Source organism: Camelus ferus, chromosome 6 (genome assembly GCF_009834535.1).
Source record: "Camelus ferus isolate YT-003-E chromosome 6, BCGSAC_Cfer_1.0, whole genome shotgun sequence".
Lineage (NCBI taxonomy): Eukaryota > Metazoa > Chordata > Mammalia > Artiodactyla > Camelidae > Camelus > Camelus ferus.
The window spans coordinates 89511824-89770936 of record NC_045701.1 but is presented as its reverse complement, the minus strand read 5'-3'; the positions used below and the strand labels follow the sequence as shown (position 1 = coordinate 89770936).

Genomic DNA, 259113 nt, shown 5'->3' with positions numbered 1-259113 from the left:
AACTGCTCCAAGGGTCACACTTTGGGGTCTTTTGTTTCGGGGGCACATTCTCAGAGGGGAGTTTGCTGGGCCAGAGTCACGTGAACTATTTTTAGCTATCACATACTTTGCATGAATTTTGGCAGGACTTGGAGGGGCCGAGGATGAGCAGTGGGGCTTCCAGGCAATGGAAATTGTTCAAGAGCCCAGAGTGGGCAGCGGAGGACCAGGCCTTCTCCAGGGATCAGCAGCCCTGGCATTTCTGGAAAAGGGAGCTCTTTGGCAAGACTGAACTAGGTCAAACGAGCCAGGTGCTCTCCCACCTCAGTCTGTGACTGGCAGCAAGCCACTGACCTCCAAGCCTTAGCTTCCTCATCTGTAAAATGGTACAGGAGACAAGTCTTTCCTCTCTGGGCCTGGCCCCACTCTGCCTGGACAGCATGATGCCCAGCTGGTTGCTGCAGACCACACATCCACAGCAGGAGGAGATGTGTATGTCTAAGGTGTGACGGGTTTGCAGGGTGGGGGGAGTAAGCCCCACCTCAGTCCTGCCAGATACCCTGGTCCCCCCTGACATCCTGAGGGGTTAGGGACCCGATTCCCAGGACCTCAGGGCTGCAAAGCATGTGACAGGGCGTTCCCTGCCGTCTCCCCTGCCTGTGCCTCCACCCTGGAAACAGGGTGAACAGGAAGGCCTGCCCCACCGCTCTGGTTCCCGCTCCTGCTGGCAGACCTGCTGGCCACTGCGGCCTTTCCCTCCGAGCTCAGCACAGGTGTCAGACCCAGCCTCCAGGCCTGCTGTGAGCAATGGATGGTGACAACTGGCAGAAGACCTGGAATTTGAGCCCAGCTCTGGCATAGGTGACACCGATTAACTTAACCCCAGGACTCAGTTTCCCTATCTGCAAACAGGGACAACAGCTACCTTCGGCCGGGTTAACAGAGGTAAGGACTTGGAAGGCTCCTGGCGCTGGTGATCACATGCAGCAGAAGTGACCTCGGGGTGCCAGCCAGCAGTCTTAAGCCTGAACCCGCTGCTGACTTGTTCCTGGACAAGTGGTCGGGCTCCTCCAACTCCTGCCCCACACCCTAGGCTGGTCTCTTCAGCTCCCAGGCACCCAAGCTGTAGCCCAAGGCTGCCGCTCACTTCTTCCAGCCCCCTGAGCCCCCTTCATGACCTGCCCAGGAGGCATCTTCAACCCTGGGGTCCACTGGCTGGAAAGGCTGAGCGGGTAACCCCCCTGGGCCTCAGGTTTCTTGCCTAGACAAGATGACTTCTGACCCCACCCAGATCCAAGACCCAGGGATTGGACTGAGGAAGGGGAGGCTCTCTCCAAAGCAAGGCCTGAGGCCTATCACACCTGGTAGTTTGGGGAAAGAAGCTACCGACTTCTGTCAATTATTCATTCACTCACTCATTCATTCATTCCAGGCCTCACGCTGGGTGCTGGGCTCCAGAAATGATTCGGATGCCACCCTCACCTCCCTGCAGCCCAGCCTGGCTGGGGAGCATATCAATTATCCAATATTGCACAAGAAGTTACCCTCAAATGTAGACTTACGGTATCAAACTTTTTATTATCTCACAGTCTCGGAGGCCCAGAGATCCGGGACTGCTTAGCTTTGTGACTCTGGCTCAGGGTCTCTCAGGAAGCCACTCTAGCTGTCAGCCAGGGCACACAATCTGAAGCTTGGTAGGGGCTTGAGGACCCCCTTCCAGGGTGACTCGCCCACGTGGCTGTCAGCCGGAGGCCTCTCCACCGGACCGCTTGCGTCCTCACAACATGGTGCCCAACTTCCCCCAGATTCGGGGGTCCAGGAGAGGGGGCAAAGGGGCGGCCTCAAAGCCTTTACAGTCAGGTCCGCCCTCAAAGGGGGTGGGGACCCACTCACAGGCAGCAATAGAAGAACCTGCTTGAATGGGCGCCCCAGTGTGGACAAGAATGGCAAGGAGTGCCGGGGTTGGGCTTGGAACACCCTGGTTGCAGCACACGGACACATCTCACTGGTGTAGGCACAACACGTCTAGGGGAAGCGGTGGGCCTGGTGGGGGAGTGGCAGGTGAAGGAAGGGAGCTGGGATCAAGTCCCGGGGAGGGGAGCCACCTGGGCCAACTGGGAAGGAGAGGCACATCTTGGCAGGAAGCCTCCGGAGGGCAGGCTTACTGGGAGCCCTCCCCCAATGCCCCCCAACAGATGCTCAAAGCAGGGTGACTGAAGCCAGACTGCCACCCACCATTTGCACAGCAAGGCCCCACATGGGGTTCATCTGGGAGGTGAGTCTGGCCCCCAGCCGTGTGGCACAGAAGCCCAGGGTCTGGCACCCAGAGAGGCCGTGGTGGGGGCTCCAGAGGCAGGGTAGGAGGTTCGGGCTTGGGGGAGGGGACACTGCCCTCCCTGCTCAGGAACCACTGCCCAGGTGTGTCTGGCAGGAGGATTGCCCGAGGCTGGGCCGGGGGGGGGGGGGGGCGTTGGGAGGAGCCACAGGAGACAGGAGGGGCTCAGAGCTAGCTAAGGCCCCTCCCACCCGGAGAGGTTCTGGACTAGGGGAACTCGGACCCTGGTTCCAATAACGACTGCAAGGCCCGCCTCTCGGCTCAGAACACGTGGTTCCCTGCCCGCCGCCCCGCCCCCTGCCGCCCCATCACCGGCCCAGGTGGGGATACACTGCCCTCCTCTGGCCACTGCTCTGGGTACCTGCTCCCACTGACCGCCAGTCTGGGACAGTCTGCTCATCCAGCTGTCCCCCACTGCGACAGTGGGAGCCCCTGGAGAGGGCACAGCCGCTGGCCCCAGGAGGTCTGCAGAGTGCACCGACAACTCCACGGGCTGCAATCACATACCGTGTCCACACTTGGCCGAGCTCCCCCAGCCCAGCCCCTCTCTCCAGTTGGCCCAACCTGGCCTGGGGACCATCACTTTGGCCTTCAGGGTCCGGGGCATCCCCAGGACAGACAGATCCTCCTTAGCTATTTTTACACCAGACGTTTGACACACACAGACACATTCGCCCTGTCTATTTATATCACTCCCCATCTTGAGTTTCTGGTCATCTCATAATCTGGCCAGAGCCTCCTCACTCCTGCCTCTCGGTCCACTCTGAAGCCAAGCCAGGGTCGGGCAGGCCAGAGGCCCACAGCTCACCTGGAGTGGTAGCCCTAGGGAAAACTATGAACGTTTCCAACTGAATGAAGATACAAAAAACCCACACAGCACGGTGGGGACTTTGGGGTTGACTAAAGTCAACAGGGTGAACTCCTTAAAGTCTACCCAACAGGAAAATTCTGGGCGCTGTGGGCTCGGGAGACTGAGAGGCCACCAGGACAGTGGCTGGCTGTCCCCAAGGGGTCCCAGGCTATCTACCTTTTGAGGCCCAGAGCAGACTCGCTCACTGGAGAGGCTAAGTCACTTCCAGAGTGGACTAGACTAGAGGCTGGAGGGACAAATGTTTATCCACCAGAAGAAAGAGGCCCGCTGTGCAAAGCCAGGGCTCATCAGCAGCAGGCCGCACACCAGTTGCTGGGTCCCTAGGCCCTCAGCACAAAACCACCCCGCCAGTTCACTGCAGCATCTCCAGCAGCCAGAAAAGGACCCTCCTGAGCCAAGGCCTGGAGCCCAGCTGTGGGGTCAGGGCTAAGGAAAGCCTTCAGCACCTCAGCTGATTAAATTAATTCTCTTCTATTTCCTGCCAAATGTCAGCAGCTAAAGGCATAGAGTGGAGGCATTTTGCTCTAGAAGACCAGCAGGGCTGGGTCTCCCCTGGCTCCGTGATCTCCTTCACTGGCTCTGGCCCCTAGAACCCTCCTGAACCCATTTTACAGGTGATGAACCTGAGGCAAAGACGGCCCACAGGGTCACACTGCCAGGAGGGGTCCAAGTTGAGACTGAAAAGCAAAGCCAGCGCTTTCCTGAACCTGTCCTTGGGGATGATCTCAACCCAAGGTCCCCAGGGTCACAAGAACCCCTGAAGAGGCCAGTTTCAATGCAGGTTTTGCCCCTACCTGCTCCCTGAGGGCAGACGTGGGGCCTTGGAATCTGCATTTTTGCTGTCACCCTGGGACTCCGATTCCAGGGGCCTGGGTTGGGAGGAACTGTGGCCACAAGGTAGGACAGCCCAGAGCCTGGACCGGCTGCTCACCCCGGGGCGGGCTCCTCAGCCGCCTGCTCACCCCCTGCCATACCAGGCCCTGTTTCGTGTTAGTAAAAAGGACAGACAGGGTTCCCACCCTGGTGGAGCTTGAATTCTGGTGGAAGGGAGGTGATAAACACACACAGGAAAACACGTCACCCCAGGAGCTGGACCAGAGCAGGGCAGGGGGATGAGGGGCTCCCCACTCTAGACAGGGAAGGCCAGTCAAGCCCCTTTTGAGGAGAGAACTGAGCAGGGACCTGAGCTCTGGAGATGACCCCAGCAAGGCTGGGAGGAGCTTCCACCTAGGGGAAGCAGCCAGTGCAAAGGCCCTGAGGTGGGAGTGAACTTGGAGTTGTGAGGGCGTGGCCAGGTCCCCTTGGGCTTAGAGGCCCTTGGCTTGGGTTTTATTCCAAACGGAAGGGGAGCCAGTTGACAGCCCTGTCCTCCCCAACAATCTTTGCCCGGGAGCTTTGGAACCTGTCCCGGTGGCTCCTATCCTAGAATTATACCTGCCCTGGCTCCCAGCCCCACCCTGTGCACCCTCTGGCACAGCCTAACCCCAGCAGGTCTACACAGCTGTTGCCTCAGTCGGCCCCACCCCACTCGCCCTGACACCTTGGAGCTCCAGCCTTGCTCCCATCCCACCCGGGGTCCAAACAGCCTCCTGTCACTGAATTCAACAGATTCCAGGGTGAGAACATTAGCAATTTTCTTTTTAGAACGTGCCAGCGTTTCTAATTTTTCCACACTAAACCTGTCTTATGTAAGAAATTATAAAAGCTGTACGAGGTGGGTGGGTGTAGCTCAGTAGTAGAGCGCATGCTTGGCATGCACAAGGTCCTGGGTTCAATCCCCCATGCCTTGATAAAATATAAATTAAAATTTCTTTAAAAAAAAAAAAAGCTGTGCAAAATAAAAACCCTACCATGCACGTTCAGTGACCCGGCTTTAACCCCGGCCCCGCTCGCCCTCTTCCCCTCCTCGCTGTCCTCCTACTGCTGGAGCCTTGGTCCCCTCCTGCCCCTTGGAGGCTGGGGTCTTAGCACAGCAAGGCAGCTTCCCCTGGGTGGGGCCCTGGGGCTCTGGGGAACGTGAGGAGTTTGAAGCAGCACATTCCGTGCTGTAATTTTATCTTCAGGAAATGAAACAGAACAACAGACGGGGGCCCAAATGGCTGATGTAATAATGCAGGCCCATTGCACACGGACTCATTTACTTGGCTGTGACTTCTCTTCACTTCTTTCTGGGCTCTCCCTAACTGCCATGGGAGGCCCTGGAGGTCAGGATGGAGCGTCTGCCCTGTCCCCGCACAGGCGCAGAGAGGAGTTTAATCACCATCTGTGCACCACTCGAGTGCATGACTCTTGGGCAGAAGGGAAATGCATAATTCTTTAGGGAGAGATGGCTTTCAGGAGAAATGTGATTTTACGGTTTAGCAAGCCAGCAGTACACGTGAGTGACCCCATCCCCTCGCAGTGCCTGCCTTCACCTCCTCCTCACTGCCCCTCCTCCAGCAACCTCATCTGGACCCCTGTAGGGTCTGCCCAAACAGGGCTTTCCTTCAAGGAGCTTTCTGAAGTTCAAATATTGAGTGTCTACTGTGTATCAGGCTGCTGGCCCCCTTCCCAAGGACCCCCAGGGGGTCAGGGCTCATGCAACCTGTCCCCAGAATGACAGGAACTTAAAAGCACTTGCATTCTCTTAAAAACAAAACAAAGCAGCTCCTTCTTGTCTCCTTCTTGATTGTCCCATGATAATTTTCGGACTCACTGCCCTGTTCAGGTTCTTGACTTTCCTCTCAAACCCCCCAAAAACAGGGATGGAAGCAGAAAGCTTTACCTCCTGAGGACTCAGTGACCCCCTGTTCCTAGGGGTGAGTTACCCGGATGGATGTAGGTTATCCAGTTTAATTGCCATGGCCTCGGAGGCCTCCAGCCATACGAGTATTCCCATAGTCAACTCCTGCCCGTTTGGCTCTGGGCTTCTTCTGGGGCCCACTCACTGTTCTGCCTTACAGGCCTTGTGAGGCATGAGCTGGGTCAGCGGCTGGCGATAGTCAAACCCAGGCCTCCAGACCCCTAGTTCAGGGCCCACCAGCCATCACAAGCACTGGACTAGGAGTCAGCAGACCTGGGTTTGGGTTTCTGCTTAATGAATGTTCTATGTAGATTCTAATAAAAGCGAACAACACATGATCGTTGGATTCCTGGTGGCCTCTGTATCACCATGGTTCACTGCTTACCGACCCCTGACATGTACCCCTGAGGACCAAGTATAGCCTAAAACCTGTCCATGAGACACGTCCATTGTAATCCCCATCCCGATTTCAGACCTGGTAAAATGCAAATAAAAGAACAGTGTGATCTGCAACCCAGAAACACCGCACAGTGTGGTCCTGACCACAGGATCGTGAAGAAGGAAGTTCGGACCAGGCCTGAAGGCATGAAGATGTTATCTGACTCTCATTGTGATGCAGAAAGCCCACAGCCAAGCCCAGTCCCAACTGGACAGACTTCGTGACGCGCTGGGGAAGGAGGCCAGGGGACTGGAACCCTCCCCAGGGGACAGGGAGGGGTCGTGGCCACCGTCAATCTCAGGTACCTGGGAGGGAAGGGAGCGCAGGGAGCGGCGTCGGACTCCGCTCCTACTTAACCCTCCATCTCCCGCTGTCCAGAGCCCAGCGCCCTACCACTTCATCACCTCCGCACACTCCCTCCCCTCTGTCTGGCTCGCCCGCTTCCCAGGTCTCCCAGAGCCGAGGCCGGATGACTGCTCCCTCTGGCCGCCGCCAATGGACGCGCCGCGATCTGGTCTCTCCCGCCTCGCAGCTCTTGAGCCAGTCCAGGAACCTCCCCTGCTCCACAACCTTCCGCGGCTCCCGCAGTCAGCGCTCAGGTGAGGGCCCCCGAGGGCCTGGCCACGCCCTTCGCCCCGCGCAAGGTGGGCCAGGAAGCCAGAAGCCCCAGGCCCACCGCCTGGAGGGCGCACAGACGGGAAGGGCGAAGACTCCCGCAGGTAGTGCTTTGCCGCCGGAGCAGTATCACAAGTAGTGTCCGAGCCTTCAGGCCGCGGAGGGTCCTGGAACTCCACGTCGTTTGCCGCGGTGTGTCCCCATTATACAGGAGAGGACCCTGAGGTTGGGCGGCCGAGTTGGGATCTGAACCCAGGTCCCAGGATTCCAGGCCCACTCCAGAGCGAGTGCACGCCACCTCCGGCCCAGCTGATCCGCATCCCTCACTCCGGGAAGTTCCCGGGCCGAGCAGGCAGTGGGACCCCCGGCCCGACCTAGCTCCACGGTCCCTCCGCGGCGAACACCAGGTTTCCTCTCCCGGCCGGGGTGAGCGGGCGGGCGCACGAAGCACATTCTTTGTCTGCAGCGCCTGTGCACCTCCGCCGCCCGCCCGCCCGCTACGTGCCCCCCGTTCTGCCCGCCCAGCCCGCCCAGCCAATGAGGCGCGGCGGCGGCGCGCAGGGCCTGGGGTGTTGTCCGCGCCTCGCCCGTCCATTGGTTGAGCTCTGCGCCCCGCCCGAGCCCGGCTGGTCGGTCTTGGGGGCGGGACTCGCGGCCCGAGGTGAGGGACCACCGGCTGCGAGCGGAGTGTAGCTGGTGTGAGCACGCCGGCCGGCGAGGGACGTGCGCCCGGCGAGGAGTAGCGCCCTGAGCCGCCGCCGTTGCCGCCCCTAGACCTCGGCCTGCGCGGGGCTCCGCGTTAGGAGGCGGCGGCCAGGCCAAGTCCCAGCCCAGCAAGGCCGGGGAGCCCTCGACGGCGACCTGTCCGGCGAGAGGCCAAAGAAGGAGGACAAGGAGGAAGGGCGGCGTCGCCGGGGACCCGGCAATGGCGCTCGACTTTCTGGCTGGATGCGCTGGAGGTAAGGAGGCAGGCGGGTCCGGCATGAGGGCCTGGTACGGCGGGCGCCCGGAGCAAGGCGTCCGGGATGCGAGGCCAGCTCACCTAGGAGCATTCGGCCCATCGGCTTACACTGTGGCTGAGGTTTCCTCGTCTGTAAAATGGGACAACAATGCTCTCGTCTCACCGAGCTCTCGTGGGCGTAAATTGGCATCAAGCCTGTTGGGCGCCTAGCGCGCTGTCCTCGAGGGCAAGTGTCTTTTAAGTCCTTCGGGGCACGTTCGTACGAGAGGTCGGGGGCTCCGGGGCAGCACCGTGGCTGCCAGGGGCCTGCCAGAAGGATGCCCCACTGCCGTCCTCGCCCGAGGTCATCGGATGGCGAGGCCCTGAGCACATCTCTCTCACCTCCTCCTCCGGCCCCCACCCACCTGGAGCGGGGTCTCCTCCCTGGGCCCAAGAAGTTTGAGACTGGCTCTACCCACTCTCCCGCAGTCCGCCTGGTGGGGCTGCGGCCAGGCCACCGGACGACCCCCTAGTGGGATGGCCTAAAAGGCGCCGAGTCACGTCTTGGCGCCCCGTCCCCTGCTTATATGCCGTTCAGTGAACTGCTGGGAGGGCAGACTACACCCGGGTGGCAGAGTGGCCCTGACACGCCATGTGAGCTAGGCCTTGGGCACACGCGTGCGTGTAGCCGGTATGGGGCACCTTCACTGAGGCGGGGACGCGGCGCTGGGGTCCTCTCTAAGCCTGTGTACCCAGAAGGACCTGAGTCTCTGCTGTGGCCTGACCGTGGGCGTTTCTCTGCTTTTACTTAAAGGGTTAATTTATTCAACAAGTAGTCAGTGGGAGCCTAGTTTACCTATCAGGGAGTGGGGCTGAGAGACGCGGCAGAGGACCGGCTGGGTGGCCCCAGGCCCGGTCCTGCTCCGACGTTTCCCACGACGGATGCTTCTCTCCTCCAGCACCCGCCCTTGTTTTCACTCTGCATCGGCTTGGGCTCGCTCCAGTAAAGCTCTCAGATACCTGCCAGCGTGGGCATCTTGGAGGAAGAGGAGTGAGTAGACTAGCAGTGGCCTGAAGTCTTTAAACGGTGTGGCGCAGCTTCCTGCTCTGGGCGAGAGGAGGCTGATAGAGAAGGGAGTGTTCTAGGGAAGTGTCCCCTGTGGTTAGCCAGTCGGGTCTCCAGGCCTCAGGAAACGAGGCTAGAGGGGAGGAAGAAACCCCAGAGCTTCCTGTAAATTGGGGAGCATTTTTCCCAAGCCCAGGGTGCAGAGGAGACAGGAGAGGTCGGTCTCTGTGTCCAGCTCGCAGTTCCACCCAACTCCATCCCACTCTCTGCTCTTCCCGTCCCCCTCGGGGAACCTCCCCAGTGTCCTGCTACCAGGCCGCTGACTCCTCCTGGGCCCCAGACCCTTCTCTACTTACCCACAGTGGTAGCTTAGTCCAGGGCTAATGCCCCTTTCCAACTTCTTGGGGAGTGTGGGTTCTTTCCCCAGAGGGATGGGATTCCTTCTATACTCACACAGGTGTCCTGGGAGCCATGAGGTTTGAGGTTTGGGCCAGGCCCTTCCTTCAGACACACATGTTAAGTCACTCTGGGCTCTTGCTTGTGCAGGGCCCTGCCTGGGGTGTCTTGTGCCCATCCTCACCAAGCCCACCTGGGAGAGAGCCTGTCTAGGTCCCAGGGTTGGAGTAAAGACAGGGTCCAGAACTCTGGGGAGCTGTAGGCCTCCACAGCCCCACCCCACTATCTGGGTCCAAGTGGAAGCATAGGGCAGGTGGTGCCCACTTCCCCTTCGTGTGGGTAGAGGATCAGCAGCTCCTGGGCCCAGGGACCCTTTCCTAGGTATTAACCCAGGAGAAACCTAGGCCTTGAGAAGTGGAAGGATTAGTGCAGATCACACTGGCTCCTCCAGTGGGGCGGGGCCGCCCTGCTCTCCCCTTCCCCCAGCCTCAGGGCGCTAGGGGCCGGCCTGCAGGACAGTGAGCTGATTGTGTCCCAGGCCAGCCTTCCAGGCCCCTGGCACGGCCTGGCCAGAGCTGAGGGGCCGTACAGAAACTGCACAGGCGGCACCCCTACCTGGGGGCCTGGCCCCAGGGGCCCCCGCCTGCTTCCTTTGGGTTTGGGCTCCTCAAGGCCTAGGGCTCAAGGCAGATGATGGCTATCTTTCCAGGGTTGGAGTGGGGGTTACTGGGGTGGCTGTTGATTCCTGGGAGGAAGCACAGTAAATCACCTCTGATTGGCTGAGTGTGGGCCTCGTGTTCAACATCACCCTCAGGGAGGCAGGGTGGGACCTTGATTGACAGTATCCCCGAGGCTTCATGGGGTCAAAGGGTCCAAATGCCTACCCACACTCCCCCACAAGGGATCAGTCCCAGGTCTTGGGCCCATTGGACCTTGGGCTCTGGATGGAGATCTTCCTGCTGCGAGTATGGATGGGAGGTGGTGCAGAGAGAAACTCAACCGTTGGCAGAGGGACCCCACCATGGGGGACAGGTCAGTCATCCTGGTGTTCCTTCCCACCCCCTCTGCTGCCAGGTGCCTCCAGGACAGTGGTCCCCACTCCTGCCCTGGAGGGTCATGGGATGGCGGGGGTGCCCCTGAAAGTCCAGCTCATGTAGGGCAGTGGGCACTGGCTTTGGAGTTGGGGAACAGGGTCACTTCAGCTGCTGTGGCTATAGGCCTCAGTGTCCTCTCGGGCAGATGGCTCTGCAGGCCTCCTGGCTCTCAAGGTGACTGGGAGGTTAAAAGGATGGGCTTTGGGGGACTGGAGGGCCCCACAGCCCACTCTGTTCCTATGGACGGGCACGTTTTGGGTGAGGGTGACCCAGCCCTTCACCTGAGGGCACTACAACAAATTGAGGGAGAAAGTAGGAGATCCTTGGTGGGGCTCCCAACAGAGCTGGTGGGGCGAGGGGTGCCCCGCCCACCCTGGAGGCTGAGGAAGGCTGCGGCTGAAACCTGGGCAAGCCTGGAGCCAGAGGCAGGGCTGTCCACTCACTGGAAGGGGACCCCCCGAGGTGGGCCTGGCGGCGGGTGCCGCGGCTGGAGAGAGGAAGAAGACAGGTGGCAGGCAGACCCCGGCAGTGCTAGGTTTTCAGAACCCAAGGAGATGCAGTTCCGGCCCAAGAAGGGAGGTTCCAGAACTAGGATTTTCAAAGTCGTAAAATTCAAAACATGAAATGAAGAAAAGGGTAGATCTCAAATGATAGAAACAAAGTGTGTCTCAAAGACCAGAAACACAGAGGTGGGATTCCAGACAGAAAGACAGACTTGGGGTGTCTTTTCCCCCAAGCTGTGAATGTTAGGGGTTCCAGAGGGAGAAAAAGTTCTAGAGATGATGAGTATGATGAATACCTAACAGTGGAAATCTTCTCTGACCAGAAAAAAGTGAGTCTGCAGACTGAAAGGGCTGGGGGAGTTCCAGGCAGGGTTATTTTAAAGAAAAAAGACACACACACCCTTGGTATCTCCTGGTGACAGTCCAAAAACCTTCAGATAAAACCTCAGAGGCTTCCTGACAGAATAAATAAACTATTGGCAAAGGAGAAGAAATACAGTGTCAGCGGGTTGCTCGTCCACAGAGCTGGAAACCAGAAGATTCTGGGACACGGCCACCCTAATGGCCTCAGCCCGGAATCCTCACCAGAGCACAGGACCGTTTTCCCAGATGGCGTTCAAGGAGCAGGTTTTGCAGATGAGCAGGAGTTCAGAGGGCGTGTCCCCATGCGTTACATCTGAGGGACATAGAAAGGCTCCAGTGATCAGAGCAGAGACTGCCCCCTCCAAGGTGGGGGGAGAGGTGTAGAGGGGAGGGAATCGCACCTGAGTCTGGTGGGGCTTATAGGTGAAGACCAGTGGAAGCTGGCAGGGTGGGAGTCTTTTTGGGGTGGCTCTTAGGGGCAGTGTGGGACGGTGGGGGGCAGAGCGCGCCTCCTCTCTCACCCTGGGATGGAGGTGTGTGTGACGGTTCTGACCCTGTTTCTATGTGATGATGATGATGAGTGTTAGAAAGCAGCAGTAATGCTTAGATGAACCTACAAATTAACCAGCAGAAAGGGGATGAGGAGCAGTTTGCCTGAACCAGCAGAAACGTGGAAAGGGAAGGGAGTACAATAAATCATGCCCATAAAATAAGATGGAGGCACGTCAGATCTCTTGTCTTGGCAAAACCTGAGACTGCTTCAGACGGATGGCAGAGACCAAAACCCAGCTGTAGGCTGTTTGTGGGACATCTGAAGCAGAGGAGTAAAACAGGGCCTGAAAATCAAGAACTGGACAAAACTGTACCAGGCACCTGTGACCCAACAGAAAGCTGGATTGGCAAAGTGGGTTTTAAGGTCCGAAGCACTAAACAAGGGGAAGAGGACATGATATAAAGATTAAAAATACAATTTATGAAGCAGTGCAAGAGCTCCCATCAACTCTGGGGCGTCCCCCAACACAGTGCCCAGCTCTAGCGGGGAGGGGGATGCGTGGTTAAGGGGGAGGGCTCCGGGGCCAGGTCTGCATTCCACCACTTACTTAGCTGTGTGGCGTGGACAAACTGCTTTTCTGTGTCTCAGTTTCCTCATCTGTAAAATGAGCAGGTCTTTATAGGAGTAGCAGAGGGGGTGTTAGGTACAAGACTAAGGACAGTAACCAGTAGGTAGAAACATTACTGTTTGTGACCCAACAAGTGTTGGCTGTTTTAATTACACACAAACACCACTAGCAATAAAAGGAGTACTTCGAGATGTACACCCATGAAATTCTAGGGAGGAAGGCATGGGAGTTGGTGTGGCAGTTACTTGACCTCCCTGAGCCTCAGTTTCTCCTTCTGTGAGGTGGGGGAACAGGACTGCCTGATTCACAGGGACGTTTACAACAGTGACATGTACAGCACGCAGGACTCTGAGAAGTGTTTGTGAGCCATTTGGAGGGGGAGCCTTTGTCCTTTGAGGGGGTGCTGGGTTTTGGCAAGTCCTGGACTGATACATAACCAAGCGTGAATGCGGAGTCACAAGCTGCCTCCCTGGGCAACAAGCTGGCTCCCAGGCAGAGAAGAGGGGGTGGGAAGCCAGCACCCGTGATCCGGTCCTGGGTCGGCACTTCCAGGGTGGGGGGCTGCCCTGGGGGAGGGTGGCGCTCACACCCACACAGGTGAGGAGAGTGAGGCTCAGACTCGAGGCCTTTGTGAGCTCAGCCAGCTGGTAGATGACAGCGAAACTTTAAATCTGCATGAGGCTCTGGCCCCAAGTCCAAAATCTCTGGAGCCCTTGACCATGCTAGGTATTGGAGCAATGGGACCATCTTAGAAGCGGCATGTGCAGCCTCCCAAGGGGCAACTTCTGTGGTCACCTGCAGTGAGCAGCAGGGTGGACTGAGAGACACCAGCTTTGAGTTGGATGGATCCTGGCTTGACCCTGGGGATGTCACCCTGACCTACCCTGGCCCCACCCCCAACCCTGGCCATGACGATGAAGGGGCTCCCGGGCCATGCCAGGCACTCTGCAGCTCCCACACAGTCCCAGCCAGGTCTCCACCCCGCAGTGCGGTTTCAGGGCATTTGGGTCACAAGTCCTCCTTTCTTCCTCCAGGTGTGGCAGGCGTGCTGGTGGGACACCCGTTTGACACGGTCAAGGTGAGTCTCTTGTGGCGGTTTTATTCTCTGGCCCTTGTGGAGGTACAGACGTTGGAGGGAGGCCCACAGGGCTGGGGCAGCTGGAGGCGCCTTTCTGATGACCGCCGCAGGGACACTTCCAAGGTCTTTGCACAGGTTCTAGAGTAAAGGTAGACTCAGGGTTCTCCCCGCTGCCCAGGCGAGCGGCGGCTTGTCCAGCCGGCAGAGCGGGCCTGTCCTCCTGGGTCTGTCCTGACGTCTCCCACCCAGGGCTGAACTTCGAGATCCTTCCTGGGGCTTGGCCAGCTGGGACTTAGGGGCCAAAGTTACGTTTCCTTTTGCCCAGAGCGGGGACACCCACACTGTCCTTACGCAGAACTCCAGCCAGCTTCCTGAAAGAAAAGTTCAGAGAGAAAATAACAGAAAAGTCAAACCTTGTCAGTCCTTCCTGTGTCTGTGGTCTTCACAGGGCAGCGGTTATCAGTGCTGAGAAAGTGAGCGGTCGTTTCCTGAGGGCCAGTGTGCGCCCGCGGGGTGCTGATGACTCCAGACTGTGGCCCCTGTGCCGCGAGCCTGCACCTGGGACACTGTCGGGCTGTGGGCTCTCCGATGCCTCTGAAAGGAAACCAAGGAAGTCCATGTTCCCAGCTGGAAATTCCCAAATAAGATTTTCCCCCTGCTGTTGGCAGTTTTTGTCCTTAAACGAGCCAAGTCAGGGCCCTTCCTTGCCGGCTTCCCTGGGGGCCAGGTGAGCTGCAGGCAGCAGGCACTAGGCTAGACCTTGTGTCTCGCCGTCAACACTGTACTTGGCCCCACTTCCCACTGGGGCGAGGGCAGAGCGCAGGCGAGGATGTCATCCCTAGCTGGCAGAGTGGACTTCCCATCTCTTTTTTCAGGAGCCCAGGTGTTCCTGGGCCGAGAATAGGTCTTGTGAACTAGGGCTGGGATTTCCTCCAGTAAAGGCATGAGGGCCCTGCTGTATGCATTGGCTCTGACCAGAAAAAGTCCTGTCTCTGGGGCTTGTGCCCCTCCAGGCCCTCTGCCAGCCTTCTGCCCTGGGATCGTGGCCCGTCACGCTACCTCCGACCTGCATGGTGAGGGGCTGGCAAGATCACTGAAGCCTTTGTTCCCTGGGCTCAGCAGCGTAGTTTGTGCTGGACAAAATGCAAGTTCTCATGGGCACCAATTTCCTTCCCATCCACTGTGGGCAAATTTGGGGAGGAGGCAGAAGGGTCAGGCTTTCTGGCCAGGCAGGAGCCCCTGAGTCCCCCAACGCACCCGCTGAGAGTGAGGTGCTGTGGGATGCTGTCCCGTGCTCTGCCCAGCTGGCTACCCATGGAGCCTGCCTGCTGGCCGGGGAGCCCAAAGCAGCCTGGCCAAGGGCCCATGCTACGCCGTGCTCTATCTTGTGAGTACCTCTCAAAGCTGCATCCAGCCAAGAAGTACCTCTGAGTCTCTTCCTCAGCCCAGCTTCGCAGAGGTCTCTGCCCTCAGTCAGTCCCACCAAGCGGGGGTGGGGGCACTGTCCTGTGCCTCCAGTTCCCTCTGAGCACCTGAGCCATGACCTGGGCCCCCTGTAGTAATTCGGGTACAGGATCCTCTCCACCCCACTGAGTTCTTGTCTCTGGGACACCCCCCACCCTTACCTGGCACCTGGAGGGTGGTCTTTAAGGAAATCCATTTGTAACTGTGGCCCACCAGCATCACACCTGGGCAAACCTGTCTTTACAAGCCAAGCTTTTTACTACGAAGGGGGAGAACCTCCCCCCCCCCCCAGGAATGACCACTGCCACTCAACCTTGGACCCCCCCGTCCCACCACAGGCCCACACACTACTACACTGTGCTGACTAGAGAGCACATCCACTTTAATGCTGTATCCCCCTGCCTTATTATTTTTAAACTGGCTGTTTTCCATTATGAAATTTAAGCATTCTAATTAAAAGAAATTTGGGAAATGTGATAGATTTTAAATGTGTTTTAATCATCAGGTGCATACACATCTTTTTGGTTGGCTTTCTATTACATAAGTGATATAGGTCATAAACAAAACAAAACGTTAACCATAATAGAGAAATATAAATTAGGAAGAAAAAAAACAACAGTCCTATATGTAACTTTCTCCCAACCCTTGTTACCGATTCCTACCGACAAACAGGCGTGCACACGGACCCATGTATATTCCTTGCTTTTGGCAAAAGCGGGATGTGCTTCTTAGCTCTGTGGCTGTTGTTTTAATTGAAATTCCACACGTGGAGAGAAGCACACGCCTGCTGCATGTGTGAATCGTGATCATCATCCCACACCTGAGGAAAGAAACGAGGCCAGCCCCCCAGAAGCCCCCCACTCCCCTCCTGACAGCTCCGCACTCCCCTTCTCCAGGCGGCCGCCATCCTGACCTCGCACCGTGGTGCCTTCTACGTCTTCTCAAACCTCATGTGCTTGGACCTGTGCTCGGAATCTTTGAGGGGACACAGTGCTCCATGTCCATCCACACTGTCTCAGGGCCGGGACGTTTGCAGTTTGTTCCTCTAGGTCCTTAGAACTGAAATTTGAGTCCAAAATTTGGTTTTCCCTCTCTTGCGCCCAGAACTGCAGCCACTGGCCTTAGACACACCACCTCCACACTGTGTTTCTGTGGGAGGGTTATGTTCCGTCCCACATCACTGGACATGACAGTAACCAGGGACGCCATGTCTGAGCCTGCTTTTCCCAGGGAGCAGCTGTCCTGGGCCAGGGAGGGAGCCGGGAGGCTGGGGGCTGGCCTTGGGGGTCCCGTGCCTGGATGTGATGTTGAAATTTTGTGTTGCTTTAATTGCCTTTACTTTCTGAGCTAGGGGCTGTCTCCATCCATAGCAAAATGTAACTTTGTTGTAGATGAGCGTAAGCCTCACCCTGGAGAGCACTAGTAAGTACAGACCAGGTGAACCCCACGCTTCTCTTCCCTGTCCTCGCTGAATCAGCCCCTGGGCCTGGCCCCCACCTGGCCCCGCCCTCCCCCCGAGTTCCCTTCCGGACTAGCAGGGGACAGGGAGGGTGTGAGGTGAGCCTGGACCCAGCACAGGTCCTGGGGAGGGGGCCCTGGTGCTGGTTGAGAAAAATCAGCCCCCTCTGGATCAGAGGATCTTCATGTTGGGGTCTCTAGCCCATTTGGGGAGCTGGGAGCTTCCTGGGCTGGTGTGTGAATGACCACTTTTCTTGTACAAGGTCCTGTCCCTCAGAATGTTAAGAACCTCACCTCTCGAAGTTTTGGGACTTGGGCCATTGGGCCACATTTTACCTCCAAATCTGGTCCTTTAGACTCCTAGACAGGAGGCTCTCACCCCAGACCTGGGGGTCAAACACAGACAGGAGTAGGCCCCTGCAGTCTCTTGTGGGACCTGAGCTGGCCTGAGCCTCGGCTTGAAACCATATCCAGCCTGCAAAGACTTAGAGATGCCACCGGGTGTCTGAAAGTCCGACCCATGGATGGGACAGCTCTGCTTCATATCCTGTCTGCTAACACAGCCCTGGTGTCAGTGTCAGGGGCCACAGGAGGAAGAGGCGGTCCCCCAGAGACCCCAGAACACTGAAGGGAAAATGAAAAACCTCGCATCACAGAAACAGCCTGAGCCAGAACTCGTGGTGTTAACATCTTAAAGTTCGCTGAGTGGTGGTTTTCCTCCTCTGGGCCGTATTATTATTTCCTCCTCTGCCTTATTATTATTATAAGAGTGGGGAGGGGTGCTGAGGTGAACGCTGCAAGGGCCCTCAGTTGTTGGCTGCCTCTCAGAGTAGGGGTGCCAGCTGTCGGGGTCCTTGGGTGCAGAGATGGTACTCGTTTCCTCACAAAGCATATTCTGTAAGTGCATTTGCCAGCAGACGATCCACCTGGTCTCACCAGGCAGCACCCCCGCCCCACCCTGGCCTCGACCAACACAGCCACTCATGTCCTTGGAGGGGACAGCCTTGGCCGAGTTGCCAAGCATCTCTGAGCCTCAGTCTTCCCATCTTTGAAGTGGGAGCAACCAAACCCATCTCAGGCTGGTAATTACGTCCGAGCCTCTCTCCACTGCCCAGCACGGAAAGGCACTCACGCCGTGGCCCTGGCTGTGAGAGTGATGATTTCTGTCAGAGCTGGAGACCAGCTCCTGAGAATGGGACTTAACCTAGCTCCCTCCACCCCGTGACATGGATTCTGAGTTTAGGAAATGTGTTCCCACTCCGCACCGTGGGACCTGCACATCCAGCACAGAGATAAGCTCCCCGTCAACAAAGAAGGCTTTCACAGTAAGGTTCTAGACTGCTGGGCTCCAAGGGCAGCCAAGCCTGATCCCCCAGGTCCCAGAGCTGCTGACGTGGTCCCCAAGGAGGCTATCAGGCTCCTCTCCTGCCACCACTTTACTAACTCATGACCACTGCCCTCACTAGGGGCCCCTAGCAGAAACCAAGTGGGAGGCCCGTGAGGCCCAAGATGCCTCACTTTTAGAGCCCATTGCATGCTGCTAGCCCCCGATAAGGGGAGGGTGGATGTTAGACCCGGAGCCCCTTTGGCATCGGCCATGATTTGCCACCCGGACAGTGGGGAGATCTCAGGAGATGCCTCATGTCCCACTGTCAGTATGTAGTGCAGAGAGAGTGAAGCAGGGGGCTTACCCTCTATTCATCTGAGGTCTTGGGGACCCGCTGCCCCTCTTCAGCTGGCTGTCTCTGGCCTTTTGCCCACCGATACCCCTCCCTGAGGAGGCACAGACACCCAGCCTCGCCCCGCCTCACCCTGGAATTCCAAAAGCCACAGAAAGCTACTTAGCTCCCCACTTCATGCGTCCAGCCTATTGCCTCGAGATCTGGGCTGACCAAGTGCCAGCCCCAGGGAGCTGGGTGCTCTGGCCCTGGCTTGCTGCCTTTCACTGGGTCCCCCTTCCAGGTGCGGCTTCAGGTCCAGAGCATGGAGAAGCCCCAGTACCGAGGGACCCTGCACTGCTTCCAGGCCATCATCAAGCAGGAGAGCGTGAGTGCCCTGGGCCTGGGACCAGTGGGGGTGGGAAACCAGCCTAGACTGCTTCACTCGCAGACCACAGAGTGGGAAAAGCAGGCATCCGGGTAACTACTGGGCAAAGCCTGGCTTTGGAAACGGGAAGCCCAGGCCTCTGAGATTGAGGACTTTGGTTCTAATAAAATTCTGTTTGATGCTGGTGACCACTTGGGGTGGGCTGGGGGAGCTGTCACCAGTGGGGGTTCCCTGGGGAGGTGGGCAGGGCAACCAAAGACTGACACGGCTTCGTGCGCCCTGCAGGTGCTGGGCCTGTACCGAGGCCTGGGCTCGCCCCTCATGGGACTCACCTTCATCAATGCGCTGGTGTTCGGAGTACAGGGCAACACTCTCCGGGCCCTGGGCCAGGACTCACCACTGAACCAGTTCCTGGCGGGCGCGGCAGCGGGCACCATCCAGTGCGTCATCTGCTGCCCCATGGAGCTGGCCAAGACGCGGCTGCAACTGCAGGACGCGGGGCCCGCCCGCACCTACCGCGGCCCCCTGGACTGCCTGGCGCAGATCTACCGGCAGGAAGGCCTGCGCGGTGTCAACCGGGGCATGGCCTCCACGCTGCTGCGCGAGACCCCCAGCTTCGGCGTCTACTTCCTCGCCTACGACGTGCTGACCCGCACGCTGGGCTGTGAGCCGGGCGACCGCCTGGTGGTGCCCAAGCTGCTGCTGGCGGGCGGCACGTCGGGCATCCTGTCCTGGCTCTCCACCTACCCTGTGGACGTGGTCAAGTCGCGGCTGCAGGCCGATGGGCTGCGGGGCGCCCCCCGCTACCGCGGCATCGTCGACTGCGTGCGCCAGAGCTACCAGGCCGAGGGCTGGCGTGTTTTCACGCGCGGCCTGGCCTCCACGCTGTTGCGCGCCTTCCCCGTCAACGCCGCCACCTTTGCCACCGTCACTGTGGTGCTCACCTATGCACGTGGTGAGGAGGCCCGGCCTGAGGGCGAGGCTGTGCCCGCTACCTCTGCTGCCCCAGCAGGTCCTACCCTGGCCCAGCCCTCCAGCCTGTGATGCCTGGGACCCTGGCAGGGAAGAGCCTGACCTCCCCAAGGACCGCTTTTCAAAAACACAACATAGATATAAATTGACCCCTGGCCGATCGCCCTGCCCAGACTCCCAAACTCCATGGGCCGTGCACTCCATCAGACCTGGGTTGAATTCTTCTCCTCGGCTGGGTGACCTTGGCCACAAATTTGACTTTCTCAGTTTTCTCCACTGTGAAATGGGGATCCTCGCACCCACGTTGTACAGTCAGGAAGCTCAGAGATGATGCCTGGTGCAGTGCCAGCCTGGCACGGTTACTTTGAGTCTTCCAGAAACCCAGCCTTCCCTGGGATCCCAGCCACAGCCCCACAGGGTCTCTCTCCCCATCGATGGGCTGCTCAGCAACTCACTAGTTGGAAACCCTCAGCCAGGCAGAGCTCTGGGGACGTCTTGGCCTCTTGTGTGGTCTGTATGGGACAGGCAGGCAGCTCAGGCCTCCTGGTGTCATAGAACTGAACCCTCTGCCAGTGCCCACAGCTTCTCCATGTGGCACTGCCACGAGTACCCCTACTGCCAATCCCACTGGAGGGTAACTTGGGGGACCCACTAAGAAGAACCTTCTAGAGGCTCCATATTAGCCTAGGGGCTGGAGTAGGGGAGTGGGCACAGGCCAGTAGGAGAGGTGATCTCAATTAAATACAGCTGAGGAAAGGGAAGTCTTTTCACCATCTGGGCCTCAGGCTGCCCATTTTTAAAATGGGGGCATAGGTCAGCTGATGTCTGGGGCGCTGGCCCACTACTGCCATCCAAGTTTTCCCAACGTGTGCAGAGGGGTCAGCAGGGAAAGCAGTATAGGGAGCCCCCACCCCAGCCGGCGGTGTCTTTCCTAGGCGATCTCACTGCCTGGTGTTTCCGCGAGGCCAGGCAGGGCCTGTTAGTGGGCACAGGTACGGCAGGGTTGGACCCCTTCATACTGAACAGCACCTGAGCCCACCCTCCAGGGGCTGTCACCAGAAGCAGAGTGGAGGTGTGAGCTTGGGGCAGCCTGGCACTTCCAGTACATTGTGGCCGTGAGATGGGACGAGGAGGTGGCGAATGCTTCTGCACAAGTTGGAGGTGCCTGAGGTCTCCTTTGCCCTGAGTGAGGCTCAGCCTCCTGGCTGATATGATAAGCTCTCCCAGGAGACAGACTGTTCAGGGAAGACAGGACTCCCACCTTGTGGCATCGTTGTTGTACAGAAACCACCAAGGGAATAAAGTGTTCTTTGTTTTTTCAGGAGAACTGGGCTGCACTTGTGGATCACAGAGGAAGGGGTTTCCCCACCCCCTCACTGGAGCCCGAGGAGCCGGCTTGGTGGCCAATGTGCCCTCAGGCCCTGATGGCAGCCCCAGCTGTGTGGCCTGGGTGGGCTGTGGGCTACCTCCAGATACTCAGTTTCCTCATCTACAAAATGGGGCTAGTGGAGGCCTGGGGATTAAGTGAGTAAATCTCACAGGCCCGTTGGATGCAGCTCAGCCATTCAGCAAGTGATGGGAGGCCTGGTGCTCGCCGTCCTCCAGCTGGAGGCTGTGTGCTGTGACTTCTCTGGAAAGGCTGCAGTGTGGAGGCTCAGAGGACTCTACCTGAGGCCAGAAACGTCTTCCCAGAGCAGGGAGGTCTCCGTGGAGCTCTGAAGGGTGAATGGACCTGTCCATCTGAGGTTAGACCTAACCCAACCTACACAGTCTCTGATGGCTTCCTGGAGGAGGCCTTGCATGCCAAAGGGGTGTCTTCATGTCTGCCCACCCCCACATCTGCTCAGCCTCCTGGCGTCAATCCTGGGCTCCCTGAGTCTCCACAGCTGCCAACCTGGAGTCTCTAACCTTCCAACCACTGAGCCAGAAGCCTCTGCCCACCTGCAGAGGGGGCAGGAGAGAGGCCCCCCTCAACGTTCCCTCCCAGAGGGCGCCTGCTCTCCTGGGCCTTTATACCCCATTGAACCCCCAGCACCAGCCTGTGACCTCAGGCTTGTCTGCAGTTACCAGGGACAGGCAGGTGGGAAGGGGCTAGCTGGTGACCCCAGGCAAGGTGTCCTCAGATGCATCACAGGCTCCATGAACCCAGCAGAGCCCCCCAGCCCAATGGGGTCCCAGGCAGCATCCTTCCCCAATGAAATTTTCCTGGCCTCTCTCCGTACTCTTTCCTCTGAAAGAAACCATGCAGATGCTAAAACCCAGGGTCCCCCGTTCCCGCCCAAGCCACTGATGGTTAAACATTACCAAGTCAGGCAGGAGGACAGGTTGGCAGAGGTGCGGGGTTTTTAATAAATTTTTGGACACTCCATCTTCTCCCTGATTTGAATTTGTATTTATTTTATTTGGAATGAGTAATACAGTAATGTGGTTAAAAATACAAATGCAAACAGAACCCACACTGTACAGTGAAGAGGAAAACTTGTCCCCACCCCTCCCAGCCGGTGCCCCCCTTCCCGGAGCAGGACCCCCTCCAGTGGCTGGAGGACCTGCCAGCAAGTCCCGGGCAAGTCCCAGCACGTGGGGACCTCCAGGCTCCCGCAAAGACTGGCCCAGGGACTGACCGTGCTGTTCTTTGCTTTCTGCAGTTGACGATTATCTGGGAGATTGTAGCAGGTTCCCAGGGTTCCCAGAACAATGTCCCACAAACTGTGGCAGAAACAATAGACATTTATTCTCTTAAGTACTGGGGGCCAGAAGTGTGAAACTGAGCTGTCAGCAGGGTTGGTTCCTCCTGAAGTTTCCAGGGAAGAACCTTTCTGGCCTCTCCCGGCATCAGGCGGCCGGCAGTCCTTGGCTTGTAGGCACATTTCTCCAACGTGCCTCCATCTTCACAGTGTCCTTCTCCCCTCTATGTCTCTGTTCTTCACCTCTTTTTATAAGGGCACCAGTCGTTGGCTTGAGAGCCCACCCTACTCCAGGAAGCCCTCTTAATGATTAAGACCTGCAAAGACCATTTCCAGATAAGGTTGCCTTCGCCGGTACCTGAGGTGAGGACCTCAGTTCAACCCACGACAGAGCTTTCCTAGCAGTGTGTTCACACTGGCCACGTTTTTGTAAATAGTTGTGTGGCATTTCTTCGGGTGACTGTTCCTTATTTCTCTAGCTAGGCTAGGGAGAGGAACATGGAGGAGACAGCTGGACGGTCTGAGAGGGAGACCAGGCCTCCGTGGCTAGAGGTGGCCGAGTGTCCAGATCCCGCCAGTGAGATGGAGGCAGTGGCTGGGCTCTGCAAAAGGGCCGGACGCAGCTGTGGCATATTCCTTGACCTCTACCCCTGCCCCCTTTTCCTGATGAAATGGGGACAGGGTACCTGCAGGCATGTTCAGATACAGTGGCCCTGTGGCCTTGGTGGGTCACTGAGCCAGCCAGCCTGGCCCGAGGAAGGCCGCTCACACACTGTGGCCCAGCTTCTCTGTCATTTGCCACCCGAATGCATCCCGGCCATGGTACGGAGTTGGCAGGTTGTGCCCGGGGGAGTGACAGGCTGTGGCTCACGCCTGTAGGCCGGAGGGTGTGAGGCGGGTGGGCTGCACGCACCAGGGTGGGCCCCCGCGGCACTTCAAGGGACACCTTGAGTCAACCCTCCAGACCGTTTCCCCGATTTCCACAGCCCAGGAGGCCGGCCGTGGAAAAGCAAGCCCGCCTTCCCCAGGGCTCCCTTGGGCCAAACACGGTCACTGACCGCCTTTTCTTTTTTTCGCCCTTTGGGCCCCAGGCGCAGGGAGTCAATAAAGCGTGCATCCTTTCCTCACTGGCCCAGCCTGGCCCGCTTTCACTTAGTTTTTTTCTTGTTTTGTTTTGTTTTGTTTTTTTTCAAGAATTCTGCTAGGACTTGAACCCAGGACCTCGTGCGTGCTAAGCATGCGCTCTGCCACTGAGCTACACTCTCCCCTTCACGGAGTTGTTTAGTCCTTATTTGTTTGTTTTAAAATAAACCCATGTATTTCGGGGGGCATACATCTCTGCCAGTAGAGATGGATGATAGATATTCTACAGATCTCAAAATAACTGACACATGTACCTCCCAAACTCTGCTAAAATGCGACATTTATTATAGTATCAGAGAAATGTGGGGCACTTCCTGAACAGTGTGTCAGCCTTGTGCCGGGGCTGTGGTAATCTGCACGTATCGCTCCACTTTTAGCCGTGCGCTGCGGAAGTGAGGACTGTTTAGTCATTTCTCATGAATCAAAAGCGCCTGGTCCCACACAGAGCTGGGGCCTTCACGACCCCTGTGGGTGGCAGGTTCTCGTGACCGCAGGGACAAGTCAGCCCTCTCCACTCTTTAACGTTCTTAACAGCCCTACAAAGTCAGCACTGTGGCCCCCATTTTGCAGCAGAGAGCACCGGTGGGGGAGGGCCCTGGCCCCACTTACTGCCCCAGGCTGGACTGAGTGTTGGACGGGCCACCCACACCCCCCACCAACTTCACAAGGGCCAGGATCAGCCTGGGTTGGTCCCCCAGGCTCCCAGTAGCCAACTCACCAAGTTCTGTGGCTGGAGTGGCAGGGCCAGCAACAGAGGAGAGGGGCCTGGGCCTGGACCCACTCTGTGTGATCCCTAGTCACAACATCCTCGCCACTGTGGCCTCCTGACCCTGACCTCACAGCAGCTACGCTGGCTCAGCCCATGGGGACACCCCACCCCCGCAACTGGAAGCCCTCCCCAGTGCCCCCCGCCCGGACCACGGCCAAGCTCTCCCAGGACAGCTAATAGCATTTATGGGCTGTAATGATCAGTTTGCTGGTCCCCCCCTTCCACTGCGAGGGAGTCCCGCAGGCAGGAGGATGGTTCTTCATAGAGTTTGGGTGAAAGAATGACTGCCGACTGGGGAGCCTGGAAGGCTGGCAGGGACTGTCTGGGGTGCAAGCTGGGTCCACCCTGGAGCTCCCTCCCACTGTCACCCCTGTGTGGCTCTTCAGGCTCGGCAGCCCCTTCACCTGTTGGGTGGACACTGTAAGCTGCCCTGGGGCATCCAGGACAGGTTTGGGAAGCAAAGTGGGCAGGACTGATGCCCAAGTGGATGTGAGGAGTGGGTGGAAGGAGGAGGAGGCTGCCATGACACCCTCTTTGGGAGTTCTGGCTTGAATGTCCTCGTGAATGCTGGGAGCACAGTGGGAGCACAGGATGGGGAGCAGACATGGGGCAACATCTGGGCAGGGAGTGGGTGTGAAGAAAGCATATTGTTGGATGAATGCATGAGTAAATGGATGAGCAGATGAGTGGTTGGAGGAGGACAGAGGCTACTGGATACAGGGCCAGGTGGGTTCTGCCAGGTGAGCCAGGGGTGAGGGAAGGCAAGGATGCAGGAGAGAGTGAAGCCGGGATGTGGGGCTGAGTGGCCAGATGGCGACAGGTGATCTGTTGTGAGCCTGCAGGCTGAGAAGCAGGAGTGGCAATCAGAGAGCAGGATCCCTGGGGACAGATTGGAGAGGGCAAGTGTTGGTGAAGACCGAGCAATATAGGGACAGCCATGGTAGTGGCAGGCAGGGGTGGCGTCATCAGAAGGAAGAGGCCAAGGAACAGACAGGCCAGACGGGGATGAAGCATCCTTTGGGATGGATGCTAACGTCACCAGGTGGTGGGGAGCAGGTGACCCAGCATTAGAATGGGGTGACTGCAGAAGAGAGGAGATGGGAGGGGGTAGAAAAGGGATGAAGAGGAGAACCCCCACACACACACCCCTGGCCTGTGGAACCAGGGTTGGGGAGACAAAGCAGCCTGGGCCTGGAGGGCTCCCAGCCCCCCTCACTAAAGCTCTGCCACTCCCTACCAATACCAGTGCCTGACTTCATCCGGGACGTGAGGGTGGTGTGGCCACCTGGGACCACTGCTCCCCTGCCCCACCCTTCAAGGGCAGGCGACACCCTTCTCCCTGGACTGGGAGCGCCCCAGGAGCCCTCCCAGCCCCAGCCTTGCTCTGTAGCTCCTCCTGGAATGTTTCTGCCGCCCGCCCCAATTCAAGCCTGCCCTACAAGGGCACCCAAACGCCTCCCCTTCCCTCAGGGCCTCTCCTGGGGGCCAGCCCAACGCCCGCCCCGCCCCTCCCTTTGGCCCCCGGCTACCCTTCCGCCCATCCTCACGGTGTGCAGGCCTCCCGTCTTCTGTCGAGGAAAGCTAAGCTCCAGAGGCCCGAGGTCATGTGCCCTTCTGCTTGGCCTAATGCCAAGGCCTTTCCACCCAGGCCTCCCTCCATGTCCCCTCCCGCCACGCGGATATGGGGACCACCTGCAGGTCCGGAGCTCTGCCGCGCTGGAGCATGAAACCCACCCTCCTCGGCCTCTTGGGGCCCGCGCGCCGGCCCGAGGGTGTCCGCGGCGGGCACGGACTGCTCCCCCACCGCATTTGGGCTCCCAAAACCGCCCGGAGTCTTCGAGGGTGCCCTGGCACCCCGATGCCGCGCACGCGCGGGCACCTGGCCCGTACCCGGCCTGGGACTCGGTCCCGGCCCCGCCCACAGGAGCGGCCGGAGAATAGCGCCCCCCGCTGGCCGGGCTCCACGGGAGCTGGAGACGCGGAACTGACAAGGCGGCGGCGGCGGCGGCGGCGGCGGCCTCGGAGAAAGGCCCGGAAGGAGGCCGCGTGGGAGGGAGGGCTCGGGCAGAGCCGGGGCGAGGGGGAGAGGATGGAGGAGATGGTGGGCGGGCAGCCCTGCCAGGGAGCGGTGGACAGAGCTGGAGAGGGCTTGTGGCCACCAGGTCCCGCCTGTGTCAAGGGATCTAGTCCATAAGCAAGGAGGTGATGCGAGGGGTCCTGGACCAGGTCCCTTTCCGCCAGGCACATTTCCTCAGAGACCTGCACTCCCTACCCCTCTCCTCCGCCCCTTCCTTGCTTTCTTTCCTAGCGCTTCCCGTATTTCTTTTATGTTCTTCTCACGACTGGTGTACTAGATGTAGTGGAAGTTCCATCAGTGCACTTCCACTAGCACCTAAAGCAGAGCCCCCACACTTAGGTGGTGCTCAGTATTTGTCGAGTGAAAATCTGGGAATTCAAGGATAGGGAAGCCTTGGAAATGAAAAACTCCAAGGAGGTGAAGAGAGGTTGGAAAAGTAGGTCAGGGCTGAGGCTTGGGGTTTTCTTGGGTAGGGACCGGGGAGTCACTGTACTTCTGGGTTGGTTGGTGAGTCTCCCACCCTGGAGATTGGCCCAGTAGCTACCAGAACGAAGAGCTGGAAACTGATGGCGGTGGGGGATCCCTGAGCCAGATCCAGGACCAGGAGATGCCCTGTTCTAAGAGCCAGAGTGGCCTCGGTGTCCCGCCACAAACAGGGACCACGGCTTCTCTGAAAGGGCGCTGGAGATGAACTCAGGCTGAGGGGCCCATGGCAAGCAGAGTGCAATGGAAGCCAGGTAGCCCTGGGTTGTGAACTGCAGCTGCCCAGACCTTCACCAGTGACCCTCCCCCATGACATAGAGTAATCTATGGAATTCCTCCAAGGGCGGTTTGGAGGAATAACTGAAATTCAGGTGTTCACCAATGCTTAGCATGGTCCCGGGCACAGTTCAGTTCTCAACAAATGTTTATTAGAGCCAGGTGGAGATACGGGCAGGTACAGAGGGACACCGGTCTGTTATCTAGAGGTGCCCACAGAAGGCAATCCCTCAGTGACCCCAGTTCCTTCCCATCTCAGATGTGAAGATGCACACACTATTTTTTTTTTTTTTGCACACACTATTTTTGACAAAAGGTAGCTCCTCAGCTCAGCTCTACCTCGGACCTTCACTCAGCAGTTCTGGGCCTCATGAGGGCCTGGACGTGCCACCTCAGCATCATTGTCAGCAGCCCCCTCCATCAGTAGCCAAGAGGAGGTAAAGTCACATGACTTAAAGGAGAGAAATAATAAACCTTCTGCAGCACATCAGTCACCAGGGCCTGGCTGGGGAGAGGAGTGGTAGGGCTGGGGGGGAAGCAGTTTGTTCTCTGAGTTTTGCTTTTGGCCAAATCCTATCTAGCTCTCAGTATATTTCATCCAGTTTTAAAGAGACTATTCCAGTTAGTAAGTTTTTCTTTTTGGCACAAGAGCTCCCAGAACAAACACTGAGGATCATGGGCCCAACTGCATGAGAATTTCACTTGGCTGTGCTTCCTGCAAAGTGGGTGAGGTTCTCATTAAAACTCCTCCTGGCCCATTAGTCCATCTTGGAACTGAGGTTATGTTAAGGAAGCATTTCTCGCTGGTGAGACTGAACTCTGGGAGTGTCCCTCCCTGTGCCAGAAGGAAACCCATGAAGATCTGCCCTGGGCAGTCCAGGCAGCCTGCAGACCAAGCAGGAGCTTACAGCCAAGTATACTATGTAATGAAACTCAGGAGAAGAGGCAGCTTAGAGAATTGAGGAACAAAACAAGAACCACAGGCATTAAAAAGCTTAACAACATTATGCGTTTATTATATTTTATAGAGCCATGTTACACATGCTTGGTGCTTCAAACTGAGTTATTGTTAAATGTTTTTCTGGATGCAAAGCCATCTGATGCTTGATGCGAATGCCTTAAATACTATAATATTTCTGCATCTATGACCTATGAGCTAAGGAAAAACCAAGGACAATTCCAGAAATGGCAAAGAACATTGAAGAAAAGGATGTACATGAACCGCAATGCTAAGTCCTTGAGCCAGGGCCTACAGAAGTTACCAGAAAGTGAATAAAACCAGAATTGTTCTATGAATATAGTTTGACCAATCACCATCTGTAGATAAGAGAGCCTCATACCAATTATGGATGTTGTAGGAAAAAGGTTACCGTCTGGTACGGATGCCCTGTCCCACTCCGTGATGTATGCTGACATTACGTGGCCCCCAGATAGAGCAGCGAACAGAACACAGCACAGCAACGGGCCCCTCCTTGTGACACCGCAATGCTGTTTCTTATGGCATCTGAGTGTCTTTAATGAAAAGCAGTTTGATCAAACTTGCCACTCTGTGGAAAAGCAATCATCGTGCTTTAGATGAACGTGATGCCGCCACACTCACCCTCCTCTGCAGACTCCCAGAATGCTGGCAACATTTCCCGTTTTTATAAGGGGAGCAGATAAGGACGAAGTGTGTCAACAGCATGCCACCTTCCCCTCCCATCAAGTCTCAATCCAGCCCCAGCTTCAAAGACCATCCTCTCGGGCACCCTGCAGCCCACTCAGGCCTGGGGAGGACACCCAGGGCCTTTTGCCACATGCACGCCCACTCGCCAAGGCCCCACCCTCACACTGCCTTCAGGCAACCAGGGAGCCTCAGCACAATCTGGGCAGTAACAGTCAAAGCCCATCAAGGTCAGTTAAGTTGGGAGAAGTCATTCAGTCAAACACTCCTGCCCGCGGCCCTGAGGACCTTCCACGAAGTGGAAGAGCAGACCGTGGAGTGCATGACGGAGCTGTGAAGAAGCAGTTTGGGCCTGGGCCTCTTCCTCTGTTTTGGGGTAAAAGTTTGGGTGCAAGGCCCCTACCGGAACCTGCTGGGCCTGAGCTGAAAGGCACTGCACTTGCACTGGCGCCAACAGGGGCCAGGACAGAGGGCTCTCAATTCAGACAAGGGCCCTCGGAGGTCAGGGATTGACAGCCAGCCGGCAGGAAGCCTGGATGCCTGGGAACCGACATAGCCCTCACCACTGTTATGACCTCTGGGACTGGCGGTCAGATGTCAAGAAAATAGGAATTAGGGACTAATAACATGGCCTTCCTAAGCCATGTTTATCCCAAATCAGGAGTCAAGACACAAGAAGTGATCCATTTTCTGTCTGCAGTGGCGGGTGGAGTACCAGATTTCCAACTCAGCGTTTGGAGGGCCAGGTCTTCCTGTGCCACAGACACAGACCCTGGGATACAGTACAGCAGAGGAGTTCTGCCCGCTTAACGCACCCCAGCAACTGCTAGGCAGAACCGCCTGTCTCTTCAGGCTTCTTGTTGAATGAAGGACTTTCATCTATTTGGGAAGAAATGAACTAGAACTTGGCTTGGCTATTCAAAGGGTCTTACTTTACTCAAATTCAGCAAAGCAACTGACATTTAAGAATGTACATGAAAACCAAATAGGGGGAAACATCTTGATTTTCCTCAAATCCTCAGGCCTTGAATCTAGGCAGAGCACACACAAACACCATATGAAACCAACAGTGAGTTCAATGTCACCTGGAAAATAAATGTCACTCTGGAGTGACAGTTCTTTATACAAATATTATGCTTCCCCCTAAGCCCCCAACTACCAAAAGGGGGAAAAATAATAAATCCAAAAATAGAAAACAACATCTCATTAAATGTAAACTCATCCTCTGGAGTTTTTATATTACATATGCTAGAAACATGCATTTATTTCAGCTCAGATGTAAGAAAATATGTCTATCAGTATTACTTATAAATCAGATTAATCCTCAAGACAATTGACTCACTGTTAGAACACCATTTTAAATTTTAGTGAATTACTTCTTTAGCAAAATTATAAATTCTAACCACAAGCAAAATGGGTTTAAGTTACACCCAACGAGAACTACCTCTACTCTAAGCTGTCGCTCACTTGTCAGCCTCCTACACTACTGCTGTGAGCTGAGAGTGCTGTATCAGCGAGGAACTTGACATGAAATTTTCTTCAGACACCAATTAAATTCCTTTCAGAAATTAACTCTGCAGATTGAGAGAAGACACGTGAACAGAGGGAGAGTCAAGGGGAGTGATGACTATTGCACTCAGAGAGAAGGGGACAGAAGAGATGACCAAAGGCGTCCCCCTAGGGTCAAGGCACAGAGGGACCTCCCACTCAGGAGCCTGGCTTCTGTCGGTCACGGCATGGCTCTCCAGGCTGCCAGGGAGACCTTCCCATGGCATAAATCTGATTGCTGTGGGTCCCGGGCAGTGGTCCTGAGGACAGCGCCAGGGCCAGGCTCCAGGGCAGCACAGCGCTGGGCCAGGGTGATGCGGCCCAGACTGGTAATACAGCCACTGAGGGACTGCTCACCTGATGGTGGGGCGGGAAGGGTGGGCACTCACACCACAGGCATCAGTGGAGGCCTCTGCCCCAGGTCTAGTCAAAGAACCACACGTCCGCACTAGGGCACTCCATTCTGAAGGGGACCTCCACCGTGGGCTTACCTCTCTCCTGACTACCAGATACAGCAAAGCCTGGCTTATCCAGACAACACCTCGGGTCTTCTGATTTAACTCAGTTCCATCAAACTACTCAATGGATAACAGATTCTGAACAAATAAAACAAAAAGTGTCTCAAGTTAAAATTTTCATTTATGATTCAGAAGGCACTTCAAAATTCCGGAGAGCCACAGGGTCACTGTTACTAGGTCACCAATCCTCCTGTACAGGACCGATGGAGAAGCTGTAAGAGATAGGGCTTTTTGACCTGACAGTGTCCTGGACATCTTATAAATGAATCTCTGATATTAGCTAGTTTGTCAATTACTTTGCAAAGTCAAGCATACAGCACAAAGACACACAGTATGTCTGCATTTTGAATAAATGGGATTTTGCTGTATCATGGCAGCTTATAAAATAGTCTCATGAGTCTGTTATTTGACTCTAAGTAAAATCCAAAAATTATAATTGTACATTTAAGAGGTCACGATGTGAGAGGTAAAGTACTCACTGAGTACAATTTTCTTTATAACCTAATCACCTTGCCAATCTGCACTCAGTATCCACTTAGAAGCACAAAAGCAAGCTACTGGCGCCCAATTGCTGCAATGTGCTAGCATTTAAAGATTCCACTAGACGGAGAAACCAAGGCTCTCAAACTAAATAGCCAATAACCATAAGCATATCCTGTTAGACAAGCCAGGACCTGAGGGAGCTGCCTTGAAGGCAGCCCGAGCCACAGAAAGGCCTGGGCTCCCCTTAGCTCGCACGCCTGCCAGTTAACACCTTACCTTGAAAACACACACAGGCCAGGGCACAACTGCTTCACTCACATGTTTGCTGGGGGAGCTAAAATCAAAATCCTATCTCCGATGGGCCCGGTTTGGGGTACTCTGAGGTAGTTCCTTAACTCGGGATGCCTGTTACCTACTCTCTTTCAGAACTCAGTACACATAGGAAGTATTAAAATATCCATGCATCATCGCTTTAATCACAAGTCACTGTAATTGAGTGCAAAATAAAGGAAACTTGAGTTGCTTTATTTAGCTTCCAATTTCTGGGAGGCTCAAGAATTATAATTATTCTGGACAACAAAAGGAAATAAGACTGTGCTTACAGCTCTTCTTCTGCCATATTCTTTCTGTAGGACTGCTATTTTATTGTTGCCCTTTCTGTTACACGGGATGTACACATCAGGTGGTAAAAGGTACAATACATTCTACGACTGAGCACCACGTTCTGTAACTGAACAGGCAAAGAAATTACACGGAACATCAGCATCTGGCAGTATTTTTCAGGAAAAAAAAAGTGACTAAAATGGGTTTAAATTGATTAACACTATTAAATCACATCTAATATTTGATACTACATGATTCAATACAGCTATACGATACAATTATACAAAATGTGTTAACATCAAAGAATACAACCAAAATTAAGATAGCAAACAAAACCTATATAACTTTTTTTTTTACAGGAAAATACTTTTGAAGTATGCATGTAACTGCCCATTCTTTTAAAGAAAATCTACTGCAAGCAAAGTTATCAACCTCCAGAAAAATCACACATTGCATTACTAAGCATATCCCCAAAAAGTGTACAATATGCACACTTGGAAAATACAAAATTAAAAAAATTGTAAGCAACAGGTGAGCTTCATATTTATAAGAATGTGAAAAGAAGTCCCATTTTTAGCACTGTTGTATAAAGAATTGTCTTTTGATGCGAAGTTCATGAATTGTCCTCCTGTTGGGACCACACTTTACAAAAACACCGTGTTTTTGAAACGAGATTACAGAGCAAGATAGAGCATCTTAGCAATGTCATCTTATTAAAGTTTTTTTTTTTAATTTTTACTACTTTATCAAAACATGTCCCTTGGGTATGTAGGATTCATTTTTAAAATTCTTTCCTAGAAACAATATACAAAGGAGAGGCATATTTATTCCCAATCATACTCCTGGAAGAGGCTTCCCAAGGCGGAGAAGGGTCTTCTCTCTTCTTCTCACTGGTTGTTTTTGGCCTTAGCATGTGTTAAGATGTGAGATTTCAGGTTAGTCGACTGAGCAAACTTCTTATTACAACCGTCGAAGGGGCACACATAGGGCCTGTCTCCGGTATGGATTCGCACATGTGTGCGCAAATTGAAGTCCAGTGAAAAGCGTTTCCCGCAGCCTTCGAACGTGCACTGTCGAGGAGAGACCAGAGAGAATCCGCTCAGACTCGGACCAGGCCTGGGAGAGGGAGCAGCTCACCTCTGGGGGAGAACAGCCTAGTTCTTCTAACGCCGCCTCCCCACCCCAGGGGCAATTTTCTAGACACATTCTAGAATTAGGGGGCAGAGAGCACTGATTTTTCCACGTGATCAACTCCTAAAACCCTTGAATAGCCTTCGTTGAGTTGTTTAAACACAACATAAGAGAAATATTCAGCAAAAGAGCAAGAATCTTCCTAAATATCATGTTAGGGCCCTAACATCTGTGTAAATATTTCAAATAAAATACAAATTGTTAGGAAGGTTTCTGGTGTCAAATATCAAAAAAACCAAAACAAAACAAAAAACCAAAAAAACATTAGGTCAATTAATAGTTCAATATACTACAAAAAATAAATCAGCTACAGCAAATAAACTGCTTCAGCCCCATAGTGAATGCACTAGAAATTGTCTCAGGTTTGCTCTTGAGCAATCCTGTGTTTCTCCTGATGTAGAGTATGCCCCGTAAATACCTCGATGCCCCCCGTCTCTAGCACCACTCGGACCACACATGGGGAAGTCAGGAGCCAGGGGCCCCGTCAGGACAGTCAGGACACTGTTTCCGCTTCTCACTCAGAAGCACTAAGACCCTGACCCTCCGGCGGTGTCTCCAGCTTCACTGTCCCTTTGTCTACACTTACAGGGGAGTGGGGAGGGGAGAAGGGACGGGCTCTACCTGAAAGGGCTTCTCTCCAGTATGAACCAGCTGATGTCGCTTTAGTTTTGAGCTCTCAACAAAAGCTTTGCCACATTCTGCACAGACGTGGACTCTGGGGCCGTGGGTGTGCAGATGTTTTCTCATGGCAGAGTTATCCCTGAACATCTTTGTGCAGCCCTTCAAACAGAGAGAGAAGCTTAGTGGTTCACGCTGCAAACTGTAACAAACGATTCAAGCACTTAACAGCCCTCACTGAGACGTTGAAACAAAACACCCTCCCCCACCTTCCCATTTAAATTTTAGTTCACAGTACACTAGAATTATTTAAGACAAAAAAAACCAGACAGCTGAAAGAGGCCTTATCATTTAATGCAAACTCTTGTTTTACAGACGAGGAAACTGAGGCTTAGAGATGTCTTTAAGTAGACTTGCCCAAGGTCACACGACTAGTAGAAGCCACACTGGGAGTAGAACCCAACACCCTGGCTTCCAGCTACACCATAGCTGCCTCACCCAACTGTGTCCCCCAAATGAAGTAACAGAAGCACTGATAGATAAACGGAGTTAAAATGACGGCCGTCCACCACTACCTTTGGTGGGCCCCACATTCTGTGCTGCAAGAATGGGCTGTCATTCTCCATCGCCTACTGTTCCCTCTTCTCTCTTTGCCTCTTTCCCCTTCTTGACAGAGAAAGAAGCAAGAGGGTGTCCAAGGAATGGCAACTACAGAAGAAATTTATTTTGTGAGACACTAGGAAAAGAAGCAGGCAAAATGACAGCAGAATAGGGTGGGGAAGGCAGACGGGTGAGCAGCGTTGGGAGAAGCATGTCCTTCACCATTTCTTCTGCAGTTGTTGCCCAATAATGGGGTGAAGGGGGACATGACCGGACAGAACGACAGACAATTTCACGGGCAAAGCGGGGGGAGCCACAGTTTTTACACCTTGGCCCCTAGGCTGTTTCCATTTAGAAAATGGAATTAAAAAAAAATCTAATGGAAAAGAAGTACACAGAGAAGCTAGAGAGATGATGAGCACTTAAGGTATAACTGTTTTCAAATGTTTATTTAGTACTTGGCCTCAACAGAAATCCTTTTAACATTTCAAAATCTCCACATTAAGAACATTAAAAAGAAAGAATTTGTGGGTACAGTCACCAGAGGCGACACCATGAAACTAAACTTATCCTTCTCCAATTGTTTTTTTTTAAATTTTTTATTCCATTAAAAAAACCTCCCGCTTTGTTTTTCTGTACTACCTTCGTGATTACTTAATTTTCCCATTAGTTTTACCTCCAATAAAAATCTGAAGCAGACCCAACCAATGCCTCAAAGTACTTTTTAGGCTACTGTTTTACTTTTTTGACTAAAAATAACCACATTTGAAAACAATTAAGTGTCCCCCCCAACACATAATCAACGGTAAATTAAGGAAAATCACGAAGGAAATGATAGTCTTGTTAGGCTTACTTTAGCAACATCCAGAATCATTTCCAGAGTTCCATAAGCAGCCCACAGTCCCACAAAGGTCCATGGGTGAGACACAACCCAATGTCTTAAGACTGACTTGTTAATGATCCAGAAACAAGAAATAAAATCCTACCACGGTATATTCTGTATACAGTGATAATAAAAACATTGGTGTCCTAAGGTGACCCCATTTAATAGTATTTAAGTGGTCTTTATGGAACAAAACTTACATCACAGAATATACTCTCCTGAATTTAGAAACCAGTTTATAGTTCCTTGTTTAATCTCAATTATGAAGACAGAAATAAAAGTGCGATTTCTTATTACAATCTCTCTAAAACTTCATTCACAGTAATGAACACTTTCCCCCTAGCATTACTTACTTTATGAGGGCAAGCTATTGTTCTTGGAGCATCATCTTCTTTAATTTTTCTTGGCTTCATTCTTACCAAAGGGGGGGGAAAAAAGAGAGAGAGAAAGAGAGATTTGTAGGAGTGGGTAGACTCATCTGGCATAATCATGTAAGTCCCTAACATGTTTTCCCTAGAGGCACAGAAACTAAGATTACAATACACTTCTGTGAAGGGGAAGGGATGAGAAAGCTCACGTGGCTGCGACCTGTGACCGTGAAGCACTGTCCCACCTACAGAGCAGGACTCACGAACGAGCCCGACCAGCTGTTGCCCACAGTGTCACAGCTAGTAAGCTGGGACAGCTCAGGATGGCACTGTGAACTGTGATTTCACTCTTTCCTCTAAACTCTCTAAAAAATGCCACGAGACCAACAACCCCAAAACCACACATGAACTCTTAATGGGAGCAAAACGAGGTATCCAAAAGCAGCTGCTAGGCTAATAAAAGTGCCTTATAAAAAGGAAGGAAGATATGGGAGAGTCTTAAAAAGGGGGAGGGGAGTCTCATCTCATACTGACAGAAATGATCTTTATGATAGGTCATTTTTTTAAAGGGTACAGAGCAATCCTTTTAGACAGAGAACTATACATGTATAATAGCCCTAGAAGGAAACGTAACAAACTAAGGACTGGTTACTCTGGGCAGGAGCCCCAAGGGATGGTAGACAGGTGGGATCACCTCAAACTCATTCACACTGTTTAATTTCTATCGCACTATTAGTTTCGGTGGTGGTGGTGGGAGGGAGATTACGGTTTCCACTTGGGCAGCCAGGTAGAGCCCTGAGTGGAATCACTATCCAGAGAGCTTGCTGATTAACTGTAACTTACCTACCTGCTATTTCCACTGAACCAACCTTTGGTCTTTTGTCAAAACTTTCTCTCCAAAACTCCCTATAGATCTGTGTGTGGTAGAGGGGTGAGAAATTAAAGAGTTCCTAGAAAAACTAGAAAAAGGTTTAAATCTCCAAAACCAATGTTCTTGTCCCTAGTTTTGCACCATCTCACACTCCTTTGTGAAGAATGCATGTTTAATAAATTAAGCTGATGCTTCCTTAACGGTAAGCTAATTTACCACAACTTTTTTACTATGAAATATTTCCACTGCTAAGTCAGCACAGGCTCTAACAATATCCTCCTCCACCCTCGATCTGGGAAAAGGATTCCCTGATGCTTCTTATTTTATAAAACACGAACCCATGAAATCATCTGGTTAAATTTTCCATGCCCTGGAAGAGCAGAGGGGAAACAAGTTACCTCGTAGCTATAACTTATCTCTAAGGAGTTTGTTCAAGACTGTACATATTTCCTACCTGGAATTCTAGGAGAACATTTCAGTCTGGTATCCTCCCCCGTTCCACCCTGCAGATACTTGTTCTTTCTTGTACATGTACTTGTAAGATTAACACATCAGTTAGCAAGTATTTTCTAAGTGCCTACTGTGTACAGGGCTCTGAACTAGCCTTTGTTATCTTAAATACCATTAAATCCTGGAGTTTGGGTCTGAGTCACAAAACTAGGTAGGACAAAAATTTGGTGCCACTGCGCCACCTGGAGGTTGAAAACTAATAGTCCTTCATATGAAAGGGTTCCACTCCAATCAAATGTAAATAATAAAATATTAATGAGTATATTAAGAACCAAGCTTCAGGGAACTACATTCAATATCTTGTAGCAATCTATAATGTAAAAGAATACGATGAGGAATATACATATGTATATGTATGACTGAAGCATGCTGTACACCAGAAACTGACACAACATTGTAAACTGACTGTACTTCAATTAAAAACAAAAACAAAAAACAAAAAACAAAAAACCAAGCTTCAACCTTCCCAAATAAGATGTTTATTACTCTTTGATGATTCCACTCAAATGCTCTGTCTTGGCCGGGAAGATAGCTACATGACTGTCTTTGTCCAAATTCACAGAATGATACTCCCTTAAAAGAGGGTGAATTTTACTGTATGCAAATTATCACAAAACCAAAAAACTCCAACTTTAAAAACTTTCACTGGGTTGACAAATATGTCGCACAGAATCTCTTCCCTGTTCCACGGTCAACAGCGGTGAAGTGCCTGTGCCAGGAGGTTAGGTGTGGCCCAGTTACCTAGGAGGGTCCCCCAACCTCACAAATTTCTTAAATTCATTCCTAGGAACTTAATTTACATGAGCTGGAAGTTAGCAATATAATTAATTTCAGGATGAGAGTTTAAAATGCATCTGGGCAAACACCCTTGGGCTCAAGGAGAAGGTAGAGGTACTTAATTGCAGCCACTCTTAAGCTCCTTGCTGAGCCACTCTTCTGCACTTCAGAGTGGCAAGCGAGCCAGTGTATGTGGGTACCTTATGCATTATATTCGAATGCAAACACTGTAAATGTCACTTTCCAAAAATGTATGCTTAGATTGAGCAAAGACTAAGATTAAAATCTTCATGGCAACCATTGATATATAGCCTGCAAAATAAAAAATATGTATTTGAAATCCTTAAAAGAAAGTAATTTTTTAAATAGACTAAAATCATATACTCCTAGTTAGAATATCTTCTTGACCCACCCAAACCAGTCAGACAGAAGGAACCAAGATTTGAGTTTCTCATTGACTGTGGAACTTGACAAAGCTCTTTGGAACCGGAGACGACGACAGCACAAGCACCATGAATGAGACGGAATGAGACGTGTGGCTCGGTGCTGACCTCTGCTAGCTGCATGACCTTGAGCAAACCACTTAACTTCTCAGCCTCAGTTTCTTATTGTGTAAAAAGGTATAATGCTACCTATTGAGAGCTATCAAGATAAAGAGATGATATACGTTAAGCTCTTGAAAAATCATAGCTATTATTATCACCAGCTATGTGCTAAATGGGCCTAGCCAAAAATAACCTCATTCCTTTAAAAAATGCCAGCTGTATTTAATAACCCAGAAGGTACTGGTGGCTCCAAACCACCCTTTTCAACTGAAAAACTGAGAGCCTGGAGAAAGAACAGCACATGCAAAGCGGAAAGGCCCCCTCAATGTATGAGAAATTATATGGAGGAGCCAGGTACCCAGCAAGAGAAGTTTCCTGTTCAATTAAAAACAGAATCTGTTCCCTAGGACATGACTATTGATGTTACACCTGCACACATGGAAGGAACAACGTTGTAAACGTTGGACACCAGGACCAAAAACTGCAGGAACTTCCTGGACAATTTTCAGCAGGGTATTATTATATAAACCAGAAGTTCCAACTAAGTGATATCTGCAAATGTCCCAGAAGCCAAGATCAAACATTTCTAAAGAAGTGATTTTTGAATGAAAATAAGCCTTTTCTCTGCAAAACCAGTTTAGTTGATCAGACTGGAACCACCAACTCTGACCTGTGCTGACAGGACAGAAGAAGTTCCTGTGTAACACAGCAAGCATAAGTCACTTCCCTTCTGTGTGCAGAGTGTTGTGTGAAAGCAACGGGGCACGTCTGTTAAGCGGCTTCTCTCTTAGACCGTGTATACCCATGTGACGGCGTTACAGAGCTGGAAGGTGCTTTCGGTTCCACTGTCACACTCCACCTCTACATTAACCCAGTGAAAGTCTCAGGGTGGGCAGTCAACAACAGCAGCAGCAAAAGCCACCACCAACTTGGGACTGACGTAGCCACTTGTTACTCTGATCTTTCTGGACCAAAGGTTTCCAAGGGGTTATGCAAAAAATTCACAAAGCTTGTCAATTTCATCAGGAAACAGAATTCTCCAGGTCTCACCCACTGACCAATCCCAGAAGTATTTACTAAAAAGACATTTCAGGAAAGAACAAAGTCACTGTAGTCCCACCTCTCCAATACCATGACTTTCAAGTCATTATTTTTTTAATGGAGGTACTGGGAATTGAACCCTGGACCTCATGCATGTTAAGCATGTGCTCTACTACTGAGCAATACCCACTCCCCTAAGTTATTATTTCTTATACTTATCCATACATAAAGTGATTTACTAAGCAGTCTAGGCTCAGTGTGGCAGGAACCAGAACATTCTTTGGACAGTTTCAAGTCCAGTCCAAAACCTCACCACTCCGCTATAGGGAGGAGAGGGAAAAGCAGCAAACACGCCACCTTAAGTCAAGAACTGAGTCACAGGGTGAAGGGAATGAGAACGGAGGCCAGCAGAACAAGTTCTGTGCATTTTTATAAGCAAAGATGGGGTCTGGCTCCCAACAGTTTGAAACTTGGTGGTTCTTTGTCTCCAGCTCTAAGAGTCCCAGCCACCATTTCTGGGGCCTCTGGAAAATTCTAGTCACAGCTATTACACTGTCAAATATGAAGACCTAACAGAATAGGGCATTCCAGGCTCAAGTGTTTCTCACCACCACCACTGCCCAATTAGAGATTTACTTAGTTTTACTTCATCTTTTCAAGAGATACTGTGGAACACAGGGATGAGCCCAAACCCTACACCTTTATTTTGTATACAGACGAGCAAGATTTCATCCCATTCTGTGTACAAAATGAAATCCTTAACAGGTTGATTATAAAAGAAGATAAACACACACTATACTCAGATGATTATATAAGTATTGCTTACTACAGAATTTAACTGTGTGCTAAAATCCGATTTCCTGCTTTGCAAGTCCAATATAGCAGCTTCAGTACCAAGGAAGAGAATTTTCCCAGACTCACATCAAATGAGTTTTCTCTTTTTAAATAGTCAAAATTATGCCCCATTGTTTTCTTTGCTCTGCCACCCCTATCATGGAGCTTCTGATTATCTTCTTTTTTAGAAGACTCTTTCCCATACCACCAAGATCTGGCTTCTTAGTCATTCTATCCACTAATGAATGAAATGAACTTTTCTTCAAGAAATTCTTACAAGCCACTGACTTCCTATTCTAAACTGAACATGTTTTCCAGCCTGTTACACAACTGTATTCTTGGTTTCTTCTCACTGTATTCTTTAGGATGTCTTCCTTTTGATGTTCATCCTTATTTTACTGGAGTATATCCTCAAGTAACCTCTTCAGAAAAGGTGCACGCAACGTAAAATGAATCCTTAGGCGTCTAAAACTGTCATTCTTTTGCCTTTGTGTTGGATTGATAGCTTTGCTGGATCAATAATTCCGTGTTTATAGTAATTTTTCCTCAGAAATCTCAAAATATTGTTCCATTGTCTTCTAATTATCTATCACTGTTGAAGAAAATTCTCATTCAGGCCTAATTATCATTCTTTTGTAGGTGATCTAACTTTTCTCCCTGGAAGCTTTTAGGTTCTTTACCCTTATTGTTTTGAAATGTGTGCCTATCACAAATAGATGGCTATCTGGCCCTGGGTCCCTGTTCCTGGGAGGTGGCCCTTTCCTAAGGAGTAAGGTCCCAGGCAGCCTGATGCAGTGAGGAAAGGCCACTTGGTTGCAGAAGCTTCTATTCCAAACAGCTACATGTGCCTCCTGTGTTTAGAGCCGAAACATCCTGGATTTTCTGTTCAGATGCTTGGAGGGCTGGGGCAAGCTTTAAGATCCCAATTCTCAAGCGGCCCCAATTCTCCAGGAAGGGTAAACAATGCCAAGGGTCCCCAACACCTAATTACTTCTGCTGCTTGCTCACTCACTTCCCACAGGTTCCTCTCTCTGCACAACCTCACCCTTCAGCCCTCTGCTCCTCCACTGCAATTACTTCACAATATATAATTTAGAGGAATTTTATTCTTCCCTCCCTTAGCCCTTCTGGAAACTCCACTGGTTTCCACAACACTGTCTTCTCCTAACCTGTCTGAATGATCCTTTGGCTGTCACTGTTTCTAGTACAAGGACCTTCCCAGGACTTTATTCTTTTCCCTCCAACCCGCACCGCTTCCCAAGGGCTTACTTACCCGGCACTTTCATGCTCTTATCCATCCCTCCTCAAACGACTCTAGCCCCAACTTACTTCCGGAATCCACCTCAAGTCCCACACAGATATTTCATTAGCATCTAAAACCAAACACTGCCTCCCCTGAACCCCAAACCAGCACCCTCTCACTTTCCTGTCACCTAAGGAGTGAAGCTTTTAACATGCATTTTGATTCCTCCTCTTGCACTGCTCCCCCCCACCCAATACAGCCGATCTGCCTCTCAGTCGGTCTCCTTTGTCTCCTGTCATCTGTCATACCTATTTCTTCATGGTCTGACTGCTACTATTCTGGCTCAGGCCTTCATGAGCTCTAGTTCACCTGGTCTCTCCCACTTCATGCTTGTACCTGCATCCATCCAGCCTAGATACAGCCGCAAAGTAATTCTCCCAAGTTAAATCTCTGATCATCCAGCCCCCTTCTCTACTGCTCAAAAACCTTCACCAGTTATCCACTGCATACTAAAAAGCCCGTATCTTGGCCCAGTTTTCATAGACTTTAATGATCTGGTTTACATTTACTTAAAGTGCCCCAATTCACAGCCAAACTTGACTCCTTTTGTCCTCTGAATATATTGAATGTGTATTCTGTGCTTATGCTGTTCTACAAAGGGTTCCTTGACTTCTGTGTCCCATATCTATCCCTGGAGTAGCAGCCTATAGCCCCGACAAAATCTGAGTACCACAAGGAAGATGTGACTATCTTTAGGAACTCATGACATTAAACACAGGCATATTTGGCTCAACCTGTCCAAAACCTCTAACCTCACTACTGACTATGCATCCTGCAGATTCCATTTTTATTTGTATTTCTTGGGGGGAGGGGAGGAGGGCAGTTAATATTCGATTCACATACCTGCATTTAACATTTTAATAGCAATAAAAGCTGGAACACAGTGCCATTAACAAAAAAAAAAAAAAAAAAGAGCCTAAACTTTTTAAAAACCATGATAATTTAGAAATAAATTAATGTGTATATTCCCTATAACTACGGTTTCAGTGAAAAGGAGAAAAAATCCATTTATCAAAGCACAATGGGATTCTCACACCCACATGGCATGTGGGGAAACAGGCTCCAAGTGGTAGGAGGCTGTCCACCTTGTTTTTGGCAGGGCCGGGAGAAACCAAGACACCCCAGGGTCTCCAGCTCTCTCCTACTCTGCTCTGCTCTGCTCTCAAGAGAAAGGACAAAACAAAAAACAAACAAACAAAAAAACAAAAAGACCCCCACCCCATCCTGTTAGAACAGGAACACAAGCATTTCTTTCTTACTGATCCTGTCCTTGCCTCAATCTCCTGGGCTATTCCAGGCTCCATTCAACCTCAGCCAGGGGAAGAGGAGTAGCTCTAAATTTTAATAGTTCACTTCATTATACTTAAAACTTTACAACTATGTGGGTTTTCTCTAGTCTTTATAAAAACTACCAAACAGTACTGGAAAATAACATGGGGGGGGGCAAAGTTTCTACAGGAACTCAGCCAGTTTCAGGCAAAACAAACATCCCATGGATTCAGATCTTCCTCCGTGCACCTTGGACAGGCAGTCACAGGGGTCCCAGCCATAAATATCTGACCTCTTCCTGTCATGCTGGCTTAAATTAACAAAACACTGGGAGTCTAACTAACGACACCCTGAAATCGGAACTGATGCAGTCCTGTCCTTTGTTTAGCTGTACAAACCCAGTACAGACCCAGGCCTTCTGCAGCTTTAGTCCAGGACAATACATCCAAATTTAAAATGTATACAAAGAGGCCAGGGGGTAGTGTAAAGACACCCATTTCCAAACAAATTACGTGCAATTTTGTTTATTCACAAGTAATGTCAATTATGGAATTAAAGAGTATGTATTTGCTTCTTCTTATTGTCTGCAAGGATCTGAAACAGTGCCACTACATCAATAGCATAGCTACCACTAAAAATAAAACCAACTGCTTTTGTTTTCAGAAGCTTCCCTGGAGCAAGAACACAAACCACTATTGGAACTTAGGCACCAAAATACACAGCTGGCAACCCTCAAGTACTTTACTTAATTAGAAGAAAGGAAAGTTCTTACAACTTACCTAGCAAATTCTGCTAGTTGTTTGGGATCTGAGAGGTCAATGCCAGGTATCCCTCCAGGGGGGAGTTTCTTTCCTGTCATATACTCTGAGTAATCAGGAGGTGAGTTCTCTCCAATAATCTGTTCTTCAACCACCGTCTCATGGTCAATATCTTTTTTTTCATCTGAAACACATCAGAAGATTGATCATCTTATCTGAGTAAAAACGTGTACGTGGGCAAATACATTTTAAAAACTACTAAAAACTGCTTTCATTAGCAACTTCTTAAACGGGTGATTTATAGCCATTACCTCTTAACCTCCCAGTCTTTCTCTTCAATCTCTTAAAATCCTGTTTCTGTTGAAGGTCACCAAAATCCCCAATGCCAAAGTCAACGTCCTTTCCATTAATGTTCCTTCTCAGCCCAGTGGGAAGAGTTCGCCATCACTGTCCTCGGCATTCACTTTTCCTGGTTCTTCACCCACTTCTCTAACTGGCTTATTCTCAGCCTCCTTGCCTCTCCTCCCATTACATCTCAGAGTTCTGCATTTTGCCCACCACATACACTTCCTGTTAACCATCAACTCTGCAAAGCCAACTTAAACCTGGCTTTATAGCCTTCACCTCTTAGCCAGCCTCTTGCCCACCTCTCCAGCGTCCTCATTCTTTACTTTTGCTCCAGCTGTACTGGCCTTTCATTTCCTCAAATGTATCACGGCCCATCCACCTTAACTGCATGGCCTTTACTTGTGCTATTTTCACTGACTATTATGGGCTACAAAAATTACAGCTGTGTGATTTCTGTCGCCCTCTCCCTCTAGACTGTAAGCTCTACAAGGACAGGGACACTTGCCATTTTTGATCACCATGTATCCCCAAAGCCTTGGTCAGAGGCAGGCACACAGGTTGGTCCTCATAAGTTATGTGTTCAAAGAATGCAGAATAGCTCTCCTCATGTCTTACTACCATCACAAATCCAACAGGCTAAGGAAAAAAAGGACTACTGACTCCCACAGTTAATCTCCTGTATCCCAGACACCAAATCCAATCGATTATTTTTAAAAGGTCTTATCTTTGTCCCACTGCCACCAACTTAGTTCTTATCACTATTATCTCAGACCGAAATGACTATCATAATTTCTTAATTGATCTTCACAGTTCTGTTCTCTGCTCCAGCGATGCTTTAAAGAATAAACTGATACAAAAAATACAATTGCTATGTTTTCACTTTGGCACCACCCCCTCAACAGTGGTATAAATTACTGCCACCAGGCATTCCGGGTCCTGTGCTGCCTGGTGGCTGCCTCATTTTAACATATCTAGTTCTCACCTTCTGTTTCCCCTTTGCACGTGCCCCCTGTATTTCAATAAGCCTGTTTTCCCACACAGATTAATTCACAAGTGCTTGGCAGGAAATATTAAGTAAAAACAAGTTTCTCCCTTTGCTCTCTTATTACCTCTCTCCAATCCCAGCCTACCCTCTGGAGTCTAGCTCAAATTCTCTTGAGGGTTGTTTCATTACATCACGCTAGCCTGAGATGCTTACCTTTTCTATGAACTCCTAGACTATTTCTGGATAATAACATTGATGAACTCTAAATCAAGCTATTCTGAACTTTGGCTGGCTTTGTCTCTCAAACTAGAGTAAAGCATCCAAAGGCCAAAACCAGTCTCCTACTATTTTGGTGACTAAAGCAGAAAACAGAATGCTCCAACAGTCTCAATGTTAAGTAAAAATTTCCGCTTTCCATCAAATTGTTTCACAAAGAGTATTAAGAATAAGAACTTTCAGAAGTGAAAATGGGCTTGTTCAAATCTCAACTTGCATTACCTTTCCACCAGTGTTAAAAAACAAGACCAAAAACCCAAACCAAATCCTGCAATTGATGTCACCACCAGAAAACTATGCATAGCTATGACATCAGAGTATGAGGGAAAACAAAGACAGAATGCAGGTTCATTTGATTCAAGTGGTCATTATCAAGTTCAGTCATTCTCAGCAAAGAAAAGCACAGAATACAAGTTTTAAACTTTAAATGCTTCTCCTGCCCAACCACTCTTCACTTCAGCGAACATTTTAGGTCATTACAAGGAACCACAGAATACAACTGCAGCTGACATTTTATTTAATGTTCACATACAAGCACTATTTCAATCATTGCACATATTACCCTATGAAGTGGGCAAACAGCAAGTTCATTTTACAGAAGAGAAAGCTGAGGCATAGTGAGGTTAAGTAACTTGCTCAGGGTTAAGTAGTTAGTGACAGACATGAACTCAGGAAATTTAACTCTAAGACCTGAGTACTTAACTGTTAAGCTCAGCCACCTCTTGTCTGGAACTGGAAAGAACTAGACACTATATCCCAGGTTACCCGTTTACCTGTGAAGAAGCCTAAGAAAAAGTAGCCGGATGTATTACTAAGAAGGGGCAGGAAATGTGGTAAGTTATAAAGCGGGGACTTGGCATTGTAACGAGATTCTTTAATTTCTTTTCTCAGCACTGTGATCATTCCTTTACCCCTCAGGCTCTCCAACCTAGGCACAACTCCTACTTCACCAACCTTCTAGCGGTACTAAAATACACTGGTGGCAAGGGAGGCTGCTTTTCTTCACTGAAGCTATTTTTCTCCTCACAGTAAGGAAAACTCCTTGTATCTTTCTGCTACAAGAATAACAGTAAGGTTGAGAACCACTGCTGCTCCGAGCAAGCTGCTGACAAGGGTTATGTCTCAACACAGCTGTAGAGCTCAAGGTGCCAGCTCACTCGTTCCGTCCCCCTGGTTCACAGACAGATGTTTTCTTGCTGTCTCGTCACACTACACAATTTCTGTCTCTTCTTATATGGCAATAATCCCATCCATGAGTGCTTCACCCACATAACGAAATCACTTTCCAGAGGCCCCACCTCCAAATATTGTCACATCAGGGATTAGGGCTTCAACACATTAATTTTGCAGTGACACAAACTGAAGTCAAATAAGGAAACACCTCTTGAGGATCAGTTCTTAGTTTTAACATTTAAGAATATCAAGGACCCAGAAAACAGTCAGATTATTAAGAATTAGAAAACAAAACATGCATAAAATAAGCCTAAAGACAGAGCCGGTTAGACAAACCCAGCATGTGACCGCACACCCATTTTCATGACTTCCTTTTATTCTTTGAAATTTTGGTAAAATAGACATAAACATAGTATTTATCACTTAACCACCTGTAATTGTGTGATTCAGTAACATCAAGTACATTCACGGTGTTGTGTAACCAATCACCACTATGTATACCCAAAACTTCACCTCCAACAGAAACCTGGTACCCATGCAACAGCAATCTCTCTCCCTCACCCCTGGTAACCTCTATTCTACTTTGTTTCTATGAATTTGCCTACTCTAGGTACCTTTTCATAAGTAGAATCATTCAGTATTCGTCCACCCATGCTTGGGCTTAACTTCACTAAGCATGTTTTCAAGGTCCATTCGTGTTGTAGCATTTATCAAAATCGCATTCCTTTTTGTGGCTGAATAATACTCCTCTATGAACAGACCACATTTACTTTATCTATTCATTTACTGATGGGACACTTGGGTTGTTTCCACCTTTTGGCTACTGTGAACAATGCTGCTATAAACAATGGTGTACACATACACTGTCTATTTTTGTAAATACAATTTTATTAAAACAGCCACACTCATTTGCTCACATATTGTCTCCGGCTGCTTTCCTGCTTCAATGACACATGGAGTTGCTTAGTTGCCTTAGGACCTACAAAACCTAAAATACTACTATCTAGCCCTTTACAGAAAAACCTAGCTGACCTTTGATCTCTATGATGGTATTTCACTCAGAGAAAATGGGATTAAACTACAGGGGAATTTTTCTTCTTGAAAAAAGGAATGATTTCTGACAGCGAGATTTCTGAATGAAGGGATTTACTACCCAAAATGACATTTATCAGTAGGTGTTTAAAACACATAGATTCAAGTTTTATTTTCATTTTGGAGGCGAGATAAACTTGGCTGGGTGATGAATCAGACGGGTGGGGGTGGGAGAGGGATGTCAAGTATGCCATCTAAGTTTCTTGTTTGTGATTCTTGGAGGATGGTGGTGTCATTAGCTGAGATGGAAAATGGGGGAAAAGACAACTGTGCAGGAGAAGTTCTGGAAGTGCACTGTGGTCTGGGTCCACTAGACATCTGCACGACAACTTGTGGACAGACCTCAAGGAGGTACCTGGATATCCAAGTACAGGCAGATAAAAAGAAATCTAGGTTGGAGAGAAATCTATGGGAATCACTGGCATACAGACTGTATTTAAAGCCACAAAGCCATATAACATTATCTATTCAAAAATATAGACAGAAGACTTGGAACCAAAATCTGGGTAATTCCAATATTGAGAATGAAGACTTTTGCAAAGGAGACTGAAGAGATTATGTTCAGATGGAAGGGGGCAACGAGCTTCGTCCAATGGGGATTTGACTCAGTGACACACCAAGGGAAAGTGGCACATAGTGAAAGCAATCTGTCCGAGTACAGACAGGAAGTACATAATTTTAAAATCATAATCAAACTGATAAAAAAAATCTGCTTTTGATTATCACTTTACACTTGCACTTCAAAACAATGTCAGGGATATAATATTCTTGCCTAAAAAAATTATTTTCTTAGTCTAAGTTCTAAGTAATTATTGTGGTTACTGTACGCTTTCATAATATGTACTTAAAACTTCATATTATCATGTCTCTTACTCCTTAATAAACAGTGTACTTCATGGAAGTTAATTTGGGAGACTCCTTGAAGACTAGGACACAGAAATTGTAAAACAGATGGTTGTTGACTATTCAATGAAATGTAAAAAATGAACTATTTATACAGAAAAAAAATCACATTTCAAAAGAAGACTGCTAGAGAAATGACCAAAGATGCTAGGATCTACTGCCACAAGAAATCAAAGACAACGTTCGCCTCATTTTCACCAAGAACTGGACACATACTAAAGCAATAGATCACATAATGTCAATGTTTGCTATAATTTAGCTGTTTTATCTAATTTTTGCAAAAGAACATCTTCAGAAGCTTTGGCCAAATATACCAGAAATTTATGATGCTCTAAAAAATGTTTTACTATTATTGGGGGGGGGGCATAATTAAGTTTATTTATTTATTTATTTAATGGAGGCACCAGGGATTGAACCCAGGACCTTGTGCATGGGAAGCACATGCTCTACCACTGAGCTATATTCTCTCCCCAACAAAAGCATTTTACTATTGTAATACGTATTCAAATACAGATTTTCACTGTCTGCACTTGCCATTATTACACTCCTTTCATTTCATAATTACTCCTGAAATAGATTTGTTGTATAGAGGTGGGAAGATATTAACTGATCAGCTCTGAATATCAAATGCGTTATGTATGTTACTGAGTTCCAGTGACTGGCAGTGGGGTAATTATGAAAGACACATATAGGTAAAGCATGTTTATGAAGCCAACTATCTAAATCTGCTTTAAAAATCATTTTGCATATTCATTCTTTTCTGGAGTTTTCCTTGAGGTCAGGACTTCGTTAATTATCTCATTGTTTCAAGGGGACAAGATTAATCCACATTAGAAGTTTCCTCAAAATGGGTTTCTATAACCAGTGTAACCTAAATTTATAATGGTAGGGGGAAGGCTACAGATCAGTGGTAGAGTGCATGCTTAGCATGCAGGAGGTCCTGGGTTCAAGCCCCAGTACCTCCACTTTGAAAAACAATAAATAAATAAGTAATCCGAAATACCCTGCCTCCCAAAGAACCCATAAATAAATTTATAATTGTGATCACAGAACACAACTGGGCAAAGCAAAATAAAACCAAATCTCAGAATTCCTGTTTGGAAAAAGCTGAGAATACAAGTCACTGAAAGAAGTGGGGTGGTAGGAGAAAAAATGTCACAGTGGGAACTTCTAATCAAAACTGTGGATTAGATGATTCTAGTGCTCACTAACACTCTGGTTAAAGGCAAATGACCGACAACAACCAGACCAAAGTGAAATGAGTAAGATGTAGGGTGCGGAAAACCAGAATCTAGCCAATAGCAGCCAGAAATGGGGGGGGGGGGGGGGGCGGGATTTGAATTATCTCAGGACAATCTATTCATTCGCATTTTATAAACATTCTTTTTTCTGCACATGGAACTATTTATTCAAAAGGTTAAACAGGCACATAAATAAGCCTTTGTCCATCCCTGTCTCTTAGCTATTCAGTTTCTTTGTTACCAAAGCTATAGCCACTCCCAGTCTAGTTTGAGGCAGAGCAAAGAGACTCAAAACATTTACAGCCAAAAAGAAATGATTAAGGAACTAGATGGAAAGGCTGGGAGCCTCTACAGGTCCAGAAAACAGGTTAAAAAGTGGAGTTTCACAAGCCCTCCATGCTCCAAACTGTTTTTGGGGTTTTTTTTTTTTTGCTATGTTATTCAATGCCTGATAAAAGGTATGTGATAGACACAACTTTCCCTTCCCTTCTTGCCCACCTCTCATCCCCCATCTGGGCTTTCCAAAGTCCAGATCAAGATCTCTTTCTTTCAAGAGGCCTCTCAGTCCTATCACAGAACCTCATTTGGTTTCCTCATTTATTAAAGGGCAGACCACCTCTCTTTATTACACTGAAACAAGGTAATACATTAAACGGCAACCACTGTGGTCTGGGAAAGAGGTGTGCAGAAACACCTCCATTCCACTTTCCCTTAAAGAGTAGGTCCTATACTTAATGTTTTTTTTTTTTTAATGGTTTTTAAATGTTGAACTTTTAAAAACTACAGTAAGCAAGTAAAGAACCATCTAATTGGATTACATTTAAAATCTCTGGCTGCTCTAAGACCCTGCATGAAATCTGACCCTATACTGTTTGAAATCTGCATTGTTATCACTCAGTGGCCCCCTTTATAATAGAAAGCAGTTTATTTTAGAATTTAGTTAACAGTAGTATGGTTTCCTTTTTTATTTGATTTCCAGGAAGCTCATTAGGGTTGACCCTAATGATTTTGTTTCTCCATACCTTCCATCTTAGGCCATTAACTTTGGTCTAACCACTCCAGGTGACTTTTGGCCAAAATGACATTATCTATTCAGCAATGCCATCACCCAAATCATCACTAAAATGGGGGAGAGGCAAATATTTGAGATTCACTAATAAGCAATAGGGAAACAGACCTAGGATGTTTCCACTTTTCCCCAGTAACAGATACCTTAAGAAGGGATACTGTCGTTTACTGAGTACTTGTTTCATGCCAACAACTGTCACTTTCCTCAATTCAAAAAAAACCTTTAAGATATTAACCTCATGCTTCTGGTGGAAGAAATTAAGCCTCAGAAATGCCCAGAATTGGGGGAGGGTATAGTTCAGTAGTAGAGTGCGTGCTTAGCATGCACAAGGTCTAGGGTTCGATCCCCAGTACCTCCAGTTAAATAATAATAAAAAAAAATAATAAATAAACCTAATTACCTCCCCCCCTGAAAAACAAACAAACAAAAAGAAATACCCAGTAATATATTTGGAGAAGTACACTGAGTGGTAGATCCAGGATTTGAATCTAGAATTAACTAGACTACGAAGTCCATGCCTCTTCTACAAGAGGAATGCTTCTGCACCCTCCCCACCTTTACTGCTCCCTTTCCTGATGTAGTAATAGATGAGAATGGTATTTTGGTCTTGAGGCCATGACTCTGCCTTACAGCACAGCTGCCACGCACTCACTCACTCAGTTATTTACTGAGAATCTTCTACGTGCCTTGTACCATCCTAAGGCTGCAGGGTTACAGCCCAGGACTTACACTCTAAAGGAGACAGACAGACAGTTAAAAAAAAAAAAGAAGAAGAAAAAGACAATTCCAGGCAGCACTACAAAGAAAATAAAACAGGACTATGAGATAGAGTGATGGGGTGGAGGGTGCTAATTTAAATGGATGAACAGGGAGGGTGTGTCTTAGAGCTGAGACTTGAAAACCAGGCGGCACTAAGAGTGTGAACATCTGTGGTCAGAGCACTGGAAATAGAGGTAAGAACAAGTGCAAAAGAACAAGTTCAAAGAACTAAAAGAAGGCCAGGAAGGCTGGAGCATAATGGGAGCAGGAGGAGGGAGGAAATCAGAAAGAGAAGGCCGGGCCAAACCACATGCGGCCTCGCAGGTTTTGATAAGAAGACTGGATTTGACTGAATGTAGTATTTTATTTCCAGGATGTGTGTATGTGAAAATACCAAACAAAAATTTTACCACTCTAACCATTTTAAAATCTATAGTTCAGTGGCATTAAGTATATTTACATTGTTGTATTTGAGGAATTTTTAAGCAAGGGAGTGAAGTCACATGATTTAAGTCTTGGAAAATTCAGAAAGGAAGAGTATGTGCGTGACTGGATTCCCAGAAATAAAATCGAGAAATCTGTATTTAGTCTTTGTTAAGAATCTATCTCATGTATTAATACAAATCACAAGTGAGTTATCAAGAAAATTAAAAACCAATTGTCAGTATGGAGTTATGACAGCAGCTTCTCCCCCTCAATTATTTTGGGATGCTTAGAAGCTAAGGAGACAAAAAACGGAAAGAAGAGGTCTGAGTTGATAACTGCAAAAAGAGAAAGACACTTTGGGGTGTTTTTAAGAATGTGATGCTCTGATACTAGAAATTCTATCTGAAGTTTGCAGCTCTCCTAGAAGACAGATCCAGACACTCACAGAACAGCTTTGAGCACAACAGCGCCTCTTTCCCTGCCCCTCAGTTCCTATATTTGAGGGGAATAATTTACACAAGAAAAAGTCCATCGCAACCATTTACACTGGTTTAATGTTTAATCATATCTGAAACCACACTGTAAGACTAAAGTAACTGAAGAGTCATTAAGATTTCTGCTCAAGAGAGTTCCTAATATTTCATTCACCAGGTCACGTTAAAATTGGGTAGTTTTGCTGTAAGAAATTGAGTATGTTGCTTCCTTTTGTCGCATAGGAATTCAGAAAGGAGTGGAATTTCTTTGCTATAAAGAACTGAACAATGCCTTTAGGGATCCCCCACACTCCAAGTCATTTTATAAATAAAGATCTCAAGGTCGGAAGTTAAGATACACCAAGGCCAGATCTTTGGTCAGTGCCCTCTAAGGAGGAAATCTGATTCTACTACTAATATAATTTCCAGAAACCACTAGGCTTGGTTATTGATAATTAATCACAAAGTTAAACAGAATGAGTCCTACTAATATAAGGCACTTAGGACTAGGAAATGGCTCCTCTCCTGTAATTAAAGTCCACCAGAAATAGGAAGGCACAGCCTTATGCAAGAGTCAACTAACTTCCAAGACCTCATAACATCTTCTTAATATTCTAACAGTAATGAAATGAATGTTATCTTCAACATCCAAGAAGTGTTTCAGATACCAAATTTTCAAAATACAGTGTTTATCTAATAATATAAAATATAACTCACTGGTAAATATTCAGATTTAAAAAGTATAAAAACTTTTCACTTTTGTGCACTCTTCCTATGACAAGTTTATAAAAGCAGTTTATAAAATGGTCACCTGGAAAGAGCAGGTCATGAGTTAACAAAAGAATGCAGATCTTAAGAAATGTTGATTCTAAATAACTGTCTTTGCTAATAGCAAAATAGGAAATTTAGGGCTGTTATGAGCTTTCTGTAAATATCCATCTAGGAATCTGGCATACTTTAAAAAACTATTCTCTTCCAAAAGCCTAAAATGTCAGTCATCGGTAGGTCAGGAGCCCTGACCTTCTGTAATAAGGGGTTTTCTTTTTCTACTAGGGGTAGACAGCTGTTGATTGAGGGTGGCGGAAGGTTAGTAACTCAGAGAGGAGAGTCTGACAGCAGAGGCTTTATCAGTAAGCCAGGCTTCCAGAGCTACCAGGTCAGGAATTGGGATCTATGACTTAGGCTGCCTTATGTAGGTCATGGGGTTGACATGATTACTTTGGAGGGCTTCTCTGGCTTGGCTCCATGGGAATTTACATTTGTGGCATCTCTTCTTAGTAATAAATAGCATAAGAAAAAAGAGAAAATACCAAGTGGTCAGGACCAGTAATTTTTGGCAGACCTGAATTTCCTGAATATATAAAAGTGAGAAAAAATTTAATACTTTTCAACTTTCCTTCAATTTGCTGATTCTAATATCAATGGTTTTCTGGTCTTAGATGTTTTACTCAATCTAGCACAAAGCACTTCTATATTCGGTCTAACAGAAGATAATTAAAATATTAACAGCCTTGAGAGAATGTCACAAATTCTTACCACCTGAAACCTCAAAATTTTAAATATTTCTTGGGTTTCTCTCAGAACGAAGTGTTTTAAATACTCAGCTTTTATTATTAGCTTTCCTACTTGATCTAGTTAAGTGGTTTAGTTTACAGTAAGTTCTACAAAATAGGATGTCACTCCTAAACCAGTGATGAATATCTAGGGGTGCGGAACATAATATTATGCCCTAAATCTGGCAACTATGAAATGTTCATTAATTATATCTTAGGAAAAATACAAACATGGGCCTTAAAGCAACGGATTAAGAATATTCAAAACACAGCTGAACTGTTGATTAAATATTAAAACACAGTCAGCCTTAATTTTCTCAACTGCAAAAAAACTAAACAGTTCCTGCTGCTTTATCTACACAATTGAATATTACTTAGCCGTAAAAAGGAACGAAGTACACTCTACCATGTGGATAAATCTTGAAAACAAGACCAAGCCAGACACAAAAGGCAACATATTCATGATTCCATGTAATCAAAATGACCAGAATAGGCAAATCTAGAGAAAGATTAGTGGTTGCCAGGGGTTGGAGGGGAGAGGGAAATAGGAAGTGACTGCTAATAGCCATGGGGTTTCTTTCTGGAGTGATGAAAACGTTCTGGAATTAGACAGTGGTGATGATTGCACAACCTGGTTAATATGTGCACATGAATATTCTACGTGTACTAACTTTTTAAATAAGGACTTCAGGTTAACTAAGTTTGGGCTTAGGCTAAAGGACTGCTTTAAAACTCATGCCTAGGATCAAAAGCAATCACGTATGTGAAAGCATCATGCACAATGTCTACCAGTCAACACACACACAGAGAGAGAGAGAGAGAGAAATTTAGCTTAACAATTAACCTGCTTTGATTTCTTGGCCTGTTATCAATTATCTGCTTATTTCAGTTCTGAAGATGAAACCATACACAGAATTTGAACTTGGAATGTGCATAATCACAAACTGTTTAACTTCTCTTTGGTAATAATTTCAAACTACAAGGACAAGGAAGGGGAATAGTTTACCACAAACATGTCTGAGAAAACAATAACTGTTATTGCCATCCAATATTTATAACCACCTTTCTGCAGAGTACTATAACATGCCTGACAACTAACTCTTCAAAGAACTGGACATTAAAATATCCCCAACTGTACAAGTCTGTAAGCAACCACTTGCACAGGGGAAGTAATGACTTTTAAAAAGCTAACTTGATACGTATCACTTCAAGTAAAGCCTACACTTTAGTTTTCTGGGTATGGAAAAGTGGGTTAGACATTTGGTAAGGCCAAATGCAGAATATATAAAATACTATTATAATTTCACAGTTACTATAAAGCCAACATGTCCATATCAAGAGAAAAACTAAATTTAGCTTTTGTGGTTACTGTATGTTTATCTATGTATCTAATTTCAAATGATACCCTGAATTCAGCAAACTCATCAATAACCAACACCCCCTTTCTTACTCCATTTCTGTTAACAGAAAAACATAGCTTTTAGTTACAGCATGATCAGTGTGTAATCATTCTGCGCTACCAAAATGTATACACAAGGTATCTTCTGATAACCTTTTAAACATACTAAAATGTAGGTTTAATTTAAACATATAGCTCCTGCTAAACTCAAACTACTGAACAGAAGCCCCTGTTAGTACTGGCTATTACACTGACAGAAACTCCCTGTGCTCAGTCCCCTGAGTCACAGATCCATTCAGCTTTAGTTATTTCAACTTGGGGCTTTCAATAGATCCAAAAAGATCAGTTTCTCAGTCCAGCCTTTTTGCCTATTTCATTCGGTACTGTGAATTTTAGCAATCCTTTAATGCTCAACGTTCACCACATTTTGAGGCTCCATCCATTCTGGGAATTTATTAATAGGCGTTAAAGTAATTATGGGGGGGAAAGGGTTATACAGCTTAAATCTTGGCATCACAGGTACTAGATTAACTAGTTCCGGCAGTCTACTTACTTTCCCAGCAATTTAACAAGATAGCATAGGAATGAAGTTAATAGGATTTACAACACGAAAAAAACAGCCTTTGGATAGTTAAAAAGTAAGACAAAAAGATTTATATATGCAGATAATTCTCTACTGCCCTAGGCATTTTTTGGCCTCCGTTCAAAGCCGTATTAAAATGGAAGAAAAACGCCTTCTAGAATTCTTTTCACGGGGAAAATAAGGAGTTTTATGCCAAGCAAAAAACCTGCGGAAACTCAAAACGAAAATACTCGATTTTATCATTTTAGTGGCAACCGTCCATTGCTGTGTAACTACTCGGCCTATTTGCAAAGAGCCACGTACTTAAAACAAAACTTCCCCGACGTAAGGGGCCGAGTAACCTCCCAAAACTCGCGGACCCCGAGCACCAAGCGCCGCGAGCGGAGCAGAGGAGCTCGCCGGCAGCGTGGTGACAGGCCCTGCAGACGCGGAGCCCGCACACGCGAGCCCCACGTCCGTCCAAGTCCCGCCCCGCCAGGCGAGCGCGGGGAGCGCGGCCGCTGGCCGGGTCGGGCCTGCGCGCCGATCGGGCGAAAGGGCCGCGCACCCCCGCCCCTCGGAAGGCGCCTCCCGGGAGCAGTTGAGGCTCCGGGGAAGGGGCGGGGGCGGGGTGTGCGCCTGCGACATCCCCCAGAGGAAGGCGGGGGAAAGGCGGTGGCCCGGCCTGGCCCAGGCGCGAGGTCCGCGCGGCGCAGCACCGCCAACGCCCTCTCCGCGCCCCGAGCCTCTCGTGGGGCCGGGCGGGAGGGGACCGCGGACAACGGGCCGGCGGGCCGTCCGTTGGCCCGAGCGCGCCCCGCCCCGCGCCCCGCCCCGCGCCGCGCGACCGCCCCGCCCGGGGAAACTACGCCATTGCGGCCTAGCGGGCGGCGCCGCGCCTCCGCCGCCATCTTCGGCCCGCCGCCCGCCGGCCCCACCGCCCCCGCCGTGGCCCGCCATCTTTTGGGGCCGCCATACTTGCCCTGCGAAGAAGATGGCGGCGCCCATCACACACATAAAACATGGCTTCCCTTCAAAACAAAAACATCCCGGGGGCCGGCGCGCGCCGGCGCTCACCTGAGGACCACATGGTGACCGAGAACTCGCCCTCCAGGGTCTTGATCTGCACTTGCTTCTGCTCCCACTTCTTGTTGCCCGCGTCCGCGCCGCCCGCCGCCCCGGCCCCGCCGCCGAGGTAGCCCTTCTTGCCGCTCTTCTTGCCGCCGCCCTTCTTGACGCGGCCGCCGCCCGACGACGACGAGCCGCCGCCACCACTCTTGCCGGCCGCCGCCACGGTGACCAGCGTCTGCTCGATGTAGTCGTCGTCGCCGCCGGCCGGCGCGGGCACCGGGATGAGAATCTGGTCCTCGAAGCCGTCCTCGGCGCGCAGCCCGTCCGAGTCGTCGCCGCCCACCACTTCCTCGCGCGTCTGCACCAGGATCACCTCCTGGTGGTGGTGCACCTGGGTCGGGTCGTCGGTGACGAGCGGCTGCAGAGCGATCATGGGCGGGTGGTGGTGGTGGTGGTGGTGGTGGTGGCCCGCGTGCCCGTGGCCGCCCCCGCCGCCGTGGTCGCCGCCGCCGCCGTCCTCGTCGTCGTCGTCGTCCTCCTCCTCCTCGCCCACTACCGTGGTCTCGATGGTCTCCACCGGGATGGTCTCCACCTCGATCTCGTGCAGCTCCACGATCTCGGCCGGCATCTCCGAGCCGTCCGTGGCGATGTAGAGGGTGTCGCCCGAGGCCATGACTGAGGGCTCGGCCGCCAGAGCCGCGGCGGCCTCAGCTCCGGGGCTGCGGGCAGGCGGGCGAGGAGGCGGCCGGCCGTGGGGAAGGAAGGCTGAGGGAGGAAGGCGGCGGGCGGGCGGGGGGAGAGGGGGCGGGCGGCGGGGGGAAGGGGCGGGCGCGGCGGCGGCGGCGGCGGGCTTCCCCGCCTCCTCGCCTCCGTGCGCCCCGCGCTCACTCGGCCGCTGCTCGCCCCGGCGCCCCGCCGCGCCGCGCCTCGGCCGCCCTCTCTGGCCGCGCCTCCTCCCGCCCTCCGGGCCGGCGCTCCGCTTCCCCCTTCCTCCTGCGCCTCCGCCTCCTTCCACACAAATACCAACTCCTCACCCCGAGCCCAGATCTCGCCGCCGCCGCCGCCGCCACACTCCGCTCAGGCTTGGCCTCGCGAGACTTCCGTGCTGCCTCGGCCCGCCCCCACCTCTCTCCTACTCGCCTGTTCGCCCTCTCGCTCCTCCTCCTCTGCCAATCGATCTGCCCGTTCGCCGCAGAGGCCCCGCCCACTCAACTCGGGCTCCTCCCGGATTGGGGCCGACGGGAGGGCCCCCGCGCGCGCTGGCTGGGCGCTGCGCGTGACGTCAGCGCGCCGCCACCGCCGCCGAGAGTCGCGCGGCTCCCGCCGTCCGCGGTGCAACAGCATTAGGTCCCGCCGCCCGGTGTCTAGGCACCACTCGGCAGCGGGGCGTCGACGCAGCGGCCGCCACCACCTCGGGAGCGGGTGAGCCGAGCCGTCGGCGCGGCCCCGGGCGCCGCGGGGAAGGGGTCTGTGGGGCGGGGCCGGCCGGGCGTGGGATTCTGGTCGGGGGTCGGCCCGGGGTTCGCGCGGGGAAGCGGGCGGCGCGCGCGGGCCGCCCGGGCGCCCCAATAAAGTCTGTTTTGACGAGAGACGCCTGTGCCTCCTTTTTCGCGTCGGACGGCGCTTGCTCTTGACGCCTGACTTCGGGCGGGCGATGGCGGCGGAGTGAGGGAGGAGGACCAGGCGAACAAAGGCGGGCGAGCGGGCAGCAGAGGAAACGTCCGCCGGCGTCCGCGGGCCCGCATCTCGCCGCGAGCACCGGGTCCCAGCGCTCTGCTGGGTCCGGGGACGAGCGCAGGTGGGTTGCACGCCGGGCGGGGCAGCCGGGCGGAAGCGGCGCGCGGAGCCCCCAGGTCCACCGTTGGGAGGATGTCCGTTATCCTTTTGTGACCCGCGGAAACTTGGGACGGAGCCGTTGGGTGCCTGCTTCCCCGTGGATCTTAGAATGACGGGATCCCAGCCGCTAGTCCTACTGCAGCTTAGCTCTTTATGGCTTTCTAAAATGTCTGAGCTTCCCTGTCTTCGCTCTCCAGCCAATCATTGTTTCCCGTGACCACTGTCCTCACCTATTTCTCACTTACATAGCTTCTCCTCCTTATGCTTACCAGGCTTCCATCTGTCTCCTCATTGAAAATTAAACAATTTTCCGCCCTGTTCTCCTTTTTTATATATAGCAGAGCCTGTATTTTTCCTGGCACGAATTAGCGGCAAGTTAAATCTTCCTGAATAGCTAGCTATGTCACAGCGAAGTGGTTTTGCCCTTACTCATTCTTTTGGTCTACCTGATTTAGGGTCTTAAGTAACAGATAAAAAACTGGTTATTAAGAAAATCCTGAAAACCTCGGAAGGTGTGTCTTTGTTGTACTCGTTCGGCCAACTTAAGGGCTGTGTGAATTTCTTAAACATTCTCTACATTTATGTTTGTCTTCTAGTGTTTTTGGGGTTGAAGGCCGTGATTGTTCTGAACTGTAATGTATCAGTCTTAGATCCAACTTGTTAAAACAAGCGTCTTTTTGGGAACTTTGTAGAGAAACTATGCATTCTGATTAAAAAGTGACCTTTATCACTCTCATTTAGTCCCTGCTTATTTTTAAACGTCATTGTACTTGATTTTTGAGAATGTTAGTAGATGGAGTGAAAAATTAGATCATTGCCTCTTTGAATCTGAGTTTTAAAATCTGAGTAATTCCCTGTGGAATGCTGCACCTGCACAGTTTCACAAAGTCAAGTCTGCTGAAATAAGTCATTTCTGGCTTCATAGCTTATAAATTTTGCATAAATATTTCACAAGTGAAAACCAATTGTGGGAGAACTGGTTTTTATGTGGCTTTATTAATTTCACTTTCCCCACTCTCTAGTAATTGATGAGAGGATGTCATTGTAAGTAGTTGGTACTTCTGCATAGATAGGAGAGAGATGGGGAAGTACCCTGTTAGGCAGCCTAGCTTCTGAGTCATAGATCTGTAGACTTCACAATCAGCTGGAGAAAGCTGAAGAGGGTTTAACTTGTCAGGAAGGGTGGTAGGTGGGAGAAAGCACCAAGATGTTCCTCGGTGCTATCTCAGCACCTGCTCCATGAATATCTTTTAAAAATTGCCCCAGAGCAGGTGACCTATTGGATCGCCCTGGAGTTTTCAGTAGTGGGAGATAGTCTCATCTCTCCTCTAGCTGTGGAGTAGCTTATGGATAGACACTCAAAGATACTGTGCTGTATTGGTGCCAGCCTGCTTGTATTTGCTGCTAAAGGTGAAAATCCATTTAAAAGGACAGGTTATAGTGCAGTTCCAGAGCCTTGGGCCTTTTTAGAGGGATCATTTCACTGCTTTTATTCTCTTCTGTTTGAGCAGAGTAATTTGGGGCCTATGAGCCTTCCCTCCAAATTTCTAGAGTCCTTTTGTTTTGGCAACGAGACAAATGACTAATGCCACTTAATTAAACAAGTATTTTACACCCATGTCTGCGTGCTTTTGCCCTTACAGCTGTGAGGGCAAAGATGACTGCTGGGTCTGTGTATAGCTCAATGCCTTGTATGTGGAATGATTGTTTCCTTTTTGGTCCAACAAAACATGAAATTGGTGGTGAGGGTATAGCTCAGTGGTAGAGTGTGTGCTTAGCATGCGTGAGGTCCTGGGTTCAGTCCCCAGTACCTCCACTAAATAAGTAAACCTAATTACCTCCCCACCCCAAATAAATAAAAAAGACAAAAACTTTTTTAAAAGGAACTGTAATTTAAAAAAAAGAAAAGAAAAGAAATGGAAGGCGCCATGATGGGAGTTCTGTGTGGTTGTGCTTGTCCATTTCAGGGGTCTAAAAAGCTCCAACCTTGTACAAAGCTTCCAGTCTACCAGAGAAATGAACGTCAACAACTATAGAAGAATAAGCAAGATTAGAAGAATCTTACGAGTTATGTAAACTTTCTAGACTCTCTGAGAAGTCAGAACTCACTAATGGCTGAGGAGATGTGGTGACCAGTATCCTGCAAGGAATGTGTCCCTTGGCGGGACAGCATAGGGCAAAAGTGTGGACTGTTAACCCACAGCTCTTTAGATGTCTCCTCACCTTCCCCCTTCCTAATAGTTTGCTTCCTGAACTTCCATTACATTTCCAATTGAATGGTGGTTTAAGAAGGGACAGGTGGAGAGAGTAGAGGGTGGAAGTGGGTGGAGGAATAAAGGGTGTAAATTAAAGGATGCCTAGTATCTCTTACCATCCTTCTTTCAGACCACCTTCTCATTTATTAATTATAGGAAGGCTAACTTAAATCCTATTCTACCATATTTCTATTTCTGAGAGATTGGAAATGATTCAGGCAGTGAACTCATGCTAAGTAATTTCCTTTACCACAAAGTAGTTTGGCTGCCTCATGAAATTGCTTTTTGGTTAGTTCTGATGTCTTGTGCTATTGATGTTACTTCTAGCAGCAGGCAGTTGGTGCTGGGCATCCATTACAGTATGGAGAATTAGCACTGGGCAGGACCAGCCCAGTCTGTTGTGCAGTTAAGGAAAGCAGCTGAAAGAGGAGCTCTTCAAGGGCACATTGCAAGGTAGTGATGGGACTACAGGTAGAGTCAACATTTCCTGCATTTTGTTAGGCTACAAAGCCACTGTAACTTTGGGGGTCAGGACCCCGTTCCAGTTCAGATCCATGCTGAGTTTCCAGTAAAATACTTAGAAAAATCAGGGTGGAAATTTGTGTTCATGCATCTAAATTAGTTACCCCAGTTTGGAGCAATACAAGTTAAATGAAGAACTGTAGGAGTGTACATGTTTTCTTAATCTTCTAAACTATAGTTTGTTCTTGATTGTGGAATTTTTGAAACCTGGGCTATTCAAGGGCCCCCCTCCCCCAGTCAATGCATTTATTAGATTTGGAGCTTAAATTGTGGTGAAATGCCCTAACTGCACAAGTTTATAAAGCTCACACCATTAATGCAACAGTCTGTGTCCTTCACTTTTATAAGGTCTCCATCAAACTCTTTGAGGCTAAGTGGCTTAGAACAGTGAATGAATCTGATTATTGCCTGTAAATCTAAGGAAAGTTGAAATCTCTAGTAATAAATTCACCTCATTTTTCTCTACTTTGCCCGTAGTATGCCCTTCCAAGGTAGAGGCCAAATCAACTTATTGGTACTGCAGTTGCTCCTGCCACCTCCCCATCCAAATGAGTGAAGCATGTTCACTTGAACAGAACGAGCAGAAAGTTCTGTCTCAATCCATGGTAGCTTGTTTCATGGCACCCCTATTGCAACGGAGAAATGCAGGAAGTGACTTACAGGTGCATGTCCGTGAGAGGCAGGTCATTGCCGAGCGGGAAGAGCACCACAGACACACAGCCTCTCGTGGGGATTTTCTCCTATTAAAGAGGAGTGACAGGAGTGATGTGGTGGATTAGGTAAGCGCAGCTGTTTATCCCCGCTTGTCAAGCATCTACTGTGCGAGCTGGAGAGTACAGCCATGAACAAGATGATGTGCCCAGGCAGGAGACAGGCTGCGACCAGAGAGCTCACAGATACTGGTCTACAGTCCACTGGGAAGTCCTGGGAGGAAGTGGAGAGTCTGGGGACCAGAGGGCCTAGCCCAGACTAGTTGGATAAAGGCCCTCCTGAGGAGGGGGCATTTCACCTGGGACTTGAGAGTTGAACAAAGTGCCCAAGCCAGCATTTGGCTGCAAACCAGCTTGCTTTTTCTTTTTTTTTTTTTTTTTTTTAATGTTAATTTCTATGTAAAAAGGGAGTAGATAAAATTAATTAGGTGATAAATTTATAAATATTTGCCGTAAGTCCATAGCACTCAGTATAAAAGAGCTACTTCTGCCTTGGAAATGTATCAAATTAACAAATTAATCCACTGGAACTGGTATCAAGATGGCTGAGTTGTTCTCAGTACATGGTTACCAGCGTCCTGTCTGACTTTTGGTTTTTTCTTTTTCGTTTTTTCCGAGCCATTCCCTGTTCAAAGTTCCCACATGAACTTGGGGATTAACAGTGGAAATCATTTTGGAGTCCCATGCCTCAGAAGGGAGATCGGCTGCAGAGGTACTGAGGAGGCAAAACTGATCAGTGGCAGGAGCAGACTGGAGTCATTTAAACAGGCCAGGTCCCTACTGTGCCCTTTGTCATCCAGCTGACATCAGCAAAGCCATCGCCTCCATTTCCTCAGCTATAAAACAAGCCTAACAACGCCAGTCTTCGGGCTTCTAGGAGTCAGCTGTGATAGTAAGTTAAATGTGGGACGTGTCATGTCGTCAGCCTCCTCTCTCTGCTCCCTGGTACAGAGCTGCCACCAGACTTACTCGAAACTAATGGACAATTTCAATTTGGGGATTTACAGGATGGGGTGGGAAGGAAGGACTGTTACATTCTAAGCCATGCCGTCCTGTCACCACCTGAGGAACGGATCGAGGGTGTCCTTGCACTGTTCTCCTTACACAGCAGTGTCACTGTGGCAAGAATGCCATCATGAACTGCCTGAATCTTCTGGTGACTTTCTCACCAGGTCATACCCCCAACGGTGCTAACCCTGACAGGGTTCGAGGCTGAAGCCATCATCCCACGATGTCCCTCTGCCACCTCCTCTCCCTTTCCGTGCTCACTGCAGACCTGGTGCTTAGACTTCAGTCTTCTCTCTCACCTAAGTCGTGCCGGCCCCCCAGGGTGTCTGAGTCACTGCAGCCGCTCCTGCTCTGCCCTGCGAGATTCCTGTTACCCTCGTTCGCACCTCTTCGGCTGCCACGTCCTGGCCCCTGTCCTTCCTAGGAGCCAACCCACATCTGGAATCTTAAACTCCCAATGTCCTATCCTCTCCAACTCTTCACGCCTTCTTTCCTGCTATCCCTTTATTTCAGCCTCAGGCCTTCAATTTTCTCATCCCTCTTTCCTTCCCCGACTAGAACTCCCTGTTGATGACTAGCATCCTCAGCTTCCTGTACTACTTACATCTGATAAAACATCACACTTGGATCAGCCCACTTTTGCATACTGCTGAAATCCTGGGATCTACTGGAGGAAACACCACTCGTGTATGTAGATTTTAGCCGTGACATACTCATGGTCCCCAGCCCCACCAGGGTACTGTGTTTGATGTCACCGGACAGTTCTTTTGATGTGTCCTGACTCAACCCCCCTTCACCATGTTGCTCAGCAAATTTTCTGAATTACTTTCCTCCAAGTCCAGAAGAAATCTGCCTGTGTCCATCTCCCCACCCTCCTCCAATAGTCCAATTACAGGGCCTCCTACTTCAAGAAAGAGTTGGAGGGGTCAGAATTCATCTCCCCAGATGCCAGCTGTCCCTTTGTGCCATCTCCCCTTCAGATAACTGACGAGCTCCTGCCACCCTTGGCCATGCTCGGCTGCTCCCAGCTGGGCCTGTGTCCTCCACTTGTGCCCAGGCTGCTCCTCGGCTTCCTCTCTGTCCCTGTGCCATCACGTGTCTTCTCTCATAGACCTGCCGTTTGTCCCTGGCTCTTTTCCTTTGGATTAAGTTGCTCCTGGTCTTTAAAAACTGACTCCGAGTCTCCCTGTAGCCACTGCCCGCCTCTTTCCATGGTCAGCTCAGCCTCCTGAACCCAGGCCTACGTCAACAGTCTCTGCATCCCCTGTTGGGCCGCATCTCCCACAGTCTCCCAGGTGTTCGGCATCCACGTGTGATGCCCGAGCAGGCGCAGGCTCTTCTGACCTCGTTTTCTTAACCTCTCCTGCACCTGATGAGGCCAGCCTCTTGGTCCCCAGATCCCTTCCTTGGCTCTGCTCTCCTTTTTCTCCATCTTCTTGCTTCTGACTTTTCCTCCTCTAGCCCCTCTCCTTATTCTGCGTACTGTCCTGCGTCACCTGATCCGTCCTTATGGCTTAACAGCTGCCTGTGTGCTGACCATTCTTTGCTTCTGTCTCTAGTCTGGATTCTCCCCAGAGCCCTAAGCCCCCATCCACTGTTCCTGCTCATTGTCCCACGGGGTCAGCCTCACAGCCTTCTCTGCTCTACTCTAGAACCCCTCCCTAGTCACCCAGTTGCCCAGGATCGAAATCTGGAGATCATCTTTGAGTCCTCTGGCTCCATAATCCCCCATGTGTAGCCACCAAGTCCTCCTAAATGTTTTTCAAACTTTTCCCCATTTCCGCTGTTACTGTCTTTGTGCAGACCCCGGCTCGCGCTCTCTCTCTCACCTAAACCTTTGCCAACCAGCTTCTCTGCCCCCAGCCCTCTTTTCTGAAGGCTTCTGAATTTTTCTAACACACACATGGAACCACGTTGCTCCAGTTCAAGCCTCTGGGTGCTTCAGGATGGACCAGCTCTTTGGCAAGGCATTCCTAAAGCACTTGCCTCACTCTCCACCCTTCTTGCTACCCCAGATACATGCCCCATGATGGTTCAGACCTTTGCTTTTAGACTGCTTGTTTTCCTCTACCTAGAATATCCTTTCCCACCTCCTTCAACCTCACCCCGCTTCCAAAACAGCTCAGATGACAGCTCTAGGAAGGCTTCCTTGGAACGATATCTCCATAGCGTTCTGCCCAAACGTCTGTCATTGTACTCACGTTATAATGAAGGTGGCTGCACTAACCACAGAGCTGCACATTCTGTGAGGGTAGGGACAGCTTCTCATTTGCCCAATGCAGGACAAGTGGTGGGTCCTGTCTGAGCAGAAACACCTGCTGACGCTAATCCCTGTGTCCTCCACCCCTACTGCCTGTGGAATAAAGTCCAGAATCCTTAGCTAGGCTTTAAGGACACATGGCATGGCAGAAAAAAAATAGGAGCTTTGATTAGACAGACTTGGATTTGAATATTCCACGGTTTATCAGTTAAGCAATCTCAGGTGAGTTTGTTGACCTCTCTGGGCCAGTTTCTGGATCTGTAAAAATAGGACTATTGTTGTTCAAGACTGTTGTAAAGCTTAACTGAAATAATACCTACAAGCTCCTGGAAGCATTATACTGTTTTTCTCTCTCTCTTCTCCTCCATCCTCCCCCCACCACATCGACCTCACGAAAATTCCATTGTTGGTAAATCTGCCCTTTGCTTTTCCATGTCTTTGCTCACACCCCGTTCATTAAGGAATGCCTTCCTCCTGTCTACCAGCCTCTCTGCTCAGTTTAGATGCTGCCTCAAGGCATGCCCATGCCCTCCAGTTCCAAATAACCCCTCCCTGGTCTCCTGTTCCCCAGCCTGTAATATAACGGCCATGGTACACATAGTATTCCCAACTTGCTATCAGCTAGAGCTGTCTTTGACTTTAATTACTTTAATTACTTGTTCCTGAGTTGGAAGCATCTGGAAGGCAGGGATGTTTTCTGCTTTTTTGTAGCTATTCAGGGCCTGGAACATACTAAGAGTTAAATGGTTGTTTACTTTGATGGGGGGCTGGAGAGGGAAAATGGGAGGTAGACGAGAAAATGCTGCTTCATGGGCTAAGCTGGGTGTCAGAGCCTTAGCTTAATCAAACTCTTCGGGACCTCTGAGTTTAGCTTACTTGTCCTTAAGATTTTTTGAGTAATACAAATTTCCGCATTTGCAAGCAAATAAACAAATGTCTGGAAACGACATAATTCTAGAAAATTCAAACAGTGAGAAGTCATTAGTGTATAATGTAAAGAGACTAAAGAATATTGCTTGCCCCAAACTACATGAAAGTGTATATTCCTAATTATTTCTCAAAAGTGTATCCAGGAAGGTAACCCTTTACATAGACTGCTTTAGAAAGATAATCTTATCCTGACTGGCTCCCATTGCAGCCACCACAACAAAGAGGGAGTCCGTGTAGAAAGACCATTTCCTGTCAAAATAAATGCCTTATTGATTCCTGTATTAACCCAATAGTTAGCCGGTATCAATGCTGTTTGGGTAACAGCAGAGAGAGGTGCTTTATAGATCTGCTCACACTTCTCTTCCAGCCAGTAAGTGGCAATTTCTCTTGGACTCTCTGCTCATCTCCCTTCCCTTCCCCCCACCTCCCCAAAACTGCTGAATTCTAGATGCAAAGCCTACTCGACAAGAGACTAGACTAGAACCAATCCATTTCTGGCTTCAACCTGAAGCGGGTGTAGCCATGTTCAGTGGTGACTCCACGGTGTCAGGACCCGTTAGAACTCATCCCTTTCAGTCTCAGACCAGCCACTGCTTGCTTTCACATGTATTGAGCTTTTAAATCGCATTTCCCATCCTATATTCAATCTGTTGTTTTTTTAGGATCCTAATTTAGTAACTTACATGTTACCTATCAGACATAAACCTTCATCTGATTGGCTGCATCTGTCATAGGAACCTGTGGAGCTGGGAGCCATCTTGACTGTCATCCAGCAGGTCATCCTGCCAGCTCGCTGTTAGCAGCTCACTCTCACATGGCCTGTATTTGCATAAGCTGGTGTTAGACATCATGAATACAGTCTAGAAACCACCTCCAGGAGTGGTTGAAGATGTTACTGTATGTCACACAGAAGCATGCGTGCGGATTTGTTTAGCAGAATACATTGGGTCCCTAGGGCATGCACTGTTGCCTGGCCAGTGACCACTCCTCCCAGCACCCAGCACTCCCTCCTTACAGAGCCCCATGTTTTCCTTCATATAGCATCCTTGGGGAGGGGATGGAGTTCCCTAAGCTTGGGGGATACATCACGATTGGCTAAACAGCCCAGGCAGCTTTATTTCCTTTAGCCAGTGTTTAATCTGAGAAGGAGATGAGACTGTGACCCGGTTCTGGCCGATGAAATGTCAAGGAAAATATGTGTTCTTAGAGAGGCTTATCTTCCTGCCTGCCCTAGAGCTGGTGTGATGGCTAGGACTGTGGCATTATCTTACAAGTGTGAGGAAAAGGCTAAGAGAATTGCAGAGTCAGTGGTCAGGCCCTGTGGAGCCGTGAACCTGCTGCTACCACTGGCCTCGTGTAAACCCTCGTCCTGGAGTGCCAGTAACTTGCAGGGGCCCATTCTCACCACGTTGCCACAGGTGAGACTAAGTGGTTTCCCCAGGGCAGGGGTGAGGGGGGACAAGAGGATGGGGAGTGGGATGGCGGGAATGGAACATCGAAGAAGGTTAGTCTTCTGCTTGTCTAAAGTGTTTGCTCTTGGTAATTTCACTGTCCACCCATATGGAATGTTATAAAACCATAATTTTGTATGTAATGGTTTTTAATTTTGAAAATGTTTTTAATATGAAAAATGCTATGATAAAATCATAAGCAAAAATATGGCACCTTGTGTATAAGTTATAATCCTTTTTTGGGAAAAAGTATAGAAAAAATTGGAACATTAATATGTCAAAACAATGTCATTTGCTTCTGGGAACTAGGATTTGGGGCAGTTGGTTTCTTTTTTGACTTTATATTTGTGTGCCATTATTACATACATATTTTCCTTTTTCATTTTTTTTTTTTAATGGAGATACTGGGGATTGAACCCAGGACCTTGTGCATGCTGAGCACACACTCTACCACTGAGCTATATCCTCCTCCCCCTTATTTTTCAGTTTTCTAATTGTAAAAGACAAAGCTTGCCATCTTAACCATTTGTAAGTGTGCCATTCATTGGTATTAAGTACACTCAAGTTGTTGTGCATACATCACCACTATCCATCCCCAGAACTAGAATTTTCATCTTGTAAGATTGAAACTCCATTCCTGTCCCCATTTCCCATTTCCTGAGAGTAGAGCTCAGTGGTAGAGTGCATGCCTAGCATGCATGACTTCTTATCCCCGAAAATCTCCCCTAGAACACTTCGGCCTCCACATCTCTGAAACTGCCCTGGGGAGTCAGTCACTGTGTCCCCACAACCCCGGGCATCCCTTTAATGTACTCACTAGGTTGTGGTGACATCATCCGTCTCCCCCAGCGAACTATCCAGAAAACAGTGAGCTCAGTTCGCTGACGATCAAGTGTTCCCACGTGGCAGCCACCCTGCTGGGCACCCAGAGTTCAGCCAGAAACAAGCCACTGGGTACCAGATGCTCTTCATGGAACCTCTCTTTTCAGGTGGAGGAAGTGGTGTTAGAATTCACTGGCTTGGTGGGAGTTGTAGAATTGAGTCCAGAGACCCCAGAACTGGTTTAGTCCAGCCCCCTGAGGCACCCAGATGAGGCGGTCAGGTGGTAGGTTGGAGGGAAAGTGCCTTTCCTGCTCTCAGCCTCCTGGATCGCCATCACCCGTGAGCTCTGATCGTGCAAGGTGTCCCTCCCCCGTTGCAGTCCTGCCAGGTATTCTACCTTGACCTTGTTCAGATGTGCCTTGTCCCTCCCTGCCTTGCCTTCCCCCTGGAACGTCTTCCTCCCCAAGCTCCGCCTCTGGACGCTGGACCCTTCAACTTCCACATCTGAGGCCACCTCCTCAGCATTCCAGCCCAACATAAGCCCTCCCTCTGAGCAACTGTGGTCCCCAGTCAGCGTGGTGTTTATGTTACATGTAGCTTCAGGCTTGGAATTGTGCTTGTATGTGTATGTTGAAACCTCCCCCTCCTCCCTCCCTCCATTCCGCTCCCTCCTCCTCCTCCTCCTCCTCCTCCTCCTCTCTCTCTCTCTCTCTCTCTCTCTCTCTCTCTCTCTCTCCCCCCCCCCTCTCTCTCTCTCCCTCTCCCCCCCTTCTCCCTCTTTCCCCCTCTCTCTCCCTCCCTCCCTCTCTCTCCCTCCCTCCCTCTCTCTCCCTCCTTCCCCACCCCCTTCCCTCCTTTCTCTGTCTTTCTGTCTCTCTGTAGGTATCTTTCTGTTATGTGAGCTTGAAGAAAGGAATGGGAGGATACCACTCATTAGTTAGTAATGGTTACCTTAGGCCAGGGAGAGCCTAAAGAATTAGAAACAAACTTATCTGTTGAACTCTGAGCTAGTGCGTGAAATAAGAGGCCCTGAAGCTAGAAGGAGCCAGGCAGCGCACATCTGGGTCACTAGGAAGCGGGTTGAAAGGTGAATCGAGTCTCTTTGCCCTGGTTATGGATTACGTCAGTGACCGGGGCAGAAGAGTTGGAGGCTGCTTCCAGAAGCCAGAAGAGTGGCACATCCTTGATATTTACGGTGGGCTGAATAGAGCTCTTGTGTAGGGAGAACGCGGTCCTCTGCCACCCCCCTCGCTGCCTCTGCTGGGCTGCGTTGCCCACTGTTTCCCTGTCTCTCTGCCCCAGCCCTCCCTCCTCCTTGTCCTCTCCTTTTTGCATCTTGTCTCGCAGGCTTCTTCCCTCCTTGCACTTTCCTCTCTGTGTTTGTCCTTTTCCCTTTTCTTGTGCCCGGATGTCTTCCCTCCCCTGCTTCACTGGGCTCCTCTCTTTTTTGTATAGTTAACACTTCACACTGGTTCTATCTATCAGCTGTGGCTTTATGTGTTACTAATAGAGCAGTAGATGAGTTATGGTTTGGAGCTTCCCCCCCTAGAAAAATTCTAGCCCAGGTTATTTTTTTTCAGTCAATGGGCTTTCATTGATTTTTCTCCCCCTGGATCATTGCTCTTCTACAGAAAAGCTCCCCACCGTCCCAGGGGAAAGGAGGCTTCTGAGCTCTGCGGGAGATGAACCTGGCCCTCCCCTCATCATCGTGCTGCCGCTTTCTTTCCTCCTCCCCATCAGTCCCTGGACCAGCAGTGTCAGGTCTGTGGGAAGTTCTCCTCTCTCCTGCCCGCCTTGGTCCTGGGAATGGGGTGTGCTGGGCACTGCTTCTGGGACTGCAGAGACCAGGATGATAAAAACTGTTTCCCAGACGCCCTGGTAGCTGGGGTTTGGGGTGAAAATCAAGTTCCTTCAATCAGACGCCCAATTTTGGAAGGCCGAAGTAAAGTGTTAAAGCTGCGGTGCATGCAGGTGTACTCAGTGTGTAAATGACAGGCCAGGGTTAAGGCAGGGAGTGGTGATGCTAGCTAGTTTGCTTTGGGAATTGGAAAGACAGAGGCTGTGGAGAGGAGTCGCGTTCAGCCTGTTTCTCATATGAAGCATCTCTCCGTGCAAGGCTTCCCAGGACTTTGTTGTCTGGCGAGATCGGAGAGACACCAGTGCATTGCTTATCCATGCCTCCGCTTTCTGAATGCCAGAGGCAGTCAGCAGCACCAGCCGCACTGTTTTCTTATGCCTGGGGCACCACCGTGCTGCACACCCTTGAACTCGGCATTCCCGCTGGTGGCCTGATTCCCCACTTTCCTGGTCTGGGCCCTTGTTGGGAAGTCAGCCATTCTTGGATCTTTGGCCCATTGTTTTCAGCCCATCCGATGATTTTGTAAACTCACTCATTGTGTCAACTCTGTCCATTTAAAATATCACCACTGCAGAGAACGTGCTGAGGACTAAATGTTTCCCTGATTGAAATTCATGTGTTAAAATCCAGTCCCCAAGGGGATGGTATTGAGGTGGGGATGTGGGGGGTGATTAGGGCAGGAGGGTGGAGCCCTTGTGAATGGGATTAGTGCCCTAATAACGGAGAGCCCATGGGAGCCCCTCTGCTCCTTCTGCTCTGCAGCCCAGAAGAGAGCTCTCACCAGGACCCGGCCACACTGGCACCCTGATCTGGCTGGCTTTCAGCCTCCAGAATTGTGGGAAATAAATACGTCGGTTATAAGCCACCTGGCCTGCGGTACTTTATTATAGCGCCGGGACTGACCAAGACAGAGCCCCTCTCACCACCTGCTGAGCAGCCTCCCCTCCCCGTTATCCCTTCCCCAGTATCTCAGTGTGTAGTTCTGAACTGGTTCTTGTGCCTGTAGTGACGTCCTTGAGCACAGGCGCTGTGTATCGGTTGTGCCTTCTGCACAAGGACAGGAGGACGTGGAAGAGCACGTCCCCACTGCTGAGTAGAAGTCACCTTGGCCACACCCACCTCACAGCAGCACTCCGGGCGAACTGCTGGTATCCCAGGCCAGGGGCTTACTGTGGGATCTGTCCTGACAGTGACTTCCGTCCAGGAGTCTCTGTCTTTCCAGTTTCCCACGGGCCCTCGGCGTCAGGGAGAGGGTAGAACTGAGTAGCGCCGCCACTTCCTGCTTTAAATCCCGCCTGTCTTTTACACACTGCGTACTCCCTTGGTGGTTTTAACTGGCCAGGCCCCTCCACTAAGCCTAGTTGCTGGTTGGTTTTAGAAGGTTCTAATCCCACCAGCAACCCAAACCCATCAAAGAACTTTAGCAGGACCTGTGTCTTGGGTGTGACTTTTTGTCCCAAGGGCAGGTTTCTAGGCTTCCCTCAGGGACAAAGAAACTACTCTGCCTTAAAGGAGGCTGGAATCTGTATTGGCTTAAAAGTTGTAAGACAAATATGTGCTATCTAGCGTGGAACAGCTGTCTCAAGATGAGGTGAGGTGAGGAAGCCGCCTGGATTTGCAGGAGAGGTAAGGGGGGCAAACTGGATGGAGCCGACTTCCTGGAGCTCCTACTAAGCAGTCCCTTTCCGTGGGAATTTGTCCTTCAAAACGACCTGGAGTGGGTGATAAAGGAGTGAAGTGGGACAAAGGGTGTGAAGACGGGGGGGAGTGGAGGCTGAGCAGCCTGCGCTTGTGTTGGCTCGTGGGCTCACGTGGCTTTGGACCCTGGGTCTGGAGCCCCACTCTGCTTACTTTCTGGTTGTGGAGGGAAACACTACAGGGACCGCTGCAGTAAGCGTGGGAAGCCCTGCAGCTGGTGGGCTTTGGCCATGGGTGAGCTGGACTTCTCCAGCGCCTGCCCCTCCATCTCTCAAATTCTTTGCTTCCATTGCTGTGTCTTAAATGCAATCTGAGCAGGAAACCGAATAGGAAGAACAGAGCTGCCCCTGCTTCAATCATTACTCCTTACTAGCTGTGCGACCTTGGACAAGAGACCTAACGTCTCTGAGTCCCAGTGGGGAAACAGGCCTGGCTTTCAAGGTGGTTGTGAGAATGAAGTGAGGTTTTGTGTGTAAAGCACCTTAGCTTGGCGCCAAGGAGGGAGGGGCAGGTGCTAGGCCACAGTCAGAGACCTGGGTTCCGTTTATCTCTGCTAACTCCACGTGGCTTTGGATAGGTCCTCTTTAGGCTGAAATGGGCATATTTTACGGTACTATGAAAAGTATCCCAGCAAGTCACAGTGTGGCCCATTTCTGCTAATTTCTCATAGGCTTTTTTTTTTTTTAGGTTCAAAAGAACATTTATTTAAAATGTGAAAAGATCTCATAGGCTTTTATCTGTAACATGCAGAAGCATTCAGGGGCTCAGGACCCAGGGTGGAGAGACTGCAGACCAAGGAGCACCCCTTAGCAGGACTGGGGAGGGGCTCCCTCTACCCAGCATCTGTGTTGAGGCCTTCTGGCCTCGTGGAAGACAGCTGTCAGCCCAGGAGCTGGTCACTAACTTACCCTGGAGCTCGTGAGCCCCTGGGGCAGGGGGCCACCTCTTTCACCCTGTGCCAAGTCAGTCAGAGCACAGGAAATTCAGGAAATGGTAGTTGATCCAAACAGATGTGAGTGGCCGTGGGCGGACAGGCAGCTGCCTTGAAGCCAGGTCTAGCCTGGGCCCAGCAAGTGCATGAGCAGGTGCTGTGCTTTGGCCGGGTGCTGCTGTCTGCTCTGACAGTGACAGCAGTGACAGCCGGGCCTGGCTGGGGCCCCTCAGGATGGGGCTTGCAGGTGAGTCCAGGAAGCCAGGGTGAAGCGCTGAGCAGAGCAGAATGGTGGGGGCTTGGAGCTGTAGGGACGTTGTCTCTGGTGCACCCGGGCTGGTGGCTGAGCCTAGCTGGCTGTATCACCCTCAGGAGAGTCATCTCCCGGAAGCATGGGGAATGGGAAGGGGATGTAACCTTTGTACTCACTCCAGAAAGGCTTGAGGGGGCTGTTGGGTGCCAGATGCCGTGCCATCATCCGAAGCGGCTGGGCACCATTCCTTCCATTCCACACAGAAGGAAGCTAAAACCCAGAGGAGAAGGGACTTGCCTGGTGTCAAGCAGCTAGTAAGTGGCAGAGCCAGAATTCAAACCCCACTGCTGGCTATTGAGGGGTTTTCTTACTTTTTTTTTTCTTCTGGATTATTCTCAGGAGAGCAATTACAGGGTCAAAGCACTGGAACACTCTCATAGACCTTGATATGTAATGATCAAATTTTGCCCCCAAAGGGATGCACCAACTTAGAAGGCCAGCAACAATGGACCAGTTTCACCTGAAAGTGATCTCCCCCATAAAACCACTGCTGCACCCCAGAGTCTGTGCCCTGTCCTGACCACGACCCTGCCTTCTCCTTGCAGGTAACTCCAGTGCAGTGTTGTGGTACAGCCTGTTGGGGCTTTAACTGGGATGGCATTGAACTTATGTAGCATGTAGGGAGAGTGGATCTCTTTATAATGAATGTTAAGTCTCCCAATCCATGGACATGGTATATCTCACCACTTACGGAGGCCTCTTTATCTCAGTTGAGTTTTATGATTTTCTCCAGAGACCTTGTACATGTTTTTAAGAGGCCTGTGTTTGATGTTCTTGTAAGTGGTTGTTCTTACTTCATTTTCTAATTGTTACAGCTGGAATTTTTTTAATGTGGGTGGGGTTTTTTTTTATGTTGATTTTTATATCCAGCAACCTTGCTAAACCCTTGTGTTCTAGTAACTTATCTGTTGGTTCTGTGACTTTTCTATCATCTCTAAATAATGACAGTTTTGTTTCTTTCTTTCGGATCTTTGTACCTTTTTTTCCTTGCCCTACTGCTCTAGCCAGGACCTCCAGTATAGTTTGAACCACACTGGAAGTGATAACAATGGGCATCTTTGTTGTGTTTCCATTCTTACAGGGAAAGCTTTCAGTGCTCCACCACCATATGTGATGCTTGTCACAGGGTTTTGTAGCTTCCTACCCTTTAGCAGGGCAAGGAAGTCCTGACCATTTTTAGTTTGCTAGCATTCTTCTCATGAATGGATCTTGAATTTTACCTGCAATCGTAGAGAGGATGGTGTGACTTCTTTTTTTCTGTTAAAGCAACAGATTATGCTGAGTTTTCCAATACTGAACCCATCTCCTTGCACCCTGGGGATTAACCCAGCTTGGCTGAGTTGTTTTATCCTTTTCACATATTTCTGGATTCAGTGTGTTAATCATGTAGGATTTTTTGCAAATATTTCCTGAATGAGATGTCCCTGTACTTTTTCTTTTCACGTTTCCCTTATCAGGTGTTGATGTCAAGGTGTGACAGAATGAGTGGGGCAGTTCCCTCTTCTTCTGCAATCCGAGTTTGGGTAAGAGTAGAACTCTTTGTTCCTTAAATGCATGTGAGAGTCACAGGGGAAGCCATCTGGACTGGCAGTTTGCTCTCTGGGAAGTTCGACTCCTGATCAACTTTCTCTGTCTAAAATGTCATGCCTTCTTTCCATCCTCCCAGACCAGACTACCTCACAGCTGGGCCACTGTGGCACCCTAAGGGGTACTGCCCTGGGCTCCCCCAGCTAGTCTTCCCAAAGCTCCACCTCAATCCTAGCACTCTCCTGCCTCAGACCATCCACCGGTCCCCACCGCCCCCAGGTGAAATCCAGATCTACAGCAAGATGCTCGCGGCCCTCAGCGGTGCCCAGACTGCCTGTCCACCCTTCCCTAATGCTGTCCCCGGCTGAGCTTGTGACCCATCTAGTGTCTGTCCATGAAGATCCCTACAAAAGTCTGGTCCATCCCGACCCCTTTGCCACTAATGTCGCCTCTTCCAGGAAGCCTGCCCCTTCCCTTTAGCTGTGGGTTCCCTCCGTCCTGTAGCTCTCTCTTTCTGCACAGTATCAGAACTGCTTTGGGTAGAAGTTTTCTCTAGTCAAGTGGATATTCCAAGAGGGCAGGCATTGTTTATGATAGTTCACTTATTCTGTCAACAAACTGTACCAGCCATCATGTTTGGTGCTGGGATATATCAGTAACTAAGACAGACAGGTTCCAATCATATTGGGACTTTCCAGTGAGGAGGAAATAAAACAGCTTGCACTGTACAGATATGAGTATAAATAAAACAAAATTAAATCTCCCCAAATCTCACTGATAACTATTGGGGCATTTCTTCCCAACTTTAAAAATACATTAGTAACCTACCTGAATGGGTATATACTATCCTATTTTACAGATGAGGAAACTGAGGCACAGAGCACTAAAGTCAAAGATCACAGGAACAACTGAGATCTGGATTTTAACTCAGGCAATCTGGTTCTGAGATCCCCACCATACCCTACCCTACCCTACTCCACCAGCTCTTTAAAAAATATAGTTGAAGGTCAAACTATGTGTCCCTGTTTGGGGGCCCAAATTTTTCATTTCTCTTACAACATACATCTTACCTTGGGAACACAGAAATGTGCATTCTGGCCCCTACCTTGGTATCACACATCACAGGCTCTACCTACTGCCTTCTCAGGGAGTCCAGGGGCCTGGGTCCTCCTGTCCCTGCCACCAAGTCACTGTGTGACCTCAAGCTAGTCACTTGGCCTCTCTGGGCCTCAGTTTTCACATCTGTAAAGAAGAGCTGAGATTCTGTCACATTACAGCTGGCCTTGAGGATCCCTCTGTTGAGGGGGTGGCATCCCTGGGACCTCTGCCCAGTGCTGGGCCTCCCTAGGCTGTGCCCTGCCTTGTCTTTGTCCTGGCTGTGCCCACCTCCCTCCCGCATGGCCCACACAGGCTTGGCTTATCTGAGTCCGTAGGCCCCTTGGCAGCGGCTGGGCAATCGCCCCCACAGGCCAGAGGAAACCTGCACCAGCCAGCATCCCACGAAGGCGATGGCCCCAAAGCAAGCACATGTTCTGGACACCACGCCCCCTCGCCTGTCAGGCAACTGCTCAGGATGGGTGACAAGGTGAGTGGTGCTGCAGAGCATGGGGCCACCTGCAGCATTAGGCTGCTCTGAGGGACTCCGCCCCTCCTTCCTGCCTCAGCTTAAACACATGAACAGTGTAGTAGTGTATTTTATTAGCACATTAAATAAGACTAAAGCTGCAAGTCTAAAATTCATCTTGTTGAAGTAGCAGTGAGTATAAATGATATCTAGAAATTTTGCTTCAGTGAGCATGTGATTTGAAAATATCTGGATTTCTGTTGTTGACAAAGTCACAGATGGAGCAGACACCACTGAAGTTTTGTTCCCCCTATTCCTAATTGATAAAGTAAATAGTAGTCAGAGGTGTGTGGAAATGAGGATGTAAAATTTTTTCTGTTCAATTTCAGAAACCCCTGAATTCTATCCTTTGGTCTCCCCCTCTTTTTGTAGAACTGAGGTTAAAAACCCTGCTGTGGGTAATAGGCTTGTGTCAGAGGGGCTATGAGAACAGTGGGAGGGGTGAGGGGCAGAGGGAGGAAAAGCCTTCATGATTGGGTGGGTCTACTTAAAACGGAAGCACAGGGCCAAATTTTACACCTCTGGGCCTTTGCACATGTTGTTCCCTCTGCTAGGCCTTTCTATCCCATCCCCTTGCCCCGTCTGCCACCACCAACTCCACTGTCTCCTTGGAAAGCCTCTTCTTGCCCCAACCCCAGTGTGGAATCCCCCTCACTCTAGTCCTGACTGTCTGACCACCTCTTCTGAGAGCATCTGCATTGATTTCAGGGGTTTGCAGTCAGTTCAGGCTCTCCTGCTGGACTCACCCAGACAAGGACTCAGCCAGGACTGCTCCATCTCTGGGTCTCCAGGGCCCAACTCAACACCAGTGCTCAGCAGGTGTTTGTTGAATGAATGAATGAATAACAAAGTCATGCCCTGCCATATTCTCTAAGCTCCTTGCAGGGCTGACATTTCAGAGAGGACTGCCTGCAATGATGTGTGTGTTACCTTCCTAATACGCTTTTTTAAAAAAGTTTTTTTTTAAAGCAAGTTAAAAACAATATATAACCACAAAGGAATATTATATGGCCATAAAAAGAAATGAAGTCCTGACACATGCAACCATATAGATGAATCTTGAAAACATCATGCTAAGTGAAAGAAGCCAGCGACAAAAGGCCACATATTGTATGATCCAGTTTATTATTTTTTTGGTATGATTCAATTTACATAGAATGTCCAGAATTGGCAAATCCAAAGAGACAGAAAGCAGATTAGTTGGGGGTGGGAAATGGGGCATGAATGCTACTAGATACAACATGTTAGGGTGTTGAAAATGCTCTAAAATTAGTGGTGATGGTTGTGGAACTCTGAATATACTAACAACCAGTGAATTGTACACTTTAAATGGTGAATTCTAGGCTATGAGAATTGCATCTCAGTAAATGTGTTATTAAAAAGTATATATGAAAACATCTACATCTTTGTCAATTTCCACATGTTCCTGCAATGTGGTCCCTGCTTAGAGCTGGGCAGTGAGATTATAGATGTATGTGTGTTTTGGATTTTCTGCAATAAACTTACTACATTTGTAATCATTTTTTGTTTGTTTACCTAAAAACACTTGATTCTTATATATTATCTCATCATCTGTCTAAAAAAGTAAGGGGCATACAAATAGATACATTTTTACATTAGAAAGAAATGATGAAAGGAAAACCCATAATATAAAGTGGTGGCCCTTAGGCCTGTGGGTTGAGGTAGCTGTCGCTGGTGATGAGTCCTTGGAGGTTTATCAGACTTTAATTCTCTCTACTTTTATGTATGTTTGAAACTGCTCATAATAAAAAAATTTAAACATACTTGAACCATTCAGCAGATACTTATCACTAGTAGCTGCATTTATTGATTATCTGCTGTGTGCCAAGCTGTGTGTGAAATGTTCCTAGGATCCAGGGGGTCATTTTTTCCTTGCACCAGGCCTGGGGAGACAGCACCTGTTACAGGTGAGGGAGACTTAGAGGGGTGTGGTCACATAGTGGGGCAGAACAGAGAGTGTGGGGGGGTGTCAGGGTCTAACGGTTAAATCCCCATCATTCAGCAGCAGGCAATCGTTGGATCGCATCCAAAAGTGAAAAATCGGTGAATTCAGCGTAAACCTGTCACTTACACCTGTAGGGGTTGTCACACATATAGAGGTGAGTGCCAGAAGAAACATCTAGAACACAAATGGCTGCCTCTGGAGGGAGTGGGAGGGGGACAGGAAACTGCTATTTTTTTTTTCACTATAAGCCTTATATTTGTCCTTTAAAAACGTGTACCTTTTGGGGGATGGTATGGCCCAGTGATGGAGTGCATGATTAGCATGCATGAGGTTCAATCCCCAGTATCTCCATTAAAAATAATAATAATTTAAAATTTTAAAAGTGTACCTGTTAATTTTATTGAAAATAAAGAAGAGAGAAAGAAAACAGGATCAGAGAGGTAAAGTAACTTGTCCAAGATCACACGGGATTCAGAGCTGAGGCAGGGTTCAGACTTGAGATGGAGGTGAGCCCTGCAGACACACTGGACCCGATTCTGGGATTGGGGCAGAAGACCGTTTGGCCAGAGAGATCAGACTCTGATATTGAAGACAGGTTATTTTCACTATCAGATGTTGCTGGTTAATGTCAACAAGTCTTTTATGAACCTGAAAGGCCCTTTTCACGTGTCTGACCTTGCAGGCTGGGTTGTGGAGACTTAGTGTCCACCAAAGCCCCAGCTCAGTGCCAGCAAATCAGAGTGCTCCCTAAGTAGTCGGCATTGTTTTGCAAGCACGCTGATGAGCTGTTCTCCCAGGGCGGCCACAAATGTGTCGGGCACAGGGCTCGGTTTGAACTCAGATCTCAGCATCTGCGGGTCCTCGGACAGTGGTGGGGCTAGTGGAGTGGTGGCTGCAAACTCTGAGCACGACTGGAGTCTGGAAAGTAGAGACTGCTTGACAACGTGATGGGGGCTGGGCTGGGCTGGGCGGCCCCGGAAGGCAGGGCGTACGCCAAGCCCCAGCGGCCCGGATAGGGGAGTTGGCCTGGGTCAGCGTAGCGGGAGAATGGGGGGAGGGGGCTGCAGTTGAGGAGAGGTGGGGGGAAGGGCAGGCCAGGCACCGGGCACAGGACGTAAAAGCCCGAGCAGGAGGGAGCAGGTGGCGGAAGGCCAGGGTGGCCGGAGAGGAGGAGGCGGCGGGAAAGACGAGGCCGGAAGGGAGGAGGGGAGGCCGCAGGGCTCGGATCCGCAGCGCCTCGGAGCCCAGCAAGAATTTGTCTTTATCCCCCAAAAAGCCACTTCGGGGTTTGAAAACCTCGCTCCGGCCGCTGAGTTGGGAAGGGAGGTGGGAGCAACAGTTCCGGGGCGCCGGGACCTGAAATCCCGAGGGGTCAGGAAGGGCACAGCCCGGCCCCCGCCCGCGGCCCTGGGCGGCGCGAACAGACCCTCAGCCCCGCCCGCCGCCCGGCCGGGCGAGGGTACGCGCCGGGTGAGGGTACGCGCCGGGTGAGACTCCGCCTCCCTCGCTGGTTGGCCGGGGGCGGAGGCACCTGACCCGGGGCGGCCAATCCTCGCATTGGCAGGGCCGGGCCGGCGTGTTCGGGAGCTCAACCTGGCTGATCTGCCCCGCCTGGCGGCGCAGCGAGGCGCGGACAGACTGACCGGCAGGGGGCGGCAAAGGGCGGCTCGGGCCGCCTGGACGCGCTACTAAGGGACCCGCGGCGGGGCGACGATTAGCAATTCCCGGACGTCCACTCGGCCGAAAGACCGACTTTCATGAACGTTCCAGGACAGGTGTGTTCGCCGAGGTCGCGTCTGGCGTTTACCGCGCAGTGAGCACTCCTCGTCACGGTCCCACCCCGCTCTGCGGAGCCTGAGTTCTAAGCTTCCGAGGGTGTGAGTGAGGGGTCTGCGGGGCAGCTGGAGTTACAAGTGCTCTCTCCTCCCCCCAGCACTCACTCTCCCCCTTTGTGAAGTCCTGACTTCTGAGTCCCAGCGTGCACCACACCGCCTCTTCCAGGAAGCCCTCCCTGGAGCCCCGGCTGCTGGCCTCCCCCGCTCTCTCCAGACCTCTGTGCTTTTCTCTTGACCTGGAAGCATCGTTATCTGGTGATGTTTCTCCCGGAGGCAGAGGCCCTCCCCAGCCAGGGCCCCAGGCTAGTTGGTGTCCATCAAGGAGAAATAAAAGGCTGAAGCTGGTTCACCCTCAACTGACGGGGAGGCCTCTGCCAAGGCCAGCGGTGCCTTGTGAAGGCTGGGAAGCCAGAAGGTGTCTTCTGGCCTCTCCGAACCTCCACCTGTACCGGTCCAGATGGAGACCAGTGACTAACTTTGACCCTTCAGATGGTCGGGGGGAAGGGAGATACTCCTTAGAAAACATCCAAGGGAGGATCCTTTGCACACAGTATTCAGCCCATGAAAATGGCGTGTAACTTAGCATCAAAAATACAGAAAGCGCAGAGCGGAGTTTAGGGTAAACAGACTCTCCTTAGACTGTGGCACGTCCTGCTGCGGAGAACATGGGAGCAAGGGCTTTGCCAAAACAAGCAATTGAACCTTACTGATTTGTCTTGCTATGGCCTCTCTCCCCTTGAAAGTTCAGCTCTAAAGGCACCAAAGGGTGTGCAGTAAAAAGTTTACCCTGTTATCATTTTAATGTATTTGTATTTTATTCCTTTCTTTTCTTGATGAGATCAACTACTGATATAACTATTTTCAATTTTTAAAAAATTATTTCATCTGGATTCATTTTACATTGATTAGTTCTACTTTTTTCCCCTTCTAAATCATTTCACGTTTTTATTTTTATTATTTCTGTACTACTGTTTGTATTGAATTTTTGTTGATGGTGCTGTTTTTTTACCTCTAGCTTGAGTTAGAAACTTAGTTCATTAATTTCTATTCATCCTTATTAATAGAAGTATTTAAAGCTATGACTTTCCCTCTGAGTACTGCTTTAACTTACCACCTTAGGTTCTGATATCCAGTGTTTCAATTATGGTTGTTTCTGGATATTCTGAAATTTCAATTTGATTTCCTTTCTAACCTGAGAGCAATTTAAGAGTTTTAAAATTAACAGGTAGTAATGTCTTTCTGTTTTGTAGTTTGGTTATTGATTTACATTGTGATTGGAGAGTGTTTTCTCTCCTATATTTACTAAAAACTAAATATCTTGTTTACTAATTCTAAAAAGAATATCTTGTTTTTTAAAAAATGGTTTAACATGTGACCGATCTTTGTGACTGTTCAGATGTCCATCTGCAAAGAATAAGTTTGTTTTCAGGGTAGAAAGTTTGATATAAATTAATTAAATCTATCTCAATAATTATTAAGTCTTCTTTAATCTTAATTTTTTGTACACATATCTATGAGAGAGGAATTAAAATTTCCTCCACTGATGTACTTCTTACTCTTTCTCCTTGTATTTCTTTCATTGTATGAATGTGGATACTGTGTTGTTTGATGCAGAAATATCAATAATGCGTGCTGTTTGATACATGCTAGATATGCAATATCTTCGCTGTGATTTGCATTCATTCTCATTTTAAAGTACTCCTCTTGGCCCCATCTAATGTTTTGCCTTGAACTTGACCCCTGCTGTCTTTTGTTTGTATTTGCCTGTTACCCCTTGCACCATCCTTTTAGTTTCATTCTTTCTGAGTCTTCTGGTTTGGGGAGTGTCTTTTGCTGCCAGCTTAGAGTTGAATGTGAACCATCTGACAGGCATTTCCCTTTACAGATGAGTTAATCCATTTGCATATATTGATGTGACAAATCTATCTTAGACTCAATGACGTCATCTTATTTTATGCTTTCTATTTTTGTAGTTTGTAAAATATTTGCTTAATTTGGGTGCAAACGTTTCTTCTGATATTTTGGGAATTTTGCAGCTATGTACTTATGGCTGCCTCTATAATTTTATTTTTACTTATTTTTTTGTGGGGGGGTAATTAGGTTTGTTTATTTATTTATTTTAACAGAGGGACTGGGGATTGAACCCAGAACCTTGTGCGTGCTAAGCACACACTCTACCACTGAGCTACACCCTCCCCCTCATGATTTTATATAACACGTTTACTCCTTTATTTCTCTGAAGAGTATCTATTGACTCCCAGCTATGAGTGATGATGACACTATCATGTCTTTCCTTCCTTTTCACAATATAATTTTAAATGAAAACAAACATCAGGTAAATACATCTATTTGTATTGTATATGTATAACTTGACCTTTTGTGTAAGATGTCATTGATTTTTAAGATGCTCCACTGATGTTGTAACAGCTTTTTGAACAAAAACAAAACTCTGTTCCACCCCACGATCCCTGCAGAGGGCTAACGGGTTATGTTCAAGATGGAAATCAAGGGCATCTTGATTTTCTTCCCTCTGAACCCTTCGTTACTGCCTGGGCTGCCAAGAGTCCCTGTCCTCCGTAAGGCCACTTGGAAGGTGTCCTGTATCCTTACCAGTGATCACAGCTGTGTCTCAGTAGGAGCCACCTGGGTGGAGAAGGCTCAGTGCCTGGTGGGGGAGGAGCGGGAGATGGTGTCAGATCCCAGATCCGTCTTGCCTTGATGCTCCTCTTTCTCCAGCTTCTTTTGTGAATCTGGGTGTGACCGACACTAGTTAAAAAGCAAACTATGTTTGCTATCCTCTTATTAAAGCCTTCTGGAAGTTTCTCAGAACCCCAGAGTTCCCAAAAGAACCCAGCATTGTCTGGTGCCAACCCATGGCTGTGCCGGTCACACCTGCAGCGTGGAGCCTCCTTTAGCTCCCATGTGCCAGCCCAAGCAGGGCACCCCTCTCCCGCCCACACCTTGTACTTGCCTCCCTCCAGGCCTTTGCTTCCCCTGTTTCTTCTCCCTGGGCTGCCGTCCTCCCTTCTGTTTTTGCGGGTCTCAACCTCACCCGTTGTCTTAAGACTCAGCCTGAACCTCAGCTCCTGCTGGAAGCATTAGTCCCTCCCTCCTCTGGCCCCTCACAGCCTGGCCGCTGTAGCTGGTCACCCGGCCACCTGCAGCTCAGGCTCCATCCTCGCACTCATGGTTCTGCCTCCCCTCCTAGAGCTACTGCGGCCCAGAAGTTTCTGGGAAGAGCACTGGCTTCCAACAAGACCCACTTCTACCAAACCACAGTTTCCATCCATGGCCGTAAACGCTGTGAGGCTGGAGAGGGAGAGCTGCAGCCGGCGGCTGCCCTGAGCTTGGCTGGGAGGACACGGCGGTGGAGACGGCCCTCCTGCCACCATGGAAGGGGCTCGAAAATGGACAACGAGCATTAGTATTTTGATATGTTATTTTTTTTTAATTCTTATTTTTTATCGAAGTGTAGTCGATTTACAATGTTAGTTTCAGGTGTACAGCAAAGCTTCAGTTATACATATACCTACGTACATTTATATTTTTTTTTCAGTTTTTTTCCATTATGTTGGTATATGATTATATCAGCTTTATTGGTGTATTTACATTAAAATGTAAGACTTTATGTAAGCAACCAGATGGATTCTTCCATATGGCTCCATGCAGATCAAGGTATAGCACATTTCAGCCTCTCCAAAGCCCCCACCAAGGGCAACTACTATTTTGACTTTTACCACCATAGATTAATTTTTTTTTTGGTGCTTTATAAAAATTGAATCAGGTAGTATGTGCCCTCTTGGGTCTGGCTTCTTTCACTCAACATTATTGTATGTTATTTGTCTATATGTTATTGTAATAATAACAATAAAAATAATAGTTGCTTCCCTCCCCGCCCCAGGGCGTGGCACCCAGCAAGTGATGAGTTAATAGTGAGTCTTAGTTGAGGGAATGTAACTCGTTCAGCTTTTTTTTATAGGAGACTTGTGACCTGAGTCAAATCCATTGTTGCAAACTACTGAAGGTGGAAATCAGGGCAGCAGAGAATGCCAAGGAGTTCATTTTACTGGTCATTGGTATCTGTGGTTTGGCTTGGCTGTTTATAAATGCCCCTGGCAGCGTCCTGAGGTCACCTCAGGCTGGTGGCTTCTGTTGTCTTTCGGGGTCACTGGGCCCTGCCCCCCTCCATCCCTCCACTCAGGGCAAGTGCCTGCTCCTTGTCTAGCCTTGGTGTCTCCACCTGTCATGTGGGCTCTGCTCTTGTCCTCTATGGTCTGGGTAGGTAGCCAGGAGATGAGACATGCAAGGCACCCCTGGGCTTGGTCCCGGAAGGAGAAAACATCCCCTCATCCTGCTCCAAAGTCCCCAGGTAGAAGTCTCTGGGCTGGCATCTTCGCCCAGGGGCTTCTAGGTGGTGTGTTCTCATTGGTCCCAAAGTCATGCCTGTGCACCAGGTCACTCTGGGAGCGACAGGTGGTGCCTGCTCTTAACAGCATCCCATCCACAGATGGGAAACAGGCTCAAAATGCAGGCTGAGTCTTTCTTCAGTGAGTGGTTGAGGAAGGCACTCAGTACCTAATAGGCAGCTACTGTGTGGCCTGAGGACCCAGCGATACACTGCCCTGTGCAGGCCAAGGAGAGCCATGCTCCAGGGATGGGTCTGGGAACCTTTCTCCAAATAAGTGCCCTTTGAAGGGTGTGTGGAACTTTTGCCAGGCCCAAGTGAGGGTATTCCAGGCAGAGGGAACTCCTGCGCAAAGGCTTAGCAGTGGGAAAGTGTTCAAGGGCCAGCGACGGGGTGCTGGATGAGAGCAGCATTCAGGAGAGAGTTTTGTGGGGCCGGTCCAAGACCCTGCCTAGGGGTGCTGCTAGTGAACCCTAGAGACTCCCTCTGGGGCAGGTGCAGGACCTGAGCGCTAGGCCCTCCCTCCCACCCTCTGTGTGACCCTGTGTTGGCCCTGGGTAAATCTCTCCAAACCTGTCCCTGTGGCTGATGGATGAATAAAGGGTGGGGTGCAGTGAGTCAGTGAATGGGGTTTGAAAGCTGCAGTCAGTGCCAGGGAGACAGGTAGGGTTCAATGAGCCAGGGCCCTAGGCCCACGGGGTGATTAAATCAGCAAGGGTTTCGTCCTGGTTATATTAGTCATGGTCTCTGCTCTCACCTAGAGCAGGCCATTCCAGCACCCCACCTTTGGGGGGCAGCAAACTCATTTTCTCTGACAGGGCTAACAAGAGGTTTGCCCACCTCCCCTGGTTCAACCATTGACTGACTTGCTCGATGCAATTCTCTCCTTCAAGGCCTCAGCTGCAGTCCCTTTTTCTCTTTGCAGAGGTGGAAGTGTCCCCCACCCAGCCCCTGTGGAGTTGACCCCAGGAGCAAGGACCCAAGAAGAAATGTTAAGAGAGGGTTCACTCTTGAATGGATTCGTTTAACAGGACTTTTAATAGTCCTCTCTGGTGGCTGTGTGCCATCTGCCTCCTCTCCCCTCCCACTCTCGGGAGTCCCTCCCGAGCCCCCGGCCATTGCCTCTCCCGCCGCAGCCTGCTGGCTCCTTCCCGCTGCCAGGCGTTTGCCCAGCGGTGCCTTCCGCTGGAATTCTCTTTCCTCTTCTCTCTCTGGTCAGGAACTGTCCCCTCGTCTTTGAAGGCCGGAGGAACCCACATTAGGAATCCCCACCCCCACCGCGGTCACGGGCAAGGCCTTTGTGGCATCTGGGCCTCTGTCCCCTCCCCCGCGCCTCGGGGATGGGCGTGGCTGGCGTCTGGGGAGCAGAGGGCGCTGAGTGGCCCGCGGAGGGGCCTGTTGCGCCCCCTCCCCTAGAAAGGGGACAGAAAATAAGAATTTCAAAAGTGAAGTTTTCCCTTCCTTTTGTCCCCCGCTAGGCGCTGAACCTGCGCTGCCACCCTCTGGGGCCTTCTTATCTTGGGCCCTCGCTCGCAGGAGGGTGGGATTGGGGGAAGCCCTCTGGCCGCCGGCGCCCCGGTTCCCACGGGCTGCACACCTATCCCTGTCCCGGGGGAGCCCTGGGATGGGGACGGGCGCTGTGGGGGAAGATTCATGGGCAGGAGCTGGGGTGGGCAGTGGGACGTGGCCTTCGGAGCTGAGCTGCCTCCGTGGGCTGGGATTGGGGGTTGCAGGGTGGGGTTCCCAGGGGCAAACCGGCAAAGACCACTGGGCGATCTTAACCCAGCGAGGACTCGGGACGCTGGTGGACCTCCCAGCCAGAAGGGGGCGCGGGCGGGCTGTGGGGATGGAGGAGTCCAACCCCAGCGATGCTGACCCAGAGAGGTTAGCTAATTTTATTTATTTTTTTTATTTTTAGAGGAGGTACTGGGAATTGAACCCAGGACGTCATGCATGCTAAGCAAGCTCTTTACCACTTGAACTATACCCTCCCCCAGAAATTAGCTAATTTTAAAACATTAAATTACATGGCAACTGGTACACCAGAAATTGACCAGCATTGTAAACTGACTATACTTCAATAATAATATAAAATAATAAATTAGTTGGCAACTGGGGAAAAAAAGCACAACTTAAGTGCTGATAACTATGTTTTATTTGTGACCTTACTGAAGACTACGGTCCAGAAGACTACCTCTCAGATAGCTCTCAGAAACTGTTCCAAAGAGGGAAGGGAGGAACCAGGAGACAGGAGTTTTTGCTGAAAAAAAAAATGTAGTCGAACATCAAAAGATGTTAATCACAAAAACCAGACATCTCAAGTTAATGATTTTAGTGCCTTACTGTGCAAGAGTCTGGGCTTCTTGAAATTATATCTTTGATATGGATCTTAACTATTTCTGGCCAGTATCCAGTTTTTCTCCACCCTGACTTGCCCTCAGGGCCACCATTGGGGGGGTGGCTGCAGTGGCTGATGGCTTGATGACAGCAACATTTTTTGTTTTTGGTCCATATAGTTGGGTTTTTTTTATTATTATTCTTTTAAATGATCTAAGCTTGTAAAACTCAAACAGGACCTAGTGTTAAAATGAAAACCCCGGTTTTACAGCCCCTCCTCCCAGAAGTAATCCCTGCCCCCATTCTCCCCTTGGGAGTGTCCTTTCAGGGCTGCTCCAGAGGGTTCGTTTGTGTAGGAACACATGCTCACGCACACAGAGCGAGATGCCACACTCGCAGACACACTCACAGACGCACAGGGGGACACAGACACATGGGAACACTCATAGCACATAAAGATGTTGGTCAGAATACTCTGTGATGTGGGTGTATTGGCAGACATTTCTAGTGATGAATCTACATTCATTTTATTTTTACAGGTTTTGCGTAAGACACCCTGTCTCCTTTTCCTGGCCCTCCTCCTGCTGTGCCAACAACAGGCTTTTCACATTTCCGTCCCATCTTTGGCGCTGAGAGTGAGGCCAGCTGCTAGGTGCAAGGTAGCCCATGTCTGAACTCTTCACGGCTGAGGACACATGGCCAGGGCTGTTCCAGTGGGGGTGATGGGAGGCCCTGGGTGTGGCAGGGGGCATCGCCCTTCTCTTGGGATTCAGGAAGATGCAGGCGGTGCAGATGGGGACATGTCTGAGGCCACTGAGGCTCTCTGGATTTGTGTGGGCCACAAACATTGATTACCCCTTGAAAATGCAACCATGTTAAGCTGAAAAATAGACCCCGGAGAGATCTCTAAGGAGCGGGCTCTCCCACACCCTGGGGGTTTTGAAATATCTGAACATGTCAGGGGCTGGTCACTCTGCCAGCGATTCCACATTACCCCCTCCCTACTCTGCTGAATTAGCCACTGTACCCCAGTGGGGGGTGATCCTAGCCCCAACAGAGCCCCCAGTGGGCCTGACTGGTCGACTCTGACTTCCATGGTGTGCTAGTGTGCGTGTTGTGAGGGGTACCTGAGCATCTTCCTGCCTCCAGCATTTCAACCCCCAGCCTCCTCTGTCCATGGACCAGCTCCAGCCCCAGCTCAGAAGGTGTTCGCACTGGCTTGGTGTTGGCAGTGAAGGCGCTTAGAAGCCTCACACCCTGAACAAGGTCTGAGCTTCAGACACGTCTCTGCCGGCTCTCAGGTCCAGGAGCACGCCCTGCACAGGTGAACCTTGACACGACCTACAGACAGGTGAGAATAGACAAAAGATGACTGAGTCTGCAGTGGGCCCACCCTGGGCTGCCCCTGTGCCTGGCGGCCATGCGGTCACACCGGGCTTGGGCGGAGGCTCTGGCCCTGGAGACCCAGAACCTTCCAGACCTTCGATTTGGAAGCCTCAGCTCCACGGAGCACGCAAGCCAGATGAGCCTGAGCCAGAGCTCATGCCTCCACTTCCCACTAAGCCTCTGTTTCCTCCGCTGTGAGATGGGAGAGTGAGGGCTCCCAGCTTACTGTCGGCCCAAGGGAGGTGCTGGCGTGACCTGGAGAAGGGTCTGACTTCTGGCTTGGAGTGGGCTCCCGCCCATGGGGCTGACGCTGCTGCCCCTGCTCCAAATGTTCAACCCTGATTGGGTTCGTCTGTGAGTGGAGGGTGGCTAGAAACCTCCCCCTACTGAATCAGGGCAGACTTCTCTAGTTGGTTTTAATTTTATCCTTAAGCCACGTGTTTGAAAATGACTAAGTCAAAAAGGTGTCATGAATTAAATCTTAACAGGAGTGCTCAGGGCCTGGGTCCCTGTGCAGAGGCCAAGGGCCCCATGGAGGCTTCTGGCCATCCGCGAGTAGCCTGGTTCTCCCTGCTGACAAGTGCTGTTGACTGAGGGCCTGCTGTGTGCCAGGTGAGGTCTCGGCTGCTTCCCACACAGGCTCTTGTTTACAACCACTCTGAGAAGTAGAGGAGCAGCCCCACTTTACAGGTGAGGAAACCGAGGCTCCGAGGTCAAGTGGTATGCCCAAGGTCACCCAGCAGGTGAGAGGCAGAGCTGCCAGGTCTGTCTGTGTCCAGGGGCTGTGCTGTCCCTTGGGCAGGATAGGAAAGACAGAGGTCCCAGAGGTAGTTGTTTTGAGCCCAGGCTCATACGGCTCACTGCACAACAGGCCAACAAATCAAGAGACGAATTGTTGGGGCAAGGAATAGCGGTTTTATTTGGAAAGGCAGCAGACTGAGAAGATGGGGGACTAGCAGCAGAAAGAACCGTCTTCCTCTGAATTAGAATTCAGGCAGCTTCTATATTAACAGAGGAGGGAGTAACATTCTGGTTCTGCTCAGACTCCTGCGAGGATGTGTTAATTTCCTCCTGCCTCTAGTCACTCACAGGTGGACCTGGTGGGGATGTTTCCTGCTAAAACACAGATATTTTAGCTTAATGCTCATTACCTGGGTGGCAGGGTTCCCAGAGATGGGCCATTATGTGTAACGTAAGTTTATAGGCAACATCCCTTTAGTGATTAACTGCTAATAGAGTATAAAGGTTCTTTCCTATCGTGTAGTGACCAGAGCTTCTAGCTTGGGCTCACAGGTCAGGGAAGCTTCTGGGAGGAGGTGGCACTTGGGCTTGGCCTGTGAGGTAAGATCTGGGAACACAGGGAGGCGGTGGCGTGATTGTGGGGTATGGCTGGGGGAGCAGGCTCAGATGCGGCTCTGTCTGGGCGCACTGGGTGGGCTGGGGGTACACCGAGGTTGGGGGGAGGCCAGAGTAGGGGGGCCTGGCGGCCTGCTGCAGGGTTTCCCATGCAGGGTCGCTGAGAAGTGTGTGGCCAGGCTGGCTCATATTCTTTTATAGGTGGTTTATTTTCTGTCTCTTCTTGGAAGCTTCTGAAATTTTTCTCTTCATGGTGGGTGTTCAGAAATTTCTCTGTGGTGTTTTTAGATGGTGCTGTCCGGCTTTTTTTTGCTGTTGTTTCCTTGTGTGTCCACTTTTTAATTGAAATGTAACATACATTAAATGCACACATCTTAGGAATATAGCTCCAAGAATTTTCACATTCGTCTGTGTCTGCATAACCACCACCCAGGTCCAGATGGGACTACTCACCCCCAGCCCCCAACCAGCTCCCTTTTGCCTCCAGAGGAAACCACTGTTGTGACCACTAACAACACTGATTAGTTTCGCCTGTTCTTGAACGTCACCTAAATGGAAATACATGATCTGTATACTTTTGTGTATTTTTTAAAATAAACTTTAAAAATTTTAGAACAATTTTAGGTTTACACAGTTACTGAGAAGATAGCCCAGAGAGATCTTGTATACTCACGCTTAAAAATTTTTTATTTACTTATTTTTTTGGAGGGGGAGGTAATTAGTTCTACTTATTTATTTACTTTTAGGGTTTTTAGGGGGGAGGTAATTAGGGTTATTTATTTATTTAATGGAGGTACTGGGCATTGAACCCAGGACGTGGTGCATGCTGAGCATGCGCTCTACACTGGGCTATACCCTCCCTCTCTACTCACACTTATTAGAAAGGAGTATGGTGGGTTTGTTACAACCAGTGAACACGTATTGATACGTTACTAACTAATAGATTCCATACATTAGTCAGATTTCTTCAGTTTTCCCCCAGTGTCCCAAGATCCCTTCTAGGACATCACGTTACTTTCAGTCGTCATATCTCCTCCTCCTTGACTGACAGCTCCTCAGACTTCCCTTGTTTCTGATGATCTCCCTGATTTTAAGGAGTACTGCCAGGTGTTTGGTACAATATTCCTCAACCAGGAATTTCTCATGATTGGATTCAAGTTAGGGGTTTGGGAGGAAGATCAATGAGGTGAAGTCCCATTTCTTCTTTTTTTTTTAAATGGAGGTACGGAGGACTGAACCCAGGACTTTGTGTATGCGAAGCATGCACTCTGCCGCTGAGCGATACACCCACTCCTCTCTGAAGTTCCAGTAAGTTATCAAGGGCACTTACTGTCTGCATGTCTACTGTTGTGTTGACCTTGATCACCTGGCTGAGGTGTGTTTGACAGGTTCCTCCCACAGAGTGACTCTCACTCCCATGCTGTCATCTTTGAAATCAGTCTTTTTTTTCCCTTAAGAAAAAAATTTTTTTTTGCCAAGGGGTGGGGAGGTGATTAGGTTTATTTATTTGGTTTTTCAATGGAGGTACTGGGGATTGAGCCCAGGACCTCATGTATGCTAAGTATGCACTCTACCACTTGAGCTATACCCTCCCCACTAAATACTGTCATCTTTGGGAGGAAATCTCTGGGCAGCCCAGACTTGGGATTTGTGCCCCGTCTTCTTGAGGGTGGAGTATCCACCTAAATTATGTGGAATTTTTCTGCACGAGAGATTTTTCTCTTCTCCATTTAGTTATTTACTCAGTCATTTATATCAGTATGGACTCATGATATTTATTTAATATTTTGGGCCGTAATCCAATGCCACTTTTTTTGTCGCTCAAACTGTTGAAGCTTTGGCCACTGGGGACTCTTTCAGTGGCTCCTGTGTCCCTTTGTCGTTCTCTGTCTGTGTGTGTTTGTGCGCGTGTATGTGTTGAGCACTTCCTTACTTTCTGGCGCCACAAGATGCTCCAGGCTCATTTTGTATATTTCCTGCCCTAGTTCCTGCCATCTGCCATTTCTCCAAGGAGCCCCGGTTCTCTTACTGGGAGATGGTATTAGAAGTCAAACTCACAGGTGATTGTAGCTACTGGGATGTCCTTGTTTCTAGGCGCTTTCAGCCAACAAAGCAAGGAGATGTATTTCAATTTCTGCGTGTAAGCATTGGTGTCTGTTAAGCTAAACATAAATTTATATTGATGTCTGACACAACATTGTAAAATGATTATAACTCAATAAAAAAAGTTAGAAAAATTTTATATTGATGTCTCCAGCTCTAATCCATTACTGCATGGAACATTCCAGCCTCTAGCCCTTGCTTATCTGTAACCTCCCACTGCAACAGCAAGATACCTGGCTCTCACCATCTGCCATTTATTTATTTAATTGTTTAATTGCAGGATACATGGAGAGTGGCCCTAGAATTGTTAACCTGTGTCTCTATGGAAAACATTATCAGCTAGAGCACAGTTCTTTTGCCTTTGGTATTGACCCCGTCTGCTCATTTCCAGTGTTACTTAGATTAGCACCTTATTCCCCCAGGCCCTTCAGTGAGGTGGTTTTATACGTTTCTAAGACAATCAGACTCTTCTGTCGTATTCTGTATTCTCTCCTGGGACCCCTGACTCCTAAATGGCTTTTAACATTTTTGCATCCGTTAAGGCTCACACTTTGTGATATAAAGTTCTTTGAGTTTTGACAGCTGCTAATGTCTTATAGTCACTATTACACAGTAATTTTACCTCCTTAAAAATTTCCCTCTGCTTTGCCTATTACCTGCTAGAAACCCCTATTTCTACCCTCAGCACTCCCGGCAACCACTCTTCTGTTTATATTCTCAATAGTTTTGCCTTTTCCGGAATGTTCTATAATAGCAATCACGTAGTGTTGCTGAAAGATCGGCCCCTGTCGTTGATGAGCCAGATAACTCAGAGGTCAGGTCTTGGAGCTTAGAAGAAAAGAGGCAGCTTTATTACTTTGCTGGGGAAAAGGAGACTCACAGCAGGGTGGTGCCTTCAAAACTGTGAGCCGTCTTGGGGCTGGGGCTTAGTGATTCTGTAGACACAGCTTAAACAGTAAAGCATCGATACCAGTCAACTGAATGACTCTCTCTTCGTAAGACTCAAAGTGGCATCATGGTGTCTCCAGGCGACCAATTCCATAGAGGCCAGTGGTTGCCTTTCTACCTCTTTATCTCGTAAGTGCCCAAGGTGTGGTCTTCTTGGTAATTCAGGCTATTTTGTAAGGTTACAGTCCTGTGACCTTCTTCCTGGAGAACAACTCAGATGCCAAGCATGATTATAACTCTGATTACTAGGATAAGGTAGAAACAGTACAATCAATAGCTTTAGTTTTAACAATGGGCCTGGGGCTGTGAGTAGTAACCAGTCAGTCAGGTTTGCCGACCTTTCCAAGAGCAAGCAGCAAGCATAAAGCCAAGAATCTGTTAGCCTATGTGTGGCCATTTTATCATTTCTCCTTCAATAGTATGTCGTGATTTCAGACTTAGCGGTCTGCATTAAAGATTCATGCATGTCTTTCTGTGACTTATTAGCTCCTTTTTTTTTTTTATCTCTGAATAATACTCCATTGTATGGATGGATCAGTTTCTGTCGCTCTGCCTCTTTGTCAGTATTTGGTGTGGCCCATGTTCTGGGTTTTATCTAGTAGGTACGCAGTGGTGTCTCATTACTGTTTCATTTGCATTTCCCTAATGACACATGATGCTGAGCATCTTTTCATAAGCTATTTGCTGTCGGTATATCTTCTATGGTGAGGTGTCTGTTCAGATCTTTCACTTATTTGTTAACTGGGTTATTTGTTTTCTTATTGTTGACTTTTAATAGTTGTTTGTATGTTTTGGATACAAGTCAGATAATGTGTTTTGCAAATTTTTTTTTCCTAGTCTGTGGCTTACCTTTTCATTGTTGTAGCAGTGTCTTTCACAGAGCAAAAGTTCCCTTATTTTGCATTTTACATTTAGGTCTGTGATCCATTTTGAGTTAATTTTTGTGAAAGGTCTGTGTCTAGATTCACTCGTTCTTTTGCATATGGGTGTCCAGTGGTTCTAGAACTTTTGCTGGAGATTTGCTCTGTTGCCAAGGATCAGTTGACTCTATTTGTGTGGGGTCTGTTTCTGGGTTTTCTATTCTGTACCATTTCTATTCTGTTCCATTCTAGTCTGTTCTTTCACAGATGACCATTGCCTTGTTGTAAGTCGTGAAATCTAGTAACATGAATGCCCCAATTCTTGTCATTTTTTTGGAGGGGATATACTTAGGTTTATTTACTTATATGGTTTTAATGGAGGGACTGGGGATTGAACCCAAGACTTTGTGCATGCAAAGCACACGCTCTGCCACCGAGCTACACCCTCCCCGCCTGTTATTCTTTAGGAACGTGATGCCTCGGATCAGGATTGGTTAGTTTGCATTTGAGAAACAGACTCACAAGCTAGTCCTTTATTATCTCTAGGAACTGGCTAGTCCTGGGAGGGGCCGTCTCTTCAGGGTCAACAAGGCCCCAAGATGTCATAGCGTCAGAATAACATAAAACAAAAAATGTGATTAATACAACTGGCCCCATGATGCTTTGACATCATATTAGGGAGCCCTTGGGGTGATGATCGAGGGTGTGGCATAAGTTTCCCTAAACAGCACGGAAAACTTTATTATGAGAACAGGAAGGAGTGACCCAGGTAGGAGTATTCGGAGTCCTTCCAGGCTGGTCCATAACTGAGGTTGTCATGTGTATGATGTTACCCAAGAAACCAGATCTGAAATATCCAGGGTCTCTAACGATGTCTTGGTGGAGCTGTAGAGTGTGTTTAAAAATGTAAGAGATACAGTATGCTTTGTTGCTACTGTCTGTTTTTGCTTGTTTTCAACAACACCGCCTTGATGTGTTTTGGGGGGTGGTCACGTTGCTGGGGGCATGAGCTGACAGTCGGGTAACGTCTGTGTGAGGACAAGTGGTGGTGTGTGTAACCAAGGGAAGGGGCAGTTGTCGTGGTTGTGCTGGGAGAGGGGAGGGCTTGGTGGGAAGTTGGGTGGGGTCGTAGTGGAAGGCCCTGGGGAGCAAGTGGCCTAGTCTGTACAGGTGGCGTGTGATGGCACAGCTGATACACCCCACGGATGGCCCAGAAAAGGTGTGTGTGTGCCCCGCTGGAGGTGAAGGCAAGCTGGCTGAAAGGCACTGAACAGAACATACCAGTCAAATCTCTAAGAGTAAAACACACACTAGTGCTGATTGGGTGGAGATAGTCATTTTAATAATGTTGGATATTGGGTCCTTAATGGATAGACCACAGCTTTACTGTGGTAAATCCAGCAGGAGGCACCATTTCTTCTCCCCAGGTTTCAAAACAGGTGAAGTTGGGCTATTAAATGGAAGCAGTGGGATAATCACTCCTTACTGATTGATTTTACAGAATCAGTTTTACTCCCTACAGGCCCTGTTTCCACTTACACTGGGCCATGTTCACTATTTCAGCTAGGGATCCATGGGGTCACATCTTTTCAAGCCAATGTGTAGATGCCCAAGACCTACCTTAATTTTAATTTATTGTCATTGTTATAGGGCGTCTTTGCCTAATATGGGATATTTTAGGGCAAAGAATACTATGACCACGACTATGAAAAATTTATCTCAGGCTGCGGTTAGAGTGTGATGTATCTATGTTATCTCTGTGTTATTTTTAGTTTCTTCCCTGAGATTACAGGGCCTACGGCGTTCAGATTTCGTGGGATCCCCAGGTATGACTATCATTTGAGCCCCAGTATTCAGTCTATGAAAGTCCATGTATCAAGGGTACATTTTAGCAAATACTAAAGTTAATTTAGCACTTGTGTTATAGAGGCACCAAAGCCAAGTGATGCCTTTTTAATCTTTTTGTGAGATAAATTATTTTAGTATGTAAATTCTGTGATATATTTGTTATATATATAGTTGTGGTATATGTAATTGTATAAACTTTTAGTGGCTAAATGTTGAATTCCCAAGTATGGATCTTTAATGTATCATATATTTTATAAATACATTTTTAAAAATGTTTATAAAGTACATAATGTATTTATTCCCCGAGACACTTTCTCCCCTTGTGTCTAGGGTTTTCTTTTTTCTTCTTTTTTTCCCCCTTTCCCCTCACCTTCCCTTTTTGTTTTTGTTTTCTTTTCTGTTTTAGGCTTTTAGCTGCCTGATGCTGTGGTATCTAGATTCTAGACAGGAAAAAAAGAGCAGGGACAAGGGGCCCAGGGCTCAGCCTCAGGCAGCAGCCGCTACCTGAGAGAGTTCTTTTGCCTTTCCTCCTCCCTCCCCCAAGGTCTCCAGGAGTGTGGTCCCTCCTGCTCTGCTGGGTCAGGGGGAAATCAGACTGCAGCTAGGCGAAGGACACAACTCTGGCCCTGCCCCCCAGGACCTGTGTGGTCCCTGGGGTGGGTGCCCTCACCGTGTGGTTCCCCCTCTCTGAAGAGTACCCCACCCCACCCCACGGGGCGGGCTGAACGGTTGGGGACCTCTTCCGACAGCTCAGTGTGCCCACCACTTCTCAGTGTAGCCTGGTCAGGACCGTCCATGGCCCTGGAGGGAAATCACATCTCTCTCCCTGTGGAGTGTTCCTTGTACATGTAGCCAGTCAGCCAAGAAAAAGGGGTGCCCTGGGAATGGCCTCCTGGAATCTAGGCAAGGAACAGCTCAGACCAGAAACCTGTAGGAGGGCTTGGCTTCCTGAGTTCTGAGTGGGAATCCGTAGGCACATGGGCCAGTCACCCATAGCAGTGGCAGCAAGCACAGTGGTGCCAGCAGGTGGCGCCACCCTCCCCAGCTGCCACTGAGGTCTGGTGGGACCACTTGGTAAGCAGGGAGCAGTCTAGTGACTCCTACCCGTCTGAGGCCAAACCACTCTGCTCAGTGAGCCAATTGTTCTGTGTGTGTGTGTGCGCGCGCGGGGCGGGGGGGGGGGGCGGTAATTAGCTTTATTTATTTGTTCGTTCAATGGAGGCAGTGGGGATTGAACCCAGGACCGGGTGCATGCAAGCACAAGCTCTACCACTGAGCTGTACCCTCCCACTCCATGCACGGATTGTTTTAAAATGTAGGCTTTATTATTATTCAGGTGTGGTGGGGCTGGCAGATCAGGAGGCTACAAGACAGTTTGTTCTGTGTAGTTCCCAAGAGCAGGGGCAGCGCCACCAGGGCCACCCTGGGAAGCACCAGGTCAGGCAGGAGCGGAGGGAGGGAGGGGAAAGCAGGGCAGGAGATTTTATTGTGGTTTCCATGAAGGAACTGGTGAGGCAGGCTCAGCAGGCTTTGGACGGGTTACTTTGAATAATTTCATCTGGGTTGTCTGCCATCTGGTACCCCACCCTGGGGTGATCAGGGCAGGAGAATATTGGTCCTGAGTACCGGGCAGATAGAGGAGGCGGGCAAACAGAGGAGGTGGTGAGTCTGTGGGCTCGGGATTGGTTAGTTTACACATGAAAGGCACACTCCCAGCCGAGGCATTCACTATCCCTAGGAATTGGAGGGCAGACTCTTCAAGGTCAGCCGTGCCCCAAGATTTCAAAGCATCAAATGTACAGAAGATACGAGAACTATATTCAGTATCTTGTAATAACCTTTTATGAAAACGAATATGTGTATGTATACGCATGGCTGGGACATGATGCTGTACTCAGAAATTGACACATGGTAACTGACAATAAACTTCCATTTAAAAAAAATTTTTAAATAACATAAAATTTGCTTTCTGATTTAAAAAAAAAAAAGCACAGAAAATAAAAAGGCTCTGGTAACACGTCATGTGTGCACCGGTGCTTCTGTTTGACTGCGGCGCAGGCACGGCGTCCAGCGGGCGGATCTGTCTGTCTGCTCTCCCGTGGTTGAAGGTGAAGCTTGTCTCCAGGACTGGGCTCCTGCCACTAAAGCCGCTGTGACTATCCCTGCATATGTCTTTGGTGAATGACTCTTTTCATGTCTTTGGACTGTGGACCTGGGAGTGAAACGCCTGCATCAGGAGGCAGATGGCTGCAGGGCTTCAGCAGATTTTGCTGCAGAGTCTTCCAAAGTGGTTGAACCACACTTTCATCTTGTCAGCAACCTTGAGCCTTTTCAGCCTGAAGACTCGTGTCCTTCCTCCATTCTGGGGCATCCTTGTTGGTTACTTTGTTTGACATGACTCATTCATCCTTTCATTGAACAAATCATTTTTAAGGGCATCTCCTGTGCCAGAAACTCTTCTAGGCATTAGGGATGCCAGGGGTAAACCTAGGGGACCAAGACACTCTAGAGGAGGGAATAGAAGACAAAGGAGTAAGTAAGTACTTGCCATAATGCTTTCTTTCAGATGGGGATAATTATACTTACATATAATTAAATGACAATTTCAGCGGGTGATGACTTCTACCAAGAAAACAAGGCAGGGGATGTTTGCCTCTCCTCCATTCTGTCCTTCTAAAATCTCATTAGGTGGATATTGGGGTTCTGTCTCCGTCCTTCCTGTCTCTTTTCTGTCACATGCTTCCATTTCAATAGAGAGCTGTTTTTTTAACAAGCAGTTTATTCTGGCCCATCTCTGCTGGGTTTATTTACTTTAGTGGATGGAATAGCCTTATGTGTCTACTGGGAGATGTTATTCTCATTCCTTAATCAGCCTCTCTTTTCTCCAGTGGCTTTGTTTTCCCAGGTGTGGAGTTCCTGCCATTCTTGGGGTGGTTGCCCTTCTTTCGTGGAGTGATTTCCTTCTGATGTTGGCTGACTCGGGGTCACAGGCTGTTAGACTTGCAGGCTTTGGGGAGGGCTGGGAGGGGCAGAATGGAATGTATTCTGGCCTGTTTTCTGCAAACATAGAGGCAGAAGAGGACTTTCTGCTGGGGCAAGAAATACTACAGATAAGACTTCTGGACATGGGTGCTTCCTGCTCCTCACAGGCAACTGAAGACACCAGAGCACCCTGACCAAGAGCCTCTGATCAGGGTCCCTCCTGAGAGTCAGTGAACCTCCCCCATCAAGGCTGGTGCCCAGCCCAGGGGAAGCAGGGCCATGGAAGGAAGTGCAGGAGTCCTGGAAGAGTGGCTGGCTTTAGGGGGTTCCTCTTGGTTTCTATCCACAGAAGTCTTTGTTTTCTAATGCTGTTAGGGATTCAACAACAACTATATATATGTGTGTATATATGAATATATATACATATGTGTTTATATATACATACACGTATTTCATTTTTTAAATAAACTTTTTTTTTGGTGGGGAGATGTAATTAGGTTTATTTTTTAATTTTTTAACAGAGGTACTGGGCATTGAACCTAGGACCTTGTACGTGCTAAGCACGTGCTCTATCACTGAGCTGTCCTCTCCCCCGAAAATAAACTTTATTTTTAACAGTTTTAGGTGTACAGAAAAATTGTGAAGATAGTATTGATAGCTCACATACCCTCCATACCCAAATTTCTTTTCTTTTTCAAAAAGTTTTATTTATTTACTTTTTAATATAAGTACTATCAGTTACAATGTGTCAGTTTCTGTTGTACGGCACAATGTCCCAGTCGTGCATTATACATACATATATACATTTGTTTTCATATTTTTTTCCTTAAAGGTCATTACAAGATATTGAATATAGTTTCTTGTGCTATACAGAAGAAATTTGGTTTTCTAAAATCTATTTTTATATATAGTGGCTAACATTTGCAAATCTCAAACTCCCAAATTTATCCCTTCCCATCTGTGTTCCCCCAGTAACCATAAGATTGTTTACTATGTCTCTGAGTCTGTTTCTGTTTTGTAGATGAGTTCATTAGTGTCCTTTTTTTTTGTCTTTTTTTTTTTTTAGGTTCCACATATGAGTGATACCATAGGTATTTTCCTTTCTCTTTCTAGCTTACTTCACTTGGCAATCTCCATGTCCATCCATGTTGCTGCAAATGGCATTATTTTATTCTTTTTTATGGCTGAGTAGTATTCCATTCTATACATATACCACTGCTTCTTTATTCAGTCATCTGTCAATGGACATTTGGGTTGCTTCCTTGTTTTGGCTATTGTATGTAGCACTGCTATGAACATTGGGGTGCATGTGCCTTTTTGAATTAGAGTTCCCTCCAGATATATGCCCAGGAGTGGGATTGCTGGATCATAGGGTAAGTCTGTTTTTAGTTTTTTGAGGAATCCCCATACTGCTTTCCATAATGGCTGCACAAAACTACATTCCCATCAGCAGTGTAGGAGGGTTCCCTTGTCTTCACACCCTCTCTAGCATTTACTGTTTGTGGACTTTTGAATGATGGCCGTTCTGACTGGTGTGAGGTGGTACCTCACTGTAGTTTTGATTTGCATTTCTCTGATAATTAACTATATTTAGCATTTTTTCATGTGCCTATTGGCCATTTTAAAGTCTTCATTGGAAAATTGCTTGTTTAGGTCTTCTGCCCATCTTTGGATTGGGTTGTTTTTGTTTTTTTTTTTTGTTATTAAGTTGTATGAGCTTTTTGCATTCTGGAAATTAAACCTTTGTCAGTCACATCAAAAAAAATTTTCTGGGGGGTAGATAATTTGGTTTACTTATTTATTTTTAGAGGAGGTTCCAGGGATTGAACCCAGGACCTTGTGTGTGTTAAGCATGCCCTCTACCACTTGAGCTATACCCTCCCACCTCAAATTTCTTTATTTTATTATCTTATAATACAGTATGCTGCATTTGTTACAAGGACTGAACCAATATTTACACATTTTTACCTAAGGTCATACTTTATTCAGATGCCCTTGGTTTTTACCTAATGCCCAGTTTCTGGTCCAGAATCTCACCCAGGATACCACATGACAAATATGAATATGCAGTTTCTTTCATTTCTAGGACCAGGGCTGTGGTGGCTTTTTATCTCGAAGCCGAGTTTCTATGGTCCAAGTGGACCTTAGGGAATTGGGGATTACTTGGCCATGGCAGCTGATTGTGATCTCACGTCTTGAGCTTTTATTCCACTCCCAGGTCTCTTGCCAGTCTGTCCTTTGACTTGTCCCCTCTTTGGCCTCAATTTTCTCATCTGTAAGATGAAAGCATCGGGCTAGTTTCACCTGGACAGGCTGAGTCCTGGGGTCGATCTCTGAGTGAAGTTTTTTGCTCCTCGCCTGGGACAGAAGGATCTGGCAGGTGTGGTGGTGCCCCATGGGGCAAAGCCCGGACCCAGACCTCACCCACTGCAGGAGACACTCTGGCTTTGGGCTTTTCAAGTCAAAGATGAGCGGCCTGTCCCAGGTTTGCCGCTGATTCTGAGGCCCTCTTATCTCTGAGCCACACCCAGGAGTTTCCCCATCCATCAAGTGGAGGCTGGTAGGATGACGTGTGAGGGGCCTCCAGCTGGGAATAGAGCAGGATGCCCTGGGGAGCATTGAGTTCTCCATTCCTGGAGGTGTGCAAACTGTTGTGGTGGCAACGCTGGACTTTGAGGAGCTCCCTGTTGGATGGGGGTTCCAGCCCCTGTGTCGACCTGTTTCCCCACACCTGCCACTGGCTGCCCACACACAGTTGCCTCCCTTCTCAGCTCATGCCAGGACTGCCTTTGGCCCTGGGCTGAGGGAGGCCTGCCAAATGTACCACACCCCTGGGCCGCAGACAGGAGACTGGCGGGAAGCTCATGATTGTTACCTGCCTGTCTTGTGGTTCCTTTGGCTGCCAGGCCAGTCTGCTACCCAGGCAGCGCCCATAGGCTAGGTACCAGGTACACTGTCCAAAGCTCGAGAGGAGCAAGAGGAGGTCGAGAGGAACCCCCTGATTAGGGGAAAATGAGGAGCCTTGTGCCCCTACCCATCCCCCCTTCCCCAAACCAGACTCCTCCATTCGGGCAGTGATTGGATTCCTCCAAGTCTGGGCCTTTGCATCTTCTGTTCCTTCTACCACCAGTGTCTTCCCTCTGCTTTAGCTGTTGTACTCCTAGTCTTCCTTCAGGGCCTAATGTAAAAGACCCCTCTACTGGACCCTAGCTGCCCCAGACCCTGCCTGTGTCACAGCACGTATCACCCTGAGTCATAATAGGCCTCTTCCGTGCCTGTGTCCCTGTCCCTTGATTTCCCAGAAGGCAAGGGGGTGGGGCTGACTCACCCTGTGAAGTTTTAGACATCTCATCTGCCCTCAGAGTTATTGCATGAAAGGACTGGATAGGGAAAGAGAACTGCTGTGGCGAACCTTTCCTGAGCACCTTCTGTTTCCTAGCACTGTTGCATCTATTTAATCGCTATCCTCCAAGCCCCGCCCCGCGCCAGGTGGGCGCTGTCACTGGCTGGTCCGTGGGGGAAGGGGCAGCAGGAGCGCAGGTGCGGAGGGAACTGGTGTCCAGCCGCGGTGGAGGCCTCGATGAAACCGGACGACTTGCTGCAAGCCACCAGGGAGGATGAGGGTACCGGGGCGTCTCTGCACAACCTAGGGTCCAGGGACTCTCCACGGGTCGCACGCTAACAGTCCCCCATTTTTCAAAAGAGGTAACTGAGGCTCCGCCTGGGACGCACCTGGCCCCGCCCAGGAGGCCCCACCCCCAGAAGCCCCGCCCCGGCCCCACAGTGAACCGGGACCAGGTCCTCGCGCGGCACCGGCTGGTCGACAGGTGGAGCTGAGCTGAGCCGTGCGCCTCGCGCTCGGAGCCGCGCTCCCGGCCCCACCATGGGCAACAGCGCGGGCCGCAGCGACTTCGAGTGGGTCTACACCGACCAGCCGCACACGCAGAGGCGCAAAGAGATGCTCGGTGAGCCCGGGGCCCCCCGGCTTCGCCACGGGTGGGGACGGCCCCGGGGCCGTCTGGAGTTGCTGGCTAACCGGAGCCCAGGGGTCGCTCTTGCGCGGGCCTGATGCCCAGCGGGACCTCCCTTACCTCTGCTGCAAGGAGGGTGGGAGCGCCACTTCCCCTCCCCAGTGTCCGCCGCCCGGGGCCGCCGAGTCCCCAGCTTGGGTCTGGAACTCCCCTCACGCCTCTGCCTCGGTCCTGGGATCTAGGACTGGAGGACCCGAGCCGATGCTCGCGCAGGGGGATGTGAGCCGCTCCCTGGGGCAAACCCTGGGCGCGGGGACTATGCGGCACAGGGGTCGGCCCGAGGGACGTCTCTGTGGGATGCGCCGCCCCCGCCTACCGCTAGTCCTCCGCCGGCACCTGGGCGTCTGTGTGCGCAGAGCTCCTGGCTCCCGCCGCCAGAGAGGCCGCCAAGCCCACCCCTCATACCGGAGTTTTGCCTCGAAGGAAGCAAACGAGGGGAACGAGGGATACAGCTTTTTAAAAGCAATGATTGTACCAAAGAATCTCGTCCATTCCGTCCTTTATTTTATAGCCTAATACACAGCGGCCCCCTCTCTGTCGCTTAGTGTTGCCAGAGGTCGTTACTCGCTCCTGCGCACTCACCTAACCTGCAAACTGGTCTCTCAGGAAGACCCAGGATGTACAGTCCTTTACCGGGGATTCCGTGTTAAAGGGCTCACAACTCCAGAACAGCTTTTACTAGATGCCACCATATTGTCTTCACAGTGCCAGGCTGGCTTCCAGCAGGGTGGACACGCTCCCCTGCTCCCCAGAAGCAGTTGTGATTTCCCCACACCCTCGCCTACACCTGGGGTTGGCAAACGTTTTGATCTTTGCCAATCAGATGAACAGAACAAAACTATTTCATTGTGAGTTTAATCTTTATGTGATAACTGGTTTCAATATTTAATTGGCCATTTTAACTTTTCTCTCCGGTTGATCTTTTCCTTATTGATCACTAGAGCTCTTTGTATAGGAGGCTTTTAACCCTTTGTCTTATATACATTGCAAATATTTTTCCCCTTTATAATCACAGAAACTTTTTTGTTTTTGTTTTTAATGCATTTGAATAGATTGTCTTTTTTCTTTCGAATTTCCCCTTTGCTGTCTTCCTGCTTCCCCTCAAGACTATGGAAATATCTGTCCTATTACTTTTCAACCTTTCAGACATCGGATGCGTTGAGTGGTTAGTGTGTGACTGTACTCCACTGTTGCTGGGGGTTTAGGTCCTAGAGACCCCTGGGTGGGTCTCTGACTTCATGGTTTTCTCCTGTGAGATGTCCAGTAGCCTTAGCACTATTTTTGGCCTCACCAGTGACAGCATTGTCCCCTATACCTGTATCTTCCCCTCAGGTGACTCAGAGGGGCCTTGGTGATCATCTGGTCTCCCCCTACCCCCTCCACACAGAGGGCAAGCATCCTGGCTACGGCCCCTCATCAGGTCTGAGGCAGGGCTGTTTCCTCTCCCTTCCCTTACAGGACTCACTGGGTACCTGGCCCTAGGTGGAGAAGGCTGGGAGATGTATCCTGGCCCACAGAGCTGCCTGGGCGGATCCAGACACTCTGGGCTGCAGCCTTACTTTCCTAGTCTATATAATGGGCACAGTCATCCTTTCTGGCAGAATGGGTGTGAGGATAAAAGGAGTGCCCAGTGGAGTACCCAGCATGCCAGGACACGCAGAAGGAATTCTCTAAAGAGACGTCACAGGCCCTGGAACCAGTCCAGGAAGCATCCTGGACAGGGTGGCTGGGACGCACAAGTTCCCAAGGGCTGACTCTCCAGGAAGTTTTGCAAATTTCCACTGTCCCCTCAGTGTTGTGGATTCCCCTTCATGTGTCCAGTTTTGAGCTAATGAACTTGGAATGTGTCTTTTTCCCTCCCTCCCAGGCCTTTGCACAAGCTGTTCCCCTGCCTGGATGTCCTTCCTCCTGTTATGCCCCACTCACTCTACCCAGTTCTCCCTCCTGCGGGAAGCCCCCCAGCCTGGGCTGGGTGAGGCTGCCCCTTGGGCGTTTCCCTCCATGGCCTCAGCCCATTGGGTTCTCTGAGGCAGGTGGTTTGGGTCTAGACCCTGGCTGTGGAGTTGGTCTCCCAGCAAGGCCAACACCAGCTCATTAGCCACATGACCCTAGGCAAGTCAATAAACAGATGAGGAAATTGAGTTTTGGTTGAGTTACAAGGGGTTAATTAAATAAAACTAAAATGAATTTAAATTAATTACTAGATTTTAATGAATACATTTAATTAAAATATTAAATTAATTAAACAATTAGATTAAATGAGTTATGTTAAGTGCTTAGCTCAACACTCAGTAAATGTTAGCTACCATGATAATTATTACCTCTGGCAGGCCTGCCCATGTGCTCTCCAAGGACGGATTACCTTTCCATCTCTGCTTTTCTGAAGCCTGTGCTATTCCCAGCCTGAGAGAACTCCTCTGTGGAACTGCCAGTGTCTCTTTACAGAAGAGGCCCCAGTGTAGGGCTCAGAGAGGGGTAGCAACTTGCCTAGGGCCACACAGCTCAGAGGCCATAGAGGGCAGGTTGATGTTTAGGCGGGGATGTGCTCTGGTCCCAGTTAGGTTGCTGCTGTGGCCCAGGCCAAGCTCCTTGGGGGCCATTGGATGCTCAATAACCATCCTAATCTTGGAGTCAGAACCCAGGGAGTCCTTGCAGAGAGCTGGTTGCAGTGCTCTGCAGGCAGGAGCAAACTCCGTCTCCAGATCCTGCTTGGATAGGGACCTGTCTCCCAGGCCAGGAGCTGAGGCTCCCTGTGCTGTGAGGGCAGGAGCAGGGCCGGCAAGACTGTCATCACATCGGAGATCAGAGTCCAAGCTGGGTGTGGCCACTGGTGTAAGAAGCAAGGTTTGAATCTGTCTTTTCAAAAACAAAGAGCTTTCTGATTTGTTTTTGTGTTTTAGTTATGAAAGCAGGGCACACGCACATAAAAATGTGTTTAAAAATCAAATAATCAAAGGAAAATGAGGAAGTAAGATTCTTGTTGGATTATTTGCTTAGGAAAGGCTCTGGCTGGGGCGCTCGCAGGGGGAATTCGTGGAGTCCCCTCCCTCCAGCACCGAGGCGAGGCGCCGGTGCAGGGCTGGAGGGCGGGCAGGCCTCAGGGACCTTCTCCTCGTGCCCCTCATCCCTGCTGCAGTCAGAATGTAGACTTGCCCTCATTCGCCAGACGGGCCGCAGCCTGTGTCCACCCAGCTCTGAGATTCTGCAGAAGGCAGACTGGTGCCTTCCTCCCCTCCTGCCCTGAGCAGCACGACCTCTCTTTGAGCCAGATAACTTCTGGCCAGAGATGTGAGTCTTTGATTGGCCAGGGGGCCCTACCGTGTCCTCCCAACTCAAACCCTTCTAGGGCTGCCCTTGCTAAAATCTCAGCTCTGCTCTGGACTGTTGGCGCTCCTGCCTTTTCTCCTTTCTGCTCTGTAGTCACTTGGTGGAATATACCTCCATCTGCCCGCTTCCTACATCATATGCCTTCGGAAAATGCTGTTTCCTTTGCTTAGATGTTTTCCCCCTACTCTTCATCTACCAAACTCTTACGCAACCTTCATGTCTCAGCCTAAATGTCCCTTCCTCAGAAATATTAACAGCATGCGCGCGCACATACACACATGCACACACGCAGACTATGCTGGGAAACTTGAAATAATTGACTCTCTGAAGGGAACAAAAGGTCCTGGTTTACAAATTGGCATTTGCCAACCTCTGTAAATATTTCCATCACGGTCAATTTCAACACACATCGCTGAGGGAGCTGGGGAGAGAGGAGCCTATCTGGCCGCTTCCCAGCGGCAGGTGTGGCCTGAGTGCTGACACCACAGCACAACCCCCACCTCCCGGCCCCCGCCCCACCAGCTACTCCTCCCTTCCTCCCGCGGGGGCCTGTGCACTTTCCCCTCCTGATCTTTGCCCCCATTAGTAATTCTACTTTGATTTGTTGGGTGACTGCTTTAATTGTCTGACCCCTCCACTCGACTCTGAGCTTCCGGAGGGCAGGACCAGACCCACCTCCGCTAGAGCCGGTCCCTTGGTTCCCAGCGAGGCTGAGCGAAGGCAGCAGGCACCTACACAAAGCTTGAGCATATCCTGTCCAAACCTGCCAGGATTATCGCGGGGTTCCCTCCCCACAGTGTTGCCAGGGATCTGCCCACTGCCAGGAGCACAGGTTTATTAACCCTTGCCAACTGGACAGGGGGAGACATCCTGTTTTAACTGGCATTTCTAAGCTGATTAGTGAGGCTGAGCATTTCTTCTTGATTTCACTGTTGTCTTCTGCGAACTTTCTACTCATGTCCTTGACTGCTTTTCCCATGGGAGTAATCCTCCAGCATCTTGGAGAGTCAGACGTGACTTGTCGTGGCCCTGCATTTGCCACACGTAACAAGAATCCTCCCTGGTGTCTGTCTTGTGTCTTTTCACTTGGAGCATTTTTTCCCCTTTCTTTTCTTTTCGTTTCCTTCTCTGTTTCTGGCCTTACAGTCATTTGCATTTTTTATGCATGGCAGGACCCTGGGAAGTTAGGCCACTTGCCCAAGTTCAAGCGGCCGGTCAGGGTCAGGACAGAGCTCTAACCTGGTGATGCTGGCCTGCGCCTCTGTTCCACCCTCTTCTCCACCTGGGACCGAACAGGGCCTGTTCCTCCTCCGGTCCCTGACATGTGACCCACCGGCAGTTGCCAGCTCACATGTCCCCTCCTCTTGTTCTTTCCAGCCTCTGTACTGAAGTGTGTGCCCGGCCTTCCACCTGGCCTGCTTTCCCCCCACATTCTTTAGTTTGTACCTGCTCTATGAGGTGTGATTTGCATACCATAAAATTCACTCATTTTTAAAGGCACAGTCCAGTGATTTTCAGTGAAGTTACACAGTCCACTTTCAGAGTGTCCCCCTCATCCCCACATAGCCCAGGGCCACTTGCTGTCACTCAGCATCTCCTGCCGTGAATCCTCAGATCCAAACCCTCACCCTTTGAGCTTTGGCTCGAGTGTCAGGGGACTTTGTGTGCATGTCCTCTTGGCACATCCCAGTGGGGACAGGCTGCCCGTGCCCCTCACAGGTGGCACCCACCCCTGCTCAGCCTGGGGGCCCTTCTGCCTCTGGACCTTCAGCAAATATTTGTCAATGAACAAAGAGCAGGTTCTGTGGGAGGCAGGGGAGGGGGCGGAGTTAAGCGACTCCTGAAGGCACTTTGGGCCACTTTGCACATTTTCCATGTTGAGTCAGGGCCCCAGGGTGCTCCGAAACTGGAAAGGAGGTGGGAGAGACGGGGCCATGGGGAGGCGGCTCACCAAGCGTTGGGGCCAGAGCTGCAGGGAAGCTGTTTAGGAAGGAGGGGCTTTGGGGGCCTTTGGGGGCCTTGCTTGGAGATGCTGTCAGAGGTGGTGAGTGGGGATGTGAGGGAAGGCGCTCTGCACAGTGGCTTGTGGTGGGACAGGGTCAAGTGGGAGCCAGAAGCAGGTGGGCAGCAGTGAGCTGATGGAAGTGATGGAACATTCCAGACTTGGGAGCACACAGGCGGTGAAAGGCAGTGACAAGGACCTCCCCTTGTCAGCAGTGGCATTTGGCCTCCCTGAGGAAGTGGTCAGAGTATCCAGTCCTAGATAGTACCAGGCCCCAGGTGCCTGGAAGGGTCTGGAGCATAAGTGGGGAGAAGCCCCGTCTGTTCCTGGGAGCCCTGCTGGAGGCCAGAGAGAAGGGGGCTAGGTGGGGGAGACCATAGCTGGGAGGGGAGCCTGGTGCCTCCCCTGCCCAGCTGCCTGTTTCTGCCATTGTCCTCCTGTGCTGGTGCAGCAGAATTTGTCAGGAAGAGTTCTGGGGGTAACCAGGACGCACAGGAGGTTGTTCTGTGAGACTGGTGTGCGTTGCTGGGTCCAGGCTGCCCTTCCTTCCAGCAGCTCCTCTGCTGAGACCTCTGGGTCCTTATGGACAAGTCCATCACGTATGGAGATGTACGCAATGCATCGAAAGGTTCGCATCTGTGGGAGCCACGCTGCCCAACACCTCGGAGCTGGCCGCCTTCTCCCTCATTCCCTCCTGTCCCCTGTGCCCCAGCGGAGACCCAGCTCTATATGCTCACAGCCTGGGCTGTCAGAGCAGGTGCCTTAGGAACAGAGGGTGAGGAAGCTGGCTCAGAGAGGGACTTGGGCTTGCCGGAGGACATACAGCAGTCGGACTGAGCCAGGCGGCTCTCCTGAAGCCACAGCTCCGGGGCTGTGGCATTCCCTGCGGATGCCAGAGGGGCCGGGGAAATGAGGCAGGTGGTTTCACCGTGTGGTGGAACCTCTGTTTGCCCATCTCTAAGACGGGGGGACGGTTCCCTCCAGGCAGAGTGGTAAAGGCTGAATGAATGTGTGTGTGTCAGAGGCCGGGCAAGCTTCACCTGCCAAGGGCCGCGTCTGCACCTGGGCCCCAGCCCACATCCTGAAGCCAGGGCTCCTCAGGTCAAGTGTTGGCTCTCTTGCCCCGCCCTGCCTGGTCCGACCCTGCCCTGGACCTCGGCCCCTCCTTCCTATGCCATGCCTGGACAGTGTGACTTCTAGCAATGACTGTTGTTCATGGCCAGCTGCCCAGCTGCCTCGGGCCCCACCCAGGCCCCTGCTGGAAGACCATTTGCGTGGGTCTGTTTGTCTTTGTTCCAGGTGGCTGTCCGTCCACACTGGGCTCCAGGCTGCCCCGCGGGAGCAGAGAGCCCTTGAGGCATGCATGTCCTAACGCAGCTTCTCCTGTCCTCTGCTCCCAAGGCCTGAGGGGGCAGAGTACCCCCTAGTCAAATTGGGTCAGGTTTGGGTGTCCAGGCAGGCCTGGGTCTCCCCAGGGGGCTACAGTTCCTGCCCCCCTCCTCAGGGTTTCCACATCTTCTGGAGCCCAGGGAAGATGGTACCTTGTGGCTCTCGTCCCCTAGCTCATCCCTGAGTCGCTGGACGAGGCACCCCCTGTCAGGCCCGTATCCCTCCTTGCCTTTTCCATGTCTGCATCTCTGTCCCCTCCTCTGCCATCCCCTGGCCCCTCTCTCCCATCTCAGCACCCTAGCAGCTCTCCGTCCCCATGCCTCACTCTCCCCTCACCTTCTCTCCTCGCCTCCTGCTGAAATGGCTCCTGCTGAGGCCCCCGATGGCCTTGCTGAGTCCAGCAGGCATCTGTCCTGTCTTCCTTTCCATGACCCTCCCTGACCCCCTGGTGGACATCCCCAGCCCATGGCTACAATTATACTGAATCCCGAATGCGCTCAGTGACCTCCTTGGGTCTGCGTGGCTGGAGGTCCCCTGCACATCTTCTCGGGGTGGCCCCCAGGCCTCCCGGCTCCCCAGGGACTCAGAAGCTCTGGAACTGAAAAGGTTCGCCATTTGCTGTTTCCCTTGAGGGAAGGTTGAGCTTTTGTCCAGCAGGTATGGGGGGCTGGTGGATCAGCGTGGCCCTGCTCACCAGTGCTGTTCGGGTGGGTCCAGAGCCGCCCCACTCCTTAGATGGGGTCCTCCTGTGCTCTGCACTGAAGGCCGGGGTGCTCAGCTGGGTCTCCAAGCCCCCTGGCTGCTGCCTCTGAGCACTCATGGGTGTTGCCCCTCGTGCGTGTTCAGCCCAGGCTCCCTGGAGACCACGCCTTTGGACGGAGCGCCTGCCCTGCCCTGCCTCCCTGCTTGGCTTCCTGGGGCTCCTTCTCCCTGCACTGTGGTCTGGAAAGTGCCTCCATGCAGAGTGGTGGTGATCTGGAGCTCATGCGCCTGACTCCCTCTCAGGGATCGCCCCTGAGCTGCCGGCTTGTACATCGGCCCCATTTTTCATTACTTCCAGTGGGGTGGCCGAGCCCAGTGACCGTCAAGGCCTGGGAGCACTGGGCCTGTTCTCGTAGGTTAGAGCAAGCCCGGGGCCAGATCAGCCTCCAAGACCAGCCCTGCCCCCGTCCCCCGGCCTCAAAGGTCAGAAACACGAGGTTTACTCTCAGATCAGAAAACTGCACTTAATGACGACAGTAAGAACAGTCAGAGGGCTCAGAGCTGTCATCCTGGTCCCACCACTGCGTGGGTGGGTGGGTAGGAGTGCCAGCCCCATTTTCCAGGTGTGGAGGCCTAGGCTGGGCGGTGCTGTGGCCAGGACTGGCCCTGGCCTGCTTGGTCGGCCTGGGTGAGAGGCTGGGGATCAGACACCCCATGCCCTGTTGGGGCTGCTCTGAGCTGGGGGCAGCTGAGTCCTTGGGAAGCTGTTGAGGAAGGAGGAAGGGGCACTGGGCTCCCTGAAGTGGGGCGGGTAGGGCAGGGCCCCGAAGGTGTTCTCCTGTCCCTCCACTCAGGCACGACTTTTTGTCTTTGACAGATGGGGCACCTGAGGCCCACCATCCAAGGTCACAGCAGCTGGCCTCTGTCACTGCCCTTGCCTCCGGGAGTCACTGGAGTGGCTTGTTTGCTGGTCTGGATCCCTGAGCCAGGGTCCTGGTCCCTGCTGGCCCACAGCTTGCTAGTCTGTGCTCACCTGTTGCAGGTGTAGCCTGCCCCATCCTCCTGCCCCAGGCTTGGCCTCCATCCAAGGGAAAATAGGGGAGGTCCACCCCGCAGAGGCTGGTGGCCTCCTGGATCAGCTCCCAGGTGTGCGTGGGCAGGCGAGGGCTTGGCACCTGGTTACCCAAGTGGGGAGGCTGGTGCCGAGAAGCTGCCACTGTTGGGAGGGAGGCTGGTGGAGCTTTGTGGCCTGTGGTCCCAACCTGACACCCAAGTATGCAAAGGTTCAGAGATGCTGTCTCTGCGGCACTGGGCTGTGGGTGAGAGCCTTTCTGATAGCTGAGGTTGCCAGCGCGTCCTTGCCCTGGGCATCATGGGGACGGTGCTTCCTTTCCTGCTCCACCCCACCGTGGCTACTGGATTCCCGCCCTTCTAGGCCCCTCAGTCCCCTGCTGGAAGCACCCATCCTCCTGGGTAGCCCTGAGGCCCACTCTCTGAAGTGTCTGCGCTCACTCTGACCCACGTTTGGGGCAGGAACCAGCTGGGATGCGGCCTGCTCCCTGCACGCCCTCCCGAGTGGGGCCCACCGCGTGTCAGTCCCCATCCCCCAGGTCAGGGTCCTTTTGTCTCTCTTGCTCTGCCTCGTCCACCTCGATCGGGGCTGGTGGACGAGCCCTTGAGGGGCAGGGCCAGGTGTGAGTGGCCCCCGTGCCCAGTGCAGGGATGGGGCGGGGAGCGGCCAGAGTGGTCGGCCAGGCTGCGGGAGCCCCGCTGTCCCCTCATTCCCGGTGCAGCTGCGTGTTTCCTAGGGCTGTGGTGGCAAATCTCTGCAACCTCGGAGGCTTGAAACAACACAGGTGCTATCTCATGGTTCCCGGAGCTCAGAAGTCTGACCTGGGCCTCACTGGGCCAAAGTCATGGTGTCGGCAGGGCCATGCTCCTCCTGGGAGCTCTGGTGGGTGTCTGTGTCCTGGCCTTTCCAGCTTCTGGAGCTGCCTGCAACCCTCGGCTCAGGGCCCCTCCTCCGTCTTCACAGCCAGCAGTGCTGATGGTGTCCTTGGCCGGCCACCCCAGACTTCTCTCCTGCCCACTTTTCCACTGTCCGGAGCCTGGGATGATGATGACACGGCTGCCCGGATAATCCAGTCTCCTCCCCATTGTGAGGTCAGCAGGCCGGCAGCCTGGGTGCCGTGTCAGCTGATCAACTCACAGGTGGGGGGGGTCGTGGACACCTTCGGGGGACTGTTGGTTCTCTCCCTCCACCTTGTGAAATGGTTTAAGGCGGCAGCCTCCCCACCCCCACCCGCCCCGCCCCACCATGTTCCTCCACCTGCTGGGGCAGCAAGCACCCTACGGGGGCCTCCGGCCTTTCTTGGACAGCCAGGTCACCTCCCATGACCCACACAGCAGCCATCAGGGACTGTGGCAGGACTGGGGTTGGGGGAGCTCTAATCAGCCGCCTTCCAACGCCGTCCCCAGCACCCCCCTCACCTGGTAACCTGTCTGCGGGCCCCTGCCTCTCAAACCTTGCCTCCCTGGGGCGCTTTTGTTGACTCTTCATCACAAAGCGCAGGTTCATCCCCTGGCTGGTCAGCCTGAGCCTTTCCATGCCTGATCTAGTCATCCTCCCAGTTACCTGTTTATGGTTCAGAAACCAGCCTTGGGGCGGAGGTAACCTGCCCAGAGCTGAGATGTTTAGTCAAACTTTATTATTATTATTTATATAGCAAACGTAGAATTTGCCATTTAAGCCACGTTTTAAGTGTGTGATTTGGCGGCCTTGATTACATTCACAGTGCTGTTTGTGTGGCCATCGCTACTATTTCCAAAATGTTTTCATGATGCTGAGCAGAAACGCTATACCCATTTCATTACCAGTCACTGCCCAGCCCCGTCCGGGCCTCCCCAAGCCCCTGGTAGCCTCTACTTTCTGCTGCTGTGATCTTGCCGATTCTAGATGTTTCACATAAGGGGAATCTGGCTTATTTCCCCCGGCCTAATGTCTTCCCGGTTCGCCCATGTTGGATGTAGTCTGTGTCAGTATTTCATTCCTTTTTGGGGGGGGGGGTTGCTTGTAGTTTATCTGGGAGTCAGTTCCAGGGAGTGGGATTAAGCGAGGTGGCATTGTGAAATGAAGAAGTGGGACATTCAGTCTAAGGGTTTTAAATCGAGGTATAATTGACCTGTCATGGTATTTACTAGCTTCAGGTGTACAACGTAATGGTTTGATGTTTGTTTATTGCAGAATGATCACTAAGTCTAGTTAACATCCTTCACCACACAGTTAGTTTTTTTTTTTCTTGAAGTTCTTGGATGAGAAAAGTTCTTGAGGAGAACTTTCAAAAATCTACTTTCTTAGCAGCTTTTAAATATGCAACAGTCAACATTCTGTACATTATATCCGCATGACTTACTTTGTAACTGCAAGTTTCATTCTTTTCTAAGGCTGAATAATATTCCATTTTGTGGATGGACCACATTTTGTTTATCCAGGCATTAGCTGATGGACACTTGGGTGGTTTCCACCTTCTGGCTGTTGTGAATAGTTCTATGAACGTGAGTGGGCAGGTCTCTGTGTCTGTGAGCTAAACTCTCTGGGGTATGTATTTAGGAGTGGAATTGCTGGATCACATGGTAGTTCCGTGTTTCGCGTTTGGAAGAACTGCCCGATTGTTTTTCAAGATGGCTGCACCATTTTGCTTTTCTACCAGCAACATACAAATAAGGGTTCCACTTTCCTTAAGCCTCACAGGACTTGTTTCTCTGGTTTTGAGTCCAGCCATCCTGGCGGGTGTGAGGTGGGAGCTCACTGCATCCTCTGGTGACTAACTATCTGTTAGTCTATTTTCATCTGCTTATTGGACAGGTGCACATCTTTGGAGAAATGTCTGTTCAGGTCCTTTGCCCATTTTTTTTTTTTGATTGTCTATCTTTTTGTTGTTGGGCTGTAGGAGATCTTTATCTATTCTGGTTACTAAAGCGTCATCCAGAGCTGGAATTTGACCCTGCTCTGGAGGCTCCTCCCGGGACACTGTGGCCGCCTGGAGTCCCGGTTAAGCGGACCGAGGTGTATTACCAGCCCTGGGCTTGCTTGCTCTCTCCCAAGTTCTGCTTTGACACTCGTACTGTGGCCACCATCCTCATGGACCTGACTGGGTGGTGCTTTGGTGGCTTCAGGGAGAGGGCTCCTGGGATGAAAGGGCCCAGGCAGTTTTTCGGAGCTTGGAGGCCTGGGGGTGGCCTCAGCAATTGGGGGACAGCAGCTGGAATGGGAGCAGGGGGTGGGGGTGTGGGATTCAGACCCTGGCCACTGGCAGGCTGTCCTGTGGCTGTGTGGGACCCTTGGACCGGGTCAAAACCACCGCAGCTGCCAGATGAGTGAAGGCTGGATGGGAGCACTGGTGTGTAGATGGCAGGGGGAAACGCTGTCTGGGGGACTCTGGGGGCTTCCTGGGCAGAGATGTGGGAACCCTGACCCCCCCCAGCCTCTCCAGCAGACGCGAGCTGTCCCACCATCAGGGCCAGGACCGTTCGGTGGGGACAGACACTCTGTGAGGCACATCATGCCCATGCTGTGTCACACACGGGCCCAGAGAGGGTGGAAACTCACTGCGGCCACACAGCAAGATCAAGACTGACCCCGAGATGGGCTTGCGGCTTTGCAGCTCCGGCAGGAGGATTTGGAGCCTGCGTCTCCCTTCTGACGGGGCAGAATTCCCTTGCCCTTGTCATGTGTCTCTCTGCATACCCCCAGGGACAGGCAGCTCTCCGCCTCCCAAGCAGCCTATTCCATTGCAGGCTGAGTGGCTCTGACAGGAAGTTCTTTGGGCTGGGAGGAGGGAGTAGCTGTCACACCCTACCCGAGCACAAAAGGGAAGTGATTTCCTGGGTCTCTGGGAAAGAGCAGGCAGGACTGGACCCTGGCCTGGCCGGTTCCCCTTGGGGCTCAGTCTCTGCTGCGATCCTGGAGACCCTCTTCACCCGGTGCCCTGGGACAAACACCGGCCTCAGAGTCCCCATCAGTATCAGGGCACTGGCCCTGCCTCTGAGGGAACCAAAGGACAGGGCAGACCTGGGGTGGGGGGGGGCAACCGTCCCTTTGAGCATGTGATGTCCCCCCATCACCCCCTCTGCCAGGCAGAGGTTTCTAGAAGGCAGTCTTGTCCAGGGCATCCACCCCACTCAGCTTTTCTATTCTACAGGGTTGGACCGCTCCTGGGCTGGGAAGGCCCTCCCTCCCCTGCTTGGGTACCTCCCACTCTCATTGTTTTTCCCTTTTCTGTAGAACAAAATATAGAAAAGTACAAAAGATACTATAACAAACATCTACCACCCAAAATACACACATTCAACATTTTATCATGTTTCCTTCAGATCTTGTTTGTTTTAAGAACGGAAACTCTCAAAGCCAGAGCCCTCCACAGCCCCCTCCCCAGGCCCCCGCCCTGTCCCAGGGGCCTGAGTTCTGGGCATCCAGGCTGCCTGTCCCTGCCCTGCTAGCTCGAAGCCCACAGCTGTGTGGGTGCAGCCCCGTGGGCGGTTCACCTGCAGCTCTCTCTGCAGCTGCTTTGATTTTGGGCATTACGTTTCTGGGGCCATGCGGACGCCTGTTCTTTATTTAGGCTGGTGGCAAAGACCTCCACTGTGGGAAGTCTCCCTAGAGCCCCCCAGGTGGCGGGGAGGCCGGACCGCCTGCCTCTGCACGTGCACAGACCGGGCTGTTCCTGGGCCCCAAAGAGCAGTGCCAGGTCTTTGAGTCTGAAGGGGCGAGGGCATTTCTGTCACTGCCTGGGGGTTAAATGGGTAGTGGAGGGAGGGGACAGAAGATCGCAGGAGAAATGGAAGGAGGGAGGGAATAGGGGGAGGGGCTAGCATGCACCTGGGACCCAGGCAGCCAGCACCAGTGTCACCTTCTCTCCTGGTCCTTCCTGCAGCCAAGTACCCGGCCATCAAGGCCCTGATGCGACCAGACCCTCATCTCAAGTGGACGGTGCTGGGGCTGGTGCTGGCGCAGCTGCTGGCCTGCTGGCTGGTGCGGGGGCTGGCGTGGCGCTGGCTGTTCTTCTGGGCCTACACCTTTGGGGGCTGCGTGAACCACTCGCTGACGCTGGCCATCCACGACATCTCGCACAACACGGCCTTTGGCACGGGCCGCGCCGCCCACAACCGCTGGCTCGCCATCTTTGCCAACCTGCCCATAGGCTTGCCCTACGCTGCCTCCTTCAAGAAGTACCACGTGGACCACCACCGCTACCTGGGCGGCGACGGGCTGGACGTGGACGTGCCCACGCGCCTGGAGGGCTGGCTCTTCTGCACGCCGGCCCGCAAGCTGCTCTGGCTGCTGCTGCAGCCCTTCTTCTACTCGCTGCGGCCGCTCTGCGTGCACCCCAAGGCCATGACCCGCATGGAGGTGCTCAATGCCCTGGTGCAGCTGGCGGCCAACGCCACAATCTTCTCCCTCTGGGGGCTCAAGTCCATGGTCTACCTGCTGGCCAGCTCCATACTGGGCCTGGGCCTGCACCCCATCTCTGGCCACTTCGTGGCCGAGCACTACATGTTCCTCAAGGGCCACGAGACCTACTCCTACTACGGGCCCCTCAACTGGATCACCTTCAATGTGGGCTACCACATGGAGCACCACGACTTCCCCAGCATCCCGGGCTGCAACCTGCCCCTGGTACGTGGCCACGGTCGCAGGGCTGATGTGGGCGAGGGGGTGCACGGACGCCTTAGGGGAGATGTGGGGAAGGCTTTGGGCAACACTCCAGCCTCTTTTCCTCTTGTGCTGATCATGGGATGGCCACGTTCTTGTCTGTGGCCCCCAGGGCAGAAGGAGGCCACCTGGCAAAGGGAATGCTTGGCTGGAGAATGAGGAGGTGAATTCAGGTGGGGAGGGGGCTCAAGGGTCACTTTACAGTTTAGATCATTTGGTTTAGTGAAAACCTATTTGAGCCCAGCTGCAATATTCACTGGCTGGCTGTGTGTCCTCCGGTAAGCCACTCACCCTCTCTGTGCCTCAGCTTCCCCTTCTGTAAAAGGGGGCAGCAGTAGTGACACTGCCAGTGATGCACCGCCCCTTCCCATCTCCTGATCCCGTCCCTGCCGATTTCTTGTCACTGCCCTGTGCCCCTTTGGGCACAGAGAGGACAGGGTAGGCCTTGGCCTTTGTGACTCAAGGGACTTGGCCTGAGCTGTCTCAGAGCGGAAGCCTCCAGGGAGACCTATGTTGGAGACTTTCTAAAGGAGAAGGAGGGAGGGGGAGGGGGAGGAGTTCCAGTCTGGTGGTCGTTGGTTAGAGCAGAGGTGACCACGGACAGGATGGCTGGAGGCGGCGGCGGTGGGAAGGCTGTTGGAGAGGGCGGGTCTGTGTGTGCCTGCCCGTGTGTGCACGTGTGTATGTGCGTGCCAGCAGGCCTACCTGCTTATCTGTGTCTGCATGTGCACGTGGTTGTGAGCACAGGTCTGGGTGTGCACATGGCTGTGTGTGAGCACAGGGCTGGGTGTGCAGGAGTTTGTGCAGTGGCCCACGTGACTCAAGTCCGACAGCCCTCGTGCTCAGCCCTGCCCCAGCGGAACCGAGGTCCTGCTCTGTGCTGGACACTGCCTTACTGAAGACTCACTCCAAACCCATGGGGCAGAGGCCCTCATTAGCCACTGTGCCCATTTCACAGACGAGAAGGCAGAGGCCCAGAGAGGGGAGAGACCCGCCTCAGAAAGTACTAGAGCCAGAATCTGGACCGAAGTCAGTCACAGAAGCACCTGCTAGCTCTGAGCCTTTGTATTTCCCAAGCAAAGTCGAAGGCTCTCTGCTCATGCCCTGTGCAGGTCATCTCTTCCCTCAAAACCCCTGCCCCATCTTCAGCTATAAAGCAGGCCCTGAGCACCTGGTGCGTCCTCTACAGGGGAGTGGAGGGCATCCCCTGCAGTTGGCGAGCAGAGGAGGTGGAGGTGGTGTTGGAGACGCTGGTGTGGATGCAGGCACTGAGGCTGGGAGCACTTCCTGGAGGAGGTGGGCTGAGGGTGTCGGGTGCAGAGGTAGGCAGGGAGCTGAAGAGGAAATGAAAAGTACTGAGGCTGGAAGGAGGGCAATGGGGTTGGGGGTGCTGGGAGCCGAGGCCAGAGGGGTTGGCAGGTGGGAGAGGGCATTGAACACCAGGCCACGGTGCATGAACGTGACCATGGTTCAGCAGGACTCAAGCCTGGTTGTGCCTCAGATCTCTGCAGGTGCTTGAGTGGAAGAAACCCCAGCTCACCATGGGGCTCCTGGGTTAGAAACCCAGGGTGTGGGCTCCAAGAGGGGAGGGTGCATTTTTAACTCCTCTCCTCACTTAGGGCAGGGGGCTCAGCACCTCTTGGTGCCCCCAGCCAATTGCCTTCTGCCTTCAGGCAGCACCGGGCGGCCTCCTGCCTACTGAGCCAGACACGGTACCCTGAGAGGTGATGGGGGGGTACGTGTCTGTGTGCGCACACACTTCCGTGCGCATGCGTGCCCGCGCCTGGGCTCACAGGCGTGGCTGCGTGTGCGAGGCCCCGCCTGTGCCCCCGTGTATGGACGTGCGCCCACGTGCCCGCACTGCCTGACCCGCTCGCCCTCTCCGCAGGTGCGGAAGATCGCGCCCGAGTACTACGACCACCTGCCCCAGCACCACTCGTGGGTGAAGGTGCTCTGGGATTTTGTGTTTGAGGACTCCCTGGGGCCCTTCGCCCGGGTGAAGAGGGTGTACAAGCTGGCAGAAGACCCCCTGTGAGCCTGACAGCTGGGGCCTGGCGTGGATGGACGCCGTGCGCTGGCCCTGCCGCGGGCTGCTGCGGCCGAGGGTAGGAGCGGCCTGTGTGCTCTGGTTGCTGCCCGGCCCCGCCCCGCCCCGCCCCGCCCTGCCCCGCCCGCCTGCTGCAGAGCTGGCTGTCACCTGTCCCCCCTCGGCCCACTGCCCAGAACTGGTTTGGCTGCATTTGATTCCTGCACCTTGGGCTGCTGCTCTTGTCCCTGGGAGCCCCGAGACCACGGGACAGTGGGCATGGACAGCAGCCTGGAGGCGCTTGGCCCGCACACGGGCTCGCCGTCCACCTCAGGCCCGGCCCTCCCTTTCTGGGCCTCACGGGGCGAGGACCAGCCCTGCCCCGGGCACGCTGTGCCTGTGGTCTCCAGGGAACTGATTTCTCTGGCGTTCCCATGCCCTAAATTGAACCCAGCGTTTGTTTTCACGTCCACAGATTGTGCTTCCAAGGAGTGGGCTCAGCTCCTGTCAGGCAGGGCCAGGGCCTCAGTGCGCCTCCCTCCTGGGGACGACTCACTGGCCCTCAGGCACGGCTGCTGCCGGCAAGTTGGGTCTGAGGTGGCATTCCCCCAGGGCCCTGCCATGGTGGGTGGCTGGCCTCGGGGTATGGGCAGAAGGCTTCCCGCTCGCCCTGGAGGTCCACGTGGCTCCGAAGCCCCTCATCACTAGCCTTCCCTCCTCTCCGCCCGGCTGAGCTCTGCAGACACCACCTCCCCCCGGCCCACGGGTCTGCTCCTGCACGAGTCCCTGCTCCACCTTGAGCCCCCACCCTCACCTGCTCAGCTGTGGGGCTTGAGAGCAGGTACCACAGGCCCAACAGTGGGTAGACGGGTGGTTGGACAGGTGACTGCCCAGGTGACTTCCAGCTCTGATGGAAGAAGGCTGGTGTCCTTGGTGTCTCTGTAAAGTGGGACAGTGGCTTGTTCCGACTGCTGGGGGCTGATGGCACAGCTGAGGCCTAGGGAGGCATCTCTTTTGTCAGCCCCTTGGCCCTAAGGGCTGCACTGGGGTGGGCTGGGGCCTTGGTCTCCCGGAGGGAGGCAGGCAGAGGGGTGCCTGGGCCAGGCCCTCTGGCCAGATGAAGGGGTGTGGGTGCAGCCCTGCAGCTCCCACCGCAGCCCAGGGAGACAGTCTTCACTTGTAGACTTAAGGCTGAGGAGGCCGAGGACCAGCCCCCAGGGGTGTGCGGGGCTGGGCTGTCTTAGTGACCGGGGAGAGGGACGGCTGGGAGGAAGGCACACTGCAGCCCCCGCCCCCCTGGTGCCCGAGACCTGGCAGGTGCTGAGCAAGGACTTCCCGCCCAGGGCTGGGAGTGGCCTCACGTGGTGCCAGGCACCCTTGTATCCTGAATGGTCTGACCACTGAGATGGCCCAGGGAAGAGGCCCTCGGGCTTACTGGGGGAGGGACATGCACTCGGCCTGGGAGTACTTTGAGCCTGGGCGGCGGCCCCGCCTTCTGCACACAGGCCCACCAGGCCTGGGGGAGCCCTGGAGAGCCCAGCTGAGCCTCACAAACGCTCTGTGTCTGCCAGCGTGCTTCTCTGCAGACAGGGCAGAGAGGCATGGCCAGGCCTCGCCCATGAGCCTGGGGAGAGGGGAGCACCCCACACCATCTGCCAGCTCCTACTCCCCAAGGCCCCGAGACTCCGGGGTTCCTTGACCTTCAGGAAGCGGAAGGCGGCAGGAGAGGGCAGCTCTTGGAGCTGTGGGACCTGCCGGCCCTGGGTTAAAACTGCTCACCTCCTAACAAGCAGAACAGCTCCAGTCCTGTCTTTTAGGTTGTTGGGAGCACAGGAGGAGACGGTAGTCCAGAACCTGCCAGGAAAGAGTTGTTCCCTTGCCATTAGCCAGACCGGGGGCCCTGCCTCATCACCTCCTCCCAAGATCCCCAGAGGACGGCTGGGCCAGAGCTGGGCACACTGCTGTGTTGCAGGGGCTGTGGGATGGTCACAGGATTTCAAAGCTTTTCCACCAGCTGGGGCCTCAGCTCCCGGCCCAGAGGCAGCGGTCGCCCAGGCCGAGAGCCAGACCCTCTCTGGCTCGGATGGGGAGCTTGCATGGTATGGGGAGTGCCTCAGGTGGGCATACGGGCTGCCCCTGCTGACACTGGGGGCGGGGACCCGTGTCCTCCCTGGAGGATGCAGGGGACTCTGTGGGCCAGAGCAGAGACAAAGCCTGCCTTCCATTCCCGTACCACTGTGCTGAGCCCGAGTCCCAGGGACCCTACCTGTGCGGTAGGTGGAGCAGGTACACTCTCCAGGCCTCTCTGATGTCCCAGGCATGGGCGTCACTCAGGGCCCATCTCCCTGGAGGAGGCCGGGGGTTTGGGGGGGGCCCTGCCGGAAGTGCCTGGGTTGCCCCGGCTCACCCTCCCCACCCCTCCTCATGTCTGGATCAGCCCAGCTGCACCCCAAGGCCCCCGAGGTGCTCCTGCTACTCTGGGCACAACCACCCCAAAAAGGGGCCTCCCCAGCCAGGAGTGACCACGAGCCGGCGTGAGAGAGCAAGCCGGAGCCGGGGGTGTGGACAGTAAGCATTTATTACCACGGGTACACAGACGGCGCGGTGCGTGGACAGACCCTCACCACCGTGGGGCTGGGAAGGAGCTGCTTGGACAGTGGCCTCCACGCCAAGGCGCTACCAGTGGCACCTAGAAGGAAACTTGAAACCATCTAATGAAGCGCGTGACTCAGGGTGTCTTCTCTATAAACCGAAAGAAATGTACACTTAAATAGGCAAATATAAAATACAAAAAAAGGTGAATAGACCTGCTGTTCTGTGTCAGGTTGAATCTAAAAAAATCCAGGAATTGAACTTTTTTCTTCATTTTAATATTTGATCACAGGTTAAGACTTTTAAACGAAGCACATCCTAGCTTCAGTGCGTGCTCGTGTGTGCTGGAGGCCGGGGCGCTGGGCTCCTCGCAGTCCCCCGCCGTCGGGCAGACAGGAGGGTGTCTCAGGCGGCAGCGGGGCCGAGTGCACTACGAGGTGCTGATCCCACTCAGCTCCTGCCTGATGGCTGAGGGACAGAAGAGGGAGGCTCAGGGGCTGTCCCTGTCTCTGGTCAGTCCCTCCTGGTGTCTGCCCCGCCCGGTCTCACGAGTGCCCGCCCCACCCAGGCTCCTAGAGGTCGAGCAGCGCAGGCTCCGGTGCAGGCTTTGGGGGCGACAGCCCTTGGTAGGGCTCATCTCCCAGTCCCCGAGCTGGCAGCCCCTCGAGGGCAGGACCAGCCCCTCCCCACCATGGCAGAGCAGGAACCGAGGCTGGGGGATGGCTTCGGAGCTGGTGACGTGCTGGCAGGCACCGGGAGCCCTGGACATGCTGGGGCAGAGGACTGGCAGCCCTCCACAGACAGTGGCCAGACAGTGGCGGCAGGAAGTCCGCGGCCTTGAGCAGGGCTGCCGCTCCCCCCTGCCCCCCCCCCCCCGCCTGAACGCTCTCCCCCTCCAGGGAGGTGGAGTGGCTTCTCCTGCTGTTCTCCCCAGCTTTTCTCTGCCCCGTATCTGGGCCTTTCCCCAGACCCCCCCCCCGGGCCTGGAGCCAACAGCCAGGGGAGCGCTGAGGGCTGCTGGGCCCTTAACCAGGGGAGATTGCTGTCCTCCGCACAAAGGCTGGCTGGCAGCCTGGCTTCTGGCCCCACACCTGCTCTGGCCCTGGGGCCACATGAGCAGCCCTCAGAGGGGGCACCTAGCAGTAAAGCAGAGTTAACAGCTGGCCCCTGTGTCTCCTTTTTGGCTCTGTCTCTCTTCATTCATTAACTCCTTATCTGCCCATCCCAGGCCTGTGGGGGGACGGGACAAACAGGAACTGAGTGCTCTCTGCTAGGACAAGGACAGGGTGTGGCTGATCACTCAGCTCTGGGCAGTGGTCTGGGTCTGCTGGTGCCCCAGGCAGGCTCCCCCCAGCCTCTTCTCTCTCTGGAGTCCAGCAGCCCTCAACCCCCAGCATCCACCGTTAGTGCCCGGATCTCTCTCTTGGCCTCTGATACCCAGGGGGCCAGGCCCACCCAGCCACCAGGTGTGACCGAGGAGGGAGGCGGGGAGGCCCAGACTGCACCTCACTGTTGCAGGCTGAACCAGCCCTGCCCAAACTTTTCCTCTTCCTCTGGCTCCAGATCTGAGCCAGCTGTATCAAAGGCTCTGGTGGGAGCCGGAAAGGTGGATGTGATTCACTGTGACAAGGCCCTGTGCTCTGGAGCCACATGCCTGCTCTCCAGGCCAGGGCCAAGCAGGCTGTGGACCAGGTTAGGCCCATAGGTAGCTCTGTGGCTTCAGGGGACCCTGAAACCTCTAGGAAGACAACCTCTAGGAGTGACTGGAAGTGGCAGAATCAAAATAGGCAAGCTCAGTCCACAGATACTGAGATAAGAACAGATCAGTCCAGCTGTTTTGACGGCTCTGGGCTTGGGAATGCACTTTGGCTCCACCCCCACCCCCCACCCCCGCCCTCGTCTACCAGGCTAGTCCCCAGGAGACCCCGAGGGCGGGGGGTGGAGCAGCACAGACCGCCAGGGGTGCTTATACTGAGACAAGTCACCTAATCTGAGCCTCAGTTGCTCAACCAGAGAAGCAGGAGGGTGGTGTGGGTTGTTGGGAGGAAGAATGGAACACCCCAAGTACAGACCCGCAGGCCTCCTGGCCCAGGATGGCCCCTCTGGCTGGGCCATCCCGGGGTGGCCCGACCCTCTCTCAGGGCCCCTCAGGGCGGCCCTGGCCTGGGTGATGCCCCCGCGGGCCGTCTTCTTACCGTCGATGATCTCCTCTTTGACTTTGTGAAGCTCTCGGACCACCTCCTCGAGGATCTCCTGTTGGGAGCAGACCCTCAAAGTGAAGGGACAGGCAGCAGAGGTGGGAAGCTGGCCTGGATGAAGGGTCAGGGCCACCCCCAGCTCCCTCCCCAGCCCTCATCCTCACCCACGTCCCCAAGTCGGGGAAGGGCAGTGTGTGAGTGGGGTAAGGGACACCCCAGCCAGGCCTGCAGCCCCCCACGCCCCAGAGGTAGGCTGGGGGTGCCCAGAAACTTTGTTCTGGTGATGACAGGCAGGGGTCCAATGCTGCAAGTGGCACCCACACCCCTCCCCAACTGCTGGCTCCTGGATTTCTGGCGGCCACGGGTGGGCCCTATTGGGCCTGCCTGTCCTCGTGGACCTGAGGAGTCCCCAGCCTCTGGCTCCTTCACAGCCTCTCAGGAAAGGACACACACCTGTTTCATCCGGTCCAAATCTAAGGCATCCAGGGCCATGTCATTTACACTTCCCGCTGGCTTCATCCTGGGGAGAGGACGGTAGGGGTGGGCAAGTGGGCGGCAGGGCCTGGCAGGTGCCCCCATGCTGGGGCACTGAGCGCAGGAGGCTGAGCACTGCCTTCTTCCCGACGACCTTCAAGTGCTTCCTGTTTTTACCTCTGGCCACTCTTTTAGCTACTTGAAAAGGACTCTAATGCCCCGTCTCCACCTCAAGAGGGTCTCATGGAAACTGTGACCATATTTTCCAACCCAAGAGTCAGAACCTGGGGTTTTCAAATTGGACAGTGCTCACCCAGAAGCGGCAGTGCAAGCTGACGGCATCACCCCCCGGGAGGGCAGAGGCCGGCAAGCTGCCCCTGGTGTGCGGTCTGTGCTCTTGGCTGGACAGACTCGAGGACAACCAGGAAGAGCGGCATGAAACGTGAGACAAAACTGCAAAAACCGTTCAGTAAACACTCATCCTAAAGGCACCCGCTTCTGACCCTAACCCGTGTCCCTGGCGCTGGTGACGGGCTCTGAAACGTCCTTGGATGTGGTCTTGCTCTTCTGAGGGAAAGGTTTCAGTTCTATGGACTGAGCTGCTTTAGCTTTTGAGCTCAGGGCAGCTGGTTTGAGATGCAATGTCTCTTGCGCATGAATCCTCCCTGGAAATGCTCGGCAGATGCTCTTCTAACCACCTGGCCTTTGAAAGCAGGACCCTGGTGCTGAGGGCACGCTTTCTGCATCCAGCGTCTCTCTCACACACGTGTCTATAATGGACTGTTACTTCCCCACGAGAAAGAAGGAAATCCTGCCGTCTGTGACAACATGGACATTACGCTCCGTGAAATAAGCTAGACAAAGACAATTTCTGCATGATCTTATTTCTATGTAAAATCTAGAAAAGCCAAACTCATAGAAACAGAGAGCAGACTGGTGGCTGCCAGGGGCTGGGGGGGTGGGGGAAACTGGCGAAGGTGGTCAAAGGGCACACACTTCCAGTAACAGGGTGGATTAGTTCAGGGCTGTACCGTACAGCATGGTGACCAGAGTTGACGACACTCTATTGTATACTTGAAAGTGGCTCAGAATACTTTCTTGAAAGTTCTCACGACACATACAAAAAAAAGTGATCTGTGCCCTTACCAACGTGTTCCTTAGCTTACTGTGGTCATCATCGCCCAACACGCACACACACCAAGTCACGGTGTCTGACAACCTGAACTTACACAGCATTAGATGTCAATTGCAGCTCAGTAAAGCTGGAAAAACCACTGAATGTTGTGTAAATAAGACTTTTGGCAGTCCAGTGTACAAACCTGGGTTAAAAAAAAGAAAGTACTTTTGTATCCCTCCTGGATGAACTCAATAAAGATGCAAAACATGGTTCTGACTGAGTCCGTAAGTAATTTTGGGTCCTGATGGGGAAAGAGGTCCAGCCCGAGACTGCTGGGTCCATCACACACATCCTGTAGGTTAAAGTCCCTGTTCCAACAGAAATTTTCTGGGTCACCTGGGCAAACAAACCGCTTCACCTCTCTGGGCCTCAGTTTCCCCATCTGCACACCTGGACGGTCCCCTGACAGGAACCCCGACAGCTCAGTGAGCTCTGTGATGCACCTGCCCCCTCGGGCACCCTCTGTGAGACTACAGCAGAGGTCTGGCTCAGAGCTGGAGACCTCCTTCTGAGTCGGAACACTGTGGACAAGTTCTTGCTCTGTAAGGGATGCCTGGCCACTCAGAACCCGGCAGCCCATCCTTCCTCCACCAGCGGGATGCAGCCAGCTTTGCCGAGGGCCCAGGTCAGCCTTGGCTGCCTCACCTCCTCCGGGCCCCTGCTTCTGCTCCTGCCCCACCCTGGTCCACCTCTCCCTTCACAGCCAGAGTCAGCTTCCCAAAGTGTGACTTGGTCCTGGCGCCCTGTGCTCACAGGCTGGGGCCTGCACACAGAACAAAATGCACACGTGTAAACATGCGATGCCTCCCTATCCCGAGTGCGCCGCCCCCCACCCGCCCACGTCCTCCCACTTGCTCGCCACAGAGTGTGCTTTCTGCTCCTTGGACTTGCCGGATTAGGTGACAGGCTTGGGCCTTAGCACTTCCCACTCCCTCAGCCTGGAAGGCTGTCCCCGTAACCTTCGCAGGGCAGGCTCCCTGCATCCAGGCCAACTCACATGCCACCTCTGAGAGGCTGCCCCAGCCCAGTCCACCACGAGAGCCTCCACACCCCCTGAGCACCTCGGGATGCACATCTGTCTTACTGATGGGCCTTTCCAATGGCAAAATGAGCCCCCTGCAGGCAGGGTCCACAGGACCGAGCTCAGGCCCCACCCCACATCCTGGCCCAGACCTCCTCCTGTTGTCACCATTCCCGCTGGGCTGGCTGAAGCTCTCTGGTCACCCTGCCTCACTCAGCAAGACCAGGCCCAAATGCTTGCTGCTCTGGAATCAGGAGCATTTCTCTTCCATTTGTGATGGGCAATGGAGACATTTTTGCACAGGTTCTAAACACCTGCAAATTCAGGCCACACCTGGCCCATGGTTACTGTGATTGCCTCTCTGCTGAGTGATCTGAGTTTCAAACACCCTATCCTGTTCTCACATCGGCTTTTGGTTTGGGAAATATGGTCACATATCTCTGGGGAAAAGTGCCAAGGAAGGAGAGGAGGCAGGGTGCTGGGCCAGTCCCAGGATTTTGAGCTGGGAGATGCTGCCATGGCTAGTGACTACTTCCTGTGTCCAGCTGTTGTCCGCACAGCTGTCCACATGCCCGCCCTGTAAGGGAGGGAGGAACAGACCTCTTTGTGGGGTGGGGGCAGGAGTGGAGGCTCAGAGAGGTCCCCTGGCTCACCCGATGTCACAGTTAGTGAGGCCAGAGCTGGGGTTCACCCCAGCTCCACTTAACTGCCTCTTCAGACAGGCCACCCCCCTCCCCGGACCTCAGGCTCTGTCCACAAGATGACAGGAAGGAGCTGGCCTGCAGCATCCTCAGCCCCCCAGCCCTACCTGTCCCCAGGTCTGAACAAAGCACAGACCACCCTTCCCCAGAGCAAACTGTTAGACAGGACACGGGCGGGTGTTAGTCATGGGCAGGGGACAAGGGAGGCCCCACAGATGGGGCTGTTCGGTACCTAGAGTGAGGCTGCGACTGAAGGGGGCTCTTAGCTTCGGGGCTCTTTGCCACAGACGGGGTTCTACGCAATGGAAGGGAACAGACATGTGAGTCGGCACTGCCGCCCGCCTGAGCCCACCGACTCGCAGCAGGGGTGTCCCCAGGGCGGCTCACCTGGACAGCAATGAGGACACCGGCTTCTCCGCCGAGCTGCTCCGCTCCCAGGGCTTCCGGCCAGCCTCTGTTGGTTCACGTCATGGACGAAGGGCCTCAGAGCTGGGAGGGCTCCCAGTGGCTCCCACCCCTCAGCCTCCCGGGCAGGAGGCCCCCAGCAGAGCCAGGGCCACTGCCCCCTGGCAGGAAGCTCTGCTTTGAGCGAGTTCAAACCTGGCTCCTTATTCCAGTCCCGTTTGGCCCAGGCAGTCCTCGCAGGGCTGTGTGTGGCCCCGTTGTCACCCCAAGTCTCCCCCACTCAGGACACAAGTTCCTGTTCCCTCAACCTGGTTAATCTTGACTTGTGGCCTGGTTTTGACTCCTTTCACCATGGCTGGGTCTTTCCTTGGAACGTAAGCTAACTGGTCGGGGAACCTCTTAACATGACTTCCAGAGGTGACCTGTGACTCCAGCCATGGGTTGAGCAGGACAGAGGAAGCCCTTACCCTGGACACTCGCAGGGCAGCCCAAGGTCCACATCTGCTTTTGGGGGCCAGGCCCCTGTGACCCCAGGTGCACCTGCTGTCCGCTGACCCCTTGGCTTTTCCCCACTCACTGCAGCTGGCTCTTTCCCAACCTGGGCTTGAAAGCTGACCTGTCTTTCCTTTTACTTTTTTAAGTTAAGTGGTATTAAACTGTGTTTCATTTTACTTCAAGAGGTTTCTTGAACTAAATTCACTGACTTTGCAGGATGAGCAGAGAGACAGAAGGAAAAGTCCCTGGGGCAGCAGGGGACTGACCACCCTGAGTGGAGCCTGGAGACTCTGCAGGCTGACCGCAAGTCTGAGGCGGGTCTCAGATGCCACTGGGCCTGCAGTGCAGGCACGAGAGGTGGGACCGTGTCCACGCTCCAGGCGTGTGTCCTTGAGCCTACCACCTAACCACACTGAGCTTCAGCCTCCCAAACTGGAAACACCTAACCCCTCCATTGGGACGTGAGGTGCTCATGCAGTCATTCACCAAGAATGACAGTGGCACCGCCTGAGAAGGAGAGGACACGGACCACAGACCCTCAAGGGAGGCAGACATGCCAACACAGAGCGTCTGGACTTGAGGCTTGTGCAGGGCGGAGCCATGCCCCAGGGAGACAGCAGGCAGCTGGCTAGAGCCTCCCTCCACTGGCGGGGGGCCCACTTCCTCTCTATCCCACTGTCTCCTTGCCAGGTGCCCGCGAGCACAGGCCTGGCTCACAGCAGACCCTGAACAAATGTTTGCTGAATGACCAATCCTGTTGGCTTCTTCTCACCATAGAGCCTCAAGGCACACTTTTTTTTTTCCTCCTCGTGGGGGCTTTCTGGTGCAGACCGGAGAGACTGCTAGACAAATTCTAAAAGAGCTTAACACTTCAGGCACTCCTCTAACTACACTCCACGTCCCAGAGCTCAGGCTGGGGGTTCCCTTATTTCACGCACCTCATCTGCCTGACTTCTCAGGGAGCAAGGCTCACTGTGATCACCAAAACGTCCATCACAGCCGGCACTCTGCCGGGAGACACAGATGCGACATTCACACAGCCCTCTTCAGAGCACTGGCCCAGGGCAGGGAACCTGAGCCCTGGGCGTGATCCCCGCCACACCTCTCGGGTGGCGCTGGCAGGCCGCTGGGAAGAGGGTTGGACAGGGCGGTCTTCCCTCCAGCACGTCCCACTCCCTCCCGGGTTCAGTGAGTCAGCCTGGCTCCTCCGGGGGATGCAGGGGCTTCTGCGGAAGAGGGCAGGGTGCCCCCATGAGGGTGGCCTCTGCTCACCCGTGAAGTGAGGTGGTGGGACCAGATGGCCTAGCTGTAAGCGCCCCTCCTGCTCTAAGACCTGGGCCTGGCGCGGGCAGGCTGGCGCCCTTACCTGAGGAGTTGGGGGGCTGGCTGGCTGCTCGGGTCCCTGGAGACGGAGAAGTGCTCGGCTCTTCCTGAAACGAAGAGAAAAGCTCTGCCGTTGGCCTCTTTAGGAAGGCTGGCTGGGCAGGGCACCTCTGGGCCAGGTCATCTAGAAAACCTCAGTTTTCCAAATTATCTAATGAACATGTATCACTTTCATAATCACTGAAACAATGAAATGATTAACAGATGAAAACCACAGGAGGTGGCGGGGAGTTGGTTACTGCGCGGAGGCCAGGGAAGAGGAAGGCGGGAGGAGACAGGCCCCCACGGCGCAGGGCAGACTTCCTTTACAGCCCGAAGCCAGCTCTCCCATCGCTGAGCCCGCCGTGGGCCTGGCCGGCTTCTCACGAGCTGCAGGGGACGCGGCCTGGGCCCCGGGGGCGGGGGCACTTCACGAGGTGCTTCTGCCCCTTGTCCTCTGTGACCCTTCTGCAGCCCTGGGAGGAACCAGGCGGGACCCACCTAAGGGGCCTCCCCTCTCCGGGCCTGGGTCACGCCGCCACTGGCTGCTATGAGGACCAGACGTCGGGGGTGACCCCAGAGGGTGCTATGCAGGGCACTGGCTACATGGCTGGGGCTCCAAGAATCGAGTTCGGGTCAGCCCTGGGGGATTCAAGGCTGGGCACGGGCAGAGCCTGAGGCCTAGACCCCTGACTGCGTAAGGCCCCAGGCACAGGTCACTTTTCTCCACAGCAGAGAGGAGGGAGGGCAAAGGACTCCACAATGTTCTAAAGGTTATCTTCAACCCAACCAGCCCTCAAGTTCAATGATATTGTTGCCGGAGTGAGTTCTAACACCTAGGTTTGTCTTCACAACCCCTCTGCTAAGAGCCCTGAAGTCACCCCACTGCCCGTGGGAGGCAGGCCTGACCAGTGGGCCGGGTGGAGCCTCGAGCCTCCGGGCACTTAGTGCCACCTGCCTGCCCGTGTGCCCCGGTGTCCTCCAGACATGCCCGCTCTTGGTGCCTGTGCCCTGCACGCTCCATAATTCTCACACCTCAGGGCAAACTTGCTTCTCTTGGGAGCTCTCGGCACGGCTCCGCGTCTTCCCCCTCCACTCCCAAGGCCACGCTGCTTCCTCTGTCTGGGCTCTCAGCACTTCTTCTGTCCACAGCTGGCTTGTTGTGTCCTCCCTCGAGGACAGAGGCCATGTCCTACACACCCTGAAGCCCTGGTGCACACAGGGCCTGGCCCGCAACAGGGCTCTCTGAAGCTGGCACACACGTGTCTGCCCTGCCCGGGGCCTAAGTGTGCGGTGATGCTCGTGACGGAGGTGAGTGACTCAGTAGTAATACAAGCTGGTATTTACTGGGCACAGGTATTTTAGAAAGGTTTTATACTGTTAAGAAAACAGCACTTACTAAGTTTATAATAATTCCTCCATTTTTACTACGCAAAGCACAGACAACTGCTACATGGAGCTCTGGACCAGGGAGAGACAGCGGACCTGACGAGACTGAACTTGTGTAATTCTGACTAAACCCAAGAACCGCCTTCTGTCGCTTCCCATGTCACATTCCTTGTCAACTCTCTGCTTCCTATTTGGTCCATCTGAGGTTTGGAGTCAGGGCTCTCAGACGCCTACTGCCACCTCCAGGGCCAGGACTCCGGGCTCAGTGCTCCACGCAGGAGGTCCCCAGCACTCACCCCTGTCTAACGTGAGCCTGTGAGAGCCAGGACCTCGACTGCTCACCCCTGGTCCCCACACCGAGAGCAGACTTAGCACCTACCAGGAACCACCCCCCAGTGTATGTGGGGTGAACAAATGAACTCTGGGAGTCGCTGGTCCAGGGGCATAGGAACGTGCTGGGGCGTGGCTCTCGGGACAAGCCTCCTGAGGCCTCTCATTTAAAGTGAAAGCCGAATAAGCAAAACTATGTAAATCAACACACGTGCAGGGAGACCAAGACCCAAAGGAAACAGGTGAGAATGGAAGCATTAGAGGCGAAATTAGAGTAAATGAAGAATCGGAAAATGTTTTCAGTATCATCCTATTATTATTTCAAAAATAATCAGTAAGAATCCTCCCACAGAAAGGGACGCTACGCCTCGGCCGCAAGCCGCGAAGAGGCCCCGCAGCGCCCCCGGCACCTCTGTTCTGTGGGTCGCAGCCCCGGGGAGCCCTGCGCCTGCCCATCTCTGCCGGCCCGGTGCCCCGTGGGTGTGGTTTGCACGCCGTGGAACTGGTCCTAGGAGCAGCAACGTCATTGCCCAAGGCCAGCAAGTGGCAGAGCCCCTGCCCGAGACTCCACGTGTGGGGCTCTTTCCTTTTTTAGACAACATTGCTTGTTTTCCATTAGTTGTAAACCTAGCAGTGCTCAGAAGAGGATCTGGACAATACTGAAAAGGCTCAAAAAGGAAAGCCTGCTCCAGCACCTCCGCCCAGCCGCACCCCCTCAGCCGCGCAGGGCCGTCCTGGGCCTGCTCCGGGGAGCGCTGCTCCTGGGGTGGGCAGCGGCCTCCCGGCCACGCGTGGGACCGAGGCAAACAGAGCTCACAGTGATCAGCAGGCTTCTTACAAAAGGAAGAAAGAGAGGGGGTGAGAGGAAGAGAACCCCACTCTCGGAGCTGAAGGGTCCTGGGTCCCTGGGATCTGAGACCCTCTTCCTGGAGCCTGGGGCGTGGGGAGGCTAGTCTGGGGGCTTGGGGTGGGGCCGTGACGCGCCAGCAGCCGTCTAGGAAGGGCAGTGCGGACTCAGAAGCGCTAAAGCTTCAGGTGGAAACCAGGCCACAGCCTTTGGAGATCTGTGATCACCCCGGGCTCCCGGGCAGACAGGCCTGTGCAGTTTCAGAAATTCATGGGTAGTTGGCTGGATGAACTCCGTACTCTGTGCAAGGCATGGGGGCAGTGGAATACACAGGCCTGGCCCCTACAGGGCTCATGATCTGGCAGGAAAAAGCGAGTACGAACAAGCAAAAATGTGTGTGCTCAGGGCTGAGGGGAAGCATGGTGGGGAGAGGGGGGCCAGGGATCAAGTAGTGGGAGCCTAGCCTAGCCTGGGGGGCTGCGAGGGAGGTGTGTGCAGAGGAGTGCTGGCTGAGCAGGAGTTAGCTGGGGCGCTGAGGGGACCGCAGATGCCCAGGCATGGGGATCAGAGGGAGGGAAAATCTCCAGCAGGGCTGGAGCCCAGGGTCAGCCTCGCCCTGCTGACGGGGGAGGTGGGGCAGTGCGCGCACGCTGGTGCCTGGAGGTTGTGCATCTTCTGTCTCCTTCTGCCCTGAGATGCAACCTGTACACCATTTGTAGTTTAGGTCTAAACTCGGCCATTTCAGTAAGAGTCTATTTTTACAGGGAAAGTTTAACATGGAGGAAAAGAGAAATCACTGCCCTAAGTGGAGGTGGGTGCTTGGGATCTGTGCGGACAGACTAGGTTGTGGGACGCCCACTAGGGACAAGAGCCGGAGTCCCGGGCTCCTCCGCCCAGCTCACCTGCAGCTCTCACCGGAGTTGATGGATGCAAGCGGAGTCTTTTCAGAACAGAACTGGAAAATAACAGCCGCCCTGGTTTTCTAGCAATGCTCCCTACAGTGAGCACACTCTCCGAACCCTGAATCCCTTGAGGAGGCTGAGATCTGTCTGTGGGGACCTTCTGGGCTCCCCAGCCTCCGGGCCTTTCCCTCAAGGCACCTCTGGGCCAGATCTTCCTCTGCCTCTTACCTGATTCCCTGGTGAGACAGTGGGCTCCCAGCAGAGCAGCGTCTGCCAGATGCTCAGTGAGCAGGGCCTGCCCCACCGGTGCAGGGAGGATGGACGTGAGCACCACAGGCCCTCTGTCCCCCCTGCCCTCCTACAAGTCACCTGGTGAAGCATCTATCACATGTATGTCCAGCCTGGTGCACCACAGTCCACCCTGGGCCAGACCTGGTCTGGGGCCAAGGGGCCTTCCTGGTGAGTGGGCGAGCAGTGGGCTTTGCTTACCGTTTGGCTTTCGTCTTCCTTTTTATCAGCCGGCTTGTCTGTTTGGGAGGCTGCTTTTCTCCTAACACAAGGAAGAAGACACAATCAGCTCCTGAGGGTTTCCAACTGACCGACACCTCTCTGGTGGACACAGCTTGGTCCTCAGAGGCTTTTTCTGACAGGTGGGGCCTGGCCCCGCTTTGTGTGAAGCAGGCAACTTGTCCAAGCACCCATCTGGCCTGTGGCAATGCCCGGGGGAGTGTCTAAGCCTTCTGTGCTGCTCCCAGGACCCTGGACACAGACCTGGTCTGGGCTGAGAGGTGGGGGGTTGAGGGCTTCCTATCTCTGCTTACGGCACCTGAGGGGTGGGGGAAGTTGGTCTGCACCCTGTCCAGGTTCCTGGGAGGCTAGGTGGCAGTGGTTCTCCCAGGCCTGGCCACAAGGGGCAGGAGAGCTGTCCTGTCACAGGTCAGGCTCTGGGGGCATCCTGTCTACAGGCCAACTGGCTTGGGGAAGCGGCCCTATGGCCTTGTTGGGGGCGGGATGGAACCTTTTTCCATTATCCTAAAGTTCCTCCTACCCTTGGGCTCAGCAGCCACACCCTCCCCAATCTGGACGCAGGAAGAGCTGCACATGCTCAGAAAGACCCCAACAGACGCCCTCTGCGCCCATCAGGCACCCCCCCCCATGGCTGACTTCCTTTCTCATTTGCTCTGAAAACTCACGCCTCCTTTCTGGCTTCGGTGGTTGCTACGTGTGGCTAATTCCCAAATCTGCACAAGGAGGCCCTTCTTACTCTCCAAAGATACGGCTTTAGAGAACTTCAGTTTGGTGGAGCCACCCAAACACAACTCTCAGAGCTCACAAGGTGAGCTGTCGCTCAGGAGGGAAGCTGGCCTGACGGTGGCAGGGTGAGGGCCACCAGCCAGCTGTCACCTGCTGGGGGACCAGCCCACACCCCAGCCCCCTTGGCCACAAGGGGCCTCCATCTTCAGTCCTCTCATCCTGGGAAGGACAGGGCTACCCACCTACCACTCCCCTCCAAAGCCTGGGAGTCATCACCAGGCTCTCCCTCACGTGAGACAGAGAACCTGGTCAGTCCTCTCTCCGCACTGTTTCCAATCTGTCTGCCCATCTTCCCTTCCAACGCTGAGTGCAAGCACCACCGGCTCCTCCCTGGACTGCCACTGCCACTGTGCCTGGGACACCTCTTCCTACCCAGAGCCAGCCTTTAATCTCCTAAAAACATACAGCTGACCAGGCCTTCAGTCCTGTGAAGAGCCACTGTGTGGAACATGTGTGGAAGCGCTCGGCGCGGAGCGACCGCCAGCGACACGATTCCCTCGGGCTCTGCCACTGGGGAAAGGGCTCGGCCGCGCTCTCGAGGGAGGAGGCAGGAATTCGAAAGGAACTTCGTTCAAAGAAACAGCTTGTGAGGGCAGTCTCCTGTTGGGTCCGCCCAGCATCCTTCATCGAGATGGGTTTCCAAGAGCAGAGTGACTGATCCTTGCGGGGTTGTGCAGTGTGCTTGTTCTTGGGGGGCCTGGCTCTGCCACCAGCTTCTGGTGTCTCCCGGCTCCTGGGACACTGGCCTCTTCCTATTCTCAGAAACTTCCTCTCTGTTTGGCCTAAACCATCTAGGCCAAGCTGTTATTGTGAACACACTGGTGTTGGACTTGGGGAGCGTGTGAATATTTTCTTTTCAAAAAACATCTTCTATTTTTATCAAGGCCCCTCTGGAACAGAATCCAACACACTTGCACATCGAGGCCCTCCCTTCCAGCCTGAGGTCTGGTCAGGCTCCTGCACGTCCTGGATCCAGGGGTGCTCGCCTCTCCTGCCTCAGACCGGAGAACACGTGGAACCTCCTCTGGGAAGCCCTCCAGGGTCCCCCTGGAGGTGTTCTGCCGTTGTGCAGCCAGTCGCCCTGCACCTTCTAGTCACTGTACAACAACTGCTCAAAGCCCATCCCCTTGGCTCCTGTGCAGCTCAGGCTTGGCCTGTGGATCCACCTCCTGCTCCTACTCCACTGTGGCAGGCTCCCCCGGTGCTGTGTGCACAGAGGCCCTGGGCCGGCCCCTGCTGTCACGGCCAGACCAGCTACCTGCCCTGTGTGGGCCTGTCTCCCACGTGTCCTTGCAAGGCTGTGCAGGTTTAACAAAGACCTGGCACAGAGAGCTCTCGCCCAGGGCCGGCCACCGTGGGGGCAGCGGGAAGAACCCAGAGACTGAGAGAAGGCAGGAGGGGTCACCTGGACAACAAGGCACGCTCTGGCAGGCGCCGCCCGTTCCTGGGCCCTGTGTGCCCAGATCAGCCATAGCACTGGGAACCCGTGTCTGCACGTTCCCACAGCCCTGCCACGTTTACAAGTAAACCCAAGCTTTGTAGCCCTCCCGAGAGGGAGCTGTCTGATCGCCCCATCTGCTCAGAATTCAGCTGGGGAACAACCAAGCGCCCTAGCACAGGCTGATGGCCTTGGTTCAGCTGGAGCCACACCTGCTGGTGCAGACGGAGCTGGATGGCCAGGCACTGGGCCCCAGGGCCCAACCGGGACATGGAGGGAATGGCGGTTCCACCTCTGAGGGGTGATGTCCTCTGAGCTCCTGCCAGTTCATCACTGCTTCCCCTGTGTCCTCCATAATGGCCCCCTCCACGCATTCACCATGGGGGAATCTCCTCGCCCCCCTCAGAATCTACCTCTGAAACAATCCCCAAATCTCCCTCTGCTCAGGATAAGGCTGGTACATGGCAGACGCTTTGACACGCATCATTAAAATGAAATGAGAAAGAAGTTAGACTTTAGAGGACTCCTTTTGGCTTGATGTCTCTGACCCCTGGAGAAGGGAAAACCTGATTAACAGTCCCCTGCTCAGCTGAATGCAGGTGATGTGGATCCTGGGGCTGGCCGGGCTGCTCCTTTCGATTCTGGGGATCAGGAGCCTCCTGACAAGCAGTGGGGTTTAGGGGAAGCCTAAATACTCACCTCTTGGCCAGCAGTTTGTTCATCTCTTCCATGAGGCCTCCTCCTCCACCCCCACTGCTTGCCCGGTTGGCATCAGACTTTGAGGTCCCGCTGGGACTGGAGCCTCCAGACGCATCTTCCGGCTGAGGGGAAAGGATGTTGTGTTTTAGCCTGGTGCCCATGGCAGGACACTACTTGAGCGGAAAAAGGGGGTGGACACATGTGAGTGTGGATGTGTGATTCTTGCAAAGACAGTGCTGGGAGCGGCCTGGGGCCATCCAGTCCCAGTTCCAACCCATGTGCTGCTGACGAAACCAGAGGCCTGAGAACGAGCAGGACTGGAGCGTCATCACAGTCAGCAGACACGGCCCAGGTCCACTGGCACATGGTCAGCACCCTTGCCAAGACCAGCATGACAGGAATGGGCTGGCGAGGAGGAGCAGCTCTTAGGAAGGAGGTCAAATTCTGTATTAGAGGTGTTCTTAGAACCACAGCTGCACATGCAGCCTTCTTCGAGAAGCCCCACCTTCCAGGACACTGCGGAAGGCCGGGGAGGGCGAGCCCGAGGGAGCTGATCTCCAGGACATGAGATGCAAAGACAAGGGACTTGAATTCTGGAGACCCCGGGCCAGAGTCTAGACTCTGCAACTGACAAACTGTGTGCCTTGAACAAGTCGTTTAGACTTCAGACGACTAGGCCTCCACTTCCTCTTCTACGAGGGGATACCTCTGCTCTACCTGCGAAGGGTCAGAAGCAGTTCACATGCCTGGGAGCCCTCACGGCTCAGACACACGGCGCTGCCACAACTGAGGAGGTGGGAGGTGCCGTCGGGGTCGGGGCACCCCTGACAGGGGAGGGTCCTCCCATCTGCAGTTGGAAACCTGCCCCTCAGCCCAGTCCCCTGTCTGCCCACCGGTGCCCAGGGATGCTTACCCGCTGGACTCTTCTTAGTTTGGCTCCAGCCAGGGCAGCGGCCAGGCCTGACACGGAGCTCTCGTCGTGGCTGGCGCCCTGGGCTCCTCCAGCTGGCAGTGGGGGTGGCGGAGGGGGGGTGGCCCCCGTCGGGGGAGGTGGGACAGGGGGTGGGGGTGGGGGTGGAGGCCCACTACATGAGAGGGGGCCGCTGGCTGCAGATGAGGGATGCCCCGGTGGGAGGATGGGTCCTGAAACACAGCAGTGGGCTTGGTCAGTCCCCAGCCCTCAGCTGGTGCTTCCCTGGGAGCAGGGACAGGGGGCAGCTTGCTCCTCTGTGGGATGAGGAACAGCTCAAGTTTGCCTCTTCCAGGAAGCCCCCACAGGATGCATTTGGTGCTGTTCCAGTCACTCCCTATGCTGGTCTCCCTAACATTCTGGGGGCTGGCTGGACCCACAGTGTCTCGTACTTGCTTAACGTCCCTTGAGCTCAGCTGACTTTCTGTTACTCATCTGTGGTCTTCCCGTGGGAGAGGGAGCTCTTGGGTGGCACATACTGAATCTTTCTTTCCTTCTCTGTTCCTTCTCAGCACCTAGCACCCTGCGAGGCATTGGCAGATGTTAGTCCCTGAGAAGCAGCTGTGACTGACCCAGGGTCATTCTTCTGTCTCCCCGAGTGGACAGTGAGCTCCCTGGGCAAGGGCTGCATCCCTGTCCACTGCAGCATCCCTAGCCGCTCCTATGGTGCCTGAGACACGGTCCACTCAGGGAATGAGGGTGGGAGGACCAGAGGCTGGTGGGCAGGGGCTGGGCCAGGCTGAGCTAATTCCCTCACCCTCTGCTCTGTTCTCTTGTTTTCTGCCGTTCACCTGATGTGGCTGTCACACTCCGAGGCCTACTCAACCAGCAGCTCGCCGCGGAGTGGCCAGCGTGTCCCTGGGCACCATCTGAGCGTGGGGGCTGGAAGCAGGCCCCGAGGGGCTCTCACCTGCGGCCGAGGTTCTTCTCTCGAGGGACTCCTGGCGTTGCTGCTGGTGCTGCTGCTGCTCCATCACTTGTCTGAAAAGCGATCATAGCAGAATGGGGCTGACTTCTCGAAGCGAGAACAAGGCAGCTCTGTGTCGGAGCCCGGGCAGCAGAAGCAGGCTTCACTGGCGACCCTGGAAGCCCGCCGTGCACCTGGCCTGGGGGCTGAGCGATGAGCTTGCCTCGGCCCCCCGGGCCCTGGCCACTGGGCTTGCTGCCCCACTTGACAGAGGCGGAGCGCGTGACCACTTCCAGGCCCCCAGACAGGTGAGCGCCAGCAGCCCACTGGGTCTCAGTACACCTGAGCAGGGGGTCCCTTGTAAAGGCTCAGGTGACCATCTGGCCAAGTGACCAAGCTTTCCCCTAGGCTGGACGAGCTAACCTGGCTTGGGGGCCTACGGCCTCAGCAGACACAACCTCAGGATCCCCTGTTCTGACTGCACCTGGCTTAGCTTCCTGGGTCAATTTTCAGGCACTGCTGGCTGTCAGAGAAGTGGACACTGAGGCTGCACATCCTCACTCCAGCCACAGGCCTGGCCTCCACCTAGAGGCCCATCGGAAGGCTGCACCGCAGGGCTAGGTGTGCCTCAGCAGAATCGACCTCCTAGCTCCTCGGCAGGGTGGCCTTGGGCTGCTCTTAAAGGCCGGTCGAATGAGGACACTGACCCACAAACACGTCCACAGAATCTGGGGCTGAGATGCTGGGGCAGGAGGGGCTTGAGAGAGCGTGTCGACCAGGGAGGGCAGCAAGGCTTTAACTGGTGAGAGCCAGCTCTAACGGCCCCCTAACCGAGCGTGGGGTCGAGGGCTGCTCTGATGCCCACTGAGCCCTGTGGCTATCCCTGATGTTTTGACCCCTGAAGTTGACAAACTGACCTTCAGGGATCACTCGGCTCGGGGACAGTGGACTGCAGATGAAACTGAACGGCTCTCTGCAGCCAGTGGCCTTGAACTCTGGACTTGGGTGGTGGGGAAGAGAGGTGTGTGGTGCGAAACAGTTCTGTGATAGCAGCCGCAGGGTCTGTTTAGAACCCACACGCTCTTCTCTGGGCCCGACTAGACTGCCAGCCCTGGTTCTGCCTTTAACTTTCACTCACTTTGGGCAAGTGGTTTCCACTCTCTGAGCCTCAGCTGGCTCATTTGAGAGACAGTACTGGAACCGCTCCCACCTGCACACACTCTAGGAAGCATATTCTTGTCTCTACGTCATTTGCTTGAGACCAGCAGACCAAGGGTTAACACTGTCATCTTCAAACAGGGAACCGAGGCCTATGGTGGTAACTTGTCCAAGGTTGCAAAGTTCACCACAAGGCCCGAAGACGCTCAGAGCAGGAGAGGCTAGAGAAGAGAACTCCCTGAGAGCCTTGCTGCTGGGCAAGGGGTTGGGGGGACATCGGCCTCCCCAGCTCCCAGCCCAGGGCTCTGTGAGAGTCTCATGACAGGCCCCTGCAGTGATGTCCTCTTCGGAGAACCTGGGTGAGGATGCCTGCACCAGGCCTGCCTCCGCAGCACAGCTCCCACAGAGCTGGGACTCCCAGCCTCTTAGAGGGGCAGAGCCCCACCCCAGCGATACAGACCAGGTTCAAGCCCTGGCCCTGCCTTTCCTGGCAATGTGACCGGGGGGTGCTGCTCCCTCCTTGGCCACCATGACCTATTCCATAACTTCAGGACCATGGCACTGGTCCTTCCTCCTCGTTGGAGGGGGCTGGGGAGGTGGTCACCCTATGGTCTAAATCCCATGGAAGCTGCCTCCTTCATAGGCTGGCTCAAGGAGGACTACAGCACAGCCCTGGCCAAGGTGTCCAAGAGCAGGTACAGCTCACAAAGTGCCCTCACGGCCTCTGCCTGCTTTGGCCTCAGCTGGGAGGTGAGCGGGTAGGGTGCAGGGTGCTTAAGAACCTAAGATCCTCTAGAGAGGCCAAGGCACCCGCCCAAGGCATCCAGCAAGAGAGTGGCAGGACCAGGGCTCACGAGGCCTTCGGGCAGAGTGAGGGGCAAGCAGCAAGGGGTGAGCAGCACAGGACAGGGCCAAGGCCACAGGCCTGTCACAGGCCTGGCGGGACTGTCTGCCCATCCCCCGCAGTACAGCCCTGAATCTCACGATGACTGCCCCCTGACACACTTGGGAGCGCTGAAGTCAGCAGGTGAACAACTCTCAGGGCACAGCCAAGCTTGTCACGAGGGCTGCAGGACTGGAAGTTGGTAGTGCTCTCTCTCCGCGAGACCCCCTGCTCTCATCGTCACTCTGGCAAAGCAGCAATGAAACCTGCCCCCCTTCCTTTCTGGTCAGGCCTGCTCCCCCCCAACCCCCAGGGTCTCCCTGGGAGTGCTGGCCCTGGCCTCAGATGTATCCTCCAGGCTGGCCCCTGCCGGGCGATCGGTTACCTTCTCTGGATGTCCATCTCATCAGGAGAGGGGCCATTCTGCACCTGACGCTGGGTGGAGGGGCCTGTGGGGCAGAGAAGCACAGAAGCACAACGGTCAGCAGAGAGGAGACTCCGACAAACACAGCTGGGACTCCACCCACCTCTGCCCGTCCTGGTCTCAGCGGAGATGGTTTCATCAGCTGCTTCTCACCCTTGTGATACCCCATCCCCATCTCAGCCTCAGTCATCTCCTTCTCCTTTTCTTGTGGCTCCTCCCTTGGAGCCAATAAACGGGATCCTATTTTTCACACGGTTCAGAATCATCCCCTGGAGCTGCTGACCCTTCGCTCTCCTCCCCTCTCAAACTGCACTTGCTGTTTCTACTTCCTCACTTGCCACTGTCCCCTCAACCCTCTAACATCTGCCTTTGGCCTCTTCATGTCCCACAAAGCTGTTTTAACTAAAATCACCAAATCCAGTAGATCCATTTTATTCTGCCTTTTGAGCAAAGGAATGACCCACAGCAGGCAAGTGTCAGAGCCAGGGTCTCAGCACCGAGTCTGGCCACATCCATGCTCCTCACAACGTGATGCCCTCCCGCCTGCATCTAAGAGTCTGCAGGTGCGGGGTGGGAAAGAGACAGTGGAGGCAGAGGTGGCCGAGCCCGTCACTGATGGAGCAATTGCGGAGCCACATTCCCGCCCTGGACCCCGAAGGCAGGGCCCGGAGCAGACGAGGTCTGCGGTGTGTATCTCGTGTTCAGATGGGCTGGTGCTGTTACATTTATAAGAAAATCAGGCTTTTGCTCCAGTCTGAGACAGAACTGATTGTTCCTTCTGTCTGCCAGCTCAGGTGTCCCTGGGGAACTGCAGAGAGTCACAGTGGCAGGGGAGGGGCTCTGGGCAAGCTGGTCTCAGGCCCCACTGCCCAGGTGGGGAAGGGGTGCTGTCTCCTCCCTGTGACGAGGTGCTGGCAGCGCTCAGCCTATGACAAAATACGATGGGCAGAGGGCCTCTCCCACTAGGTGCTTCCAGCAGCTGAGGGATTAGCAGGTGGTCCCCTGGATCAAGGGCACAATGGGACAGTGAGTAACAGGATCTCAAAGCTGAAACAGGTCATCTGATTCTAGGGCCACCTCCTGCCCAGCACAGGAACCCTTCTGTGCCTCCCAGCAGGCACTCCTAGCATGATACCAGCAATGGAAGCACTCCAGGTGAGCAGGTTCGGTCCTACACCGAGGTCACAAACACATCCACCGATGAAGGCCTAACTTCTATCACCAGGTGTGACAGCCCTTTCCAGGCCGGAGGGTAGCTTCCATATGCGGCAGTGCCTGGTCCTTAAGCCCCAGCATGAGCTTCTTGCAAGTTTTCAGTGAGCCAGGCTTTGCCCCTTCCTGGCCCCGTGTGGATGCTTCGGTTGGGGAAAGAGGACGGTCCAGATGGTGGGCAGTGGGCCAGCTGCTTGATGGGAGGAGGGCCTCCCAGCACTAGAGGGAAAGTTCCTCCCCTGGGTGGACCTGCCTGGGTCTGACCTTGCTCAGTGCCTCCCGCTGTTCTCAGAGGATGGGCAGGAGAGGTGCCTGCGTACTTTTTACAGTGGTGCCTCCGTAAGTGTCAGTGGCCTGGCACATAGTAGGTGTGAAATAAATAATAGTTTTCTTTCCTTGTCTTTAAACACATTTTTTTGCTTTATTTAACATATAATAATTCTGCTTTTTTTAAAAATTAGTTTCTCTGACTATAAATAACACGTAAGTATGTTCAGAGATTAGAAAAATTTTAAAGTCTCATAAAGTAAATAAACATTCCCAATTAAAAAAAAATCCACAGCGAGGGGCTCTCTCCTCTCTCCCACTTGCGAGGCTCCTCCCCTCCTTGTTCTCAGGAAACCAGAGAGCGAATGTGAGAACACCGCTGCACGGCGGTGTGAGGCGTTCTTAATTTAAACTCGTTTTACTTCTCACAACCCAGCCAGATGGCTCCCAAGAGGGCCTGTAACGGGCGAGGAGATGGCCCAGAAGAGGGAAGTGACGCACTTGCTCAGGGGTCACAGGCAGCAAGTGGCAGAGCCAGGCTCCGACTACCTGCAAAATGCTCCTTTCTTTCCTAAATTCAGTCACACCGTGGTGTTGGCTGAGACTGGCCAGGAGAATGAAGAGTGAGCTGGCTGGCTGAGGGGCTGTAGCCCCCTGACGGTGCTCAGGTGTCTCCTGGCGGACAGGTGCCCACCCGCTCATCCCAGCCAAGGCAGGATTCAAGACACCTCAGCCCAGTGTTCGGGGCTCAGGCCTGACAGCTGGGCTTCTGGCTCGTCCCAAGACCCGCCTCCACTGCTGAGCCCACGCCTGTGGTCTGGATCGTGCCCTTCTTCCGGGGACTGAGCTCCTGTGTGGCCCGTGGCCTGAGGCTGGGAGCCCGCCCTCACTGAGAGCTGGCCTTGCTTGGGCCCTGCCAGCGCTCAAAGGTCTCTCTGCGCCTCCTGGCCTGGCCTCTGTCACGGGAACTGCTCCCCACCCTCTGTCAGGACCCCAGCCGGCAGCCAGCTGCCCACGGCGTGGTCTGCGGTGGTCCTGTGCTTGGGTTCCTCGTTCTGCCTGCTGGGCTGGATGGCCTCCCAGCACCCCCAGCCGGCCTGGTCCTCCACAGGGCAGGGCAAGTCCGGCCTCACTGCTCCCAGGGAGCTCTGGCCCCTGCCCACGAGACCCCTCTGAAGGAGACAGCTGGAATTGGAGACACGGCGGAGCAGGAAGGTGCGCCAGTTCTGTCAGAAGGCACCTCGCTTCCCACTTCGCAGCTGCTTCCTTCTCTCGGTCTCCTGACGCCTGCCCTCCCTGCCCAGCTGGTCCCACCAGCCCCGGGAGGTACACAGAATGGGTGCTGGTGGCTCTGAGAAGTGAGGGGACCTGCCCAAGGCCACGGGGCTTGGTGGCACTGGCCTTGGTGTCACAAGCTTGTCAAGCCTGAGAGCTGATCTTGCAAGAGGCTGGGGCCTGGCCCACCCCCTGGGGGCTCCAACTAAGACAGCTCCTACCTTTCTCTCACTCACCTCAAACAGCTTTTGCCAAAGTCACAATAAACAGCCTAATTGGCACTACGTACATGTGACAAAGGCAGGAACACTCAATGTGGAACACGGAACAGACACCGGGAGGAGCAGAGTGCCTGTGAATTTCTGGTGGTTTGTGGGTCCAGCCCACGGCATAGCTCACCCCCTGGTGGCCAGCCAGGGCAGAGGGTGACCCATGTCTGATGAAGCCTCTGTCTGAACAGAAAGGAGCAAGGGCACAGAGGCTCATCTGCTCCGAGTCCTGCAGATGCTTCTCGGGGAAGGAGCCAACTTCTCGTTCTCCGAGGCCCACGTTTCAGCTTTAAGTCTAAGTCTCATCAGACACCCACTCCTACAAAAGCTTATGGTGACTTTGAGATCTTTTTATCCTTAGGGGGTCATGAGCTGGGGGAACACAGAGGACAAACAAAACTAGAGGGGAGGGTGAGGATGGCTAGACTATAGCACAAGCCCACCCAGAAGGAGGCGATGCAGGGGAGAGGAGGCCGGTCAGAGGGGATGGGAGCTGGTGGCTGAGGGTCCTCAGGTGAGCCATCTGACTGGTGGGGGCATTGCTTCCTGGGGCTCCCTATGGACCTGGTCAGGCCTCACCCCCAGGCCCTCCCCTGTGAGCGGGGAGGGCATAAGGCCACTCCCAGGCTAGCTGACAGCACCCCTGTACTGGTACTGTGCCCCTGCTGCAGGCTTCCGCAGCCTCTGTCTTTGACCAAGATTCCAACATGAAGTGCGATCATCTTTGGGGGAAGTTGCCCTTGTTTAACAGAACGGGGCAGGGGACAGCAGATGAGAGGGGAAGGCCGCACATGATCAGGCTCCCGGGAGAAGGAACCCAGAGTGGCCGACCCCTCAGCCCTACCCCAGGTCACGCTGCAATGTGCAGCCCCAGCCCCGTGTCCCCTAGGACACACTATGTCTGCCTGTATGTGCCAGAAAAGACAGCAAAAAGGACCGGGCACATAGCCCGACTCCTTATCTCCTGGCACATAACTGTCCTGTTCACTTTCCCAGCACTTAACATAGTTCCTGGCACACGGTCAACACTTGACAAATATTTGTTGAATAAATAAATGACCAGGACCCAGGCAAACTGCCTAAAGCTCTCCAACCAACGGCTGAGACCGAGCAGGTGGGTACTCTTAGAGCTCTTACGTCACAGCTGCGGGGACAGCCGGGGCTGAGTGGGACGGGCCTCACAAGCCTGCAGACACTAGAGCAGGGGGCCCTGCGGGTTGCAGCGGTGGGCAGCTCCTGGCAAACACAAGGGAATGGGACACGGGGGCGGGGTGGGGGTGCTCACGTCCACTAAGCAGCTACGAGGCCACGTGCTGAGTCCAGTGCAGAGACTCCCAAATGTCACCTCACGTATCCACACCCATCCAGGGGCCCTGGTGTGATACGTATTTTATCCAGAAGAAAGCTGGAAAGTTGGAGAACTTAAGGGACATCTTCGAGGCCACTCAGCAGGTAAAGAGTGAAACCAGCTTAAACCCAAGAACAGGGGTGAGGCTTCTCCACCTGGTGGGGGGGAAGGGTGAGGCAGAAGGGATGGAAGAGGAGAGGGGTGGGTCCTAAAGAGGAGCAGGAAGAGCCAAGCAAAGAAACAACAGAGCAGGAGCAGGAGTGTGAAGGGAGAGGAGGGAAGGGAGAGAGGAAGAGGGCGGGCGCCATGGGGAAGGCAGAGGGGCTGCTGCTCAAATGCCTGGTGCACCTTTCTTTGCCGGAGCTCGGCCCCCGAGGGTGCAGCCTCAGTACCTGTGGAGGGAGACTGTGGGTCGGCCTGCCTGCTGCCATCCTACCTGTCCCCACCCAGGTGTCCTGTCCACAGAGTGCTTGGGCGAAGAGTGTGCAAATGCTCCTGTCCCAGGAGAAGGATCTGCACCAGAGGTTCTCAGAGCTGTGCAGAGCCTGACGGGTCCCAGGTCTGGCCCTGGGTGATGGGACTTCGTGCCCAAACCCCAGAGGCGCCTGGTAGAGGGCAGTTCTCACAGTCACAAGGTCGACCTCCCAGTGAGCTTGAAGCCCAGCTTGCTAGCACTGCTCCCGGGGTGCCGGTTAGGACCAGACCGGGGTCTGGATGGTGGAGAGCGGTTCTCCTGCTACCCCCAACCCCGTCCTCACCCAGGAAAGACAGCCCCAGCCCTCCCACTGCCCCTCATCCCTACTCTGCAGTCCGTCTCCATTCCTGGGTGGTCTCTCTGGACTGTTCCAGTTTACACAAATCTCCTGCAGAGGGAAACTGGAGCCAGGAGACCTGGGTTCTTCATGGAGTTTGGCCACTAAGTAGTTAAGCCCCTTGGCTCTCTGCGCTTGGGTTTTCTACAAAGTGAGAAGAATGGAATCAAGGATCATCTAGTTGTAAATCTTCACAATTTAAAAGGACAAAGAAGGAACTACATCAAAATGCTAACAGTGGCTATCTCTGGATCATGGTGGTATTCTCCTTTTGAACTTCCAAATTATGCACAAGCAGGATGCATCACCTTATAGTAAAGAAACAAAAGGCTAAGAGTCCTCAGGAGAGGACAAGGCTCCGCTGTGACTCCGCTCAGACTCAGGCCGGTGCAGCCACACAGCTCCCCGGCATAGGCGCCGCACTTCAATCACGCAGCCAAGGTGGCAGACGAGCCCCAGCACTACTGACGCCTCCTCCTGAGAAAGGCCGTCCTCCTGCTGCCCATTAACATTTATGAGGCCCTGGGACACTGGCCCCAGCTCCTCTGGGACAGAAGGGACAGGCTAGGTTTCCAGGCAGTCTCTATAGGAAAGGCTGTCCCTTGGGCCTCCTGAAAAGATGGAACCTGAGATCCCAACAGCGCCAGAAACAAAGGATCCAGCACCTGCTCAGTGACACCTGATGGAATTTCTGGCCAGCAAGCGACAGCTACCTGGTCTGGGCTGGGCAGAACCCAAGCCTTTCGGAAGCCCCTCCCAGCACCATCTCTCTAGGCTGGCTCCTTCTTTCTCCAGAGGCTCCTCCACTGGTTGGCTCAGAGAGACACTCTGGGATGGGGTTCAGCCTTCCCCTCTTGTGTCAAGGTTTCTGCTGCCAAGCAAGCAAGTGGCCACGTGGGAATGGAGCCTGTGATCTGGGCCTAAGACCTGGCCTGGTCGTGGTCTTCAGAGCCACCTTGCCAAGGCCACACAGGGACTGGTGGCAGAGCTGGGACCAGTGCCCAGGACAAGTGTCTCCTGGCCCAGGGCTCTGTCCACACCAGCAGGCTGGTGCTTGGCTCGGGTTAGACAGGCAGCTGCCTCACCAGCTCTGCACCTGGGAAGCCCCGGCAGGGATGCTTAACCACTTCCTGAGCTCGGCTCAGCACAGACAAATCCTGACTGCCACTCACTGCCAGGCCAGGTGCTCGGTTAAAGCTAACCTGTGTGTGGACCTTCTAGTGTCTTTTCTTCCCAGTCCTTACCAATGAATTTAGGTTCACAGTGGCTGATACATGAGGCAGTTTGCTTTGTTTTCACTCGGATCACCAGAGTCAGTTCATTTATCATCCACTGCAATCCTGCAATAGACCCTCAGACCTGGGCCCGCCAGTTACAGCTCAGCCCCAGGGTGAGTAGCGGTTAAAGCTGTATCTAAGAGGCCAGTATCTAGTGATCTGTAGACCCTGGAGGTCAGCATGTACAGACACAAAGGCTGCAATTCAGAGAGGGACTAACTGTCCAAGGCCATACAAGAAGAAGCACCTACCAGCCCTTGCAATTAAGCACCAACATGGTACTCTAGAGAGGAAAGGCCTCTCACTCTAACAGTGACAGCAAGTGCCAGTGAGCAGTGTCCCCTCTCCTGGTGTAGAGGGGTCCTGAGGCCAGGGGGAAGGGAGGGACTTGCCTAAGAACACATCCGAAGAGGGGTAAACGGGGCTGGAACCCCGGCCTCCCAGCTTCCAGGCCAGGGCTCCGCCAACCAGTCCTGCTTGGCCCCACTCAGGCTGTGGTCCTTAGGCCACTTACTGTCCTAGTAAAATGTCTTCTCCCTTTCCTAATGCGCTCCTTTCAGGACACATAACCTTGAAAAGACTCTCAGACAGAATAAAGTGCAATAAAATCTATCACATGTTTATCATCCGTGTGACAAAGCATCTCTGCATCATTTTTGTGATTAATTTGCTCAGTGATCCAGGGCTCAACCATCAGGACTATTTTATAGACAGGGAAACTGAGGCTTGGAAAGGGTGAGCGACTTTCCAAGGCCACACGCGCCCCAAGTGGGACGGGACTCTGGGACTAGAGCCCAAACCTGCTGATGCCCAGTCCGCATGCTGCTGCCCTGCCCAAACTTCTGCAAGGTCTTAGTGCAGAATAGCACCTCCACCCTCTGTCAGCGACAGAGACTTCATCCCAAGACTCAGAATTCATGCCCTCCCCACCACCACAGCACCTGGGAGCGAAGGGGGAGGCCCCAGGAGGAGCAGGAAAAGGAGGAAGGGGCTCCCATCACCTACAGCTCACTCTGCAAAGCACGGTGCAGTCGCAGTGGCAGAAGCAGAAGCAGTGGAAGGTCCACTCCCTGCTGACCATTACGGGCAGGGCCCTGGGCGCAGTCCGGGAGGCGCGCTGCTCGCATCCTGCCCACTTACCTCTCCTTCCTCAGCCGCCTGGCTTGGGCAGTGGGAAACCGATACGCCTGGCCAGCCATCAAATGGGCTTCGTGCTTCAATCTTTAATGAGGCTTCCCAACTAACCTATCACAGCCCTCCGCTCTCCCCGACTCCAGAAAGCTCTGGGGGCCCTGAAGGGCCCTTGTGGGGCCAGCCTACTGGCCCTGGTGACGCCAGGTGTCTTCCAGAGAAACCTCCCCTGGTGGCCTTGCTCTCCTCTTGTCCCCTGTGGGCTGTGGGAGGGGACGAGGGGAGTGCGGAGCCGGAGGGAAGGGGTGACTGGACAAGGAAGAGCCCCCAGGCAGTGTGCAGCCCGGCCTCCAGCTCTTCCCAGGCTCCCTCTGGGCTTCCCACCGGCTGCTCCTCAGACTCCTGTCCTGCTTCTCTCAGCCTTCTCGCCCCTCCTGTTTTCTCTCCCAGCCCGAGCGGCTCCAAGGCCCGCAGGAAACCAACCCTTCCCCTGCCAGCACGAATGCCTTTCTTCCACGCCCTGGACTCCTTTTTGCCGTCACACCTGTGGGCACAGTGGCTGTTCCTTCTGCTGGGAAGGCTGTCTGTAATCCCCTAACTGGTAAAGCCCCAGGGCCCATACAGCCCAGGTTAAATGAGTGTTCCCTGGGGCCTCCCTGGCTTCGCAGGTGGCCGCATGGGTTGCTTCCTCTGCTCTCCCTCTCCGCCTGCTCTGCTGTGGGATCCTGGGCCTCAGTGTCCTACGAGATGCTCTCACCGACCAGTATGGAAATTCTGTTTACTCCACTGAACTGGGAGCTCCCTGCGAGCAAATCCCATGTCCACCCTTCTCTGGACCCCAGCATCCTGCACAGAGCATGGCGCAAAGTGCCAAAGAATGTTCGTGGGACATGCCTCAACCCGGCATCACACCGAACCCTCCGTGTCTGAAATCCACGTTAGCATCTTCTCACGAAAGCAACACCCACCCGCCTTGTCAGACTTGGGTTTCTCCTGCTCTCTGCCCTCTACTGGTCTCCACGACACACTGTCTCTCCCACAAACCTCTGCCTTGCCTGGATCCCAGCCTCATGGCCTCCTACCTGGGGGCTTTCCAGCAGCCCCCAGCCAGCCTCTCGGTCTCAGGCCCGTCTCCTTGAGCCCATGGTTTCACATGGAACTTCAGACATTACAGCTATTCCGTACGGCTCCTTGGCCAGGAAACTATGGTCCCGTGGGAAACCCTCACTTTGGGACCGGAGGCCTCCCACACGCTAACATGCCTGGCCCAGCCCCCAGCCACCTTCACCAGGCTTGTCTGTTTCTATCAGTGACATACTCAGGTCAGGTACCACCTCCCTCCCCATCTTCCCTGGTGGATGCTAACTGTTCCCTTTTTACTTCCCTGGACTAAATGCAAATGTGTACAAATGTGTACAACACTGGACTTTCAAGGAATTTGGGACCCTCGAGACTTGCTGCCCAGGACGGGTACCTCATCTCCCCTCACCCTACTTTTCCCTGACGCAGGGCTCACATGGCCTTGCCTGTCCAAATCTTTCCCTGGACAATAAACACATCAATTCTACTGGGCTTTGGGGCCTGGGGCGGCTGGTCACTTTCCCTCGTTGGGACTTAATTTTCCCACCTGTGGGCTGAGCCAGAGGCGGTGTCATGGTGCTGAGAGCAGACCCACCACTGATGGAGCACTCACCCTGTGCCCCCTGGAAAGAACTCTGAGTCCCAGCTCTGTCACTGTCACTCTGTCTTTGCCTGAGACAGGACGAGAGCACCACTGGTCGGGGTGTGGACCAGCAGCACGTGAGTCAGCCCAGAGTTGCAGTGCAGCTCAGCACTGCTGGCTCCTCCCCTTCTTAGGCAATTTTCAGTGACTAACAGTTTTATTATCTGTATCCATTAAATTCTCCTCACACACCCCTGGAGTGGTATTATCATTATCCCATCGGACTAGGGACGCCCAGAGAGATTAAAAATTTGCCTACATGATGAGCGAGGGGCAGAGTCAGACCCAGAACCGCTCCCGTAGCCTCCGATCCCACGCCCTGTCCCAGTCAGCCTCCTGTCTCTTCAGAGGCTGCTCTACAATGGCTTATGTGGACAAAACTGCATGGGGCGGGGGGTGCCTGCGGGAGGAGCAGTCTCTCTCCTCGGCATCCAGGGGTCAGAAACCCAGCTCCGGGCCTGCCCTGCTAGCATGGGCCGACCACACCTACTTAGAAAAGCAGTACATGTGAGGCACAAGCAGCTGGAAAAACAGAAGGTGAAGTCATAACAACCTCAGAGGGGGCCAGCAGATCGGTGTGCTCATTCAGTCTGGGCTTCAGTCTCTCCGTCACTTCCAACAGAAGAAGGCGTAACAGATGGGACCCGCAGAACTCACACCCCACAGGTGTGTGCCCACACCCACCAGCCGGGCTCAGACCCCGGCTGAGCTGCCTGCCCCCTCTACCTGCTAGATGCTCCAGGAGGCACGGAATGACATTCCAATAGCAGTGTTCACAAGGGGCATCGGGAGGGATGCGTGCCACCAAAACACAGTCAGCAAACATCTGGATTGAAGCCCTGGGTCTGCCGGAGCCAGACTTTCCGAACTAGTTTTTTTATCTATAAAACGAAGAGTCTAGGCTGATATGGCCTGTAAGGTCCTTTTTTATACTATGAGCCTATGAACTAGTTAATTAAATGTATTAAGTGTAAATGTTTCTTTAACAAGGAACTAGTTTCAATTTTCTACTCCAATGGAGGGAAGTTATTTCCAGACAAGATCACGTAAGAATGTCCTGCCAGTTATGCTTGGCTTGGCTCATCTCCAGCCGTGCCTGGGTCGCTGCGGTCACACGAGCGGGGCCATGCCTGCACTCTGTTACTGAGGCAGGCCACTCCCTGCCCACTACGCCTAAACCTGGGAGGGCCCCCATGCCTTCAGCAGACCCTTCCACCCGGGGGGGTGGGCGCCCACTGCTCGGGGGTGCTCCGTGGTATGTGGAGAAACAGGAGGGCACAGATCACGCTCCTGGAGCGTCAGTTTTATTGAACAGGAAATCATTCCAAACAGGGAAAGAGGCACAGATACACCATAGAGCAGAATATAAAATCTGCATGAACGGCCCAGGACTTGAAAGAACTTTGGAGACTGGGAGGTCGCTTGCGGCTACACCACACGCCAGCTACAGGACAGGCGGAATCCCGCCTGGCATTCAAGGCCCCTGACTCACTCTCCAAGCCTAACCTCTGCCCTTCCCGCCTTTCTCCCGCGGTTCCTCTGCCTGTGATGCGGAATGTTCTGCTTCTGCCCCCCAAGCCCAGTACCAAGGCCTGCTCAGGGACTTCGGGCAGTGCACCTGACATCTCCACTGGGACCGCTCCTCCTCTGGGCCCTGCCTGCCAGGCCTCAGGCCACCTTTTATTAGAGCCGTGGAGGTGTCTGCCTGAGCCCCTGCTGGTCTGTGAGCACCTTGCATAAAAGAATAACCTACATTGATGCTTTCATATCACTAGTGTCTACCTCCCCAAATAATCTGACAAGCTATTATCCCCACGTAATAGATCAGAAAACGGAGTTGCAGAGGCATGAATCATCCACCCACTCGGTGGTAAAGCTGGGTCAAGCCAGGACTTTAGCTGGAGAGTCCTGAGCAAGGGTTGACCTGGACCGACCTAGACGTGAAAAGATCAGCCTTGTCTGTGGAGAACAGACCATCTGGGGATAAGCGTAGAAGCAGGCAAATCAAGCAGGTGTCCATCATGGACACCCAGTCGTCTGTCGAATGAATAAATGATGGATGAAGGCAGTAGCAGACCAGCAGGTGGGGACAGAGCCTCAAATGCTCACTCTCTGTCCACTCTAGAGACTGTAAGTCGTATCCAAGCTCAGCACTTGGGTTTCTGAGTCCCTGGGATTGTCACTTACTAAAATATTTGAGCTGGTTCTTATCTTATTTATTTACTTTTTTTGGGGGGAAAGAGGGGTAATCAGATTTGTTTGTTTGTTTGTTTAATGGAGGCACTGGGGATTGAACCCAGGACCTCACACATGCTAGACATGCACTCTACCACTGAGCTCTACCCTCCCCCTGAGCTGGTTCTTATCTTATGTGAGCAAAACTTGGCAGAAGGCTGACCTGGGAAATGATCACTCTTTAGGCAAGATATTAACACCCTAGGTAAGAAGAAAGGAAAGATGCTGGTTTTTGACTTATTTCAGAAGATGCAGGTATTTGGCTACAAAGATGGGCCAGGTTAAATGTCCATAACAAACAACCCATGATCAACCCCAAGGAGGGGTTATGACTTAGAAAGCATAGAGGCGACCAGCTGACCGGGATCTATTTGACAGGCAATCTGGTCCACTGGGCAGAGACCTGGACAGTGAATCAGGAGACTGGGCTCTGTCATTCACTAGTGTGGCCCTGGGCAAGTCACTTACTGCTACGAGCCTCTGTTTCTTTATCCTTACAGTGGGAACAGCAACTCCTAGTGTGTCCCTGACAGTTTCTGGAGGATGCTGGAGACTGGCTGAGATGAGACGGGGCAGGTACAACAGAAGACACGTTCCTTTCCTTAAGGAGCATGCGGGTCAGCCTTGGGGCAGGGTCACAGCTTCTTTCCACACCAGTGATGACTCTGGCCATTTTTGAGGAGTGAGAACTTAGGATGGTGTCTTGGGATTGGGTGCTCCAGAAAAAAGCAGGACAATTTGTAATGTTCAGGTACTTTACAGCTCACAAATCACATTCCTCTATGTCATCATTTGAGTCTGACAGCAACTCTGTAGGTGGTTATTGCATCCACTTTAAAGATGCAGAAACGAAGGCTCAGGTGATGAAACGGCTTGCTTAAGGTTTCACAGTTGCGTGAGACAGGGCCTGGAGCATGGGCCTGGCACGCTGTCCCCTGCCCTCAGAGTCGGTGTCACTTCTGTCAATCACCTGTGCTGACCACAGGCTGCTCACCATGTCCCAGTCTGAGAAGCACTGGGCAAGCTCTGGTGAGGTGGCATCCTGTCATGGACCATTTGCTCTTTTGAGCTCTGAAAGGGCATGTGGTGTCCAGGCCAGACTGATGGAAAACCGAAAGCCCCAAAGAAACCCTCCTAGCAGCGTTAAGGAGATAATCCTGGGGCTGGTGGAAGGAGGTCTTCCTTCTCCAGGGAGGGAGCTGCAAACAAACCAGCAGTTCTCGAAAGGAAGACAGTGATGGCAGCAGGCTGCTGGTGGGATGCGCAGAAGTTAGGGGACCCCGAGGGGGCTACAGAGTACTGCCAGTGTGCACAGAGGGGCCCTGAGGGTCAGGCAGGGCCTCTCCTTAGACCCTGGACTTGAACTCAGCATCCCAGCCCAAGCAGCCTGGCCTCTCTGAGTCTCCCAAGGCATCAGCATGGGAGCTGATATATTAGTTTCTTTTCAAATAGCAAACAAAACAAAACAAAACATCACCTCCTGTTATCCTCACAACAACCCTGTGAGGTAGGTAAGGTAAACCCCTTCCACAGACAGGAGAAAGGGGTCTCAAAAAGGCGCAGTGACTTGCCCGAGGGCACAGCCATGGCGGCACAAGCAGGGCCTGAACTCAGACCTGTCTCAGTCCACGTCCGACGCACCCACACCTCAGGGCCCCAACAGCTGGCAGTCGGTGAGAACAAGGTGCTCCTCCGTCTAGGCTGGTGCGAGGTGGGCCAAGGTGACGGGTGCGATTTCTGTGTGAGACAATTCTATGTGCCATGTCCCTCAATCACAGATAGCACCCCTCACCTCGTGCCCAGGTTCACGGGCGGGGCTGCTCCGGGACCGGTGTCTTGTCTGCAGAGGACGGCGTGACGGCTGGTGTGCTCACCCACTCACCAGACCCCTTGGCCCTTCCTCAGGGCGCCTGCCCTCGATGGGCGCACAGTCTAAATGAGCAAACCCGAGTTCAAACCCCGCGGACCACGGCATGTTCGGAGCGGGAAGGGCTCCAGGCACAGGCGTGGGCCTGGGGTAGGCAGCAGACAGGAAGCCCAGACGAGAGAACACAAGCCAGGCAGGAGCCAGGCCGTGCAGGGGCTGTGGCACTGACCCGGTTCTGGGGAAAGGTCGCACCAGAAGTACCATAGGGAAGACAGATGAGGAAGGGGAAGAGGGGCTGAGCAGCTGGGGACCTGCTACCACGCCACCGGGACAGCCAGGAGTGTGGGCGACCGGCTGGGGCTGGGCTCCGGGCACACCCTTCACCAGTGTAAACAGTCCAGTGCGACCCCAGCATGGGGTCCTAACCTGTATGGTGTGTCAGGAGCTCGTAAGGTAGATAGTGTGCTGGTCTTTGAGAGCCCAGAGACAAACAGGACACTTCTGGACCTCCCAGCTGGACCGACTCACAAGCTGGGAACGAGTGACCTTGGTGTCAACCATCCCGATGGAAGCATGAATGAAGCACCCTGGGAGCTTGGGCAAGGAGCGGGTAATCCTGCCATGGAGCTTCTTCAGAAGAGCAAGGTTCTGAGAGGAGTGGCACTTGAACGGGGACAGGAGGGGTGCTGGTGTGGAGAGCGCGAGGGCCCTGCCTGCCATGTCCCTGGGTCCCTGGTACGTGGGATGTGGCCACCAGGGGGCAGGCAGGACAGGAAGACGGGCCACCGGGACCGGTGTCCTTGGTTCCCCTCAGAAAGAGGGCCATGCAAGTACCGCAGGAGGGTGCCAATGGCCTCCATAGGAGGGAGATGAAGACAGCTCCATATTTCTTTATCTTTAGGCAAAAAATGTAGGTAATCATCAACAGAAGATTGGTTTATGAAAAGTAAAATCCAGCTCTGGCTCTAAGGAGCTATGAGGTGGAACATGTGAGGAAATGGCTCTGGGCCTCACTGCTGATGAGAAGCCCCTGGCCTGGGCTCCTTCCCACCGTGCGTGCACGCTGCCCTGGGCATCGGTTAGGGACATGGGACGTTGGAAAAACTGGGAAAACACTTCTCACCCAGCATCATGGAGTCAAGTCTTGAAATGTTCTAGTGATGTTATTACAAGCAAACCAAGTAAGAAAAGGCTACACCATCACGATCTGAAGACACTGAAAATAAACCCCTCACCATGTGGTTTAATTCACCCCGTGCGGGTGCCATCAGCTACCAGGTGCTTCTTTTCTTTTTTTGCGGAGTCTCAACAGACAAAACAGGTAAAGTGGAACTATTCCGGTAGTATGAGGGTGAGGGCCTGACACACTAGCTAAACCTTTCGAACTTCACAAAATACCCAGTTTGAAATTCACTGCATTCAACCCAAAAACAGTAAACAAAGTTTCCTGTGACTGTGTGAGCTGCTGTCCCACTCCCTGTCTGGCCCTCCAACAGCTCTCCCATCCTGAGGCCTTCCTGCCCCTAATCCTGTGCCCACAGCCTTAACAGGAAATCCACACCCCACACTGAGCTCGCACACCCTGAGGGGTTAACTCCTAATTTCCAGGTACCCTCGTGTCAAGCCAGCCAGTCTGCAGAACTCCTGACTCAGAACTTCAGAACCATGCAGTACACCTGCGATCTCACTGAGCTAGGCATGGTCACCTCAATGTACAGATGAAGAAATGGAGGCTCGGAGAAGAGTCCTGCCCAGGATCAAATGGCCCATCTACAGCACGGCTGCTCCTGACTCCACGCTGTGAAGGCCACTTCACGGTATAACCGCTGTCCCAGGAGGCCAGTCCCGCCCTGGAAGTCCAGGTGCTAGGACACAGGCACTCCCAGCGCCCTTCCTAGGGGCTCCCAAGCCCTTAGGTTCTGGGGAAAGAGGCTCCTGCCTCCAGTGCTGGCTGTAACGCTTGCCTGCCAGGAGCATTCTTGGGCCCAGACGCCGGTGGTCTGGGCGGAAGGCACGACACCCTGACCGTGCCGTGGGGGCTCTCTGGGCCGTCTCTTCCCTGCTTTCCGCACAGTCAGGCTCCGTCACACGCACGTGAAGTTTGGCCCCCTCCCCTCGTCACTCCTGGTGACCTACTGGGAACGTCTGTGATTCAGGTGAGCTGAGGGTTGCCACTGCCTCTGATTTGAAGAGTTTCTTGGGGTCTTAGCAGGAATTGAGGAGTGGACCCTCAGTTTTGATGTGGGGTCTCCCCACTCTGTACTGAGTTGACAGTAAGAAAGGTGAGGCCGTGGGAAGTGAGCTGGAGAGTGTGGTTCTTCGAGCAAGAACAGAGGAGCAGCTGGCCAGCAGGGCAGGCTGCTCTGCCCACTGGGAAGGCCGGACTGAATTTTACTAGGGGAAACCAGAAAGGAAAAAGTGGACGAAGCCAAGCTACCCAGGCCCTCCTGCGCACTGCCGCCCGGGCCCCACAGCCCTCTCCCTAGCGCTCCCTCTGGGCCCGGTGCCAGGGGGTATTCTCTCTGAGGAAGGAACGGGGCGCCAGGCCTGGGCTGCCTGGGGTGGTGCGAGGAAGCCTGGGTGCGGGTGCGGCTCTGCCCTGACCTGCTGCGTCAGCCCCGCAAGTCCCTCCCCTCACTGGGCCCCACCTGCAGAACGCAAGCTTGGCTTCGTGACGCCCAGGGCTCCCTCCTGGGCCCCCACTGTCTGTCTCCCACACATACAGAAGCTCTGATGGGCAAGGTTTTCTCAAAAACCTACTTCTGCCAGGAGGCTGGATCCCATCAGCCTGGGGCCTCACATTCAGGGGGCCCTGCCCTCCAGGAACAATGAAAGAGGACAGGACAAGGACTGTGGGAAGGTTTGAGAGACTCTAAAGCAGTTTAATGTGGACAGAAAGCAGAGCAGCACCGGGTGGGCAGGGAGAGGAAGCCTGAGGAAGCAAGCTTCGCTTCCGAGACACCGACAGGTTCCGGGGTCTCACACAGGTATGGTGTCAGGTGACCTCCCAGCCATCAACGGTATTATTATACCCACTTGGCAGATGGAGGGACTTGTCTGGTCACACTGCTTGTAAGCACTAAGAAAGGAATTTGAACCCAAGTGTGATACTGCGATTTATAATAATAAATTTACAGTTGGTCTTTGTACACTGTTCTTGGAACACAGCTCCCAAAACCCTTGAAATTTCCTAAGAGCCACAGAGACATCTTTTGTCAGTTAGTTATATCCTTAATTCCTGACAGCCTCAGAGCACAGAGGTGAAGCGACTGTAACCTGCTACCCTGAACAGGCTCTTTCAACCACCCTGGGCTGACGTTACTGCAGTGACTTCCGACCAGTGGGCTGGAGCTCTCTGTCTCCGCCTCCTCCACCTTCGCGGAAGGCATGATTGCCCAGAGACTGGGTTCAACCACCAATGGCCTATGTAATGAAACCTCCATAAAAACCAAAAGCACGGGGCTCAGAGAGTTTCCGGGTGGGCGAACACGGGAGAGCGGGCGCGGAAGCGCTGCGCCCGGCCACCGGACGCGCCCCTCGCCTCTCTTCCATCTGGCTCTTCCTGAGTTGCACCTTTCACTGTAAACTGGTTGGTCACCTAGTAAGTAAAGTTTCTCTGAGTTCTGTGAGCCACTTGAGCAAATTAATGGGCCCAAGGAGGTCACGGGACCCTCCGATTTACAGCCTGTTGGACAGAGGCACAGGTGACAACCAGGACTCACGACTGGCATTTGAAGGCGGAGGGGGCAGTCTTGGGGGACGGAGCCATTAACCTGTGGGGCCCGGCGTGATCTGAGGGGAGACGGTGTCAGAACCAGATGGAACTGCGCAATGCCCTGACAGGGAAGCGGTGCTGGCACGGAGAGTGCGTACAGGAGATGCAAGAGGGGGCATGAGCTGTTCTCCTTCACACGGTGGTGCCCTGGCCCCAGAACACACATCCTCCCCACCAGACCATGGGGCTTGTCTCTGGATGAGAAGAGGAACAGGGCTCTGACCCCCAGCTTCTCTGCCTGATGGGTCAGGTCAGCAAGCGGCTGGCCAAGCACTCCCTCCCTTCCTGGGGCTCAATTTTCTTAGCTGTGAGATGCGTGTGGACGTGGCGCCATCCACCCGGCACTGCTCAGTGATGCTCGAATGAGACCACAGACAAGATGCAAGAAGGAACTCGTCTCATTTTTGCAAAACTTCTAGCCCATCCTCTCAGACCCAATGGTCCCTCTTTATTACAAACATTTTGTAATGTTTCCTGTATTATCCTGAAGTGAAATTCATAGATTATATAACCTACCTATATAAATCAGAAAAAAAATAAAGGGCAGAAAAGAGAGAAGTCATCTATAATAAAATGACCCTGCAGTATACAGAAGCTCGGACAAGGACAACAGGTGCCAGCCCCACCTGGACTTACAGTGATCACTGCGGACACAGATTTAACAACGGGGAGTTGTATGGAGGGGGCAATCTCACAGAGATGGCGCTGGGGCCACCACTCTGCCGTCTTGAGCGAGATGGCCTGCATTCTGCCTATGGAATGTGTACCTACCTCCGAGGCCCTTCTGAGACGCCTGCACTCTGTCTATGGAGTGTGCATCTCTCTGAATAAATCTACTTTCACTCAAAAAAAAAAAAAAAAAGATATGTTTTCCCTCCTCTTGTGTTTGCTAAGATCAGCAGGAGTGCTGATGCCTGGCCCCGGCGCAGGCTGGGCAGTGGGTGACCCTCCCACAGGATGCATAGGGTTTCAACCATTGCGCTCATTCTGGAAGGCATTTTGGCAAGATACATAAAAGCTTAGAAATTTATATACTGTTTGACTCAGAAACATCCCAGGGCATAGCTGGATAAGACACAAAACACACACACAAACATAAACACACAAGAGAGCCCTGTGCTCCACGAGCACAGTAGTGAAGAATGAGGACAGCGGATACACTTAAAAGCCGAAGACTTGGTTAGATTGCAGTACATCCTTACATAGTCCTCACTGCAGTACGCTGGCCGCTTAAACGGGGTGGAGGTCTGCCGCCTCTGGCAGGGAAAGACATTCATGCCAGTGGCGCCAAGTGAGAAAAGGTCATAAGACAGTATGCACACACTGCTTCTGGGGAACAGCTGTTCGCTCACACATGAACACAAAGTCTGGAAGGATATATGAGTGTTAACAGCAGTTATCTCTGGCTTGTGCGACTAGAGGTAATTTTTTGCTTACTTGTCCATATTTTCTATTTTTCAATAATAAACAAGGGCTGTGGATGGTGAGGGACCCTGCCTCCTGGATGTCCTTCAGGGCAAAAGAAGGACATTCTGCTGTTCCAGTTTCTTCACATGTTTCACCTGCTCTTAGCATTGGCTCCAGTGACAATGTCTCTAAGTAGTGAACTAGAATTCACTCTGTCTAGACAATATACATAAAACCTGTCAGGCCTAGGACTTGCAGGGACCTTGATCAAGTCTGTACCCTTCCTATCAAAGATGGGGAAACTGCGGCCCAAAGAGAAGGGTCCTGTTTAAGGTCACGCAGGAAGTCAGAAGCAGGCTCACGTGAAAGCATACAGAAGCAGTGCCTTCATCAGGCAGCTAACTGTGAACTCACACCTGCGGGAGGGAGGGAAGCCGAGCCAGGCTGCGTGGTAAAGCCCATAAACACGCCTCCCCTGCCGACAACTGGCGGCTTTACCCAGCGGCTGGTGCCCCACTGAAGGCAGCGGCCAGAGGAGGTCCAGGCCCACGCTTTCTGGAGCTGGCATCAGTGGTCTGGGAGTTGTGACGGAGCAGACCCATGGACACCGAGGCCTGTGTCCTCGGTCTCACTTCAGCAGGTGGCAGTGATGCGCCACTATGAGCCATGCTCGCGGCCCTGCCCAAGCCCTTGTGACCCCCAAAGTGAGAAGATTGTCTGGAGCTGTGGGGGCGGGCTGGGCTCACGGCCTGTCGACCCTCCTCTCTGACCTACTGAGCCAGTGCAGAGACACAGAAAAAACACTGGCTTTCAAACCAGAAGCTCTAAATTTGAGCCTCAGGTCCAGTGGAAGATTCTGGCAGACATGTGGCCTCCTTGAATCCGAAGCTTCTGTCTGAATAAATGTGTGTAACAGTAGCTGGCCTGACAACCTACAGGAACTGAAAGTCAAATTATAAGCACTTTAGAGTATAAGGAAGTACTTCCTTTGCCAGATAAGGTTTTCCTGTGTGGCTGCCGGGCCCTCACACCCCACAGGCTGTTTGGTTAGTGGGAGCCTTCCCTTAAGAAGGGTAGGGGAGGGGCACATGGGAGAAGGAGCCTGGTGAAAAGCAAAGAGCCCAGACTTTAAAGAGAAAGTCTAGATGATAGCATTATTACTACAGTCATTACCTCTGCCATCCAAATAAGCCAAAGACGCCCCAGTCTGAGTGCCCCCTAAGCACACGCACCATCCTTGGCCATCACACCTCCTCATGCGGCACCCAGAAATCCAGAAAGGCTGGGCCAAGCTCTGTAAAGAGCAGGGATCAGCAACCCGCACGGAGGACAGCTGTGACCACAGGGAGGCGGCGGCCTCCCCTCCACAGCACCCAGCGCCCCTCCGCTAGGAAGACAGCTGTGCACGAGGAGCCAGACGCCTCCTCCTGCCGCCAAGACAACCTCCGGGAGTCAACTTTTATAGAAAACCCCCACCAAGAACCCAGTGACTGACTGCCCCCATCCACCCAATCACTCTGATCCCAGAGCCTTGTGGGTCCCAAGAGAGCCCTAAGCCAGCTCTGCACTCCTGACCCCATCCTGGGAACTGAAGCCACCGGACTCTAAGACCATTATCTAACTTATTCATGTCACTTGCTAAATTGACCTTGGGTTCCCTAGGTTGAGCCTGAGGTTGAAGAATGAGCACTACTAAAAACTCACAGGTGGAAAATGATAGGTTTTGTGGGTAGCAAGGAACAATGTCAGAAAAACAGATCTTTCAAGGGTCAAGTGCCTGACTGCCTCTTCCATGCAGAAGTCAGGCAGCAAAAATATTACTGTGTTGTGCCTGCTCTTTCTCCGGAGTACCGCTAAGAACCCTGGTTGGACAGTGGGCTTCACCAGGCTGAGAGGCAGGACGGAATGAAGAAAGAGCCCAGAGTCATGGCCTGCTGCCTGTCTGGAGCACATGGACAGCAAATGGTCCAGCCCGGGGTCTGAATTCCGGGGAAGACACCCCGTCTCTGAGCCTTGGCTTCCTAACCCAGCGACGTCACCTGGGACTCGCTTCCCAGGGCTGTGGCAAGAATCAGGTAAGAGAAGGGGGATGTGAAGACTGGTCAGTACAAAGTCCTGGGAGTCCGTGATTGGCTCTGATTGCTTTCAGGTTTGTGTCTAAACATCTTGTGTCTGCCAGGTTGGAAGACCCCGGAGGAGGCCACACTAGTGTTGCTCACACACAAGGAAGGAGGTGGGAAATGCTGCGAAAACCAAGCTGAGGGGACCCTGAGTCTTTCTACCATCTGAGGGCACGAGCCCCACGAGCCCCAGATCCCAGCACAGAACAGGACACGCCAGTGAGGCGAGGAAGGGGCAGCGGCTTTGCATTTACGAGGTGCCAAGCCCCACGCCGGGCAGCTGACTCCTCTCCACAGCTTTGTAAGTGGGACTTATGACCCCATTTTACAACTAAGGATGCTGAAGCTTACAGAAGACAAGCAAATCCAAGACCAAAAGGGAAAGAACCAATATTATTTGCACTTTTATCACATACCAGGCACTATACACTAAGTGCTTTATAAATACTTTAAATTTAACTTACCTAACAACCCTAGGAGGTAGAGTTTATTATCCCAAGGCCACAGGTGGCAGAGCAAAGACTTAATATTAGATCTCACTGCCTCCAAACAAATGCTCTTTTCACTACAGTAAACCCTTGAACAACGTTGGGGCCGGGGGCTCCGACCCTCTGCGCAGTTGAAAACCGTGAGTGACCTCACAGTCGGTGCCCGGTACCCACGGTGCTGCGGACGAGTTTACTGAGGAAAGTCCTCACATAAGCGGACCATACAGTTCAAACCCGTGCTGTTCCAGGGTCCACTGTATAGCAAACTGCCTCCCACCAAAGGAGGGCAGAGGAGGATGCCCCAGCACAGAGGGGATGTAACAGCGCGCATCACGACTGGCCTGCAGCAAGCTGCCTAACTGGTGGACAGAGCGGCGTGATAGAGAGGCTGCCCGTGTGCCGTCCCAGCTCTGCAGGCTGAACTACAGGGGAGAGCGGCGCCCGGCAGTGACAGGAGCCACTGCAGACACACGGTTCTGTGGGCCAGTCCCTCAGACGTAACGCCAAGGGCCAGAAGTCAGGCAATGAAGTCCAGACTATATGATCCATTTCCAAGAAGCTCCAAAGTGCTCTGTTGTCACAGGTGACATCCTGGCTGTCCTTGGGAGGGGCCAGAGGGACACGGTCTGTCAGGACCTGGGTGTGGTGGGGGGGTCCCTGCACAGCCACATGTGAAGTGCATGGTGCTCACACTCCAGATTTCTGTACGGTACAGGAGACTACACCCCAGGTGAAGAGAAAGCTTAATTCTCAGTGGGCCCAGGACCCCCTCCACCAAGGGCCATTGAACCAGGACAGGCAACTGCTACTCATGATGAAAGTTTCAAATCAGGTCACTCACACTGTGACCACACATCCACCCCTACCCCAACAAAGACATCCATTCAACCCAAAGGGCATGTAGGAGGCCTGGACTCTGAATCTGAGTTACTGCCCGGCACCAAGTCATTTCTTCAGAACAGGTCACAGGTTTCTTATCTGAAAATGACTGTTGGATTAACTGACTTCCTTGTCGTTCACAATTAAGTTAATAAAATAACTAACAGTTGCAGTTGCTTTGAGTTAGCCATCTGATTACATTAAAACCTTTTTGCGGGGGGGGGGGGCCCTTAATGTATCTGTACATACAGATAAAATAAAACTTAACGCTCACATCCTGGGACAAGTGAGGCAGCTCTGATGGGAAACCTTAAACTCAGCTCACTTCACCAGAAGCTCAAGGCTCTTGGGTGGAAAAAATACAGTTTAATAAACATTTATTTGGTGCCCATGATGTTCCAGGCCCTGTGCTTGTCACTTAACAATGCTGTGGTTCCTCACCACACAGCCCGAGTTTTCAGCAGAAAATGCGCCAACTCCTGGGGACTTTCATGGCGGGGGAAGAGCTCTAAGGGCACCAGTCCTGTGCACGGCCTGCGGGAAGCGTCCTCAAAGTGTGCTCCTTATTCACGTAACAAAATCGTTCCACGGCCAAAACTGGGCCCCAAAGCTCCAGCATATTAGGCACAGTAGGCATTTAAAAGCCACCTCCCTCCAGGTTCTAAGTACCGGGCTCCCGACTTCCTACCTGGATCCGGCTGCGGCAGCGGCAACAGCAGTAAGACAAATCCTGATGCTGGGTGATCAGTATGTGTCAGGCAGCCTACCGAACATCTTACATTCCAGCTCATTTAAACGTACAATCAACCCTCTACCCCTCAGTCTACAGATAAGGAACCTGAAGCACAGAAAAATAAAGTGACCTGTCCAAGGGCTCCTCCACCAGGACGTGGCAGAACCAGGGCTCAAAGGCAGCAGTGCGCCCCCAAGTCCACTTCTTCACCTTCTTCCAAGGAAAGATCCTTTGCAAAGTGCAAGACCATCTCTGCGGCCACCACGACGCCCACACGCCGGGAGGCCTCCATCCTCCCTGTGAAGCTAAGACTACAAATTTCCAAGAAAAGCCACATGGATTTTGGTCTCTGGTTTACCTGCCCTGCACAGAAGTTTTTGCTGGCACCGCTTGTCACCCCCACCCTACCACCTACGCCAAGTACCAAGTGCACCCAAAGTCTTCCAGGTTGGAGCCTTTCACTGTGCAATCCCCACCTCCCTTCCAATTCCATTTCCAACCTCTCTCCTGTCTGCACAGCAGGCCCCAGAGACGCTGCAGTGTACCGGTTCCCAGCACATGCTGGGCTTTCCTGCCCACGTGCCTTCATGTTTGCTGCTCCCTCTGCCTGGGATGCCCACTCCCACCTCTGTCTTGTAAGCTCCTTGTCCTTCAAAACTCCAGCTCAAACGCTGCCACCCCATGTGAAGCCTCCCAGGGCAGCTCAGATGGGCAGTTCCTTATTCCTTTCCTGTACTCCCTGAGGACCCTGCCCTGCTCAGACCCTGCCAGAGCACTCGCCACACTGCGTGATGGTTAGCAGATTATGAATCTGTCTGCTCCGAGATACCCAAGGGCCTCGAGGGGAAGGACTCCACCTAGTCATTCCTTACCTACGCTGCCTGGCCAGTTTCTAACGCTCAATGTTTAGTGCAAGTGTGAACAAATGAATTCATGAATAAACTGTTGCTTGCTCCCTCCCATCTCTGCCAAATATGTGTCCAGAATGCAGATGACAAACATAACACATCTGGATGTATAGCTTTAGGAACACATCAGTACAAGTCTGCATCTCACACATGGAAAAAAGACGTAAAGGCCATTCTCTCCTCCTTCCGATTGTGAGTATTTCTAAATCTAGAGGCAGGCAGTGGGCTTCTCTGAGGATCCATGACACACCAGCTCCGCGCAGTTGCAGGGCGAGGACACCCGGGGAGCTAGCACCGTGGGAGGACAGAGGTAGAACCAGAGAGGGTCTCGGCACCAGGCCAGCACTAAGCCCCACTTACCTCCTTCTTGGGAATTCATGATGTTCAGGGCAAACAGCATGGCATTGGAGAATGTGGTCGCTTCTTCCTTACTTGCAAAGTTTAAACCGTAGACCTGGCGGGCATCTCGCCACTGGTGGAAGGTTGGCGTTGCCTGATTGTACTTCAGCCCTTTCACGATTGAATAATTGATCACAACCTGAAAGGGAAAAGAGAGAGAAATACGTGTAAATAAATAACAGGTAAGTGAGCTGGAGGGAGCCGCTGTGGGGCAAGGATCCTGTGTCCCTGGGGCTATGAGAGGACAAGGAGATGGGGATGGGGTCAGAGGGGGCAGCACCACCAGGCAGCTTTCCAACATGATGCAAGGAACAGTGAGGGTTAGAAAACCAGTTATTTCACTTAACTAACAATGCTGTACAGCCCCGATCTCCATAGTAGAGACCTGAGCTGGGAGTCGGGCTCCCTGGGTCCTGGTCCCAGCCCGGCCTCCCAGCCGTGTCACCCAGGGCGGCACTGCGTTTCTCTGGGCTTGGTCTCTCCAGTTATAAAGTGGGGATGATAATCCTGGCTCTACTGACCTAATGGGGTTAACTGCAAAGGTCACAGTATGACACACCTCACTGAGACTTCTAGATACAAAGAACGTTGGGGGCGAGAGTCTTTTCTAATTTATATTTATGCCTCCCGCATCCCTCTGCAGAGTGTCTCATACTTAGAGTGCATTAATAAGCAGGTTATTGGTTAAAAGGACAACTTTCCACTCTTCTGCACATGGCTATCCAGCTTTCTCAATACCATTTACTGAAGAGACTGTCCTTTCCCCATTGTATGTTCTTGGCTCCTTTGTCATAAATTAATAACCACATCTGTGTGGGTTTATTACTGGGTTCTTTATTCTGTCCCACTGATTTATGTGTCTGTTTTTGTCCCAATATTATGCTGTTTTAATTACCATGGTTTTGAAATATAGTTTGAAATGAGGGAATGTGATGCCTCCAGCTCTGTTCTTTCTCAAGATTGCTTTGGCCATTTGTGGGTCTTTTGTGGTTCCATATAACTTTTAGGATTACTGTTCTATTTCTGTGAAAAATGCCATTGAAATCTGGATAGGGACTGCACTGAATCTGTTGATTGCTTTGGGTAGTATGGACATTTTCACATGAGCACAGAGTCTCCTCTTTTTCTTGGTAAGTCTGGCTAAAGGTTTGTCAGTTTTGTTTATAATTTCAAAGACCCAGCTCTTAGTTTTACTGATCTTCTCTATTGTCTTTTTAGTCTCTGTTTCATTTCTTTCTTTTTCTTTTTTTCTTTTTTTTGGGTAAGGGGAGTAGGGAGGTAATTATATTTATTTATTTATTTATTTATTTATTTATTTATTTACTTACTTACTTACTTACTTACTTATTAATTAATGCAGGTACTGGGGATTGAACCTATGACCTCATGCATGCTAGGTACGTCCTCTACCCTTGAACTATGTCCCCCTCCCCTCACTTATTTCTGATTTAATCTTTGTCATTGCTTTCCTTCTAAATTTGGGCTTCATTTGTTCTTCTTTTTCTAATTCCTTAGGTTGTAAAGTTAGGTTGTTTGAAATTTTTCTTGTTTCTTGAGGTAGGCATTTATTGCTACGAACTTCCCTCTTAGAACTGCTTTGCTGCATCCCATAAACTTTGTTATGTTATACTTCCATTTTTGTTTGTTAAAGTATTTTTAAATTTCTCTTTAGATTTCTTCTTCAATCCACTGGTTGTTCAGGAGCATGTTGTTTAACCTCCACTATTTGTGACCTAAAACCATAAAGCTCCTAGAAGAAAACATAAATGGTAAACTCCTTGACAGGTCTTGGTGATGATTTTTTTGAATCTGACACCAAAACAAATGCACCAAAAGCAAAAATAAACAAGTGAGACTACATCAAACTAAAAAGCTTCTACACAGCAGAAGGAAACCATCAACAAAGTGAAAAGGCAACCTACTTAATGGGAGAAAATGTTTGCAAATCCTGTATCTGATAAGGGACAAATATCTAAAACATATAAAGAAACTTGTATTACTCAACAGCAAAAAACCAAACAATCCAATTAAAAAACGGGCAGAAGATCTCAATAGATATTTATTCAAAGAAGACATTCAGATGGCCAACAGATACATGAAAAGTCACTCAACATCACTAATCATCAGGGAAATGCAAATCCAAACCACAAGGAGACATCACCTCACGTATCAGAATGGCTGCTATCAAAAAGACAAGAAATACAAGTGCTGGTGAGGGTATGGAGAAAAGGGAACCCTTGTGCACTGCTGGTGGGAATGCAAATTGGTGTAGCTACTACGGAAAATAGTATAAAAGTTCCTCAAAAAATTAAAAATAGATTCAAAAAATTAAAAATAGAACTACCACATGATCTAACAATTCCTCTTTTGGGTAAAAATGAAAATGAAAACATGGAGTCAAAAAGCTATATGCACTCCCATGTTCACTGAACCATTATTTACAATAGCCAAGATAAGGAAACAACCTAAATGTCCACTGATGTATGAATAAAGAAACCATGGTATATACATAAAAAGGAATATTATTCAGCCATAAAAAGAATGAAATCTAGCCATTTGTGACAACATGGAAGGATCTTGAGGGCACTAGGCTACGTGAAATAAGAAAAGAACAAATACTGTATGACTTCACTTAGTATGTTTTCTTATCTGTAAAATGGGGAAGACTGTGATATGGCAGTGGTGTGGCATCCTCAGAGTGTTGTGAAGATTAAATTACGCATATGGAACCACTAACACAGCTGCTGGCACACAACAGGCTGTCAGTAAATGCTAACTGAGAAATATTAAAGTCCCTAGAGATGGAAATACAAGAAGAGTCTGGATAAGGCTGGACGGCCTGCTGTTGGTGATGTGATGGAAAGGACTTTGCTTTAGGAGAGGCAGAGGATGACTGCTCTGATCTCTGGTTTTGAGGCTTCAGGGTTTCGTGATCTGAAATTGGAGATAACTCATGCTACTACTGTCCCCCTGGTCAGGAAGGTGAGCTCAGGGAAAGATTCAGAGATGCAAAGGCACAAGGCCAAGGCACCCTGGTTGCTGGCCGGAGTGCTAAGATGATACCTCGGATCTATTGCTCTCCTTTCCCGCTCTACACTGCCGTGCTGTCGGAGAAAGAAAGGCCAGGACAGCAAATGTGGGCAATACCCACAAAAACTTTTTCCAAGTCTTAGCCAGGTGTAAGGTGGGTCTGCACTGACCTGTAGTGAAAAGAGAGAGAGAGAGAGAGAGCGAGAGAGCGAGTGTGCGAGCCCGCGTGTGCTGTGCCAGGTACTGAATTAGCTAGAGAAACCCAACTGTCCCCTAACGTCTTACACACTGACACAGTGCAGTCTTCGCCAACATCTACACCCAGGTTCCTGGGTGTTTCTCTCTCTGAGTTTAGCTCTAGATCATCAGAAAAAGTGCGGGAGGTTTTGTGGTTTGTATGCATGATAAGAAGCATTGTGATGATCAACAGGCACAGGAAAAGATGCTCAATAGAGTTAATTATCAGAGAAATGCAAATCAAAACTACGAGATACCACCTCACACTGGTCAGAATGGCCATCATTAAAAAGTTCACAAACAATAAATGCTGGAGAAGGTGTGGAGAAAGGGGAACCCTCCTACACTGATGGTAGGAATGTAATTTGGTGCAGCCACTATGGAAAACTATGGAGATTCCTTAAAAAACTAAAAACAGATTTACCATACGACCCAGCAATCCCACTCCTGGTCATATGTCTAGAGGAAACTAATGTGAAAAGATACATGCACTTCAATGTTTGCAGTAGCACTATTTACAAGAGCCAAGACATGGAAGCAACCTAAATGTCCATCAACAGATGGCTAAAGAAGTTGTGGTGTGGGTGTGTGTTTGTGTGTGTGTGTGTGTGTATTAGATACTCAGCCATATAAAGGAATAAAAGAATAATGCCATTCACAGCAACATGGATGGACCTGGAGATTGTTATACTAAGTGAAATAAGCCAGAAAGAGAAAGAAAAATATGATATGACATCACATATATGGAATCTAAAAAAAAAAAAAAAAAAGACACAAATGTACTTATTTACAAAATAGATACAGACTCACAGACATAGAAAATAAACCATGGTTACTGGGGGAGGGGGCGGGGAAGGGGAACTACACAGAAATGGATTCACATGGTATGTACTCTTCTGTTTCTGTGTTCTTTCATGCAAAAAAAAGTCTCTGAGATTTGTCCATGTTACTGCATTTGTAAGTATTTAATTCTTTTTGGCAGCTACACAACATTCTGTTTTTTGATATACCATAAATAACTCATCCATTCTCCTGTTGATGGGCATTTGTGTAGTTTCTAGATGTTGGCTGTCAGGAATAGAATTGCCATGAATATTTTCATCCATGTCTTTCACGGGACACAGGCACTCATTTCTCTGGGGTATACACCCAAGAGTGGGTTACAGGGTAGGTACATACTTAGCTTTAGTAGGTTCTGGCAAATCACTTTCCAGAGAGGCTGTGGTGATTTACACCTCCCAGCAGCAGTATGTGGGGACTCCAGTCACTCTGCATTCCCACCAACATTTGGCCTTCAGCCCTTTTAACTTCAGCTTTTCTGCTGTGTGTGCAGCACTCTGATCACAGTGTCCTTTTGTATTATGAGAAGTGACGGAGAGCAACTTTCACATGCTCGTTGGTTTTCTGTTCCACTGCTCTTTTCTCTTTTTGTGCAATTTCAGTTCAAGTCCTTGTGCCCATTTTTAAGAGGTTGTTTGTCTTTTTCTTATTGATTTGTAGGAGTTCCACACACACTTTTCATGAGTCCTTTGTCGTGTGTGTGTGTGTGTGTGTGTATACATATATATGTATCTCTTCTCCCAGTAGGTAGCTTGCCTTTTCACTTTCTCAATGGTAACTTTTCAATAAAGAAAATTGCTTAACTTTAAAGAAGTCCAACTTAATGTTTTTCTTTTACAGTTAATGCTATTTGTGTCCTGTTCAATGTCATGAAGACATTTTCCCTCCAATATAATGAAGATATTTTCCTGAATTTTCTTCTACTGATTTACTTTGCATGTTTAGGTTGACCTTAATTTGGGGGTACACTGTGAGCTAGGCATAAAGACTTTTTTCATGTATATCTGGCTGTTCTGGTATCATTTGTTGAAAGGACCACCCTTAGCCCACTGAGTGCACTGGTGTCTTTGTCATAAGCCAAGTGACCACATACGTGTGGCTCTATCTAGACTCGTTTCCCCCTCAACTAAAACATTTTGCTTTTCTCTATTGTGTATCTGCTTTCTATTTCATTAGGTTTTTGTTTCTGTTTTCATTTTTCCTTCTATTTTTGTTGATTTACTTTGTTTTTGCTTTTCCTAGCTTCTTAGGTCACCGATTTTCAATCATTCTTTCTCTAAAATATGCATTTATGGCTGTATGTTTCTCTATATGTGGTGCTTTACTTGCATCCCACAAGCTTTGCTACATTGCATGTACATTATTGTTCTGTTCAAAATATTTTCTAATTTATGTTGTGGTTTTTCTTTTTCTTTTTTTTCGGTCCCATGGCTTATTTAGTAGCATTTCCAAACATTAATTTCCAAACAAGGAGTTATCCTTCTGTTACTGATTTCTGGCGGAATTCCGCTATGGTCAAAGAAAAGCTCTGTCTGAGTTCAATCTTTTTAAATTTGTTGAGATTGGCTTCATGGTCAAGCATATAGTCTATTTCCATAAATGTTCAATGTACTCTTGAGAGGACTGTATATTCTCCTGTGGCTGGCTGTAGTTTCTGTGAATGTAAATCGGGTCAAGTTGGTTAAAAACGCTCTTCAAATTACCTGTTTACTTATTTCTGCCTGCTTGCTGAGTCAGTTTTTTGAAGGTATGATTAGAACTTCCAGTTGCGCCTCTGGATTTCTCTATTTCTCCCTTTAGATCTTTCCATTTTTGCTTTATATATTTTGAAGATCTATTAGGTACCTACAAATTTAGTATTGTTGTGTCTTCCTTTTCAATTGACTCATTTATTATTAAAAAGGTCCTTCTTTATCTTCAGTAATATTTCTTGCCTTAAAATTTATTTTGTATAATATTAATATAGTCACATCGTTTTCCTTTGGTTAGCGTCTGTAAGGTTCATCTGTTTCCACTCTATTACTTTCACAGTCTGTATCCTTCTCCGCTTTACTTTAACAACAATTCTCCAAGCTTTGGAAGGACTAATCTAGGTAAGTGCTGGAGGATAAGCGCGGTTTAATTGAAAAGGCCACTTTCCGTGTGCAAGAGCCACAGCGGCAGCGTCGCACTTGCTCTGCTCTGGGGAGCGCGGGGAAAACTGGGGGCTTCCCGTGTCCTCGAGGAAGGCCCTGCAACAAGTACTATCTAATGCGCTTCTCAGGCTTCCCAGTAAGAACACTCAAGAGCCCTTTACAGAAAAAGAAGCTGATGGTGGAGAACGGTCTTCTGGACCCACATATTCACTTGGATCTACAATCACAGAATCTACAGGCTGGTAAAGGCCTCTGTGGTCTCAGCTCATGCAAATCTCAACTGGGTGACGGAGTGCCTTCCCAGAATGCTCACCAAGTGGCCTGCTGGCTCATGGGCTCACGAGGCAATACCTTCCATCCTCCACAGTGTACTTGTAAGAAAGTTCTTCCTTTTATTGGGCTCAGATCAAATGTTCTTCACTGTAATATCCACGCAGTATTCCTAATCTGTTCTCAGGACTTCACAGAAGTACGATTTCTCATCCATATGATGGCCCTTCAGAGATGTGAAAACTGTGGCCACGCCCCCTTCCATTTTTTTCTCCTCTAGTTCCTTCTTCAACTGTTCCACATATTATGCTACCTTCAGACCTCTCACCAGTGTGGACGCTCTCTTCCTTATAGATTCTGGTTTGTGGCACTCAGATTTAGTCCCGACGTTTGTGGTGAAGCACGACCATTCAGAGCAGAGCTGGACTATAATCTCCCTCCCTCTGGACCTCTGCTTCTGCTAATTCAGCCTGAGAACTCACTCATAGGTTCAGTGGCCACAACTCATTCTCAACTAAAAATCTTGGTTTTCTTCACCCTCCATGTGAGATTCAGGTTAGACCTTGGCTAATGATACTATAACTCACCGGTCCTTTCTTCCCACAAATGATCACCTGGTTTTATGCCCACCTATTTAGCAAAATGGGGGTGAGAATTCTTGCACTGTTATCATCATGGGGTTACTGGGAGGCTGAACTATCAGATCTGAAGATGTTCCATGAGCTATAAAGACCGTTTCCATGTAAGACAGCTCTGTCTGGTTATCAGGCCAGGAATTCCTGTCACTCTAAAACGGTCTGACCTTGTCTGTCACCCATAATGACTAGAAAACAGACCTGTGAAAATCAACTTTTTCTGCTGAGGCCCATACAAGCCATTACGGACCAGGTTTTCTGCCACTTTCTCTAACACCTTGGTTTAATGAGAATCTCTTGTGTTCCTGGCTAATGTGCCCCCGCCACCGGGGAGAGTCTCAATCACGTTCTAGGGGTCTGTCCTGACAAACACACAATTCCAAGTGGAAGGCTGGGCTGGTAACTGCTCTGTCAGGCCCTAGGAAATCTCTAAGTTCGAGGCAGCAGAGTCTCTTTGAATTCATCCAGAAGATCACTGAGGACTGCTCCCAGTCCCTTCCTGAATGGGGAGAAGGTCTCCTCCCAGATGAGCCCTGACACGTGATTTCCTCTGAGGGAGGCAGGGATGCGTTGAGGCTCCTGAGAACAAGGTTCGTGCAGGTTTCAAGGGATCCCATTCTCCAGTCCCAAGCCCTCTCCAGCACACTGTGGGACCTTCTGAGTGTGCCCTGCAGGGCAACCAAGGAGCATGAAGGGAACGGCAAGTTTGTTGTGATAGAAGCACCCACCCCGGGAACACCCCCTGTGACTCAGGAACCACACTGGGTGACGGACCTTGTGTCAAAGGGGAGTACTAGGGTGGCACGGCCCTGCCAGCCCCGCCCATGGGTGTCAGTGAAACGTGCAAGATGTTTTGGTTGTCACCATAATTGGGGCTTAAAGGTGTTGTATATTCTGCAGTGTATGGTGCAGTGAGCCTCTAAAAGGCAGAGCTAGAATTGATGAACTAGAAGAACAGGGAAGCAGCTTCTAGAAGGTTCCCAGAACAGCCTTCCTACCAGAGAGGAGCATCAACAAGGGACAGGGATGCCCCAGGAAGGTACCCCGAGTTCCTGGTTAGACAGACGACCTTCTGTCAGGGGTTCTGAAGTAAGGATGTCCCTTTTAGCCACAAGAAATTGAAACTTAGCTAAGACTACTTTGGCCACAGCAGAGACCTATTTAATAGGCAACACGCTAAAAATAGAGTCCTAAGTTTCTGTTCTCTCTTTTCTATTTTCTCACATGCTGGTTCTGCTGAGATAGCGGTTACCCTGCTGCTCACCACCTCAGCCAAGGCCTGGCCGACAAAGGATGCCAGAAAACGCTGTCTCAGGCAGAGGTTTTCAGAAGCGCTAAACTACAGATCAGCTGATTTCGTTGCTAAAAACGTCCTCGTCAACTTCTAAGAAGGGGCTGAGGTTCCGACCAAAGTCACCGTGGTTAAGCTGCACAAGCCCTTTCTCCATGTCGCTGTTTTGGTCCACCTCACGTCAGACCACTGTGTCTTAGTTATGTGTACACGACTATCCCTGACATAGGTGGACTTATAATTATTTATTTGCACAGGTACTTACCAGGTACACTCACAAACCATCTTGCCTGATCTGCCCAGGATGTCCTAATAGAGAAACGATCTTCAAATCACCTTGATATTCCTTGCAAAGTAAGACTTTCGGGGTTGGTAGACCAAAAGTCTTCACAGCTTTATTACTTATGGGTGTGCAGGCATAGAATAATACTAACGCATTCGTATGATACATTTCTTAAAGCTGTTTCACATCTATCACTTTATTTATATTCTAATATGACAGTAACACAGTGAGGTAGGCAGGGGGTGGATTACTGTCTCTGTAAGACAGATGTGAAAAATGAAGCTCAGAAAAGAAAGTTGGCTGAAGGCGTTACACTTGGAGTGCCAGAAGACAGGGTCAGACTTTGAACACAGACCTTCTGACTCTAAACCTTGACCTTATTGTCTTCTAACCTCTTTTCACTGCACTGTGTGCGTCTGTGTGTGAGTGTGCATGTGCGCTTGTGTGCGCGCGTGTGCGCACCTGCATGCGCGCTGAGGGCTCGTGGGTCTAGGCTGTTACTCCAGCACTCACCTGCTGATCCTGAAGCTTGACTCCCACGACTCTGAAGGTGTTGCTGGCAGTGTTGTGGTAGATGTTGATCCGGCTGAATCCCTGCTGGCCAGGTTTGATTGGTACCCATTTCTTACTGGTGTCATCGTAGACCATCACGGAAGCCCGGGCTTGGCAGATACTCTGTTCACTGCAGGGCAAGAGAAAACATAAGCGTCAGCCTCAGCTCCGAGGGATGGACACTGGCTTTGCCTTTCTCAAAAACAGAGGCCAACTGCTACTTGACACAAAGCAACCTCTAGTTGCCCGAGCTTCCAACTGTCTCTGGAAGGGCTGCTCTGTGAGGTGACGAGGGTTGATTCTCTAAAGACCATGGGACTGGAGAGGAAGTTCTGTGCTGAAGTTTTCAATAGCAGGGGAGAGACTCACAGCTTTGCCTTCAGGGGAAAAGGTGCTTGAATGAGAAAGGAATCACAACTTTAATTTGACAACTGTCTACAATATTCTAGGCATGGTGTAAATAACACAACAAATTATTTAAGGGGAAATCAGTGATGCGCAAAATAGGCATGGGTTTTCCCAGGAGACAGCCAGCGCACGCTGGTGGAGAGAAAAAAAGAAAAGCCAAAAAAAGGCACTATGCTCTGTCTTCTGAATTTCAGACCCTGAAACCATGTATCTTTTACAAGAATATTAGGAGGCCCTGTTCCCCTAGCTAAGTCTTTGGGCTCTAGCCTCACAAAGTCTGGCAGCAATCAGAGTAAACTGTACACAGAATCAGACAGACCTTGGTTCAAATCAAGTCAGAGTTCCATCCCAACATTAACTAACTTCAAATCAGGCCACGGGCTGCGGTGCGTCACCTGCTGCCACTGATACACTCGGCAAGCGGGCAAGTGGGCGTGCGCTCAGATACCGACTCAGCGGCGGGGAGAGGCCCTGAGAGGCAGCACCGTGTTAGCTAACAAGGTGCAGACCTGATTAAGTCAGAGGAATCGGAGCTGGAATCCCAGCTCCACCACTTACTAGCATGAGACACAGAAGCCCTTAAGACGCCTCTGGGGAAGCCAATCCAGGAAGAGCTGTGAGATGAACCCCTTGAGTGACGGCCCTGGGCCACCACCCTTCAGATCTCCTTCAAAGGAGCCTGTTAGGGAAGCAAAGCTGACCAGTGGCCCCAGTCGCTGCCCCTCTGGACGCCCATGTGTGCACAGAGGCCACGTTCTCTGGGCCGCTCTCCGCCAATGACTCAGTGTGGCAGGGCTACCTGGGGGTGGGGTGGGGGCAGCCTTTGCTCTGGGCCTCCTCCTCATCAGCCTGGCCCAGACCCTCTCAGAATGCTTGTACTCAGTCCTCCCAGCCCCCTCCTTCCGCAGACGCAGACTGCATGGTGGCCTGAGGCTCTCCAGGCCTCTCCCTCCACCCTTCCCTGATGTTCTGATAAACCTCTGGTATCTAACCGTCTGCAGGGTCTCGGAGTCTGCTTCTTGGAAGACCCAGAGTGACACCCTCTGCTACAGTGCAGGCTCCCCAAGGGCAGGGACACGCCGGTCTCATCCCCGCCGTGGCTCCAGGACCGGGCGCGCACAGTAGATGCCTGATGAATGCAGACTGTGGTGAGAGTGCCAGAGACGACCTAAATCCTCCATGTTCAGGACAACAGCAGCCCTAAGTGCACACCCAGCCTCTGAACAAACGCCGGCAGCGGGGAACTCAGCGCTCTCCAGAGCAGCCCATCCTGTTGTCCTAACAGTTGGTTTAATCGTCAGGCAAGCCCTCCTTGTTCTGAGGGACCTCCGCTCCCTGTCCTCCACAGTTATAGAGGTAAAAGTTCTGGAGAGCTCTGCCAGTCCAGTAGACAACTGAAGGGACGTCTTGGTTCTTCCAGCCATTCTTCGCACAACAAAGCTAAAGCCCCCTGCCACCCCAGGCCCCTTCCCCTAGAGAGTCCTGGTCTGCCAAGTGCTCTCTGGGTGCCTGGGTCCTACTGTTGGCAGGACGCCCCTGTCTTAGTCTGACAAGCACAGACGCCAGTGAGTCCAAAAATACCCAGCGATGCAGAGATGAACATACAGCCCTGCCCTCGGCGCGCTCACAGCTACTCGGGAAGTTAAGACAAGCGATTACACACCTTGCTCAGCCCCCAGGGGTTGGGGGAGCCAGGGAAGGCTTCCTGAAGAAAGGGCTGCGTGGGCTTAAAGACAAAGAGCTCTCAACCCCAGGCGGGAGGAAGGGGATGTGGGGCTCCAGGAGGGGGAGGAGCAGCCAGCAGAGCCGGGGAGGCGAGAGCAGGGTGCTGTGTGTGCGCGCTCGGGGGCTCGGGGGCTGGAGCTTGCCTGGGGACACCATGCACACCCGCAGGGCTGTTCGCGGCAGGCGATGTGGCCGCGTGCTCACCGCTGTGCATGCCCCAGGAAGGTGCTTGAACACCATCCCTATTTTTCAAATTGTACTTATACAGTCGCAGGTTCCCTTGTTGTTGTTTTTTAAGCGCTTGTAGCTTTCAAATTTAACTTGTGGCTAATAAAAATCCCTATTTTTATCCCATTTGAATAGTGCTTGCCTGTTTCTGCTTACTTTATTACCACTAACAAAACCTAAATGCAATAAAATACCTGCTTACTTAAGATGCATCTTATTATTATCCCTTTGGGATGTCTGGTTTGTTTTGAAGGAGTCAGCATTTCATTTATTTTATTATTTTTCATTTTTTAAACATACAATTGACAGGTAACATTATATTAGTTTCAGGTACACAACAGTGACTCAGTATTTGTATATATTGCAAATGATTACCACAGTAAGTCTAGTTAAAATCTGTCATGACACATAGTTATGCAATTTTTATCTTGTGTTGTTTTGTTTTAATAAAATCTTGATTGCTATCCAGCCTAGACATTGCTCCATGTATTTAACTGTCTTCTCAACACCTTTGCCAGGACAGACACAAACTCCTCACTGCAGGCGAACTCCACAGGCATCGCACACTTCATCTGTCTACATCAGTTATCCTTTGAGGAAAGTTAATCTGGTAGACAAAATATTTTCTTTTTAAAAATTATCCACTGAAGGAATGACTAAACTTTTAAAACACATTCGTACAAGATTTCCTTCACTAAATTACAAAGACCATTCCTACCCCCAGCGCTGGCCCCGCACAACGTGCAGACGCAGCCCCAGGGCGCCCACTCCTCTGGTCCCACGTGCAGCAGACAGGCGAAGCGGGCGGAGGGGAAGCTGACCTCTGCCAGGCGGCCTCTACAGGAGTGACCACCACTGACCGGTGGGGGAAAGGCAGCTGAAGGACGCTCTGCAGTTTGTTCCACATGGTGCTGAACTGCCAGGCTGAGGGACCTTTTCCCCCGGGACTTAACAGATGGTTCTGAGCAGTGGATACAACCAGAGCTCCTCCCCCAGAAGAAGGCTCTCTGAATAAGCAGTCCAATCCCACTCTCATTCTGGGCTTCTGCACAGGTATTTGTGGGCCCTGTGAAAATGCAAGCCTGTAGCTCCCCCCACCCCACCCCGAGGCATATGAGACATAAACTAACAAAGCTCTGGACAGCCCTTCGTCAGGAGCTTAGAGGAGACAGCGCGCGTGACTCTGGGCCTCAGTTTCCTCATCTGTCCAAGGCCAGCCTGACCTCAGGGTCCCTCAGACAGCGGGGGGGTCTGCACCAAGCTCCGCCCATCCCCCACGTCCCGTCACTGGCCTAGCAGTTACCTCTTCTGGACCAGACGTCAGAGACCGCTACTGGACACCTTCTGAACTCTCTCACTGAAAAAGCAGCAGAGTGAACATACCCCGCACTTCCCGCGTGCACCTGTGAACCTGCTCAGGGTCTTCCTGGCCCTGACATCAGAAAGCACTGACGCACCTGGGGAGGAAGCTAACACTTGGGACACACCTGCAATGCACCCCCCGGTGAAGCGAGCCTGACGTCAGTCTCTGTTCCTTCTGGAAAAGCGCAGGGTCCACGTCCCATCAGCTGTCGGACTCCCACTCCACCGCTCCCTGCGTGACTGGGAATGAGGTTTCTGAAACTCTCACTGCTGGCAGGCCAGGCTCCCTCCCGTGCAGCACGGTCAATGTGGAATTCCTTTCCTCTCTATGATATCTTTCAGGGCTTTGCCAGGCGTTTACTACAAAAACTTGAAGGACAGAGTGTAATATTATAAAGTAAGGGAAGGATGCAAAGCCAAAAAGAGAAGAGACAGCAACAGGGCCAACCACAGAGGCTGGTTGGAAAACACCAGGGTCGAGCCTGGAGACTGTTCAGCACCTTAAGGAGGGAGACCGAGTCCCACAGCACATTTCTGCCTCCTCCCAGAGCACCTACAGTACGTCCTGCTTCTCGCTGCCTACCCCACGAGACGAGGAGCTCCTTGAAGGCAGGCCCTTCGTTGCTTTCCCTTTTGTAAACTCAGTCCCTTGGATGCTGCAGACACCACAAACTGCTTGTTGAATACATGCCTCTCTAACTGAATAGTGTGCCCGTGGGAACATTCCATTACAATCCCACTCCATTTATTCTCAGAGACAGAGTAGCTGCCAAACAAAAGCATCTGCTGGAGATTGCCATCAGGTTCTGCCCACACCACCACCACCCCGCCCCCAGCATCTGAGAGCCAGGAAGCCGCAAGGCTGAGGGTGGGCCCTCGGTGAGGCTGCTGCACCTTCGGGTTCAGGCCTGGGGGCAGAGATCCACTGCTCCGGGGAGGGGGCTGCCCTCCCTGGCTCCTCCGCAGGTCCCTGGGAGCCGATCCAGCTGCCTGGATCTCTCACTGGAGGAGGATGGTCAGACCTCACCCTCCCTGCTCAGCTCTGGCGGCTCCGCAGACAGAACAACGCATCACACTCTGCCTTGCACGTGGCTGACCTTGTTGCCCTGGCAGGTCTGGGAACCCAGGTCCGCCTGGGGCCGAGGGGCCGAGGGGCCTCCTGGGAGGCAGGGCAGGACATCCAGCGCTAAAACCAGGACAGTCCCAGGCAAAGCAGGGTGAGTGGTTACCATCCTGGGAGCTCCCCCCCACAATGACTATCAGAGGATTAAACACCTAACAAAGACCCACAGAAGGCAAGTCTGGCTGATGTAAGCTGATAGGAGCTGGCACCCACTCCCGGCTCCCAGCTGCTCCCTCCAGCTCACTTTCTCTTCCCTCGAGCTGAGAAATGTGATACCTGGCAAACAGACCTTCAGTGCAGGGCAGGGACCGACAGCGAATGGGATGAACACAAGTTACCCAGCGGGTGGGGAGTCACTCTCCCAGGCCACACAGGAGCAGGCACTCAAGGAGAGTCCACGGGCACAGCAGGGCTTGGAGGCCTGGCGCAGGGCGGGGCGGCCTCACTCTGAGAGGCGACCCTGACTATGGGGGCCGTTGCCACACTCCCCCCTGGGCATGAGTGACTCGCCTCTAGGGTGACCTTTTTTCTCCTAATGAGAACAGACCTAAAACAGGTTTGATGTTTCATTCTAAACTTAAAATGTTTATTCTGAAATACTTCATGCCTGGCAGAAGTAGGTTCCCATGATCACACCACTCAGTCCAGGAAATGAGGCGTCACCTCAGAAAGCTGTTTAGCTCAAGAAGCCCCTGCACCCCAGGGCCCTCCTCTCTGCCCAGGGAGCCACATCCTGAACTGGGTGCTTCCCAATTCTACGCCGGCCTTTTGCGGTCCTGTCACATAACCGAACACTTTGCAGAAGTGGTTCTCAAACTCCTTTGGTCTCAGGACCCCTTACACCCACAAAAATTATTGAGGACATCAAAAAACTTCTGCTTATGTAGGTTAAGTCTATTCGTATTTGCCACATTTGAAATTAAGAATGTTTTAAAGCACGAGCACGCGTTTCCTTAGCTGTCACAGTGACAATGTCAACACACGCCACGCAGCCTCTGGAAAATTCCACCGTGCTCTCGTGAGGGAAAAGGCAGATAATGCCTCAGTATTATTATAAACACAGTTTTGACTCACAGACCCCTAGAAGGGTAGGTCTTCTGATCACATTTTGAGAACTTCATTACAGCAATGAAAACAATAAATTAGATCCGCATATATTAACAGGCAGAATCTCAAATGATGATGGTTTAAGCCTGGTTTTTGTGAGTGTTAGAAATAAAGAAAGGCTGTGGGTAAATAAACAGTAAGTTCAGTGTTAAACCCAGACATCCTTCCTTCCATCCAAGTTGGCTGGGAGGGTCAGACAGCCCCGTCAAATGCGGTCAAGACTGTTTGCCTTTTCTCCACTATGATGCCACCGTTCCAGATGCCTGGACAGCTGGCTCCTCTTTTCTGTGAAGTCTAGTGGAATCTGGAACAAACACTTCCACCAACTGTTGAGAGAGTCTGATACTCTGAGTCTGAGCCAGTCTCAACTCCTTCCCACACTTTCTTTTGAGGCCACAGTGGGGCCCTTTCCTTGGGGGGGGGGCATCTGAAGGTCACGTGGACATGAGGGCTGCTCCAACCTCAAAAGCATTTACAAATTCCAATACACGCCTGTATCCCCGAGTCTGTGGCTCTTATCACTCGTGGGATTGGAACGGGCTGCACCCCAGCCTTGGGACAGCTGTAGAGGTGGGGCGGGTCAGGGATGGGGAACACATGCACATCTCTGAGGGGAAAGCCACAGCCTGGGAAGAGACCGGCTGCACCCTGGGCTGACATCCGCAGTGATCAGCAGGGGTCGGCTCTAATTCCCATCTAAGTCAGTGCGTGCCGTTCTCTGGGCACACGGGTGATGCAGACCTTGCCCTGGAGCCCTAGGCTCGGGGGGAGGTGGGGAAAGAGCAGATTGACTGACAGAGAGAAGCGTGGGCGCACAGGAGGGCTGAGGAGGTCTCCCGTCTCTCATGGGGTTAACGTGTGAAGTTGGAGGCTACAAAGAACAACAGAGATTAGGAGGCCTTGATTCTAAATTTGACTATAATTTTGGGGCAAGTTCCTTCTAGAGGCTATGGCTAAACTTAGCTTTTGAAAACACAAGAGACCTGGCTTCAAATCCCAACTCTGCCAACTGATGCCAGTGTGACCTGGAGTGAGTAAGCTGACCTAGCTGATCTCTGTCTCTACCAGTGAGATGAGGATAACAGTGTAACCCCTCCGAGGATGAGGGTTAAAGACAACATATGTCACATCGTATCATTAGCGTAACGTGTGGCAGATAACACTCAGAAAAGGGCACAGCTGTTACTTTCCACTTTTATGGGTTCAGTTACCGAAATGAAACCACCGGAGCAGACCAGTTCTCAACCATTTCCTGCCCCAGGACCCCCGGGGAGCGCCCCGCGCTCCCACGAGGATAACCTGGAACTGTTACGGGAGTAGTGTCTCTCCACCGGAGACACATCGGATTCTCTGAATTGAAGACGACAGAGAAGCTTTGAGACGCCTGCCAGATGATTTGGCTACACATCCTGGGAGAGTAAATGGACAACACGGACTCTGAAGGCTTGTCTGGTTGCAAGCTGCTGGGACTCTGACTCGTCTGTGGGGACAAGACGTCAAAGGAAACACCAGCTGCTCTCAGAGACGATCTCCCAAACCCCGCAGCAAGGCCGAAGGTGTGGGCTGGAGGGCTGTGGGGTGGACCGGGCTGCATGAGACTTCTTACACCTTTGCGTATTCAAGATCTGAAGGACCGTGGAATAAGTGGTAATTACCATGTCCCGGCAGCCAACCGACCATCGACTGTACAGGAAGCCTCGGCTCTGCCTCCCTGGCCGCTTCTCTGACGCGCCGAGCAGGAGCCCCACTGGGCAGCAGCTCCGCTGGCCCAGCCATCTCCAGTATCATCATCAGAAGCAGTTAACTCAGTCCAGCAACCTAACAAATGTGTGCTGCCAGGCCCTGTTTCAGGCACTGAGGATACTCTACCAGCAAAACAGACAAAAATCCCTCTGCTTTTGAATTCACATTCTAGAGGGGTGGAGACAGACAACAAGTAATAAATAAGTCATATAAGATGTTAGAAGTTGCTAAGTGCTTTTAGAAAAACCACCAACCAACCAAGCACAACAAGGACGAGAGGGAGACAAGGGAAGGGACTGGAACTGTCTGGCAGAAAGGGTCACACGCATCACTCCCTCCTGCGGCTTTTCCGCTGAGCTCTGGTACCAGTTCGCTCCGGCTTAGCTTGGCCTCGTTCAGCCAACTCTCCCCGGGGACCTGTTCTGCACCGGCCGGCTCAACACCCCCACCCTGACCCCAAGCTGGCACGCGGGTGTGCATCTGCCTTCCCCACCGTCCTCCAGAGTCAGGTTTGATTCATTTCCTTCCTTCACACTCACCCTGGATCCTTCAGGCGGTCGTGGAGGCTCCCAGACAACCTACTGAATCTGGCTACTTTCCAGCGACACCGTGGCTCCAACACTAGCCCCAGTCATGGCCACCTCTCACCTGCGTGACCACACACGTCTTCCTGCCTCTGTTTTTGTCACACTACAGGCTGTTATCCACTCGGGGGCCACACTGACTGTTCTTAAACCTCTATCGGATATCTTTTCCTTGTGTAACGCCCTCCAAGGCTTCCCACTACACAGCGATGCCAACCTAGGTTCTCCCGGGCTCCAGGCCATAAGGTCTGGCTGCTTCTCTGCCCCACCGCCCTTCACTACCCTCTCATGCTTACAGCTTCACGCCCTATTCCTTCCTGACCCTTGAACTTGGCAGACTGTTCCCACCTCAGGGCCTTTCCCCTTGCTGTCCTCCCTCCCCGTGTGACCCCCCAAGCTTTCACGCTCATGCTTTGCACCGCGCCTCGTGTCCTCACTAGGGGTCTCGAAGGAAAGGCTCCACTCGGCGTGAGCGGTGGCCCTTTCTCTACCATGTCGCTCTCGCTGGTCTTTTCGCATCTCTTGGTCATGACATCTCAGCTGTGTGCCCTCTACCTTCCCCGCCCCCAGAATGATTTCAGGATGCCTGACTTCCTGGCCTCTGTCTCCCCAGCACCGAGAGCAGCTCCTCTGTCCCTTTCAAATTAAATCATCCCTGTCCTTCGGAGTTTACCTGAGATCCCACTTCCTTCCTCCTGACAGCCCCCAACTTCTCAGCTCCTGCTGCTCTCCTGTCCACACTCACTAAGGTCTACACTGCATGTGACTTAGGGCTTGTAGTCTCTCCGGTTCCAAGGGTGCTGTTCCCCCACTTGACAAGGCTCCGAGCAGAGACCCCTCCAGCCCAGCGTGTGGGAGCAGAGCGTCTGCAGTCAGGAGACATGCGCTCCAGCCTGGGCCCGTCTCTGGCCGAGTCACTCACTCTCTCTCTGCCTTGGCTTCCTCTCTGTGAAACGGGAGCAATGCAAGCAGTACCTGCCACCTTCAGGATCGCTGTCAGAATTGAACGGAACAACGCCAGAGGGAGCGCACCGGACTGCCGCGCGCTCAAGGGAACTCCCAGATCCTAGTCCACAGTTAAGTGCTTCTTGACGGATGGGTGGCCAGAGCTGGACTGACATGTTTTCACGATGCGAAGGCCTCCTGTATCCTCATTACAGGCACCACGGTGACTGGGAATCTGCTGTTACATCTCCGTTCTGTCAGCATGCGGGAAGGCAAATGTCTACAGCTCCTGCAGCTGCGGTACCTGGGCCCCGCCGGCGCCATGAGTGCGGGCAACCTCCAGGGGGGACGCTTTTTGTCTGGCTGGACCACTAATTCACTCACCAAAGACGAGTTCTGCCCGGACTCTGGGCCTCAGTTTCCTGATCTGTGTACCTCAGAGCTGGACTAAATAAGCAGCTTTCAGACTTCGAAGTCATTATTGCCAGCGACACACAACTTTCTTCCTCAAGACAATATTGAGGAAGACTTAAAAAGATAAAAGAGAGTGAATTTGGTTGAAGTGGAGAGTCAGATGCCCAGGGCACCACTAACCTAGATGATCTACTATAGATGGTCTCTACCTTGCTTTCAAGATGAAAACTTCTAAGATTTCCACAATTTTAAAAGATTTTTAAAAACTGCTTTGCTTCCTCCTCATTTAGTTCTGAAACTATTTTCTGCAATCAGCAGTTGACAGGATAGAGTAGACTGAGCTTTTCACAGTGTAATTTTCAGCTGGAAATGACTTTGGTCCCTGCCCACTTTGGAAGTTAGCATGTCTTTGAGATGGAAAGTCTTGTTTTTCCACAGCTCCAGCCACAAATCCGTTAAAGCTCAAGGAAAATTACTAAAATGATAGAAAACTGGCTGCACAGGAGCAAGAATAAGGCCAATGGTAAAAACAGCGTGTGTCCCTGGCCTTGTGAGCCGCTCACTCGGGCCGAGAGGAAGCAACTCCAACAGCCTGGCCCAGACGGCGCCGAGAGGTGGGAGCACTGCCCTCTCCAAAGCTCCCCTGCGGCCCAGCCCACCGGACAAGCCCTACTTACTGCCCTGTCAACCGCGACCACTCTCTGCAAGATGCTTCCCGGGAGCCTGTGTCGCGCCCTGGGAAACCCCAGTCCAGGCTGTTCTGCTCTGGGTGGGTCTCCTTGCAGTCCCTCCTCAACCAGCCACGCGACCTTGGGCAAGTGCCGCGGCCCCCAGAGGCCAGGCCTGCTCGTCCACAGAACAGCAGCGCTAACCCTTCCGGAGCTGCCTCACCCAACAGGGTGAACACAATCAGATGAGAAAACTGGTGAAACTGCAGTTTGGAAATTTTTAAGGGGAGGAGTTATAATTTCACCCTAAGATGCAAAGCTGCAATGAGTTTATCAAGTAAATGCCCCAAATCCCAGAGGATAAAACCCAGCCCTGTGAACCACAATCTTTCATGAAGTCACAGAGCAGGGGAGAGTCACATCTGCAACATAACCTCAGCTTTAGAAAGTGTGCCCACAATTACAAGTGCAGAATGCAGACCAGCTGCTGCTAAACTACAACATCCTAAGTGATAAGTGACCTAAAGCTGGTCACAAGTCCCTCCAGCGGAGGTCAGGGTTCCGCCGTCACAGCCACGAAGTCTCTGTTACAAAAGGCACGCCAATTCCTCCCTCTGCACAGAGACCGGTACTCAGAGAAAAGCACCTGAGCGCTCTCAGGCCACCCCGAGAGTAGAGGCCCCATCCACGGCACCTCTGAGCCAGACCCCAACCTGTCAGACAGTTCAGAGCCCCCTCCACCACCTGAGGCCGGCATCTGACTTCTGAGGAAGTGCTTCTGACAAAAAGAGCCATTAAAGATAACAGGCATCAAGTGGCCCAGGCCGGTGTGATGGACAGACCAGCAGACGGAGATGCTGGAGTGGATGGAGTGAGCCGTCACAACCTGCTGCGTGACCGCGCCGAAGTCCTTTGCCCTCTGGTCCTCGCCACCCTCTCAGTGTAACGAGGGGTCTGGGAAGGCGTCTAAAGCCCCTTGAGCTCTACCCCATCATGATTCCATGTTTCCTCTGGACGTCCCCCTGTCCCCCGGTCCCTGTACTCACACTGAGGCCATGGCTGCAAGGCTGCAGCACAGGAAGCCGAGGAGGTAAGTCCTGTATTCCCACCAGGCCGGCTGCCAGAGGGCCACAGACCCTCAGAAGGCAGCAACTTGAGTTTTAGATCTACTTAAAACCAAACAGGAAAAGGAAGCTGAACCAGAGACAAAGGGGAAACAAACCCCAGTCAAGAACTGAAACCTGGGTAGAAAATAGAGAAACAAGAGCTCACAGGGCAGAGCACCCCCCCCCCTCATGTGGGTGGCCGAGAGCCTCAGCGAGGCCTGAAGCTCGGGGGCTTCCTGCCGGGCGAAGCCGGGGCCTGGGACGGGTCAGGGCCCAGCCCCTTCCCACCCAGCACAGAACACAGAACAGAGTCGGTGCCCAGGGCTCCCAGACCCGGCATGGGAAGGTGCCCTCGCCCATCCTCCAGAGAATAAAAGACTACCTGATGAGGTTTATACAGCCAGTGAGGGCGTCCTGTTTTACGCTGGTGTGAATTTTGCACATCTGCTGGGGAGACACTATCACTCATGGTGATGCTTCTGTCGGCAGCTTAGGGCCTGAAAGGAAAATGTCTGAGGATGGAAACCTGGCACTGTCGCTGGCTCATTAAGTGAACCTGGGCTTCCGCCTCCTCAGCTGTAACATGGGGCTAATGATCCTTATTCTGCTGGTCTCCACTGGGTTCTCATGAAGGTAAGATCCATTTCCAATCTTCCATTCAAAATTTATTGAGAACCCACGCAGTGTCACACACTGCTAGGAACTACAGACAAAACACTGACAAGAACAACAGTACTTGTCCTGAAGGATTTTTACAGTTTAGAAAGGAAGAGACTGATAAGTTAGCAAATTGATGCATTAAAATGTTATACTGGAAAAGAGGAACCAGTGGGAAGAGCTGTCCAGAGTACAGCACAAAAGATCAATGGTAACTGGAGAGCTGACGCCCTCTGATCGTTGAAAATGCATTTTCAAAGGATTTCAACAATACACATTTCCGTTCAAGCAAAGCTTCAGGTTGCCACCCAGAAACTTTGACATACTGTGGTTTTCATTTTCTTTTAGGTCAAAATATTTGCTATTTTCCCTTGTGATTTCTTCTTTTATCCATGAATTATTTAGAAGTGTTTTCGTTTAATTTCTAAATATTCGGTGTTCTTATCATTTATTTCTAATTTAATTCTACTGTGGTCAAAGAACATACTGAGTATAATTTCTTCTTCTGTTTTACCTGGTATGGTGGCAATCCTTTTAAATTTATGGAAACTTGTTTTATGGCCCAGCAGGTAGTCTATCTTGGTGAATGTACTATGTGCACAAGAAAAGAAGGTGTGTTCTGAAATTGGGTGCAGTGTTCTGAAAAATGTCAATTAAGTCAAGGTTGTCAATAGCGGTTCAGATCTTCTAATGTTCTTACTGGCTTTTTTATTAACTGAAGTACAATCAATTGCAATGTGTCAGTTTCTGGTGTACAGCACAATGTCCCAGTCATGCATACACATACATACATTCGTTTTCATATTTTTTTTCCTTAAAGGCCATTACAACATATTGAACATAGTTCCCTGTGCTATACAAAAGAAATTTTTTTTAAAAAATCTATTTTTTATATGTAGTGGCTAACATTTATAAATATCAAACTCCCAAATTTATCCCTTCCCACCCTCTTTCCCCAGTAACCATAAGATTGTTTACTAAGCCTGCAAGTCTGTTTCTGTTTTGTAGATGAGTTCATAGTGTCCTTTTCTTTTCTTTTTTTCTTTTTTTAAGATTCCACATATGAGAGATATCACATGGTATTTCTCTTTCTCTTTCTGGCTTACTTCACTGAGAATGACGATCTCTAGGTCCACCCATGTTCCTGCAAATGGCATTATTTTATTCTTTTTTATGGCTGAGTAGTACTTCATCATATAAATATACCACAACTTCTTTATCCCTTACTGGTTTGTTGTCGGTTGATTTTTGAATAATTGTTCTATCAACTGATGAGACAACAGTGTTAAAATCTCCAACCATGATTGCGGATTTGTCTATTTCTGTCTTTTTATTTTACATATTTTGAAGCTTTTGTCAGGTACATACATTTTTAGGGCTATTCTATCTTCCAGATGAACTGACACTTTGATCAGTGAAATGCCCCCTTTTATCACTGGTAACACTCTCTGTCTTTAAGTTCACTTTATCTGATATTAATATAGTCAAACTTTCTTATGCTACTTGCCTGGTATATCTTTTCCCACCCTGTACTGATTTTCTATTGTTGCTATAACAAATTACCTCAAAATAATGGCTTATAACAACACAGATTTATTACCTTAGTTCTGTAAGATATTAGTAGGCCAGCCTTCTGACATAGATCTCAAGGTCTCACTGGGCTCAAATCAAGGTGTTGGAAGTGCTATATTCTCTTCCAGAGGCTCAAAGGGAGAATAATTTCCTGGCCTCTACCCGCACTCCTCGGCTTGGGCCCTTCCTCCATCCTCAGAGCCAGCAACGCATTATCACCCTGACTCTTCCTCCATCTTAAATTAACATTTATCTCTGACTGCTGTTGTCTCTTGTTTTGGTCTTTAACTGTTATTTTTTCCCATCTTTATTATAGTTATAATTGACAAATAAAAATTGTATATATTTATGGAGTGTGACTGAATGCTTTGATACAGACATACATTCTGAAATAATCACCAGTCAAGCTAATGAACATAATCAGCATCTCACATAGTTACCATTTTCTTTTCTTTTTCAAGTTCTCTGCTTTTAAGGACTTCTGTGATTAGACTGGGCCCACTGGATAACCCAGGGTAACTGCCCCATCTCAATGTCCATAACTTTAATCACATCTGCAGAGTCCCTTCTGCCACCTAAGGTAACATATTTATAAGTTCTGGCGATTAGGGTGGATGGTAGCCTTATACATCCCTTTACTTTCAACCTGCCTCTACTTTTGTATTTAAAGAGTGCCTCTTATAGCTAGTATAAGGTTGAGTTTTTCATTCTCATCTGGTCTGGGCTTTTTCAATTATAATATTTAGTCCATTTACATTTAATTTATTGATATGGTTGGATAAAGATCTACCGTTCTCTAACTGTTTACTGTTTATCTTGTTTATTTTTGGTTCCTCTGCTACTCCTTTCGTGCATTCTTTTCAGTAAACTAAATAATCTAGAATTTCATTTTAGTTTTTCTGTTGACTTTAGCTACGCCTCTTTACATTAATTTTAGAGGTTTTTCTAGGGATTAAAATACACGTTTTTAACTTTGTACAGTATACTTAGAATCAATACTTTGTGTAAAATATAAGAACTTTACAACTGCATAAATCCACTCGCATCCTTAACGGTAATCATATGTATTATATATTCACAATACATGTCATATATTTTTGTTTAAAATGGTTGTATGTATATTTTTTAATTATTAAAAAAGTCTTTTATATTTACCCAGATATTTATCCTTTCTAGTATTGTTCATCCATTCCTAAATAACTGAGTTGCCTGGTATTATTTTTCTCCAGCTTGAGGAACAGCTATTAGCATTTCTTATATACCAGGTATGCTGGCAATAAATTCTCTTATTCTTCTTTTATTTGAAAAATATCTTTATTTTGCTTACATACTCAAAGGCACTTTTTTTTCTAAGTAGAGAATTCAGAGGTTTTTTTCTCCTCCTCCTTTCACCACCTTAAAAATGTTTTTCTACTGTTTTCTGGCATCCATGGAACCTGATGAGAAGTCAGCCACCATTCATATCATCATCCTTCTTCTGGTCACTTTTAGTATCTCCTGTTTTTCTTTGGTTTCCAGCAGTGTGACTATGATGGACTCAGGTGTCATTTTCTTTGTTTTATCCTGCTAGGGGTTTACTGGGATTCTTGGATATGTAAGTTAAGGTTTTTCACCAAATTTGGGACATTTTTGGTAATTGTTTCTTCAAACAATTTCCTTCTGCCCATTCTTTTTTTCCCTCTCCCTCCAAAACTCCAGTTAACACGTGTGTAGAACTCTTGGCATTATCTCACACGTCACCAAGGCTCTGTTTATTTTTTTCAATATTATTTTCCTGTTTTCAGATTAAATGATTTCTGTTGACCAGTCTCCAAGTCCACTAATACCTTTTAGTTCACTGTCTCTGATCCACTTTTAATCTCGTCCAGTGAATTTAAAAATTTCATTTCTAGTTATTACAATTTTCATTTTGCAAATTTTTAATAATTTTCATTTCTCTGTCGAGATTCTCCGTTTGATCATTTTAGCCATTTCCTTTAAGTCTTTGAACATATTTATTTAACAACTTTGAAGTACCTGTCTGCTAATTCTAACTTCAGAGTCACTTCAGTGTCTACTGATTACTTTTTCCTCTTAAGTACGGATCACATTTTCTGACTCTTTATACGTCCACTAATTTATGATTATATGTTTGTCATTGTTATGATACACTGCAGAATCTAGTGCCATCCATTGAAGGTACTGAGTTTGTCCTGGCAGTCAGGTAAATTACCGGCAGATCCTTTTAGTGTTATCAAGGTTGGATTAATTCTTTCTTAAGTTTTATTTCCTTTCTGAATTTAGCCCTAGGGTGTGGCCCTAACTCAAGGGCATAGTCCTTATTCCTAAAGTATGGCTGTTCTGGGATCACAACTGAACACCTAGCTGCTCAGTGACGTCTGTTCATTCAGATTGACCAGGATCTCCAACATCTTCCAGCACTGCATGACCTTTGGCATCATCCTACAGCAGGCAATCTGTGCTGGGTCTCACGTAGAGTCTCACTCTACTCATGCACAGCCAGCCCTTAGCCAATAACCCGGAGTGAATCCCTACACAAAACTCTGCTATTCTTGCCCCTACCACAAGGCTTCCTCTTCCCTGTTTCCCTGCCCTACAAAATCCAGCTATTTCAGTAGCCTGGAATTCCAATATCTGACTCCTGAGCTCATGAAGACTAGCTTTTAGCTTGGGGTCCACTATTCTGTGCCAAGACAGGGAAGAGACTCCAGGAAGAAAGCCAGAGTCACTGTGAGGCTTATGACGTGTGCTTCTTCCACTCAAGGATCAGAGTATTGTGCTGCCTGTTCAACGCCTGAAAATAGCAAGAATTCACTATTTTGTGTGGGTTTCAGTATCCTTCGTATACTGAGGCATTTTGTATATTCTGTTCAGTTTCTTAGTTGTTTCTGTCAAGGTGACAGGTCCATCACAATTACTCTGTCATGGCTAGAAGCAGAAGTTGATTATGATTATTAAAGTATCAAAGGGTATTCTTTTTCACTTCCTGAGCATTTCCTAAAGAGTACAAATATCTTCTTGGGAGAATGTGTCCTTCACTTTCATTCTTCATTTCCTCTGTCCTCCAAACATGTTACCACTGTCTTTTCTTGGTTTCAATAAGTAGGTAATAGGTAAGAGTGAATCTCTGAGAGGGGAGGGGTTATTTAAAAAAACTCTATCTAGCTTAAATAGAGCACTTGAGTAGAATTATGAGAAGGAGCAAGAAATATGGCAAGATTTATGAAATATGGATTCCAGCCCATGCTTTATTATCGACATGCTCTATGTCCTTGGGCATTCACTTTTTCACTTTTGACCCTCGCTTCCTCATCCGTTCAATTAAAGGACTGGTTGTTATTAATGACTATGGGCTGCAGGTACAGCACCAATTCCTAAATCAGTTATGTCAGGCCAATAGAAAATACTGGAAAAATAGGATAGCAGCTGTTGTTGACACCTGAAGAGTGACTTAGTGAGAGAGTTAAGAAATGTCCTGTTTAAGGTAGTACCTTATGGTTTGTTACTATGAATCGAGCTCAACACCTAGTACACTGCTTAGGATACAGTAGGTACAGGGTAGATGCTGATTGCATGAATATACGAATGAATAAATGAAGGGAAGGGCACCAAGTCTCATACACGATTTTTTTTTTCCCTTCAGCAGTCCTCTATTTTTTAAAAAATTTATCTATTTTTTTAATTATTGAAGTATAGACAGTTTACAATGCTGTGTCAATTTCTGGTGTACAACATAATGTTTTAGTCATACATATACATATGTATATCCCTTTTCATATTCTTTTTCATTACAGGTTACTATAAGATATTGAGTATAGTTCCCTGTGCTATACAGTATAAATTTGTTGTTTATCTATTTTATATACAGTAGTTTGTCTGCAAACCTCAAATTCCCAATTTATCCCTTCTCACCCTCTTCCCCCCTGGTAACCATAAGTTTGTTCTCTATGTCTGTGAGTCTGTTTCTGTTTTGTAAATAAGTTCATTTGTGTCTTTTTTTTTTTTTTTTTAGATTCCACATGTAAATAATATAATGTGGTATTTTTTCTTTCTCTTTTTGGCTTACTTCACTTAGAATGACAATCTCCAGGTCCATCCATGTTGCTGCAAATGGCATTATTCTTTTTTTATGGGTGAGTAGTATTCCACAGTGTGTGTGTGCATGCGCTCACACAACTTCTTTATCCAGTCATCTGTCAATAGACATGTAGATTGTTTCCCATGTCTTGGCCATTGTAAATAGTGCTGCTGTGAACACGGGTGCATGTCTTTTTTAATTACAGTTTTCTCTGGATAAATGCCCAGGAGTGGGATTGCTGGATCATATGATAAGTGTATTTTTAGTTTTTTAAGGAACCTCTATACTGTCCTCCATAGTGGCTATGCTAATTTACATTCCCAACAGTCACACAGGATGCTAAGGCATTTGGCTCTGGATCATGCTCAATAAACAACAACTATATTGACTTGAATTCAAAGAGGTGTTTTCTGTATCTCTAGATCCCCAAAGGAAGCAGAATGGTTGAAAACAAATCAGGGAGCCAGACTAAAAGACACCCTACTCAGGCAATCTAGTTAAGATCTAATTGCTGTGTGGCTTGGGAAAGTCACTTTATTTCTCTGGATCTTAGTTTCCTTTTCTGGGAACAGGCTAACCTCTCTTCTACTTTCTCTCTGTGGGATATTTGAGCATAAAAGGGTCTCTGACTAAGAAATGCAGAAAAAAATATGCTCGTGTAATACTGGCTTTTCATGAGAATTTGCATTTTAAAAAAAGGTAGAGTGTACTGAGTAGAAGGTCCTTGTGTTCTAGGAGTAGAGAAAAGGGGACAGAGAAATGGCTACACAGCATTAGTCACCGTCATTGACACATTACGACAACTTATTAGCTAGGTTGCAGGGCCAACTGCAGTTCAAGTGGGATTTGCCCTTCAAGATCCAATTTATATATCACCTCTTCAATGAGGTGTTTGTCGCCCCCCAGGCTCTCAGAGAAAATTATTCCTGTTGCTGTGTTTCTTCTGCATTTTATGACATTATCAATTTAGTTGTCACAGATCATTGTCCTTTATGTAGGGACTACCATGTTCTCTTCACCTTTCATAACCACTTGTGCCCAGCACAATTCTTGGTACATAGTGTGTTTTTTGAAATTGTTAAGCTATTCTGCTACAGAGGCTGGGAAACAAAAAGTACATGAATTATTAGTGGTACAAAGAGGGTACAGATATGTCCTTGTTTTTCAAATCTCAGCATTTGAAAAGGGAATGGTTGAGCCTTGCCTGTAATACCACGGTGCTCCGCCCCTAGGAACTTCTATCCCAACTAATCTCCTGGCCAAACTCATCTGCAGCATAAGTGGACACTACTAGCCGAGGCAACAGCGGTATTTCCAGGGAAATAACAATGAACTCACAGGGGAAAATTACAACATCTCTGATAAGTGTAAGTGTATAAAACACAGACTTGGTGGGAGGGTATAGCTCAGTGGCACGAACAAGGTCCTGGGTTACAACCCCCAGTACTTGTTTAAAAAAAAAAAACAAAAAACCCCTGCTCCCTGCCCCCCAAATTAAAAAAAAAAAAACAGACTTAAAGGCAACAAATGAAGCATCCTGTAATATATAATAAAAAATACGTATTTGGTCTTTGTCCCTGTTTCTGGCTACAGCTCCCCCAACACCTTGGAATTTCCAAGGTATAAACGCAGTGGAAGCATTCTTTGTTATAATACTTGGTCTTTTGTCTGCACTTCCTGAAATAGCTTTGTGTGATAAAAGTGAAATGGGTGCCTTTTGTTATTCATAACAAGCTCCTTTCAACCTGAGTTTATGTTAATGAGGTGACTCTGGGAAAGCCCCTAAGGATGGGGGCTGGTTGCCAGGGGAACCAACCAGAAGACTAGAGAGTTGGAGCTTTCAGCCCCAGCCTGGACCTCAACTTCCAAGAAGGGCAGAGGTACTGAGACTGAGTTCAGCCACCAATGGCTAATGATTTACTCAATCATGCCTATTTAATGGAGCTTCCATAAAATCCCCAAAGGACAGGGTTTGAAGAGCTTCCGGGATGGTGAAGGGACTGTATCCACAAGCTGGGAGGATGGCACAACCTCAAGACCAGGACAGATGCTCCTGTGCTCAGGACCCTTCCAAACTGCGGCTTTTAAATCTTTTCATCTGGTTCTTCACTTGTATCCTTTAATAGCCTTTGTAACAAACTGGTTCCCTGAGTCCTGTAAGCTGTTCCAGCAAAGTGACTGAACCTCAGGAAGGGAGTGTGGGAACCTCCAACTTACAGCCAGTTGGTCAGAAGCCCAGGTAATAACCTGGACTTGTGACTGGCATCTGAAAGAGGGCTGGGGAGAGAGCCTTGTGGAACAGAGCCCTTTACCTGTGAGATCTGATGCTACTGTGAAGGAAAAGCCCAGCTGGGCTAACGAGCTAAGTCACAAATCTAAGTGTGATAAGTGTCGGTTTACTGATCTAAGTTCTGTTGGGCTAACTCATAAATCTGAAGTTTAGTGTCAGTTTACTGGGCTAACAAGCTAACTCGTAAATCCAAGCTCAACAAGTGTCAGTAACGTGATCTGTTCCAAACTGATAAGCTCCAGTGTACTGATTCCTTGCTTTTTGTTTGAGCCTTATTGGCTAATAGCCCCATACTTGTAATTAACCCTATAAAACCTCATGTGCACGTCTTGGAGGTGCTCAGAGCTTCGGAGCAGAAGCCCCTCTGAGCCCGCCGGCGTAAAAATCTGAGTACTCCAACCCTCCGAGTGGTGCTTGTTTCTTGGCTGGCCTGTCATTTCCGTAACACTATCTCCAGGTAAACAGTGTCAGAACTGAGTTAAACTGCAGGACACCCAGCTGGCACTGCAGAATTGCTCGATGTGTGGAAACCCCACATATCTGGCGTCAGAAGTGATGGACTGTTGTCATGGAGTAGTGTGAGAGTAAATGAAACACCCAGAAGTGAGTTTTTCCTTTTCCATGGGAAACAGAATTTGGAATTTAATAAGCATAATAAAAGCCATTGGAGAGGTAATATGAGGCGGGAATAAGCAATGAGGAAGAACCAAGCAATTTTTTAAATATAAAAATATAACTGTTGAAATAAAAATACTGAATGGATAGCCTCAGCAGAACTGTCTGAGATGAAAAACATGAAGTCCGGTCAAAGAACTGACCTAGACACATCGGGAAGGGAAAAGAGGAGCACAGGAGAAAAATACCAATTTCTGTGAAAAAGGCATCTTAGAAGGAAAGAAAAACAAAGAGATGAAATATCTGGAGTACTAATGACAGAATTTTTCAGAATTCAAGAAAGACGTAAAAGCTCAGACTCAAAAGGCTGACAGGGTGACAAATAGAATTGATAAGTAAAAAGCATAAGTGTGCAGGTGCATACACACACACACACACACAATGGATTATAATAATATTTAAGAACATCAGACAAAGAGAAGATTCTAAAAAGTTTTCCAAGTAAAACCAGATCACCCATAAAAGAACCAAAATTAGACCAGGCTTCTACATTCTAACAAGGATATTATCTTCAGAACGCTGGAGGAAAACCTTTGATACTTACATCTCATACTTAGCTAAACTATTACATAAATGTGAGGGGAAATGTATTTTCAGGTATACAAGATCTCAGAAAGTTTATCAGGTACAGACTTTATTTTGAAGAACTTTTCTTTAATGTATATATTCTAGCACAAAAGAAAATTTCTGTAGGAAGAAATAACAAGATATAAACAGTGGGAACTCACCGCTGGATCCTAGTCAGCCACAGAAAGGAAGCGTGTACTACATGCTACAACATGGATGAACCCTGAAATCACTATGCTAAGTGAAAGAAGCCAGACACGAAAGGCCACGTATTATATGACTCCATTTATGAGTGATATCCAGAAATCATAGAGATACATTTACAGAGACAGAACACAGATTAGTTCTGCTGTGGGGCGGTGATGGTGGTGATAATTTGTGTCTGGATCTTAATTTACAAGGGTGACTGAGAGAACACTGTCATTGAAGGAAAGGTTTAATGTTACTCACAGTTCCTTGAAACAAGAGGTCTGGTATTGGGGAAGCACCATGCTGGTCAGGAGGCGGGAAAGAGTGAGGAGAAGGCAGAGGCCACAGCCTTCACTGGAGTTTCCACGGGAAAGGCAGGGGAGGGTAAACAGGTTAGGATTGGCTAGTGCGAATAATCCCAGCAGGCAGGGGGCACCGGGGCTGCCCCTAGTTGTCTGGTAGCTGGTACAGGGTTGACATAAGGCAGGGGAAATACTGGCTTGGTGTGTGAGTTACATAAAGGAGGCAGCTGAGGGTATGGACTCGAGGCTGGTTGGTCTGCATGTGAAAGGCGGACTCACCAGCAAATTTACTGTCTACAGGAACTGGGTAGCCCTGGGAGAGGCACAGCCAGCAAGGCCCCCTAAAGATGTCAAAACATCAAAAACCATAAAAAACATAATTAATACAGGGAGAGGGTAGGGAGGTATGGGAAGAGACTGCTTAATGAGCGTGGAGTTTCCTTTTGATGTGATAAAAATGCTTTGAAACTGGATAGCGGTGACAGTTGCACAACACTGTGAGTGTACTAAGCATCACCAAATGGCCCACTGTGAAATGATTAAAATGATTTTTTTCAATGGTTGTAAAAATGGGGGAGGCGCAAAAGTCTAGGAAAGCTTCTTATTGCCTGAGGTTTAATTATGTTTGAATAAGCAATGATGATCAATAACCATTTTTAAAGAAAGTATATAATTTTGAACAAAAATTCCACATTACATCAACTTGTATGTGTGTGGAGGGTATTACTCTATGAAGAACAGAGGGAGGTAGGAGCACGTTAAAGACTGAGGGAAGCCAGACACTGACGAGCATGAAAACAATGACGATGAAAAGTAAGTGTAAGCATGGGTCATGATAAGTTAGGAGTAGAAACCAGGACAATAAAAATAGAATCTATAGTTTTCAATTCAACTGAAGAAAATTCAATATATACACTAGAAGGTTGGGCAGGGGGAAAAAAAAAAAACCCAAGCGGAAATAAATGTTAAAAATAGAAAATACAGAATAAGACAGCAGAAGTAAGTGGATTACTCTGGTCTCCCAATTTTTTTGCTTATGTACCCTCTAGAAATACTTAGAAAAATTATATATCCTGCTGCAAAATTATATACATTGTTGCACATTTTTAAGGTGACACCTACAATTTTTCACAGGAAGTCTTTTATAGACAGTTGCAAAGGATTTAAAATTTAGAAACATTACATATGGCATATGTGCATTAACTATGTTAAATTTATAAATGCAATTTAGTATATGAGCTTAAGTTCTCCCAATTTGTGAAAAGGTCTGCCATAAAACTTAACTAGTAGAGCCCGTTTGCTCTTTCAAACCATTCAGCCAAATCTAAAGTCTGACTAATCTTCCAGCTCTAACATGCTTACACACGTCACCGTGACAGAGGCGGAACAGACAGCTCGGCAGCACTCTGTACGAGCTGCTGGATGAAACACGAGCTGCCCTCTCCAGTATTTTCTGAGATGCTGGCCTTGCTTTGCTCTCAGGAGACTCTCCTGCAGGACCAATGCAATCTCAAATTAGCCCTCCATTGGGTCTACTGAAGGTGACTATATCTCGAGGCAATGAATCTGCAGCATTTGGAAAGGGCAGGTGACACGCCTCTCTTCCATGCAGTGAGCAAAGAGGAAGGATGAGAGGTGACGTGAGGGAGGGGAAGCAGCAAACCACAAGCGGTTTTCAGGTGGACCGGTCTTAGGGTGAATCTGCACAGAACTGGGAACTCAGGAAACTGATTCCCTTCAAACTATCTTTGCCAGTGTAGCCCCAGAAGTCCCAATACACCCCCCAGGAATGAACGTGCCGCAGTGTGAAGGTGGCTGTGCTAGTGCAACGGCAACGATCTACCATAAATGGGTTAAAATCAGTGGTAAAGAGAAGGGAGCGGTTGGATTTGATAAAAAATAAGAACCAGAGTAATACAGTCAACACAAGACAGTTAAAACAAAAGGATACTTCAAGACAGAAAATAAGGAAGTGAAAAGTTATAAGGCACATATAAAGATGGCACATATAAAACTGCCATCAAGTTGGCAATTTTAATATCAGACAAATACAACTTAAGGCAAAAACATGATTAAGGATCCAGAGGAATATTAAATACTAGAAAAAATAATCACGAGTGTATATATATATATATATATATATATGTATATATATATATATATATGAATGATTGCTTCAACTATGTAAAGTAACTGAAAAATTACGGAGAGAAATAGTTACATAAACAATCCCAGTGATGTTTCAGAAATACATGATTTTTATTAGATCTTTTTTTAAAACAGAGAGACAGAAAGTAAAAAAAAGTGGGAGGCATTAGCTCCCCACTCAGGTATCCCTTGCTGTAAAGCTGTATTTGTTCAAAGTCAGAAAACTCAAACTGTAGAAAGATACAAAGTTAAGACTCTTCTCCTCTGGCCCTCTCTCCCCAGAGAGAAGCACTGTTCACATGGGGGAAATGTTTGTATGGAGTAGGGGGTTACAATTCTCATTTACCACAGTTCAGTGTTCCTTCCGTTACACCTGTGTCCCTTGAGGGGGCTGCACTAACATAAGTCCTGCTTTTTGTAGACAGGAACTTGTGCAACTTAACATCTCAAAAGGCAATGCACATACAACCAGGAGGCCCCTTGAAAACATTAGGCTGAAGTGAGAGAAGCCAGTCACCAAGAACCACACGTTGTATGATTCAATTTACATGAAATGCCAATTTCATGTAAACAGACAAATCCATAGTCACAGAAGCAGACTGGTGGTTGCTGGGGGTAGGGACTGGGGGAAATGAGAAAGGTCTGCTAACAAGTACAGAGTTGCCTTTCAGGGTGACAAAAATGTTCCAAAATTCACTGAGTAAAAGTGACAAAACTGAATATACTAAAAACCACTGAACTACTGTGCGGGTGAATTTTATGGTAAGTAAATTGTCTGAATTAAGCTATGATTAAAAAATACCCCAAATGCACCAAATACAATGCAATCAAATGAGTTATGAATTAGTGGGACTCTGAGACTGCTGAAGGAAACCATCCCAGCGTTCCAGCTCACACCAGAAATAACACCCACTAGAAAGGACTTAATGTAGGGTGACAACTCTCAAGTTACTGCAGCCTTCTAGAAAAGGAAGAGGAAATAAAATAAATCAAGGGGACTTCTGTGTAAAAAGGCCGCCCCCAGAAAGCAGCGGCTGCAGTGTATGTGCTCTTTGGCTTCAAGGCAATTGCCATGAGCGTGAATTACGCTAGGCTTTGAGGGAAGTCTACGAATCTGACCCAAGAACAATTCATTTCTCAGGCTATACATTGAGTATTTTAATGTTCCCAAGCCTTCTGCCTCCTTTCAGTGATTGTAATCTTTATCTGCATTTCTCTAATGATGAATGATGCTGTGGATCTTTTCACTGCTTATTTGCCATCTGTATAATCTCTCGGTAAAATGTCTATTCGAGTCTTTTGCCCATTAAAAAAAAAAATCGAGTTGTTTTCTTACTGTTGAGTTTGGAGAGTGCTTTATACATTCTGAAGACAAGTCCTTCGTGATGTGCAATTATTTTTTCCAAATCTGTCTCTTGCTTTTTCATTCTCCTAACAGCGTCTTTAACAAACTAAGTTTTTGATTTTGATGAAGTCAAAATTCTTTTAATTTGATTAAGCCCAGTTCATCTTTTTTTTTTTAAATGGATGTTGCTTTTGCTGTTACGCCTACAAACCCTCTGCCTAACCCTAGGTCATGAAGATGGTCTCAAGTTTTCTTCTAGAATTTTTACAGCTTTATATTTTAGAGTTAGATTTAGATTTAGAGTCCATTTTGAGGTAACTTTTGTATCATGTGTAGGGATTAGGTCAAAGTTCATTTTTTGGCATATTAATGTCTAATTGTTCCAACTGTTTGAGAAAAGACAACGCTTTCTCAGTTGAATTACCTTTGCACCTTTGTCAAACATCAACTGACATACCTGTCTGGACCTATTTCTGGATTTTCTACCCAAGTGTCCAACATCTCCCTAAGTCATCTTGAAAAATCACCAGGAAAGCATGTTGGTATCATATACATCTCAACACCAGAGCTCAGCACCTGAATCATCTATTTTGTGATACAGGCTGTGGAGTATGCAACCCATGCTCTCTCTAGGCTGGACCACACATGGCTCACTGAGATCAGTATTCGGTATTACAATATGAGGTACTGGCCACCTGAAAACATTCTCAGGGGGTGACTAAGATAGTGAGGCAGACAGAAATCATAATGGATGAGGCTGGCTGAGAGAACTCGGGCTACCTAGCCTGGAGAGATGAAAGGACCATGTGAACGCTAGCTCCGGACCTGAGTGGAGCTCATGGAAAGATGGAATACTTATTTCATGGGACCCCTAGGGAGAGGATGAGGACCAGAGGCTACAACTGGGCACTCTGTTAGGTGATGGGAGTCCAGAGATGGACAAGGTATGCTTCTTGCTTTCAGAGAGGGAAGCCACAGGGAAAGCCATTCTGGTCTGACATAGGCCATCCACTCAATCCTAATGGACATGTAATGGACATCTGCTTTAGGTAGGAGACTGGACTGAATGACTTGTTTGACTCAGATTTTGGCATGTTGCCGAAGATGGCCCAACAACTCTGACTATTTTGAACAAAAGACTTGTTTGCCTTTGGGTTTAAAGAGGCTCAGGTCATTCGAAAGGTATTTGTCCAAGGTCTCAAAACAGTGGCTGCAAAACTGAATCTGCAAACCAAACCTCCCAATGTTTAGTCCAGGACTCCTTCTGACTGTTTGTCAAAATTCTTAATCAAGAATAACTGTTTGCCGAAGAATAAATAACCCAAGGCCTCCTTCTTATATATACTGTCTCCAGGGTTTTTCTGAGCCTTTGGGTTTTCAGTCTTGCAGGCTCACTGTCTCAGAGGCTTTTAAAGAGGAATCCTACACTGAAAATTTCAACCCTTGTTTTCAGTGACAAGATGGGAAAAAAAATCGTATCAAATCAGAGAGGTCTCTTTTGAAGACTTTAGTTCTGCTCTGAGCTGCTTCTGGGTGACCTACTGCTCTAATTAGGCTGGAAGTAAACCTGGCTTTCATGAGATGCATACAGGATGTGGCTGGAGGAAAAAGCTGTCAGGATAACTTAACATCATCAGTGCCCACACTGGCCTCAGAGCATTCCAGGAATTCATTGATTCAGTCCATAATTCATCCCACCGATTAACCATAAACACAGACAGGAGAACAAACATCACTGAATGATTTAGTCTTTCTCATATACCCCGGACAGGACAAAGCAGAAAAAGTTAACACTTCAGTTGACTGCTGGTCTCATCCCTGAGCCCCTCAAGCAGGGGTGCGGTTCAGGAGGAAGTCAGGACCCAGGTTTACAGACCCACCCCTTCCTTTCTAGTGTGTGCACACCTACAAAAGGGAAGAAACAACCCCAGTCCTTTCTGGCTCACAGAATTCTGGTGAAGATCAAAGGAGAGGATGGATGGGGAAAGTGCTTTGCAAACTGAAAAGCACTGTACCCAGGGGAGAGATTTATTCACATTTAATAGGCATGTGCTGGGCACCTATTAAATGACATGAACCATGAAAAACACTATGGATAAAGTTTAATAAGCTACATCCCTGCCTGCACTCGAGACAGTCAGATACAGCAAGGCGCTGCAAGCCCAATGATGGGACAGCACAGGGCGAGGTGGGCGCACACGAGGGGGCCCTTCCCAGGCTGGGCAGTCAGAAGCGACGACTGTGAAGATAGGGCAGGGGCGAGTGTTAAGGCAGGAGACTATTCTAGCTTCTAGAAAATACCTCACTCTCTTTATTTCACATGACGCTCAAAGCAATCTGCCAAGTGGGCCCTGATATCACTGTTATCCTTGTATTATAAAGCAGCGGCTCCCAACCAGGGAGGCTACTGGCACCTAGGAGGTAAGATCAAGGATGCCATAAACAGCCTACAATGCACAGGACAGGCCCCCACAGCAAAGGATTACCTGACCCCAAATGTCAGTTGTGCCAATACTGAGAACGCCTGCTATAAAGGAGACTGAGGCCCACAGAGGAGAAGCAACTCGTCTAAGTTAGCGGAAGGGCTAGAACCTGAATGCAGGAACCTAGCACCTCAGACAGGCGTCCCAGGTCATATCCTACATGGGCCCACACCTGGGCAGCAGAGGAAACGCGCATGAGAGACAACGTGCTGGGTCAGGAGCTCCAATGATGCTGGAGGACAAACCCAATATGCGAGCAGCGCCAACAGACTGAGAGCAGTGAGGCAGGAAGGGGAGAGAAAGGGGAGGAGGGAAAAAGCAAAGGAAGAAGTAGGCAGCTGTCTATTTCGAACTCTCAAGACAGACCACTCAGATTTCCACAGTGATCTGCATTTAAAGAAGCCTGTTTCACGCTCTCAGTCATCCCAGCAGCATCATCAGTGAGGTGGGTGAGGCAAAGACACATACATACTCATATATTTTCTGAGGCCCAGATGGTTGAGATACTTTACCCAGGGTCCCAGAGCTTTGCAGAGAGGCAGGACTCAGTGGTCAGTACCTTTTCAGGCAATCGGCGCCTCGTACCAGCCCTGCCCTAGCCAGGTGCTCCTGGGCCCCCCTGCAGCCCCTGGAGGTGGGACAGGTCTCTCTGAAAGGGCTGTCCTGGGAGCTAAAGGAGGCACGAGCTGGGCGATGGCCTGGCAGGCACCGCTGATGGCAAGCCCTCACCCTCCTGATGCGCCGGAGAGGGAGGCACTGCAGGCCTGGGCTGCACTCTGTTTTCCTTAGGTGTCTAACTTTAGGCCAGTCACCTGGCTTCTCTGAGCATCACTGCCGGTCCTCGCAGTGAGAGAACCACAAGGTCACCTTTAAGAGCTTCCCCTGCTCTGAAAATGAAGCCCATTCTATTTTAAATTCTCTTTTCCTGAAGCCAATGTTACTGCTTTTAAGTGTGGCCAACAAAACTGCTACTAGGAAGGCAGCTGGTATGGCTTAGTTCCTCAGTCTATGTTGACGGGAAATGTAATTACTTTGTTAATGAATTAATTTTCAAAAAAACTGAATCCTTGAAAAAAATCTTTGTCCAAACTTCCTGACTGCTGTTTCAAGCAGTTTTTCTGATGACTGATGTAGCTCCTTCTCACAGTAACATCTCCCCTGTGAATTACGCTCTGACGCAGGCCCGGCCTCGCAGCCGCACGTGGCAGGTGCTGTGGGCGAGCAGGGGGTCAGGAGACAAGCTACATCTGCTCCAGGTCTTGGGCAAGCCAGGTACCTTTCAGGGCCTTAACTGCCTCATCTTTAAAAGGAGGGACAGGATTGGCAGGCCATCTGAGCATGACCAGCTCTCGGTATTTTAAGTCGCAGCTGATCTTTTTCTTTATTTCGATCTACTTTGTTTATGAAGATTAAACAAAACACTGAATGGGAAAGATTCTTGAAAAGCATAACATTTCACCTGCCAGAGAAGCTTGTCAGAGGGGGTGTGGAGCTTAGCGCTTTGCTTTATTAATGACACTAAAGGCCACTTACAAAGAGGCCAGTTTTCTTGTGCATGGGGAGTCTCCCCAGTAGTTCTCAACTAGGGAGCTACAGCTCACCTGGTGTGTCAGGAGAAGTTCTAGAGAAAATTGCATGGATTGATGAAGGATTGATGTTTGCAAGAATTACCTTTTTCCCCAACACAAAGCCAAACCAAAGTTACCCCTATATCATTCTTCCTAATTTATACCGCAATATGATCTTTTTAGTGGAGAGACAGAATTACATTCCATCCAACCCCGGGCGCCCAGCCCCTAAGCGACTGCCACCATCTGACGGTCACCTCCTGGTTTGAGGGACTCTCTTCAACTTCCAGTGAATTCCACTTCAGTTTCACCAGGCTGGATCTAGCTAATAACAGAGTTCATGATTTAAAAGTTTTAAAAACTCCTATCATCCTGGCCTGCAATCTATGAACTAAAGTTTTAATTAATGCTACCACAATCTATTTGACAGGCAATCTGGAATTTCTCTCCTATTCCTCACCCAATTACTCAGCAAGAGCTGATAACCCAGAGGAAACCTTAGCAGTTCTCACCTGGACTAACTCCACAGCTTCCTAACTGGCTTCCCTGCCTCTAGTTATCGCTCCTTCAAACCCACCTCCCATGTAGTTAGTTCAAAGATAAAATGCAAATCTGACAATGTCACATCCTGACTTAAAGCCCTTTGACGAAGACCCACCTCCTGCGGGGAAGTGGTGTACAGCCGACCCAAGCATCAGTGCTGGGAAGCCCATCGCCAGCGTACCCCATGCTGCCTCCCGCTGGCCGGCCAGCGGTCACCCCCTTTAGGCTCTGTCTCTACAGAGAGCTTTTTGGGGCTCACCCAGCGGGGCCTGTGCCTTAGATACCCCCCACCCTGGTCTGCCTGAGGCACGTCTCGGGTGGAACTACAGTGGTCCGTTTCCGGTCCGTCTATACTGCGTGCTCTCGGGAAGCACCTGGTCTACTCCTCTGTCTCTCCGGCTCTCTCTCAGCCCACAGTTACTTTCCTCCCGCTTTGGCTGAAGCTTTCTGGACAGTTTCATGGGTTTCTGGATCCAGAGGTGGCTGTTGCTGTGGGGCGTGTGTGTGTTTAAAGCAAAATCTCTGTGTTTAGGAAATGCTGCATGTCATGAAAAATTTTAAAATTTTAAGTAAAAAGAGTAAAATCCCCCTCCTATCCCAGCTCCGACCAGCAACTGGTCCCAGTTCTGTGTCTATTCTTGCCCAGTTACCCTGCGCACAGTAAGGCAGCTTGTGACTCCCCAACCCCATTCTTCCCTCGCAGATGGGCACACGCCAGACCCCTGTTCCACAGTGAGGTGCACAGACTGGCTTTAGGGGTCCACAAATCCCTGAAACTGCGTGCAGTGTTTGGTTCAAGCATGTTACACTTTTTTAGGGATCGTGTTAATAACTTCCACTGATTTTTCAAAGGAGCTCCTAATCTCCAAAAAGAGACTTTCCTACCACAGAAAGCACATGAACTGCCCTGAGCCCAGGGCTGCTGCCGACCCCACAACGGTATGTTCGCCTGCTCAGAGATCACTGAGCCCACAGACGAGGGGGTTAAGGGGGCAGCGTCTCCACCGTGCTCCTGTCTGGAACAGAGAAGTTAGCAATTCACAGAGTATTTGGAAACCTCCAACATCAAGGCAAACTTAACACAGAACAAGGAACACTGCATAAATCTGGAAATTCTATTTGGCCCAGTACTTTCAAGTCCATCTGCCAAATGCAACAATGTAACAGAGATCTCTGATTGACTTTTCCTTCTCAGTTCACTGGGACTAGGGAGCTGCACAGCCCAATGCCACAGCCTCAAGCCACCCGTGACCAAGAGCCCTGCAAAGCAGCCAGTCCAAGTAGAGAAGTGATGCTGGTGTAAAAGACATACCACGCTTCAAAGACTCAGAAAATCATCTAATATACCTCATTAATAATCTTTATGTTGATTACATATTGAAATTATAAAGCTTTAGACATAGTAGTTTAAGTAAATATATTATTAAAATTAATCTTAGGTTTTTAAAATTGAAGTATAGTTGACTTACAATGTTGTGTTAGTTTCTGGTATACAGCACAGTGATTCAGTTATACATATATATTCTTTTTCATATTCTTTTCCATTATCGGTTATTATAAGTTACTGAATATACCTGTGCTCTACAGTAGGACCTTGTTTATCTATTCTGTGTATAGTAGTTTGATCTGCTAATCCCAAACTCCTAATTTATCCCCTGCCCTCCCCACTTTCCTCTTTGTTAACCACAAGTTTGTTTTCTATGTCTGTGAATCTGTTTTGTAAATAAGTCTCATTTTTTTAGATTCCACATTTAAATGATATCACATGGTATCTGTCTTTGTCTGACTTACTTCTCTTATATGGTAATCTCTAGGTCCATCTGTGTTGCTGCAAATGGCATTATTTCATTGTCTTTTAGTAAATTAATTTTATCTGCTCTTTTTACTTTTCTTAATAGGGCTATTAAATATTTAAAATTCCGCACACGGCTCCCATTTGTGGCTTGTGTTCGATTTCTATTGGTCAGAGCTGCTTTAGAGAATGTGGCAACACTCTCCACAATTCTGTTCACTCTGTCATTGCTTAATCGATTAATTCCACACTTTAGAAATGTTCTGTTCTTTGCAAATCAAAAGCAAAACTCTCAGAGAGGATTTTAAGTGAGGTATTATTATTTTCACACAAATAAAAAATTGTTCACCAGAAACACCTGGGAAAACACACTAAGACAGACAAATTTACTTATGGGGTCTAAATCCATGGTGAAATCCACTTGGCAATATGAAAATGTCACATCCAGGATACACATCTAACAATAATCTCTTTTTAAAGACATTTACTGAGCACCTGCTGCATACCAGGCTCTTCACATTTTAAATATGAGAGAACTGAAGCTCGGGGAGAGACAGAAGGGCACCCAACTAGTAAGTGGCAGGACACCCTGAACCCAGGTCGTGGTACCACACGCTCTGCCCCATCCCTCCCTCTGCCAAGCATTCTGCCTTTTTTTTTTTATGTTTGCATCACACTTCACAGTTTACAAAGTATTTTCAGATACATTATATCACTTAATTATCCAAACTATTCTGCGAAGTAGACAAGGAAGTTATCAATCACCATATTAAAAGAAGGGCATTCATTAAACGCTTGCAGGAAGGACTTGCTCTTTATCTCACAGCTTGGGAGAGATTAGTCTTACACCTGAAAAAAAGTTCAACAGTCCTTTCAAATGAATCTCTCCACTCTACCAAACAACTTCTCCCTTTAATTAATATCGATTGTTTTCTTGATCTTGGAATTAAAGGGAAAAACAGAAGGGGGTCCGCTATTGTCAATAACAGTCACATTCATATTCAATGACAACACACATTTCTAAACACACATTACTGCATATTATGTGTTCATATATTATTAATGCAGTAATAGCACCGTGACTTCACATTGTGATAGTTTATGTATCATCACACCCATTACTTCATTAGCCCTGCCATGCCTACAGTGTCATACCAATCTGAAAGGGGAAGAAACTGAGGCATAGAACAGTTGAGTGACTTTTAGGAAAGCTCAGAGCTACTTACGGACTAAACAAATTAAAAACACAGGGAGCGAAGGTAATGAAGAGTTACACGGAGAAGCACCCAGGAGAAGCCTTTCCTCTTGGTCTCTAACAGCCCAGGGAAGGCCTGTCTGCTTGATGCACCTGTGGTGCAGGTGGGAACATGGAAAAGCAGAAGCGCAGGAAGACCCATAAGAAGGTGTGATTTCTTGGGAGTGAAGTGTGTTCGTTGTGTAGGAGTCAGGCTTTGTTTGCCCAGGTGAGCTTTCCAAGGAGCAGGCGAGCAACCACACTCCCTCCTCTCCCTGCCCTAATGCTTATGGTCAAAATACGGGAAAACAGTGAGAAACAGAAGTCATCCAGATACAGAGGAGGAGGTGGACCTGAGTGCAGACCAGGGGGTCTGGCCTCGCCCAGAGGGAGAGGAGGGGGAGGCAGAGGAGTCAGCCCCATAGGGCCGGCTACAAGCAAGGCACAAGGAGGAGAGCAAGAGAGAAAATACGGTAGTCTCTAAAGTGCACAAAAACAGGGAGCGGAGAGAGAGCAGAGAAAGAAAAGGAGCTTGTAAGCATCTGCAGAGGGAGCAAAGTGCTAGTAACACGGTCACCATGCACTGAGCCGTCCGCCGAGCTGAGAGCCACCAGTGAGCCTGCAGAGGGGCAGAAACCAGCAAGAACCATCTGGAAGCCACCGCCTGGCACACAAGCCAGAGAGCACAGAGCAGGTTAAGATGAGGATGTGTCCAGGCGAGGAAACTGCTGACGAGCCCCTTCGTGTGGAGGGACAGACCTCACCGCCGTCATTTATTTAGAACTTTCCTGCAGGTGGTTTATTCAACACTTGAGCAAATCTAGCTCTGTTATACATGCAGCACACGCAAGGTTATTCATTTTATTTAAAGCTCCACTTTAAGAGGACTGACAAGGATTGTTGTAATTAGAAAATGACTGAATTTCATCATAACTGATAGTGGAAAAACTAGAAAAACTGAAATTATGGGGTAGTTACATGAGGAATCTTATTTTAAAAGTGCTCATTAGCAGGGAGGGCATAGTTCAGTGGTAGAGCAGGTGCCTAGCATGCACGAGGTCCCAGGTTCAATCCCCAGTCCCTCCATTAAAAAAAAAAGTAATAAATAAAAAATCTAGTTACCTCCCCCCACAAAACAAAGTGCTTATCATCTGCGGGGTCACTGCCCCACAGTTTAACTTTGAAAACTGCCACTGCTCTTTACCATCCTTTTCTCCTCCAGGGTTCATACTCATTTGGTGTCCTGGCTAATGACTCATTCCTTTTCTGGACTGTTGTTGCAGGGGCCAGTTCTGGGCCAGTTCTGGGCCTGTGGGGAGTAACTGGAGGAGACAGAGTCCCTGCTCCTGAGTAAGTAAATTTGCCACCTAATTTTTAACCACTGCGAGTAAAGAAGGCAGATCCTTTCTTAACAGGATTTTACACACACACACACACACACACACACACACACACACACACACACGAAATCCCAGGGCACAGAGGGTCCTAAACTGTACCCGAGACGTCCCAGACAGCTTACACCCAAGCTGCGGCCTCTGCTGAGCATTTCAGGGTCTTGGTGAGGTTCTAGCATTATTCTGCTTGAGCTTTTTACTATAAGCAGCTTTAGTTTCTTTAAAGAATAAAACTAGCTTAAAAAAATAAAAAAAAATGTAAGGGTTAAAAGGGACAGTGAAATACAATGCCCCACTTGCCACGTTGATACAGTAACTGATTTGGGACAAGAGCCCTGGCCGTCCAGACCGTGCAGGTATTAAAAACAAGGGCCGGTGCTGCTGGCCCTCCATGCCAGCCAGTCTCGGTCCGTTGCGCCTGCTCTTTGATACGGCAGGTCGGGCATTTACAGCCCAGCGGAGCTGGGAAGTCTGTCCAGAGAATGGCATGAAAGACCAGTTTGTCTAAAACCTGCCATGCTTGCTTTGCCCATTTTAGCAATTATCTCTCCACTTGCCACAACATAAGGCACGGCCAATATGGCGCCTGATTAAATGGCAGAGCTGGTGGCCTGCGGCCTTGGTACCCTAGAGACCCAGGACCCTGGCGCTGCCTTCAACTCTCCATCCGCTGACATTCTTCCCAGGACCGGTTTCCATGCCAGCCTTCCCTGGTCTACACTTACCCCTCCCTACAGGGCAAGGAGAAAAAAGCAGCAGAACAGGAATCATGAGACTTGAGTTCTAGTCCTGGCTCGGCTGAGAACTACCCTGGTGACCATGACCAAGTTCTCACCCTTTCCAGGTTTGTCTCCTCATCTGTAAAAGGGAGTTAATTTCTAAGTCGCTGAGTGTGGTGTTAATGAAATAATACATTATAAACAGAGCTCTTGGCACTTAGCTGAATAAACAGCTGGGTCCCTGAGGTCTAGCTCTGAATGATAACTGAAGATAACTATCACCTGGGACACAGGGTGTTCATAGCATGACTTCCCTTTCCTGCTGGAAATGCCTCTGGGGACCCTGACACATGTGCTTCAGGAAAGTGCGAAGTAAATACTGTGCCCAAAAAAGTGGCTCCCAGAGCTCTGAACCAGAGGATACTAAAGAGCGTTTCCATTCTACCGCTGCCTTCACAGACTGTCCTCAGACACGATCCCTAGTCACTCGCCATCCTCTCTCCTTCCTTCCTAGCGTGCCGGCACTAGCCAGCTCGGGCGGCCATAACAAACTCCACACACCGGGTGGCCCAGCAGCAGAAATTTACTTTCTCGCAGCTCCGGAGCCTGGAGTCCAAGTCAAGGTGTTGGCAGGTCTGGCTTCTCTGGAGACTTCTCACCTCGGCTTGCAGACGCCACCTTTACCTTGTGTCCTCACGTAGCCTTCCTGTGTGTGCCAGCTCTCCTGGCATCACTTCCTCTTCTTAGAAGGATACAGCTCCTAATGGATTGGGCTCCATTTAACCCTAAATACCTCCTTCAAGGCACCATCTCCAGATACAGTCACACTGGGGGTTAGGGCTTCAGCCTATGAATCGGGAGAGGGGGGCAGGCACGTCTCCTTCCATAACAGTGCCTCAGACCACAGTCCTCTTAAACACCTCGACGGAATACAACACTGCGAACATGCTCTGACAGTCCTGCAGGTGACTGGACAGTCACCTCCTCTGGGGTTAAAAATGATACAGATTACAGTCTCCTTTTATTTATCCTGCAGTTTTGTATTATTTGGGATTCTTTTGGTTGTGATAGACACTAATGGGAAAAATGGAATTCATTAGTTCACACAGTGCAAAAATGAGGCTCGTGGACAAGCCTGGATTAAGCGGGGCCACAAGCGTGACACACAAGCTCAAGGGTGCTGTGAGAACTGGGCTTCTCTGGCCTTGACTGAGCGCCACCTTCCTCTCTGCCAGCTTCATCATCAGATGCTCTTTCCCCACAAGGTGGGACAGAAGGCTACCAACGACTCCAGGTTTTCGTGACCCCGACAGCTCTGGATCCCAGAGAAAAGTAGCCTCTTTCCTAGTAGCTCTAGCCCAGCAGAGGTCCCATGGCGGACTCTTAGATGGCAGACCTGCTCCTATGCCAACCGCCACAGTCAGGGGACCGACTCTTGGCCAGACCAGGCCTGAGTTATGTGCTGCCCCCAAAGTAGGGGTGTGGGGTTAGGCCCACACAAACCACATGATCACGTCAGGTTACTATGGAATGGGCGGCTAGTTTCGCTCTATCTAACCCCTCATCTCCAAAACAGCTGCTGAGCAAAACACAGAATCCTTCTAAGAATAACAATGCTACTCCAGCAAACAAACAGGTGTGCCAGGAAGTAACTTGATTGCTCCTCTCTTTTAAAAAATTTCTTGATCTCTGTGCAACATCTTCCCTATTGACACAATCTCTAGCTCATCTGTCTCTTTGGCCAGCTGCTAAAAAACGAATGACTTACTTAAAGCGGGTAAAGAACACCTGCCACATCTCAGCACTCCCCATTGGTAAGAACTGCACTGTATGCAAAACCACAGCAAGCTTCTCCTCCTGACGGTCCTCTAAAGAGCCAGACCTCATCATGGAAACATCGAGGCAAGTAACTACATCAAGAGGGTGATATGTTAGAAATTCTTAAAAAAAAAAAAAAAAAAAAAAAGCCGACACATGCACACTGTTGAATGGAATTTACCATTTTGGTTGGAACTGTCCAAAATTTTCTTGCTGCCAGGGACATGTCAGGAAAACACAAGATAAAGTGCCTAAGCAATCCAAATTGGGGTACAACAAAGTGAATGAGAGAACATGGTCTTGATTTTCCAATTGAGTGACTTCATTAAACTCCTAAAACATAAAAACTAGCAAAAATACAATTTAGAAAGAAAATTCAAGGAACGAAGTCTTATTTAAGAAAAACTTCAGTTGTAACATGCCAGCTACATAACCCAGAGATACAAATTCATCCAACATTCATTCATCCAACAACAGTTAAGGGTCCTTCAAACAGCTGGTAGATGTTGTGTTAGGTACTACGGCATAAGTGAACTTGGTAAATAATAACTGAAACTTTTTTTTTTTGAGTTTTACTGCTTACAAAGCATTTTTGCATATATAATCACACTTTTCCTCACAACAACCCCATTTTACAGACAAGGTAAGTGAGACCCAAAAAGAGTAAATGATTTGCCCCAAATTAACATAGCCAGTTAGAGCAGGAGCCTGAACTCACACCAAATGAGACTTCAAATCTTTGGCTCTATTATCCTCTGCCATTTATGTATTTTGCCCTGAAATTCTCTTTCTCCTCCCTCTTCTAATTCCCAGGCTCAGATCCTCCTTCCACTACAGCAAGATTTTCGAGAGTTTAAACTAAAATTAAGTCTTAGGCAATAAAAGTTCCTTCATCAAACATATGTGGGAAACTCAGGGGAAAAATAAACACACACACACAGACATCCGCCCATAAGACTTCCCAGAGCCTTTATGTTACTATGTGCTGTCCCCTTCCGGGGTGGGGTGTGTGCGTGCAATTTTTATCAAACAACTGACCACAGAACTACCCCCCACCCCAAAAGCCCTCTGGATGACTAAGACAGCAGTCAAAAGCACAGGTCCCAGAGTCAGATGGCCCTGGGTTCAAACGCCAGCTCTGTGTGACGCTGGACAAACCAGTGTATGCCTTTTTTTTTTTTTTTAAATCTGTGAAACAGATGTGACAGTAAGAGCAGCTATCTTATGAGCACAGCAGTACATGTGTTTTATGCATATAAAGTGCTTAGCAGGTTACAATGACCACAGCCAAGGCTCGACAGATGTAGTACATTCATTTATTCAATGAAACATTACACAAAACAAATAGTGCTAGAATACCTGACAGACTGTTTTACAAAATTAGGGTCAGAATGATAAGAGCAAACATCGACTTTTTAGTTAGAAGAGCTAGATCCAATTTCCAGCTTTACCTGTTAAGCAGACGTGTGACTTTGAGAAAGCGACCCAACCTCTCTGAATCTTAGGTGCCTCTTAGACAAAATGGTAATAGCAACGCCTCGCTCACAGGATGTTATGAAAATTAGAGATGGTACCTGGAGTGCCTGGAACACAGAGGGACACTCGCACACGTGCTCTCTTCCTTGTACATGAGTCTGGAAGACTCAGACACTTTTCAGTTAAATATGTGAGGACTCTTTAAGCTTCACATGCGCTTTCGCTAGCTCAGACCCCTCTGTGAGTCCTACCACCGGGCCCTGTTAGGCCTTACTGCTGACCGACTAGCCCGGACAAATCCTGCCCACGCACAAGCAGGTCCTGCGCCCCAGAGTCAGTATTTCTCTCAAAATCCCAATCATGCCTCCGTGCTCAGAAAAGAACAGACACCCAAAAGGCAGCGACTGCCCTTTTTCCTGCCATTTCCCCTTCTAGGGCCTATAACAATGACTGGCATGTGGCAGGAGGTTTTTAAAAAGTAATAAAAATGAATAAGTAAAAAGTGCTGAGAAGCCAGGCTACATCCAGCTCTGCTCAAATGTGACAGATGGAATGAAGATGTATGAAACGCTGCTTCTGCCTTCAAGTAACAATCTAGTCAAGAAAATAAGATTGAGAAACATTAAATATTAGATTATGTGCTATACAGCTTGAGTGTTGTATGGGAGTTCGGTAAAAAAGAGAAATGTATTTGGGTTACAGAGGTTGGAAAATGTTCCTGAAGGAAGTGCATGTAGTGCTGGGCCTCAAAGGATTTCATAGGAAGGAAACAATGGTTCAGAGATGGGGAAGCCAACTGGTAGGTGCAGATCTGTGACTAAACCCGTTTTTTGGAGCAGAGGGAAGACTCCTGGGAGTTAAGCTGTAAGAGAGAGCGCGCGCAGTCAGGCCACAGAGGGCGTCATTCGCAGAAGACAAAGAGGAGCTGGACTGGCCGTGGACGGAACTGCATTACAACTTGGCAAAGGACTGTCCCCAAGTACTGGGATATGTTCCTGGCATTTCCCACCTTTCTTTGAAGCAGGCTGTATTTAAATTTTCTGTCAGAGTGGGGTGAACTGAGAGATCTAATTATCATAAATGCCCAACCAAGACCAGAAAACAAGCAATTTTATCAACTGGAGCAAAATGTGTCTACTTTCCTCTACCTTAGGAGTCTTGCTTCCCTCACAGAACACACCGCCGTCACTCTGGGGCTCTGGAAGTGCTCCAAGGCTCATCTGACTACGAAAGCACCCTCTCTCTAGGGAAAGGAATTTCATCCCTGAGCACAAAGACTTCTCTGAATCATAGTTTGTGCGACGTCCTGTTCATAAAAGCGTTCCCAGCCACACAGTTTTCCCCATCTCCCCATCTCTCAGGAAGCCTCTATCCTGACTTAGAACACAGCCTTTGCTCTACCGCACAGGGTGAAACAGGAAGGACAGGGCTTCTGAACACCCAGGCGGGAGCCACCTTCCTGCTCCTGGTTCTCCTTCCGGGTGTTCCGGGTGGAAGCCTGTGCACCTGGGGGCCATCTTCAAGGATGCAAGAGCTCCCAGAGTTCATGTTTTCCTCTGGGCCTCCTCAAGTAAACGCAGGTCGTCTCTCCTCTCTTCCAGCCCTTGTGGCGACAAAGCCGGAGGCCAGGCTCGTCTCAGAGACACACAGCAAGATCAGTCCTGGTGTCTGGCAGGCCCTGAACTGACTGACTGGGGTGAAAACACTCCTCTCACTTGTAAACAGGTACAGGATGAACTCCTGACAGCCACGTGACCAGCAGTTACCAAACCCAACACAGACCACAAAGCTGCACGAGCCCAGTTCCAGACCGAGGGTTGTGTCTGTATGGACCCCCGACACACACCCTGAACAACACACCTGGACTCCGTCTGCCTCAGGAGGTACAGCTGGTCTTGAAAGCACATGTAACAGCATCTTTTAGTCTCTGGGGCTCCTGACTTTCCCGAGCTCCCTCATGGCCATTATCTTTTTCTCTCTGAATCACATCTCCATACAAAAGTTATTATTTCTATTTTCCGTGGACAAACTACATCCCAGTGAAGTTAAATGACGTACCTGAGGTAACACAGTTACTGTCATTAGAACCTAGGGTCTGCAGGATCCCAAGCTCAAGTTCTCCCCACAAACTCCAGCTTGGGGTGTGTACCATCAGCGAAGCCTTGACAAAATGCATGCTCCTGGGTTCCACCTCTGAATACCTGCACTCAGCAGGTCTGAGGAGCGACCTAGGCACCTGTGTTTAGCTTTCAATGGGCCCTCCCAGTCGAGAACTGTGACAGAGGATCCCCAAGTTGAAGTCTCCAGTAGCTTCTTCTGATGCCCGACAGAGCTGCTGCAGGAGTACTCCATCACATCTACAACGGCTCCTTCTTCTTGGAAGGTGCTCACCACCGAGTTCTCACTGTATTTCACTCCACCCTCTCCACGGGAGAGAGCACCCACACCGTACCTGCCCAATGCAGTCCACGTTAGTTCAACAGACATTTATTGCTTTTATAAGTCTCTGGAGGTTCAAAGATATGACACAGAGGAGTGCAGAACAAAGAGTAACAGGCTGTGGACTGAGTATGCAGGCACTGGGGAGGTGGGCTCTGGTTGCGCTATAATAATCAGCCAGAGAGCACGACAATCCCAGTCTGTCAGCTGCAAGGACCTGATTAATCCCTCAGACCAGTCAACGTCTGTGTCAGCCAAGCCAAGATCCAAGCTCTCAGCTGATCAGTCACATCACGGTTGGTTCACTGTGTCATAAACATTTCAGTAGCAAATAGGATTATCGTCCAAGGACTGACTGCTGGCCTTCTGAGTGTGATCACTGAAGAAGACGGGGAGATTAGAGGCACTCCCCAGCCTTAGAGTGTGTCAGCTCTCCTTCCTGGCTCATGTGCAATTTCGAATCCAGGGTCTGAATGCTTTGCTGCTTAAGGTAAATTAAAGGAATTAATTTATTGAGTATCTACTAAGTGCCAGGAAACTGGCCAGACGCTTTATATAAGGAATCTCATTTAATCACTGCAGTAGCTCTGGGAGGCAGATGGCACCCCCATCTCACACACAGGCAAACTACAGCGCAAAGAACCTACGCACCTTGTGCCAAGTCACAAGACTTAGCAAAGGGGCCAGCGCTGCAAAACACGCGGCTTCCCATGAAAGATGCACAGTCCCTGAAGGAGAAAAACGTTTACCTCTGCAAAGTAGGGAACTTCACGGCAGAGAGAAGTCACCATCGTGAGAAAAGACAACCAAGTTGGGTCACCCTGAAAAGAATGAGAAAAATCCCTCTCCTCAGGTTTTATCAGCCAAAATAGGGCTGAGAGCACACCGCCCCTGGCTGCCGGGCCTCAGCTCCTGCACAGCTGCCACAGTCCTTCCCTCTACTTTCACCCACCCCAACCCTATGCCTCTCCTTCTCCGAGACTCACTCCAAGAAATGCCTCCTCCAGGAAGTCTCCTTAACTTCCACGACGGCAAACCACGTCCTCCTCCCAGCCCACAGCACCTCACCTGGACTCCTACAGAATTTCTCCTAAATTTTCCCTGGGTTTGTTTTGTCTTTGGCTACCTGCACCCCATGATTTTGGTGCTGGTTCAGTACCTTTTCAGGACAGTCATTCCCTAAGGGCATGGCTAAGGATGACATACATTTGCCTTTTCTACTGGGGCTTATATTTAGATGGTCAGGAAGATGTTTGTTGGATGGATGGTAATCCTAACAGCAAAAAGGCCCCCCTACCTCCAAAAAGACACAGGTTTTCAGAACCTGCACGGCTGGAGACTCCTCAGTAACCATCCTAAGTACCTAGCAAGATTTGCACAGGCCCAAGCTGGTCTTCTGTTCTGGGGCTCATTCCTCTAGGTAATGAGTCCAGTTAAAAGTTTTCTAAGTTCAGTTTTGTTTTGTTTTTTTAAATGGGGGAGAGAATCTGGTTTACTTATTTATTTATGTTTGGAAGAGGTACTGGGGGTTGAACCCTGGACCTCGTGCGCGCTAAGCCTACGCCCCGGCCCTTGAGCCATAGCCTCCCCTCTTAGTTCAGTCTTGTTTTGCTGTTTTCCATATAAGAGACTATGACTGTGCTACGCAGAGAGATGCGGGATGGAAACAAAACCTGTCTTAAACAGCAGCACCTGAGCTGGTTACTAATTGATTCCAAAATATAAAATACAAACATTATAGCGAAGGTTTGTAATTTATACACTAATTTCCTATGTGTTATCCTCAAAGTAGCCCTTTTCCTATACGCAAGGTAACTAAGGTCTAGAGAGATAAAGTGACTTCCTCAAGATCCCAGCTTTTAAATTTACATTGTATGAATTGCAGCCGAGTCAGGATTCCAGATTCACACACTGCTCTTCTCTGAGAGAAACTCAGAAATTGTAACACTTATTTAATGATGGAGAGACTGGTATTTTAAAGTAGATCTGCGTTGCCATCTTACAGCTAAATTATTTGTTTCCCAAAATAACTTTTTGCTTGTGGCTAGTCAGACACTAGGCAAAACTGTCAAGTCAATGGAATTTGTCTTTCTTCCCCCTCTCCTGCTTTATTTTTCTCTCTCTCAGCTCTCCACCCTCCGCCCACGTGCTCCAACCAGGTGTTTCTACCACCCCTCATTAAAGACCCACAGGGTTGTACATTCTAGCAGGCTCTGGGGGATCAAAGACAGCACGATCATAAGCTCCCCACAGTTAGGAATTTGTGAGTGACTTATTCAAGTTGTTCTAATGCCTGCAGTGCAGACATTTAATAGTCAGACATTTACTAATCCCTCCTGGAGCTGACACTACGGTAATAGCAATAGAAGATGACTAAGATATGCTTCCTGACCTCAAAGAGCTCCTGCTTCAGTGGGGTAGAAAGATGTGAAAAACACGCACTGTTACACAATGACCCTGTGGTTAGTAAGTACCACACGGAGATAGGACGTAAGTGGGGAGGGGGGGAACTGGGAGGGGGGGGCCATCCTCTGCTCCACTTCTACCTCCCACAGACAGGGAGATGTGTCAAGTGCCCGGCGCTACAACAGGCTCCGGGCCCAGAGGGGAGACTCAGAAGAGTTGTGCTGGCTGGAAGACACAGGCCAATTCACAGCATGGCATTCCAGGCACAGAGTATCTGACAAAAAAGGACTGAATTGAAATTGACCAGATCTTAACTGCTGGGTGACTTCAGGCAAATTACCTAACCCCTCTGAGCCTCTGTTCTCATTTCCTTCCTTCATTTAACCATTATTTATTGGATACCACTTATACACAAGGCACAAGGGATATAGCAGTGAAGAAAAAGAGGTTTAAAGAACTCTACCCTTATGGCATGACATCCTGCTGAAGGAAGACGAACAATAAATAAATACAAAATTAAAATCTATAGTATGTAGATGGTGATAATGTGATCTGGTGAAAGAATAAGCAGAGTGGGGGGAAGGGCGTGCCCACTGTGGGGAGGGATATATTAAACAGAGAGGTCAGGGAAACAGCTGAGCAAAGACCTGGAGGAGATGAGGGAGCAAGTCACATGGCCCCCAGGGGTGGAGATCCGAGTGGGGAGAGTGCCTGGCATGTGCGGCACGTGGCCAGTGCGGCTACAGTGGTGTGAAGGGGGTGCGCTAAAGGAGACATCATTTGGTGGGGCCAAGCTGGCCTTTCGAGCCACTGCAAGAGCTTGAGTTCCCACTCTCAGTGAGATGGGACACCACTGGAGGGTTATGAGCACAGGAGAGACATGATTTGATTTTATATTTTTAAAAGTGTGAAGAATTAAGAATAGGGGAACAAGGCAGAAAGCGTGGAGGCCAGTCATAAGGACACTGTGGTAATTTGGGTATAGATCGTGGCTCCATGGACCAGGCTGGTAGTAATGGAGACGGTAAGACGTGGCTGGATCCTGAATATATTCTGAGACTGAGCAGGCAGGACATTCCTGCATGGATTAGATAAGGAGCGTGAGAGAAAGATGCCTGAGCAACCTCTCCTAGCTGGGGAAGAATGCAGGAGGAACAGGTTTAGGAAAGAACAAAAGAACAGTGCTAGACATGGGAGTGCGAGATGCCGGTGAGACTCCAGATCACAACGTCAGGCAAGTAGGACCACTTATCTGGGATGAGTCTGGGGAAAGGTCTGGGTTGGAGGTTATGTTTTGGGGCTGTCCATGTCTTTGAGCCTCTGCTTTCATTTATAAAGTGTTCTGTGGGCAGAGCGGCTGGCAGCAGCTGGCGCACAGCAGGTCGAGTTTCTGTGCCTGCCCCTTCCCTGCCCAACCCGCGTCCACCTCCTGCTGAGCCGGGACTTATCTCCTCACCACAGCATGAAAGTCACTGTACCTAAATATCAGTTTCTTCAAGGGAATACAGGACTCCAGGAAATGAGCAGGACTAAACGGCCTTGGGCTCTGGACACGCGGGTGGGCTCTCCTGGTTTGTGAACTTCAGGCCTTCCCTGATACCACTCATTTAGCTCGTTTCAACGTTCCAGTGAAAGCATGAAGAAAGTTCCAACATTTCCCAAGACTAGGCATCAGTTTCAATCAATAAAGAGCTAGTTTGAATTTGAATCCTGTAATAATATCTTATTTAAAAATAAAACAAAACAGACCCAAAATAGTTAACTTCCCATTTTCATGTGATTGACACATTCCAACTGTAGATTTTAAATCCTGGAGTTGGTACTACACGCCTTCTGGAAATAAATCAGAGTAAGTATCAGGAATTCAGAGAAACAGTGGTTTCTGATTTGGGTTTCATTCTCACTTGAGGGATTATGAAGCTGAAAATCACATTGAAAACATTTTATTCTAGAGTTGGTAAGGAAACTGTCCTGGGTCTAGAGGGGGAAGACAAACTACACTGTAGTCCACAAAGTCGTCTCCTGCAGTGCTCAGAGACCATCTCTGCGGTGTGTAGTAACAGGTAAATGTTTACTTAACTATTAGTCCAGTATACATCTCACCTAAGAAGTTTTTTTTTCCTTAAAAAAAAGCAAAAACACAAGTGAAGCGTGTCTACCACCACAGCCAGCCACAACAGCTTGCCTGGTGTTAGAACAATACAGTCTTGTAGTCAACAGCCGGCAGAGATCCCCTCACCAGCTGGAAAATGCTGGCACGACCTCTCAAGCTCTCAGGATTCTGCGACTCTCCCTGGGCCCCAGCAAGTCATGACAACCGTCAGCACGTTGTAGGGCGAGACCATCTGCAGAGGTTCCCTCTGCAATGTGATCCGAGTTCGCTGGCGCTCCAACAACTGGGGTGTGCTGAGGACACGTCACATTTTTCTCAGGAGGTCAGCTGTCAGCTTTTGGACGTGCCCTTCCGGACCAGCACGCTCAGCGGGCCCTGTGGCACCAAAACAGGCCTGCACCTAGAGAGCTCGCTTGCTTTTCCTCCCTTGTTAAGTCCTGAAAAGGAACCACGTCCACTGCTTACCAAGCCTTGCTGTGTGTCACGCAGTTGTAGGCACTAAGGAAACCAAGTTCAAAACAGAGGGACTGACAAAAGCCCTCAAGGAGCTCCTAGCCAACAGGGAGCAACAGCAGGTAAACGTGTCTGTGTCAGTCAGACTTCCTTTTAAAACGAGTGTGGCCCTGGCGCTCTCAGAGCTGGGGTGTGCACGGAGGAGCGTGTCCACAGGTGAGGCCCATAAACACATGCAGGTAAACTGACGGAGCCCCTAGGGGCCTCCCCTCCCTTTACACTCATGGAGCAAGAGTGCTGCGATTTATAAAGTAAGTTTATGTTGCCTTATTTAATTCTAACAGTATTATAGATTTTCTTGGCAAGAACTGCTATTCCCATTTTTCAGCTGAGAAGACTGAGATTAAGGTAGACCTGCCAATTCCGCAAGGGTAGTACACAGCAGAGCCAGGATTATAAACCAAGTTCCCTGACTCTCATCCCAGAGGTCCGGCCCCTCCCACTGCCCTCAGACCTCCCCAGGAGGGGGGCTGTGTGGCTGGCCACAGTTTAACCTCCCCACCAGCAGGCTCCCTGCTGGTCCACCTGCCCGTACTTGAACTGCTGCTTCTGGCTCCTGATTTTTTGCCTACCTGTACCTCCTCCTTGCCTTTGCCTCAGACTTCCCATCTCAGCGACAATCTGTCTGCTTTTCCCCAGCCAATGGTTCTCAAAGTCTGGTCCCCAGAACTGCAGCATCAGAAAATCTGGGAACCTGTCAGACATGCAGATTCTCAAGCCCTATCTCAGACCTACTAGATCTGAAACTCTGGGGGTGGGGCCCTGGGAGTTTCCCTGAGCCCTCAGGGTGACTCTGAGGCATGCTACAGCTTGAGAATGACCCTCACCTAAGCTAAAAGGCTAAGCTCCTCCAGAGATCCTGTCTTGCCCCACCATGACCACCTGGCCCCACACATACAAGCCTGGGACTGAAGAAGAAAGCCACCTGCCTGGTTCTGTGCAGCAGTTACAAACTCCCCTTTCTGGTCTACTTTCCCACATTCTCAGTTTAGCAGTGCAGCGCCCTTTCACCAGACCCCCTTCCACCACTTCAGGCCCAGCTCTTGGCTCTGGACCAGGAGCCACCACTGTGGGAGTGCGTTTGTTGATGCCTATCCCCCTTTCCTTGCTGTGAAATGCAACAGGAGGCTCCAGGCTTGTTCAGCATGGAAGCCAAGACTCACTCCATCTAGAATAAATGCTAACAATAAAATGTGAGCCCCACCATGGTACTACTTTCTTGGATTTACAAAGCTCTTCTGCAACTCTCACAAGGATCAGAAAAGCTAATTTTGAAACTCGGATTAGAACCCAAGACTCCTAATTCATTCTCTAAGGACCTATCTAATGTTACATGCCAGGCATTCAATAAATTCTTGTTAGTTATCTAATGGAGCCGTCATCAAACAGTAAGTCTGGCCACTGTGTCACTCCATGTCACCAGAGCATGTTACCACATGGAAAGAACATCCTTTCCACAAACCCAGTCCATCAGAAATAACACAGAGGCATGCTTGCAAACAAATGATAACTTCCTGGCTCCAAAGCCCCAAGTTTATAGAAGGGCGGGGACAACCTCTGTGGTCCTGCTTTTTCCATGAGAAGCTGATGACCCTCTCATCTACTCCCTTGATTCTGATTAAAGGTCCCTGGTTTCCTCTTGTAAGTAATGAAAGGTGGTAATTCTATTGCCATTTCAGTGTCTACTGCAGAAACATTTGGAGGCAACAAAACAGGCCTGCGGAGGTTCCCACACAATCACTTCTTTGCCCGTCAGTAGGGTGTTTATGTTCAGTTCTAAAACACACAGAAATTCCATTCGAGAAATGAGGAGCTGTCAGAGGTTAGAAACAGACATGCTCTCTTCTGTATTCTCCGAAGAGGTGGAACCAACCATGCACAAACGAGCGGACAACCCTCCCATTCCACCTCCTTTATTTTCATTTCTTAGAAACTATCTCTGTTGGAACATCCCTTCCCACATTCATACCCAGGGACACATTCCCGGAGAAGAGATGGAGGAAAGAGAAGGAAGAAGATTCACAAAAGACTCTAATTTGGAACGTTAATAATTATAGCAGCGGAAAAGCTTATGAAAGCAAAGGACCCTGTTAACAAAACATTATGAGGGCACTTCCCAGAAAACTGCCCAGCCACGAGATCACTGTTAACAATGAGGAAAATCAGAGCCAAGATCAAATCTCGACTAAGCAGACCGACTTGTAGGATTTTGCACCTTTACTGCTACAATTAGGAATTCCTAAAAGAGCAGTAGGCTCCCTGAGTTTGACAAAGGAAGGAAAACAAAAGATGGCAAGAGACTCAGTATTCTGGATAAACAGTCCCTATTCTGTATTCATAACTCTACACCAGCGACAGCACAGCTCAAAGGAGGCACAAGGTGGGGTCCGCGGCAAATTCACACGCGATCAAACCAATTATCCACGCTGCATCTGTGCATGCAGTAAACACCCTTGACCTGCACCCCCTCTGCACCCCCCACCCGATGACCGGGGTAAACCCCACCACAGAAAAGAACCCTCTTTTTGTGACAACCAGCCAGAGCCTAAGCTGTCATTACACAGCAAAAACCTAGCGAGAACAAAAACCCAGCGGCAGACTGATGTAGAAACCCCAGAACATACCTGAATTCTTCAAATGCAAACATGACCTAGTCAGAGACAATTTCCTCAGATTGTCTGGTAGCCTTTTTGGTTCGGAGGACAACCATTTAGTCGGTCAGATGGTGCAAAGTGCGGAAAAAAGAGGCGGGGTTTCCACCCCCCCCCCAATATTCTGAAGTAAAAGGCTTTCTGCAGACGGGGCCTGCAGCCTCCAGCTCCGCCAGCTGCTGACAAGCGGCAGCTAACAGGGGAGGCAGCCAGAAAACCATGTGATCATTCCAGCAAGTCTGATGAATGCAGTGTGTGCTTGGGCTCCGGGCGGTGAGCTGAATTAGTCCCAAGAAGTAAGTCGAACCCTGGACATGCCTGGGATCATGGGTAAACCACACAATCTGTGCCCTGCCAAATTTATGGGGTGGGGGTGGAGGGCAAAACTGTCAAGGAATGAGAATGCCACCTGTTCGGTTGCTATCTGACCAGTGACCTGTCTCCTGCTGTAGTGACCGGGTATGCGGACCACAGTGCTCAGGGAATGGAGTGTAGACGGATAGCGGGCTACTTGCTACCGAAAGTCCTTCCGAATTCTGCATTTCACCCTTCCACTACCAAATGTTAGGTGAGCACAAATGTATGCACTGCTTTGGAATCACAGGTGTCACCCTTTATGGCCACCACTTTACCATGAACATCACCCTGGGATGCGTGACCTCATTTACTGAGTGTCTAATATGTACCAGGCTTCAATTCCTTGAAGTACAAAAACAGCTGTAATAATTTCAGAGCAGAAGAAAAAAGAAATGAGATCTCAGCCAAAAAAAGAGACATGTTTACCAGTCTGTAAAGCCCGAGCTGGTGAGATTTGGCAAATGAGCCGAGGCTGTGTTCTGAAATGAACCACTAAGGAGAATCGTCAGCATTTGGACTGTAAATCTTTATAAAATAAGGAAGACAGAACTCAAATAAAAACCTGTGAGTCACTCTTGATTTTTTTTCTCTCCCTCAATCCATAAATATAATCAGTCATTAATTCTGATTCTACTCAGAAAGGTTTCTTGGACCTGACCCTCCCCGCTGCCGCAGCTCACGCCTTCAGCGTTTCTCACTTCATCTCTCGTCTTAGTAACCAGTCCTCCTTGTTTCGTCCCTTCTGTAAAAATCTACCAGAGCAATTTTTCTTAGTCTGATTTTGATGTCCCTCTATTTTAACCTTGCGTGAGGGCCTCAGTGCCCACAGGATTAAGTAAAAATGCCTGAGCCCAGCATACAAAGTCTTATTTCCCTAATCCTTTCTTCCACTAAAACTCTTCACAAACCCCCAGTTCAGCTGGATATTCCCAGTTCTCCAAACAAGCCAGGCCCTCTGTCCTGTGGTCCACAGGCCCACAGGCCCACAGGCCCCGGCTATGTGGCCCACAGGCCCACAGGCCCCGGCTATGTGGTCCACAGGTCCACAGGCCCCATCTATGTGGCCCACAGGCCCACAGGCCCCAGCTATTCCTTGCTCCCTATACAACTGCATGCTCCCTTCCATGTGGCCCACGCTGCTCATTGGCTGCTCTGTCCCCAGGAGCCTGAACCACTGCCAGGACACTCAGTGGCTCTCTCTGCTGTCACCTGCACCGCATCACAGCACTCTGCCTGCACCCTTGTCTGTGACGTCCTTGAGGGGGTCTGTGTGAGGTTAATTTCTGTATCCCCAGTGCCTGGTACAGGGCTGACAAGGAAAAGCGGTCTAGTGCGTGTGCTCACATGAAGGTACTCTGGATGGAAGTGCCCTCTTTAAAGAAACGAAGTGATGATGGCCAACTGAGGTGGACTAACTAGTGGAGGGGACTTCTGAGGAATCCCGTGGTCCTCAAACGACACAGCAATCATCAACTATGCTGATCCAGAACGCCTTCCACAGTACTCCTGCCAGCCTCTGCCTGAGACCCTCTAGTGACAGCAGCCATCATGACAGACCAGAAAACACAGGAGAGTCAGAGTCACTAAATAACCTGGGTTTAAGTCCCAGATCTGCCACTTGCTAACTCTGAGATCACCGGCAGATCACTTAGAGTCTCCGTACGTAAAACTGGAAGAATGCGGATCCTGCTCAGGCCACTTTCACAGCACGGGGGTGAGACCCACCAAGGGAGGACTCGTGAATGTCTTTATCAAGTGTATACAGTTGTAAAGACAGTCTTCATCTCTGTTACTTCGCAGCTGTCTCCCACTGGCAGCACTGAGAGCTGGATGGCTCTTCTTTATGGGGAGGCCACCCTGTCACTGAAGTTGTCTGTTCACTGGTAGGTAGCTCATTTAATTTTTCCACCCCGGGGGAGGGGGCGCAAGGTACTTCTGTCCTGTGATTCTCAGGACAAGGAATACAATATATATGGATGTATGTATAAAATCACTGCCCTAAATCCTAAAAAAAAAAAAAAAAAAAGATTACCCAAGTCTTAGGAAGAACAATTTACTCATACCAAATACAATGATACGAAATGTTTTAATTTATTAAACTACCTGGTAGGGTCATAGATGGATGTGGTTGCATACTTCTTGAGGGAAAGGAGGTCTCAGACTGAGCACCCCACTGCCAGTCCTTGCCACCTTCAAGGGGTGGGCTAGCAAACAGCCGACCCCAATAAATTACTTGATGGATTTTTTGGCTGGTCTAACAGTCAAAACCTACGTTCCTGGCACTCTCTGCAAGGTATGGGGAGAAGCAAACATTTGGCATGGTGGGAACTGGCCAGCTGTGTTCTGCCCTGGCCACCAGGCAGGTCCAGTGTGGTGGGCCCAGTGGGATGGAGACCCTCTGGACTTTGTGCCTGGTTTCCACCAGTGACTCACAAACCTTCTCTTGGAGAGCTGGTTATACCTTCCAGAGCAACTCATAAGGTCCTAGTAGAGAGCAGAGTTGATAGAAATGGTGAAAAATCACCAAATCTTAGCACCAAGTATATTTGAGACATAATTTTGTGAGATTCCCCAATTTACAAATAAGAGAACAGAGGTTAAGTAACTTGGCCAAGATCATATTGCTATTAAGTGGCAGAGCAATGACTTGGACCCAGGTGGGTTTAATGCCAACATTTTTAACCCCAGTACCCTCTCGGGGTCCCAACACCAAAGATCCACTGCCTCCGGCTACCTCCAGAAGAGGACTCATTCCAGACTGTTAGGCAGCCTGTGGCCCTGAGAAGTGGCTGGGACATGGCGACCCTTTGGGGTTCATTCATTCGGCTGGCCCTGGCTAATCCCCAGATTTCACGGTCAGACAAGAGGCCTCTAAGGGCTGCAGAGTGCCTCAGCTGTCCCGGGGAGGAAGGGCTGGAAACCTGAGTTGATGCAGCCTCGGGACCAGACGGGGAGGGACTCTGCTTCTGAGGCGAAGCACTCCCACTGACCACCTGGTAACTGATAACACCTAAGTGTCAGGAACAGGGAGTCCTGACTCCTCTCCAAATGGCACTTCTGTGACCACACACAATGCTTAAAGAGAAAAGTCACCGCAGGCCATCCACCAATAACTCAAGGCTCAGACAAAGCACAGGCCTCCTCTGGGACTTACGCTCCCTTTGTGACATGAAGGAATAGCCAGATAGTAATTTTTTAGCCTTTTGCTTTTTAACGTATCACTTACGTGGACCACTGATATGAACTGGTATGAACATAAAACCGATAAAAATGGAAAAGCCCCAGCCTCCCTGCTACCAGGCTTTCCCTCCCATCACCAGGATCAGGCCTGGACTCGGGCTGGGAACACCTGGCCTAAATGACCTGGCAGCCCCATCAGAGACCCTTCTGGGGGCTCTCTGAGCTACACGTCATCACACACCCTCGTCAATCTGGACTCAGTTCCTCTTTCTGTTCTCATCCTAAGAATAAAAAAGCCTCCTGCCTTGTCCCAGCTGTCCCCGCAGAGGCCTGACCTACTGCAGTTACCGGACGTGCCTGAGGCTTCCCCTGAGAAACAGACAGGAGACAGTGAATAAAAACTCAGTCGCTAACACCAGGTGTCCCCAGGCCCCTGACAATCTCAGAAAGCTAAATGAGAAGCATGTCTGAAACCATGGTCCTCAGCTTAACGTGCACACACTTAGTTTGGAAGCATGTCTTTCCATGTGAAAGGATCAAGTTCCCAAGAGTGAACTTATGATTTATTTATTGGTACTGAATCCTCATCATAGCTCCTTTGGAGACTGACAATCTGAGACTTTAAGGCCCTGATGTCCCATAGTTTGAGGCATTACAACCAATGTTTCCGCTCCCATTTTTTTTTAGGTTTTTAGTTTTACACAGTCATGATGCTATGTGCGACCAAATAAAGACTGGGCACCTGAACAGAGGCTAACATTCCTGTCACATAAACAGAAATGCCCCGACACTCGGACCCGCACACTTGCTGCTCTGCGGCGCGCAGACCAGACAGACATCGGTTACAGGCACGACCAGAAGTATGACTCCTCTCTCATGGCCTGGATGCAGACTTCTCCACTTCTCCAGCAGGGGCTGAGTGGTAACAAGAGGCCTGCTTCTCCCTGGTCTCACCCCGAGACCCTAATTAAGACTCTCCTCCCCTCTGCCTGACCTACCCAATCACCTCCCAGTTTAAGACCCACAATTCTTTCTGTCTGCAGAATGGGGTCTCGGCAACCCAGCTGGCGCTCTGCCCGCCCCCCGGCCAGCCAGGCGCAGGGGCGCTCCTCCTGACCCATGCCCCTTGCTCATGCACACAGCGCTTTCAGCCTCCTCTCCACAGAGGTGATGGAGGGGGTTCTGAACCCAGTTCTACTACTATCCGCCTGAGAAGCCTCGGGAAAACTCTTTCCCGTCTAAGCCTCAGTCTCCCAATCTGAAAGCTGCGGAGAGGAAATGCTGGCACACCTTAACTGCGCGCCACGGGAGCCAAGACTACTGCGTATTTCAAAACCCCATCGGGTCCCCTCCTGACCAAAACCAGCCTACAGTAATCTCTCGAACTCTAGAATTCCTATGATAATCAATAGATACTTTTAAAAACCTCGCATACCAGCTTGTGCTGAGGAGTAACCTTTGTCCACGATCTGTCAGGCGTCTAACCAGGTGAGCGCTGCTGCAGACAGGGACGAAGGGGGCAGGTGAGAGAGACCTGGGGCGTTTAGCTCCTCACAGCCTCCATCAGAAACGCACACACAATCCAGGTGAACCAACATGTGTGCTGTGCAAATACAGCCTCAGGAGAAACCCGCCCAGATCTGGGACCACCACCTCTGCTGTTCTGACTTTGTGGAGCGCCCACTAGCTGTGGCTCTGGTTCTCAGTCCTTTCTAAGCCTTCACAAGGCAGAGCACATTCCGAGGCACAGAGCAGATCTTCGGTCAGAAATGTTTTGAATGCACTGAATGCACTTTTATTCCAGTTGAACTAACCTTTCAAAAATTTTAAAACAAACAAAAAACCCCACCTTCCTGAATTAATAGGAAATGTGTGAGTCCCACACTCTTGAGTTAATTCCTTCCCCCAAATTACATAATTCACCTGAACTTCTACAGTGACATTTAACTTTAAAACAAAAGTTTTAAATAAAGCCATCTCTTACCTCCATTTTGAGAATTCTATTTCAAGTAAAAGCTATCCAAACCCAGCATTCTACCACAAAGCAAACACAGTTACAATCCCTTTTCAGCCTACCGCGGCTCAGAAGTTGCAGTTTATTGGTAATTACTTCTGCATTCCTGTCTGCATCAATCTCTCTCACTCAATAAACACTCTCTAAGTATCTGTACCAGGTTATTAAAATTATCCTCGCATTCATTCAACCAATTTTCAACTGAATGAGCTGAAGCCTGCAGCCCGCAGCTTTCCTGTCCTAATGAAGGAAGTCAGATAATACATGAATAAGAAAAAGACGATAAAACAGGGCAAAGAACCAGTGTGATGGCGGCTACTGAACTTAGCCGAGGTGACAGGAAAGGCCCCTGTCAGGCAGTGATACTTAAGCTGAGATCTCAATGACAAGAAGGGACAGGTGTGTAAACACAAGAGAAAGATCAGTGCAGGTGGAGGGCACAGCTGGTACGAAGGTGGGTAGAAACAAGCTTGGCCCCGTCCCTTCCATCCAGTGTGGCTGGAATGGAGAAGGAAGGGAGCAGAGGGAGACGGAGACAGAGGGGGAAAGCAGGGCGTTAGTAGCAGGGAAGTCGCCGGGGAGTTTCAGGCAATGGAGTAACATGACCTGACTTTCGTTTTTAGAAGGAAATGGAAGTGGGGAGAAGCTGCTGCCGTGGTCCAGGTAAGGGGTGACGGGGCCTGGACTCTGGCGGCAGCACTGGACGAGGGAGAAGCTGATGGACGAGGTGTGTTTTAGAGAGTCTTTTTTACAACTGTTGTTTCATGTTGTTTCATGAATTACTAGTGAAGCAGAGCAAAGACGGAACATACCTGAAGAGAAATACTAAGAACACCACTAGGACCATGAGCCTAAGAAGCGGCAGCTCCGTGAGAGGAGGCCCCTGCGCGCCTTCGCCGCTCTGCCCCAGGGCAGGGCACACAGAATCAGTCAGTAAGTATCTGCTGAATCAACGAATCAGCAGTTCACAGATTCAGAGAAGATTTCATAAAAAGATGCAACTGGGTTAAGTCAGCAGTCCTCTTTCCGGTGCAAGCGTCAAATGAAAGGGCAGATTATCCTTTTGAATGAACAAGTGCAGCTGCTCCAGTGTCACCCAGATAGACTGAAATGTGCCAAGAAAGTCTACCAGGAATACAGGGAGAATCACGACATAAAAGCATGTAGAACAAACTCCTATATTCAATCAAGAGCTGTTTCCTGGGCACCTGCGATGTGTCCAGCACCGTTCCATCCCTGAGAAGGGAGGGGTGAAGGCAGATTCAGACATGTTTCAGGCCTTCCCATCAGTTAGGAACAGACCACACAGACTCAAACAGCTACAGTACAAGCGTCAGAATATAACTCAGTCTGCAAGGTGTCTGAAGCTGCGGCCCAGGATTTTACACTGTTAGCATTCGGTTTCTTTCCCTTCCTTGGCTCACTGTTGGCATCAAGATCCTCTGGAATCCTGGTTCCCTCCTGCAGGTGCTGATGCGCTTGGCTTGTGAAGGGTGGGGCGGTGGCGGGGCTCCAGGCCTCACCAGCTGAGCGCCCTTGGGCAACAGCACTTCACCAGAGTCTCAGCTTATTCACTTGCAGAATGGGGATAATAATTTCTGTCCTGCTCCCTCGTAGAGACACAGACAGGGTCAGGTACAACACTAGGTGGGTCAGTGTTCTGTAAACTCTAAGTGCTATGTAAATAAATAATAGTGCTATTATTAACAACAAAAGAGATTTCCTTCTCCACTTTGTGCCATCTGAGATAGCAAAAAAGCAGGAATTTTAAGTATTCATCCAGGTCATATAATTAGATGATCCACAAATGCAACTTCTTATCCAGGTCACCAAGAACTGTGGGAATTCAGGGCTGAAAGGACCTAGAAGTCAAATTCGTCAAACCCTACTCCTGGGTAAACTACCTAAGACGCTTATCTCCTCCACATGTACTCATTTCTGTCAAAGTAGAATTTTCGAAAAGCTAAAAACATAACTCTTATAAATACAGAGTACGCATATAATTAAAAACTGATTTAAGTCCTTAGTGAGTGAGCCAGCACGATGGCAAAGCTGGTTCAAAGGTAACGAAAGGGACATATAAACTCAGTGGGAAAAAAGAATGCTATAATAGTCTTGCAAAGTTAGATACAAAACTGGTTAATATCGTACAGAGCCATTAAACTAGAATCTTTGAGGTTATCTTTTCTACTAAACAGAAATCACCTAGATGTCTACTGGACAAAAATCATTTGTCACCTATCAATTTTTTATAAGTTAAAATCTAACTTTACAAAAGTACGCTGTCTCCAAGAATGTCAGATACCGCTTAGATGGGCTTGCTAGCCAAGGCTCCCAAAGGTGTACAAAACTCGCCTTTTCTCCAAGTTTTAGGCAGTTTTCTTTAAATATCTTTAAAATATCTAACCCTAGCTTATATCCATTCCAATGAACTGGATGATAAGAAGTTCTTTCCTATCTGGTCCATTTTTGCTTTGACTCACTTACATCCTCTTAATTTGTAAAAATTCTTCAAATAATTGAAGTCAATTCTAAATTATTGCTTAGTCTTGCTAGGTCAAACTAGTCTGAAATTTGGGGGGCCCTATTTTCCAGAATTTCCAGCCTTCAGTGCTTCTCTGAATTCTCTCCGACTGTCACACTTGCGGGCGGGTCTCAAAGACAAAAAGGGAACATCTGATTCATAGGCACTGATTCACAGACCCCCTCCCCCAGGTTCTGGCTATTCTGAGGCAGTTTCCATAATTAACTCTAATTTCCTAACTTCACGAACCCACCCCTATCACTCCTTTCTTTCCAATATAACAGTGCTTGGAAGTCACAAACCAAACCCATTACAGACAGGCACATATAAACCCAACCCACACTAACCAGCACAATAATATCAAGTCAAAGAAGAAATCTAAAGAGTCAGGGAATGTCTTGCTCATATCTGTATTCTCCACAGAGGCTAGGGAATCAGAAGGAATAAGCAAACAGATTAATTAAATGTTCTAAAGAACTGAAAGACTGAATGGATTCCAAAGGCTTTGGCATGTCAAGTGTCTTTCAAGAGGATAAGTGAGGAAGGGAATTTCTGGGGCTAGTCCAGGGGAGACCTTCAGAAATGGAAACCATCTTAGTCCGTTTGGGGCTGTGGCGTAACAGACCGGTGGCTTATAAACAACTTATTTCTCATAGTTCTGGAGGCTGGAGTCCGCGATCAGAGAGCCAGCATGGCTAGACTCCTCACTGCGTCCTCACGTGGTGCAAAGAACCAGGGAGCTCTGCGGGGGTCTCTCCCTAAGAGCACTAACCCCCTTCATGAGGACTCTGCCCTCATGACCTACTCGCCCAAAGGCCCAGAGGGAGTATGGATTACATCAGGTGAATCTGGGGGAGAGGCACAGACATTCAGGCCACAGCTGAGGCCAAATGAATGAGCACTGTGGGAATTTCTAGCCCCTACTGGCAAGGCAGAGATGAAGACATTTTATCTCGAAGGCAGGGAAGTAACGGAGGGGTGTAAATGTGTCCATGTAAAATCAAACCACACGGGTCTGCCCTCAGAGACAGCAAGTCTCCCTGTGCTTTGAAGGTCTGGAGTCTAGGCACTGACCACACAAGCCCTTCCTAATCTACAAGCACTAAAAAGGAAACCTTCATTTAACACATGTTCTGATGGGAGAAGGAGTTAGAGGGAAAGCACGGATGATGACAAAGAAACTGCATGAACAGAACACCTAACAGTTGCAATCTGAGAAGTCCTGCTTTAGATAAACATATTTTTTTACCCTCTAAAAGCTAGTTTCTCTTTCTCACATTGTATTTCTGATAATCAGGCTTCTCTATTTCTGATTTCCTACTGAAATGTACAAGGTAGTGTTTTTCCTCATCCAAAAGAGCACACTGCTTCTTAGTTTCCAAGAGCTCCACTTCCGCGAGTCTTGCGATGGTGTTTCCATCCTTCTCACAGAAAGTGCCGACGCCCAGCATGTCACCCTGGGGTGTGAATTAATAAGTAAGAGGACAAACTGATGAAAGGTCTGCCCATGGATTGCTAATGCCGAGTGGGAATCTGTTAGGCAGCCAACTAAATTTGGAATCGCAGTTCTTCTTTAAAAGATGTATTCTTGCTAACATGACAAAAATGAGAAATTGGTTATTTTCTAAGCCTCATTCTCAAAACATTTAACCCTCCTATGATACTACCTTCCTTGGACCCCACAGTACATACTGAATAAAAGAAAGAAAGGAAAAAGACACTGGCACTGAATCAATCAAACCTTGAGAACCAGCCACCACATAACATCAGAGGAACATGGATTTTGACGGTTTCATAGATTTTATTAACGTGGTAAGTGATCTAAAAAAAAAGTCAGTCCTATCTTCGCACTTTGACCAAGGGAAAGAGAAAAACAGCACCCTGCCTAGGGCCACACAACTGCCGTCAGAGCTGGATCACAACTGAGGTCTCCTGATTTCCAGCTTAAGTGCTTTTGCTCTATTTACATCAGTGGCTCTCAAAGGTGGGGCCGTACACCAGCAGTGTCAGCGTTACCTGGGAGCTTGTCAAAGATGTCAATTCTCAGCCCTCTGCCGGGACTAACAAAACCAGAGACTCTGGGAGGACGGAACCCAGTGAGCTGTGCTTTTTCAACAAGCTCCCTGGGGGGTTATGATGCCTGTTCAAGTTGGAGAACCAATGACTGCTCTAAAACCAGTGATTCTCAACTGGGGGGATTCTGCCCCCACCAGGGGACACCTGGCACTGTCTGGAGAGATTTTTATTGTCACCACTGGGGGTGGGACAGTGCTGTTGGCATCTAGCGGGTAGAGGCCAGGGATGCTGCTAAACATCCTACTATGTACTGGGCGGTCCCACAACCCGGCCCGACTGCTCTGCACCCACTAGTGGGAGGGCAGGGAGATGGGCCAGCAGGCAGTGCTGCGCTCTCCCCTCTAGAGTGTCTACCCCTTTGCCAATGTTGACTTCTCTTTCATAAGCGGGTCACCCCACTGGGTAGGGTGAACTGGCATCGGGATCCCTCCTCCACCTGCGAGGCCAGAGCCCCAGCCCCATGTGCCAGTCACGCCCACTGCAGGTGGCTACATCCAATTCCCAAGTGTCCCACAAACATGGTCATTTTGCAGGAGTGTCATGATATGATTAAAGATTAGAGATCAGCCCTGATACTTAAAAAAAAAAAAAAAAAAAAGGCGACTTCCCATTTCCAGTAATGGTGAACTAGGTTTTTTAGATCAACCCTTCTTGTGAAAATAACCAAAAAAGGCAGGTAAAACAGCTAAAACAAACAAATGAACAAACACTTTTAAAGGCATAAAACCGCTGTCAAGATGGTAAGAAATTTCTAGGCTAAACCTATAGTGAAAAAAAAAAGTCTGAAAAGGCAAATGAGCACAGAAGCCCCCTTTTGCCCCGAGGGCATTTGTTGATCTGAGAAAACACAAATCTCCAAGTTGACGGCCTCTAGGGGCACAAGGGTCACCCTCTGAAGGTGCTCCCCCGACAGGACGCTGAAGGGATCCACAGACATCTCCCTGGAAGCAATCCACGGCACCTCAAGTGAAGAACTCCTACCATTCCCACCCCGCAGATCGAGTCTGACATCCACGAGCGCTACTGAGTCTCAGACACCGCCCTCTGCACTCCGCACCAACGCAGCCGTTAACTTCATCGTGGGGAAAGTGGCAAGGAGTTAGGCTGTTATTTTTCCCGCTTTACAGGTGAGAGACCTAAGGTACAGAGACATGAAGTAACACGCCCCAAATGCCACAGTACAGAAGTCGCAGAGCTGATCACACTCAAGCACTGCCTGACTCCAGGGTCTGTCCTCTTAACCACCACGGAACAAGTTAAACCAAGATGTTGACTCTTGCGTGACTTAAAAATAGCAAAAAACTGGAAATAAACAAATGTCCTCAACAAGGGATTGATCAAATAAAGTCTAGCATACACAAAGAGTCATTATAAACACAGACCTACACTGATGTCTGCCTAGACATCGCTACTATTGAGTATAAACATTATAAAGGATTATTACAAATTGTGAGTTATTGTTGTACAATAAACACCTCCACAATCAAACAGCAAAGCAAGTTACAGAAAAGCACAGTGTATTCTCATGTACACGCTACCATGTTCAGGCAGACCACGGACACAACTGCGGGTGTGGCTCCAGACCACCGCGATAAAGTGAATACTGCAAGTGATCACACAAATGCTCTGGTTTCCCAGTGCATGCAAAAGTTATGTCTACACTATACAGCCTGTTAAATGTACAATATATTATGTCTAAAAAAAGGGTGCATGCCTTTATTTTACAATATTTATTACTAAAAATTGTTAACCATCGTCTGTGCCTTCAGCAAGTTGTGGTAGGAACACCAAAGATCACCAATCACCATAACAAATACAATAATGAAGAAGTTTGAAATATTGCGAGAATTACCAAAATGTTTCAGAGGCACGAAGTGAGCAAATGCTGTTGGAAAAACGGCGCTGCAAGCCTTGCTTGACGCAGGGTTGCCACAAAGCTTCAGCTGGTAGAAAACGCAGGATCTGCCTGTGTGTCAGGCACAACACAGCACAGCAGCTTCGGGCTCAAGCTTTAGCTTCGGAGAGCCTACCACCAAGGGGCAAATGACTGCACTGCTGTGAGCATCGTTTCCTTCTGCGTAAAGTGGGGTAACACTGTCATCTCACAGGGTTTTGGTGAGAGTGAAATGATACGATGCACACGGAGCCACGATGGAAAAGCTCAGTACACAGAGCTGTTCCATCATTACTACGCCTTTACGTGCGTGTATATATATATGCATAAAGAGATGTTAGGAAGCACATTAGCCAAAATGGTAACAAGTTTATCTCCAGGGGATTGACATGTCCTAGCCATTTGTACTTTATTTTTTGGAACTTCCTGTACTGCTGAATTTTTACAATGAACATGCATGATTTTAATTAAAAGCAGTAACAACAACACTATTTTATAGATACTCTCTCAGCATACAGGTAAGTGTACAATACCAACACACTCTCTGTTCCAACAGAATTCACGTGACAGGGAATATCTCAAACTAGAGGTCCAGGGGAAATAGAGCAAGCCAGGGACACTGAGACCCTAGGCCTGGAACACTGCCAGGCATAATAAACACTTGAATGAAGGAAGGAACAAATGAATGCGAGGCAATAGAGTGCAGCAGTGCTGAGTTCCGGGGCCAAACAGCTGGATTTAAATATCAGCTTTGTCACTTCCTAGCTGTTAAGCATGAACAATTTATTTTTAACCCCACTGATCCTCAGTTTTCTTATCTATGAAATGGATTGTACCAACTCATAAGACAATTATATGGATTAAATGAGACAGTAAATGTGAAAGCAGTTTGCATTTAGCAAAAGTTCAATAAAAGTTAGCTCTTCTTTCCCCCAATCCCAGGTTTGCTAATGACAAACTGTGTGACACTGTGCTAGAGCAAGCAGATAGCTAGATATGAGCAGAGAAAGGGGGACACAGACCAAATGGCAGGAATTGGGCAGAAAGGAGGGGCACAAGACAAATGCAGGGAACCATACATCATGTAAGCACCAGGGGTCCCTGGGTAGAGAAAGAAAAGCAGGAACCTTTGGGCTGAAAAAGGGTCACACCTTTTGGCCTGGAGACCAGCAAAGAAAGGTGAGAAAAGGCAGGAATTTTCAGTGTCCGAATGTAATCTTTTGCTCATTATGCCCTTATTTCAATAAAATTAGCCTTGCAGATCAGAAGTACCCATCATGCACCGATGCCATGACACTTCGGATCCAGACTAAATAAGGACAAAAATCCCTCCTCCCTTTGGGAAGGTGGAGTTGGGATGAAGATCAGGGAAAATGACCCCAAGCCCTTCCCTCCTCCATGGATATTCGGCCCATTCATTTTTACACCCTATGTAACTAACTTGCCAAAGAAACACAGGGCACTTGAGCCTGCCCCCTCTCCCCTTGCGAGTGTACCATCCATCCTTTAATAAATTCTCACTTTACTTTTTTTAACCACTACATCTTATCTCTGAATTCTTTCTGGGACGAGACAAGGACACGGAACACCAGTTGTATCCACCGGCAACAATTGCACAAGTTGTTTCTGAGTCTGTTTTTTCATCTATAAAATGAGTATAATATTCACCTACCCCTCAGGATGCTGTGATGGTTATGTAAAAGCTTTTTGTACTGTATAAGGTACTACATAAATGGGAAGACTTACTATGATTTTTATGGAAGTTTTGGGGTCAATTTATTTTATAGCCTCTTGGTTCCAATAAGCTAAACTCAGGAAGCCTTTAAAATGGGAGAAACATGCAGATTTTATTAATCAGTAATAATTTACTGACCTTCATGAGCTTTCCCAGAATAGCCTAATCCCTGTCTACCTGAAAATAAAGTCTGCCTTGATCTGACTGGAATCACTGCCTCCCAAGAAACCCTGGTGGAGCTTAGCCATTGTTCAGACTGCAGAGCACAGAACGAGGGAGCTGGCAGAAGTGCCGGGTGCTTGTGATTTTGGTTTTGTTTCATCAGGGTAAAGATGGGAACTCACTTCTTTCCACTGTTTAAGAGGAAGTATCAACCTATCTGAGACCCTTACATAACTGACACATCCATGCAGCACCTTAAAGATAGCTAACATCTACAGAAGCCTTTAAAGGCATTTCTCATACACTGTCTTCTATGACCAAAGAACCATCTGCCAGGTGGGCAAGGCAGGGATTATTATCCTACCTACTGAGAGGGGAAACTATGGATCTAAGAGGTTAAGTGACCTTGATCAAAGTCAAGCCGTGTACTGCCAGCCATGCCTGATAACAGAAAGGGAACTGTAGATGGCACTTCTCTTTGGGAAAGATGAGGACGGAGGGAAGATAAAGTTGTGCCTTGGAGACAGGAGGGAAGGGGGCAGGACACAGGGGTCAGCACCAAGATGGTGGAGAAGTCAACTCCCAATAGACCTGGAGGCTCAAGACAGGCAGGAGAGTCGACCTCCAGCGGACTCAGCTTCATTATACACTCACTGTAGTGTCCTCACATTACAGTGGTGAATGACACATCCACAGGTGCCAAGACAGTTCAGAAGCTAAATATGAAAGGTCAAAGAGGGTGGTGGCCCAATTCCTAGGAATCCTGCTCTTCCCCCAGAGTAGTTGGAATAGTTCTCTCCTGTGTTAGCATATAAAAACTTGTAACAACATTGTAAACTGACTGCACTTCAATAAAAATGTATTAAAAAAAAAACTAGCAACACTGCACCTTGCAGTCACTCTTTCTTGCCTTCTGACTCAGCCCCACACTGTCTGTGGAGTGTGTATCTTTAACTTTAATCAACCCACCTCACCTCCAGGTACACCTCTCTAAATAAATCTACTCTTACTCAGCTGTGGCTCGCTCTTTAACTCTTCCCTGCGTGAAGTCAAGGACCCTCACTTGGTGGGGCGCGTCTCAGGGACCCAACCGAGACCTGGAACATGGCCATCCTCTTGAGGTCCCTCCAACTCTTTTTCCTGTATCACTTTCAACCCTCCTTAATCAAGGGCAGGGCCAGAGGCTGACCCCAGTGAGCAGAGCAGAGTCTGGAGTTCATTTACATCAGGATGACTTTTCCCTAATGCGAGCAACCAAGAAAAGGAGATATCTATGTTCATTGCCTCATGTGACTTAGTTCCGCCCTAATTTTGGCTGCCCAGTGCCCTGAGTAGGTCTGTCCCCCTGAGTCAGAAAGAAGCACAGAACCACAGGCTATCACTCTGGAAGGGTCCTTGGACATCATCTAGTTCATTCTGCTCTTTTCACAAACAGATGAATGGTAACGATGAGGCTCAGAGGGGGGAGATGACTCCCCAAGACCACCAGCAAGCTCAGGCAGATCAGGCCTAGAACCCAGCTCTCCTGGATCCAGGCCCAGCACTCCTTCTCAAATGACTGACTGCAGACCCATCTCCACTAACAACAATGCTACTCCTATCCCTGCTCCCTAGACCCTTTCCTCTCCCAGGGACACAATCATGCTTCCGGGTCAGTGGACACAGAATATACCACGTGGCCAGCAGTGGCAGTAACACCCCCACTCTCCAGACCTCCACCACGTAAAGGATGAGCCCACGCACTGATTAACATGTGCATGATGGCCATCACCCTGCTCTTTAGGCAAGAACAGCAAGTGACAAAAGAAACTGGACTTTCCTTTCCTCATTCTTAACTTCCTTAAAGCCTGAAACTCTCAATGAGAAGACAGAAGACATTAGTCATGTACGAAGTGCCGAAGGAGTTACTATGGCAAACAATTATGTTCACAAGTGATTTAAAAAATGAACGCGGTAACAAACGTGAGGAATCTGGAGGACAAACAGAAGGCTAAGATCACAGGTTAAACAGAGCATCTGGAGCCCCAACGCTGTGAATTTTTAGCGGTACAGTGCTGTGACTCCCAAGCTTGGGATCTGCTGGGGCCAAGTGGGCAAGTCCCTTGTCTCTTTGGGCCTCAGGCTCCTCACCACAAAAAGAGAGCAGTAACAGTACCTACCTCCTGGGAGTACCTCGAAGACACAACAAGACAGCGCACGCTACGTGGTCTGAACAGCGGCGGCGTGTGAAAAATACTCATTAGTATGAGCAATGGCTATCATCATCATTATGGACATTAATTGAGAAGTAGAATTCAGATCTTCTTACCAAGCTGCACTTTTACACTGAATCACATTTTCACAAACCATAAAACAGGATTAAATTATTGACCAGAGAAAGCTGACTTCAAAAAAAAAACTTAATCTTCAGGAGTTTTCTGAGCTTTGCTGATACCCTAGTACAAGCCAGATGATGTTTTTCTACAGTTAAAGCATTTATTCAATCGCTGTTCTCATGAAATTTTCACCAATTAGACACACTTAATAGTTATTTACTTTCCTAGACAACCAACCTCAGTGGAAGGGAGATGGGGCAAGACCCTGGCACCCCACTATACTTCCTGCTTCTACACAATGTCCCCTGCCTCTGCCACCCACCCTCAACAAGCAAGACGAGCTCCACCCCAGGAAGTGAATTGCTTCCAAAACGCCTGGCATGAGTGAAGCCACCAGGAACAGAGGCAAAAAAAAAAAAAAAAAAAAAAAAAAGATAAAAGTGCGATGTATTATATGCTATAGGAAATTAAAAATGAATGAGTAGATAGTCAGATGATTTTCAATAAAAGTGCTAAGACATCTCAATAGGGGAAAGGATATTCTTTCCAACAAAGGTGCCAAAATAATTGAAAATCCATATAAAAAAATGAACGTAGGCCCTTACTTCATACCATATGTAAGAATTAACTCAAAATGGATCATAGGCTAAGAGTAAGAGTTAAAATCATAAACTCCTAGAAGAAAACAGGAGAAACTCTCCCTGATCTTGACTAAGGCAAAGAAGGACCCATAGAAGACATTGCTGGTAAACTGGACTTCATCAAAATTTACAATATATGTGCTTTTTCACTAAGAAAATGAAGGGCAGGCTAGAGACTGGGAGAAAATCACACATCTGATAAATGACCCATATCCAGAATGAGTAACAAAATCTCAAAACTCAACCATGAGAGAACAATCATAACATAAACTGAAAATAACCTACATATCCAACAAGGAGGATTGGCTAAATAATCTAGACACCGGCAGTCAATGAAACATTAGGGAGGTGATAAAATGTTAAATTCTTATCAAAAAATAAGATGAACTGATGGAAGGATAGAGGGCTGGATATGTGGACAGAGGCGTGTCAAAGCATGTGAAATTGTGGTGGGAATATAAGCATTTACTGGATAATATAGTTTTTCTAATTTTGAAAATTTTCATAATAAGATGTTGAAAAAAGTTAAGCCCTAGGATATTTAATAACACAAATATGTCTTTAAACATGATGTACTGGTAAATAAAAAAGACTGTAAAGCTGTACGCACAGTACAAATCCACAGTACATACCTTCTTTTTTTTTAATGTGTGGCCTTAGGAAAAGGAAGATACACAGCAGAAAGTCAGCAGTGACTATCACTGGATGACGTGGTGACTACTTTTCCTCTTATTCTTGATGGTCCATAGTCTACATTTTCTACAATAATCAAATATTCTTATGATTAAAAGTAAGAGGTGCCTTAACACCAGCGAAGCAAAAAACAATTTTAGACAAGAATGACTAGAATTTACTTGATCATGAACTTGGTGACAGAAAACACCCCCCTCCAGCAAAGTTTTAAAAGTCTTAAGCGTATTCAACACACATTCAGTGCATAATTCTTTCAGCCAGATACCGTGCTACTTGCTGAACCTGGTGCCAGATGCCAAAACCCACAACCATCAGGGCTGCACAACTTGAACCGTACGTCAGGAAGAGAGCTGGTAGAGCCCTGAATGCGTGCTGGTCGCACCACACCCGCATCATATCTGGAGTCAACACTTTGCAAGCACCACTGACAAACCCAGAGCCTGTTAGATGAAGCTCAAGTGAGCAAAGTGTTCAATGTGGAGCAGAGTCAAGGAAATGACTGCCATATTCTAGTAACTTGGGTGCTGTTCTAGATGACGTAGAACTTGGATTAATCAGTAGAAATTTCAGAGGAGCAAACACCAGCTGAGTATAACAAGAAGCGATACTCAGGGCTGGGTGAGTAATCCAGTACGCTGCCTAACAACCCAGGGGACACCTCACCACTTCTGCTGTCTAAAAGCAGGCGCTGGGTGAATGCCTGTCATAGACAATAGCTACAGTCACAGTCATTCTTTCAAAAAATATTTACTGAGTGCTTATGATGCAAGGATGTTAAGTTCCATAACCTGTGCTGTCCAACTTGAGAGCCTCCAGCCACATGTGGCTGACCACTTGAAATGTGGCATTTCAATCAGGAGGACCATCGTATGCAAAGAACATGAGAGGGTATGTTCCTTATAATATGAAGGACAGAGGAAATTAATCTGAAGAGGCAGATAGAGGCCAGGCCACAAAAGACTTTATAAACTATGCTAAGGCGTCATAACTTTATCCATAAAGACAGAAATATCCTGAAAGAAGTCAGAAAGAGAATATTAACTCAGATTTGAGTATTAACAATTTAACAAAGTACAGAGGAGATATTTTAAGAGGTAGAGGACAAAAGTGGAATGTAATTATGGCATTTTAATAATGATGAAGACCTGAATTATATCAGTTTCGTGGCTCTGGAGAAAAGGGGACAGACAACAGAGGTTTTAAGGAAGCAGAAACAATAATGACATGTCCACTGGATGTGGCGGGAGGGAACTGACAACTCCATCAAGGCTCTATGTTTCTACTTTGGATCACAGTGTGCATCTCACTGGGAATGAAGATTCTGGAAGAAGAAGTCTGGGAAGGAAAGCAGTACGTTCAGTTTGTTTTTTTTTTTAAAACAGATTTATTTAGAAACAGATTTTTATTCCATAAAATTTACCCATTTAAGGTATACAATTCAATGGTTTTTAGGTTCACAAGGTGGTGTGACAGTCACTGCAATCTAATTTTACTATGTTTTTATCATCCCTCAAAGAAACCCCACACCCACTGGCAGCTACTTCCTTCACCCACAGCAGCTACTAATCTACTTCCTGTCTCTATGGATTTGCCTTTTCTGGACATTCCATATAAATGGAATGATACAACATGAAGTCTATTGTGACTGACTTCTTTCTTGTAGCATATTTTCAAGGTCCATCCATGTATCAGTATGGGCACCCCATTCCTTTTCACTGCTGAATAATATTCCACTGTGTGGACAGACCACATTTTACTTAGTCATTTATCAGTGTGTAGACATTTGGGTCATTTTCACTGTTTGGCTACTATAAGTGATGCCCCTATGGAAACTCATGTGTAAGTGTCATGCGGATGTATGTTTAATTTCTCTTGGGCATATGCCTTGGAGTTGAAATGCTGAGACATACGGTAACCCTCTGTTTAACATTTTGAAGAACTACCAAATTGTCTTCCAAAGCAGCTGCATCCTTTTACATTCTCCCCAGCCAATGTATGAGAGTCCCAACATGAAATTTACCTACACAGCCACTTACCCAATGTGTGAAGACCATCCACACCCTCACCAACATTTGTTATCATCTGCCCTTTTATTCCAGTGAGTGTGACATGGTCTCTCACTGTGGTTTTGGTTTGTGCCTCCTCATGTCTAATGATGCTGAGCAGATTTTCGTGTGCTTATTGGCCACTTGTATATCTTCTCTGGAGAAGTGTCCGTTTAAATCATTTGCCCACTTTTAAGCTGGGTTGTCTTTCTATTAAAGAGTTGTAAGAGTTCTTCATGTAGTCTAGATACAAGTCCCTTATCTGGTATATAACGCACAAATATTTTCTCCCATTCTGTGAGTTCTCTTGTCACTTTCTTGATAGGATGGTTTGCAGCACATGTTTTTAACTTAGATGAAATCCCATTTATTTATTTTTTTCTTTTATTATTTGCGTTTTGGTGTTATTTCTAATAAATCATTGCCTAACCCAAGGCCATGAAGATTTACTCTTATATTTTCTCCTATAAGAGATTTAAAGTTTTAGCTTCTGCATTTAAGTTCATAATGTTTTGAGTTAACTTTTGTATATGGAGGTAGGGGTTCAACTCCATTCTTTTGTTAATATTCAGTTGTCCCAGCACCTGTTGAAAAGGCTACTTTCCCCTCCACTGAACTGTCTTGACATCTTTATTGAAAACCACTCGTTCATAAATATGGTGGCAGGGAGTCTAGTTTTAGACATGCTGAACTCGAGGCACCTGTGCTCCATCTTCTTGGGAACAAGCTACATGTGTGGAAACCATGTCTTCTACTCACAGCCCAGGAATCAGCACAGTGAACTCAGCAAACAGCCAGTGAATGATTAGCCAGCTCTGTGATTCAGGACCATGCTGCCTCCTCACCCCGAGACACGGACACTCTGAGGCAGCGCACTCTGGGCGCTCGGGACGGGCCCTGCTGGTTCTCTCCCTAGCACTGCTCTTCTACTGGGGACTCTTTCTTTGTCTGACTCAGTCTGTTGTGTACATTTCTACTTTGCATGGTAACACAAATCAAGGAGAGCATTTTCCTTCTTCCCAGGAAAGGAAGTGTTTTGTTTATAAACAGTACCCTAAAGTTGCTCAGTTAACAATCTCAGCTGAGGACTTCCCTTTCGCTAAGCTCTGCTCCGCTGAAGTCCATCAGCAATTTAAAAATGTAAATTCTCTAACACTGGCTTGAACACAGAAAGACGCTGGGCCTGGCACAAGACTGAAGCCCTTTATGCGAAATAGAAACCCCCCACCTCGGAGCCTGTGTGCCTGTGGACAGACCAAAATCAAATGTGGCCTTTGGCACTGCGTTCTTGTACCAGCTGAGACTGTTAACTGAGAAACTAACTAGAGAGAAGTCATGAATAGAAGAACTGAGGACATTTAACTAAGATAATGAAAGACTATCTGAAGACTGTTACCTTCAAGCAACTGAAAAGCAAACTGTACAAAGAAGTGCAAGAGGGGAGAACCAAAGCAGAAGATAAAACCCTGTGGTATTTAAAGTATTCACGTCTGCTGACATTATGTTTACATTAAACCTTCAACACCACCTTTATCGTGTAGACTAACACCCACACGTGTTCCCCTTGCCTCAACCAATCACAAGGCACACTTCTCTCACAGATAAAAAGAATAATAAAGTCAGAATACTGACCAGGCACTCTTCTAGCACTAAGATGTAAAAGCCTGTGATCATCATGCCAATTTCTCGCCTGTCCCAACCTCAAAGCTACACAGTAGGGGATTAAGCAAAGATGTTTGTAACCATGCAAATATATCCAAGGACAGCTGGCAGTCACATTTGTTCATACTTGTCTTCGACTGTAAAAGTATAAACACTCTTGTCTGGAGTCTGGGTCAGCCTCTAAGTTGAGATGGCCATGGTGAACAAGAAAAGGTAGAACACAATTTATTTCCTTAAATATACTAATCATAGTTCTTTTAAAATCCAAGTCTGATGATTTCATTATATCTACTCCTATTGTCTGTGTTTTCCCTTGGTTTCTGGTTACATCTTATCGTCTCCTATATCTGATAATTTTTGATTGAGTGCCAGTCATTGCATATGAAAACTGGATGGATAATTTGAGGCTCCTTTAGAGTGGATTTACTTTTGTTTCTGACACACAGGTTGGCGAGGGGTACAAACCACTCCAGGTCACCTTAATCTGATGAGATACTGGGACGATTCCAAAGCAGCACTCCAGCTCCTAGAGAGCCCACCGGTTTCTTGCTCACCTTTGCCCTACGTAGAGCCCTCAGGGAAAACCAGTGCGTTTACCAGGGCGCCTCCTCCTTCACAGGGTCTGAATGCCAATTTTTTTTTTAACCTCCCTGTCTCATGAATCTGTCTAAAGCTCTATCCAGCCTCTCAGCGAACAATTTCAGCAATGATAACTGCTTCAAGTGCAGAAACGGGGCCAAATGTCAGACCTACCTGTCCGCCCTCTACCAAATCCTTTTTAGTGGCTGAAATATTGCTCATGTTGATTGAAAAGGCAGCACGTGATGAGTCTGTAGAGACCCAGCTTCCCCAGTTCTCCAAACACGGGCTGAAAATCACCCTCAGGCAGCCCTGACTCAGCTCTCCTATGGCTTCAGACTGATTTTCGTTTTTAAGTTTTCACCTTTTCTTGTTTTAAGCAGGACTTTGGTCCAAACAACCTGATAAAACACTGCCAGAAGTAGAATCTCCCAATCCAGCAATACTTCACATGACCCTTGTTTAAAACTGAATCAGACGGCAACTTTCTAACACAAATCACTTATAATTTCATTCAAGTTTTTTCTAGTTGGTCTCTAATACTTCTGCAGTTTTGAAATTTGCGTTTACCCAGGGGACTAACCAAATCAGGGGATGAAGCAATTTGGAGTGTGGGAAAATAGAGGTTAGGCATTACTGTTGACTAACAGAAACCCATAAAGCCCTGATTAAAACAAAGCATTAATCAAAAGTAATGCCATCATGCACTATAATCTAAAATCAAACATGCTTTGCACCTCAAATTGGAGGTATGGCGCTCCCTTCAAAAAAGAAGACAGCTGGGAACTCCCAGGCTGGAGCCTGACACACAACGGATCCACAAGGAATCCCCTGTGCCCTTGCCTCCTTCTCCCCATCCCCGACCGGTCCCACAGAGAGGCGGGCTGACACCGAACGTAGGCTGAGATTTCAGGAGTCTAACTTTCCTACTGCGAAGTCTAAGGCTCCTTCCCGAGTTTTTGCTGCACTGATTTTTTCTTTTTTCTGCTGCGCTAGGGTCAAGGTCATAAAAATAGACAACACATGAATCAAGACAGCAAATACTCTTGCCTCCTTTTGCCTATAACTAAAGAGGAATAATGGGTGAAGCAGCATGGAAAAGAAAAAAAAAAAGACCAGAACCGGGAGACAAGAAATCTGAGCTTCATGTCCCTAACACCTCACTACCTGTGAGCCAGCAACAAGCGACCTCTGGAGTCTGGGTCTGTTTTCCCACCTGAGAAATGGGGCCCATGCACTATTCAACAAACATTTCTTGAGCACTTGTGGCCTTCCAAATAAACCAGTTCTTGACCTCAGGTCAGCAGTCTCACCTCTGGCCACATACTTAAATAACCTAGAGATTTTAAATAAAACAACAGCAACAGAACACCTTATTCCAGACTAATGGAATCTCTGAGGTAGGGCCCTGGCATTGGGAGGAGGGTGGGGAACACAGCCTTTTCAACTGTTTCTGGTGCCCAGTGAGGCTTAAAAACCACTGGACTTGGAGAATTTCTAGGTTTCTGAATCTAACTTTCTATGCTTTTACGAATGAGTATTTTTTACAGGTCAAAAACCTTCAAAGCAAACTGGTTTCTTGTGTAAAAACCTCCAAAGCAAACTTGTTTCTTGAGTAACTTGGAGGGAGGATGACTGACAGTAGGGGGACGGTGCTAACAATCCTATCCTGGAAAGTCGCACTGCCTGTCAGTGACCTCCAGCCTCACTCATGCCTCCTTGGGTTCATATTCAAAAGCCACATATACCATGTCATAGCTGAGAATTCTCCCCAAGGGGCATAGAGATGCTTGAATTGTGCCATTCTGGTTTTGCTCCTTTGAGTTAAAGCACTATTTGGTCATTTGTGATTTTTGTCATATTTGTTTAACATGAGTGCTATTATATAATCTTAATCTTAAAAATCAACTCGCTAGAGCAATAAAAAAGTATTAGCCCTACTAAATATAAAAACACAGAGCCTCTCTAATCAACAGCAAGGTATTAGCACATGAATAAACACAGAGCAATGGAACATAATAGAAAAATCCAGAAACAGGTCAAATTAATTAAATATGACAAAAGACAGAATCTCGTAACATGGGGAGAAAATGGAATTTTTAATAACTAGTATTCAGATAACTGAAAAATCAGATAAAATTGGATCCAGCTCTCAAACCATATATTTAATCCCAAATGGATCAAAGATTTAAATGTTTAAATGTTTGAAAAACAAAAAAGAAACTGTACAAGTACTAGAAAAAAAAATAGGTGAATTCAACCTGGGAACAAAGAAACATTCCATCTATGACTGGAAATCAAGATGCAGTGAGTAAAAAAAATTGTAAAAAAAAAAAAAAAAAAAAGACTACTCACAAAATCACGCGCATTAAGCACCTGCCCTGCATCATTTCAGCTCCACCTGCCTCACTTGCTTCTTATTCCAGCCACCCCTGAGGCAACCAGTTTTGCTCTAGCCTGAGACCCATCCCTGCTCCGGGGGACCTGCTCCAGCAGGTGGGGGCTGCCATGGAAGCCCTCTCAGCACCCACACGTGAACACCACCAGGTACAGGGCAATTAATGCCCCAGCCGGGGCCAATCCTCTGCCAAATGAAGACAGTAGCTACGGGATATTCACTTCTCCCTTCCTCCCCCCACATATCCGTCCTTCACAATTGAGTAATGGATCAGCTGGCTCAGGCGTGGCCACAGCAAAGAATGATGAATGCATGAATGCAGCTCGTCCTCCTTCCAGGTTCTCACCTCCCCGCCCCTCACTCCCACTCCCAGAGGTGATGCTCCCCTGCAAACACAAGTGAGCCTTTGTCTCAGATAGAGTTTTCTGGGGAACCCAGTGAAAATACCACTAATTTGATGCACTAATTTTTTTTCTAATACAAAATAAAAATAATTATTTAATTATTAAAATTTAAAAAGCATTCATCAGAAGCATAACTCCTTCCTCCTTGAGCATGGGCCACGAACAGTGAGTGTCTTGAGAAGAAGACAGTATGAAAGGGGAATAAAAGAGTAACTGTACAGTGATGGGACCTGACACACACCACCTCAGCCAGGGGGTCAAGGTCCATGTCAGCATTCATAAATCATGCTGCAGTACTTCCCTCTAGAAATGTTACTTCCTCTCTGTGATCTTCCTGCCCGAAACTTATGACCCCAGTCTAACCATTAGAAAAGCATGACACAAATTCTAATAGAAGGGCATCTTGCAACATACCTAATCAAGTACTCAAAACAGTCAAGATCATAAAGACATAAAGTCTGAAAAACTCTCACCACAGAGGAGCCTAAGGAGATATAACAACTAAATGTAATGTGGTATCTGGCATCGGACCCTGGGATAGAAGGACATTAACATTAGGTAAAATCAAGGCAACCTGAATAAGCCGTGCACTTCAGCTAATAACGCTGTATCAATATTAGCTCATTACGTGTAACAAATGCACCACGTAAGACAAAACTGTACATGCGGGAGTATGGGAACTCTGTACTATCCGTTCACTCTTCCCATAAACCTAAAATTGTTCTAAAATATAAGTCCTATTAATAAAAAGAGAAAAGACTTATGAGAAGCATTCCTCTGTCCCCAGCCATGGGGCCTGGGATCTGCATTTTGGAAGGACATACACGCGGTGATTCCTATGCACATTAAAATTTAAGAAACACAAGGGACACTGAGAGCTGCAGTGCACAATGTCCTCACAGAGAAATAACAGGGAAAAAGTCCATCCACACATCAATAAACAAACCCTTCTCCTGGCAGTGGCTTAAAAACACCAGGCTGAGGTACTGTCACCCTGGTAATTCATTAAGCAGCAATGAAACAGTTTTCATCCTGGACGCCAGCTCCGATCCATCTGGGGCTCCTGGAATGCTGTACATGGAAGGACCCGTGACAAGGTGGAATGAATGTCGTGATTTACTACCCAATTTAGGTACAAGTGGCAGCATCAATATTCATTAAGCCTCCACCAAGTGCCAGGCACAGGGATCCAACAGAGATTAAAACAGGCATAGTTCTTCATGGAGAACAGGAGGAAAAAGGTAAGTAATTACCAATTTACAGAAGAGGAAATGTGGGGTGCCACAGAGGCAAGTAAAGGGGAAGGGCCCTCAGCCGGGGTAGAGGTCAAGGATTGCCTGCCTGAGGAAGTGACATTTAAACTAAGATTTGAAGGCAAAGAACTTAGCAATGTGAAGAGGAAAATGAAGCAGCTGAACTCTGGTCAATTTGTGAGTTACTCCAACAGACCTTCTCTTCCTTAAGGATCCTCTGGGAGAGGGGGCAGAAGACAAGCTCAGAGCAATAGACCCAAGTCTACCGAGGGAGCCCAGAGTGGAGGGCAGCACCCAGGGGTTTATGGAAGGGGCCCAGGGCACATATGGCAAAGGGGAAGGGCTGGAGAAGGTGAGTAAGAGGCTTCCAAAACTAAGCTCTTGTAAGGTACCTTGTCCACTTTCTCTAGGACACTCAGCAAATGTGTCTTTAGAGCTCTCCGTCCTGCAGAAGGAGAGGGCACGTGGGCTCCCTCTGCCCTTTCTGCCTCGGCTCCCATGAATTGCACAGCTAACTGTGCTCAACTGCAGCAACTATTTCTCCATCTAGATTTTCTGGTACAGTTAAATCCTCTGCCCCAAAATAACACGCCTCCTGTTTTGACTTTATTTCAGTAGTTCTGTTTAGTGTCTTTTATAGAGAACGTCCCCGAATCAATTTTAGAACTTGAAGCATCAATAGCAACTGTGGTTTCTAAACCGAAAAAGTATCACAGATGGTAGATAAGTTCTACAGTGACTGACAAAAGGGAAGAATATTTGAAATCAGAATTGTCCCAGATTTTCCAGGGTTCACCTTTCTCACAGACACAACAAATTGAGGTGGGGGAGGTAGACAGCTAACCTTTACTGAACACTGTAAGCTAAGAACTGTTTATGTATTTTCATTGGATCCTCACAAAACCCTGTGAAGGCAGGAGAACTATCCTCATTCGTATCTGAGAAAAATGGAGGTTCATAAAGGTTAAGTCATTTGCTCAAAGTCACTCAGCTGGTAAGGAGTGAATCTGGGGCAGAATCCAGTTCTGTCCCACTCTAAAACCCAGGCTGCTTAGAATACAAGGGACAAAATGTGGCCTAACTCAGTACTTTTTTTTAAAGTTCATTCACATACCTACGTTAAGTCTAAACCAAGGAGTAGGTATCTTTCACACAGCCTTAAAGACAAAGACAGAAAATCCATCTCCATACACAGCCCTAATAGAGGACTCGGGAACACGGCTCCCCCTCCTGGTGAGCAGAGGAAACCACACCATTTACTTCTGATTCCCTTTTCAGTACTTTGCTTTTTTTGGGGTGGGGGAAACACCTCCAAATTAAGACTAGAAATAAAGTTCCTTTCATTAACTTTATCTCTTTCTTTCCTCTCTTCTTTGATTAAAATTAACATTCTGATGATACGTATCAGTAGCCTTTGGTACCAGTAATAACACTATTTTGTTAACTTATCTTAAGGAAATAATCAAAGATGCACCCTAAGATTTTTGTGCACAGACATTATCATTGTGTTGTTTATAATGACGAAATCCTAAAAACAAGCTAACTGTCCCAAAATTGGGGTAGTGGTAAATAAGTTATGGTATATCATCTAAGAAAGTATTACTCAGCTATTTAAAATGTTTTCAAAGAATATTTAACCAAGGGGAAAGGCATACATGTTGAATGTAAAATGTCCAACACAAACACACAGTACAATATCAATTTTGTGAAAATGTTACACTTACACATGAAAAAGATAACAGAACTTACACTCGTGTTTAACAGCAGGATCAGTGCTGATCTTTACCATCTTCCTTATCCCTTTCTAGGTTTTCAAATTCTCCACATTCAATACATACTACGTTTAAATCAGAAAAAGTGATATTTTTGTAAAAAGTAAGAGAAAATTGCCACTAGAAGTTATTTCTACAAAGTCTTCTCCTTTTAGGCTAGGAAAGAGAAGAGGCTATTTGCCAAGGGGGCCGCCATCCTTCTTCCCCACCCTGGCGACACCGGGGGGCGCGCTTCCCTGAGTTATCATCGAGTCCCGGGCGCGCTTATGATATTTATATAACAACTGAGTCATCCAGCTTATAGTCAGCTGCAAGGTTCAAACCTGGATATTATATAGATTATGTGAAACAATGCTGGTTTCAATGATTTTCACGTAGCTTATTTATGTGCAATTATAAAACTAGGTTTAAATTTCTTACATTTATGCAACAAAACTACCAAACCAGCAAAATTCAAAATGACATTACTTTAATAAAAAGATGACGTTGCTTATATTAAAAATCATCACCCACATATGGTAATGGCACTGCTCTAAAAACAGGCAGACAGAACAACAGAAGACAGCTGAAGATACAAACACACAAGCCCCACCGCGGGTCTCCCTAATGTGACTTCCAGAGACGTCTAGAGAAATGCTCCTCCGGCCCCCAGTCTGCAGCACTAAGTTCAGAAATGTACTTGGACTCGAATGCTTAAGCACGTGCAGGCTAACGGTGATAAGCAAAGGCTGTGCTTGTGGCTGGGTGTCTCACACGGTACCCTGCAATCATGCTGCATTCTGTGTAACTCCGTGACTGATAAAGTGCCCTTGGCCCAGATGAGGTAGCTCCCTGGCACATAACCAGACCTGTGAGATGGTACACTGGCCATGCCTCACACACACAAGGCTGACCCTGCCGGGGGCAGGAAAGCTCTCTGAGGATTAGCAGTGATCCTTGCTCAGATGTCGGCAGCTGCAACCATGCACCCCTGGAAAGGGCTTAGGGATCCACATGTCTGCACTGCCATCCAACTTGGAAAACATTCCTGATATCGCTGCCATGTATCTGCTGCTACAATCAAGCATCTGATCAGCAATTTGGAAGAAAAATGTAATTTTGATCTTTACCTCATATTCTAGACAATTTGGAGGATGAATTTTTGTTTGAAATTTTATATATAAAACAGGAAACAATTCTTGTCAAACTTCTAGACAAACGCTCTCAAACATAAGAAATGGTGGAAAAATCACAAAGAAAATAATAATATAAAAATCTTAAACTTTTAGATATCAAGTCTTTAAAAGATAAAAGGCTGATAGGGAGAGAACATTCTCAACAGGTAAATGACTAAAGTATATAAACAGAAGTACACTGCACACTGTGTACGTGGGGGCCTTAGACAGTAGGGAAAGGATGCGGAAAGGGATCTAGCAAATGTCTGTAACTCTTTGGGGGACGTGGACTACGTGGGGCAGAAGAGGTTTGGGTCCTTCTGCCTCCTTAGCACCCAGTCCAGTAGCAGGCAACAGTAAGTCCTCAAAAATGATTTCTGAATGAAGATACGAGAATACATAAGGTCTGTTAGGAAAAGGGAAATAGTCTAGAAAATAAAGAAAAACTCAGGTACAGCTTTAATTATCCAAGTCATTTGGTTCAACAGAATTTTTTTTGCTAAAACATGTGGACATGTGCCTCAAATATTCAGTTTATGTGTCAGAATGCATCTCCAGTCTTACGACTTTCTGAGACACTCCTTAAAAGGGCCAGTTTAGAGGCTACATTTCAGACCTTTTCCAGTAGGTTATATCTATGTACTCCCATGAGACTACATAGCAAAAACAAATAAATAAATAATAATAATAATAATAATAATAATAGTGTTATTTTCATTTAAGAAATTCAGGATTGAACAAAAAGGAAAGTATTTTTCACAGATGAGCCATATTGTTTATAAATATCCAGATCACATGAGCTGACAACAGAGGTAGTGAAAAGATCCCCCAACTCATTTGGGTCTGTGTGTAGTCTATACACATATAGATGTTTAACCATAAACAGTCTGCAACAGAAAACCATGTTAAACTCTTAGCATTTTAAAAAATTTATCTAAAGAATAAAGAATGACTCATTTTAGGAAAACCATTTAAAAACTTTCATTTCTACATCCATGCCTTTGTATCTGATCAAAAAATGGGACCTGAGAATGCTAGTATGCTATTATTGATCAAAAAATGAAATGTTCTATTCAAGTGTACCAGGTAAAGGGTACTTTTTATCAAATAAACAAGTCAGGAAAAGGAAACGAATATGAAGAGAGGAAAGCACCTGCTTCCAAAATCCTGTGCTTTACAGTAATGATCTGCCGTTTTGTTCAGTTAACTACATATTAAGAGGAGGTAAAGATTTATTCTTTTTTTTTTTTTGATTATTATTTTAATGGAGGTACTGGTGACTGAATCCAGGACCTCCTGCATGTTGGGAAGGCTCTCTACAACTGAGCCAAACTGTCCCCTATTCTTAAAATTATCTTGATTCTAAGAGCATTTCACAAATTGAGATGATCTAATATAGTCATGACATAACAGAAGAAAACAGGTGTCATTATTCTCCATAGCTTCTGTAACCTGGCATTTTAAGTCCCCTCCAGAACTGAATACTGGCTCAAAATGCCCTAACGTGCATACATCAGGGACTTTTACTTATAGTAAATGTGAACTAAGTATACAGAACAATCCTCCAGCTGAAAAGAACTAGAAAAGCAAGGGAAAAAATATAATAGATATCTGCTTGGAGGCTTGGAGGATGAAGGGACGTCAGAGGCTCAGGGAGGTGAATTCAGTATTTGGGGCTACTTTCCCCCCAAAAAGAGCTGAGGGTGTCTGCCAGCTCTGAAGGGAGTACTAAAAGCTTGGCGTTGGTTTGGGGAGTAAAGGTGCTGGTGAAGAGCTGAATGCTAGCATTAATGGTGAACAGGAAAGACTGGCTCCCACAAGGACCACAGCTCAGTTCAGAAACATCCCAACCCCTGAGACTGCAAATGACTCCACATTGAAACGTCTCATTTGTCCAACAAAGGAAAATGTGAATTACCTCTGGAAGAGAAAAATGTCATCTTAGGCCTCAAAGTTATTTCTAGAAACAATTTTGCAAACATAACGTCCAGCACACAGTTAAAAAATAAAAGCAACTAGGCACATAAAGAGACAAGACAATATAAGTGAAAACCGAGAGAAACAGACATTGGAAATGACTCATAAATACTGCCATATTTGAACAAACTTTAAGATAATTATACATACCAGATTTCAAGAGATGAAAGACAAGATTGATAATTTTGGCAGAAAGCTAGAAACTATAAAAAGAGCACCAAATGGAAATAAAAAATATGTAATAACTGAAATTAAAAATTCAGTTGACAGGAAAGATAAGTGAGGGCCTGTCCAAAATGAAGGACAAAGAGACAAACAGAAGACACAGAAGGAAGGTTAAGAGACATAGAAGATACAATGAAATAGCCTAACAGGCCTAATTGTAGTCCCAGAGAGAGAGCTGAAGAAGAGTGGGACAGGAGTGATGACTGAAGTACTAACGCCTGTGACACACAGAACTACTGACAGACGTGAAGCCAAAGACTCGAGAAGCCCCAAGCACCTGAATTACAAGTTAAAAACAAAAAATCCTTACTAGGAACAGCACAGAAAAGTTGCTGAAAAGACAAAGGAAACATTTAAAAAGCAGCCAGATTCTAACTGGAAAAGTCACATGCACCCCAATGCTCCTAGCAGCACTATATACAATAGCCAAGACATGGAAGCAACCTGAGTGTCCACTGACAGATGACTGGACAAAGAAGTTGCGGTATACTTATAAAATGGGATACTACTCAACCATAAAAAAAGAATAAAATAATGCCATTTACAGCAACATGGATGGACCTGGAGATTGTCATTCTAAGTGAAGTAAGTCAGAAAGAGAAATAAAAATATCATATGATATCACTCATAAGTAGAATCTAAAAAAAAAGAAAAAAAGAAAAAACGGGACACTAATGAACTCATCTACAAAACAGAAACAGACTCACAGACATAGTAAACAATCTAATGGTTACTGGGGGAAAGGGGGTAGGAAGGGATAAATTTGGGAGTTTGAGATTTTCAAAAGTTAACCACTATATATAAAAATAGATAAAAAACAAATTTCTTCTGTATAGCACAGGGAACTACATTCAATATCTTGTAACAACCTTAAACAAAAAAATATGAAAATGAATATATGTATGTATATGCATGACTGGGACACTATGCTGTACACCAGAAACTGACACACTGAACACCAGAAAGTGATACATTATAACTGACTGTACTTCAATAAAAAATTTTTTTAAAAAAAGGACAACAGACAAGTGACTTAACAGAAACAATCTAAGTCAGAGATAATGAGGTATCTTTAAAGTGCTAATAGAAAACAATGGTAAACGAAGAATTCTGTAACTACGGGAAAGACCCTTCAAAATGGAGGAAAATGTTCTAAAATTAGATGTATTAATGGTTTCATAACTCTGTGAAAATACTAAAAACTGCCAAACCGTATACTTTAAATGGGTACTTTATTGTGCATGTGATTATATCTCAATAAACCTTTTCCTAAAAGAAGGATAAATAATGACATTTGCAAACAAATACTCTAAGAATTTGATACTAGCAGACCTGCACCAGGAATTCTTAAGAAGGAAAGAAATGACTCCAAATGGAACACTGGAAGATGACAAAGATGGCACTGCTGGGCTAAGGGGAAAGGCGACCTTTTTGGTAAACGGTGCTGTAAAAGTGGTTCGGCTAAAAACGAAATTTGACCCCTTTTCTACCAGTTACACCGGTCACTTCCAAGCGGGCTGTAGATCTTAAATTCGAAAGGTAAAATAGTAAACTTTCTGGAAGATTTTAAAGGAAACTATCTTCTTGACTTTGGAACAGAACTACAAATTAGGAAGAAAAAAGACACGTAAACCTCAAAAGAAAACACTTGTGGCGGAGGGTATAGCTCCGTGGTAGAGTGTGTGCTTAGCATGCACGAGGTCCTGGGTTCAATCCTCAGTACCTCCACTAAATTAAATAAATAAATAAACCTAATTACCACCCCCCACAAAAAAGGAAACACTTTTGAACAGGCGCTTCATAAAAGAGGATACCAAACAAACATGAAAAGATGTTCAACTTCATTAGTCAGCAAGAAACTGCAATTCAAAGCCACAATGGGATATCACTGTACACTCACCAGGATGGCTAAAATTTAAAACTGACAATACCAAGTGCTGACAAGGATATGGAGCACAAGAACTATCATACACTTGCTGGTAGGAGTGTAAATTGGTATAAACACTTTGGAAACTTGGTATTATCTCCTAAAGTTGAAGATATGGACATCTTTTGACCTAGAATTCCACTGCTCGGTATATAACTCACAAAAGTGAATACACCAGGAAACATATAAGAATATTCTTAACAGCATTATTAGTAGTCAAAACCTAGAAACAATTCTGATGTCTACCAATAGTGGAACAGCTAAATTGTGGCATTTCATACAATGGAATACTATAGATTAATAAAAACAAACAGCAACAGAATGGATGAATTTCAGAAACATCTTGAGTGAAAAAAGCTGAACACAAAAGAACATATATTGCATTAATATTTCATTTATACAAAGGTAACAAAACAGGCAGAGCGAAACTGTATACACTAGTTTTCATGGAATGTATGTTTAGAAGGTAGAATCACACAGACAAAAGGCAAATAAGTCCTTATCCCCCAAAATTCAGGATTGGGTTACCTCTGGAGAGAGAATTCTGAGCTCCCGGGTGTTGGCAATGTTTTTTTCTCGAACTGGTAACCACCAGTCCCCCTGGCTGGGTGATAAACCAACGAGTGGTAGGTGCAGTGTGGGTCCTGCGCTCTCCCGGTGTGCCAGAAGAAAGGAAACAGGGACGAGGAAAAGGCAATAGAGAGGGGCAAGCAGATCCAGGTGGACGGAAACTACCACTTTACAAATAAGCTCTGGGCGCCGGCACAGGGAGGCTTCGCCAAGGGTAGACAGCCCGGGGGAAGCAGGCCGGAGGGCCCCGGGCCGGGGCGCGGCCACACCTGCACGCCGGTGTGGGCCTCCCCACCCCCGCCCCCAGCCCCCTCCGAGCGCCTCCCGCCAGTGCAATGGCCGGCACCGCCCGCTCCTCCCCGAAGGCCGCCCACCCCGACCCCCCCAGACCTTCCCGCCGTTCCCGACGCCCCCACGACTCTCCCGAAGCCCTCCCGCGCTCCGGACGCCCCCCGCCCCGGCCTCCCCTCGCCAGGCGCTAGCCCGACTCACCTCATTGTCGCTGCCGGGGCGGGCGCGCGGGGCCGGGGGCGCGGCGCGGGGCGCGGGGCGTTAGCGGGGGAGCCGGCCCCGGGCGCGGCGGCTCCGCGTCTCGCTGGGCTGCGGGGGGCAGCGGGGGCTCATCTTCTCCGGGCGGGCGTCCGGGCCGCTAGCTGCGGGGAAGGGCGGCGGCGGCGGCGCCTGACAGCTGGGCCCCGGCCCCTGCCATCTTGGCGGGCGCGTGCCCGGGCCGCCGTGTGCGCGCGCCGCCGGGGGAGGGGAGAAGAGAGGAGGGGGCGCGCGCCGCCCGGGCCCCGAGGGTCGGAAGGAGCGCGCGCCCGCCCGAGACTCGGGGCGCGGCCCCCGGGCGGGCGCAGGCGGCTCCGAGTCCGCCGAGGGAGAGGCGGGAGGGCGCGCGCGGGCGAAGTCAGCCCGCGAGCCGAGACTGAAGGTGCGTCCCTTCGTCTGCTGAGGGGAGAGCGCGCGCGGCGGCCCAAGCCCGACACAAAAGGCGCGGGGCCCCACAGCCCGCGCCTGCAGGAGAGGGAGCCGGGGGCTGCGATGGGCGGGGCGGAGCCTCGGGGGGAGGGTCGTGAGGGCCGAGCCGAGCCGCGAGGGGTGGGGCTTCGAAGGAAAGGTGATCGGAGATGGGCGGGGCGGAGCTTCGGGGGACAGGGCGGGTGGGTCTGAGAGGGGCGGGGCCGTGGAGGAGGGCAGGGCCCAAAAGGGGCGGGGCGCCGGCCTGGCACGTGCAGTGCTGCGCCCCCTCCCCGCGCCGGGTACCCCCAAGTATCCACAAAAGCCTCTGTGAGATTTGGCTGGAGGTGTTACCCCTACCGCACCCTGCCTTGGGCTGCGCCTGCTCCGACGCAGTGGTCAGCCCGGATCCCAGGGGTATCGAGGTCACCGACGACAAACACCCTCTCCTTGTAAATAAAGGGCCAAGGCTGGGACAGGGAGTCACAGCTTTGGGGCAATATCAACACCTGAAGGACCTTCCAGTCCAAAAAAGCCCCACCTGGCCCCCCCAAACCACAGCTTGTGAAAAATCACATCGACTACCCTAGGTCGTCCAGGTTTTCTCTGGTTGATAAATCCCCACCCTTCCTAAAGGTTAGCCATCCTCATTGCTGGCTGGAAACCCTAAGCCCTCGCTTCCCATAGCTAGGCAGACACAGTCCCTTATGCTTTCTCAGTATTGCCTCTAAAGCTCCCATTCCCAATTATCACAGCAACAGGGAAAGCATATTTACCTTTTAAAAATTGCCTCTGAGCAAGAGCACATCCAGGGTTTAGCGGTGTCTGGCATAAGGTAGGGGGGCAACAAAGGGTCGCTATTTTACCCCTGGGCCAGACTGAGAAGAGGCTCTGTGAGTTAAGTGGTCCTGACCGAGATATAGGAAGAGGTTGAGCCAGTTCTCAAGCCAAGATTTTTCTAACTCAAAATCCCAGGGCCCATCCATTCTTTTTTGCTGCACTTGATCATCATTCTCACACTTTGAAGACTGAACCCCCTCCCTCACTATCCACTTGCCCTCAGAGGTCCTTAGCAATTGGCTGTCACATCTCCACTTTCCTTCCCCGATTTGTCTGAGCTAGAGTCTTCAAACTCAAAAGGGCACCTTGGTCTTCTACGGCCCTGTTAGCAGCCCCCAGGGGTTTCCGCCCCTCCTAACCTTATTTGTCCCTCTCTTCCCTAGGGTCAAAATTAGTCTCTTTGCTGCAGACGAGACTTGTTAGACCCTAAAAATTACTAAAATGGGCAAGCCTCAGGTCACTTGGGGCATGATCACCTCTGGTCAGTGCATATCAAAGATCTGAGTGAGGACCTAGCCAGGATATTGGCCTGTTTTTTCCCAGTCTGGTTTATAGAAGCATGTGGCGCACTCTGATCTCCAGATCAGGAACTTTCCCTGCTGCCTTGGAGTCTGCACCTGGAAGAAGATTCACTGGGAAACGCTGATGGCAGATTTGCTGTGTAACACTAGCACCAAAGGTGAGGGGCACATGCTCCCATCAACCTTTCCTGCTAACTACCAATCTCTTGGAACAATAAAGACATTCGAGTTCCTTTAAGGAGCATCAGAGAATACTGATGCTGGAGGGGACCCGCAAATCCTTCTCTCAGTAAAGGACTGGGGGCACAGAACACTGAGAAAGGGAAAGTGGCCCTTTATCACTCAGTGAAGTCATGAAATCAGCTGTGTCAGGCTCGTGGAGAGTTTCTTGCATGCGATGTTTGTTCATCAGAGGGCTTCTTGAGCTGCAGGATGGGTTGGGGGACAGGCAGGGGCCACTTACACCCTAAGCCAAGCCTAAGAATGTTTGGGAAGGCAGAGTGCCATGATTTACCCAGCAGCACAGACCCAGCATGAACCTCTCTGAGCCTCCATTTCTTACCCAACAGATGTACTCCTAATTCTGTCTTACGGGTATCAGTCTTTGTGAGAATCAGCACAAAGTCAGCTCCCAAAAAAGAGCCCTTCTGCCTTTTCCAGAGCCTCACTCTGACCCCTCCTTCCCCTTCCCTTTGACTGTGCAGCAGTGGAAACCATCATCTACTTAGCATATTTCCTACTCACTGAATAAAGGCTTTATTTCTTAAAAGTACATGAGTTCATGTTTTCCATTCTTCTGGTAAAAAGGAAATTAACATTTTTTGGACACGTGGCCCCCGAATGATGTGTATCTGGAGGTCATCAGTTCTTGGATTTGAAAAGATTCCTCAGCAAAGTCAGTCACTTTATAACACCTGGTAGATTTGAGGTTGGGACACGTGGCCAGGCTGACTACCTGTGGGTCAGCTCCAAGGCACTCCTGGACTGGATTTCTCACTCATGGTGGGGGCAGGAAAGAAGGGGTTTCTGCTGTCTGTTGAGCCAGGCTCGGCATAGAGCCACAGACACATAATAGAGCTAGAAAGTCCTTGAAGGATATACTATCCCACCTCCTTGTGAAACTGAGGCCCTGGGAGGTC

At 49.7% G+C, this 259113-nt stretch overlaps 4 protein-coding genes, 2 long non-coding RNA genes and 1 other non-coding gene across 13 annotated transcripts; 4 read left to right on the top strand and 3 right to left on the bottom strand.

Moving 5' to 3' along the window:
• The first annotated feature begins 7191 nt into the window (after positions 1-7191).
• SLC25A29 (solute carrier family 25 member 29) lies at positions 7192-21902 on the top strand. 2 transcript variants are annotated; one of them, XM_032482629.1, is made up of 5 exons: positions 7192-7980; positions 8921-9012; positions 13539-13582; positions 18467-18550; positions 18836-21902. In XM_032482629.1, the coding sequence occupies exons 1-5, from the start codon at positions 7970-7972 to the stop codon at positions 19592-19594; spliced, it is 990 nt and encodes a 329-aa protein (XP_032338520.1). In that variant the 5' UTR covers positions 7192-7969; the 3' UTR covers positions 19595-21902. The 2 variants fall into 2 exon arrangements, with proteins under 2 accessions (XP_032338520.1, XP_032338521.1); XM_032482630.1 differs by lacking the exon at positions 8921-9012.
• A 6047-nt stretch (positions 21903-27949) lies between these two features.
• On the bottom strand, positions 27950-57740 carry YY1 (YY1 transcription factor). The gene is made up of 5 exons (XM_032482627.1): positions 56674-57740; positions 43359-43521; positions 35415-35475; positions 33582-33740; positions 27950-32839 (listed from the first exon to the last, which is right to left on the bottom strand). Exons 1-5 carry the CDS (start codon positions 57338-57340, stop codon positions 32657-32659), a joined length of 1233 nt encoding a protein of 410 aa, XP_032338518.1. The 5' UTR covers positions 57341-57740; the 3' UTR covers positions 27950-32656.
• Positions 57741-57831: 91 nt separating this feature from the next.
• On the top strand, positions 57832-77450 carry LOC116664406. Its single transcript, XR_004320933.1, has 6 exons — positions 57832-58465; positions 61758-62882; positions 70093-70222; positions 73678-73806; positions 74719-74784; positions 74928-77450. It is a non-coding gene; the product is annotated as an uncharacterized LOC116664406 (long non-coding RNA).
• A 2016-nt stretch (positions 77451-79466) lies between these two features.
• LOC116664405 lies at positions 79467-81687 on the top strand. Its single transcript, XR_004320932.1, has 2 exons — positions 79467-80153; positions 80312-81687. It is a non-coding gene; the product is annotated as an uncharacterized LOC116664405 (long non-coding RNA).
• Positions 81688-102221: 20534 nt separating this feature from the next.
• On the top strand, positions 102222-125277 carry DEGS2 (delta 4-desaturase, sphingolipid 2). The gene is made up of 3 exons (XM_032482626.1): positions 102222-102403; positions 115823-116565; positions 118490-125277. Exons 1-3 carry the CDS (start codon positions 102322-102324, stop codon positions 118634-118636), a joined length of 972 nt encoding a protein of 323 aa, XP_032338517.1. The 5' UTR covers positions 102222-102321; the 3' UTR covers positions 118637-125277.
• Positions 121188-256420, bottom strand: EVL (Enah/Vasp-like). 6 transcript variants are annotated; one of them, XM_032482623.1, is made up of 14 exons: positions 256149-256420; positions 173673-173841; positions 164400-164577; positions 140275-140338; positions 137852-137922; positions 136885-137114; positions 135972-136093; positions 133010-133070; positions 129057-129120; positions 127178-127244; positions 127023-127085; positions 123871-123937; positions 123415-123472; positions 121188-121687 (listed from the first exon to the last, which is right to left on the bottom strand). In XM_032482623.1, exons 1-14 carry the CDS (start codon positions 256151-256153, stop codon positions 121650-121652), a joined length of 1257 nt encoding a protein of 418 aa, XP_032338514.1. In that variant the 5' UTR covers positions 256154-256420; the 3' UTR covers positions 121188-121649. The 6 variants fall into 6 exon arrangements, with proteins under 6 accessions (XP_032338514.1, XP_032338512.1, XP_032338511.1 ...); XM_032482621.1 differs by lacking the exon at positions 256149-256420 and adding an exon at positions 222073-222204; XM_032482620.1 differs by lacking the exon at positions 256149-256420 and adding an exon at positions 185507-185583.
• On the bottom strand, positions 128502-128562 carry LOC116664508. Its single transcript, XR_004321036.1, has one exon. It is a non-coding gene; the product is annotated as a U7 small nuclear RNA (small nuclear RNA).
• Positions 256421-259113: the final 2693 nt, after the last annotated feature.

Bases quoted from the DNA above. Each gene is read 5' to 3' on its own strand.
- SLC25A29 (XM_032482629.1), top strand. The intron at 9,013-13,538 runs GTGAGTAGACTA...TTCTTCCTCCAG, and splicing joins GGCATCTTGGAGGAAGAGGA to GTGTGGCAGGCGTGCTGGTG. The intron at 18,551-18,835 runs GTGAGTGCCCTG...TGCGCCCTGCAG, and splicing joins CCATCATCAAGCAGGAGAGC to GTGCTGGGCCTGTACCGAGG.
- YY1 (XM_032482627.1), bottom strand. From the start codon at position 57,340: ATGGCCTCGGGCGACACCCTCTACATCGCCACGGACGGCTCGGAGATG. The intron at 33,741-35,414 runs GTAAGTAATGCT...CTCTGTTTGAAG, and splicing joins CAATAGCTTGCCCTCATAAA to GGCTGCACAAAGATGTTCAG. The intron at 32,840-33,581 runs GTAGAGCCCGTC...TCTCCTCGACAG, and splicing joins CTGGAGAGAAGCCCTTTCAG to TGCACGTTCGAAGGCTGCGG.
- DEGS2 (XM_032482626.1), top strand. From the start codon at position 102,322: ATGGGCAACAGCGCGGGCCGCAGCGACTTCGAGTGGGTCTACACCGAC. The intron at 102,404-115,822 runs GTGAGCCCGGGG...TCCTTCCTGCAG, and splicing joins GAGGCGCAAAGAGATGCTCG to CCAAGTACCCGGCCATCAAG. The intron at 116,566-118,489 runs GTACGTGGCCAC...CCCTCTCCGCAG, and splicing joins CGGGCTGCAACCTGCCCCTG to GTGCGGAAGATCGCGCCCGA.
- EVL (XM_032482620.1), bottom strand. From the start codon at position 185,568: ATGTGCAAAATTCACACCAGCGTAAAACAGGACGCCCTCACTGGCTGT. The intron at 137,115-137,851 runs GTGAGAGCCCCT...GCTGTGTTTCAG, and splicing joins GAGAAGAACCTCGGCCGCAG to GACCCATCCTCCCACCGGGG. The intron at 136,094-136,884 runs GTAAGCATCCCT...CTTTCCCCTCAG, and splicing joins AACTAAGAAGAGTCCAGCGG to CCGGAAGATGCGTCTGGAGG.